This window comes from Drosophila elegans, unplaced genomic scaffold (assembly GCF_018152505.1).
Source record: "Drosophila elegans isolate 14027-0461.03 unplaced genomic scaffold, ASM1815250v1 contig_149, whole genome shotgun sequence".
Lineage (NCBI taxonomy): Eukaryota > Metazoa > Arthropoda > Insecta > Diptera > Drosophilidae > Drosophila > Drosophila elegans.
Window position 1 is genome coordinate 21,034,150 of NW_024545513.1, and position 288,358 is coordinate 21,322,507.

General features: G+C 40.1%; 12 protein-coding genes and 1 non-coding gene across 21 annotated transcripts in view; 6 read left to right on the top strand and 7 right to left on the bottom strand.

Annotated features, from left to right (window-relative positions):
- Window positions 1–1,070, bottom strand: part of LOC108147681 (AF4/FMR2 family member lilli) — a 16,809-nt gene extending 15,739 nt beyond the window's left edge. For both annotated transcript variants that reach the window (XM_017274379.2, XM_017274378.2), the window contains exons 1-2: window positions 439–1,070; window positions 1–112 (exon numbers count right to left, since the gene is read on the bottom strand). The exon at window positions 1–112 is cut by the window's left edge. The gene's annotated coding sequence lies outside the window, so the exon portion shown is untranslated. The remainder of the gene's footprint in view (window positions 113–438) is intronic.
- Window positions 1,071–40,133: 39,063 nt separating this feature from the next.
- Window positions 40,134–65,981, bottom strand: LOC108147663 (amyloid beta A4 precursor protein-binding family B member 1-interacting protein). Of its 3 annotated transcripts, none has more exons than XM_017274345.2 (4): window positions 65,612–65,981; window positions 47,021–48,125; window positions 43,377–45,804; window positions 40,134–43,277 (listed from the first exon to the last, which is right to left on the bottom strand). In XM_017274345.2, exons 1-3 carry the CDS (start codon window positions 65,753–65,755, stop codon window positions 43,412–43,414), a joined length of 3,642 nt encoding a protein of 1,213 aa, XP_017129834.2. In that variant the 5' UTR covers window positions 65,756–65,981; the 3' UTR covers window positions 40,134–43,277; window positions 43,377–43,411. The 3 variants fall into 3 exon arrangements, with proteins under 3 accessions (XP_017129834.2, XP_017129835.2, XP_041563099.1); XM_017274346.2 differs by lacking the exon at window positions 65,612–65,981 and adding an exon at window positions 62,424–62,591; XM_041707165.1 differs by lacking the exon at window positions 40,134–43,277 and having other exon boundaries at window positions 43,398–43,543; window positions 43,576–45,804.
- A 1,714-nt stretch (window positions 65,982–67,695) lies between these two features.
- LOC108147602 (nuclear pore complex protein Nup205) lies at window positions 67,696–82,319 on the top strand. The gene is made up of 11 exons (XM_041709200.1): window positions 67,696–67,786; window positions 67,873–68,018; window positions 68,091–68,414; window positions 68,493–68,594; window positions 69,990–70,552; window positions 71,709–72,227; window positions 73,331–74,930; window positions 75,962–77,397; window positions 78,952–80,076; window positions 81,481–81,638; window positions 81,704–82,319. The coding sequence occupies exons 1-11, from the start codon at window positions 67,780–67,782 to the stop codon at window positions 82,123–82,125; spliced, it is 6,402 nt and encodes a 2,133-aa protein (XP_041565134.1). The 5' UTR covers window positions 67,696–67,779; the 3' UTR covers window positions 82,126–82,319.
- A 1,090-nt stretch (window positions 82,320–83,409) lies between these two features.
- On the top strand, window positions 83,410–86,829 carry LOC121467722 (nuclear pore complex protein Nup205-like). The gene is made up of 3 exons (XM_041709984.1): window positions 83,410–83,851; window positions 86,049–86,206; window positions 86,272–86,829. The coding sequence occupies exons 1-3, from the start codon at window positions 83,838–83,840 to the stop codon at window positions 86,691–86,693; spliced, it is 594 nt and encodes a 197-aa protein (XP_041565918.1). The 5' UTR covers window positions 83,410–83,837; the 3' UTR covers window positions 86,694–86,829.
- Window positions 86,830–88,676: 1,847 nt separating this feature from the next.
- On the bottom strand, window positions 88,677–98,355 carry LOC108147709 (thyroid adenoma-associated protein homolog). The gene is made up of 7 exons (XM_017274433.2): window positions 98,181–98,355; window positions 97,901–98,102; window positions 97,575–97,850; window positions 95,533–96,368; window positions 92,205–94,495; window positions 90,584–90,748; window positions 88,677–90,514 (listed from the first exon to the last, which is right to left on the bottom strand). Exons 1-7 carry the CDS (start codon window positions 98,287–98,289, stop codon window positions 89,021–89,023), a joined length of 5,373 nt encoding a protein of 1,790 aa, XP_017129922.2. The 5' UTR covers window positions 98,290–98,355; the 3' UTR covers window positions 88,677–89,020.
- Window positions 98,356–98,860: 505 nt separating this feature from the next.
- LOC108147654 (AF4/FMR2 family member lilli) lies at window positions 98,861–146,549 on the top strand. Of its 5 annotated transcripts, none has more exons than XM_017274332.2 (9): window positions 98,861–98,879; window positions 99,396–99,728; window positions 101,549–104,819; window positions 105,972–106,640; window positions 139,860–140,792; window positions 141,883–144,395; window positions 144,464–144,623; window positions 145,806–145,974; window positions 146,047–146,549. In XM_017274332.2, the coding sequence occupies exons 3-9, from the start codon at window positions 101,558–101,560 to the stop codon at window positions 146,276–146,278; spliced, it is 7,938 nt and encodes a 2,645-aa protein (XP_017129821.2). In that variant the 5' UTR covers window positions 98,861–98,879; window positions 99,396–99,728; window positions 101,549–101,557; the 3' UTR covers window positions 146,279–146,549. The 5 variants fall into 5 exon arrangements, with proteins under 5 accessions (XP_017129821.2, XP_041566784.1, XP_041566783.1 ...); XM_041710850.1 differs by lacking the exon at window positions 98,861–98,879 and adding an exon at window positions 99,051–99,068; XM_041710849.1 differs by lacking the exon at window positions 98,861–98,879 and having other exon boundaries at window positions 99,062–99,728.
- On the bottom strand, window positions 122,536–132,910 carry LOC121467375 (amnesiac neuropeptides). The gene is given in 4 exon segments (XM_041708802.1): window positions 122,536–123,163; window positions 123,166–123,269; window positions 123,271–123,315; window positions 132,720–132,910. Coding segments are annotated over 4 exon segments (789 nt in total). The 3' UTR covers window positions 122,536–122,714.
- Window positions 146,550–151,342: 4,793 nt separating the features above from the next.
- Window positions 151,343–152,742, bottom strand: LOC108147704 (heterogeneous nuclear ribonucleoprotein A3 homolog 2). Its single transcript, XM_017274427.2, has 2 exons — window positions 152,624–152,742; window positions 151,343–151,931 (listed from the first exon to the last, which is right to left on the bottom strand). Exons 1-2 carry the CDS (start codon window positions 152,691–152,693, stop codon window positions 151,531–151,533), a joined length of 471 nt encoding a protein of 156 aa, XP_017129916.1. The 5' UTR covers window positions 152,694–152,742; the 3' UTR covers window positions 151,343–151,530.
- Window positions 152,743–154,624: 1,882 nt separating this feature from the next.
- LOC108147703 (neprilysin-3) lies at window positions 154,625–165,827 on the top strand. Of its 2 annotated transcripts, none has more exons than XM_017274425.2 (9): window positions 154,625–154,948; window positions 158,128–158,244; window positions 159,070–159,232; window positions 159,286–159,406; window positions 160,088–160,402; window positions 160,996–161,490; window positions 162,211–163,040; window positions 163,630–163,772; window positions 163,841–165,827. In XM_017274425.2, the coding sequence occupies exons 1-9, from the start codon at window positions 154,937–154,939 to the stop codon at window positions 164,015–164,017; spliced, it is 2,373 nt and encodes a 790-aa protein (XP_017129914.1). In that variant the 5' UTR covers window positions 154,625–154,936; the 3' UTR covers window positions 164,018–165,827. The 2 variants fall into 2 exon arrangements, with proteins under 2 accessions (XP_017129914.1, XP_017129913.1); XM_017274424.2 differs by lacking the exon at window positions 154,625–154,948 and adding an exon at window positions 157,022–157,224.
- Window positions 165,828–203,838: 38,011 nt separating this feature from the next.
- LOC108147637 (alpha-tubulin N-acetyltransferase 2) lies at window positions 203,839–204,796 on the bottom strand. The gene has a single exon (XM_017274293.2). It carries the CDS (start codon window positions 204,663–204,665, stop codon window positions 203,991–203,993), a length of 675 nt encoding a protein of 224 aa, XP_017129782.1. The 5' UTR covers window positions 204,666–204,796; the 3' UTR covers window positions 203,839–203,990.
- A 6,427-nt stretch (window positions 204,797–211,223) lies between these two features.
- On the bottom strand, window positions 211,224–239,513 carry LOC108147604 (dopamine D2-like receptor). Its single transcript, XM_017274243.2, has 11 exons — window positions 239,478–239,513; window positions 237,124–238,309; window positions 236,018–236,208; window positions 218,029–218,138; window positions 217,703–217,955; window positions 215,590–215,888; window positions 213,675–213,730; window positions 213,431–213,623; window positions 212,330–212,464; window positions 212,033–212,133; window positions 211,224–211,922 (listed from the first exon to the last, which is right to left on the bottom strand). The coding sequence occupies exons 1-11, from the start codon at window positions 239,511–239,513 to the stop codon at window positions 211,711–211,713; spliced, it is 2,772 nt and encodes a 923-aa protein (XP_017129732.1). The 3' UTR covers window positions 211,224–211,710.
- Trnap-cgg lies at window positions 234,470–234,541 on the top strand. Its single transcript has one exon. It is a non-coding gene; the product is annotated as a tRNA-Pro (tRNA).
- Window positions 239,514–263,175: 23,662 nt separating the features above from the next.
- LOC108147680 lies at window positions 263,176–264,076 on the top strand. Its single transcript, XM_017274377.2, has one exon. The coding sequence runs from the start codon at window positions 263,327–263,329 to the stop codon at window positions 263,837–263,839; it is 513 nt and encodes a 170-aa protein (XP_017129866.1). The 5' UTR covers window positions 263,176–263,326; the 3' UTR covers window positions 263,840–264,076.
- Window positions 264,077–288,358: the final 24,282 nt, after the last annotated feature.

Genomic DNA, 288,358 nt, shown 5'->3' on the forward strand with positions numbered 1-288,358 from the left:
CTCTGAGTTTTCGTTGGCTCTGCTGAGCCGATCGTTTGTGTTTGTTTGATTTTGTTTGAATTTTTTTTTTTTTTGATTTTTAGTTGATTTTTTTGTTTGCTTTGTATTTGAACTGAAAATAAGCGAATTATTTTTTAAGCCATTATTAATTGAAAGTTACTCGAATAAAAAAAAAAATACACACACACACACGCATTTACACACAAAGCTTTATGTCTAACGGTTCTTCGTGTCCATTTCACTTTGATTCTGATTCGGTTTTCGAGACACTTTTAGTTTTGATTTGAATCGTGAAATACAAAAACTTTTTGCAATTTCTGCGGCAAATGTCAACTGCAATTTGTTTGTGGGACTCACACGCACACACATACACACACACTTGAAAAAAATAAAGGATCCTCGCTGAAAATCCCTTTTCGTTTTCTTTTCGTTTCTTACTTATCTGCGCCTCGCTTTGGGCACTTCTTCGTTGGACTGCTTCTTTGCCGTCTCCTTTCCTGCTGCTTCGCTCCGCTCCGCTCTCTTCTCTCTTCACCGATCTCTCTCTTTCTCACCGTCTTCAGCGAAACACAAAACAGCAGACTCGAAAAATAATACGAACTGAAGAAACCAAATATCGGAACCGAAACGAATCGGAATGCGGCCCACTGTGCTGGGTAATTTTGAATTTTGAATTTTTTGTTTTTGCGAATGCGAGGGATGGCGATCCTCTCTATCTCTCTCTCTTCGCCACTTTACCGGTGAGTTTTTTTTCGCCCTTTTCCAAGATCACTGGAATTCGGCTTCTTCTCGCGTTTATCGTTTATCGGGAATCGAACAGAAAAAAATTGTTTACGAACACAATATTGTATGGAATATACAAATTATTTGTAGTATTCCCGCGTTTAGCACGAAAATGTTCTTAGTTTTGTTTTCAATTTGTTTGCCGAAAAGGTTTTTTGCCAAAAATGTTGCTTTATTTTGTGTGAGTGGGAAAATGAAACAAAAAAGGGCGCTAAAAGTAGCCGCTCCACTCCGTTCGCACGCTTCGTCGCTGTTCACCCGTGTCCTTCTGTCTGCTACGGCGTTCCAAATACAAATGACCGGACCGACGTGCATGCGGCACATTCCAGCGACGGCGGCAGCGGCGGCGACCGTGGCAGCGGCAGTGGCAGCGACAGCGGCAGAGCGTCGCAGTCGACGCACATGCGTGACTGTATATGTGTGCTATATACTGCGCGGCGGTATATGTTTATGTATGTGCGACCGCCGCTGTCGCCGTCTCTGTCGCTCTGTCGCCGCCGCTGCATTTGATTTTGCTTTGCATTTTCTTTGAGTTTCGATACCCTTGCTGGGAGTACTACGATTTTGGTCGGAATTACGAACCCATTGCTTAGAGCATATAGCCGGTTTGTTAAAAAAATGTGTGTAATTATTACAAGTTTGAAATCCGTTTGAATTGGACTTCCATATTATGTATACTTACGATATGCCATGAGAATGATCGATCCTTAAATTCATTATTATTTTTTTTTATTTTGTTATTTACATTATTCCAGACATTAATAACGTTATCTTAGCGAAAAATCAAAGCTAAGTTTAAGCCAATAATTAATTATCAATTAAAAGTCATGGACAAATACCTTAACCATTTGAAATAAAAGTTTGTTCAATTTCGTTTTAAAATTTTAGATTGTATTAAAATCTGAAAACAAAATCCTAAAAATGGCAAATAACAGATTTATTTTACTTGTTAGCTTACCTTAAAAAAAAACATTAGAAAATAATTATAAAAAACTTGATAAAAAATCAAAGTACGGTGTCGGTTTCAAAAAGATATTCCAATTTTTGTGTTCTAGCTTATATAACATTAAATCGGTATGAATTCTTTATTTTTGCCAATGTACGCAGGGCATCTGCCTTTGTCATCAAAAGACCGCCTTTCACATACAACCGCTGCCCCGGAGATCTGTATATTTTTTCAGCTAAATAAATATCATCTAACAATTTTAGCATCAAATCCAACTTTTTAAATATGTACCGACTTACGTTTGTTACAAATCCAATTGAGTGTTTCTTATCAAATTTTCTTTTATGATGCTCTACAAATTGGTCCTAGCCAACCTTTAAATTATTAAATAAAACCTTTAAGCCTTAGGATTCTAAAACAACAAACTAGCAAAATCAACTTGTAACTTCTACAGTAATTGAATATTCCAGGTATGTATAAATATATATATATTATGTTTTGAAATGTCTTATCCGCATTATATCTTAATAGATTGTATAATAATAATAATAATTCTTTTCATGATAAAGCATTACCATAATACTTATAAATAGTTTTATTACAAGGAACAAGTAAGGAATGTAAATGAAAAACCTATTGGTATTTGGCTTCTGGAACTTTTAAATGGGTGATTCAAGAAAGCAGAAACTAATTATGTATGCATTTATTTTAGCAATCTTGGCTAAGTTATTGTCCCATGGGCAAGTGCAGCTGTGTTGCAGCTTTAGTTTTTGTTTATTTTTTGGCTTCACAGTCCGCATTAGTCAGTTGGTGACTCACTGGACCGGGCCAAAACCGTTTCGCACTACTAGCCTAGTTTCAGAGACGCGACCAACGATTATCGGCGTCACAGGTCTCGTAAAAGTTTCCAACGCTTTACAAATTAATAAACCAAACTTTTATTACGTTCGGCACACGAGAGTGCAAAAATGACAGACAACAAAGGCCAAAATAAAATAAGAAGGAACGTCATATGGAAGTGTTACGACTATTAGATACCTGCTAATTTTTTTTTGTAAAAACCAGGGACCGAAAATAACTGTTATGAGGTTGAAAAAATGCATGGGCTTAATAACAGTCTACATAAAAGAGGATAAACTTTTAATATTGATTTAAAAAAAAAATTGTTGAATAACTAATATATTTTGATTTATTTTAATGAATTATAATTGCTATGCTACAATTTGTATAAAAAAATCAAAAAATAAGAGTTATTTAACAATTTTGTTTATAAAAATCAGAAGTTAACTCTTAAACTTTGATTTTTATTTTAAAAATCTTAACTGTTACGGTCCCTGTTAAAAACTAAAATTGAAAAATCTAAAATTGCTCCTTACGGAATCACTTTATTAAATGTTATATCTTTAATTAATAATAATAATAATACAAAAAATATTCAGAGAGTGTTAGATTAATATTTTTAACGTTACGGTTTCTGTAATCTCATCATATATATATGTGGGCAGCTAGTTTTAAGATTTTTGGGATCTCATCTCCTATTTTTTTTAAATATCCCCAAATAAAGGGAGATCAACTTGGTTTCTGGATCGATACAATACGGGTATACCCGAACTCTATAAGTAACGGGTATAAATAGCGACGGAAAGGGTTTTGCTTTGCTTTGGATTTGGAAGTAGATATGGTTTTCACGTGGCTTTTTTTTTTATTATTTTTTACTGTGTTGGTATTCAAACTCAGCTGAGAATGACCCAAAAGTATTTAAGAATCTCGTAACCGAAAAAACGAGGGCTAATGGAGCCCAGATACATCCAAATCCACTCCATCCACACACACAGATACGGCTCCGGTTGTGCGGTTGTGTGTGTGTGGGGGGCCTTGAGAAAGAGTTTTGGAGTGGACTATAGTGGAACTGAGTGGAGCTGAGAGTGGCCGAGAAGAACAGAAAGAGAGGTGAAGAGAGGGCCGAAATTTGCATACATGATTGTCATAAAAAATCAGCAGGCAAATTGTCAAATCCCTAAACTGACAATAAAACAATAAAGAAAACGAAGACGAAGACGAAGACGCAGGCGAGGTCGTCGACGAAAGTGGGTGGAAGTGGAAAGGGGTCAACATTGGATGGAAAAAGTGGGCTCTCTGGAAACGGATGGCAATGAGTGATTTTGGCACTAAAACCTTCTGTAAATCTAGGACATGATCTGGTATTTCGTTGTTCAACATATGTATATGTATTTTGTATTATATATTTGTTTAATAGGAAAATAATTTGTATAACCGTTTCAATAGAAAAAGTAAACTTTTTCGTTCGAAAATTTCTCTGTGATTAGGTACAAAACCTCAATCCCAAAGTTTTTCATTCATAGAAACAAAAGAAAATATCAAGATGTTATCACACAGGTCAACAAGAGTTCTTTTTTTTTTGGTGTGTACTTTAGTATGATGACAAATTAGGCTCTTGTCCTTCGTTTTTAACTTTAAAAAATTGTGTTTTATTTTTTTATTTTATTATATCTAAGAATGGTCAACCAATTTTGGTACGCTTTTTTCATAAATTACCATGGGTCTTCTTTATCGTCGATCTTCATTCTCCTTAATACATTATAAAATCTCAATTTGTGATCAGCGTTTTAAATCAAATACAAATATTGTGTAACTCATTAATAATTAATTCGTTTTTCATCTTTTAATTTGCAAAAAGCGAATTAAAATTGGTTGATCAATATGAAATACATAAAAAAGAGTCAGTAAAGAGAATAAAAAAAGATTAAGCTTACGGTAATCATTTACTACATATTAAGAAGCAATTTGTTTAATTAATATTTAATTATGTTTCTGTCTCGTCTTATATGTGTTTTGTTTGGCTTTTGAATTTTAATATCATATTTTATTTGACTTGGTTTATAAAACAAATACTTTGAAACAAACCGCTCCATTGTTTGATCCCCCGTTTGGCAACATGCCCAAATTGCCAGCATATGTTGCATGTTGCGAGTTGCGGGTAAGTAGGGCACAGGATCGGACTGGCAGGTGGCAGGAAGGTACATATGTACATGGGAGGAAAGGGGAGAGTATTAGCGCAAAAGCTGATGCAACTGTTGCAGCCGGACGGCTGCAGCGGGATTAGCCCGTTTTATGGCGCATTTATGGGCACGCAACAGTTGACCCGGAGTTGCAGAAGTTGCAGGCTGCAACAGAGTAGGTAGGTCGTCTTCACTTTCGAGCTTTAGTTAGGTACCTGCGATTAATTAGCTTCTACAATGAACGTAAATCGCATTAAGGGACAACAAAAGCGATAAAATCGTTACTCCATTCTTTGCGTTGTTTTTTTTTATTATTTAATCAAGCAAAACAAGAGCTCGATGTGACGTGACGAGTGAATCTTCAACACATACAATTTCTGACATTTTGTGACTAAAAGTAAATATTAATTATTAGTTTAATTAAATAATTATTAAATAATAATTTTTCTAATTTGCTACGGCAAAATATTTTAGTTTCTTGCCCATACAGTTGTTTTGCCACTCTTGTGTTTAGGCCAAGAACTAGAAAAAATTATATGTTTATGTTTTTTAATCAAAAAATCATTAATAACTAATAATAACCTTCATAATTTTAAATTTTAGTTTTATAGAATATTATTTTTTTTTTAGGAAAAATTTTTTCTCAAGGAACATATTGTTCTCAAGCAAACAAATTAAATCAAGTTAAGAAGTGAGTTTAAATAGTTAGAACTTCTTTATTGCACTTAATTGATAAATCATAATAGCTTGATCTTATGATAAAAATTGTTTAAATTATATTTATATTTTATTATTATTATTGTTCAATTAAAATAGTAATAGTAACCGTTAAATGACCTGGAAAATCAAACTGGAGTCACATAGGGTTCGTGGTCATTCCCTCAAGTAGGTGACCAATTTATTATGTTGTATCATTTTTGTACAAAAAATAACATTTTTGTTAGTTTTTTTTTTCATTTTTAGGAATATTATATAAAACATTTATTTTTTTATTTGTGCTGAGCACAAAACGAGTGCAGGGAACCTGAATCTCTTGCATACCACCTGCAGAACGGGATATGTCATCCCTGCTACTTGAGCAATTCTACGCAGCGTTTCTGATTCTTCACCACATGCCCCGATGTCCGACTGCGTAATTGCAAGGTGCGTGCAGAGCTATATCTCTGCTTTATCGGCAGATATATCTGACGAAGGGAGGAAGGAAAGCGAAGGAAGGGAAGGGAAGGGCAGGGAAGGGCAGGGACAGACGGAGGCGGAGGCGGAGGTACGAGGGTGGATCTTGCGTGTGGTGTCAATCACAGTCCTTCCATTTCTATCGCTCGGTTTCTCTGCGTGCACAAGTGTGTGCAGCAGTTAATGACTTTTTAATTGAGCCCGTACAGATGTCAGGGCCAGCGCCGTCACTTTTTAATTGTGCGAGTGGGAAAATCGGAGTCAACAAACAATCCAGCTAAGCTAAGCGGCTTTTATTTGTAACTTTGAAATTTTACAAATTATTTGTTTCTTCATTTAGCAGAGTAAGTATACGTACAATCAACAAATTAACTGAAATGCATAGATACATACTACATGCATTGAAAATGCATTAATTTTGGTAATCGTTGACCAAAATATCGCAAATCACAAAGCCACAAAACAATTTTTTTTAAAGAAAATTTTATTGAGTTTTTTGAACCGATACCTTTCTAGATTTATTTTCAGCTTATCGACTTAAAATTTTGACAAAATTGTATTAATTATTCATTAAAAAAAGGAGAAAATTACGGGTTTTCGAAACAACTTCCTTAAAAAAAAACTCTTTAAAATATTAAACTTTAAAATTCGCAGATATATCCCTGTAGATTGAAACATCTTTGGGGATTGTTGCACTGGATAGTAAACTTTTAGTACCCCAAAAGCATACGGACCAATTCACAAGTGTTTCATAAAGTATAGTGGGGTACATACATACATATGTAAGCACATATGTATGAACATATATTGTATGATCATCTTGTATTTACTCTTCACACGACAATTGTCAAATACAAAACAAGAAATTCCCTTTTTTTTGACAATTCTAACACTATAAAGTATACAAATCTGTTACAGGTTAGTAAAAGATCAGCATATATGTACATCATACATACATATATATTTTTACCTTTCTTTTTTTTTAATTAATATTTCGAACAGAAATTACATAATTAGAATATTCAGTGTGTGCTTTTTTTATGTGTTGTGGATTTTTAAGATCCGAACCAGATTTTCTTATGTGTAAAGCTGATCAAATTTGAAATCGGATCGTATGTATGTATATTTAAATCAATCGTTGCTATAACTTCAAGAGTATTTAAACCCCGGTATGCAAAACATAACTTCTTAAAGCGTTCTTATTATTATTTTTTATTATTATTATTTTGTGCGGATCGTTGTGGTGGGCCATTGTTTTTGTTGTTTCTGGGTTTGTTGGCTTGTCGGTTGTTTTCGTTTGCACAATACTCCCATCCCTTTCTCCTCTCTTCGTTTTCTCTTCCCAATCTCCGTTTTGTTTGCCCAACACTTCTTCTTCTTAGCTCTCTTCTTTTTAGTTGTGTTCACATTTGCATATTTCCAAAGATTTGCCAGTTACGATTTCAATTACTCGCTAGAAGAACGTGAGAGGAAGTGAGATAGCGTGCGGGGGTGGGGATGGAGCAGTTGGTGTCAAGAAGAAAGAGGAGGAGAAAGAGAGATGAGATCGATGAGAGCGCAAAATGCGAAACAGCCGGCAAGCAAAATTATTATTACTTTCAAACCTCTTAAACAGGGTGAAAAGCGAGAAAATCGTGAGGAAAAAACTAAGTACACACCAGCACACACGAATACCGATAGAGAAACACAATGGGCAACTAAGCCAAACCAAAATAACAAAACGAGCGACAAATGCTGCTCGATCATAATTGAAAAATGCATGCTAGCCAACAAAAACAAAAACACGGCAATACAGCAACAGCTATGGGAAAATAACAAAGAAAAAAAAAACAGCAGATGCACAACGCACCAACAAAATGCCATAACAGGGAGGGAAGAGAAAGAGAGAGAGCGTCACGCAAAGGAGTTGAAATTTTAAAGGAATTTAATTTGAAATGCAAACAATGCAGCTCACACATGCACACACACACATATACACACACACATAAAAGTGCAACAAAATGGCAATGAAACATGAGAGCAGCGAAATGAGCAAAGCAAAAGCAGCGCTGCGGCAAAGACAAACCCAAAGTGCACACGAAGAAAAACTTTGTATTGTTTTACTTTAAAATATTGTAAGTATCCTAAATAGATAAAAAAAAGCTCTATGTAGGCTAGATATTTATATTCTTCGTATATTTTTTTTTAAACTATGTATATGTATGATTTAATTAAACCCGTTATACGTAAAGTAATAGGGTACTATGTACATATGTATGTATATTCAGTTATTGGGCGGTGTATATTGGGTCTATCTAACGAGACACTCATTTTCGAAATCGAACCAATATTTTATGTTTTTAGGAAAAAAATTTTCTGCTCGCTCCTATCTTGTAGTGTTGCTGCTGTTCGGCAGATGGCGCCACCTAAAACCAGATTGTTTTTTGGGGAATATTTAATTTGAAATTGATTAGCTAAGAAACAGGTATCTAATAGTCAGCCACTCGACCACAGCCTGCCTTCTTGTTTTATTATATTATTATTAAAATATTTGATCAGATTAATACAAATTTTGTATTATATTTTATCAGAATTATTAAAAAGCAAAGTCCGTTATGTCCATTTTGAGCCTCAAGATTAAAAAATATTGTTTCGATAATGTAATCATGTTTTTGTAATGCAATATTGTTGTCTTATTATTATAGTTAGAATATTTACAAAACAAAAAGGCATACCGGAACCTAGTCTTAAATGATACGTAAATTCAGAAACAAAATCACATCGTATAAAAAATTTGTCTGTGAATAATTTTTACGCAATTGGTTTTTAACTATTTTTATTGTTTGGTTTTTTAGTTATTAATTAATGCCATAAAAAAGGACGTTGGACTGATGCGACAGGGCAAATTGACACCGGAAATTGGGTAAACGAAGAGAGGTCTTTGCGTGGGCAGTTGACTTTTCCATAGAAAAGCCAGGGGAAAGTGGTCGGGAAAGTGGCGAAAGGGGTCACAAACTTCTTGCCTTTTATTTGCTGAGTTCGACTGTACTTTCTGTTTGACACACAAACGCAAACTCATGCAAAATTGGACAGCCGGAGCACGCATACACATGCGCCAAGTTTTAATCATTTAAAATCGTAACTGTTATTAATATTTAAGGCTGCCACATAATGGGGAGCGTACACACACACACAGACACACAAAAGCCGCCACACTCTCCCTTTCACATATGTAAATTGTAAGGATTCTAGTATACGGCTGTACTCTACATGCACCGCGTTTAACTAGTAAACCGAAATTTTAAATAATCTTAGAATTTTCCACGAAAAATTGGTTTTTAGTAGAAATGCCTAGAAATATAATTTTACAATTCTAATCTACTCTGTTAATAAATAATTATTCCTACAAATCTAAGTTTATTCGCCGAAGCGATGTTTATGTAGCCTTGTTCTTTATATTTCTGTTTTTATGAGTAACATATACATATGTTAAAAAACCATGAATTTTTATCAATTTGCATTGATCTTTTTTCATTATCTGATTTTCATTAATTAAAAACATAATTCTAAAATGTAAAGTCATCACTAGATCTCATTTAACAAAACCTAAGTTATAATTTTGTTAATTTACTTATTGATGGTTTCTTTAGAGCTGTAAGATATGCATAGTCCTTTGATACGCCCCGATGCGATTTATATATTACCTGCAATTAAAAAAAGAAGACTGTTGGGAAAGTTAAATTTAAATTAAAAGTATATATGTATATATATATATATATAGGGTTGGAAATGCGTAGCAAACTTTTGTCTTTAATTATAGTAAAAAGGAATTAAAAAAAAATTTTTTTTTATATGTTTAGCTACGTAATGAGTTTCCAAAATGGGACTAGGTTACCCCACTGTGCGCCGTGTCCGTCGCCGCTTTTCACCCACATGACCGCTCGGCATCACCACCTCGACCAGATCCCCGCACCACCCGCACCACCCGCATCCCCCCGCCACCACTCTAAAATATCCGAGCGCCAATTTAAATTTAATATCGACGCATGGGCAATCCACCACCGACACACGCACTCGCAGGACATTGCGGCTGCTGCTGCTCCTTGTGCTCCTTGTGCTCCTTGTGCCTCCCACCTTGCCCCTTGCCGTCCCTCGTAAATCTATTTGGCACATTCATGCATAAAGTATTTAGTATCTTTGAGATACCTTTTTAACCGCATGGCAACTACACACGCACACTCGTCCAAGAGAGGGATTAGGGGTGAGGTGGGGGATTGGCAGGCGTCAAGTTCATATGGCAGCCAACCAAAATGCGCGGACACTGGGGGAAATCGGGAAATCGGGAAAAGGGGGGTGGGCACGCGGACCCAACGGCCGACACTTTCACTTGCAAATGTCTGTATGTTTGTATCTATATCTGTATCTGTGTCTGTGTCTGTATCTATGTCTGTGTCAGTGTCTGTGTCCTTGCAAGTGCGATGGTGTGTGTGCGAGCCTTCGAGCACAAATAAATTAATTTCAAATGTAAACTCAGAGAGGACAACAAATACAATTTCAACTGAAGACACACATGCACACAACAAATCCAAAGACTCTTGTCGAAACTGGAAGGGAATTGGTTTTGCACTGGATTAACAGCTAAGAACCCATGAGGATCGGACCATGAGGAACCCATGCCGATCATGGCAAGGCATCACCTAATTTATTAACAATACGATTTAAGCCGCACTCTTTATATGTCAAAATTCCAACCAAGTAACCATTACTATACATTCTTATTTTGATTATGACTAAAGAAAAATTTGTAACTTGGCCAAATGATTGGCGTGCAATCCTGGCACCTCTTAACAAAAATTAGCAATGGCAACTAGCTGAATAATTAAATGTATATATTTTCATTTTCTGTAGTGTGATTTTTAATGGTGATCAGCCAATCAATAATTTTGATAGAGAAAATTCAAAATAAATTGAAATTAGAAAATTTTAAGTGTTCAGATATGATAATAACTATCAAGCCTGCACCTTTTTACAAAGTATCATTTTGTTGTCCTGATAACAATACGATATATGTAACAAAAAGTTATTTTTCCAGTAAAATAAAAAAGGGTATGATAAAAGACCGATTTTTTGGTCCTGTGTAATAAAATGTTCTTCAACTTTTCAATTAACATTTACGAGGTTCTGTTTTTAATTGATAATACAGATAAGAGTTTGTTCTTTTATTTTTTATATAAATGCAGTATTTTTAAGCAAAACTTTAACGCAGCAAAAAATGGTAAGTTATCATAATATTTTTTTTGTTACTCTGTGTGCTGTTCAAATCGAGACGAAAGCGGAAATTGTGGAGTCGTGTGGATTTTCATTCCCCCAACTCTGATGGCGGATGGCTGGCCAAAATTCTACCTTGCTGGAGGGCTTATGTGCCTGCCTGTGAGCGTAGTTTCGTAATGGCCAAGCCACCAGGTCCTCATACCAGCCCCCTCCACTCACCCCCTCGGAAAACACACACACGCGCACAACTCGCAAAGGGATAATTTACGAAATTTGAATCTTAGAAATTGTTAAAAGCATTCCCCTTTCCTCATTTCCCCTCATGTGTGTGTGTGCGCATGTATTTCAAAATTGCAAAATGTCTACCGTGGACATTCAAAGTCAGCATCGCCAGCGTCCGCCAAGGCATAACTCGCCCACTCCGCCCACTATGCACCGAGAGAAACGTATGGCGCTTTAATACTCTAATAATATATCAAGTGTACTTTTTAAGGGACGACACAGAAATCTCTTGAACTTTAATCTTAACGTTTGGAAACCTACTCTCAACACATATTTTGATAAGTCAAAAAATTGGTTTTGAAGACATTTTTTAGCCCAGACACTTTTAAATAACTATATCTAAGTTTATATGAACTAAGTCATTATGGATTGCTTATCTCATTTAACATTCAGATTATCGATCCATCGATGAAAAAATATTTCTAAAAATCCCAGGTAGACGAATGCTCTAAAAATAAAGCTTTACTAAAAAAATAAATTTGTTTTATTTATCATCCGTTAAGTTGACCGCAAGTGAAGTCTAAAGAGTTTTATTTCGCATTTTTGGCTGCTCTTAAAAAGTTTACTTAAAAATCTCTACTTTAAAATCTCTAATTAATTCTATTTAAATGACATTTTTTTTGGCCAAAACATTTTTCGCCATTATTGAATTTCTAAATGTTTTGGACTATAGGCTTGAAAAATAACAATAGTAATAATACGAAACTTCTAAGATAAGACATTATTTGGCGATTTTTATTCAATGGTAATGCATTTCTGGCAGTGTACGAATATGCCTGTCTCTTTCGCTCGCAGCTTCGGCCCATACATCTTGGCTCGACGTCCTTGCCCCAAACTCATTTGTACATTGCAGACTCAGCCCCAACCACCCAAAATCCAACTGACTGACATAGCAGCCCCCCTCTCCCCCTCGCCTGTCACCCCCTGTCCAATACACAAGATATGTATACGTAACGGACAGTCAAATTTGGGGGGTGGTGGGCGGTGGGTGGAAGGGTTGGGGGTAGTGGAGGCTTTCGGATTTTGGACTTGAAAGTGGCACGATAGACGAACACATTTGGTTGCGTGTGCGTCTGTGCAGGTCCCCTACTCCACCCCTTCTACCCCCCTCTACCCGCTCTCATCCTTTTTGGCCAACTGCTTCCTGAACTGTTTTAAATGTGTGACAGCCGACAACAAACCGCCCGCTCCTTTGCCCACACCACTAAAACCGATTTGAGGGGGTGATGGCTCCTTGCTGCCACTGCTACACTGTGAGAAGAACCGAGTTTAAATGAGGTCTACGAATACCTGCTTTCGGATACTTTAAACTATTTAAACTAGATTCCCTATTTTGTCAAAAACGAAAAATCATTCCATGACAGTGGGATTATAACTCGCTTTTGCACAACCATGCCAAAAGTATATTTAAATATTGAAATTAAGTAAATAAATCTGTAAAAAGTGGGATTTGAAAGTGCATTTATTATTAACAGTGCCCCTAAAGTATCCTTTTCATCCTTTCAATTAATATTTATCTAGAAACTGTTACAGTAAGCAAGTAATGTAATTAAAGTTTGATCTGCACATTGCTTTTGGATCCTTTTATTATTATTATTGTTAACTAAAAGTTACTTATAATTTTAAGGCTATACACAGCAGATGCATCATAAAATATTAATTCCATCAATTAGTAATCCTACTTTTACTTAAGTACACTATTTCATTATATAATACATTTTTGACTTTGGAAAATGAAACTTGATATATGAATATTTAAAGTGACTTATTCTGATTAAATTTTTTACCGTGTACTCCTGTTGTCCTTGCTGTTTTTGCTTGCCCAGTTTTCGAAAATGTAAACTCATCATAAGTGAAACAGCATCAGCATGTGTGTGTTAGTGTGTGTGTGTGTGTGTGTGTGTGTGTGTGTGTGTGTGTGTGTTCTGTCCAAAAGGAGCCAACGCAGACATCGTTGACTTTGTTGTTGCTGTGGGCGAATGGGTGGCAGTGGGTGGCAGTGGGCGAAAGTGGGTGGCAGAGGCCGGGTGGCGGACATTGTGCGTGGCAAGTGTTGTGAATGGACATGCCACTCCAAGGCAGATGAGAAAGTGGGAGTGAATCGGAGGTGGGGATTGCCGAAAATCGGGAAATGGACTGGGGTAGTGGGAAAACGAACGAATTTTACAATTTTCCTTTCCTGTCGCTCACTGTGTGTACATATGTGTACACTGTACACACACACACACACACACACAAATGTATGCAAATGGCGAGGGCTGTCGAAATAGTTATGCGTGTACATAAAGTATGTTTGTTTGGAAATCAGTTTGAAAACTTAACATAACATAAACAAATTGTATATTTTGTTCTTAGTCCAAAAATATAGTTTAAAGCGTTTGCTGTAAGTTACAGGGCTAAAGAGTCGTGACAATCTGCGACGAAAAAATTGAAATTTGTCGTGTACCAAAAAAATTACTTAAAAATTCTTATCAAATATAGGTGTGCTTTGTACCACCGAAATGTAAAGCTTCATTTATTAAAAACTTTTTTTCTTACTTTAATTAGAATTTTTGACAAAATCTACTTTAAAAGCATTTTGGTATAAAAAATTATTATATATTATATAATTTGTTTTGATCGGACTATCGACTCAGATTTTTAATTCTGCGCCTGTATTCAAAATAACATTTTTACTGGCTTAAATGTTGGCATAAATTCAAATAAAATAAATATTATATTCGTGCGAATTAAAGGTTCTGCCGGTTTCTTTTTTTTAAGAATAACTGTCGTAAATATTAGTTTTGGTACCCCTTAAATTTGGTGAAATTTGAAAGATATATTAATTTCTGGGGCATTACAAGGTTTTTTTTTTGTGGGGAGGACTTTTAGAGCACACACTTTTTTAGTATCATATTTTTTAAGGTTTGAAGGCTTGCACCTCAATGATTTAAGCCATTAGTGGGTTCCGCTATTAATTTACTTTCTTTCTTGTTTACAAAGTTGTTTTTTTTTTTTGTGGCACGAAACTAGAAATACCTTAATATTTTATTTTAAATACATAGGAGCTATATTGGTCTGGTCTTTTTCCCGGTGCCTTGTTAGTTTCCTTGTCTCACATGGACACATCGAGAAAGTAAGTGGTTTTGTGTGTGTGGGTTTGAGTTCGGGCTTGGGCTTTGGGCTTGGGAGAAAGTGGATGTGTGTCCAAGTGCACGTGGTGCGTCGTCGTCGTCGTCGTCGTTCTCGTCGTCTGGCATCAAAGCCAACCACCGGCCACAGCTTTGGCTCCACGGCTCGTCCTTCGTCCTTCCTGAGCTTCTGCTTTTGCGTAATTTTCGAGATTATTTCGCACACATATACAAGGGGGTTTGTGTGCTTGTGTGTGTATGTGTGTGTGTGTGTGTGTGGGAGGGGGAGGGGTAGGGGAAGGCACATGGACACACAGCCATGCATAATGATGTTGGCTTGTCCTGGACAGCAGCAGGCGCCTAGTTGGGTGGTTGGGTGGTGGGTGGTTGGGTGGTTGGATGGGCTGGTCTTGTCGTAGTTATTGCTTGCGGGCATTCATTTTAATTTTAAAACAACAGCAGAAGGAGCAGCAAGGCCTAGAACACACAGCGCTTACAAATGGCAATCAATTTCAGACGCACACACACCCACACCCACATCCACATACACCCACACACACACATGGTTACAAGGGTTGTGCGGACCACTCACATTGGCATCTTGTTGCGAACATCTCTAGAAAATTCGCGGGAGCGAGGCGGTCAAACGAGCAGCGGCAAATGGGAAATGGGAAATGGAAAGTGAAAAGTGGCAGTTGGGTGAATCAGGAATTCTTCTTGTTGCGATGAAAACTCTGAAGTCAGTAGAAATAAATACAGAGTAGTGATCTCGACAAATTTACAAAGCGAATAAGATCAGATGAGGTGTAATATCTGGATTAGACAGTAATTAATCGAATCCATTACAAGGCATTGAGGCTTCAAGCCAGGCTTCTGTATGGATTAAACTGGGTGAATTGAGGTAAATATTTTGTAGGCTTCTTGAGGTTTCCCTGTTTTGCTGCGAAATAAACTAATAAATAAGCACTAAATGATAACTATTTTGTATTGTTTTGTATAGAAGGGGAAATAAACAAAATTAAAAAATTAAATAAATAAATAAATTAAATTTTCCTGTTCTTTGTTGTACTCAATCGATTGAGCCTCCTAACTTAACTTTAACATGTTTTCGTTTTTTAAATTGATTATGAGTATGATTTCTACCAATAATGAATTATTATAATATAATAATACAATAATATTAAATAAATGGACTTATCCCGAAATCCCATTAAACCCTAATGTATTTTGGTCTACAATGAATGACTGACCACAGCGAATTGAGGCCTTGAATTCAATGTGTAGATTCCTCAACCAAATCGGATATTGCTTTAAATAGCACACTGTCTTGTGAAGACCTTGTTGTTTTAAGAAATTCTTCTGACGGTATGGTGAAATGCAAGTGTACGGATTTCACTTGGTTATAATTTTAGGAAGAGTACAAAATGAGTGCGTTTCGTAATGAAACCGATTAAGATATTAAGCATCAAGCGAATGTCAACGATTGCGTTGGCCTTTGTCGGTAGCTTAATCACTCACTTTTTCTGAGAGACTTTTGAACAATAGAGCTAGAGCTCAGCTTGACCTCTATCTGCCGCAGTTAGTGAGAGTGAGTTCCATTCATCAGCGACCAACAATACATCTACTACTCGGATGGTCAGTGTGGAAATGTACCCTTCCATCGACCACCTCGCCTTTTTCTCTGCTTCCCCAACTCGACTTAACTCCTTGGGCTGGATGCTTTCAGTGTCATTAGTTTTGAATAAGCCATAAATTAAAGATTAAAATATATGTCCATGCATATAAATATATTTCAATGGGTATGGGTATGGGTATGGGTGTGTATGTGTGTGTGTGTGTGTCTGTATACCCCCTTTTTGGTAATGGGCATGGCCAGCTGCGGGCAGAGGCGTTGGTGGGTGGGAGGGGGATGTAAGGGGGCGGTGTGATAACTGGCAGTGGGTGGAGGGTGGGGGGGAGTTGGGCCGAGGAAAAGTTAAAGTGAAAGGGAAACATAAGTCCAACAATGGCCCAAAGGCAACCTAACGACAGGGGAAGGGGAATGGGTAGGGGGGTCAGGACAATGACGAAGGCGCTTTAAGCAGTCCCCCCTCCCCCTAACGCACACACGTGGACCAACCCCAAAAAGCATTACAAATTTGCATATGTGTGTCCATGTCCGTGTCCATGTGTGCGTGTGCCAAAAACTGCTGGCGTAGGTAAATTAGTTGCTCTATGAAAGTGCCAATGTGTGAATGTGTGTACGAAGGTGGTGTGCACTGGTATCGAACACTCTCACACTCCCCTTCAATCTACTTCTGCACTGAGCAAAAAAAAACAAATCCAAATTAAATGGATTAAATGTCACCATTAACAGTCAACCCTCATATTGACTTATCTGTTAGGTATGAATATATGGAATATTAATATGTTAAGGTTCACGATTATGTTCTAGCTCGTCTTAAAATAATTTTTTTTTCATTTCGTCAAAGATAATGGAATATACTACAAGTATTTTCCTCAAGATAATTTTAAGGTTTTTTAATTGATCATAATAAGACGGATGTTTGATTATCATTTGAACTGCTTCGTTATTCTTAAATAGGTTTTGGCAGCTTTTTTTTTAGAAAAATATATATAAAAAATTATTCAATCCTATTTCACATGGTTTAGTAGTATATAAATAAGAATTTAATAACAAATTATGATATTTTAGCGAAAAAATCAGTCCACGGTTCGTTGATTTTCAAAACATAAGTTAAGAATTCCTTGAATCTCAACTCTAGATCATCACAAATATCCTTTTATATCCTTTTAAATAAAAAATATATATGAGAACATATGGTACTTTACAGTAACAGTTTGTAAATCGATTTTGTAACTAAAGATTTCTATGACAACCTATTTTATTCTATATTTTAGATAATTTTTCTCTCAGTGATTTCATCTGCAGCCAGAATGTTCCTTTAAAACTGTAAGTTTATGCGTGTGCCTGTGTGTGCTGAGTGGTTTGGGTGGGTGTGGGTTCCGAGGGGGTGAGCGGCTTGGGCAGTCGTTGGCCAAGCACACACACACATAGTTAACCAAAGAACGTTACCTACACATAGGCAAGTTAAAACGTTCATCTGACGCATGCCCAACAAAGTATGCAACACAATTGGGCTAACTATGTTGCCTCCTGATTTATAGGGGGTGGAGTGGGTATGGAAAGGGTTAGATTTTTGGGGAAATCATGTTGTTGTTTGTGTGTGTGTGTGTGTGAGTGACAAACAATGGCCAAGAGGAACACAAACGTGAACATGGACACGGTCATGGACAGACATGGAGCAACCCTTACAACATCCAACTGACAACTACGAACTACCAACTACCCACCTTCAAAATGCGTAAACTACAAATGAATGCCCACCGAATCCCTCACAGTTGGAGCTCCTGTTGTCTAAGCTAAATATTTCGCTTTCCAGTTTTGATTATCAAAATAACTTAATTTATGTGGCCCCAGCTATGCGTGTGTGTGTGAGTGTGTGTGTGTTGGATTGGGATTCGTATTAGGGGATGAGAATGTGCGAGAGTTTCTACTAAATGGCAGCTTAAATGACGTAAATGTAGCATTGCTGTTGGCCCTTTTTTGGGAAAGGATGAAATGAAGGCATTAGACAAAGTTATTCCCCAAAAATGTTCTGAATTTGATTGTCATTGTCATTCTCGTCGTCCTGTGGTTGCTCCTCGTTCGACAATAACTATTAAAATAAAATGCTCAACTTTGTCATTCATTAAACACGTGTCTCCAGCGATCGCTTGAAGTATTTCCAACTTTTACGATAGTTGCAGATAATATACCTTTAATGACAGTCCTCTTTTTATTTATTTATTTTTTTTACAAAAGATGATCTTATTCCAATGATTAGATTTATAAAAAAATCATCTTCCATATAAGTTACTTCTGCATGAAAAGGATATAATTTTAGAAAAAATAAGAACATTTTTGATTATACGAAAAGCTAATACTTTTTGGTAAACTGATACATTCAGAAATTGATCAGTTTTGTTTTTGAATTTAAAATACTTTTAAAACACAATTCTAATTAATTGACGTGCTCAGTACTTAAGTATGAAATAATCATATAGTTTAGAGAGAAGAGTTCATTACAAAGCTGCGACCTTTATTGACTTGTTTTCTCGAAGATTCCACTCCATCAACTCCCCTTTTTTTAGGATCCTTTCCTTGGGCTAAGTACTTGAGCGCAAAGATTGAGAGTGAAAGGCCCACCAGGTCCAATTAAACATAATTGCCGACCTCCCACCTCCCACCTCCCAACTCCCACCTCAACCCAGGACCCCACCGCTAGTCCCTTTCAAATAGCCGAAAAAAAGTTTTCAAACAAAAGAAAAAAACGAAGAAAATGATTGGACCCTGGTCCTCGGTCCAGTAAATAGAGCCCAAATCCTCGGACACCCCTGCATCCCCGGGAGTGTGTCGGGCGTGCGCTGGGAAGGGTTGGTCCAGCAAACTGGGTAAATGAAAATTGGCATTTATATAAATTCAAAATGCAAAGTGAGACGCAAAAAAAGGGAAAATTATAAGAACGAAAGTTGGGAAAAAAGGGTGGCTGGCCGATGAAAGAGGAGGGTGATGGCTTAAACGGAGATTGAGAGGCCATTAAGATAATCAATCTCATTATTAAAAAGAAATTCTTTTTGCTTCGGGGCACAGAGACACAAATCCATGGTTGGGAAAATTGAAGATCCAGACAGCGGCAAGATCTCTTTTTCCATAGGTTCGTCTCACGTTTTGAATTCTTTCATTTTCGTTGCCTGGAAACTGACCCAACTGAAAAGTCCTTCGGGTCCTTAGTCTATATTTTGCTTTATTTTTCTCTTCCCTGTTGTCCTATCCACTCTCGTCACAAACACTTTTTACTTACATTCACTTTCACCCGACATTTTTCTTTGACATACACTTTCTCCAAAAGGCCATGCACTTATTATACATATACAAAACATTTTTTTAATTGAACGACTATTAATCAGAACATCTCCAATCGAGATTGTGTTTTTATAAATTTTAAACATTAAAGGCACAATAATATCTAGAAATTACAAAAATAGTAACTGTAAGGAAAAGGTAACAACTTTGGCTACTATTTGCATTAACTAAGTGTTTTCTTCACAAATTGAAATATGTTTTTTTAATTTAAAGGTAAAAAATTCGTTTTGTGATTTAATATAGAATCAAACAAAAACTCCTCTTAGCGAGGTAAAAAAGTGGTGACGATCGCAACTTCAATTTCTGATATCAAATTTTGTGACGAAAAATTAATAAACATAAGACAAAATAAATATAATTTTTAAAGGCCAATGTTACAGACTTTGTGTTTTGGTGTCAAAAGAGTATTCTGATTTTGGTGTTTAATAACTCTTTCATTTCGGCCCATTTCGGGCCATCCAAACACCTTATTTTTCCAGTAGTTCCACCCCTTTACTTGCGTGCGCTGCGTTGTCCGTTCGCAAAAAGCCCAAGTCGTGCCACTTGAGCCTTCGTTTTTTATTTACTCGCCTTGGAGGGTGCATTTTATGTCCGACTAAGGCAAATTTTTCCCTCTATTTCGCCTTTTTTCTGATATTTTTTCTTCACTCAACATATATTCGCAGTTTTTTCAGTCCTTCTTCTTCTTCTTTTGCAGTGCCTTCGTTTCTTGGTCTTGGGGCTTTTTTCGGGTGTTTAAATTAGAACTTTGTTCGTGCTTTGAATTTTTAAGTTATAAACTCAAGGGGGTATACCCCCAGAAGCCCCTGCCCTTCTCGTCCACTCCTTTGACTTTCACTTTTCTCCCTCTCACCCATTTCTCTTGTTTGGCCAGCAAAAAAAAAAAAAAAAATTGAAAGAAAATTCTCGACTAAAGGGGAAAATGAGTTTTTTTTTTTCCATAGGGGACCATGGGGGGGGGCATGAAAGCGCATGTCGATGGAAAGGGGAAAGAAATGGGGCTAAGAAGTAGAGTCATGGCCTGAGCAGCCGTCGGTACATTGGGTCCACTCTAAATGCTCCACTGTGGCCGCCCCGAACAGATGCTTCACCTCCATCGCCATCTCCACCTCCATCACCATCGCCATCGCCACCCTGGGCAAATACCAGAGCTCGGATCTTCGCCGCCGCTCCTTGGGGTTATTATCAAATTGAATAAAAATAAATGCGACTTCATGTGAGTTTAAATTTGGCCATGGCTGGGCCAAGCCAGGCTAATGGGAGTGTTACGAAACTTGTTGCTACTGGCTCTAACGAGCCTTGAATCTGTCTGGGGACCACAAACGTGGATGGGAATGGGAATGGGAATGGGCATGGGAACGGGAATCGGAATCGGAAGTCAAGGAGCCACATAAGGGATGCCTCCAACCATGTGGGTCTAGTTTTAACTCCCCTTGCAGTTGCGAAACTGATCGGAAGTTCCTTGAGTATGAGCCGCAAATTGTGCCCCCAATTTGGACATTGGATTCTGGAACCATTTAATGAACCTTAACAAAAATACTGCTATGTGTAAGTAGTAAATCGATAGGGACGTAATTATCCGTCTAGAGTTTTGTCAGCATATATGTATAATAAATAATTCTATTCGAACTGTAGCGCACTTCGTTCTAAAATTTTATTCTTCATGATTCCAATGCGTAGAACATAGAAAAATCCTATGAAATATATCCTTTATTACCGATTTACATATATCGTAAAAGATAGATAGTAAAAAAAAGAAAAACACAATTTGAGTTTATCTTCTTTCCAAGAGTACTGTCGGATTCATAAAATTCAATTTAAATTTTCTGTGTTACACTGTTAAATAAACTATTAAACATACATAAGGGTTGAATGTCATTCTTTCCCACGAAATCAAAAAATGTACATTAACAAATGCCGTAAAAAAACAGAATATAAATTGAAATTGAGTGATGTAATAATGGACCATGACTTCCAGAAAACCACAAAATTTCAATTAGCTTACCTTTTTAGCATGTAATATGAAAAACCTCGATAGTAACGCAGTTTTTAAACCCTTTTAATCGCGAAGGAAGGGGAATTTGAGTTCGTATATGACTAGGGAATGTGCGCATTTTCAATTTCATAAATGATCATGCATGTTTTTTTTTTGTTAAAGTACTGTTTACCCTTTACCATGTCAACGGATTCTGATTTAAAATACACCCCTTTTAGTGTACTATTGGATGCTTCATACAACTTTTTAAAATAAAGTGTTATTGCTACCTAATTTAAATTTTAACTTAACTTTATTGTTATTATTACTTGTAGAACAAGAGGGTATACATTATTCGTAGGGGTCTATAAAGAATATAATTTCTTGATCAGGATCAATAGCCGAGTCGATGCAGATTCAAGTTATAAGTTTATTTAAAAATAAAGTAACCACGCCCCCTTTTACGATCACAAATCGCGAATCTCTGTCAAGTCACTATGAGATATGGTAAAGGCCAGTTATTGGGCGGTATATGTGCATCAGGTCAATGTTTATCGACACACCAAAAGTTTTTTAAATTAAACCCATATTTTAAAAGTTATTTGAAAATAAAGAGTTGTTAATGTTTGAGAGTGCGAAAGTGCTGTATTGTTTACCCTCCAAATCGCCAGATGGCGCCACCATGTCTTCCCACTATATCCTTCCTTCTTGTTTTAATTTGCAGTCCAAAAAACCCATTAAGGATGCACGAAATCGTAAAAAGAAACTTCAACGAGTTGACCCAACCGTCTTCGCATTTGCATTTCGCAAGTTTTGTCAACTATTTATACATCAAAGCCAAATTAACGTAATGAAAGACCCGTAAAGAAAGTTTACCCAATTTCTTCATTGAACAATTGGAGTGAAAATCCGTCAGATAAACACATGAAAACGAGAATAACCGGACATTGGCAAAGGGGTTGGCCGTTGTTGGCCGAGGTTGGCCACCCCACCCACAATATGCTCCATCCCCAGGCTCGATAAAAAAAATATGTGCAGAAGGAAAACGTAAAAAATTACATAAATGTAATTTCTGTGCGAGCTGTAGATCAACCCCCAACCTATAACGCAAATGTGCCGAGCCCTGGTTAGTAAAATTTTTCCTTTTAAAAATAAATGAAAACTAAATAGAAAGTGAGAGACGGGGAAGCGTTGGGCGGGGGGGTAAAAATGTGATTTTACCCCCATTTCACTCGTTTCGATTTTTATACCCTAGCCCTTCTTTTAACCCCCACCCCTCCCCCTCTCCCCCTTGTCGCATAGATTTATCTCGTCCGCTGGCGAAACTTTTTAACCCTTTTGTTTAATTAAAAAACACAGAAAACGAACGAAAAAATCGTGGAAAGCGGGGTGGGGGGGGGAAACCTGCGAGAAGCACAAGACGACATGAAATAGGAAGATGATGAAGAAGAACGAAGGACAGCTGGCGCTGGATTTTAAAATGCTTTTCAATACAAAAACAAAACAGCAAAAAAAAAAAAAAAAAAAACAAAAAACCAACCCAAACGCACCAAAAAAGAAGAAAAAAAAAAAAAAAAATGAAATGGAAAGCAAAGTACATAAATTTCGACAGCCGTTGTCCCAAAAAAGGGGTAAAAGAGGGTTGGGCAGCGGCGGCGGCTGCTGTAAAAAACCAAAGAAAAAGTAAAGTAATTATTTTGCATTTGCGTAGATAAAATTAACGATGATGGCGATGCCCGGAAAAAGGAGGAAAGAGGAGTAAAAAGGGGGAAAAACTTGGATGGTCAAAGGAGCTAGACAGAGCCAGATGCACTGCGGCAAACGGAGAAGGTGATGGAGAATGGAGAATGAAGAATGAAGAATGGCCAAGACGATGGCAATGGCGACAAAGGCCAAGTCAGTGACAATGCGGCCAGTCCTACCCCTCCCCCTCCCCCTCCCACGTAACCCCCACCAAACCTTTTTGGAAACCCCGTCCCTGGACGTCACTAACCCCATCATTATGCCAATTCGGCTGTCAAAACTTTGTGCGCGTACTTTAGTCCTTCTTCGTGTCTCTTTTTCCCGTTTCCCCCCTTTTTTTTACGTATTTTTTTGGATTTTTTGTATTTGTCGCGCTTTATGGCCTTCAGGATTTCGAAGGGGGGTTGGCCGGGGGGTTGGCGCTGCCCCTAAGTGCGTCGGCTTGATTTTCGTTGCTGTGATTCCTTGCCGGGCATCATTTGAATATGCATGAGGGCAGGGTTCTTTGATGAATGACACGTGCGTAGGCGGACAGGGGCCGATTGCTCAGGGATAGGGCTAAAAGGGGGCGTATGATGTGTCGCGATCACTGAACCTGATCTGATTGCCTCATAATACAACATTACACAGCTACGAAAAGTATTAGTACCACAGGCTTCAAAACATATGACTATTCAAATTTTGGATTTATATAGTAGGCAAAAAGTACATCAATTTATTAATTAATACAGTGCAATTGAAGCACTACCTAGGGGCTAGCTTTTGACGAGCTTTAACTACGAAAAAAAAATGCTATGGACAAATTCCTCGACTATAAAGATACTTCCTTTTCTTTTGCCTATCTTTAACTCAAAATACAACCAAAAAATTGAAAGTTTAGTTTTAATGAGTGTGTCCTAACAATAAACTACAGACAGTGATAAAGTATACGTATTAATTAAATATAAAATTATATCATATAATCCCAATACTTTATAGTTTAATTTCTAGACTGAAGTATTACCTTATTTTTAAACTACAAAAGTTTTATTTTATACTCATCTTTTGAGAAATTTTTAAACCCAATAGTTTAATATTTATATAACAATAGTTTAGTTCTTTTGGCAATTTTTTTTCGGGCTTAGACTTTAAATAAAACGAAATTGCAACTCAGCACATTATTTTTGTCTGAATCCTTTTAGTTTAAAGGGTGTTGGAGAATATACTGCGAATACGGACTTCTAGTTCGAGATTTCAGAGGTATGATGACAAATGGTTTTGTTTTAGACCGTATATGTGATCAGTAATTAATTCAATTGACCCGAAGTCTTCACTTCGCTTAGCTCCCCTCGTAATTGACGCTCCTGATGCTTACCCCCATTTCTTACGCATCTTTTCCTTCTTACGCACTTTTTTGCATACACAAAAGGCGAGTGGAAAAAAGCTGAGGCCAAATAAAAAGGGGTTGATTATGGTCACTAGCAAATTGGTAGTACACAACGCCAACATGAATCCCCCGCCCACTCAGGTCCAGTTTTGGACCAGCCAACCGTCGGCGAGGGCAAAACAAAAAGTGGAAAAGTGGTTGATTTTTCTTTATTTATTTTTTTTTTCTAGATTTTTTTTTTTTTTTCGTTGTATTATTTGATTTGCTTTGCAATTTCGGTGCTAAGATTTTGCTCTTCTTTCATTGAGAATGAATTTTACATAGGAGGTACATAGAGCGAGCGAAAGGGATAGATTGATGGGGTCTGCTTCTAATGGTTTTTAAATTTTTGTAATATTTCAATGTCATTTTCGGCTAATGCGCAGCGCGAGCAACTCCGAGATGGTACAGTTGGTAGCAAAGGGTCGGGAAAACCCCTTCATTTTCATCTTCTTATTTTACATTCGTTTAATTAGCCAACGACGCCAGTTGACATCGAATTCCGAGAAAATGTGTTCAATTGATCCCATAGAGAGGAGAAAATGCGAGGGGTGGGGGCGGAAAAGCGAATGAAAAATTCAGCAGCCACACTCCCACACACACACACACACACACACATGTTGGCATAAATAACATGCACACACACCACGCGGAAATGTTGTGAAATAAACCAAGTAGAGAGACAGACAAACGTTTCACACTTTCGTTATTTTTGGCCAGCGGGCAAAGTGAAAGCGAGTGGGAAAAAGCGGGCGGGAAAGGGGCAAAAGGCGAGTCCAGACGCAAGTGAAAGTCAAATGGGGGTAGTAACGCACACAGCAACACATACACACACACACACATCTAGCCACATGTGGCAAAAGCTAAAGAACGTAATCGCACGTAAGTCCTGACGTCCAGTAAAAAATTCAACAAAAAATGCGAAAAGCGAAAACAGGAAACGAAAAAGCTCCCAGAGTCCTGCGTAAAAAATTCATGCGTATGTGTTTGTGTGTGTGTGTGTGTGTGTGTGTGTGTGGCACGGTCGAACTCACACCACCCTCTCATCTCCCCTCGCCGCACACATCCTTGTCAGTCACAAGTCATTGAATGTCCTTCGCCGGCAGCTGCTGGCAATTCCCGGCCAATACAGCCAGCCATCAACGCTTCAAATTTCAATATATTGAATAATACAGAGATCAAAGTTCTGGCCATGCACCAATCCATGGGTGGCGGGGGGTGGTTAAACTTGGAATACATTTGGGAAATTGAAAACATTTGCGGATACCGGCGTTTTGAACTCAAGCGATTTGATCGGACTTCAAAAACAGGCCAAAAATTGGTCCTCTGGGAATGCCGCCTGAAGAGCCTTCACTCATGTTTTGTGGCAATCATGAAGTAGAACTAAGTAGAACTATCAGGGATCCAACTGCAATTGTAACTCTTACAAAATTATAATTACATATAAACAGAACAAGTGCAGCAATATAGCTTTTTCTCTAAAAAATAAGAAAATAGATAAGATAAATAATTGTAATCATTGCGACTCTTAAACTCAAATTCAACTCAAATTTTTAGAAACATAAATTGATTTTCAATAAATCTTAAGTGCAAGATGAACCAAAAAATGTTTTAAAACAAGATGTTTGAAACTAATATAAATGTAAGTTTCAAACATCTTGGGAAAAGTTACAAATATAAAAATATAAGTTTAAATGAACGATTTGAAATTTTGAAATACTTATTGGAATAGAATTTAATAAATTAATGGAACTTATATAGTTTAAAATGAACTCAGCTGCTAGTGTTTTTAAACCATTGCAAAGGGTATTATAATTCCAGTCAAAAGTTTGAAACATAGTGAAGGAGACATTTCTGACACTATAAAGTATATACATTCTTGATCAGCATCACTAGGGGAGGCGATCTGCCCCTCAGTTTTAAAGCTAACTGCATTAAACTTTCTTAAAAGTTGTCTTATTATTGCAGTAAGTATATAAGGCGGAAACAGCTTCCCTGTTTTTAAACTATTTAAAAAATATTTCAAATAGAGTAATGGTTTAATATCACTGTTTTTAAATATACAAGCATAAAAACCGAAATATAGTTGCTTCAAAGAGTATTCAATTTGCGCAATAGCTGCTAGGGCATATAAGCTTCAGCTTGCCAAAGTTTGCCTGCTTTCTTACTTACTTAATATAAATATTTTAAAATCAGAGCAAAGCAGTGCCTTTAGAACATACATGCATATGTGTTTTAAATCGTTTCATGTTCGTCAGGGCAAAAAAAAAAAAAGAGTGTTCTGGCCATATTCCCAGTTGATTGCCACTAAACCGCCCCCAGGCAGGCACACACTCCCCCAATCTTGGGGTTCCTTAAGCCGGCTCCTGATTTGGCAGCCACGCTAATTTCCAAAGCCTTGGCCGACGGCGCTTATGAGCTCTGGACCCATGAAGTTCACATTACGTATGTAAAATAGTGCAGAAACCCCCCACCCAGCCGAAACCCCAATCCTCAAATGCTCCGCAACCTTTGGACACAACTTACGCACTTTACATACAACAGCGAGCGGTTGGGGGCAGTGCTGCCAGTTTAGCCTATTGCAAGCTAGATCTAGAATATTTAAAAATGGAAGTCTATACAAATTGTAAACACCCTATAGCGATTATTTTATAATTCTGCCACACATACAATTTGGCTGAAAAACATCTATCTCTTATATGGAAATTATGGAGTTGAAATAAATATATATTTATATCTACTCGTTTTGTTAAATGAATTTTCATCTTTTATCTTTGTATGTAAACATTTTAGCATATAATAAGTTGTGGTGCTTAATTTAATTTGTTGAGTGCCAATAATTATATTTGTATTGAAAGAAAGAAATATATGTTTTTGTTTGATTTGTTTTTGTTTAAAGTATAAAATATTTTGGAATTATAACTAGAATCTTTTAAAAACTTATTTTTCAGCATTCATTTATAATTTTTAGTCTTTTTATGCCACTTTTAACCTATTTAGCATATTTAAGCTTTTGTTTTAGCCTATTTTAGCTTTTTTAAGCGACTTTTATCCCTTTTTTAAAGCCTATTTTAGCTTATTTTAGCCTATTTTTAGTCATGTTAAAGTTAATTGGGCTTTTTTTTTTGCCTTTTTTTATCCTATTTAGCCTATTTTAGCCTATTTTACCCTATTTTAGCCTATTTTAGCCTATTTTATCCTATTTTAGCCTGTTTTTATCCCAAATCTAGCTTATGCGGGAGCTCAACACCTGGCAACACTAGTTGGCTGAGTGGGTGGCAGTGGGTGGCAGGGGGTGGCTGGGCAATGGCTTTTATTGTAAGTTAAGTTGCTGTTCATGTGTGCGAGGAGGGGAGGGGGGATTGGGTGAAAGGGGGTGGCTGACGGGCGGACGGGCAGACGGGCAGTTTCGCCTACAGTTTGGCACTCGCCATTCTGCGTCCGTTTCATGTGTTCGTTGTGAAATTTAAAATGTTCTGTGGAAATTGGTTTAGCTATGTGCCCACCATCGCATGTGTGTGTGTGTGTGCTGAGAGGGTGGGCGCTTCCTTGCACATATACAAATCGCAGGTGGGTGTATGTGGCCAATGCCTTTCCTACATAAACATAACAAAAATATGACCAGATCCAAACTGCCACACTCGAATTGAGATTCTCAATTGTAAACTTTACTTCCTGCATATGTACAATGTATGTATGTATGCATATTCGTGGATTTCTGATTATCCGAAAGTGAAAATGTGTTTTAAAATATGAAAACACAGGCTCTGTTTCCTGGTCCTTAAATTAAAGTTTAACAGATATGGAGAAAATTTTAACGTTGTAAAGTCAAATATTTTTAAAAGAACAGTACATAATTATTTACGATTATCTTCAATTAAGTTTAGTAAATATAAAGTTTAACAAAACAAAACATATATTTTTCATTATGTTGTATATATTCCAATAAATATTTAGTTTTTTAGGTGTTAAAAGTATTTTGGCCATCGGAATTAAGTTAATAATACAAGAAGCAAAACTTAAAAAAGAAAGAACAATTATCTTAGATTGAAATTTATTTTTATGCGAAAGAAATCCGCAATTGGAGTGTCTTCTCTTAAGTCGACTATTTAGAAAACAATAACAACAAAAGACAATTATTTCGTTTTGTAGGTAACTAAAGAAATATATTTAAATTTTCTTAGAGCAACAACATAAGTCACTAGGCTTTCAAAGTAGCATTTAAATTTGCAGACACATTTACAATTGATTTAATTACGTAAAAATAAAAGAGCTTATATTGGAACATATATAGAAGTTTTGGGCATATGTGTTTCTTAATTTTATTTTAGTCTTGTGTATAAAGGTTATTTTAATCTTACGTAGAAAGCTAAGTTCTGTTTAATTTTAGATCGTAATTAATTGAGTTTTTAAAAATACATTATGTAAGCCATTTTGTTAATTACCAATTCTGACTTGATTAGTGCCAGTTTTGCCCCACTGTGCGGCATGAGACTGAAATCGCCTCGAGTGCTCGTTGGGTGCTTGATAGTGGAGCGGATAGTTTTGCTGGCCATAAATTATTAACCATCCTTTGTAGTTTACAACCGCATCCTGCACACACACACACACACACACACTGGCACAGGCACAGGCATGTTTGTACATAATAGGCAAGTCAGCGACACACTTTGAAAGGATTAAACTCTGTTTTTGTAATTAAGTTGAAATTTATAATCAAGGCGAGTTCTTGTTTGCATGTAAAGGGTGGCTAAACAGTTTGGATGGGGATGGGGCATGTTGGGGGGAATGTGGACGAATCGCTAGTTGTACATATACATAAGTTTGGCTAACTTTTGGTCATGCGTACGTGTGTTCCTGTGTGTGACTCTGTTTTGGGGCATTTTGTCGCAGGCAAAGTAGTTTTCAAGTTCTGCGACCACAGACAAACAAATGGAGGATGCCCGGATGGCAGCGCAGGCGGACGAAAGTTTTTGCTTACTTTTTTTCTGGTTACTTTGGCATTTGCACGCCTCAGCGCATTCGCAATCCGAGTTCAAATCCATAGCATACTTTTGCGGGCGGCATGTTTAATTTATGACCGAACAACATCCTACCGCACACACTGACACACACCCACACATACACCCACAGACATGCATGTTTTCAAATGTGTAGTTTTCTTTTTGCTATTTTAAACCAGACCCAGTGACTTAGTTCCCACAGCAAGCACGGATCTTTGCGCTTAAGTCCTGCGGAGAAATGCAAAATCACGGCGAAATTCTTGTTTTTATTTATTTATTTTTATTCCTTAGCATGGCAGTGACAAGCCGAGGCGACATTAATACACTCAAGAAAATAACTCTATTAGTGAGAAGAAAATACAGAACATTTTCTATTTATTTCAATTTAAAGATGGGTTGTATTTTTTAAACAAGAAATTAATTCTATTAACAATATATGATTCAAACACGTTGCTAAAACAGGTCATGAAAACATACATACTAATATGCAGACAAACAAAATTCTAAATAAAATGCAACATCAAAATATTTAAAATAAAAATAAGTTGAAATAAAATTAGCGTGACGATCGCACCTTCAACTTCAAAAACGTCTTATATGAAATTTTGTGACAATTATTATTTTTTAACAAAAAAAACATTGACTTTTTTGTATTCAATTAGTTAAGAAATTTTTAAGTAACAACGCTGATTTCATTGCGCAGCCTTGTGGCGATTACGAAACTAATTGAATAAAAAAAAAGTAATTTGTATTTTTTTTTAAGTTACTTTAAAGAATGTTTTTAATCGATTGAAGGCATTTTTCAAAACCAGGAGGATTCACAAAATAGAAAAGCCATTTTTTCCGAGTGCATTGGTCCTGCCCCTAAATCAACCTCTCCGAAACACAACCCCCCACGCCCACCACCCCCACCCCACGATCTGGGGTGGTCTAAAAGGGTTGTCTTGTCCTTGTCCGCCTCTGACGTCCACCGAAAGTTTACAGAAGAAAATCATTTGATAAGAAGAGCGGAGAGAGCGAGAGAAGAGACAGCTCGGACACAATTTCCTACTTAAAAAAAAGAAAAATCGAAAGGGGGCATCTGGTCTGTCAACTACATAACATTGCGAATGAAAATTTAAGGGAAAATTTCGTTTTCTTTTTTTCCTGCGTTTTCCTACCGTTTATTTTTTTTCCTCTTTAGCATGCACAAACACAGATACAGGAAGGCATACATGTATATGTATGTACATTGTACACAATTGCTTTTTATGTAATTTATCATTTTCCAACAGCCCGACATCGAAATTTGTGATTTTTGGTCTGCAGTCGTCCCGAAAAACCTCGTTGAATATTTTTGCTTAGCATACTTTTGAGGGGGTCGTAGAGCTCTGTTTTTGATTTGCTCTGTTTGACCACCAAGTCACTTGTGAAACGAACTATGAATTATGGAAATTGGGTTTGGGGGGGAAGAAAATATGAGTCTGGGTCTGTTTTTTAATGACATATGTATATGCAGAAGCAGAAACTTTCTACTTTATGTATGTGTCAGCATGTCTTACTCAAAGAAATTACGCAAATTTTGGTAGTTTTAGTGTAAAGTTACAAAACTATTGTTGATCAAATTTAAACTTAAACTTCAAAAAACGAAAAAAGCCATCGACTATATCATTTGTTACCCATCAAATTATTTTTGTGGTTCCTTCGATTCGGAAATCGTTTAAAATTAGTATATATTGACTAATTCAAATCTAATTTACTCTAAAAATAAATTAGTTGTGCCAACTATATTTTCCGATAATTATAATTATAATATACCCAGATACAACAAATTGCAGATAAACAGGAATGAATTCTATCGCTTATGGACATTGTTATCTAATTTTTGTTCATGAAAATGTTAAAATAAATACAACATTTTTCCATAAAACATTCCATTACTACTTAGAAGAGGGAATTGCTTTGTGGTTGTATAAGATTTACAATTTATTTTTAAGCAACAATTTTATGTCAGTTTCCCGTATTTCCTATGACAGCTTTTTTATACAGAAATCCAGACTAGTTTGCGTAGTAACAATTGGACAGACAGGCATATATACATCGAATCGCCTGTTTATTAAGTATAAACTCGTATATATGGAGCATAGTGGTGATCTAGAATATTTATATTTTATAGGGTCACTGCCTTGCAAACTCTCTACTGAAATTGTAATACTTTCTTCGAGGGTATAAAAAAAACACATAAAATCGTTCATTATTTAGCTAGGTATTTGGTGGTAAAGCGGAGCTAATGATAATGAATTGTAAATATTTGTCTTAGATTTCGTGTTCCGTGTGACCCATCCAGGCTCCCGTGCTGCGCTTCAGTTTTCCTTTCTGGGCAACCTGACCCTGCAGCCAGCCTCTAATCCCAGTCCCGCTTCGTTACTCGCATCCCGTCATAAACTTGCAGCCTGCGCTTTTGGCACAACTCATTTCCGGCCTAGGAAGATAAGCCCGTGGTACGTGGACCGCTGGTTTTCCGGAAAAAAAAAATGGGAAAATGGGTGAGAGCGAGATCATTGCAGGCCACCAGGAACCGGGCAACCAGCCACCCCCCTTGGACACTTGCCACCACCCCCTTTGCAGGACAATCTGTCCACCTTATCATGGTAATAACTGTAAGCATGTAAGCCTGGCCGAAGGGGGTGATTTCGTATTTTTCTTTACATTTCTTTGCCGCCTTTTCCACCTCCTTTCGCTACTTTTTTCGCCTTTTTTGCCGACGCAATTTCTGGTAACCCTTTTGGGCACTTTCACCCACCTCCGGACCGCTTTTTCTTTTTGAGATTTTCGCTCGTTTTTTATGTGTGTTCCTGCCGTTGTTGTTGTTTTTGTTGTTGTTGTTGTTATTCTTGTTTGTATATTTTCTATATAATTTTGTGCGTTTGCTTTGCCTCCTTCGCTTTCTCTTTTTTTTTTGTGCTGGTCAGCTTTTCTGCACGCTTGGCAAACATCGCAAAAAAAAAAAAAAAAAAAAGAAAAAGAAAACAACAAACGGGGTAGGAAGGGTAGTAGAAAGGCTTTTTAAGCTTGGAAGGGGACGAGGACAAGGGCGGGGCGGGGCTGGGTCCAGAAAGCCATAGCCAATTGTCCAAACGTACGATTTGCGTGTACAGTGAAAACTGTTAGTGTTACCATGGCATCAAATCTGCTGATTTTGAATAACTATAACAAACCCTTCTAAAATCATATTTTTTTGAATAAAAATTAGCTAGATTGTTGGAATGTTCGGCACATCAAAATCTATATGGTCCACATACTCCCAACATAGTTTTTCCAAAAAATTAAAAATGATTCACACAATATATCGTTAAAATGGAGTTATTGCGATTTGAGGCACAAGATGACATTTTTTGGGGAAAGTTTGTTCCGCAATCCTTTCTTCTATTCGAGGAATAAAAGAAGACATAAACACATTTTTCTCTCGGTATCCAAATATCGAAAAAGTTGATACATTTAAGTTTGTGTAAAAAATGGATAATAGCATAATATCCAAACCCGAAAATATTTGCCTATATTAATAATGAAGAATTTCTAATATTTGCAAGTACTTTTTTTTTTAAGAGGTAATCTGGTCAAAAGTTAAAGCTCACATGTATGACAAATACCAGATTTTGTTTTCTTTTTTAATTCAAATTTCCCTGGCCCAAGGAATTAATATAATATATTTCGCTTCACTTGCCAGAACTGCGGATTACCCTAGGTAAATTTTTAAAAATTGTATCTTATTGTTGTCAATAATGTTTTGCATTATAATTATTTACTCTGCCGAGTGAATTTAAACTTTGTTCAGTTAATCGGTTAAAGCTGATCGTGCCTAATTGGCTTATATCTGGCAACTATGCCTTATTCATTGCCGTTTTTAATGAAGAATGTTGAATTTTTGTTATAATCATATAGCATCTACAGAATATAAAATTAAAACATTTTAAATTGTCCTCACCACTGGCTGTTGTTTTGAAAAAGTGCAAGAGTTCACTGTACCATGTATGTATAGTACTTTCCATTTTTTTCGCACAATCCACGCAGCCTCCCACCCCCTCCTCACACCCACTGATTTTGTTACATTTTTGTTCACTTTCGTTTTCGTTGTGATGCGTTTTTTTGTTGTATTTTTTTTTTTTTTCTGTCGAAAGGATTCGTGCGAAACAAAAAGGCTGCCCAGTGTTGACCACCCCCACCCACGCCACATTTCTTTGGCCCGACACACGCCACGCACACTTGGGTGTCTTTATCATGGAGAAAGGGAGAAAGTCGGAGGTGGGGAAGGCGAAGGGGAAGGGGGAGAAAGCGCGCGAGAAAGGGACGAAGCGAGCTCAACCCTGAAGCAAGGACATTGACGACGTCCAGCCGGATGGTTGGCTCTCTCTTCTTTCTGTACGCTTCTTTTTTTTTTATTTTTTTTTAGCATTTTCCATTTTCTTTTAATTCAGCCTAGCCCCCCACCTCCAAGCCCCACCTTCTGCGTTTCTTTTGTTGCGATGAAGAAGGCGGAAAAGGGAAAATTGTAAATTGAGTTACGCATTCTGACAGTTTGCATTACGATCTCTAGTCAACCCCGTCGCTACACAGTAAACAATAAGGACCAGACTTTTAGATACCTGGTACAAGCTGCCTTGCTATTAACTATATTGCACAACTGTTTAAATTAAGTTTATGGGGTATCGTTATTCCAGAAAACCATAGATTTTATAGATTTTGGAAGAATTGAAATGTTCCTGATTTCAGTTATAATTTGTATGAATGTACGATTTGATTCCAACTCAATTAAGTGGGAAGAGCTTACAAACAAGATTGATTTTTAAAAATTAAAAATTATTAAAAATTTGTAAATTAATATTCGGACGCTTTTTTGCCTTTGTGTAGAACCTGCCACCCACCCACCCATTCGTTCTCGTAGGTCACACATAATGACCATGTGTGTGTGCATGGGCTATCTATCGATCTACTTTACTCTTCATTGGCATTATTCCAGCTTCGTCGTCGTCGTCATCAATTGAATTCGTTTCGTTTCATTTCGTTTCGTTCGAATGAATTTCGCTTTGGACTTTTGCTGATGTTTCTAGCCATACCGGAACACACACAGTGTGTAGTGTGTAGTGTGTAGTATGTAGCATGTGTATGGGGCCGATGAGTGTATGTGTGTGTGTGTCCAGCAGGGTCCCTTTTTTTTGCTGACATGCTCGAAAGACTTCGCATATTTAAACATATTAAATATCAAAGGACAGCCGCCTCGGATCTCAATTTTGTTCACATTTCCCATGGCCATCTTCTTCTTCTTCTTCGGCAAACTGATGCTTTTGCCCAATTAAATTTGCATCATTTGTCATGGCAACGGCCGGTAAATGGCGCGGCAGGAGGCGGAAAGTGATGCGAAAGGACTTCCCGTAGCCATTCCAAATATTTCCCATCCCATCAGTCCACGAAAAGTCAGACTTGAAAGTGGTAAGCTTGGATTAAGCACTTCTCTGTAGTCAGATCACAGGGTTAGGATTTTGGAAAACAAGCCACAAGGACAGCAATTAAAGCAAGTAAAGAGAAAATATGGTCAGCATAGACATCAAATGATTCCATTTCATTCTAAATTCGATGTTTCTTTTCAGCAATTGTCATTTTAAGGGTTTCTTTCAGTTTTAAAGGCCAAAACAAGAGCAAATTTCGTGATTTGGTTTTTAAAATGTGAACAATGTTGTGCTATTTATTTTTTATGTAAGTTATTTATTTTCATTTTAAATACCTTAAAATCAGCGAGTCTTCGACGGCCCTTCGAAAAAAGAGTGGTTGACATCACAGGACATCACAGGTTAATTTCAAAAATATTGATTATACTGCGTTTGAAAGGTAATAGAATTTCTCTGGTAGCCACAAAGACCTTTTTTTAATTTTAAAATGTTCTGATTTTCTAACTCAAAGTTTTTCTTGAAAACAAAAACAACACAAGCCTTAAATATATTCTAAAATCCCACATAAAAGCGCAATGATTGCTTCAACCGCTACAACTTTGTCAGTTTTAGTATGATTTACTTGAAATATTGGCACAATCATCTTAAAATATTGTAGATTAAAAATAAAAACAAAAAACGTAAGAACCCAAACCGAAATACTTCCCCTAAACAAGACCTATCTTTAAATGTGTGTTTAAAAAAGATGCTTGTTTATAATAAAACCTATTTTCCAAACAATCAAGTAATCGAAATGCTTTAAAAAAAACCTCCATTCTTTATTTAAATCGTAGATGTGCCTAACTGCATTAATGCCAATGCGAAAGTATGGTCAACATAGGTCGAGTCTGCCCCAAAACGTAGGCAATACTTTTCCTCTTGCATTTTATTTGCTTACACGAGTGCCGCAGCTCCGAATGGCCAACTTCACAACCTTTTTGTTCCCGTGAATAAATGGCTTCCCCTATTTTTGTTAAAATTCAATTAAAATTGTTTAACTTGGACAAAGATGGCCAGCAAAAAAAAAATAAATACAACAAACTTACATTATATATGTATATATCAAATTGTACAGAAAAATACAACGAAAGAGTTACAGCAGCGGACGTCGACTGCGACGCAGCGGCGACGCAGCAGCGCTGCAGCAGCGGGCATTGCAAACAAAGGACAACATAACGAGATTAACACACACAGGCACACAGAGCCACCCCAAAAAAAAGTAAAAATACGAAACAAAATCAAATAAAAAACACAAAAAAAGGAGAAGCGAAAAGCGAAAGGCATGTTAAAAAAGAGAGAGCGAACGGGGAGAGGAATTGAGAAAAAATAAAACCCGCTTAAATTAAGCCCACCTACTGGCCAGGCCACCATCAGAAGCCACCACCCAACCACCCACAAAAGGAAGCTGGAGCTGGACAGCGAACGCACGAACGGGTTGAAGGGTACGAGCACGTTGATGAGGACATGGACGGGGGGGTAGGTGGGTGGTCAGGGGGTGTGCCGTTCCGCCCGCCGGCACTTGCCAATTTAAACAGGAAAGAAGGCCACAGGCGATGGGCCCGACTGTGGGATACCCGCTACAAAATATGTTGCATAACTACAAACAAACTATACAGGACAACAAGAAAAGCAGTTTTCCACAGCAGCCCAAACTCTATATACACTCACAAAAAATAATCAAAAATTATAGGAAACATGACCTAAAAAAAAGTGCTAAACATTATAGGTCACATATGACGTATGATTTTACCTTCATGGGCTCATTTTGTTCTTTAAAGTAATAATTAAAGTAAATTCCAATAATTTAATATTTTAAATTCTCGAAAAAACATACATTTTTATTTGTTAGGCAAAAAAAGATGAAGCTTTTGTTATATTCATAGAATCATATAATGGACTTAATTTTAAGTAAACAATGGCCTTAAAATGTAGTCTAGAAATAACCTAAAAAGTATCATTATATTTCATATTTTGGCCAAAAAATAGAAAAATAGCACATGGTTTGGTATTTCTACAATGTCATAAAAATTGAGCCTACACATAACCTATAAACTATAAAAATAGTACGTACCTTAGGTAATGCTTTACCCAAGGATTACATTTTAGTCCGATTTGATTTTTATAGATCCTGAATACTCTAAAAATTAGTCTACCATTTTTCTGGGTGTGCAATCCGCGGTTATAAAATACATAAGATATATAACAACAGTTTTTTTTAATACTTTAAAAAGGAACGAAAAAGTGGTCCGATCTTCGACAAATTCAATATATAAGTCTTTCAAGTCTATGGGAAAAGACAGGAAAGAAAGAGAAAAGAAAATAAAAGAAAGAAAAAATTGCTTTAATGAACAAATTATCACAGAGTGATCTAGTATGTGTATTTTACATTTTAAAATGAGAATGTAGTCTTTTTGAGAGCAATATTTTTACTTTTTCACAAAAAAAAAATATCAATTAATAACCAGATTTCCCCAATGAGATGTTTACTTGAATTTTGGAAGATACAAATCTTTTAATATTCTCACATTTTCCTTTGAGTAACAATTAACGTGCTTGACCATTTCTCTATGTGTTGTTGTGCTTGAACTGATCTTCTAACTGATCCTGAATTTGGAAAGATGTTGCATAGTTTTTGGCAAATAAAATATGCCCTTTTTTGATATACGTTTTACCGGGTATATAAAGTTGAAAGACGGAGAGAGGAGACACAAAGAAACGACCACGCAGCATAAATAAAATGCCTGCCAAGCAAAGGTCCGCACACACACACACACACACACACACACCAATACACACACACACACACTCACTCACGCATGCAGAGCAACCCTTTCTCTCCATCTCCATCTTCATATTCTTCTTACTTTTGCTTGGCCAGTGGGCAGCCAGTGGGCAGCCAGTGGGCAGCCAGTGCGTGCCCCATCCCCAAAAACCCCACAAAAACCCCTAAAAAGCCACCAAAACCCCCGAAACTCCCTCAAAATGCGGCAAGGAAACTGAAAATTATGTCGACTGAAGCTGCTGCCTCTGCTGCTGCCTCTGCCGCTGCCATTGCCAACGTCGACGTCAACGTTGACGCTGGCGTTTGGGGGCAGCGCAGGCTCAAACTGAAACTCAAATCAAACCCTTCGTCCCACCGATCCTGGTCAGTTTCAGTGCGAGACCATTAAAATGCGTAAATTTGCAAAGGTTTGCTTGTTCTATTTAAAGAGAAGGAGGGACTTTTGCTAGAACCCGGCTTAAGGAAAATATAAGAATCAATGTAAAGTTATATCATCATATCTCAATACCCTGTCATTTAATACATAATTTATTTTAAAATTATTTTGCATTTCTGTGTTTTTTTTTGTGTTTCTTTCTAAAACAGAATTCAAGTCATTGGTCTCAAGATAAGTTATAAGAAATTGTCATACAAACTAAACTAAGGTGGTAATAAAAGTGGTCTTAAGTCCTTAGACTTAGAATAAAACTAAAAAATGTATGGGTTATATTATTTATACTTAAATACTGTCTGTAGTTAACTTTCAAAGCCACTTTGTAGCTTCATAGGCTCTCAAATAATTAAGTATTTTGAATAACAAAAATGTTGTATTTGTAGTTAAGATGTTACTTAATACATAAAAAAAATATTTGAAGTTCTTAGTTTTCGCTGTGAAAAGAACTTTTTGGCCTTCAAAAATGTTTTTGAGCTCATCCCTGCCCTTTACTGGAGTAAAAGGTTATTTTGTATTACTCGTACAGTAAAAGGTTATATTGTATTCGTTGAACAACATGTAATATACTTAAAAATGTTTGGCTTTAATAGTTTCTTAGATCTTGACGTTCATACGAACACGACTAGATCAACTAGCCCGGTGATGCTGATCAAAAATATATACTTTATGGCATCGGAAATGTCTCCTTCAACGCAGTAAAACTTATGACTGAAATTATAATAATTTGCGAGGGTGTAAAACCGTGTTTTCAAATAAAGAAAAAACCTTACCATTCCCATTGAATCGTTGTACTTAAACCTATTTATTATATAAATACTAACGACTGTATATAAAATATGGGTAATATTTTTGAAACCAATCAAATAAAAATAACCGTGTTAAGGGATCGGATTGAGGCGGGGTAAAATGCAAATGACGAAGACGGAAGAAGCTAAGGGTAAGTTGGCCAATACATTCACCAGTGACAAAAGTGTCGAGGTAAGCATTTCGCAAAAACACTTATCGGGCACTGGGACACAAGCAAAGAATTTGAAACCCCAAAGGAAGACCTAGAATCCAGAAGTGGGACATTGAGCCAGAAAAAGGAAAATGCTGCACCAGTGACAAAAAAAAAGGGAGTCCAGAATAAACACTCATCGGCGATTATAACCGATAGAACCCATCCGCAATAAAAGTTGATCTTGGTTGAAATGGACAGTGATACAATGAGTTCTAATGCCTCAAAAGCTTCTGAGGTGAACAACGTTAAAATCGTAGACCACAATTCAATTCAACACAGACCACAATTCAATATCAATTCGATTTTTAGTTAAAAATGTAATAAAGAAATTTACCAATATTAAAAAAAAAATATTTTAAAATTGTTCACTTATAATAAATGTGCATTTTTATATGTGCCCCATTTATTTTCTGGTTTTAGCTTCACTAAAGCACAAACAAAAATTTAAAAAGTTGTCTTTAAGCGATTTTGATTTCAATTTTTTTAATGTTAAAAAAAATCCTGCTACCATAAAATGAAATCGTCTAATTTGTAAAATTCACAATTGAATTGAAATTTAATAGTAATTTGGCTGTTTTCTTCTTGTCGTAATCAAAATAAAAAAAATCGTTATCAAAAAAAAAAAAATTTTGGACTTACTTAATGCTGATTGTTTATAAGAATATTACTTTCACAGAAAGTAAGATAACACCATTAGGAATAGTCGCTTTCCAAAACATACTTGCCATATTGTCTAGGACAATAATTCCCTTCCCACCGCCAACCCTTTTCAAATAAATAGATTTGCGTTTTATTTTAAATTTTTCTTAGGCATTTCTCGCATTTATTTCTCATAGTTTTCGTAACACGTTTCATTCGCACAGTTTTTGTTTGTTCTTTTTCGTTTTTAATATGTTTTGAATGTTTCTATCAAAATTACAAAAAATTCCATTTGATTCGGAATATAAGGTATATATAGTCATATATATTTTTATATCAAATGTGTTTTTATTTGTGGAAAAAATGGTATCAAATGGCAACATTGTTTATTATATAATAGCCCTGCAAAGAATTTCTGGTGTTTATTTTAAAAAATTGAATTTTTCTTTGATTTCATTAGTTAGATGTTTTAGTTTTCGGTTGCTGTATTTGTAAATTTGTAGTTAATGCATATGAATGATGTCTGAATGTGTTGGCGATATAGTAATGAACTTACTTATTTTGCTTTCCTTCAGCTGTAGTCTTTTCTTTTAGTTTTAGCTAGGGCTGTAATTTGAGTTTTCCTTACTTTATATAATTAGGATTCTGTTTTGTGTTTGATTTCTTGTTCTTTTAGTTGAACCTTGATTTATTTCTCTTCATTACTTAATTGTTTATACATTGCAATTGAAATATTTAAGCAAACGAACGGAAACAACAAAAAAAAATACACACAAATTATATGTAAGATGGCAAACAAATTATATTTAAAATGGTTTTTGTAGTAAAAGCATTGAGTAAGTTTCTAAATTTCACTTTCCATTGCGTTTAATTACATATGTATATATGCATGCCATTTAAATATGAATTTATTTAGCTTTTAATTTAAGTTTTTATTTTTGTTATCATGGACTTAATGACTAGGTTCATTTAGATTTTGTTACATTTATTTAGCAAAAAATGTTGCAGGTTTTTCTTTCTTATTTTTTGTTGTTTGTTGTTGTTTTGACACGACGACGGCGCCTATGGCACATCCTTGTGTTCCTACCATATATATATATATAGATATATATATAGCGTATAGTTTCTAAAAAATATCTTCATATAAATTCAAGCTTTAAAAAATTGGCATTTCCTTTATTTAAGTATGTTTATATCTAGATCTATATGCATAATACCCTTTAGTTTTGTATACGTAGGAAAGTAAAATGCAAATTTACCATAATAAACCCAATGCTTCTTGATTCTTGTATTCAAAACGAAAGTTTCATATATTTATATAGGACATAGGATGAGAAAAAAGCAGGCTTATTTAGCTGATGCGGGATCTTTTGGGATTGGAGTCTGAACACTTCTAGGATGGCTGGAGAGAGAAGGCGAAGTTTGAGTCGAGTGATTCGATCATTATTCGATTGCGCAGCACACACGCCGCTTAAACGTAACAAAACTTCATATAGAACTATATAGCTATGCCTTTATACAGAGTGTGTCGGGACCATAGGATCGAAAGTATACAATCCGAATAGTTTTTGATAAGATGTTTCAGTTTTCACACTTTTAAACTGAAGTTATTGGCGAACCGGTTACGATATACAGGCACGTATATACGCTTATATTTATATATATGGCTGTCTCTGGCTGTACACAAACATACATACAAAACAAATGGCAAACAAGTTACTACACAAAAACAATTACAAATTTGATCAATATATAATCGATAAAAACGATAAACCGTTGATAAGTGGGTCACTTAAAGATTGCAAAATATATTTTTATCGATTGGCAATCGATCATCTAGAATTGAAAGCTATTCTGCACGAAATTTAGTTTGATTAGTTCGCACAGCAGGGAAAAATATATCCCAAAAAAAAAAAATTATAGCTTCCACTAAACTCATTTATTATATGCATATAAAAATTGAACCTATAGGAACGCTTCAAAAATTATACGTTGAGAAACACAATTCGTAAGCGAAATTTAGCAAATAATTAATTTATATATTATTACAGTTACTAGATGAATTACATATTTGATTTGTGTACAGAAATAATTAAATGTTCCCTTATTGCCTTTAATATAAATAGTTTGATTTGCACATACAAAGTGTGTTTTATAGCTGATCTGCCTATTTTATCTGTGGTTTGTTAATAAGTACAAAGAGAATTATAAATTTGTATTCTATTGAGGAACTTGACAGACATTTTGAAAACTAAGCATTTGGTTATTTTAACTGAACAATCAATGTGGTATTACATTTTTCAAATAAAGTGTATAATATCGCTTTGAACAGCAAATAATTTGGATAGATCAACATGCATTACTATATATTAGGTGTATATGCAGGGCTTCCCCTTATTTAGGTTTATATGCTTTATAAGGCATTTCCTTTTCTAGCGCAGCGCATTTCATGCGCTTACAAAACGTTCACTAACGTTACAGAGATTATCGAGAGAAAAAAAATTATAAAATCAATACTAAGAGCAACTAAACAATTAAAAAAAAGTGCATGCATATATAAACACATTGTACACTTATCTGACGCTAATTTAGTGTTTTAAATAATGCACAATCGTTTTTAAAATGCATTATTTCTGTTCTTTTTACAAACTAAAATTTAGCTTAAATATTTTCACTAATGCAAAATTCCTTTTTGCATTTTGCATGTTGCTTTTGTGTTGTATGTTGGTTACTATTAACCCAACAATATCTCGACTTTCGAAATGCATCAAAATCTGATTGAAGAATCAAACCAGGTCAAAAGTGTCAATCCAAAACTATTATTAGTTTTAATGCTCAATGTTAAAATTTGTTTAAAACTACAAAGTTCAAAATCCCGCTTAATTAAAACTTTATTTTGCCAATGTATAAGATCAAGATCGGATTTCTGTTTATATCCAGCACCGATTGAAAATATTATTTGAAACGTTTTTCGAAACGGCTACAAATTGTTGACACATTTGACTTGACTTGACTCTAAACTTAGACGAAAATTCTGCAGTTTGATTCTCTGTTAGGCGTAATACTTGTGTAAGAGAAGTGGGCGTGGCCATAGCATATTCTTAGAAAATATATATATGTATAAGTCATACATAATGTATGTTTTAATTAGTGGTTTTCTCCATTTCGCTCTGTTGACGCCTTTTTGTAGGAATTTCTTTCTTTTAGACAAGTAAATATTTGTGCTCCTCCATGAAATTCCCTCCTTTGGAGAATGAGGATCCCAAGTGTGTGTGGTGGTGTGTGTGTGTGTGGAGCGGATTCACCTGGAAAGATAGGAAATTAGTTTAAGGTTCGCCAATAAAAATTTAAAAATCACCAGACAAAATTAAGGTGGATTCTTTTAGTTAAGATCCACCACTTACCCTTCTCATCGAATGATGATCCTATACCCGATTGGTCAGGTGGGTCTTGTCGCTCCGCTTCGGAGGCGGCGGCGGTGGACGCTTCTTGGCGGCCACCGAATTACCCGGCGGCGGCGGCAGCGGAGGTGTGCCAGCATCTCCGCCAGTGCCGCCGCCAGTTGCGCCGCCAGTGCCGCCGCCAGTGCCGCCGCCCGCCCCCTCGCCTGGGCGTGCACATTCTCGTAGAGCGCGTTGTGCGCATACTCGTAGTGCTCCTGCACCCAGTGGCTCACATTGGCCGTCTCGCGGTAGTAGTGCGATGAGTTGGCCCCCGAGTTGAGGTTGTGGGCGGCCAGCAGGTCCTCGTTGCTAAAGTCCCGGAAGCCGAGCACCTCGTGCGGCGTTGTGGCCGGCTCCGCCTTGCACTTTTGCGCCACCTGCCACTTCTTGCGCATCACGCGCTGCAGATCCTTGAGAAAGTCACGGGGCGGATTCGAGGCGGACTCCTGCAGGCGCTTGGGCGAGGTCACCTCGTTGGCGCTGCTGCTGCTCCCGTTGCTCTGGCTGGACAGGCGGGCCAGATCCGCGCGTGGCGGCAACATCGGTCCGGGGGCGTAGGTCTGATAAGCGGCCGATCCCGCACTGGAGCTGGAATGGCAGCTGAGCGTGGTGCTCGGCGAACGCTGCGGCAGCACGGGCTCCGGCGAGCACATCTTGCGCCGCAACAGCACCGGCGAATCGGCGAACGAGACCTTCTTTTGGGCGGGTGGCGGCGGCGGCAACGGCGGTCCGGCCAGCAGGGCGGGACCTACATAATCCGGCGGCGCCTTGTACGGCGGTGCTGCCTTAAGGGCACTCGCATTCGCACTCGCAATCGCATTCGTCTGCTTAACGGCTGGTTTGATGGGTTTGGCCGGCACCGCCGGCGGCAATGAACCATTGCTGTTGGGCATCATCATCCCCATCCCCATTCCCATTCCCATTCCCATCGTCATTCCCATCCCTAATCCCATGGGCGTGCTCATGGGTGTGGGCGTGGCCGGGCTGGGCGGATCCGCATAGGATGTCATGGCCAGCACCTCCTCGGGCGGCGGCGGTGGCGGCAGCGAGGCCAGCGATAGCTGCGAACCGTACACATCCTGTTCCTCGGAGCCATCCAAAGCCGGCGGCGGTGGAGGCGGCGGCAGCGAGTCCAGGGACAACGTGGACGAGCACATCAATGAGGCAGCCTGCGTTGCAGCCTGATCCCCCGGCGGTGGCTTGGCACAGATGCTGGGCGTCGGCGTGGGCGTGGAATTGCTGCTGGACGAGGTGGAGGAGGCACTGCCCATGGGCTCCAACGACTGCTTGACGGCAGCGGGAAGCGCCACCGGCACGGGTATGGGACGTCGTTTCAGCGTGCCGCTGCCATTGCTCTCCTGCGACTTGCGGCGACTGTGACGGCGTGTCAGTGTACCGCTGCGCTCAGGCGAACTGGCATCGCCGCCACCGCCACCGCCGCCGTTGGCGCCCTCGCAGATGGTAATCTCGCCCACCTCCTTCAGCTGGCGCGTCATGGTGGTCAGCGGCAGATTGGGCTTCATCGAGGGCTTACGCTTGATGGTGCCGGTGGTGAACTCAGAGTCGAAGCCATTGTTGTCGTCCGACAGGCAGCCGCTGGAGCTGCTGCTGGAGGCGCGCGAAGTGCGGCCGCTGGTCGAGTTGGACATGCTGCTGATGGCGGAGGAGACGCTGCCGCATTGCGACGGCACCGCCGACGATATGCTCGAGATGGACTCGCTGCGCATGGAGGCGGCAAAGCTCGACTGCGAGACGGCATCGTCGTGGCGACTGAGACAGGACAGGTCCTCCAGCAGCGACTTGTGGCTGTCCCACAGCTGCTTGCCGTACTTGCACACCCGTATGGCCGTCAGCCAGCGGTCCAGCGTCGGCAGATCCTCGGCGCAGAGCATCTTGAGCGAGCGGCATGCCTTGCCCAGCGACGAGTCGGCCACCGCCTTGAAACCGAACGTGTAGTCCGTCGGCGACTTCCACTTCTTGCGCCAGCCCAGACCCGTGTACACGTTGTGGCCGTGGAAGAGATTGAGGCAGACCAGGTCGCGCGTGTTCTTGGTCTTCTCCTTGGGGAAGTAGTAGAGGCCCGAGGAGCGCAGGACAAAGTGGTACCGCTTCCAGCCCTTCTTCGGGTCCGCCTTCATGTAGAGCGGCCCGTCCAGCTGCAGCTGCTGCTGCTGCTGGTGCGCGTCGAAGAACTCGTCCAGCAGCATCTGACGCGTCTGCTCGTCGTGCTGGCAACCGGGCGCCATCTGCGGTCCCGGCAAGTACAGTTCGGGGCGCGCGAATAGCGCCACCTTGTCCGGCCGCTGCTGGAAGAGCACGCGGTTGCCGGCGTCCGAGTTCCACGTCATCAGGTTGTCCACCAGCAGTTCGTGGTCCTCAAAGAGACGTTCTGTGTGGGGCAGAGAAAGGGTTAAGGATTAATACATCCAGTTTATTTTGGTATTTTAAATTAGACTATGGCACTAAGCACTCAACGATTTTATTGGCTTTAAATTAGTTGTAATTGGAGATGTTTCGTTTCTTCTTTGTGTTGCTAAAAAGATCGAGGCATGGTACAATTTTGCTTATAATTTACCATCATGCCTACCTATCAATTAAAAAAAAAACTCTGATATTGTTTAAGTTTTTCAACAAAAAATTAAAGTTGTTTAAAGTTTCTGCATAAGGTCATTTTACAAGAATTTAAGCAAATAAATGTAAATAAAATTGTTTTCAAAATGTTAACGACAATTACATTGGGTTTTTTCTTTTCATCGCTAATCTAAATTATTTTTCTTATTGTCTTTTTCTCGACTCATTTGTAGTACATATTATTATTGTACCATCTTTTATTTTATTTATTTGTATTAATATTTATTTTTAGCTTAATTACAAAAAAAAGGTTATGATGATTTGCCTCAAATATGTTTTTTATGTCTGCCATGATTTTAAGAAACATTTTCCCATTTAATTCTAATTTAATTTTGTATTCATCGCTATTTAAAGTTGAATTTGTTTTATGTCTTTCTCTCGGCCTTACACTGTCATTTGTTATTATTTTTTATATTTTTTGTTTTATTTATTTTTAATTTAACTACAAAAAAGTTATGATGATTTGCCTCAAATATGTTTTTTATGTCTGTCATGATTTTAAGAAACATTTTCCCATTTAATTCTAATTTAATTCTCGGCCTTACACTGTCATTTGTTATTATTATTATTTTTTGTTATACCATCTATTATTTATATTTTATTTATTTTTATTTTTTGATTTAATTACAAAAAAAGTTAATGATGGTTTGCCTCAAACATTTTGCCTGCTGGACTTTTGGCCAAACCGTCTTTTTCATGTCTGCCATGATTTTAGGAATCCTTTTCCCAGTTAATTCTAATAGAAGAGGTTAAACAAATATTCGAACTTGCTCTGCTTAAATTTCTGTCCAAGACTCTTGACCTTTGACCTGCGGTCTCAGCACCTCGACTAAGTTAACACTCAACGGAATTCACAGCCGGAATGAATGTTTCATATGAAATCTTCCTGAACTAATGGCAGAACTGCTAGCACCTAGCTATTAATTCCCAACCAAAAGCCAATGAGTTATCGTAGAGACCATGGCCACACTTACCCATCTGTAGATCGCCCAGGTGCTCGACCAGCGCCCAGTTCGACTGCATCAGCACGTGGTTCTTGTCGGCCAGCAGACGCGTCACATGGCCGCAGACCATGCGCTCGTCCACCAGCAGCGACTTGGATGCACCGTCGGAGGTGAAGGCCTTGACAAATAGGCGTCGGATGGAGGCGCTTTCGAGCTTGTGCAGAGCCAGCTGGATTTTGGCCGCCTTCGAGATGCTGTTGGCGCCACTCTGCTGGCCATGGCTCATCGATTTCTCGGAGCTGGCCAGTTGTTGCTTCTGCTGCTGATGCTGCTGCTGATGCTGCTGCTGCTGCTGTTGCTGTTGTTGCTGTTGCTGCAGGGATGTGTTCGAGGAGGCCGACGACTCACTGGACAGCAGCGAAACCGTATCGCTGAAGGCGGAATCGTTGTCGGGCGACTCGGTGCGCGGCTCACGGGGCGTGACAACGCCCAGCGTTATGCCCATCGTCATGCCGACCGGCAGCGACGGTGGCGGCGGCGGCGGCGGCGACGTATGCACCATCATTCCGGCCGACACTGGTCCGCCCATGTGACCCACTCCCAGTCCCAATCCCAATCCCAGTCCGTGTCCGTGTCCGTTCTCCGAGATGCCGGACGAGGAGCAGCTGCTCACGTCCGCCGAGATGGTGCTGTTGGTGCGCGAATGCGATCGCGACGAGGCAGCCGACATGGAAGCCAGCGATGGAGCACCGAAACCCACGCCAGGTGGTGGTGCTACCGGCAGAGCGCCGGGCAGCGGAGCGCCGACGCCATAGCTGATTTGCGCCTCCAGCAGACTCAGCTCGCCGAGAATCTGGTCCAGCTCCGACTCCTGCGAGTCCTCCAGGTTGGCCATCGAGATGCGGTATGTGTGGGAGAGCTGCTTGGCCTCCGGCGTCAGGGGACGGTCGCTGTGCCTGCGCAGCTTAACGCCAGTGGCAGCACCGGAGCCAATCAAACCGGGGCAATCCCCACCAGCCACGAAGCCAGCGGCGGTCGTCGTCGTCGTCGTCGTCGCACCACCACCACCAGCCGCTGCTCCTACTACACCTGCGCCGCTGGCAGCGCCGCCCACCAAGATGCCCCTTAGGTTGATCTGCATTGGGGGAAAAGCAACAAGCTGGGATTAGCATTGTTTGGGAAAATGTAATGTGCTTAAAAACATACATTTAAGACATAGAACAACAACAAAAACAAACAAAATGAGACTTAAATTTTTAAGGAAATTAAAAACTGTTAATAATTCCTTAAATTTCATTTTAAATTTTTATCAATTTAAGAAAATAATCATAAATCGTCTTCTGCACTTTGAAATGGAAAGAAAATGTTTTTAATATCTGACCTGTTTTTAAACATATTTTTATTTTAAAAACATACCCTTATTAACTGTAGATTTTTATATTTGCCCTATTTAGTTTATAGTATTAGCTTCACAAAAATATAAAGTACAAAACTTCAAAGTTGCTTCTAAACTATTTTTGATTGATATGTCCATAAGCTAAAGAACTGCTATTATTTTGACCTCATCTGTATCTCATCTATATTGTTGATGAGGTTGAAGGTATTTTATTATATTGTAAAGTTATTGCCTTGTCATTGTCATAAACAATAAGCTGTTGTCATTTACAGCTTTAAACCAGAGAGCGATGTTATTTCATATGGAGTTTTATCTACAAACAACTTTGTTTATTAAAATCCAAATTTAAAAATATACATAACATTGTTTCTCCCAAAGATTGGCCTTTTTTTTTTTGAGAACTTTTATCAAATAGCTTCTACAATTCGGTTTATTTATTTCAATGAAATATCTTTGCTTTTAATTTATCAATTCCAACACAGTATCATGTTTATACCCTTGCAAAGTGTATTATTATTTTAATCAAAAGTATGCAACGCAGTGTAGATGACATATATATCAGACAGCTTCCATTGGAAAAATCAGAAAAATAAATGAAAAATAGAGATATAGTAATGGCTTACTTTTTCTTTTTTTTTATTTTAGTAAAATTTAGACATCACTTTATAAAGCGTAAAAAAGCGGAAAATCGACATGGCTCCATTTTTTTTTTTTTTTACATATTATGCATAAAAATCAAAATTTAGTCGTTGAATAGAATATTTAATTTTTGTAAAAGCTACAAGGGCATACAAACTTCGGCTTTCTGCAGTCTGTTTCTTTGCTTGTTTGTCAAAATAAAATTAAAGCGACATGAAAACTTTTCCGAACCGTTTCTCTGTGACTCGAGGTCTCCATAGCTCGAATTTAAAATGCGGCAGATGATAATTGTAGTTGGGGAACTTTGGCTCTATAACGAGACCCAGAAATGTTTAAGAATTATCAGTGGGCCTTCCATCTCAGTGGCTATTGTTGCTGTTGTGTGGAACGTGCCACAATGGAGCGTCCGTTGGCGAGCGACGATTCTACGATTAGCGATTGCCGATTGGCGATTGTCGGTTGCCAATGCAGCTGGCCCAACCGCTGCCGTTTCCGCCCCCTCAGCCGCCCCTTCTGGGCGTCAGCTGTGCCTCAAACACGTTACACATTTTAGTTTGGACGACAACAACTTCCCCCGGCAAACGACAACGCCAGCCACACACAAAAAAAATTGATATTAATCGCATGCCAATTTAGTGATTTCAATAATCACTTTGGACCAGATACCAGTATACCCATACATACAAATTATATACTAGATATCAAAATAATATGGTTGCAAAATCATAAAATTTTCTTAATATGATAATAAATAAAAACTTACAGTTGCGGTCAAAATAATAGTAATAGAAAAAACGTTGATATTGTTTTAGTTTTTAAATTCACTTAAGTACGTGATTTTACAAGAATTACGAAAAATATATTAAAAAAAAATCATCCACTATCTGAACTTTGTATTGAAATAAAATTTTTTTAAATATTTAATGTATTTTTTAAATAAAGGATTAAAAAAAAATGTTGTTTCCCAATCATTTTAAATTGCGGATTTTGATATTTGTCCCTTTAATTTATAGTTGTTCAAAAGTAGCTTCCAAACTATTTTCGATACCTATTTTTATAAGTTAAAAAATATTACCATTTGGACCGCAGAAGTAAATGGCAGCAGAGGGATTCGAACCTAGAACTTTTTACAGAATACAAAAATATTTTCAATTCATTTGTTTGGACTTGCTGACAAACATACATTTGATATCGAGTTGGTTTTTTTTTTTTTTTTTTGCTGTGGATATTGCTAATGCTGTCGCTTGGCAATCAAATCAAAAGCGAAGCCGACTTCCCCGCATTCCAGCGCTTTTGGCGTTTCTCCAGCGGCAGCGATAGTTGAGCACTGTTTTTATCGCTTGTTACTCTGCTCCTGACGCATTTGTTGCCGCTGTGTGCTATTGTCGATGTGATGCAGTCGGAACCGCTCGACTAGCCACCAGATTGGCAAGTGTTAAGTAATTTACCAAGGCATAAGTCACGTATTAAGGCGACAAAGAACGATGGAAAGGGGCCGTTGGCCGTCGGGGGCAAAGGCAAAAACAATTACAATGACTGGCAATTGGCCAAGAGAAAGGGGGGAAAAAAAGACGGAGACGGAAAAGATTGAATATCTTGCAGAAATGAAAAGTTCACCAAACACTTGGATACCCGATTCTTTGGGAAAACAGTAACTTTCAATGCGGATAAAATACACTATGTGCCTTGAATTTAGATTATTTATACGCTATTTTCACAGACACATATTTTTTTCGGTTTCTGTTTTTTTTTTTAGCTCCTAATAATAATGTCAGTTTGATTTTTTTTTACACTTTTTCAAAACACATTGTTTATTGTATTACGTTGGAGGCGTCCATTCCAGTATAAAGTAAAGCTAGACTTCTAAGCCTGGAGGGCATCCCGACGTCCATTCAATCCGATCGCATGCGATGCGAGGTAACTGTTATAACATATGTGACATCGCTGACAACTGCCAACGTTTTACTGGCCATTTCGGTTACTTTCTGTTGATGGAGTTGCCTTTTTAATGGCCTTTTCAACGCTCGACTGAATGAGTCATTGCGTGGCTTGAAAAGGTTTTCGTTTTTTGTTTTTTGTTTTTGCTTTGTTTTCGTTTGCAGCGTTGTGGGGCTGTCACTTATTAAGTTTTTAGGTAATTGGCACTTTACTCAACTGAACTGAGACCTGCGGATGATCTACATCTCTCCCAAACCTTGTCAGCTGTTCAACGCACCACGAAGGGCACGAGGGGAAGGTTAAAACGAGGTTAGAGTTGGTCGAATATGGGAACAATGCACTGTCGCCCCGCTTGGCTAGCGTTGATTTATGGACAGAAATGTACATAAATACGGGAAACGGAATACAGATAGAGGGCTGCATCGCATCTAATAACCCCGGACGGCCAGCCGGACGGACGGCCGCCCTCTTTCCCCAAACACTCAATCGCTTGTCCACAAGGGGTTCAATGACAGGCCGCAACATAAAATCCCTATTGACATATCCAGGGGCTGGGCAGAGGGGTACAGCCGAGGGGAGGGGAGAGGAGAGGAGAGGAGCAGAGACCCCACACAGCATCCCATTCTACCGGCCATTTGTTGCTGTTAGTTTACGACTCTTGTTTGCATATTTGCATAGGTCGGTCCACGGTCCACTACTGCACTCCTATTCTCAGTTCTACACCGGGAAAAAATACCACTAAGGTTGTGCGTCGAAATAAAGAACAAAATTATTAAAAATTTTATATTAAATGAAGATACTAAAAATTTATTGTGTTTATTACACATTAAAATGAAATAATACAAAGTGCAGGTTTGCATTGTTCCAAGATTAATGATACATTTGTCATCAGCTTACACTGCTGACCTGTCTAGTGATCAAAACCGGTTTTTATCTAATCGACACGAGAACCCATTGGGAATTATAGCGTGACAGAGGGGTACCTATTTTGACTTGAATTAACTTGTTTATAAGATGGTAACAAAATCACTGATACGTTACACATAACCATTATTTTATAATATTTTTAATTTCATACTGTAATACTGCGTATTACAAAAATGGGAAAAGAAATCGCAAACGTTGCCAATTTATACCTTATTTTGTTAGATTACTCTATATAATTCTTGTAAGACACTACTTATCATATTTTAAAAATCTAAAAACTCCTATTTAGACAATTTTAAACCATTATTGTTCCGGAATTTTTTTTTGAGCACTCTCTACAGTTTGGTAAACTAATGGTCCTCGTAACCAAGTGTCAACAGTCCAAGCACAAACAGAAAAAAGGGGAAGCGAGAGTATGCTGACTATGAATTCAGCTTCAGTTCATGAAAGAAGGAGGCGCAACGAATTTAGCAACGTAAACTTACAAATTCTCTTGGTTGTAAAAAGCTTGTAAGCACACGATATTAAAAATATATTTTATTCTAAGTATTTTGCTTTATTTTTTGCAATTTCCTATGGTGCGCTAAGACACATAAAAAATATATTAAATGAAATTTTAAATGAAAACTACGTGCAATTTGTAACATATTTCAAAATAAATTAAATTATTATCTGTTAAAAGTTTACGCTTTTCCATCACGTTTTGTATGGGTAAACTGCTAAGAAGGTAACCGCTAATTTCGTCATTTAGGGGATTAAAATATGTGACATCAGTTCTAAGAACAAGCTTTCACTCCTAATGTTCAGTATTTAAAAGTGTCTTGAATTCCACACAATAAATATCTCTAGTTTAATAAAATATTGCATTGCTACGGCAACAACAGTCACAGTTTTTTTATAAACAATTTTAGCTCACGATAGACTGAATTGTTTTCGCTAACTTGACTTATACTTTACAATAGTTCTTCCCCGTTTTTGGTTACCAGCCATAGAACTGCCTTGTTATTGTGACGTCTGTGTTAAAAAGTGGTTTAAATTATAATCGTCAAAAGTCTGAAATGAAATAAACCACTCCCTGCACTGTTTTTTTTTTTTTTTGAAACGCTACGTTTCAGTCGTATTCGATCTGTAAATAAGTTTTTCTGCTGCAGTTCAATGTTCTTAGTGGATCGGTTTTCTGTTGTTCACCTTGGGCACACGGGTCCAGATCAATGCTACCAATATAGCGGCATGACTTCCATGATAAACCAATTATAGCCTTAGCGGATCCGATAATTGTATGGGCAGACACCTGAGAGCCCAGCTATTAAGTCCGATTCGAGGCTAGGGCTTAAAGTTCCCCCAACTATTTTAGCCAGAGATATCCTATCAAAGTCTATCTAACAAGTGGCCAAACACCGCACTCATGACCTACTCAACAAAAGTGGCATGTTCTGGGCTCATTCCACTCCCTGGGGAGTTACTCCCAAAGTAATTACTTTTGCACTACAATAATATTTCCAGTAATTAACTAAAAGCGAGAGTCCCGTCCCTTTGTCCCACTGACGTCACTTGGGCTGCGTGGAAATGGGCGAAACAAACGAAGCTGGGTGGGGGACCTCTTTGTTCAAGGCCCAAACGCATTATGAATATTCTCATGTTTGTGGACATTTACAGCAACTTCCGCAGTCGATTAATAAAAACAACAAACAGCGCTGCCAAAAAAAAAAAAAAAAAATGAGCAGCGCACACACAAGAGCAAGAGTGGACAAAAAGCAACAATGGCAAGCAAACAAAAAATAAATTAATACATTAAATTTAACTTTTAATGGGCCGCGTTCACACACAAAAACACCCAGAGACATGCCACGGCCTTATAGAGCAGCGAGCAGGCATTTCGCTCCTTTGGCAAAATTGTCGCTCATAAAACGAAAACATCGTATGTAATAATATATGGAATTCAGAATTTATAATGCGACAGCCTGAATTTACGCCACCATTTTGGCTGACGCTGATGACCATCATCACCATCATCACCATCAACCATCAAGAAGCAACAGAGTTGTGTTTAACTCCGTTTGAGTTGACTTTACTACACTTTACTTAACTTTGCGTCGTTCGTTTCGTTTCGTTTCGGTTTGACTTTGGGCTTGGTTCGTTAAGCAGCCTAATTGGCGGCCACCGCGCGCCACTTTTCCACGGAAAGAAAATAGCCCGACCATAGAAAATATCGTGAGCAATTACTACTTTTTAATCGTATTATTTTTATCACCAGCAGTAAGAATAATTAACAGTACATTTTTATAAAGGCCCAAAGAATATGATTGCAAACAGCAAAATAATATGACATTTATATAGGTATTGGCCAATAGTTTGGTATTGTCATAACACTATTATTTGTCTAACACAAAAGGCTTCAACAAATTCGAAAACAATGCGAATTGATGGCAATTTTCTGCCTCTGTACTGTTAAGTGAACACGCAGGGTTAAGTTCAAGGCAAGGCGATGCAGCGGAGTAAACCAAAGAATAAGTAGCCATGAAGGGCGCCCTTAATTGCCAGGAAATGGTGACACTGCTACTGTACCAAGTGATGTTTATTTAATGCCAAAATTTAAGAAAAGAATATGAATATGTGCCAGAATTAAAAAGAAAATAAAATATATATTATAATTATTAAAGATTTACCCAAGTTTGTAAGCAAGTTTTCAAGATGGTTACAAACATTACAAGATTGTCAAACATTTGATAAGCAGAGGGATATTTTGAAGAAGACGCACCATTTAAAAACCCAGTATTCTCATTATTTCCTTTGGAAGCCGTGTCTTTTTTGGCCAAAAAACTCCACGGTTTGAACCCTCTTAGTGAAATCGCAGCTGAAACTCATCAGGAAGCGGAAGGAGAAAGAAGAACTCGTTAAATCAACACACGCGATCCTTAGGAAACATCTGATCCCACTTGAGAAACGATCCGAAACCATTGGAAGGGGATTTTAAGACGAGGAGAACATGGACCAGACGAGGAATGGGGTCCAGAAGAAATCTGCGTTGTGTGTTGTGTGCCGAAGATCGTTCTCTGGTGTTTGAGTAGCGCGTGCAAAGGAGCGGCCAAGTGACGCGTGTCCTTAAATGCAGCTGCCGCCTGTTCAGCATAATCAACAATAAATCGGATCCGAGGTTTCCCCCCTTTTATTTCGGGGCAACTGGTACGCACTCATCGGCATGCCCATGTCGGGGGAACCTCTACTACAATGGCAACAAACAGACGTTGCACCTGCCACCGAGCACAAACACACAATGCAAAGTGGTAAAAGGAGACGTAGAAGGAACAGGCCCAAAAAATGCTGATGACGTTCGTCCGCTTATTTCAGTCTGTTTTGTCTTTTCTTTTCTTTTCTTTATCTTATATTATATTATTTTATTTTTCTTTTCTTTTATTTTATTTTCTTTTACTTGCTTCTTTCAACCCCTCTGAGTCACACACACCACACACTCCGCTGATTATGAGATCAAGATAGTCTCCGTCTCAGACGTCGTAGACCCATGGAACAGATGCGTTTTCGAGTACATCCTCCAACGGTGGTTGGTTATCCCATTTGCGCACATTCAAGACGTACCCCAGATACACTTGCAAAAAATTATGGAGGGAATAGCCGCCAGAAGGTGCTCATCGTATTTTAATAGATGTATAAATCAGTTAAAGTTGTATTTTTCAGTAACATCTTTATCATTATGTTACATTTTTATTTATCAAAATCGAAAATATATCATAATTTTGGCTTTTATTCTGCACTTTTACTCAACTTATCTTAAAGAGTAGATGTATAGCCCTATTTTACATTAAAACAAAATGAAAATAATGTTAATGCAGAACTTTTCATAGCACCAAAAAGAATTACCTTCACAGTAGTGCTATTTTTTTGCTGCAACTGTATATTATTTTGTCCAGTGTGCCAAGAGCAAGAGCAATGTTCGTAACTTGAGATGGCCCCTTCCCTTATTCCTGCTGTGTTGGAGGCGATCGAATCGGTTTTCCTGAGTTCAGGAGCAAGTTCCTCCCCTCCCCATCCACCACTCCTATGCACATCAACATCAATCACTTGTTGATACTGCAAAGTGCAGTGTAGTAGAGCGTGTACTTGGGTTCATGGGCCTCGCTCTCGTTATAATTCTCTTTTTGGGCTGAATTATAAATCATCAGAATGTGTGATTACAAGCTTTATGGTCGGTTCACCCACCCTTTCCTAATTTTGACAAATTTTTTTTATTGCAGCTCAATCAATTTAGAAGGGATTGAGGGTGGTGAGGTAGTGTTGGTGAATTATGCTTCTGGGGATTGAATTTTATAGAAAAAAAAAAAAAAAAACCCGACGATAGGCAGAAAACATTCAATAAATCATTGGCCCAGATGGGCTACGATGTCTTCCAATCAATGTGCATTATAATCATAGAAACTAATTCGGCAAATTGAAAGCTAAATGCACAGCCCACGCAGAACGTTTCGTTTTCAACCGAATCAATTAGGAACGGAATGCGGAATTCAAAATGTGCTAAAGACCATCTATAAATTATACAGTCATCTAGTCTATATCTAGATCTTGCATACATATGTAAACACAACCGAACGAACGTGTGTGAAGTCCGAATGGGTCCATGTGTGAGTCCGCTTTAAATTGCTGAAATGTTTATTGCGGACTTTACAGGGTGGGCCCAAATAACTGTCGCACTTAATTTTTGAAATAAAAAACAAACCATGAGATATTTTAAGTAACAAATATTATTTATTTAATATATATTAATATAGCTTACATTACTAAGACTTAAGTTCTAATCTTTCCCCTTTGTATTTTCGGGCGAGCTTCAAACGTTTCTTAAAACTATTGCAAGCGGCACGCACCACATCATCAGGAATTTCATTCCAAATTTTTGTCAAGTGTCGCTTAAACTTTTCCAAATTCATCTTTTTTAAATCCTTTAGTCTATCCAGCATGTAACCCCATATGCAGAAGTCTAAAGGATTTAGATCTGGTGACGATGGAGGCCACTCATCAACAGCCATGAAACATGGAATGTTATCTTTGCACCAGTGCTGAACAGTTTTGGCCTTATGAGCCGGAGCAGAGTCTTGCTGGAAGCAAAATGGCTTATTCCCGAACAGCTTTGATGCATGGGGATAAAAATGGCCCACAAGCACTTCATCCAAATAATATTTGGCATTGATTTTCACGCCTTTATCGATAAAAAGAAGGGGTAACTTACCTTTTTCAGATATGGCCCCCCAAACCATGACAGACGTTGTGTTTTGGAATCTCTCAACAGCAATTTTTTCTGTTGAAATATCCTCCATACTTGCTGCATACACCCGATCATTCTGCGGGTTCAGGCTTTTTTGCAATATGAACAACTTTTCATCAGAAAACACAGTATTGCAACCTGCGTGCCGCCGAAGTAACTGCCCACTTCTTTCCTGTCGCATTTTTTTTTGACGTTCTGTCAGACCATGAATTCTTTTTTTTTTGTAAGGTTTCAGTCCCAAGTCATCTTTTATGATGTTTCTAATTGTTTTGCGGCTCACATTCAGCTCATTGGCTAGTTTTCGAGCTGACCTCGCACAATTTCGCCTAATTCTTTCACGCACATTCTTTATTATTTTAGGGGTTCTAACACTTCTTTTCCGACCAGTTTTTTTGGCTATATCAACACTTCCAGTTGCCTTCAATCGAGCCACAGTGCGCTGAACAAATCGCCTATTCACATTGAGATTTTTTAGCAACTTCACAATTTCACTTGTTTTTTTCCTTGCAAATGCAAGTTTTGCACTAGCTCCCGTTTTGCTTCCATCGTCGCCAAAATTCTAACTTGCACTGATCTTATCAGCAATAAACCCCGTTAGTTACGAAATAAGATAAAGAAAGAAGAAATGAAAAAACAAAAAGAATAGAAGCACTTGTTTAAGAGTGCCGAAGCTTTGAAAAAGTGCGACAGTTATTTGGGCCCACGCTGTAGACGAAGTCAATTAGCGAAAACATTGAGCCTGGGAATGGGATTGCGAATTGGCATAGGAATAGGAATGGGAATAGGAATAGGAATAGTAATAGGAATGGAAATGGGAATAGAATTGAGAACAGGAATGGGAATGGGAATAGGAATAGGAATAGTAATAGGAATGGAAATGGGAATAGAATTGAGAACAGGAATGGGAATGGGAATCGCATTTGAATTGGGAACAGCCAACTGATTTACAGTGTGACCGAAGCCCATTTGACGCAGAGTTCAGTGTGCTAAATAATTGCCATGCAACTGCAATCGTGCCCCTCCTCTATCCTTGTCTTTTTTTTCTGGTTCTCTCTGTCTCTCTGCCTGCGAAATACAATCTTTTAGCCAAATTAGTTCACTGCACGCCCACTTGGTGGCACACAGAGACCCCGATCCCATTCCCTCCCATTCCTATACCGATTCCCGTCGCTGCAGCTCGCTGATCGAAACGAAACCGATCTGTTCCGACGCAAACCAAATCCGAGTCCAAATCCGAATCCGCATCGAAAGACGAAAGACGCTCGCTCGTGTTTAAATATAATTTACAAATTGTAACAAACGCCCACAGCGGATGACGGAAGATGAGTGGAGAATAAAGAAGGAATACGGAAAAGCGAAAGGCGAAAACAGAGGGGAGCCAAAACCAAAACCACAACTAAAAATACGATATAGGAGAAAATGTCCGCTTATTTTGAAATGAAGACGAGACCCATCGACCCCAAATGGAAGCAGTGGGTATCCCAAGAATCGAATGAGGGACAAAATCAATAAATGATGGACGGAAAAAAGGGAATCGCACGAGATGTGCGATATGTAAATATGTATAAAATGTATTACCAATTGGACAGTAAGCAAAGCTCAGTTGTTTTGAACTCTTTACAGTTCCAGAATCAGTGAACAATTTTAAAGTGTATGCACTAAATGAAATGAAATATTTTTTGAATTATTACCATTTAAAATTGTCAATAGAACAGAACACGCATGACTTTTTGGAGACACTTCTGGTAAATGAATAAATGTATAGAAATGTATGACTAGTCATTGCCTCGGTTGTCCTTGACCTAAATAGTAATATTGATCTGTTCTTTTGTCCACTTTGCTATTGTTTGCCAAATCAAACAAAAAAACATCTGTTTTAATAACGATAAGACGGTATAGTAGTTGTACCAAAGTAAACGTTCGTTTTGCGTTTCTGTGTTTGTGGGGCTTTAACTCGCGTTGGTGTAACTGCACTGAAAGGAAGAGAAAGTAAGTTATTGCTGCTTCGATTAGCAATACCAATTGGTAAAATTGACAGAAAGCGTGAAAAAAGCGTTCTAGCTGCTTTTGCTGCCCTTTAAGTAAGAACTAGCTGCTTAGTTCGTACACCTCGAGCATTATCAAAAACAAAAGAGCAATCGGACTGGGCACCCCTGACCTAATGCCTCAAGGTCCTATTGGGAAATGCAGACGGTCAGATTATGTGGGAGACGGAAAAGAAACAGAACAAAACGGAACTATAGTCAAAAAGCATTTCCCAATGAGTATGGCGACAGAATAATTGCCTTGAAAGCATTTGGTCGAAAGAATATCTGCTTTCGTTACAAAAACTAGATAAAAAAGAATGCTTTATGCACTCTTAAAAATTAAAAAGAATATTAAAAACGATAAGAACACAGATTTGTCTGAATAAACCTTTGGACAAACAGTAACATATTTTAAGTATTTTGTAGCTATTTAATTGTGAAGAAACCCTGTACTGCTATTTAAACATTTAAATTATGTACTGTGATAGAAGAAATTCTCTCGATTTTGGTTTAAATTTCCTTTCTCCAGAAATAAAATATATAAGGGTCACCTTCGCAATGCTTTCTCCTGTTTTGGTTATTTTATAGACGAATTATTATTTTCCACTTTTAGAAGTAACTTAATAGTGAGTCTCATGATATAAAACGCTTGCAGGGAAAACGCATGTGTGTGTTTGCGTGTGCGGTACATTATTTTCCCCATTTTTGGTTCCTAAACGGAAACAAGCGATAATAAAATTTTTACAGCGGCAACACCAACAACAGCAAATGAACAGCGTCGCAGTGCCGCATAAAAATTCAGACGATGTCGCAGCCGGCAACGCATGTAAAAGCGAAAAGCAGAAAGCAAAAAGCATAAGCAAACAGAGAAAAGCAAAAAGCGAAGCAAAGCAAATCAAAGGCAGCAGGGCGTGTAACAAGAAAATCATAAAATGTAAAGCAATGGGGCTCACAAAAAAATCGGAACACAAGAGTATGCAGCCAAAGTGTGGACAGCGTATTACCCATTTATGCCTTGGGGAAACATGAAGTGGCTAAAATCTTACATTTTTTTAGCTGCGAAGAGGTATGTATATTCTATACTTTTGGCCATTCGCAGTGAAGGAGACATTTTTGACATACTAAGAGGCCAACAGCAAATGATCCCAACCGATATGAACCAACTCATTTTAATACTTAAAAAGACACAAAAAAAAATCTTAACAATTTTGTCATATCTAGTAAATAAATATGCTATAGGATTTTCATGATTTTAAAGTGGTTGCTTAAATTTGTAATATACCATTATTAACAATGGGTGCCACTATTAAATCAATTTTTTATTGAAGACAATACCTTGTATTTTTTCCTAGAATATATTTTCATAAAACAAAAAATTGTTTTCCCAAGAAATACTCAGATTTGTCTATATCTTTCTATAATGCTATTTAATATTAAATATTTTGGGACATATAGATGTATGTATTTGTGGACGTATATTCCAACTCGTGGTTAAGATTTCGTGTGCGTCTGATTTTACGAAACAAACATGTTGGGTGGTCGGGGGGGACAGAACGAAATAGCAGAAACAGAAAAGAGGGCTAATGCAATCGCAACAGATTTTCTTCAGTACATTTCAATTACGGATCACTCGGTCAAGTGGACCATTACCAAAGTAAGCATTGTAATGTAGAACGTTTACATAATTTCCCTGAAATCAGGTCTTGTTTTCAAAAATCCTGAAGATCTTCAGATCATGATTTCTTTCAGAATCGGGACCTTTTGAAAGCAATGTTTTGAAAATGGGAAGTCTATAGCTCAGTGATATTATGCAGTACCTTCATCGGTCCCATTTGTATACTCTTTGTGAATAAAATTTCAAAATATAATTCTGTAGGAACTTAATAGAAAAAAGCAATTTTCGTTTTCTTGTAATTAAAAAAACTTATTTCGGGATTCCCGACACAAGATCACTTTGATCACTCGGTTATGCCAACCAGGAATACAAACTTCCTATGTAAATTACAATACCCTATGCAAGAGTATACGAATTCTCGACACCCTCCGTGTATATGGCACACGTAAAAGGCCCAAAACATATGTATGTATATGTACAAGTGTAATTAATGGGCAGGCTATATGTTCGGAAAACTGGTCTAGCTTTTCTCTATAAAATCAATCACAGAATTTCGAGGAATTGTGAGTCACACTTTTCCAAATGCAGCTCTCTTTTCGGTCTGGTTTGGTCTGGTCTGGTCCCATTCCCATTTCCATTCCTCTTACTCCCGTTAAATCGGCGAGAGATCTGCAATTACAATCTGTTTTTGGTGCGTACGTGTGAAGGGGTAAAATCGTTGTGTGTGCGTGAGTGTGTGTAATGTAATTAAAAAGAGTTGAGCAAATATTTGACGAACGTGCAGAAGCAATTTAGCGAAGAAGGGGATAGGGTGTGGGCGAAAAGAGAGTGGACAAGGAGTCGACGATGCGGGTGACTCCCTGCGGGGGGGATGGAATGACGCACATATGAAGGAGCAAAAACCCGGCAAAACAAGAGGGGGAGAAGTTGTAACAGGGTTGACACCTCCACCTTCGATTCCAGTTGAAAGTTAAAAGCCATTGGACAGTGGGCGCAACAAATTTAAGACCATGTAAATCAGTATTAAAAGCCTATTCTTTACCTAAACGTTTCTACGTTAATCAAATACTATGGTTGCATTTTTCAATTGTTTTTTTTTCACTTCTGGTTGACAAAAATCAGAGACAGTTTTATTAAGTTTGAAGGACAACAGTTTAAGCCGGCAACGTGCTTTTTATATTAATATTGGATATTTATGGCATTTGTAGCAGTGAAATAAGGTCAAATATGTCCATACATATGCACATAATATGTGAACTGTGAACGCACACTTCTGGCTCATAATAATTAAGTTTTCATTTTTATGCATCTTAAATTGACTTTATTGTTGCAGCCTATATGCACTGGCTAATGTTTGTTTATTGAAAGATATGCCCCGGTGATATGTACATATGTTATAATGACAGAATTAACATACATATTAAAAAAAAAACTTAATTCTAAGCACTTAAAATCAGTGCTTGAAAAATCGAAATCGCAAAGATATAAACTCCCAAAAAAAAAAAAAAAACAACAACAAACACTTCTGCCTTTGTATGCATTTGTATTTCTCTGTTTCTATTTATTTTCCTTTCTTCTCTTAATTAACGAAAGGCACTTTTAATTACTGCTTCATTTACCCCGGGCAATGCTTCTTCGTCTTCTTCCGATGTTTGTGTATATAAAAAGCGGCAATCACAACACAATGGATCAGGCACTTTAAAGGAACTTAATAAACGCGGCAAACAAGAAATAAAAAAAAGGAGACGTATTTGGACCGAAACGGAACGCAAAGTCAACAAAAAAAAATAAATCTAAAATTGAATAATTGTGCACTTCGAATTCCGCGCGCGCTCTTTTTTCCAATCACTCTCGCATCCGCCGTTCCGTGTGTTCAGTTTCGTTGTTCGTTATTCGTTACGTTTCGTGTTCGGTTCGCCGTACCAGCGTTCTCCGTCTCACGTCTCCTGCGCGCGCCGGTCGAAAGGCAAATGGCGCACTCACAAACCCAACGCACGAGACAAAACAAACACAAGAAGTGCGAGAGAGCTGCCGGGGCTGCCAACCGGCCTGCGGATGCAAGCAAGTTGGCAGGCCGGACGGCAGATGCAAGTGCGAGCACGGAAAAAAATCGGGAACTAATTTCAAAGACAAGTTCTTGAAGCATTTCTTTATTTTCCTCAGAGAAGAGGCAAAGAACACTTCGTTGAGAACTAAGTGAAGGTATGGTCAAAGCGACATCTTATTATTTTAATACTTCTTTCAAAGCATAGATTTGAGTAAATTTTTACTATATATTTGTATATACAATAATATAATACAATTTAAAAAAAAGTGTAGTCTTTATTAAGAATAAGTGAGGTTTTAGGTACAATCAATCAACAAAATTTTAAATCTAAGAAATTAAATTAATTGCAATTCAAAATTGGGGTAGGTATTGAACATGACATATATACTCTTTTAGATTAAGCTCTATGAATGGGAATTAAAAAAAAGCTTGTCGTTTTTTTTGTTCTTCAAAAAATTGGTACGACTTGTATATTTTCATGCGCTTGCTGAGCAGCAATCGGAAAAATATTTAAAACAAAATGTAACATAGAAAATATTAGGAAAATCGACATAATTTCGTTGTTTTTCAAGCATACATATACGAATATATCTTGAGATATACATTGTTATATATATATATATTCTATATTAAAAATATATATAGAGAAGTAACTTTCTTGTTATAAAAGGAATTTATTTAATTAATATATTTAGTGTTTTAAATATAGCCATCACATACTTTATCTGTTTACAAACAATTCCAGTAAATGTACTTAGTCTTAGTCTCAGTCTTTTAAAAAAAAAAGGTTTCATTATATAGTATTTATAAAGTAATATTTAAAATGCATAGAGTACTTTGATGATTGGATTGTATAAACCAAAATGTGTGTATTTGGAAAAGGGATTAGAAAAAGTATTTTGATTTCTGTGAGCTTACGAATAAGCTAGAAAGCTACATTTATATTTAAAAACAGTGTATTCAATTAATTTTTATTATATAAATTAAGGAAAGTAAAAAATTTAGAACAAGATATTATTCGTATCTTGACTGTTACTGTCGACTAGATAAATTTATAATTTTCGACAAATAAGCATGTTACCATCTTTTCCTTTTTTCTAACCGTTCATGTTTACAAAACAATGCTAAAGCGTTTACTTTTAAAAACCCAATGTCCCTTCATTTATTTTATTGCTGTTTAACAACGGCTTACTCAACTATACGCACTACCTTTTTGCTGATGTGTAAATTTAACTTTTGGGAAAATGAAATTTTGTGCGTGCTTGCCACCAAGCAAAACTGGGTAGGTAAACGCAGTTTTGCCGAATTTTGCTGACCTATGGGCGCAATTAGGCAAATTTGACACGCACCGAGTGGAAAATGTCCTGCTGCGAATCCTTGAGGTGCACGCAGTCACGTCGTGTGATTCCCGCACTGCAGCAAAGAATAGCTGAATTAACTTAAAAACTATAAATTACATGAATTTTTTTCATGTACCCATCCACTATTATGTAGCTTTTGCTATACCCTTGCATAAAGTATTATGTATTTGAGCAGAAGTTTGCGTGCAGTACAGTAAAGGACATCATTGACGTGTTTAACTCATAACTACTCTATCCCAAACCCATTTTTGGAATCAAAATACTTTAAATTATATATTTTAATTAATTAATATAGTTTTTAAGTTTGCGAAAAATTTGTAAATATGAAAAAGAATGCTCCATTATTTAAAATCAAATGTCTAGGGTATTACTGTTGCTTTACAGGGTACTCTTAGTTTGAATAAACTCCCACAGTACCATACTGATCCAGAAACTAATCGACTTTTCTTGTCGGGGTGCCACAAAGTGAGGGAAAATAAAGACGCAGAAGGGGGAGGGGCAGCACCCGCTGCTGCGGCAAAAAACAAAGGAGGCTTTCGCTGTTGTTGTTGCAGTATCGCACATCGTCTTTCATCGGGAATCGGGTTTTTCTCCTTCGTTTCGCTGGCACTCGCATATAAACAAACCCAGAACTTCAGAACAGCGATCGGGAACTCTTTCAGAATTTATGCACGGTGAAAGTAATGGGGCAACAACGGAGAAAGAAGCGAAAGAAAGAGCGAAAAAGTTAGTACACCAATTAATGTGTCGGCACTTTGTTGGGTTAAAAAAGTCTTGAGTTGTTGTTATTGCCCCAGCAGCTGGCCTAGAGATTAATTATTCCACTCTCCACATTCGCCTTGATTCATTTTTTTGTTGGTCCATTTGAATAGGAATGAAAAAATTAAACAAAAAAGGTTTAGCCCTACAATTTAACTAAATATTTAATAATGTATATAAATAATAAATAATAAAAATAAACAATTTTACTAAGAAAATGAACATTTGTACAATTAACCTTATAGATATTTAACCAAAAAACTAATTTTTGGTTTATTATACCCTTTTTAATAACCTTTGGAACCTTTATATGGTTATGTATAATATTCTACTGTCGATTATAACCAAATACCCCATATTTTTTATGATCACTATTCACTGATAGGATTTATAATTCAATTTCGCCATCTAATCTTAACGAAAGTCAAATTTATTTTAAAGTAACATGATGGATATGTCAGGAAATGGGATAATTGACTGTTGCTGTTTTTCTTTCTGTGTACTCGGCACCACGATTTTACCCCCGTGTCATATATATGTACATTTTTTTTTTGTGTAGGACTAAATTATGAAGTACAGAGGAAATAACTGAGAAACACAAACACACATTCGGAGAAACAGAAACTTGGGAGATACTTACATTTGTTATTGTTGCTGCTTCCTCGAGGTTATGTTGTTGTTGCTGCAGCTCTTGTTGTTGTTGTTGTAGCTGTTGCTGGAGTAAGTGCAGTTGTTGCTGTTGTAATTGTTGTTGTTGATGTGCCGCAATACCACCACAATCCATAGTAAATATGGGTGAGAGGGAGGGTGTTTGTGTGTGTGCGGGGGCGTATGGAGTGGGAGTCGTCCTCTCTCCCTCTCTCTCTCTCTCTTTGTGTTGCGATCGCTTAGTGCAGCGGAATGAAAAGCGAAACAGACATAATTGAAGAAATGCGATAGCGATCCGTCTTGAATTTCAACGATTCGCAGTTAACCACTATTTCTTTTTCTGTTTGTGTCTCGTTTTTTTCAGCTAACTCTGCAGTTTGCCTTTGTCCATATTTTCGGTGGAAAAACCACTTCCTTGCTCGCTCTCGCTCCCTTGCTCTCTCCCTTTCTCTGTTGGCGTTGCGTGGGCGAACGAACGGGAGAGAGAATAATAAAAACGAAGAGAACCGAATTTGGAGTTTTATGCACTGGCGGCACTGTATGAGTGTGTCTGTGTGACTGCTACCCCCACACACTTGCACTCTGCCTCTCCCAACTCCAACTCCCGTTCCAATTTCAATTCCAATTTGAATGATTCTTAAACGAACTCGATTACCAATTGCTATATATTGTCCTTTTTGAATGAATTTGAATATGAATAAACGTTGTAGTTATTAGGCCGTTTTGTTGTTGGTGTTGCGCCGCGCCGAGTGCATTTGCATTGGCAGCCAGCATCCCACAAAGAAGGAGTTTTCCCAGTTAACTGCCATTTGGTGATTCACTCACAACTCGAATTGGACACTAGGCACTGCGTTCGATTGCCAACTGGGATCGGCGGTCGAGTCGAACAGAAAAAAAAGCGGAACAAAACAAACGGATGGTACTATCGGGAAACTACGAAAAGTCCGTGCGTAGATTTTCACGAAAAACGCCCCGCCCGCGCCGCACTGAAGTTGTGTGTGGTGTGACCGTAGTCGCAAAGGCGGAAAATGAATTGCGGCGAAGAGCTGCCAACTCGATGTCGGAAGTGTTACCAGAGGGGCACTGGAAAGTCCGTTACGTTCTTTAGAAATGATTTTCATAATTTTAACCTCTATTTAGCTTAAAAACATTTCAGTTTAAAATAACTGAACCTAAGATTTTTGTTATCTTTAAGATTAAAGTGAGTGAGCACTCATACATAATTTTTAAATAGTATTAAAGTGTTAATAAGCCCAATATCTAATATTCTCTGCTTCTTGTAAGCACTTTGTATTGAACTTTTCCGTGGCTTTCAACAAATGACAGTATCCAAGCTTTAACTGTAGTTTAGCTTTTAATTATAGTTTAACTGTTTAACCTGTTTATTTCTTTCAACTCACAATAATTGCAACATTTTAAGTGAATCTATAATAAAAAACTTTAACTCGTTTATGATTTTTTATATATTGCTAAAACTTTTTTGTTTATCATATTTATTTTTTATGAAGCCCACAATCAATTGCTTGAATTATTATTTCGTGGTTGTATATAGGCTATTGCTTAATAAGTAAAGTTTATGAACTGTTCAAAATCTAACAAAAAAATCCAACAAAATTGTTGCTGCTTAACTATGTGGCTCAAAAAGTTGTTGTTTTTTAAAATAATTTATAAATTTTTTACAGGTGAATCAAATCGATAGAACCTAGGTGATTTTTAACATTTCTAGTAGGAAAATGAAGATCTTAAGACTCTAGCTGCGCCGTTATTTGTAACCCCTTTAATATGTACAAACTCTTGAAGTACACAAAGCGTACTGCATAAATGTTTTATCTAATGAAATTCATCACTGCCAAGGTGTTAACTGCTGATATATCGCCAGCACATTTATTAGACTACCGCACATACTTGCGTGTGCCAAGTGTAAACGGCAATGTTGCGTCATTGCGTCTACACGTAAGTGTAACTAGGCTATAACAGAAGTGTTTATTTGTAACATCCCCGTTGGGAAATCCAAGTTCCCAACCACCCGAGTTCCCAACCCGACCCGACCTATCGAAATCGGCATCGATGTTTTGCCTTAAATCGAAATAGCTTGCCGCGTTTTATACTGTTGCTATACTGTTGCGCCGCCGGCTCGAGAGAACTGCGAAACCAAGTGAAATGGATGGTGAGTGAGGTGTCCGGGACCGCCTGGTCCTGGTCACTGGATAGTCTATGGCTGAGCCCGCTTGACCCCAATTCCGCTGTTCGTAGGTGTGACCGAGGACATGTGGACGCCGTACAAACATCTGTACAGCGTTTTCCAGGCGACGGTGGCCAATCCCAGTGGCGTCACCTCGGACCTGGAGCTGTGCCTCAAGAAGTACAAGCACAGCTTCACCAACTTCCTGCGCAATCCGGTGGGTAGAGAGTGGCCAGTGTCCCAAACAAACCATTAAAGATTTAATAACCCATTGCTTTTGATTCGGCAGGCCAAGAGCGAGAAGAGTCGTGGTCATCTGAGAAGTGCCCTCAACGAGGGCATCCCACTGCCAGGACAGTCGCGGAAGATCAAACTGTCGCAGGACCTCGTCGATGAGGCCCTCATCCTCTCGGACATGTTCGACCTGGACGAGGTGTTCGCCGTGGAGCTGCTTTGCACCGCTCAGCGCCAGCAGCTCCATCATCCCGGCCTGCCCAGGGGCCTGGTGGCAGTGCTCCTCTACTACGACGGACGGAAGGCCATCAGTTGCACACTGCGCGACATGTTCCAGGCGGTCAGCGGCGTTTCCTGGAGCACCGAGCTGCCCAGGGAGGTGAGTGCGAGGTTCATTCATCGAGGATTGGAATCGAGGAGTAACCCCTGCTTTCGCCATATAACAAAAAAAAAATAGGTCACCTGCCTGGTCACCAACTATGCACAGAGCCTGGTGGACGACTCCAACATACTGGGACGCCTGCTGGAGCTGCTCGAGGAGATGGACCTCGACAAGGAGGTGCGTTTTTTGCGAGGGATCTCTTTCTTAGCTGTTCACAAATCAGTCAAGTCTTAAACTTACAGCTGTAATAGGAACGATAGGGACGGTTTTATAGCTGTATTTAGTAGTAGATGCAGAAAGATATATAAATTTAAACAATTATTTAAGCTGGTAAAAAAAGAGCTTCACTGCTTGCGATTTCTAGGTATGGCATTGTGTGTTTAACATCTCAATCAGCCTGTAGTATATTCATAATATTTTATTTCCCTCCTTTAATGTCAATCCTTAGTATTCTATCTTGTTTTTTTAAGAGTTTTGCATTCAATGAAATCAAACGACTTTTTTATAGATGCTAAAGCAGCTGGATTTACTTGTAATATTTATATTTTCAAAGATTTTTAAATTTAAACAGATTTTTTAGCTGCTCAAATAGATAGCTTTATTACCTTCAATTTGATCAGATATGGAATTGTATTTAACAACCTAACTTGTAGTTTATTCTTAATATTTTATTGCCCTCCTTTAAAACAATCCATCAATCCTCAGTTTTCAATATTGTTTTTTAAGTGTTTTACTCTCAATGAAATACTAAAGCAGTTGGATAAACTTGTAGTATTTATATACAAAAATATGTTTAAATTTAAACAAATTAGATAGCTAAACTACTTGCAATTTAGCCAGATATAGAATTGTATTAAACAACTTAATCAGCATGTGGTTTCCTATAATATCAACCCTCAGTAAATTTATTATAAATAAGTAAGATCGTAATCCCCTCATATAATGCCAACCCTCAGTATTCTATGTTGTTTTTTTTTAGGGGATGTATATACTCCTAGAAATCGTACGACTACGTTTTATAGCTGCTCAAGAATGAGATACGTTTTATAGTATATAAATTCAAAATAATTTTTTATTTGATCTTCAGCTGGTCTATTATAATAAGCCAGCTATGAAATTATATTAAGCAACTTAATCAGCATGTTAGTTATATGTTATTCCTTTCGTATTATATCAATACTCAGTATTCTATCTTGTATTTTAAGGCTTTTACAGTCATAGAAATCGTACGATTATGTTTTATAATTGCTAAAGGAAAAGGATTAGTTGGTAGTAATTATCAATAACATTGTTTTTCAATTTAATCGAATCCTAAAGATTGTAAAAAAGGTATGACTTATAAGCTTTGGTTTATTTTAGATTAGTAATATTGCATTTCCCACCTATAATATCAACCCCCAGTATTCCATCTTGTTGCCCACTTATGGTCCATACGATAATGGCAAACTAAAAATATATTTTTTTAATGAAAACCAAGGGAGATGGTCTATTTCACAAGCCAGTGAAATACATGTTTCAAGCTCTGGCCCCCGAAAATGAACACATATTTTGATAACTGCAATCGTCTTTCAGTGCATATTGCTGACCAAAAACCGAGCCTTCGGCTCCAAGAAGCACCAGAACCAGGTGCTGGGCCTCTACGAGGACATCCAGCGGGCACTTGCGATGGCCCTGTTCCATTGGTCCGCCCAGCGCGGCCTGCCACGCCCCATTGCCATCCGACTGATGCAGCAATTGGCCAGCCGGAAGACCACCGACGCCGATGGCAACATCGACGATGTGACCCTCGTCATGCTGATGGCCCTGCTGTACGCGTACGACACCTCCGTCCTGCTGGTCACCGAGTACATCAATCCGCACACAGCCCGCCTGCCCATCCTCAGCGATCCGGAGTTCGCCAAGAGCTTCCTGGAGGCCCTCTATGCGCAGGGCAGCTGGCAAACGCCGCGCCTCGACGCCATCATCACGTACAGCTTCGGTCTGACGCTGGCCAGCCTGCGCCACGCCCCCGGCCAACTGCAGGCCGCCGCCCTCACCGCCATCAATCGGGACGAGATCCTCATCGACGAGGCCCTGGCCGCCCAGGTGTTCGGCTTCATCTACCGCCTGCTGCTCGAGAAGGACCTGGTCTACACGTGAGTTTCGATTTTCTGCCTCTGGCACTGTGATTTTAAGGGGGTTTACCTCTGGTTAAATTAATTTTTTTTATATTTAATGTAGTTAGAAAGTTAAAGCGCTTTCTTTAATCTGCCTATCATGATATCTTTATAAACGTCTTAAATTTATATGGCATTTAATATGTGTCTATAACCGAAACTAAAATAAGGCAATTAGAAATTCAATTCTACTTGGAGAAGACTTTTAAAATAGAGCACTTAAATATAATAGGACGGTTTAGTGCTATGATGCAACAACAAATTAATAATCAGGATAAAGAATTGTGCTATCCGTCGAAAAGAATTTAGATTTGATTTAACCAAATACTAAAGATTGTAAAAATGACTTTTGATTTTAGAGTTGCTAATTTGCAATTTAGCTATATGAAATGATTAACATTTTGGCCACGATTTAATGTTAAACCATATCCTTTATACCTTATACAAGTATAAAAAATGAACGAAGATAAAACGGAAAAAAAATGGAATTTTTTAAATTTTTATGTTCAGTTGCGGTCAAAATAATAGTTTTTTTTTTGCCCTATGGAAATACTCATAAAAAAAATAATATATATATTTTTTTTGAAAATTATTTTTGTTTTCGTGAAACTAATACTATAAACTAAATGGACAAATATAAAAATATCCAATTATCATAGGTATAATATTTAAAAAAAATTTTAAAAAAGATTGAAAATTTTTAGTTTTTAATTTCTAATTTGAAAAACATGTCTATATTAAAACATTTTCATTCCAATTCAAAGTACAGATAAACGACGATTTATGGTTATTTCCTTAAATTGTTAAAAAATCATTTACTACAGTATTTTGAAAGGTTAATTTAAAGGAATTATTATTAATAATTATTTTCCATTTCCTTGAAAACTAAAACATTCTGATTTTGTTAATTGATTAGTTAGCATTATAATAAATTAAATGAAAAGTTGTTCTATTTTTTTAAGCACTTTACATATTTCCCCCAACTATTATTTTGACCGCAGCTGTATCTATCTAATAACAAAAATCGTTGTTCATGCAGTATAGAGGGTTAACCAACTAAATAACTAAATAAATACAAACATATCTGCTTGCCTGGAGACACACACTAACCATTGTCCCGCTTCTCATCCTGCAGCACCGAGTTCATATACCGCCGTCTGCACTTGCTCATCACCGACTTCATCGACTTCATGCACGCCAAGGTGTCGGAGCTGCGCGGCCGGGCGGACGAGTCGGCGCGGACGGTGATGAGCTTCCTGAACGAGGGCCTCGAGCCGCCGCCCAACCTGGACTCCAACTTCGAGCTGCTCATGCTGTGCGTGGCCAAGCTGTACGGCGATCCGCGGGTGAGCATCAAGCTGTGCAACGAGTACTGGGGCCCCTGCGACCCCACCGGCGCCACCTTCGGCGTCCTGCTGCCCGCGGCCTTCAAGAACACCTCGCGTTCGGTGTCCCTGTTCAAGTTCATCAGCCTGGCCAGCGAACTGCTGCCGCAGACCCTGTTCAAGTCCTACCTCCGTATGATTTCCGGCCTCACGCGCACCGAGTTCGCCGCGCGGTGCGCCTTCAATATGCTAAAGCTGCCGCAGGTGACCACCGGCACCTATGCGGTCAGCTGGGATCACTTCTTCTCCACGCTGGCCAACTACTACAAGTGAGTACGGAGTGCGAGGCAGAGCCCTCCTTGAGTGGAGTCACTCAAAGGGTCGCATTTAAACAAATAGGTCACTTAAAATTTTCTACTTGATCTCATTCTGATGGCTCATGACTCATATGACTCCTATATCTTATGACTCCTTTGACTCATGACTCCTATAGCTCATGACTTTTATGACTCATGACTACTCATACAAACTAGAAGCCCAAAGGAAACGATTCTTACAAAAGTAACACGGTTATAGCCAAAAATATCCGATTGGAATTAAAGTGATTTCTGTTAAGTCAAAGCACCAACCGCGAATTCTTTAGAACAAGAGGATAACTCTTTTATTTTGAACTGTCGTTTATGTTATTTAGAATAATTAAACCCTTTAGGACCTTTGACAATGAAATGTATGCACTAGTTGAGTTTAAAATCTTAATCTGTTTCTTTAAAACCATTAACATAGTAATTACAGTAAAACTTTTTAGAATATCAGCGCGAATTCTTTAGCTGAAGATAGTAGAAAGTGTTATTTTCAAAGCCGGGTATGATTGCCAATAAATGATTGCTTAGAAACATTTTAGGGACGCGCAGTTAATCCAGGATACCATTTTCGCGAATATTGGTAATCACATCGATAAATTAGGCTTTCATAATTAATAATAATGCTCAAGAATTCGCGGTCATACATCATTAAATAGGGAAGAAACATTATTGAATTAAAGAATTTAATAGCGAACTTTTTCAAAGCAATTAAATATAATATAATAATGTTAATAAATTCCTAATTTCTTTGATCATGTTGCCTTTTCAATATGACATTTCCCAGCTCCGATTGATAGATTGAGCTATTCGAGTCCATGATTCCATGAGTTTATGATTCCAATGAGCTCTTTCTTTCGATCGAATCAAATAGCTTATCGTAAAAAGCTGGGAGCTGATCTATTTGAATCGAATATTTAGGTGAGCTAAGTCACTGTATTAGCTACATAAACTAAACATATTTCTAATGAATCAAGTAGATCATAGCTTATATTACAAGCTATAATTCATTATGAGCTATATCTTGACAACTATTTCCCTCTAACGCCCATGTAATGTTTCCTTTGACCCAGCTTGATGCGTAACGATTTCAACACCAACATCAGCGCCGCCGGGGAGACCATCTACCGCGGCCGCTCCACACCGCGGATCATCACGCAGCGCGAGGCGGAGCACCTGGTGGCCGTCATGGGCATCATCCAGGCGGTGGCCGAGCACGACGAGATCTCGCGCATCATGATCTGTGAGCAGGCCAACTGGCAGACGCCGCAGGTGCTGCTGGGCCTGGTGGCCTGCTCCACGCCGCTGCTGCTCAAGGCAGAGATCCTGTTCACGCTGGCCGCTTTGGCCAAGTCCAAGGAGACGGCACGGGCCATGTGGTTCCATTTGGAGGACTCACAGATCATACCTACCGTGCCGGTGACGAGCAACTACGGCCAGTGCAGCCTGGCGGAGGAGATCGAGCAGAACGAGAGCCGGCTGGAGCAGTACAAGTTGACGCGCGGCATTCTGCAGCTGCTGCACACCCTGATGACGGGCCACATGCCCAAGAGTCTGGGCGTGGGACCACGCAAGCCCGGCTACGATGCCTACCTTAAGTTTGTGCTGGAATCGGTGCTGCTGAAGTTCTACAATCGGGCGTACAAGGATCCTGCCGAGAAGTGGCAGGTGGGCGCCCAGTGCCTCAAACTGCTCTACTACCTGCTGGCCACCTACTGTCCGCGTGCCTCCGACTTCCAGGAGACGCGCGACGAGCATCCCTATCCCGGCTACCATGTGATGATGCAGCTGCAGGTCAAATCGGACATGCTGCACCTGCTGCTGCGCATCGTGGAGGAGGCACGCGAGCGGCTGGACGACTACAATCGCTTCCGCGGCAAGGAACTGCTCGAGGAGTGCACCCTCTATGCCCTGCTGCTGCTCGAGGCTGGCCTGGCCAAGCAGAATGCCTTCTTCGAGACCCATTCGGCGGCCAATTCGCCCATCATGCTGTCGGGGCTTAATCGCATGCTGCTCGACCTCAATCCGCGCAGCCGCAAGCCCGACCATGTGCTGAACATCGTCAAGTTTGTGACCTACAATAGTTGGCTGCCGCGTCATGCGTTGGCCGCCGTCAAGATCCTCAGTGCCGTCACCCAGCTGCCCAATATCTCCGCCCAGATACTCAGCATGTACGCCCAGGGCAGCAACGAGAAGCTCGAGATCCGGCAGGGATTCGTCGAGTGTCTGGAGATGGAGGTGGGCGTGGCCAAGCACGGCGGCGATGAGCTGCTTGACCAGCTGGCCCTCAACGATCATGTTCCGTTCCTGGGTTTTGCCACCGATGGCGATAGCAATCGCGAACGGGATCGCGAACGGGATCGAGAGCGGGATCGCGGGATGGGCAACAGAGAGCGGGAGCGGGAACAGGAGACGACGGGACTCGATCTGGATCCAGAGGAGGAGGAGGTCGCGCCGGAGCGCAAGCCGGCCCGCATCGAGCTGCAGCTGAAGGAGGCCATCGTGCAGCTGTTCGAGATGAATCTCAGCCAGCAGCTGCCCAACTTTGTCTACTTTCTGCTCGGCGTGGACGTGCTGCGCGACTTCATGGCCAACGAGAAGCAGCAGTTGGGCATAGAGATGCACTGTTCGTGCGTCAACTCGCTGGTGCTGCTTCTGGAGAAGTACTTGGAGGTGGGTGCAACCAGTCATATGTATATTCTAAGTCTCCCCTTTAGAAAACAGCTTGGATCAGCTAACAACAAGGTTTAAGTCTAAAAACTCAGCTCCCAGATTTGTGAACTATTCTATCTTCAAACGATACAAAAGGTTCATGGCATCAAAGGTTCGAGTAGCTCAATCTTTGTCATGTTGAAAAAGCAATGTGATCAAAGAAATTAAAGATATATTTGCATAATTACCATATTTAATTTCTATGATCATATTATCCTAAAAGTTGTTTAAAAATGTATCACATTTGAAATAGGTCCAATTTATTAATATATATAGGTCCAATTTTTTTTTTTATTATATAGGTCCAATTTTTTTTTTTGTAATATATCACGCCCACGAATCCCAAAAGTCTGCCATGTCACTTTGAAATGTGATAGAGGCGTGTTTTTAAGCTTTACATGTTAATTTACTTTATATATATTGGCTCAAAAAACAATTTTTCAAATCCAACCAATATTTAAGAAGTTATTAGGATAAATGTAAATGGTTGGATATTCGAAAATTCGAGATAGATGGCGCCACCTAAAACTAAATTTTTCCTAAAGCGAATATTTTGATATTGACATATGATAGAAGCTTGTAATTAAGCTTTGCATGTTTATTGGGTTCATATCTATCGACTCGCACAAAAATATTCCAAATTCAACCAATATTTTCAAAGTTATTGGGATAAATGTAAATGTAGATGGCGCCACCTAAAACTAAATTTTTCCTAAAGCGAATATTTTAATATTGACAATTGATAGAAGCTTGTAATTAAGCTTTGCATGTTTATTGGGCATATCTATCGACTCAAATTCAACCAATATTTTCAAAGTTATTGGGATAAATGTAAATGTAGATGGCGCCACCTAAAATATGAATTGCTTTGAAGGCAACCTTTTAAAATTGATTAGCTGAGTGAGAGTTATCTCATATTTGCTGGCCATTGATATGCTACCCTTGCTGTACTCATCATTCCTTTGCCTTTGATCTAATCCCTAATCCTACAGCAACAGCGTCACAGCGAGGAGTACTGCGAGCACACGACCAAGATCGTGGAACGCATCTACCACCTGTTCCATGGACTGTGCGCCAATCGCCGCACCACGGAGACGATCCTGCGCTACTTCCGGCTGACGTGCAACGACTTCCTGCTGCGCCACCTCAACTCGCTGCCCTTCCGCCAGCATCGCGAGGACCATGTGCTGCACGCCATGAGCCACCTGCTCAACTGTGTGTCCATCGATGTGAAGCTGGCCGCCACCCACGGCCAGACGACGCGCTACAACCTCCTGTGCGACATCCTGCTCATGGGTAACGGCTCGGAGGCGCAGCGTTCCGCTCACGGCCTCCCGATGGAGTTGGGTCATGGCCTGATGCCCCAATCGGCACCCTTCTTTGCCATGGATCTGTTGCCCAGCGGCGGAGGATCAATGAATGGTTCCGGTTCGGGTTCGGGTTCTGGTTCAGGCTCTGGATCGGGATCGGGCTCTGGATCGGGTACGGGCGCGGGTGCGGGTGGAGGAGCTGCGGCCAGTGCCTTGAAACCGCCACTGCTGCAGGAGACATCGCAGGGATTGCATGCCAATCGGCTGCTCGACTGTCTTGTCCTGGAGAACGACACGCTCAGCCAGCCGCGATTGGAGTTCTTCGATGCACAACTGACCGCCCAGCTGCTGCGCGACTGCGAATCGTCGGTGGACTCACCAACCAGCCTGATCAATGTGCGCCAGCTGCACGACATACTGCACGACGAGCTGCGCCTGGTGCAGAGCACCATCGTCAGCGGGCAGCGCAAGGCCATCTATGCGGAGATCACGGTGCTGCTGAGGCACGCCGTCAGTGTGAATCGCGTGCGCACGCAGCGCTGCGCCACGTTGGCCTTCATGGAGGCCTGGGGCCAGCTGGTCCAGGTGCTGTTCAGCAGCATGCCCGAGGCTGTGCTGCCGGTGGCGCTGCGGCGCCAGCACATCGTCGACATCATCGAGAGGATACTGATCAAGGTGCAGCCCATTCAGCCCATCATCGAGATCTCGATTCAGGTCAGCGAGACGGTGCTGCTGCTGTTGGCCAACCTGCGCTACTGCTGCTACCAGGTGGAGGACCAGCGATCCGACGATCGTCGTCTCTCCAGCGACGATCCATCGCTGGTCAATGGCCACACCGTCGATTCGCAGGCCGGCAAACTGCTGGTGCTGGGCAAGAAGAGCATCGGTCATGGACTTGCTGGTTCGCCGGATGGCGATGGTGCCGGCGGCAGGGAGAGCGGCGGTGCCGGTACCAACAGCAGCAACCTGCGCTTCATCCTCAAGAGTCTCGTCGAGTGGATCATGATCAGCGAGGTGAAGTCGCAGAAGTTGCGCATCAACCTCTACAGCGCCCTGCTCAACTGCCTGCGCATTGCCAAGCGGCTGCGCACCGACGAGCAGCTCGAGTACCAGGAAACGTAAGTACTTAACATACTGCCAACTAACTACCAAACTGTCTGTCAGCAATTTCCAAAATTACTTTTCTTTGAAAAAAAAAAAATACTCACAATATTTCAAAAAATATTTTATATAAAACTATTATAAACTGTATAGAAATTTAAGCAACATATTTTTTGCTTTACTGTTTTATAAGTAAAATTCAAATTTCAAGTCAATCCTAAAAAAGATTTAAGCTGACTTAATTCATTTCACTTAATTCAAATGAATTTTTTTAGAAGCTTATATTCACAAGCTCTTAACTATATAAAAATTCAAAGAAATTTGTATTTTTCATATATTTGAAGTAAAATTTTAAGTCGATCCGAAAAAGATTTAAGCTGGTTGGCCTTGTTTACTTTTATTAATAATAATTCAATGAATATTTTTGTAGCCTGTGACTATAAAAAGTACTGTAAACATTATACAAATTTTAAGAAATTTATTTTTATATTTTTGAAGTAAAAATAATTAATTAAAATTGGCTTTATTAATTTTCCTAACAGATAATTTCTCACAATATTTTAATGAACTCTTTTTTAAGCTTGTAAAAAAAAACTATATACAAATTAAACACATTTTTTTTTGTGCCTGTTTTAATATTTTAAGTCGATCCCCAAAAATTTTTAATTATCTTAACAGATAATTTCTCACAATATTTTAATGAATATTTTTTGAAGCTTGTAAATATAACAATATGGTAAAGGGGTTACCCCCACTTAAAACTTTGAAATTAAAACACCCTTTTTTAACATGTTTTTTAAGTAAAACTATAGTATAATACGTCTTTAAACATTATTGAAATCGCATTCGTTGCGTAGACGACTGTCTAATGTGCCAGATTAAAAATTTAAAGCGTTTTTCTTAAAATAACCAAAATACTCTAAAAACTACTTAACCAAATGTATTTTTGATATTAAAAAATCTTCATTTTTTTTGTAAAAAACGAAGCACACAAGTTTAAAGCCAAGTTCAAAGCTGTGGTCAAAATACTAGTTTTTTAGTATATTGATAAAGCAGTAGAAAATAGGTCGAAATAAGCACTTTAATTTTTTTTTTATAATCTAGCTTCATTAAAATATTAAATAAATAATAAATAGTAAATAAAAATATATGAGATGTTGAAAACATTTTTTTTTCCAACACAAAGCTCTGATGAATCGTAAATTTGTAGTTATTTTCTTAAATTGTCATACAATTAGTTACTACAATATATGGCAATGAATTCATTTTTCTTGAAAAACGTAAAAATGTCAGAGGTTGTTAAACATCCAATTTTTAGCACTTTACATAGTCCCACTACCATTATTTCGACCGCAACTGTATGTAATCGTTTCAAAACGTTTTGGGTAGCGCAATTCCTTGATTCCTGCTTTTACTAAATGTAAATAAAATTATGCACTTTGCTTTGAAAATGTAATTAAAAGATGCCAAAATGAACAAATCCCTTGACTGTAGAAGTGATAACTGTTGGTATGCCTGATTATTGATTGTACTGCCGCTGACTAAGTTTCAACCATTCCATGCCATTGCAGGGTGATATCCCGACAGGAGAGCTCCCGGATGAGCAGCATGGAGGTGCGACGCGACGACCGCCGGCGGCTGACGGCCATGGCCGCGGACGTGATCGGCACGTTCGGCGAGAAGCTGATCGACACCATTTGCCACGATGCGGTAACCGGCCACGATGTGTGCCGGATGCTGGCGCTGGCCTGCCTGGACATGATCTCCGAACTGGAGGCGGTGAGCACACTGTGCGACTTCGTGGCGATGCGGGGCTACCTCAAGCACATGCTGGATAGTTTGGGCAAGTCGAGCGAGGCGCTGTGCGGCATCCTGCAGCCGGTGCCGGACCATCTGCGTCCGCTGTACGTGTACGAGTCGCGGATGGCCTTCCTCACGCGCATGGCGAACACGGGCGTGGGCGCCCGCCTCCTGCTCGCCGAGCGGGCATTGGGCGTGCTGTCCAACATGCGCGTCTACGATCTGCAGCCCGACCTCAAGGCCAGCGAACTGAAACGAAACGAGCCGCCCAACTTTCTGCCGGCCATCGATGAGCGTTTCCGTGCCATCCTGCTGCCGGCACTGGCCCTTTGCGATGCCATTATCAATTCGCTGGGATCGCGCAACAATTCGGCTGCCTTGCAGGTGCTCAACTTTCTGTTCGCCCACATCGATATGGTGGAGGCGATGCTGCGCACGGCCACACCGTTCATGGATCTGGGTCACCTGCAGCAGCTGGCGGCCATCACCAATCTGTTTGCCCGCACCAATACGCACGAGGTGACCGCTCTGGAGGACAGCCTCGATGTGGAGAACGATCTGGAGCTGCGCAATCGATTGGGACGCCTGCAGCAGCTGATGATCGTCGTCTTTGGCCGCTTCTCCGTCAGCGAGGCCACCATTCGGCGCATGCTGCAGCAGGACCAGGAGCAGGATAATCACCATCACCATCACCAGCAGAAGCATCAGCAGCTGCAACAACAGGAGGGCAACGAACTGGCCGGAGGCGAGGGCTCCAAAACGCTGCGCATCAAGTTCTTCCTGGACATCGCCGCCAATTTGTCGCTCTACTGTCGCAACGCGGTCACCAGCCACGTGAAGGATAGCATGACCTCCAAGTTCCTGCTCACCACCATGATCAACGACGTGACGCCGCTGTAAGTTTTCACCAGCTAAGTGAAAGAAGAAGAACACTTCTTGATTTAGAAAAAAATTTACTTAAGGGTTAGGGTTTTTACATTTTTAATCTATAATATTATGAGATCGTTGGGCCAAGATTTCAAGAAAAACTGGCAAAGCTAAAGCGGTCTAAGCGACTCGTACATCGAGTTTGTTTTCATGTTGGATTTTCGAGCAAGAAAAACTAAGTCGATTTTTTAACAAATGCCATTTCTAGAGTTTGAATATCGTAGAGCAAAAGCTACCAAACATTTTTGTTTTTAAAAACCATATCTCCCTTTATTTAACGAATAATGGACTAAACATGTCCTTAAAAATAGGTATGCTTATTTGGAAAAAGATTACCTTAAAAACTAACTTTAGGCCGTGTACCTTAAGTAATTTGTAGGTCAAGTTAAACTAATATGGTAGCCTCGTTTTTAAGGCCATAATTTTATTAACAAATCTATTTTTCCCAAAATCTTAAGCAGATTGACTGTCTTTGTCTATGGAGAATTTGTAGTTGTTCGTTCTGTGTGCTAAAGTAAATTTGTTCAGACTTTGAATTGATTCGAAGAGGTTTTTTGGAAGTCCCCATATTAATTATATAAAAACAGGGAACGTACTCATACGTTTCATATTTAAAATCACAAAATAATTGTTTTTTTTAAGACTTTCGAAATACTTTTCAAGAACAATAATTTTTTTTGAGCAAAAAATAAAAAATTCTTTGATTTTTTCGATAACTTAAAAAAACGCTTAATCATGGATATTGTTTTGCTTAAAATAAAACTTAAAAAAACGAATTATTAAAGTTATTTTTTTATACAAGTAAAATAAAACTTTTTTTTGAAAATGCGGTTTTTGTGTGCAGAGTTTCGACGATATTTTCGAACAATTTTTTTTGTATATGATGTTTTATAGTTATTTTTTTTATTTTTTCTTTTTTTAAAGTGGTAGCTAAGGATACGCAACAGGGGCATATTCAAAAATATCATCAGTTCCCAAATTAGATTTATTTTGTTATTATTATTGCTTAATCATTATTTTTTATGTATACATTTTTTTTCAAAAATAATTATTATTTCAAAAGAATATTGCCATTCATTTAAGAGTCTTAAAGAATTGGATAAATTGACCAAAGAGGATCAACTTGGCGCTTCGATTTTAAGTCATGGATTTTGTTTACAAAAAACAATAGAATTAATAAATATTTACAGTCCCTGTCTTGAAAGCGTTTTTTCTTCAAGAGATAGGGTGCATTTCTTATCCAAATCTTTAAAAACCATTGATGTTTACTTTAATAAACCTTCCCAGTTTAAAAATAAGTTAATAGCTTATTGTTTATTGTTTATGTCCTTATATATCTTATTTATTGAAATGTCTTTCTATATCATTCACAGGACTGGCAAAGTGGACAGTAAGAAGCTGACGGCCGTCATGCACACCATCCTCAACCAGCTGAAGGGCTCCATCGGCTACTACCTCTCGCAGAAGTCCATTGCCGACAATCTGCTGCAGCAGCGCGCCTCCCTGCCGAACATCAGCTTTGGTCCCAATGGTGAGTTGTCTATCCCAATCGCAATCCACTTGTGTGGCCATAATTAAACCCGATATAATGCACAGGCAAGCAAAGCTATCTGGACTTGAGCCAGCGGCACAACGAGAAGCGCAGCGAACTGATGCAGGCCGTCTTCATTGCCGAGCAGAATCTGTACTTGCTGTGGATCCACCTGGACTTCTACCTGCGCAACGCCGTCGTCTATGCCAACGAGAACCGCAACGCCATCAACGAGAGCCTCCTGGACAACGGCAACGGCATCGGCAATGTGTCCGTGCTGAATGCCTCGCAGGACGAGATCCTGCAGCTCAAGCAGCTGCTCATCTCCACCTTCAACGAGACCTTCTGCACGCAGCTAATCACGGCCAGCGAGGACTACGCCACCAAGTGCAGGGGCTTCAACGCCTCGCTGCTGCGCCGCATCAAGGCGCTCGTCCAGTTCGCCCCGGTCACTGCCAATGGCGACAATTCCACGTTCATCTCGTAGGCTCGGATCGAACGCCATTTCCACTCCCCTCCCCCACCACTGCCGGCTCGTCTTGGTCCTTCGGTACGGATATCCGCCGCTAAGTTGCGCCTCGCAATCGGTAGGGCGATGCTGCCCTCCCGGTGTCTGTTTATGACATCGACTGAGCCACGTATTTAGTTTTATATTTCAATAAAAAGTGTTGATTTTCTCAAGCGAAAGCCGTTTTTTGTTGTGCAAAGTGGCACTGGAATCGGCAGACTATATTATAAAACTGTCAGAGAAACAATTATCGGAAATAGTCACAATTAAGTCAAAATCAAAAGGTTAAAGATTTAATAGGTGAACATATAGAACAAAAAATGATAACTTCCTTTTTTTTTTACATATTTGCAGATATTAATACTTCTTATCACACAAATTTATACTTTATATTAAAGATTTTCTCAAGCGAAAGCCGTTTTTGTTTAAAGTGGCACGGCAATCGGAAGACTATTTTATAAAACTGCCAGAACAACAATTAATTACTTTCGAAAATTGCTTTCGATTTCTTACCGATCGAAAACAATTTAGTCAAAATAAAATGGCTAAAGATGTAGTAGGTGAACACTTAGAACAAAATAATGATAACTTCCTTGTTATTAAACATATTTGCAGATATTAATACATTATTTTGCAGAAATTTATACTTAGCCGTTTTTTTGTGCAAAGTCGCACTGGAATCGAAAGACTATATTATAAAACTTTAGGAGAAACCATAATTACTTTCGAAAATTGTTACAATTTAGTCAAAATCAACTGGTTAAAGATCTAATAGGTGAACATATAGAATAAAAAAATAACTTTCTTTTTTATTAAACATATTTGCAGATATTAATACATTATGTTGCAGAAATTTATACTTTACATTGAGGGGTTATATACAGATTTTCTCAAGCGAAATCGAAAGCAAACAAAAAATGATAACTTCCTTGTTTTTAAACATTGCAGAAATTTATACTTTATATAAAGCGGTTATATACAGAAAGAATTTTAAAAAATGTAGTATTTTTTATTTTATTTTGTTAATGTACATATATTTTATAATATTTTCAAAGCATCACCTAAATTTTAAAAGGCGTTTCAGAGTTCTACTGGTCGTCGGGCTTGCCAGGGAAGCCGCTATTATGCATTATGTATTCTGTTTGTATAGACAAAAAACCTAAGCCAGGTATTTTACCAATAAAAAACCAGGTCATAGCAATCTGTGACTCTTCAATCAAACCCAAATTTAACATTGCTGTGCTCAGCGCAACATACATTCAGTTCGTATCGTAGTCTCGCCCGAAGCACACACACTTCTCACTAACTTGAACAAAATTATAAGTAACGTTTTTTTTTCGATTTTTATTAACAAAATTTCGTTTTATCAAAAAACCATCTGGGATGTCGTTGCGAATTTGTAAGGGAGAAATGGATCTAAGACCAATAACCTTCGAGGCCAACACTGGCGAGAGGAGGGGTCCTAAGTGCGCTAGGATGTCACCCAGGAAGACGAGGGTGGCAGCCAAGAAGAGGACCGCGAAACGCAAGGCTGTTAGGAAGCCCAAGCCCAAGATAAAGTCGAAGTCGAAGTCCAAGACCAAGTCCAAAGCCACCCGGCAAGCGAGGTCCTGTGGCAAAGCCAGTGGGTCCACCAAAGGTGTTCAGGCCCGAAAAGTCGCAAGCCCGAAAAATCGCAAATGTAAACCAGAATGTTAACCAGAAGGTAAACCAGAAGGCCATTATTGTTGGATCATTTAACTGACGAATGCACTGCTAGAATCAGAGAATTGTGAGAACCTCCTGGGAACAAGTCGATGTCTCATGCCAGGAAGGGTCCAATTCCGATTCTGAATCAAGCTAATAAAGTAATAATATTATAATAAAGTAATATAGATTATTTAAATTTAATAGTTTGCAAAATGACAGGAAGGTCCAAGCGAATAGTTTCTCAATAAATAAAGGCATAGTCTGATAAAAAGTTTTTGTTATATTTTATTTTAGATTGTTTCATTCAAATGAAGCTTGGCTAAAATAGTCATTCAATTTTTTACTATTTTGAAATTACAAAAAACAATAGAATTAATAAATATTTACAGTACCTGTACTATTCTTAAGCCAAAATGAAAATCGATTTCGTTTTAGGTTCTTTCATTTTAAAAGCTTGATAGAAATATACATTAAATTTATTACTATAACATAAAAATCGCAGTCAAACCATTCCTTGGGATTAAAACAAATTTTAAAGTAACTCAGATTTTAGAATATTTTCTAAACTTTTCGAAGTTCCCTTTACATTTAAAACTAGAGGTAGGCAAAAAGTAGACAAGCCATTGCGCTTATCAAATATCAAATATGTTCTTACATACAAAGTGTTTTCATGGCTTCATTGGGATTTAAATTTTTAAACGCGTTTTTCCCGTAACCATTTTTTTTAAACATGAATGTATTTAATAGGTATAAACAAGATTAGGTTCTTATGAAAATAATAAAGGGTTTGGAGTATTTGAAGTATTTCCGTTTCGTTTGTGCTGCTGTCTCTTTCTATTTCACGTTTTGAGTCCGTTCTTAACATCGGTACTCAAGGATATCGTTTTCCAATCTGGAAAAATTTCAAAATAAATAATTCAGTTTATAATTTATTTTTTCTACATTTTTTACAGAAACATATTTTGCCATAATATATTTTGTGTCTTATGTTATAATAAATGATTAATATTATTATTACCTATACATATAATAATTACTTATACATATAATAATACATAAAAAACATCATGTAGTCAAATTGTATGTACAATATTTATTCATTTCTAACTTGAAACCTTGTCTATATTGCTTAACAAATAAGTTAAACACAAATGCAATAAAAAACTTTTTTGTAACACATTTCAATTGGTTTCTTAAACATTTGAGTTTCTTGCTATAAAAACGAATGGTTCTTAATCAATAAGTTGTATATTAATATTAACTTGCACACATCAAATCAGGTTTGACTGTCTTTGTCTATGGAGAATTTGTAGTTGTTCGTTCTGTGTGCTAAAGTACATTTTTTCAGACTTTGAATTGATTCGAAGAGGTTTTTTGGAAGTCCCCATATTAATTATATAAAAACAGGGAACGTTCTCATACGTTTCATATTTAAAATCACAAAATAATTTTTTTTTTAAGACTTTCGAAATACTTTTCAAGAACAATAATTTTTTTTGAGCAAAAAATAAAAAATTCTTTGATTTTTTCGATAATTTAAAAAACACTTAATCATGGATATAAACAAATATGTTATTTTGCTCAAAATAAAACTTAAAAAACGAATTATTAATGTTTTTTTTGTTGTACAAGTAAAATACAACTTATTTTGCAAATGCGGTTTTTGTGTGCAGAGTTTCGACGATATTCTCGAACAATTTTATTTGTATATGATGTTTTATAATAACCAATATTTTGAAAAGTTATTTTTTTTGTTTTTTGAAGTGGTAGCTAAGGATACGCAACAGGGGCATACTCAAAACTATTATCAGTTCCCAAATTAGTTTTATTTTGTTATTATTATTGCTTAATCATTATTTTTTTATATATACATTTTTTTCAAAAATAAATATTATTTCAAAAGAATATTTCCATTCATTTAAGAGTCTTAAAGAATTGGATAGATTGACCAAAGAGGATCAACTTGGCGCTTCGATTTTAAGTCATGGATTTTGTTTACAAAAAACAATAGAATTAATAAATATTTACAGTCCCTGTCTTGAAAGCGTTTTTTCTTCAAGAGATAGGGTGCATTTCTTATCCAAATCTTTAAAAACCATTGATGTTTACTTTAATAAACCTTCCCAGTTTAAAAATAAGTTAATAGCTTATTGTTTATTGTTTATGTCCTTATATATCTTATTTATTGAAATGTCTTTCTATATCATTCACAGGACTGGCAAAGTGGACAGTAAGAAGCTGACGGCCGTCATGCACACCATCCTCAACCAGCTGAAGGGCTCCATCGGCTACTACCTCTCGCAGAAGTCCATTGCCGACAATCTGCTGCAGCAGCGCGCCTCCCTGCCGAACATCAGCTTTGGTCCCAATGGTGAGTTGTCTATCCCAATCGCAATCCACTTGTGTGGCCATAATTAAACCCGATATAATGCACAGGCAAGCAAAGCTATCTGGACTTGAGCCAGCGGCACAACGAGAAGCGCAGCGAACTGATGCAGGCCGTCTTCATTGCCGAGCAGAATCTGTACTTGCTGTGGATCCACCTGGACTTCTACCTGCGCAACGCCGTCGTCTATGCCAACGAGAACCGCAACGCCATCAACGAGAGCCTCCTGGACAACGGCAACGGCATCGGCAATGTGTCCGTGCTGAATGCCTCGCAGGACGAGATCCTGCAGCTCAAGCAGCTGCTCATCTCCACCTTCAACGAGACCTTCTGCACGCAGCTAATCACGGCCAGCGAGGACTACGCCACCAAGTGCAGGGGCTTCAACGCCTCGCTGCTGCGCCGCATCAAGGCGCTCGTCCAGTTCGCCCCGGTCACTGCCAATGGCGACAATTCCACGTTCATCTCGTAGGCTCGGATCGAACGCCATTTCCCCTCCCCTCCCCCACCCCTGCCGGCTCGTCTTGGTCCTTCGGTACGGATATCCGCCGCTAAGTTGCGCCTCGCAATCGGTAGGGCGATGCTGCCCTCCCGGTGTCTGTTTATCACATCGACTGAGCCACGTATTTAGTTTTATATTTCAATAAAAAGTGTTGATTTTCTCAAGCGAAAGCCGTTTTTTGTTGTGCAAAGTGGCACTGGAATCGGCAGACTATATTATAAAACTGTCAGAGAAACAATTATTTACTTTCGAAAATTGCGTTCGATTTATTACCGATCGGAAATAGTTACAATTTAGTCAAAATCAAAAGGCTAAAGATTTAATAGGTAAACATATAGAACAAAATATGATAACTTCCTTTTTTTTTAACATATTTGCAGATATTAATACTTTTTATCACACAAATTTATACTTTATATTAAAGATTTTCTCAAGCGAAAGCCGTTTTTGTTTAAAGTGGCACTGCAATCGAAAGACTATATTATAAAACTGCCAGAACAACAATTAATTACTTTCGAAAATTGCTTTCGATTTATTACCGATCGAAAATAGTTAGAATTTAGTCAAAATAAAATGGCTAAAGATGTAGTAGTAGACACATAGAACAAAAAATGATAACTTCCTTGTTATTAAACATATTTGCAGATATTAATACTTTTTATCGCAGATATTTATACTTAGCCGTTTTTTTGTGCAAAGTCGCACTGGAATCGAAAGACTATATTATAAAACTTTAGGAGAAACCATAATTACTTTCGAAAATTGTTACAATTTAGTCAAAATCAACTGGTTAAAGATCTAATAGGTGAACATATAGAATAAAAAAATAACTTTCTTTTTTATTAAACATATTTGCAGATATTAATACATTATGTTGCAGAAATTTATACTTTACATTGAGGGGTTATATACAGATTTTCTCAAGCGAAATCGAAAGCAAACAAAAAATGATAACTTCCTTGTTTTTAAACATTGCAGAAATTTATACTTTATATAAAGCGGTTATATACAGAAAGAATTTTAAAAAATGTAGTATTTTTTATTTTATTTTGTTAATGTACATATATTATATAATATTTTCAAAGCATCACCTAAATTTTAAAAGGCGTTTCAGAGTTCTTCTGGTCGTCGGGCTTGCCAAGGAAGCCGCTATTATGCATTATGTATTCTGTTTGTATAGACAAAAAACCTAAGCCAGGTATTTTAGTAGTTGTTACCAATAAAAAACCAGGTCATAGCAATCTGTGACTCTTCAATCAAACCCAAATTTAACATTGCTGTGCTCAGCGCAACATACATTCAGTTCGTATCGTAGTCTCGCACGAAGCACACACACTTCTCACTAACTTGAACAAAATTATAAGTAACGTTTTTTTTTTTTCGATTTTTATTAACAAAATTTCGTTTTATCAAAAAACCATCTGGGATGTCGTTGCGAATTTGTAAGGGAGAAATGGATCTAAGACCAATAACCTTCGAGGCCAACACTGGCGAGAGGAGGGGTCCTAAGTGCGCTAGGATGTCACCCAGGAAGACGAGGGTGGCAGCCAAGAAGAGGACCGCGAAACGCAAGGCTGTTAGGAAGCCCAAGCCCAAAATAAAGTCGAAGTCGAAGTCCAAGACCAAGTCCAAAGCCACCCGGCAAGCGAGGTCCTGTGGCAAAGCCAGTGGGTCCACCAAAGGTGTTCAGGCCCGAAAAGTCGCAAGCCCGAAAAATCGCAAATGTTAACCAGAATGTAAACCAGAAGGTAAACCAGTAGGCCATCATTGTTGGATCCTTTAACTGACGAATGCACTGTTAGAATCAGAGATTTGTGAGAACCTCCGATTCTGAATCAAGCTAATAAAATAATAATATTATAATAAAGTAATATAGATTATTTAAATTTAATAGATTGGCTAAATGACAGGAAGGTCCAAGCGAATAGTTTCTCAATAAATAAAGGCATAGTCTGATAAAAAGTTTTTGTTATATTTTATTTTAGATTGTTTCATTCAAATGAAGCTTGGCTAAAATAGTCATTCAATTTTTTATTATTTTGATATTACAAAAAACAATAGAATAAATAAATATTTAGAGTACCTGTACTATTCTTAAGCCAAAATGAAAATCGATTTCGTTTTAGGTTCTTTCATTTTAAAAGCTTGGTAGAAATATACATTAAATTTATTACTATAACATAAAAATCGCAGTCAAACCATTCCTTGGGATTAAAACAAAATTTTAAAGTAACTCAGATTTTCAAATATTATCAAAACTTATGTATGGTTCTTAATCAATAAGTTATATATTAGAATTAGCTTGCACACATCAAATGCTCTTGGATTGAAACTAGATCAGAGGGCAGTGCCAGGGCATTGATGGTGGCCATCAGCTCCTCGCTGTCGCCAAACTGCGCCCGAAAGGCGGCGGCCAGTTCGCAGAGCACCAGCAGCGGCTCACAGTACAGGTTGATCTCCTGCTTGTCGAACACCTCGACGTCGCCGTCCTCCTGCAGTTGCAGTTGCTCGGAATCGTCCCTGACTTCGGTGGCCAGGAAAGGCTCGGCGATGAGTTGGAAGAGACGCAGCAGAAACACCGGCTGGCCAGCTTGCTGCTCCACACTGCCCACCACCGTTTTGAGGAACTCCAAAGTCACAGCACTGGGCAGGATGTCCCCCCTTGACTTGACTTCCGGCTGCCCACCAAATTCGCTCCTAAATTCAGTGCTGCACACCAGTTGGGCAGCCCAATGTCGCACCCACTCCGCTTCGTCCAGCAGCAGGAGCAGCACCAGTCTGGCAAAGCGTCCGACCAGCTCCACGTCCACGTTGTCCGTGCACAGGCCAATTTGGTCCTTCAAGCCGCTGCGTACGAGCAACTGGCACAATTGGGCAGCCTGGTGACGCAGATAGACCGGCTGGACGGGCTCCACGAGCCGCAGGGCGTAGTTCAGCAGTGGCAGCCAGTGCTGGCGCTCCAGTCTGCCCCGTTCGCCGATCAATCGTTTCAGGCCCAGCACCAAGCCCGGCTCCTGGTGACTGGAGTGCCGCGCCGACGAGCAGCGCTGCACCAGCTCATCCAACTGCAATCCCGGCTCCTTGAGCAGCGGTTGCAAGGCCACCAGACGAGCGGTGAGCTGGAGACTCCAATGGCGCTTGCTGTCCATCATCTTGAGGACGGTGGAGCGTATGGCCCGGGATTCATACAGCTGCTGACCAATCTCCTGCCGCTCCTCTAAGCTTAATGTGGCGTAATAGCGACGTATGTCGGCCGAAAACTGAAAGTGCTCCACATCCAGCGTGCTGACCAGCGGCTGCTTCTCGGCAGCGTCCAGCCAACGCTGCAGCAGGATGTACAGCCATAGTTCGACCTTGAGCTCGTCCAGGGCCCAGAAGGGTTCGGCCAGGTCCTCGACCATGTGCTGCACCATTCCGGGGCAAATGCCGTGCAATCGATGCAGATGCAGGCCAAAGATCTGGTAGAAACGCATGGAGATGCCCTGCTGCTGGCAGCGTGCATAGACCACCATGTGATCCAGTCGATAGACGGCAGCGATCTGATCCAGGAGCTGAAGGTTAACCACACCAGGATCGACGGCATCCTCCATGAGGGCCACCATCACGTCCACCAGCGCACTGAACGAACACACGTCCCGCTGGAGGATCGGAGCGGCCAGAGCTGCGAGCGTGTGCAGCTGCATCCTGGCCAGCGGTGGACACGACCAGCGCACCAGGCGGTGCAGATGGAGTAGTAGTAGCAACTGCCCGTGCAGCAGATTTGCATCCAGGATGAGGGATTCCTTTTGCTTCTGCCAGGATAACAAGGAAAACCGTGGTAGCCAAGTAGGTTTGGGGGTTAAGGAGCAGCATATTCTCACCTCAAATCTCAGCTGCAGCGCCTTGAGCTCCACCACGATGCGCCTGATCTCGGCCAGCGCCTGCTCCTGGCTGACAAAGTTGGCCACCACCAAGGCAGCTCTTTCGCGGGTCATCAGATCGTGCGAGCGGCAGATCTTGATCAAGAAGGGCACAAACTCGCTCAGCTGCAGGAAAACACAAACGTTATATTATTATAAACCTTATCAACCTTATCAACCTTATCAACCTTATAGCCAAACACTTTTCCAAAAAAAAAATGAAAGAAAACTGCAAGCAATTTAATTTAAATCTCTCCTTATTTTCACTCCAAATTACAATGTTTAAGATATTTCCCAATTTAAAATACCTCCTTGAAACTTTATTATTCTGGTTTTCACGTTTGGAACCCACATCATTTCTACCTAAACCCCACATCTGGTTGTATTAAAAGGATTTAGACTTGGTCATACCAAGTTGACTCGATTAAAACCTCTCCACACAGTCCATATCATGATCTCATGTCCTGATTTTACCCCACAAAGATTAATACCTTTTAAATGCCTCAATCCTTTCCACTGGGTATTCGAACTCCACCGAAAATAACATTAACATAAGTGTATCATTCTTACATAAGTCGAACATAATGATTACAATATAAATAGCAAACTAAACAATAAAAAATAAGCTAAGAATTTATAATGTAACCACAATATTATACAATATCTCAATATTAGAAAACAGTCGAGCTTTAGGTGGCGCCATCTACCGTACCGCAGGGTCACTACGACGAGCTAAGAGCGAGCAGCACTCCCAGTTCCTCCGCTCTCTTCCGCTCTCTTCCGCTCTCTTCCGCTCTCTCAAATATAGGAACACCGTTTTTCGCAAACGCAGTGACGTCATAATTAAATATTTCCTAATAACTTCTAAAATAATGCTTAGATTTGGATCATTTTTGGTGTGTCAAATGATACTGACCAAATAAACATATAGCGCTCAATTTTCGATTTGTGGGCGTAGCCGAATTTTCAAATTAACTTGCGCTGGGTTGGCAACTATTTTCCCAGATCTCGAAATTCATACGGACTGACAGACGGGCAGATACACGGACAAATTTAGTGATCTACATGTTCATACATTTTATTACAAAATTATTGGAAAACTTGTAAATAATTTTCAACTATTTGTGTGCATTATGGGCAGAGTAGTAGAGAATAGTTCTAAATTTTGAGTAGCTTTCATTTTGCAAGCACTATGTAAAAAGATCAGTGATCAGATCAACTAACTTAGAAGATCAAAAAAATAACAACACAAGACATATAATAATTGTCTTAACGATAATCTTATTGATTCTTGATGTACTTGAAACGTTTTCAGAAGTTTTTTACTTGTTTGGAAAACTTGTAAATTGCTTTTCTTATCGGTGATCTCAATGCTTTTTTTATGGCTTAGGAAATTGGGGGCGTTATGACACTACTAAAAAGGATATAGTGCCCTGGGGTGTTATACTTAGGAAGTGGGTTGTAATGATTGCTTTTTTATGACACTTTTAAAAATACCTAGTGTCATACTTAGAAAGTGGGCGTTATGACACCTTTTAAAAGTGTTAAGTTAGCGATTAAAAATAAACCCAACAACACTTACATTCAGCGTCGATTCGGCTCCCTCCAGCGAGGATGGATACAGGCGGCTGAGCATGAGCAGCATGGCCTCCAGCTGGACCGCCTGCCGCCGCTTGCCGCCCTCCTTGGAGCCCTCCATGGAGCCCTCCATGGAGTCGTCCATCTGCTCCGACTCGCGCTGCAGGGCGGCATGGAAATAGTCGAAGAGCTGCGGATACCGCGTGAAGAAGATGCGCCCCGTCATCCGGTTGCGCACGTGCAGCTCGCCGCTCTCCAGCCGTGCCCGTTCCACGCCGAAGACGCGAACGATGAGGGCGGCCAGAAGAAGGGTGGCGCAGTTGCGCTCCGCCCACTCCTCGGCGAGGAGCAGGCCATCGAGGGCACACTGGATGCCGCGGGCCATGAACTCGGTGACGAGTTCGGCCAGTTCGCTGCACCGGAAGAGGGCGCGCAGGATATTGAGGGCGTGGCTGCGTGCGGTGATGCCTGCAGGTCCCTTACTCCTCCGCTCCTCGCACACCTGCAGCAGCTGCAGCATGCAGCGATGGAGCGTGGCATGGGTGCCCAGTTTGAGTTCCGTGCAGATGAGGGCCTGCAGCATGAAGGGCATGCCGGCACTGCGACGTGTGGAGCAGAGGCGATGCATCACCATCGCCTCCTGACCGCTGACCATGGCCATGGCCTCGCCCACCCACTGGCCGGGCAGCTGGTTGAGACGCACTGCATCGCTGTGCCAGAAGCGCCGGCACAGCATCGTGAATCCCACGTAGGCCTGTTCGAAGGCGCCGCGATGCTTCGTCTCGGCCAGCAGCTGCAGGAAATGCTCACCGATTTCATCCAGCTGGACATTACTGAGCAGGTAGTGCCCCTCCTCCTTCTGATGCTGCTGCTGCTCCTCCTCCGCTTCCAGCGGCGCCCGTTGCACCAGCTCGCCGAGGATCAGGCAGACTTCCTTGATGCTGCGCCAGGCGCAGAGCAACACCATCTGCGGCGTGGTGCGCACCTGCTGCAGTGCCTCGCTGCCCAGCCGTCGGCTGAGCACATTGGCCACTGGTTGATCCGTCTCCTGATCGCTGGTGGCGGCAGGCAGATGGCCCTCGGGCGAGGCACTACTAACCACGGGCAGCACAACCCGACTGACCGCCAGGCAGATGGTGACCAGCTCCTCTACGTATCGCCTCCAGGCGGGCTCCCTTCTGGCGGCCAGTTCCGGCAGATTGAGTTGCTGCATCAGATGACGGCTGGCGAAGAGCAGGCCGTACATGGGATTCAGCTTGGCCGCCTCGGCCAGATCACGTTGGGCCAGGGCCAAGCCGGCTCTCAGCTGCTCCAGACACCACTGCAGTGCCGTGTGGGTTCTGCTCTCGTAATCCGTGGCGGCCATGGCATCCCCGTTGGGCAATGGATACTCCACCTCTTTGGCCCGACAGTAGACCTGCAGCTGGAAGGCACCGGTGGCCGAGTCCGGTGGCCGCAGCGACAGCAGCAGTTCCATCATCTCGTGCGGCTGAAAACGGCAGCGGGTTTGCAGCGATTCCAGCAGCTGGGCGGCCAGTACTTTGTTCTGCTCGTAGCTGTCGCCCAGGCAGTGCTCCAGATTGGTCAACGCCTTCGGCGGCGGCAGCAGCAGCAGCAGCTCCCCATCCAGCTGTACCTTGCGACTGAGATCCACGCAGGCGTGGAGCAAGTGCAGCGACAGCCAGCGGCGTCCATAGTTGGCTGTGGGAAAGAGATTCCGCCACAATTGGCCACTGAGTCGTTGGAGCAGGCTGACCATCTGCTGACCCTCAACCGTTGGTCGCTTCTGATGGGCGGCCAGACCCAGATGGATCCTGCGCAGAGCCTTCTGTAGCAGGGCGTAGCTCAGCTGGCGCAGATGGGCACTCGGATTGTTGGCATTGTGGCGCAGATAGAGTCCGATGGCCTCCACTTCGGCTGAAGTCAAGGGATCGCTGGGTCGCGACGTCTCCACCACGAAGCGCAGTGCGAGAAGGCGCGCATGGTCGTCCAGGCCGAGAAGGGCCTGCTCCAACTCCGGCCGCAGATCGTGCAGCAACTCGTGGCGCCGCCGCTCGCTCAGCTGCCGCACGCTGAGGATCGCCGCCAGCTTGCTGCTCAGCGGCAGACGAGCGTCGCCCCGCAGCAGCAGCAGGTGGGCCAGCGTCTGCGGCTCCAGCTGCACCGCCTGCGTGAGCAGCTGCTCGATGACCGAGCGCCGCTTGTCCGCCACCTGGGTGGCCGCCAGCAGCTGGCCGAACCACAGGTCCTGCCACTCGGCCAGCGGCTGCGTCTTGTGGGCGGACACCATCATGACTACAAAAAAAAGAGGATCACACAAATGGGAGAACGATTAGAACAGGACTAAAGAGATGGCTGAATTGGTGTTGAAAAAATATATAAGTGGGCGACAACAAAAATAAAATATATATGGGGAATTCACTGATTGTCGAATACGACATTCCCAGAGACATGTGCCACATCTTTAATCTTAAACTTAAAGCTCTTTGATAAGCACCTAAAATTGGTGCTAAGATTGGGTTTCGGCAATCGTTGGTTTTCGAGATAATCACTAAAATCTACGACTTTATTGAGAACCTGCTTAAGCACCGAGTTTAGCGAAACGTTAACGTTCATTTTCATAAAATTAATTTTTAAATGTTATGTATTGATCGTTCTTAACAATGATTATTGTTTGACCTTAAAATATTAGGTACTTTTATTATATTTAATAAATTCTCAGTAGAAACAGGTGAAAAAAATACATTTATAGACTTTGATTGTTTGATTTTAATGGATATATGTTAAAAACATGGAAACTACGTCGATTTTTCGCAGAATCTTTCGATCGTTCCCATAAACCGTTTTTATATATCATAAGTAATCCGATTTTTACATATGTATACCTCGCTGGTAAAAAAAAAGCGACTGTCTTGAATTATATATGTTTTAAGACAACAAAGTCAAGTCCCTAGTTTTTTCTACTTCCTGGTAAATCTGATCAAGAACTTACACCTGCGGTCAAAATAATAGTAGTGAGGAAATAAACAAAAATCATTGTTCATTTGCACTTTGTATTGAAATTAAATAGTTTTTAATAGCCAATTGATTTTATAAATAAAAAATAATAATTTTGTACTCTTCTTTAAAAATATTGTAAATATTACCTTTCATAAAAGTGCGTGATGTTTTTCGTTATGTTTTAGCTTCACAAAAACATAAAAACATTTTTTACAAGTTGATACCAAACTATTTTTGATTGCAATTTCTTTAAGCTAAAAAACTACTATTATTCTGACCGCAACTGTTTATGCTCTGTAAGTTTTTTTTTTATAAATTTGTGGAACACTTGCCTTTGAACAGGGCATCCACGCTGTCCTCGCAGCCCAGGAAGCGCGGGAAGATGACGCCGAAGAGCGAAGGGCAGTGTTGGATGCATTGGCTCACTCCGGCGACGGCGACCAGCTGCTCCATTGCCAGGCAGCTGGCACTGAGGGCCGCGGACCGAGCCTCGAACTGGCCGTAGACCACGTGGAAGAGCTCCTCCTGGCCGCTGGCCTGCGCGTGCTGTAGCACCTGGCGCAGCAGGGCGCTGCTCATGTGACGCACCGAGTCCGTGGCACTGGAAATGTTCTGAAGGGCGAACAACTGCAGCTCCGCGAGGATCTGCTGGTAGACGAGCACATGGTTGGCGGGCAGGAAGGAGCGAAGTTCGGCCAGCGACTTGGAGTAGATGAAGAGGTGCTTGGAGAGGAAGACAAGCAGGTTGCTCACGCTGCCCTCCCGCTGGCCGACGGTCAGGATCATCCGGAGAATGGCCAGCGCCTGGGGGGCATGATCCGCGTAGTCCGAGCGCCGCAGGACGAGCAGGGCGGCCGTCTGGACAGGCAGATCCTGTTCCCCCGTCCGTGGCCTCGAGCACTCTGCCAGGTACTCCACGAATGCCCCGGAGAAGCGCGCCAGGTGACCGATCAGCAGGCCGGCAATGGAGCGCACATCCCACGGCGTGTCCACGTGGCGAGCCACCTGCCGGGCCACCACATCCGCGGAGCTGAGCAGCTGCTGGCCACCGCCTTGGTGCAACCGATCGCTCCACTCGGACAGCAGGCTCACCAGAAATCGCAGCGCGTTCTGCACGTACAGGTAGAGCTCGTTGCGGCGCGTTGGCGACAGTTCCAGCGAGGGATCACTGTGGAGGAGAGAGAGGGTTTCATCAATTTAGGTTGTTGCATACGAAACGGAATTGCCTAATTAATCTCTAGAATTTTAAAATCACTAACTGTGTTGTGGTGTGTCTATATACTTGTACCTAGGCACTTAAATAGGTACACTTATTTGGTACCTTATACCTTACCTAGGTAATAAATACATGGCCCTTTTACCTTGTATTTATTTTGACAATAAGCTATGTTGGGTATTTAGTTACTTAAATATTTGTATTTATTTTTGTTTTTAAACCACTAAATTCAATATTTTATTAATTTTGCAAAATTATGAGCTGAAGGCCTTTTTGCAGCTATAGCTCTAACCACTGTTTTTGTAGATCTTAGTTTTAACTAAAGGTTAAGGGTTAATTTAAAAAATAAAAGTTCATTTCGCAAAAAAATCATAATTTTACTGCTACTAGAAGATTTGAATTTTAGTACCAAGTACGTAAGTACTTATTTCCGCAAAAACCTTGTACTTAACCTATATCCAAAAACTAGTACCTTTCCCAACACTTCTACTTCGGTTAACTATAATTTTTTTGTAGTTAAGCAGTTATTGTTGACAGAAATAAAAATCAGAAATTAACATTTTATCCAAATTTTTAATATGGCAGTCTTTAGTAAGTTTTATCTTGGATCTTTTCATTTAAAATTCGAAAATTACTTGTATTTTAAACAATTAGAACAAGAAATCAAAAAAAAAATATATATATACTAAGTTTAATAACTTTAATATAAAACATGTCTTTAATAACTTCAAGTTCTTAAATTTATATCATAATCGATTGTTGTATGTACGATTAAAGGGGTTTTATTATGTGGTTGGCTGATAATCTATAGAGATTTTACATTCTTTTGATAGTTCTTAGCCCCGAAACCAATTTTATTTAGATAAGCGATGAAAAAAAAACTCAATGTAATTATTGTAGGCTTGACTTGATTTAATTATGTAATGTAATGTAATGTAATTATTGTAGGCTTGACTTAATTTAAGTGATTTCCTGGCTTTAAGAATAGTTTCCTTACATTTGATTTTGGGAGTTTATGCTATTGTTCACCCGAAATCTCTAGAGATTTAGAGATCTTTGATTTGATATTGTGTATGTTAGCTCTTAATTAATTTTCATTTGGATTAGCGATGAAAAAAACTCAACTCTAGAGATTAAGAAGGCCCCTTGGGAACCCACCTGATGTCCGTCCAGTAGCGCTCCAAGGCGGTGGGCAGGAGCGGCGCGAAGAGGAGCACCTGGCGGCCCAGTGCCTCGCGGCCGAAGGGGAAGTTCTGCAGGCAGGCGTTGGCGGAGGCGATGGTGTCGTTGGTGCGGTCGTGGCTGGCCATCCCCTCCAGATTTGTGGCCATTGAGCCGAGCGACTGCTGCAGTGCCTCCAAGAGCAGATCCTTCGAGTGCCGGTGCAGTCGCTGTGTACCATCCTGTTTGGCCAGCCCGTTGTCCGAGAAGAGTCTGAAGGGGGTTTGAATCGGATGGTTGCATAGAGCGGGGGCTCACCGTACTTGGTCAGCTGGTTGCGCACGGCATGCTTCAGTGGACTGGCCAGCAGCAGATCGGCCAGGAAGTGCCTTACATCGTGCTGCTCCTGCTCCTGCTCCTGATCCTGCTCCATATCGTGGTCCCTGTAGAAGATGTCCTTGACCACCAGGACCTGCTCGGCACTGCTCCTGGCCTCAGCGAACTGCCGCACAAATCCATGGGGTGCTGCAAACGATTGGCAAGGCGGAAGGGGGCATCAACATGTGGCACTTGGAGGATGCAAAGCGAAAGACCTCCACTCACCGGCATTCCAGCTGTTGGGCAGCGGAACCAACGAGTCGCGCAGCTCCGCAAATCGCTTGGGATGCGCGCAGAGCTTCAAGGCGGCCACGCGCAAATTCAAATCGTTCATATTATGATATCGGATCGAATAAATAGGGGAAATGGAAATTGAGAAGGGCTAAAAGTTACCGGCACGTTGCCTATCGAATCTTACAAATGCCGATAGCAAATAAAGCACCGTTCACACCGACATGCATGTGTGCTATCGATATCGAAATGGCTTTAATTGGCATTATTAAGCCAGCTGATTTAAATTTCTATATCTATTCAGAATGCAAAATAATAATGTCACGGACTTAAATTTAATTTTATTATAGTTAATATTCCAGCGCTACAAGCTTACACTTATATTCGTAGCACTTGTCAGAGCTCGAAGAGAAATATATTTAATGGCATCTGTTATTTATCAAAACCTATTATTATCTATTTACGACAGTCTGGCAGTCCGGCCACCAGCTATTGAAAAGTATAGACAGCAACCATGTGGTTGACAGTGGTGCTGATATTTGATAACTCACAAATTGTGCACTTGCCTGGTGTGGTGTTTGACCTGGCTAACTATCGATACATCATAAGTCAATAGACGATAAAAGTGGCAGATTATTAACTTTGACGACTATCAGGGAGTTCCCATCTCCAACTTACATATGTATTAATAATGTAATGTGCGTTGGGTTATTTATTTTTTTTCTTGTGATTTATTTGAGTGAGCCCAGCTCGCGTCTAAATGCAATGTCCATGTTGGCACAATGAATTCAATTTCAGATGGAAAACATAATTGGTGTCCAATAAGAAAAGTTTGCATCATGTTTTCGCACGTCAAGTGTGTGTGTGTTTGTGAAGTGTAAGGTGGGTGTGTGTATGTGTACGTGAGTGTCCGCGAGAGGGGGAGGGTGCGTAACTGTTTTTCGTTTTCTTGTAACATAACTTAAACATAGATAGCATCGGTTGCAAAAACCCCAAAGAACTCATTAATGAAAACTCCGAAAAATTCGACTTTGTGTGTGTTCGTGCGATACAGCGAGAAAGAGAGAGATGCTTTACTTTTGTTGATACACCGTTTGTACATGTGCGTGTGTGTGTGCGTGTCTGCGCCTCTCAGTTTGTGACGAAATGTGTATAAAATGTTTATGTTTATGTTTTTCCCCACCCCCTCACATGCACAAACATATTTAGGCGCCGCATAAATTTCGAGTGAAAACGATCGGCAAAAACAACAAATCCCACCATAAAGTGGCGAAGCAACAACAATATAAGAGCCGGACCCAAAAAACAAACGACAAAAACAAATACAAAATCATCGAAGCCCGTAATTAAAGGTCGGCAGATGGGCGGCCAACGGAACTACGTGCCCTCCGCTGGCCACTCTTCCCGTGGTTGTTGTTGTTGCCCTTCCAGTTGCAGTACCCGTTGCAGTTGTTGTTGTTGCAGTTGCAGCGGACCATCGGACGCAGCGCAGTGAGAGCGAGTGGAACGGCAAGCGAGCGCCACTAAAGGTGCGAGCGAGAGGTGAGTGACTTTGGCTTTCTAACGGTACCCAAAAAAAAAACAAAAACTGATCGGGAAAGAGGAAGGGAACACAGTGAACACTCGCTAAGAATGCATAAACTATTAATATTTAAAAAAATAAGAGAAAACTTTAAATGTAACAAATTTTGAATTTTTTCAAACGCAAAATAAGAACTTTTTTGATTTATTTTAATTTTTGAAAACTTTTGGGCTACCTATCATAATTTAAATAAAGGAAAAACTTTAAGGTTGAACCATTTATCTTTTTAAGAGACGATTGCAGCTTTTGAAAAATTTTTAACTTTTTATTTCAGCCAAACCAGATTATTTGAAAACGCCTTACCTTACGATTTTTTACGACTGCAGGCATTATGTTTTGCAGTGTGCCAATAAAGAGCAATTTAGGAAGTGTATTTATTTAATCAAATATATAGTTATTTTTCAGGTAAAATAAAAAACGTGCAGTATGCCGCTCCTGGTAAAATAATTCAAATTTCTATAACATTTAAAAGTCACGTTGGCCTTGATCCATCTGCTACATTCTGTAAGCTTTTACCTTACTATCAGACAAATTATACTTTCCGTATTTTAAGGCAATTCTCTTTAAAATCATTGTTAGTTTTAGTGGTCCTGACAGACTTTCCTTTAGCATATTGTTAAAATCAATTTATTCTAAACGTAATTTTGGTAACTGATTAATCCAATTACCTGACCAACCTTAAGATTCGTTGTCCAATTCAATTATTGAAAAGTTCCTTCCTTTTTTTGTTGTCACTATAACCTATAAAGGGAAACCAAAAAATAAAACACAAGATAGATTAAAATGAATTTAAAATCATTTTACACACATTTCCACTCTGCCATTTGTTTATTTTGGTTAAACAAAAATAATAAAACGCAACCAAATAATCCGTCGGTGCCATAGAAGAACTGAAGAAAAAATATTTAATTTAATATTTTGAAAAAATAAGATCGACAAAAAACAGATAAGAATAAAAGCTAATGCTTATTAAAAGGCTCTTTTTTGCAGAATAATTTTTTTTAACTTTAATACTGAGCTCACAAACGGTTTAGAAATAGACGAACATGGTTATATAAACTCGACTAGTTATGGTGATCAAAAATATAGGCAAGGATATAAAAACATATTTTTCAAATCAAGCTCATAATTTTTCGTCATAAAATTGTATGCGTTATTTTGTATCTTGAATCGCACCATAAAGTTACGAATTTCTTACCTCACTAAGAGGTGTTTTTGTGTGATATCTGAATTTTGGTTTTAAATTAAAATTATTCACAACTAAAAAAAATGGACTACTAAATTCTTAAGTTCCCATTAGCGTGATTATAAATGTCAAAGATATATAGCCGTTTTTCTACAAATATTTATGTTGCTATAAAATCCAAACGCGTACTTGAGCATTTTTAGAATCTGAAATCTAAATTGCACAGTGTTTATAATATATAGTTTTAAAGAAATAATTAAAATCTTCGACAATTTCTTGAGCTCTATACGGAGAACTGTTCCGACAGAGCCTTTCGAGTTGGGTGCATCCCCAGACACTGCTCAACCTTTGTTGTATCTGGCGTTTTCATTGTTTGTCACGTGCGACCACTTGAACCGAATTAGAAACAAAATGCTTACGAAAAAAGGCAGGCGACGGGGGGAGGGGGTATATATACGAAAGTGAAGTGCTGAAAGTGAAGGTGGGACACTCCCGTCATTCCACTCCCTGCAATCCTTCTTAGTCACTGTCTATCAACGATTTTTGTTAACCGCCCTGCTTTGCTTCTCTTTTGTCTTTCTCGCCATCATCCAGCCCTTTAAAATGGTCTCGAAGAAGCGTTCCAATGCCGCCGAACGTGTCCAGCGCTCGACGGCGACTGCGGCAGCGGCGGCAGCAGCAGCGGCCGCTGCAGTGGCGTCCTCAACGCAGGGCAAGAAACGGCCCGGGAAGCAGGCGAAAACCTCCAGCGCTGCCGGCGATGAAGCAGAGGAGAAAAAGTCAAGCAGCAAGTCGGATTCGGCAGCCAAGAAGCCAGCCAAGGATCCCACAGCGGGGTCATCGGGATCAGTCACTGGCCCAGAAACATCCACTGGATGTGGAGGCGGAAAACCCACAGCCTCATCAACTGCCTCGGCCTCGGCATCAACCTCCGCCTCCGCCTCCGCCTCCTCCACTATCACAGCCGCCACCGCCACCGCCAGCACATCCAACAGCTTGAAACTGTCGCCCGAGGAGCGACACGAGGATGGCAAGGCGCGAGCCATTAACAAAATGCTCAAGAGCCTGGACATTAAGATCCATGGGTTCGACAACCTGCTGCCCAGCGGCGAGGAGCGGCTCAACGAGGGCGTGCTCAAGTCCTCCATTTCGGAGAATGTCAAGACCAAGTCGCGGGCAGCGGCGGTCAAGGTGATATCCAGCCTGAATCCCGGCAAGCTGCCGGCTGTGAAGCGTGTGCGTCCCTCCCCGGAGCCAGTTAAGGAGAAGATTGTGGTCGAGAAGTCTGGCGAGAAGGTGCCCGATAAGGACAAGGCCAAGTCGGAGCAGGAGATTACCCCATCCGCTGCTGCCGCCGAAGAATCTCTGGCTTCCAAGGTGCCCAAAAAGACAGTGCAGCAGGTCAAAAAGACAAAGGTGGATCCATCGCCGTCGTCATCGCCACAAACGCCAGCTGCAACGACAACTTTGGTGGGTACAAGCTGCGCCACTTCCAAGCAGGCGGCCGCCAAGAATCCCGGCAAGAAACCGACGCAGGCAGAGCAGCCGAAGAAGGAGCCACCACCACCCAAGCCGGCCAAAATGGTTAAGCCGAAGAAGGCAACGCCAGGTCAAGATGCCAACACGCTGAAGAGCGCTTCCCGTCTGCCGGACTCCAATACGGAATCCGTGCAAATGGAGCTGGAGGAGATTGTCAGCATGCCAACGGCCACGCCTACGGCTACACCAACGCCCACACCTGCTGTCACACCAACGCCAACGGCTACACGCACTCCCACTCCCACTCCCACACCCACATCCACACCGACAATCACATCCAATGCCACGGAGGCAGGACATCCGGCTCCACCGCCACCACCATCACCATCAAACTCAACGGCAGCAGGTGCAGCCAAACAGCGACCCAAGGTGAAGTACACCAAGACCTCGGCGGGATCGAAGGGTCGAGTGCAGCAGGCGCTGCACCAGAAGGCACCGACTTCCTCCTGGAGCGGAGCCAAGGATATATACGACTTCAAGTCGGGATCGGAGGACGAGGAGCCTATCAAGATGGTGCTGCCGTCGCTCAAGGAGCTGCGCGAATTCTCCGATGAGGATAACAAGCCACTCAAGCTGTTCGAGCGCGAGAAGCAGGAAAAGCTGGAAAAGAAGGAGAAGCAGGAAAAGCAGGAAAAGCAGGAGAAGCAGGAAAAGCAGGAGAAACAGGAGAAGGCCAGAAGTCAGCCAGACGAGGAGGAGCAGCCCTTGGTCAAAAAGGAAGAGAAGGAGGTGAAGGTGAAGTTCAAGGAGAAGGAAGTGGATCCCTTGAGCAATGCACAGCAGTCCGAACCAGCAGCCAAGATCACCAGCACTCCGGCCTCCACGTCGTCGGGCAAAAAGCAAGCCAAGCGCAAGCTACCCACTCCCACGCCCACGCCCACGACTTCTATGCGCAAGAAGAAGGCGGTGGCCAAGGGCAAGGCCGCTGCGACAAAGGAGCCACCTGCCAGCGCCAGTTCCGCGGACAGCAGCTCCTCCGAGGACGAGCGGAAACTGAGTGCCTACACCGGGCCCAAGCGCCACCGGATGGCCTCGCTAAATGCGCTGGCCAAGGTGCAGTGCCTGTACGAGAACGAATCGCGCACTGCCCACGAACTGGGTCTGTCCAAGGCCACGCAGCAGCCGCCGCGCATCCGCACGCTGGACGGGAGCGACGATGACAACCACAAGGAGTCGCCGGACAGGGATAAGGGTTCGGTGACACCGCCGCACACGTCCGCCGCTGCCTCGGCCGCCCAGCCGAGTGCTCCGGCGCCCAAGGAGGCGGAGCCGCGCCGCGAACTGCGCTATGTGCCCGGTGGCCGCGGTGTGGGCAAGCACTGGGAGTTCGACAGCGACAGCGAGACGGAGGAACTGCAGCTTCAGCAGACCCTGCCGCCGGTCAAAAAGAAGAAGCTGCCCAAGAAGGCGCCGCCCAAGAAGACTGCCGCCAGCGAGGCGGCCGAGGCCAAGCGTAAGAAGAAGCTGGCGCAGATCGAGGACAGCGATGAGGAGGGCGGGGCCAGGGAGAAGGAGCGGGAGCGGGAGCGGGAAAAGCCCAAGCCGCCCAAGCAGTTGCCCAAGAAGCGCAAGACCGCCTTCACCGAAGAGCTGATCGGCGACTACAAGGGCATCCTGGCCAGAAAGCGAATGGCCAGTCTGAATGCCAGCGCAATTGTGGCCGCCACCTACGAGGTGGAGCGGCACCTGGACAAGAACTTGGCCAGCGATTGCAGCAGCTTCGAGAGCTACGACGAGCTGGACACCATGCCCACCACCACCACTACCAACACCACCACCACCACCAATACGAGCAGCAGCAAGGCCACAACGTCGGTTCCAATCAAAACCGAACTGATCCACATCAAAAAAGAGCCAAAGGAATCGATACGCGAGCGGGAAAGGGAGTGCGAGCGGAAGAGGGAGCGCGAGATGGAGCTAAAGGACTCCACTGCCGGCAAGATGTCCAGCCATTCGATCATCGAGGAGAGCAACGACTCCAAGTACTCGAAGGAGACCAAGGAGACGAACACGGACACGACCATAACCACCACCGGCTATCGCGATTCGACGGCCAGCACCAAGGATGCCAAGGACTGCAGTCGGCCCACCTCCTCGTCGGTGGTCATTGTCCAGGACACGGACGTGACCATCACCGGCGTCTACGTGAACGCCAGCAACGGGGCCGCCCAGGAGGCCTACTGCAAGATGCAGTACCGCGTCCAGTCGAGCGTCACCGAGGAGCGCGTCCTGCGGCCAGGCTCCGTGGAGCCGCCCAAGTCCTACACGCCGCTCAGTGCCCTCTCCAGCATGCTGCCGCCGGGTGCTAGTTCCGGACTAAGCGAAGGTGAGCGAAAAACACCCATTTCATGCTTGCCAGGATCAGGTTAGAATACCACATAGATTTATACCCGTTGTCCGGTTTAGTCAGTAATCAATTTACCAGACCAAAGTAAAATGCCACTGGTTAACAAATTTAAATCGACCAAATCCTCCAGCGATCAAACCTTGATTTTCCAGTGCAGTTGAACACCTGATTTAGATAATGGCATTCAAAGTTTTTCCAGTTCTGATTAAGCAACTTAGGTCTATTTTACTAGAAATATAACGTTATTTAACTCCCCTAAACATCTTATAAGGTTAGTGGTTCATTAATATAAATTCTAGAGCTCGATAAAGTTTAAAAAATTTGCTGACATTAAAGTCCTTACCGCCATAAATTAATTCTTAAATATTGAAGACCTCAAAAAATCCCTAAATAAAATGGTATGTGGTGACCAAAATAATTTGAAAGCTACGGCACCGATATCTTAAAAATGTTGGTACACTTTTTTTTAGTTTCTATTTTTTTCGATAAAAATTTGATTTTTTATAACCCGAAAAACAACCGTTTTCTTTTTGTCAGTACAAATCTAATCACACATTTTGAGCTATTTTGTCAGCTATTTTTGTCAAAAGTTCATATATTTATAATTCCATTGATAAAAATCTAGTTTTTTTAAAAAAAAGTACTAAAATGTATTTAACAATAATACTAATAATACAATTTAGATTTTTAAAAGAAGTTTAGTAGTTTACGTTAATGAAAATGTACGAAAATAACCCATTTTAATGGGCTTATGGTATGGCAACTATTTGATATAGCCATCGAATCCAAGCATATCCGATTTTTAACTTCCTATGAAAAAACAAAATCTAATTTTAAGGATTATTTAGATAGCTTCGTCTTTGCGTAGCAAACATCTGACTGAAATCTAGATCTGCCTTATAAGTTGTGGTAATAGGCTATTTATAGGTAGCCAGTTATGGATATCCATTGGCGAAATAATAATTAAATAAATGACATTATGGTTCTTGCAATATAAATATAAATCCACAGCCATATGTTGCCAAAGGTTTTTTTTTTTTTTTTCTCTACTTATAAAATGTTTTTTAATAGACATTTTCGATTTTATAATCTTTGCCTCGCTTTAATGCCTCGTCTCCTATTGCCCATCAGCCCACAGCTCGCCGCCGCTGCCTGTCCATGCAGTGCCAGCGGGTCCGCATGTCCTGCTGCCCGGCGAGCACCTCAGCGCCGGGATGTACCACGCCCCCGATCTCGGCCTGCACACGGAGCACGCCCTGCCGGACCACCATGGTCCGCCGCCGCCCTCGTACGCTGCTGCAGCCGCAGCTGCCGCGGCCGCCGCCGCCTACCACGCCCACCAGCTGGCTCCGGGCGGCGGAGGCGTGCTGCACATGCACCACCAGCACCAGTACGCCGCCCACGCGGCTCACGCCCATCACTACCAGCAGGCGGCCGAGTACCATGGCGGTCCGCCGCCACCACATCACTACGGAGGTCCGCCGCCACCGCCCCAGGGCCACTATGGACCGCCGCCGGGAGCACCCGTTCCGGTGCCGGTTCCCGTTCCCGTTCCCCTCTCCCTGCCCGTTCCCGTTCCCAATCCCGGTGCCGGACCCGACCGCTGCGACGTGGGATCGCCACCGCCGTCGTATCGCGCCAGTGCATATCCGCCGCCGTCGAGTGTGGGCATGCCGCCACCCACATTGGGCGGTGGGTCGAGCGCCTTCTGTGCCCCCAGTCCGCTGCACCATCACCAGCACCAGCATCAACACCAGCAGCCGGGACCAGGAGTTGGGCCCCCGCACCACGATCCCAGTGGTAAGTGCTCGTTTATACACATTTATCTTTCTGATTTACATAGTATATAGTACATACATATCTAGTCAAATAGTTCCTACTTTTGAGTTAAAATAGAAGCGAGATTGGAAACACTCTTCCGCTTTTTCATCTTAAAATATATATAAGTCTTGTAACATTACATTTCACGGGATAACAAAATATTTTTTTATAATATATAATATTCTGATAAAAGATATATTCGAGGGTACATCATTTCGTGGAGACGCAAATAATTATTAGGTTTGCATTCATAATAATATTCCATCATATTTTTTACTTTTGTCCAGTGTTAACCTGAATAAGAAAAATACCCAGAGATCGATTAAATGTATTTTCATCTTAAACAAGAAATTAGGATGGGTCCATAACTTTAATTTATCATTTAAATATATATATCATGATTTGGTATTATTTGTCACATTTTTCGTATTTTGAAAATCTTGTTATTTATTTCATAACATTAAGAAATGGCTAGACCAATGTATTATTAATAGTAACATTGCAAACGTAGTTGTCAATCTAAGGGATCTTCTTTATTTAAGTGTATTCTAATCAAAACTTAATCCTGCAGTTAGCAAGTGATCAATATTACATGAAAAGCGTTCAATTCACGTTGCACTTGCGCTATATTTTCGGTATCTAACTCAATTTCTTTTACCCAAGATAAGGATAGCTACCCTTTAGTTCTTTCAAAATTGTCTTCGATTTCTTTTATTGCCAAACAATGGGCGAACAATTTAGATTCGACCGAAAAAAGTTTTCAGCCCTTAAATGATGTTTGGGTGGGGTTTTGAGGGAAGCAGCTTGTGGTTGGGATTAGTTATCAAATAGGCGCAAAGATGTGTGCGGATTGTCGATGTCCCTTTGGCTTCCTTCCTTCTGCTATTCCTCGCTTTATATCCTTCGTGCATCTTTCACCTTCTGCGGTCGGTGGCAAAAAGCAATGCATACACAGTAAAAATTAATATCCCATGATGATATTTCACACCCTTTTTCTATATTAGACTATTCAAATAATACGATTAGAAAGTTATTCCTTTGCAGCTGTAAAATTAAAAAAAGAGAAAGTATTAATATGGGGCTCGAACCTGGAACTTTTGCGGTCGCATCCTTTAAATTGTCTTCATTTTTTACAGTATACACTTAGGCGCGCTCCCAATAAGCCTCATGTCTGTATGTGTGTTTGAGTGTTTGTGTGTTTGTGTGTTTCGGTGTGTATTGTAAGCGCCTGTGTTAGTGCTGGCCAAAGTCGGAAACTGTAAGCAGGCAAGCAGCAAACGGAAACGAAATGCAAGCAAAAAGCGAGCAAACCTGCAGGCAGCGACTGAGAGGAGCCAGCCAACCTCCATTGATGTCATTTACCTTTCGACTTACACAGACACAGACACACACACACAATCGTATCACACACACACACACACACAGAAATGGTGGAGGCAAAATGCATATTACAAAAGTTGCGCTTAAACGCCTAAAAGCCGGCAGCATGTTTTTTATTTCGCATTTCTCTCACATGAGATGAAAATCAGTGGGAATGGGACGTGTTCTCTGGCTGTTGCCTTTCGCCGCCAAAAACGTAGCTTATTGATTTAAATGAATATGATCGGAATGTAATCGCTTCGTGTCAATCGATTGGGTAAATTCACTTTGTTGACGCAACAAAAAGTTATAAATAGACATAATAATCATTGTAGGTGACACCAAATCTCTATAAGTCTCAGTTTTTTTTTAAGCTTACTCTTCTGTTGTTCAATAGCAATTTATACGATTCAAGTAGTTAATTGCCTGCGCTATTTGTAATCACACTGGTTTCGACAATTAAGTGAAATTAAGTAAAAACAAATTCTTTAGTAAGAATGACTCACACTATTTATTTCCAAGACTAGGTGAGACAGTGGTCGATTTGCGTTTAAAAAGGGTCTAGGAACATCCTGTTTTACGTTTGCAAATTAAGTAAACAATCAAGTTGAGAAGATTGATTCGCTTAGCATCTTTCTCATTTGCAGGATCGTTCAGTGCCAACTCATTTATTCCACCCCATTGATTCATATTCTAGGCGGACTCTTTCCAAACTCATTAATTATCCACAGTGTTCGCCGTCGACGTCGACGTCGTCGCCTTTGTCGGGTGCATCCTTTAAGTAGGCTATCCCCCTGTCCGCGGAACTGGGTGAGCGGGAAAGCTGGGGGTTTTCATTCAGATTCATATTCACATCCTCATTCTCATCCTCATCATCATCCTCATTCACATCTACATCTATATCTATATCTATATCCTTCCAACCACCTTCATTCATGTCCGCGTGAGTGTTTGTACTTTGCGCTGTGCTGACAGTTAGCACATGTTCTATTTGACGTTCGTTCATCCGTGCTGACATACACACACGCAACACAGTGCACGCCAGGGTGGACCTGTCACTGGTTTCCTCTGGCTTTTCAACTGCGCAAAAATCAGATTTTTTCATTGCCTTAAAAGTCTTTGAGATGGATTTAAACGTCAATTATAATATTGAGATTTAAATGTGCGCTGTTGATCAATAACATTTACAGACACAAAACAAATATTATAGTCTCAAAAATAACATCCGTTAAATTTATTCGCTTTATTTTAACGATTTTTTTTTGTATACGGGCAAAGTTTTTGATACGTGTTAACGATTCGTACCATTTAAAGTATATAGAGTCTTAATGTTTGCTTAGAATTAGAAAGTCATTTATATATTAAAATGTGTGATTGTTGATACATTTTTAGGCGGTAATGATTCGATTTCTAATTGTATTTTAACCCTAACATAGGTGCAGTTAACTTATAATATGGTTGGATTTGAAAATCTATGCTTGGCAAATTAAGGCATTTCATTTACGCGAATTTATCTGCCTTATATTCCTTACATCTTGTGCTGCAAGGTGTACAAGATGCCGATGCACCGTTTACATCCAGCAACATCGGGCTCACCCTCATTGCAGCACACACACACACACACACACACACACACACTGACAGACTGCACTTGTGTGTATGCCAAAGAGCGAAAGAGAGGCGGAAAGAGAACTCGAACTCAAGCCGCCTGAAGCTCGCCTTTCCTTGGATGCTGCGTCTCTGTTACCAATGCGGCGATAACAAGCCAACGAGAGAGCTAAAAAGGATTTGGCTGGCGTTTGCCTTTTTGGCCGCGTTTCGTCCGCTTTGTGCCGGCTCTTCTTCTCGTGGTTCTCGATGCTCCGTTCTCCGTTCTCGATTCTCGGTTCTTGTGCCTTTTTATTCTTGCTCCCGGACGGACCGGACCGGATTGCCTTTTCCGCCGTGTTTTCTCCGATTTTTAGTTCGCATTTAGACATCGACGGCAACGGAGACTGAGACTGAGAAGCCGTGAAACGGAGCAACTGAGAGACTGAGACTGCCACTGCGACGGCGACGGCGGTGCCTCAGAATCGCTCGAATTCGTGGGTAAAAAGCAACGGCGTTGCTAAAGATGCTGTGCCAAGCAACGTTGCGTATACGTAACGTGCGCTGCGCGTGTTCGTGATAATGAGTGTGTGTTGCTACTGCTCAAAACAACAAATAAAAACGATGATGATGATGATGCAGATGCAGATGCAGATAATTACGTGACTAACAATGATGCTAATGTTGATGTTCGTACGTCATCAACATGATGTGCAGGGTGGAATAACAAAACAACGGCCACATTGCGTATACGTAACGAGTACTCCTCGTGTTCGTGTTAATAAATAAATGCGGCACTTGTAGAACTACAAATAAAATTGTTATAATGACAACAACCGGCAATTATGGTTCTGCTTTCTCCCCTTTGATTGTTATTAAACAAATGCCGCGTGTGTGTACAGAAAAAAAATACAAAAGCCCTAATGTGAAACGTATTTTTTTTTTCTTATTTTTTGTTGTTGTGTGTCAATTATGTGCAAGAATGCAATAGTAATTTTAACACAAGTGCAGTCCGCGCCCCACCCCGAATAAAAAAAAAATTGCACTCGCGTGCCGGCAACTGGCGACTGCGACGCCGACTGTGACGTCGACAGCGAGTGTCTGAAATGCCGCTGACCACAAATCTAATAAGCCTTGCATTCTTCCCCCAGTTAATTTTAATTGCAACTGATTTATGAACAACGAAATAATTTTTTTGTCGTCTTTCGGCCGCTTCTGAGTCTGCAACATTTTGTTTTGCCATTGCCTTTGCTCTTCTTCTTCTTCGTCGAGTGTGTGGTTTTTCCTTTTGTTATTTTTTAACCCTCCATATATATTTCGTTGTCGTCGTCGGGCAGCGAGAAAAAGCTAAAGCCCCAAGCATCCGGCAGTTGAGAACTGAAAAGTGCTCTTCGGTGCAGGAGACAAAACGGTCGCTAAACAGCAACACCGTGGAAAATTCTCGAACGAAGTTTAAAGAAAACTATATTCTATTGGTTTGCTAATGGTCAATTGAGGAATTGAAAAAAAAATTGATTAGTCCTTGATTTTTAAAATCTCTAATATTGGCAGCCTTTTGAAAGTAAATGGTTTGTTTTTAAAATTTGATTGAATGCAAACTTTGGCAAAAAATGTAGTATGTTTTGTTTGACCACTTGATCTACCTATAGTATAGTATAACGTCAACAGAATGGATGCGTTTAAATTAGGCAAAAAACTAGTATTGTAGACTGAAAAAATTCGCAAGTTACTAGAAAACAGCGAAACTTGAGAAATTTGAAATTTAGCTCCTATGAATTAGGTATTCAAATATGTGTATTTTGTTCCACGATTCGATTGATTTTTGGCTGCTATAGGATGTACCTATTTACATACAAAGTTATCCTATTTCTTATAAAAATAGTAACGAGGTAAACAAATACTTTTCAAACCAAAGGCAACAAATATTCGAGGATTCCCCCTAAATAAAGAATGTTTTCGTCACTTTTGTCGCCTGATCGAAACTCTGTTTTGTTGCAATTGTCTTTTGCCTTTGGCTGCTGCTTTTGCTCTTGTTGTTTTTGCTTTTACTGTTGTTGTTGCAGCCGCGCTGCAAGTCGCGCCTTGGTTTCTCTCTCGCTCTGCTTTCTCTTTCTCTCTCAGCTCTCTCTTTCTCTCTCTTCGGCCTCTCCCTGTCTCTCTCTGCCTGCCTGTTCTTGAGCAATGCGTTTTATTCAACTAAAAAACTCACAGAAAAATAAAAATATGAGGGAAAAAGCTAACGGCAAAAGCGCATTGCTGCTGCTGTCGTCATCGTTTTCGCTAATTTCTTATAAGAATTTTCTTGAACAATTTACTCTCTGCTGTGTCTGGCCTTTTTTTGTATTAAAAGTCGTTGGCAGCCAGTTGAGCTGCTGTTGTTGTTGCTGCTGCTGGTATTGCTGCTGTTGCTGTTGCAATTCGCGTTGTTGTTGCTGTCTGCTAGCAACTTTAGCTGCTTCTTCTTGCCATTTTGTTCTTGTTCTGTGTTCGTCGTCATCGTTTAACGGTCGCCGTTTGTTTGAGTGTGTCGGTGAAAGCGTACACTGCGAAAAAATCACAACACTTTAGCAGATGAGACACTCGCTAAAAGGCATAAGGAAAAATTACATTTACATATACATATGTAAGCAATGAAACCATACGGGTTTGAAGGTTTATTGACGTCTGTGGGATTAATGCCGAAAAACGCTTATTTTAGAATATACTTATCTTATAAGTGATTTCAAACCTTAATAGTTTCCCAAATAATTAAAAATATTAAATCTGCGAAATTATATGTATGGCCCTTTCTTTGATCGGTTCAGTCTTGAAATTTAATCCAAAACACGGACGGGAACTGCAGTTTTTAGTTCTTTCACGAGACTAGACTCGACCTCTAGCACTGTTTTCACTGACTTAAATCGGTTGGGAATTTTAGTGCCGCTGAAGCTGTGTTGTTTTGATCAAAGGGTGCTTAAAACTGCCTTATGGCAGTGCATTTACCAAGACAAATAATAATAGACTCTCAGACAACTAACGAAGTCAAGAAAACAACCAAAGTAATTTGGCGATATAAAAAAAAAAACCAATAAAATGGTTGTTGCCCTGCCTCGGTCTTATCAGTAACGAATTGGGCCGCAAGGAAGAAACGATAAAATTGTTAGTGTTTAGCAAATTTTTCCCAGCAAAGTTTACCTATTCTGCCGAGCCTCACACATCACTAAGCATTTTGCATTTACAAAAAACAATTGTGTTCATTGTGCATAGACGTGAGCAGCCCTGTTTTAATTTATTTAATATGAAATTGCCCAAGTCACCGATGAAATTAATCAGAATATAAATTTGGTGACAAATATGTATAGTTGATAAAACATTCGCTGTTCTATTCCTTTTTTCCCCCTCATTTCTCCCACTGTCCTTTTTGCCATTCTCCTTTTTCCATTTTTTTTTTTGCTCCACTTTAGTTCGGTCACTTACTTTAAAGGTTGTTATCAGCTATCAAACAGCAGTGAGAAGATTTTGTGTGGGGAGTGGCTTTATAGAAGGAGACGAACAAGATCGTGTGAGAGGGAAAGAGAGGATTGCAGAGAGGGAGTCAGCGAAAGAGAGACATCAAAGTGGAAAATGTAAACAGATTCATTCAGAGACAAACTCCGCTGCCACAATGCAGTCACCAGTGCATCCCAGACTCCCTTTTGTATGGTTTACCACCCCTTTCCTCCCTTCACCCCCCTACTCTCGGCACTTTGTTGTCATGAATTTAGGCCACAAAAATGCCATCGTTGGCAATGTCCAAAAAGAAAAAACAGCAAAAAAGCATAAAACGAACGAACGCAAAAAATAAGAGCTCAAACACATGGAAGGAAACAGAAGAGGGGGGATACATATGTGCAAGAGAAAAGCGGCGGATAAAGAATGCGAATGGGAATGCATATTGAGGATCCCCCTGTGCACCGTATACACTCTACACCCTACACAACGCAACACACCACACCACACTCACCTTCGGGACATCAAAAACAGACGCGGCCAATGCTCGAAAAATAAATTCGAAAAATTGTGTTGAAAATAACTCAACGTGACACATACATATACAGTGGCGATCAAAATAATAGTGGTAGGGGAATAAGAAATAGAAATTTGTACTCAACTTTTTTTTTAATTTGTATTCATCTAAAGCTATTTTTACAATAAACGGAAAACGACTTTAAAAATAATTTTAAATTTAAATTATTATTTTTATAATTCTAATTTTGTTTATTTTTATATGTAAATACCAAACCCATTTTTATTACATGTAACATTTAAACATTTTTTATTTGAATCACTTTTATTAAAGTAGTCTTAATGAATATAAATAAATGTATCACTGTTATTTTATCCGAGGCTGTAAATATGTATAAGACAAGAAATACAAGAAAATTAAGAAGTGGACCTGATAGGGCAAAACCAAATCACTTGGGTCCAATTTTGCTATCCCTTTAAATGAAATTCACCTAGATAAGTAGATAAAGTAACTGTTTTCAATTTGTTTTTTTTAAACCCCATTTGTTAACTATATTATATTTAAATCCTGTTGTTCGATGAAAAAAAGCACTTTCAAACGCAAAGTTGCTTATATATTTTGAAAAGAATTTCTAAACTCATGTTAAAGTTTTAAATTCTGTTAATTGACAAAATGTAATCAGAAATCGTTTTATTACGAACGTAAGACAAACTGCAGTTTCGAATGACCACAAAAGGCGTTACTCATTTAGATCTGTGAGTCAACACCTGAAGTCATACTAATAAAAACTGTCGGGAAATTAAGTATTTGTCATCGAAGTTGGTAAACCAACCCCCCCCCCCCACAGGTGGGCAAGTGGGTTTTAGATCAGGTGTGGGTGCACAAGTAATCACTGCACACTATCACAATTATGCGATGAATGCACGTAGAGGGAGGCATCGATGGAAATCGAATTGAATTGCAATTCGCCACGCAGCAAACCGCAGCAATCAGCTGGCATTCAATATCCAGCACAAGGCCAAGCAACGAAATCGAATTTCCATCGTCGCTCGGTGACAAGACACCACACACAAACAATTCAACTTCCATTCGCCACAGGATTCTGTCATCAATGTGTCAGATCCTGTGGAACATTGATGATAATGTTGGTCTCGCTTGGCTGCCGAACTTTCCGTTTCGGCCATGCGGCATCCTAGCTGCCGGCCCATGCCCCATGCCCCATGCCCCAATTAGCTCCCATCGGTTGATTGGGTGGCTCGAGCAGAGCTTTGTGGTGGCTGCTCGAACACAATTTCACTGCACACGCACATTCCAATTTTCGGGCCGACCATCGCTACCGGTATTTACATCTGCATTCGTGCTGGCACTTTTGGCCGTCCTTGCCTTTCCACGCCCGCTCTCCCACCATTGCCACCACCTGTTTGATTCTGTGTGCCAGTAATTTACGCTTCCATTCCTGTTGTCCTGCAATGTTTGGCCTCGCTGCAGTGGGGCAAGTTCAGTGGATTAAAGAGAATCGAAAAAGGTTTTAAATCTGCAAAATACTGTTACATCTAAAAGATACCTGTATTTGGTGTAATTTGATCATCTAGCTGGTTGTAAACGGTGCATCAGTTTTCCTATGCAAATGAAAACTGTATGAAGTATAATAGTATGGTTCACTTGCATTTATTGTTTGTGACCTATTTTTCCTTCTTTTCTTAAGGTTCCATTCGAAATCTAGAAAAATATAAAAAAACTTAAAAAAAATTCTTTCTAATACTTTTCTTTTTTTTTTTGAAGTGTTTTATGAACCTAATCGCATATCTTGCTGTTAATCACCGCCATTAAAAAACATTACTCACCTGTAACAATTAACAAAGCTACAGTTTAGCAATAAACGATAAACAGTGTGTGTAGTTCCCCCAAATAATCCCGATGGCATGGGCCACTCGAGACATCATCAGAAGCGAACACACACACAAACCGTCCTGCATGTTTTTTTTTTAGAGTCGTGAGGAAATTAGCAGGCCATTTGCGAGTGCCGTCGACATAATTGTCACTGTTTCCCTTAATTAGCATCCGCACACGCGTAAACGAAAGCCAACGCAAAAACTCTTTGGCCAGGGAATTCCAAAGTGGAGCCACACAAGTGTAAAGCACAGGGTAAAAAAAAAAAAAAAAGGAAAATGGAAAAGGGGAAATTCGTCCGAAGCTCTGCCACAAATAGCAGCAAAAATTCCAAATCTGATTTGACACGCAAAGCCACAAAGTGAACAAAATCAACAATAGCATTAATAGCAGCCAAACAAAACGGAAAGGGGGGCGTGAAAAAAACGAGGGGCGTGGCATTCGAATGAAGAAGAATGCTGCTGGCCACTAAAATGATTGGCGTGCACAAGCGTTTAGCGGCAGCCAGATTATGTTTGCGCTTATGCTAATGTTTTATGCTGCTCTGATGACGATTCAATGTCATCAAGGGGGTGGTTGTGGGGTGGACAATTGTCATGGTCGGCTGGCAAACGGAATGGAATAAGAGAAAAAAAAACGCGGGGAAATCCGAAAAACATATAGGTTGACAATAGCCATTATGTTGAAGAATAGCTTGTATTCACTGAAATGTTATGATATTTTTATAAGTGGTCCAGGAAAACTCAGAACTTCAAATTTTTTTTCTATATATTAAGTAACATCTACAAAAAAAAAGCATGTTTATCGGTGGCTATCGTCCGAATATCAAAGTTTTAACATTTTTGCTTCTCAGTGTTATATCTTTTACGAATATGTAAAACCAGCATATTCTGCGATTTTTTTATATTTTTAATCCCGACTCATCGCACCCGGTAGAACAAAAAGAAAAGCAAATTTAACTTAATATTATTGAGAAATTTTTCATACCCAATAGTTTAAATTTCATGTAACAATAGTTAAGTTTCTATGACAATTTTTGTTTTGTTTTGTTTTGTTATACAGTTTAATTATGGCCAAAAACGCAGTACTATTTAATACTTTTGTACATATGTATATATACAAGTTTATTATGTGGCATTACCTTTTGTGGACCTGATCCAAAGAATTTTAAGTAATATATAAATTTGTAAAAAACTTGTCATTATGTGTGTAAATAATAATCGATTTTCTAAGGATTCCTAATAGGTCTTTGGCTTATTTGCGCAAGTGGAATCAAGTGTAAAAGTCACCCCCTGCTATTTTCAATTCTATATCCAAAAAGAGCTGCATATTGCCAACATTGTCGTCGTCGCTGTCGTGGCCATTGTTTTGTTAACCGAATTGCCCTTGAGGGCTGACAAGCTGACTGGCTTATGGATTTGGCTTGCTGGCCAAAAAGGGTTGCCAGAAAATGGGTTGACTGCCTGTCCGCCACCTCTTTCCCACCCCAAAAAAAGGAGCCTTGACATTTTTAAAACACATAGTTCACTGGATGGCCTTCTCCGTTTTTTTTTTTTTTTTTTTTTTTTTTTTTCAGCAGTTGCCGCCCATTTTTTGTTCGCGTCCTTGTCGCTTATTTGCGTTTCCTTTGCCAGCAAAAGCCGTTAAATGTGCTTTTGCACTTTGCCTGCACCGCACCGTGCCGCCCCTTTTTCGCCCCTTTCACGCCCCTTTCGCGCCACCCCTGTTTATTCATCACGGCGTTCATTGTCTTGTTCTGCGCCAAAGTTGATTTACAAGCGGATGGAGAAGGTCAAGGAGCAGAAAACACATGTGGATGGCACATGGAGCAGTTGGGCGGAAAGTGGGCGGCATTTTTTTGTTGGTGTGTATGACAAGTGGATGGCATACTAAACGCTAGACTTGAGCAGAGTTTTGAATACTTATAAACACAAATTCATTTGGATTTTATACTATTAAAACAAAGAGATTTTTATGGACTCGTTGCCTTGTTTGGTATCTTTTCGGTTAGGAAACCTTAACAATACCAATCCCAAACAACTTTATGTGTATCAGAAGATTTAAATCAACATTCAATTCTGCGTATTACCTTACATTTTACAGAAAATTAAACTAAAATGTGCAGTCCAACCGACAAAATTTTGTTTTAAAAATACTAATAAACCATTTTTAATACGGTAAAAAATATATCAACAAAATACAGTCCAATACAATTTTAGAGAATTTTACTGTAAATGTTCGTTGATTATACCAACAAAATGTTAAACACCAAATGTTTTACACCATTCCATCGATTACATCGTCCTAAGGTGATTCATATTTGTATATTTGTGTATATTGTTAGTAGAAATCCTTCAAAAAGCTAAACATTTGTGATTTCACACTGTCCCACGAAAGCCAACCTGTCTAAAATGTATTTATTCCATGGCTCTGCCGTAGGAAGTGTAATTGAAGGCTTCCGTTTAATCGACAGGTCACTTGTGGCCATTATTGTGGCCATCATTAGAGTAATTATCGTCACTATCATGGACACAATCATCGTAATAGCTGTGCAACACCCAGTTAGAGGAGTCCCTCATCCGCCTTATCCTCCTGCGCCCCTAAACTGGAGGACCCCATAATGCCAGACTATTCCGCATCAGACCCACGGGCCGTAGGCGTCGATAATTGTTCTATTAGGCAAATGAGCTCGGCCCAGGTAGCCAGGCTCTCATCCCGAGCCGCTGTCGATGTTGTTGTTATGACGGCCACGCCCCCTGCGGACCAGTTTCAACTGCCGCCCATCCGTCGCCCGTCGCCCTTCGATTTTCGCATTCATTTGTGTCAAGGTTGTCGAGTGGTCAACTGTGCAACTGGTCAGAAGCAGCTGCCTGTCATCGAGCGAAAAACCCTTCGGATTCAGTTGGTATTTGTATATATACATAGATATATATTAACATACATACATATATGCATGTCTGAAGTTGATGGGCTGTAGTGTGTTATTGATAACGCTTATTTTGATGATGATTATGATGATGATGTTGCTATTGCTGAAGGCAAGCTCAAGTGCAGAGTGGAACTTTAACATGCAAATTATGGTTTTGGTGAGAAATAGGGTTCTTGGAAATTCGTATCGAGTTGAACTGGTCGTTATCTTTTCCACGATTTTGGTTCGTAACGTATTAAGTTCTCATTTAATGTTGTTGTTAAAATAAAAAAAAAGCAAACTTTAACCCAGAGAAAACCTCGACTAACCCTAGTTGAGCTGGCATTTCTTTGTTGTAATATATTAGTGCTCAACGTTTGTTTATTTCTTACGAAATTAAAGAAACTATGAACCATAGAAATAGCACCTGAAAGTAATCAATTCCCCAACATTTGTTGGTGAAGAGTTTATAACAGAGTCAGTACCTCCTCACATCAAATGCATATGGGATACATTTCAAGAAGGTAATCAATCAGATTGCATTTATTTTTAGAGTTAAAATTCATAAAAGCGAGAAGATAAAGACTCCTGAGAAGGAACCCAAGTTTTTTAATGGCTTAAAAGTTGAATATAAAGGGGGTTTCAAATCGAAACATAATAATATTCATGAGAGAAAACAATCGTTCCTTGATGAAATCTATATGTTTGGAGGTTATCAGGTTATTTCCGACTTCGATGGACTCGATTTATGGATCGAAGCTGTCGGCGGGTTGCACTATTGCGCTCCACCAGCGGTGCGTTCAATTCGCAACCTCAAGAACCCCAGAGAGCGAGAAGGAAAACCCCTTAAACCCTCCCCCTCTCGCTCGCTCCCTCGATCGTGGCTTTCGGTCTCATTTGCATGGTTGGGCGATTCGAACGCTGGACGCTTCGTTCCTGTTTGGACGACGTTCGTTCTCGGCGGTTCGTTCCGTTCTCACGTCCGTCGTGGTTGCCTCATCATCTGCTGCCGCTTCTTCGTTTTCCTCAACTGCTGCTGCTGCTGCTGCTGCTTCTTTCTCACTGCTCATTATAATTTTCCATCAATGTGCGGGTAAGCGTGACCGTTTTGACTTCATTATTCCCCCGCCGCAGTTCACTTCCCACCTCGACACTCAGAAAAAAATGCCAGAAAATGGAGAAAATCTGAATATTCGCTGTAAGGATTACTTGACACTCTTTAGTGAATGGATTATAAAATGAAATATGAAATTAGCGGAAAATCAATTGATATAAGTACCCAAAGCCAATTTACACTATTGAAGTTTTTATCAGATTTTCATTCAGTTGTTAAACTGGCAATAGAGATAACTTTAACGCCAAAGTGCTAATTTTGGGATCACGTTAACATTGTGCTTGTTGACATAGTGGTAACTAAATTGAATCGTAAAAAGGTTGATCTCTCAGAAGTTAAATACCAAGAATACCAAGTAAGATACAGTTCCTTACTTTTAAATAGCGATAACGTTTATTTCTCTAGTGTACGATCGACCCGCTCACCGCTGTTCTATCTTATCGCCCAGTTGTGTGGCCGTCATGTGTGTCCGTTTCCATTTCCGTTCCGTGAGTCCGTCCGTCCGTCTCTGTGGAGTGCCAAAAAAAATCTGGCTTTCTGTAAAAGTCGAAAGGTATCCCCCTACCAATTTTTAGTCGAAGAAAGAGCCATATTACCGCCAGAGAAAGACAGAAAGAAAGAGAGAGAGAGGAGAGAGAGAGGAGAAAGTAAAGGAAAGGGGAAGCGACAAACAAGTTTGCCAACAATGGACGGTCAAGAGCTTGATAAATTTGGCGCATCAACAAACACAAATGCATTGGGAAATAGAAAACAAATTAGACATCAGCCAGCACAGGCCATCCCTTTCACTCCGTCTCTGACTATCTCTATATAGACATATATATATAGTGCCGTTTTAGCCACTCTCTTCTCTCCATTCACCAAAATCGAGGCGAGCAATTATTTTCTTCCCGAAAACTTTCTCCGCTGCGTCCGGCTTGGCCTGCCTGCCTGCCCTTAATGGCTTAAAGTGTAAATGAGCTTGAATTATATCAATCTGCAGATCAGATTCACCCACAGGCCAATCTCAAAAGGATTTCTTTTTCACTTTTTTGTGTAAAATGCAGATAAACGGTAGTATGGAAGAAACGTGATACAATGCAAAAATCAATAGTTTAATATTGTGAGTATTGATATATAAGTAAAACCTCAAAAATGTGCCATGTAAATGTGGGCAAAGAAAACTTAAGTAGACTTTGCACTGAAACTTAATATAAAAATCTTGATAAACTGTATATGAAAACAATTTAGAACTTTTAAAAACTGCTATTGCTTTTAAAGTGTAATAAATGTATTGATCGTCTTGGAATATCGATGCTGATTAAGAATTCTTAAATGTATTTTATAGGGCCTCTAGCTGTTCTACGAATACATTATAAGTATTCATTTTAAAATCAATTTAGATTATATTTTTCTCTGCCACTCGGGGCTGCAGTTTCTGGCGTCTTTTAAAGCGGGTGTTTGCTGTGATTGATTAACTCAATGACTCATTTTCGGCCCTTTAAATGCGAGAACCCACAAAAACGAAAACCACACAAAACACAATTATAATTTACTCCGCACCAACAAATCCCTTCTGCCCCTACTTTCATTTAGTTTTCGGCTTGTCACTTTTACGGACTCTTGGTGGTTATCTTATCAGCTGGCTCTGCAAGTGTTTGTGCAAAAAACAATGGCAAACTAATTTTTTTTATTAAAAAAAAATAAGTGTCCCGAATATAAGATGCCCTTGTCAAAATCGATGAATTTCGATAACGTGCCAAACTTCTTACGTGTTTGGGAGAGTTATGAAAACATTAAAACATTAAACAGTCAACAAAAAGGCAGTTGCAATTCTTTAGCTTTTAAATTTGGGACATGCTCCTGTTCTACACTTTTCTCGAGTTCTATATACAGGGTATAAAATAATGCGAATATAAGCTACATTTATTTTTATCAGCTAGGGAAAATAGAAAGCAATCAAAAAAACCTCGAAACGAAACGTAGTAAAACAATTTTCGCTTTGTAAAATGCTCGCAAAGTTAATTGAGATTAAAATGAGCTCAATTCACAATTGTTATCAGCAATTGCAGTGGTTTAAATATGGTTTATATGCTTTGATCACATTAACGAAAAAAATTAATCGATAGAGATAGATAGTCAAAATTCGTTAAAATGTATATAAATATTAATCGTCACATAAAACAGTAGATTAATGGAAAAATATTACCTTGATGACCAGTAATATGATTTAATGATTGTATTTTAATACTCGATAAAAAATACTCGAAAAAAAATAAATGGCAAACTTTTATGAGAAAATATTGTTATTGAAACTCTATAAAAATGACGTGTGCTCTCATATTTACCTGACATAATCATATAATTTTATAAAGTGAATGCTGGGTGTAAACAATTTTTAAATGTGCCCTGATTGAAAAAATTGTTCAATAGTTATTCAATTGCAATACAATTTTAATCTTAGCTGTGCTGTTTCTAGTGGTAATAGCTAAATTCAAATATTTTCCCATCGAAAGAGCTCTCGATGCTGTGGATACTGATGGCTTTCTCTCCAACACATTGTGGTCACTTTTCTCACCTCTTTTCCAGCGCCTTTCTGCGATTTACGATCCCTCAACATTCTTATCGGTCAGGTGTGGCTACCTCTTCATTCCCAAAAAGTTCAACCGGACTCGAAGCTTCTCTTGTTGCTAGTAATTGGCAAGGGTATATTGTAACCTCGTTTGATATGTGACTTGTCTTAAAATTGGTTTTTGCATTTTGCAAATATCGTACAGTTGGATCGGGAAACCACCTTTCCGCAGTAAAATGTTTTCATGGTTTTTTTTAAATAGTAGAGAACTTAGGTATCTCTTACTCAAATGCTAAGTTTATATCGGTTGCATACACCTTCCGTATTAGTTTCAATCTGACCATGTGTTATATGTACCTTGTCGCACAGTTAAGCTTTGTTAATCGTTTTAATCGGAGAGTCGAAATTTAATTTAGGAAATCTGCAGAAACCATTTGAGTGAGATTGTATATTTATTGTTTTGTAATATTCTTGTAAATTCATCAAATGTTATAACAGGTTTCAAATGTTTCTTTCCACACAGAAGTGCATGAAAAAGATACACATATATACATTATACTTTGAAGGATCGAAAATGCTTTCTGTTGCAAGTCACTGCTCCAGAACACTATATCCTTTCAGTAAACAAGTAAAAAAAGTTTAAAAAATTGCCGTCAAATTTACGGATTACCATGGGTATGTGTAAGTCGGAAAACTCGACCTCTGGTATGTTCGAGTGTTTTGACTTTTCTTATATTTTTATATTTTTTTATTGTACTCTCTCCCGAGAGAGTGAGCGAACCGCGAGAGAGTGAGAGAGAGCGAACGCACTTCGGGTCGCTTCGTGGCTTTTTCTGCCGACCAATCGGAGAGCAGCTTGACCACTTCGTGAGCCCCTTCGTTTCGCTGTCGTTGCATAATGGCCAAAAGAGACGACGGACAACGACAAGTGTTGGGCCCAAACCACAGCCAAACTGGCCCAAAAGAAAAACCAGGGAAAAGCCCGAAAAATTCGGGCGCGGAATGTAAGAGCGTTTACAACACACACGGACACACACAGAGATGGGGCTATTTCAGTGATATTGGTGAGTGGTAGTGTTCGTGAGTGGTTCGGCTCTCTCTTCGGAACAGCGCTCAGCTGTTCGATTCGGCGGCCGAGCGCCAGTGCTGCGCTACCTTTCAAACCGCTTACAACGCGTCGACGCGTCGCGGACGCTAGAAACAAAAAAAAAAAAAAGTATTACGCACTGCGACGCCACAGCAGCCGAATTGAAACAACAACTGTGCATGTAAAGCTGTGTTTTTATTATTGCTTTTTTTTACGGTGTTTTGTGCTGTTTTTGCTTTCGTCGCAGACAACTAAAGTGGCAAAGTTTTCGCCACGGCATTGCTCATACGCCCCGTCTCTTGCAAATTTGCACACACACACACGCGCGCATACAGGCATACTTCTACATACAAGTGTACGCGCGCGTTTTGTGTTTTGAGTATTTTTTTTTTTTTGTTTTCTTTGCTGTTGGTGACATGCAAAAACCAACAAAATAATAATAACAAATACAACGAAGGCGATAAGTTTGGCTTTTTCGCAAAAGTGGGCAACAAAAGTGCATCAGCTGAGTGCAAATCAAAATCAAAACAAAAACGAAAACAACCTGAAAAATAAATAAATCATTTATTATTAAAACATCGCCAAAGTAAGCTTCTCCACAAACATACACACACGCGCGCACACATAGACTGGCTCACACAGAGGCACACAAATACACATACATATACAGCACACACAAACACAGATAGAGCAACAAGTTTGCGTGCCACAAAATTTCCATTCGGCAAATTTTTTGCGTTTCTGTTTCGGTTTTTGTTTGTTTTTATTTTCATTTTTTTTTAGACTGATAGTTGTTGACAACAAGGTAGCATTATCTTGTTGATTTTTTCTTGGAAATGTTATAAAATTATTAGTATGGCGCCTCGGATCGGCAACATTTTAATTGTTTCGTTTTCAATATTTGGTTTTTCACTGGATTGTTCGAAATGTACTCAAACCTTAGTTATCTTGAGGTTGTTAGAGCTCTCAAAAATTCGTTTCTCCCTTTTTTTTGGAACGAGCCCTGTTGTACAGCTTATATTCCTCGATTACAGAGTTTAACTAACTAAATTTGGAGAGTCCTAATGAGGCATTTATATTTTCTTTTTACAAATTAAAAAAAATACATAAAAATGCTATATATAAATTCAAACGCTCTAAATTTGCTTAAATTGTATTTTAGATCATTTGGCTTGTGACGGTTACCCTTTTTGAACAAGGTTTTCTTTGCAAAGGGCTTAAGTCTACATTTAAATCTTTACAATTCATAAAAATACTTTCGTTGCGATCAAGAAAAAATAAAGAAAGAAAAAATTAGCCCACCTTAACACAAACTAGATCAGTCCCACATATGTATGGTATATGGGTTACTGGTTTAATTGAATGCGTGCAGTAATATAGCCGGCGATTCCGGTAATGAATTCAAGCAATAGTTTTTGCAATTTTTTTGCTTAACACAATATGTGTGTTTATATATATTTGCTAAAACTACTAGTTCAACGTTGTCAGTCAAATTAAATTGGCTTTCTTGATATACCATTTCCCAATAAATATTATTAATATTTATGCCAAAAAATTGATAAGGATTTTGTTGGTAAATGTTGTTCTCCATTTTTCTACTGACCATGTGTACTTTGCAATTGTTTCCACCAATGCTGAATTTTGTTTGATTGTTGACATACTCTGTGGCTTAATCCTCTATGTACCAGAGTCGTTATTTCTTGGATATATACGATGATTAATTCCGCACCATGTGGACGCTCGGTACAAACAGTTGGTATTTATGCTTAGATCCTTGCCCACATCGTTCGCGGTCCTTGTCTTCTTTTTCCTTTCCTTTTTCCTTTTTTTTAGCGCTAAGTACAAGAGCAAAGTATCGTCCTTCTGTTGATCATGTTGTTGTTGTTGTTATTGTTGTTGCAGCACACACCTTTGCACTTTAATTTCTGCCGTCTTATTTAGCATCTGCGCCGGGTGTTACTTAAAAAAAAGAAGAAGAAATAGCTGGAGGGGATGGGGAAGGACACGAGAGAGCGGGAATGAGAATGGGAATGGGCATGGGTATAGGTATGGGTATGAGTATAGGTATGGACATGGGCAAGGGGAATCGAATCGACTAGCGGCGGCAGCGGTTTTAATGTCAATAAGAAGCGGCGGCTGTTGCCAGTCGCTCACTCGTGCGCCCCCTCTCGCTCTGGCACACTCACACATGGCGTGTGCACGCGGTCAGGACGTGCACACACTCACACTCACACACTTACACAATTACACGTGAAGGAAGCAACAGTGCCGTCCCAAATCCTTCGGCTTGTTTATCCTTGTTTTCTCTCGATTTCATGCTCGTTTCCCACTTGCCTCCACTTTAACCGGTCGCTCACTCGTTCTGTCTCTCTTTGTTACTGTCTCTCTGCCTCTAACCCGCTCCCTTACACTGAGAAAAAAACAAAAGCAATTTGTTTACCGACAGTGAGGGACAAAGTCTACGACTCATAAGCTTGCTGACTTATTTTTTAAACGCAGCTCTTTAAGATTGGTATTTTTTTTTTAGGAAACCCGAGTCTTATTATTAGCTTTATGAAAATATAAACAAAATTTCAAAAGTTGTTTTTATTCTTTTTTGATTGATATTTCCATGAGCTTAAAAAATACTACTATTTTGACCGCAACTGTTAGTTCAATGCAAATCACCTCTTTTGGCTATTTGTTTAGTTCATTCAATAAATTTCCATGTAACAAAAAACCTTTTTGAAAATATTTTTAAAAAATTTTAAAATTGATCAAATTTTTCATCTATTACGGCTGTGGTTGCTAACGAAGTTACACGATCCTTCTTAAGTTCAGTTTCAATTTAATTTTGGCAGTCATCGTTGTTAAGATCACGCTACTGAATTATCGTACACACGGGTACTAAACATATAGTCCTTATATGTAAATATGTTATGTTTTGAAGTTATCTCAAGCTCATCAGCCACAAGTGTTGGATAAACAACAGTCGATAACAACTCTATATTGAGTTTGTGAAATTTTTTAGCATCCGATCAGTGATCGAAAAATATTTTCTCTGCATCAAATTGTATATTTTATGGTATATGTTTTTATTTAAATGAGGTCCACAAATTTTTTTCTCTGCTATTCCTTGTTTCAACGTCTCTGGCTAAGTCTTATTAGTTATGAGATAATGTTGGGATAGGGATGAGTTTACGGTTGAAGTATTTCGTAGACGATTTATTAGTCCCCTGAATGATGATTTAACTACATTTGCCCTGCTTTCTGGCATCATCAGTTTTATTGTAGATTGGTAAATCTGAACAAAGCTCAATTTACCTAACAAGATTAATATCTTATCTCATTGCAATACCTTTACTTATCAGTTTGAATAAAAAAACGTTTCTAATATAGAGGAGAATTCAATTGCTTTACAACATTTTAATGATTTCAAATGACTAAGGTGGTCACCAAAATAAAAAGTGGTTCACAATTTCATTAATAGTAGGTTTGGTTTGAACCGAATAATTGATTAATTATTTTTTAACTGCTAACATAATAAAATTCGTCTACCTGAATGACAGTACTTGCAGTTCGTATAGTTTTTTCATTCAAAGCTTTAGGGGATGTGCGCACCCCTTTTGAAGACTCACACACACACTTTCGCACGTGCATCAGCTGGTTAAAATTCACACACACACACCGACTTGTGGAACTTGTTCTGCCTGCCACGCAATTTGAAATGGCCTTGAACGGCATTTGATAGTTGCTTTCGGTGTATGTTTTGGCACTGCCCTAGACCTGCATGCCATCTATGGGAACCCAATCCATACTATGTTTATGTTTATGGCATATACACCTGGGGCTTATATACCTTCATATATTGTCTTCGTGCAAAAGTATGTGACAAATATAGAGATGTATCCTTGCTAAGCATCAGAAGCTAAGTCGAATTTCGTGTGAAAACAAAATCGGATAAGACTTGCAGATTATTCCTATGAATACTTAGGTCAAGCTTAAGACACCTTAATCGATATTTTACAATAATGTTAAATGACAATCATTCCAAACATTCACTTACATAAATTATTTTGTATTCATTGTTGCAATTGACAAAAGGAATATGAATATGAAAAAAAAAGAAAAAGTGATCTTTGAGTTGAGGGGATGTAAAGCACTTCTATTATCTTGAACAGGGGTGTGCGTATGCTTTGGATTTTGTCCAAAATTTGCATTTTGCAGCCGCACAACAACAGTTGGAAGCGATTCAAGTCAAGTCCAAGTCAAGTTGAGTCGAGTGGAATTGATTCGATTGGCGACTCATAAATAAACATGAGTCGGGTAGATCGTTAAGCGAACATGCTTTCTGCACCGCCTCTCCTCCGCTCGAAACGTCACCCCCACCCCCATTCCCCTTTAAATTCATACCCCATACACCGTACACCATATCCCATATCCCATAAAGAATCGACATAACTGTGGCAATATTGTAAATGCAATTAACTGTTGTTCTCTGCCGCTGCTGCGCAATTGAATGTCGGGCATTGGATAACCAGAGGGTTTGGTGGAGCGGCTATATAGAGGGGCACTTGGCACGCGTCAACTCTCTATACGGTAGAGCCATACGTTTCTGTTCTATTCGGAAAACAATTTACACTAGGGCGGCTTAATTTCGTTATTGCGTCTTGCGGGAAACGGAAAGTATTCAGATTCAAAAATCTTGCGAGCACAGGAGCCGACCGTTGCCAAAAAGTTACCGCTTTTAAGATAACAGGTGCGATTTATTGTATTTTAAAAATCCATATCCATGCATATCCGGCTACTTCCTACTCTGGTAAAAAAAAAAACAAAGTAAACCAAAATATTTTGTACTAAACTCAAATATTATTCGGATTAGTTCATTTGACTTTTCATTTGACTATTTTTGGAACGGATTTTAATATCTGAAAATTTAATTTGAAACTTAACCATATCCAACTTAAATAAAACGCATATTTACTATCATATTTTTCACATGTAACATAAGAGCTAAGACTCATTGGTTGTTCAGTATCGCCAGTTTAACAAAATCCAATATTACGATTTATCATATTGTTGCTTTAAATGAGCAATAAACTGATTTGTATCTGCATTTATTTATACCTTGAATAATTCCATTAAATATTAACACAAAATTGTTAAATTTGACTGTATTTTGTAGTGGATAATTCAGGTTGATTTCAATTCAAGTTGATTCTGCACAATGTGGCTAGCTAAAATATTAAACTAGTTTCTATGACTATCGATTTTGACCGAACTGCGTCGATAGTAAACTTAATGTATATTTTATATGTCTGTATGTTTGTTTCTGCCATTGGGTGTTTTTACTTGGCTGATCACTTCGATGAATACATACAATACATATGTTCTATGGAAATTTCTTCCGATCATTTCTGCTTTATAGTCTGCCATTCTTTGCCCGCTTCTTCAGCTTTTTGTGCTAGTAGCGCCTACTCGCTTTTTATACGCCTACATTAACTATTTGCCCTCTTTGGTTTGGCTTTCGTTATCGTCACTTGGTGGAGCAGTTGTGTTTTATTTGTTGCTCCGGCTGGTTGTGTGACCTTCGCATAGCAAAGCGTCGAAGTCGCCGTCGCCGTCGTCGTCGTCGTCAGTCAACAGCTTCACTTAATATAATAGTACTACGACGGGCATTCATTTCGCTTATTTCGCTGGCTATCCAAGTCCACGCTTTATCGCATAGTTTCGTGTATGTTAATTTGCCTGCACGCCCAGCCCTTCCGGACCCGGTACCAGCCGCCTTCAAGTGATGATAGTTCAACTACGAGCACTGGCGGCGCGAAAATAATGAACTCACTACTCACTCAGTCGAACACCAAAACTCCGAAACCGGAAGTCACCGAAACATTTTTCTGCTTCTCCCGCGTTATTCTGGTTTTTTCTGTTTTCGCTTATCTGCATTTGAATTCTTGGTAGAAAGTAACACGCTTTGGATTGGAATGAAATATACATACATATGTACATATGTTAAAAAAAACAAATATTAGAATTTTTTGGATCAGTGAAATTTTAAATATAAATTTTATTATTTCGGTGTATTAAGTTGAATCTATAAATACAAGTAATAGAAAAGAGATAAGAACCTGAATGGGGTTTTCTTGTTAAAAAATGTCTTACTTACAGAGAATTCTTAATAAATCATTTAAGCTGCTTTATGTCAAAGATTTTTTATGTACATAATTTTGCTGTTTCTTATCAGAGTAAATTTCCTAGAAATTGAGCAATCTGACTTATCATGCTTTTAATTCCTTGGAAATATATATTTCTGTTTTAATGAGAAACATAAAACGATGTCAGTTGAAAGAACTATATATATATTGTAGTTACATTGTTTTCAAAAACTAAAAAATGAAATAATCTTTAAATTTTTTTTTGTAAATTTACATAATTTGCTTTTTGCAAAAGACCATTTTTAGGGAAAAATCAAACATTTATTTAAATTTTTAAAATCAAAAACTTCCTAGAAGAGGTTATTTTGGTCGGTTTAACTTTCTCGATGTCAACTGTCTTATCTTATAAAAACGTGTATGCTTGTTTTTCTCAAATTGACACTCAAAACAACAGCTAAGCTAATAACAACACAAAAAAAAAACATTAAAAATGTCATAAAACAATGAAAAGTGAAACTGAACAGAACGAACGAATGGAAAATTAAAATGTGAATTTATTTCGGATTCAGTAGGTCTAAAACAATTACAAATTCTCTCTGGCTTTGGTAAAATGTTTTTATTTTGTGGTCAGTTAGTTGGTCAACTGAGTAAAGTGTTGGGAGAAAACGTAAACTACACGAAACCAAAAATCCGAAGAGATTTCAAGTGAACAATGTGGGGCGAAATCGAGGGGATCTCATTATATCCGGAATTGTGTGGCAGAAACATTCCAATTCGGTCCCGATTCACATAAATTTGCAAATCAGATTTCATCCGTCGTCTCTCTGTGCATATCTGTGTATTTGAATTGTGTGTCTGTATGTCTGGGCATTATGCATAAATGCTAATTTAAATGTGTTAATTTGATTGGCAGAGGTCCGACAGCTGACGACGCGATTTTTCGTTCGGCTCCGCGTTTTTTTGAGTGTTTTTTTCCTCGACGTTGAGGTTTTTATTCTCCCCCCCTCTTCTTTTTGTATCTGGATAGTTTTCAAAAATTAATCGTAAAAACTAGGCAACCGAGCTAATGAATAAATATAAAGTCATAAAACAAAAAGCAGCAACAATAATCTAAACGAGATAACTAAACACGCACACAAAAGTTGCGATAAAAACGCGAGCGCTTAATTTCAAGCTGGTCGTGTTTTACATTATTTTTTTGTTTTTGCATACACACTTACCATAAAATTGCCAAATTTTTAAAGAAAACCAACTATAAACAAGCGAAAATTTTAAGCAAACAAATAAAAAACAAACTGAAAAACATATTGAAAACGCGGGCGCGTTTTTAGGAACGCCCAAAAAAGATTGAAAATGTTTAGGCGAAAAGATAGTTGTGTGAGTATTTTGATCTCAATGATGTTCGTCTTCTCTGTTTCTGTGTGTTATTGGTTGCCATTGCTGTTGTTCCTATTGTTGTCGTTCTTAAATAATTTTATATTCTTGATGTTTATTATTGTTGTTAATCTAAATGTGTCTTTCGACTTATACTTCATCCTTTAGGACTTATCTAATTAATACAATTGCTTCACAATTCATCCATGCAAATGTACTCATACATTTTATTGTCATTTCTGTCTTCTGTGTATTACTCTAAAAAAATGTAGTCTAAAAATTGCACAAGGCTGATTTACAGTGATTTCACCGATCGCACTTTCGGTCATGAGAAAAGGATCATTTGCTTGATAAACTCCAAGTAGGTGGTAATTTTACAGTTTAAAACCTACTTTTTGCTTACCATTAGAATGTGCAAACGGTACTCAATTTTGTCTAGCCGTCAAAAATAGGTTTTTGAAAATTGTATTCCATTATAAGGTTGCTTTATGATGCTTTACTTATTAAAAAAATTTTATTTTATTATTCATATTTTTGTAAGCTCAGTTTTATGTCGGAATTTCACTAGATCTTGGTAGCTCGTTCTACGCTAACATTTAATTTTAAATTATGCTGGACGTGTACGAAAAAGTTTAAAATTTTTATATTATTAGTTGACCTAAATTGGTTAGAAATGAAATATGCAACAACCGACGAGAACATGTCTGCCACAAAAATAATTTGCTTAATCATGGGTCCATTATTTTACTTTATAAGGTAGTTTAATGAATGGTGACACGCCCACTTCGGAGGGCATAGGGATATGATGTCATTTGCGGTCCTGCAGAACCGAGTGTTTTTTTTTTTCTTTGTCCCTTTCTTGGACTGCTTCGAGGGCCCCTAAGAAAAGGTAACTTCCACATATCGATGCTGCTGGTGGCAAACAGCTGACTCTCTTCATAGCCCCTTGCCCTTGCCTCACCTGTCTGTGGTTTGTGGCAGGTGCCAAAACAAAACCGCAAAATATTGTTTCTTTTCTGCTTGTCCGACTGCCGGCGGTTGGCGTACCTTTTACCTGGCTTTACCTGTTGGCCTGGCCAGCAGTTGAGAGCAATTTAATTGAATTTTATTTCAGTTTTTCGAGCGGCATTAGGGTAACGCCCCTTTCCGCCTGTTTTTCTCTTCTGCTTTTTGTTCTTGGTTGCGAGTGTTTCCTTATCTCTCGCCAACAATTTCAATATTTTCGCTGCGGCCTTCTTCCTTTTCTCACCTGCTGTTCTCGGTCCGTTTTCAGCTGTTAATTCAAAGTAAATTATGTATTTAGCATAATTACAATATTTGACTTTTACTCTTGACTGCTCGCCATACAAAGAGAATGTCGACGGCAGAAGCAGCCGGAGCAAGCAACTGAAACTGGGCCCTGTCTTCAGCTGCCCGTTCTGAAGGGCTCTTCCTTCTTCCTTCTTCCTTCTTTCCTTTAATTTGTCTTTGCTGGTCAATGCTAATTTAACGTACTATTTATGCATTCTCCTGATTAATGTTCAAGTTGCTGGCTTAAGGTCTTAATCGATTGCAACGTTGCTTCTTGGCATTGCCACATGTGGCAAGAATGTCACTTGATTACTAAATCGAACATCAAATCAGTGAAACGTTAAGGTTTAGTTGTACAAATTTACTGAATATATTAGTTTGTTGTTGCTCGGCATAACATCATCAAAGGGAAGTCTGTCATGTGAATAAATTTGTTTAGTTTATTTCACAAAAAATTGAGTCATCCTTTATTTCACCATAAATATATTGCACTAATAGTTTTACCATTGTTCATAATCGACTATATTCGAATCTTTAAAATTGAAAAGCTCCGATTCAGAATCGGAATTGGGCCCTTCCTGGCATGTGGCATTGACTTGTTCCCAGGAGGTTCTCAATTCTCTGATTCTAGAAGTGCATTCGTCAGTTAAAGGATCCAATAATGATTGCCTACTGGTTTACCTTCTGGTTTACATTCTGGTTAACATTTGCGATTTTTCGGGCTTGCGACTTTTCGGGCCTGATCACCTTTGGTGGACCCACTGGCTTTGCCACAGGACCTCGCTTGCCGGGTGGCTTTGGACTTGGTCTTGGACTTCGACTTTATCTTGGGCTTGGGCTTCCTAACAGCCTTGCGTTTCGCGGTCCTCTTCTTGGCTGCCACCCTCGTCTTTCTGGGTGACATCCTAGCGCACTTAGGACCCCTCCTCTCGCCAGTGTTGGCCTCGAAGGTTATTGGTCTTAGATCCATTTCTCCCTTACAAATTCGCAACGACATCCCAGATGGTTATTTGATAAAACGAAAATTTGTTTATAAAAGTCGAAAAAAAAAAAAAACGTTACTTATAATTTTGTTCAAGTTAGTGAAAAGTATGTGTGCTTCGTGCGAGACTACGATACGAACTGAATGTATGTTGCCCTGAGCACAGCAACGTGAAATTTCGGTTTGATTGAAGAGTCACAGATTGCTATGACCTGGTTTTTTATTGGTAACAATTAGTAAAATACCTGGGCTAGGTTTTATTGTTTGATTTTGTACAATACGGCATATAGCCTTTAGGATATATTATATTTATGACAACTTTAGAACATAGTAATCTCAAGGGTTAGGTCCGAAATAATAAAAACATTAATATAAGGCAAAACGGCGAGATTTAAGATGTTTTGCTTTTCTCAGAAGCTCTGTCCTTTTTTTTTTACCATATTTGGTTTACCAAAAAGGTTTTTTAAAAACTGTTTAAATTGTATATGTTGTCACAAAGTGGTATTCAGTTTGATAGCGGGCTTTTAACCCCTTAAAAAAACTATTCTTAAGGAGTCGACATGCGATTTTTGAAGAAAAATTTAATTTGCAAACCATTTTTGATGAAAAAAACTTTTGTCAAGGCGTCGGCAAATGATTTTTATTCGAGAAAAAATAAAAAGAACTTAAAAGTTCCATATTTTTAAAAATGTTTATATAATTTTACAATTACAAATGTTATTATATATTTTTGTGTAAGTCAATGAAGTTTCTCTATCTCAGCTTCGTCTTCAGATTCTTTTCACCAAAAAAGGGAGGTGTTGCCGATTGTGAAAAGAGAAAGTTTGACTTTTTCGGGGATTTGGTAAAGGATTTAATCGATTAGAGGTCTTTTAATCCGATCGACAAGTACTGCTGCGATGTGCATTACTTTCGAGGCGTGGCACATGTTGCGTGCATTTTATTACGCGTTATTATTCACTTAGTCGGTTATGCCAACAGAAGCAGAAAAACAAGAAAAAAATGGAAAGGCAACAGCCACAAAGATGACGATGATGACGTTCGTGGCCCTTAATTGCAAGCGTTTTTCACTAATTGCCGGAACCACGATCCCCATGGAAGGCAAGGGGGCGGCGGGGAAATGCGGCGGGAAATCTAGGAATGGCTAGTCGGACCTGCGAATTTTGGGTTGGGAGCTGTAAAAAGGTGTCTTACATGTGTTTGCCGACCAAAGTTGTTCTCTTATCGTATTTTCTTGTAATTCTCACGTGATTCATAGGCGAGTCGATTAGCGTTTACAAAGTGAATGGGGGAATCGTTGAATAGTGGAGGGAAAAATAGGTTAAGTTAAGAAAATTTTAGCAAACTAAAATATTTTTCCATCAAAACTTTCAGCCCCCCAAACAAATTTCGATGCAACTTAATCGATAGATTATGGAAAAGCGTTTTATCAGAAATGCAGTTGTTTTTTTATACATGCGATAACCATTCTCTTTTGACCCGCATTGTTGCACATGTAATCTAGACATTCACTTAACTCCACTGATCTAGAAGACTTTAAAATCGATGCCAGCGAAAGACTTTCTTTCAGCTTATCGGCTTTCTAGTGACTTTTAACCAAAGACATTAATCTCCATCGCATTTGTTGCGAGTGCGCTGATGTCAATATGAGTTATTCTAAACCGAATAACCTTCTGCGTACTGTTAACAACCATTTAAAACTATCTTTAATTAATAGCCGACAATGAAAGGCTTACATTAAAAGTATATGATAGCTGTTTGGACTTAATACTAGTAGTTGAGTCGACAGGACTGAAAATAAAGCCATCTTCGTATAACCATCATTAAATTTTCAGACCTAAAAGAGTTTTGACAAAACGTTCACAAAATTGTTTTATATTGGCCTTAAATACTTATCTTTCACTCCAACCTACACCCCCACTTCCAACCACCTTTTCCATTATTGTGGAACGACAAACGCAGGTCCCGGTTTAATATACAGCTATGTACGACTAATTAGAGAGACTAAATAGTCTATATTTGTTGAGAACAAACTGAAATTAAACTTTACTTTCAGATTATTATCGGTAGACAAAAGACAGTTTTTGATTTTGGAGCTTAGCATGCTTACATATGTACATATTTATATAATATTTTTTTTTTAATGCGATAGTCTGCGATAGTTACTATCCTGAAATGAGTTTTCAAACAAAAATGAAAAAAGGAAGAATCGAAATTTTCTCGAGTTTGCGCAGTATTTCAAAATTCATTGTAACAGCAATATAGAGTCTTGCGTTTTGATAAACTTTTTCTTTGGGAAACGAGAGATGTTTTCATGATTATTTTGAAAAAGCTTACAAAAAATAGATGGCAACACAAAATTGTGTTGTTAAAATGCTTCGTTCCAACTGAGGTATTAGGTTTAAAAATAAACCAAATCACGCTTTCTCGTTCACATGGTTTGAAAAGCTGATAAAAAGTTTTTAAGTTAAGTTTTTTGCCATAAATGATTTCACATTTAATTGGTTACTAAAATGGCGAATAACAAAATTAAATTAACAATTAACAATGTAAAAGAACATCGGCTTTTATTATAATTACCAATAGATACTTTGATTGCTAATTAGCTGCGAATAGCTGTAGCTGTATATATGTAACAAGATGGGATGTGACCCCGCCCGCTGACCGTGCCTCAGTGCGGTTGTGTGTTTGTGTGTGTAGGTCAAGTGCAGGCGTTGACAAATTGTCGTCGGTGTTGCGTGCTGTCTTGCACAATCCTGTTTGCATTTGACAGGCGATGGCATAAAATAACAATAATGATGACAGCACCTGGCCTGCACTCGAGCGCCATCTATCCCATTTCCCCACTCCCTTAAAGTCTGCCCCCATTCTAACGACTAGCGAAGAGTCAGCCCCACCTCCCTCTTACCAACGGCACCACATGCTGGCCAGTGCTGACACAATTTCGGTTCTGAACGTCACCAACATCCTTTGCTTACTAACTCTTATCCAAACTAAATAAGAAAAATTAAGTAAAACGGTTTTACCATGTATGTGTTTAAAAACAACAAATGTTTTGTCTAGTTCCTGTTACGTTCTGATCTTCTGATAAAGTCTTATAAATAATTAATCAATTCAGTCAAAGAGTTTGGTTATCCGTTTTTCATCCATTTTAGCGTACTTTTTTAGTAACTAATTTTCTATAAATTTTTACCCTAATGGGGGGAATTTTAACTTTTAAAAACTAGATAAAGCATAAATTTAAAGATTAGCGATTTGACAATTTTGACGTACAAAATTTAAGTGTTAGTAGAAATTTTAAATATCCAAAACGGTACCTTTTCAAAAATCGTCAAATCGATTCTGCTTTTTCTTTTAATTTTACATTCAATAATCGTTTAAAGTATTATATAAACCACCTGGCTGTTTCCACTACATTTGAATGAAGATAAAAAAAAGCTAGATCGGCATCACTACTGCGGGCGCTATTGTGCGTGACGTCAGCGCTCTACGTACTATATGCTACGTGCCGAAGTCCCTGTCCCTTTGTCTCTGCACGCGTCTCTGCCAACGTCGGTTTTCACACACTGCAACTTCGGATGTTTCATTGCTGTGCATACTCGGTTTTGGTCGTCACTGGTCGTTTGTTTGGCTTTTTAGCTTATAGAAACAGAAGGTGCGAGAAATAGTGTTAGCAAGATGCGAATACGGACAGACTGATATCGGGAGCAAGAGTTTCTTTCATCAGTGGTTTGTCGTACGAAAAGCACGTCTAGGTGAGTTCTTAGTTAGGCCACTTGATGTCTGAAAACTCCATGGTAGTAGTACCTAGGGTCTTTTCGCAACACCTCTCCAAAAAGCCTTTGAAGCAGTCAAAATCAATATAAAATATAAACAAATTAAAATGACAACAGAATATGGAAAAATAAATGGAAATTCTACAGATCAAAATTTAAAAAAATTGAAAATAAAAACTTTAAACTCGGGAACAATAAAAAATGTACAACGAAAATGCCTAATAAAGGTATACAATTTAATGATTTATAATGAAAATCAAAAACAAAAAGTGACCAAATAAACAAAGAAATCTCCAGAAAATTGCTTAAAACTCTTGATAAATAAATACACAGTTCAACAGCTAAAAACTTGTTGCCAACCAAGAAAGTCTCTTGTGAATTAGCCAAAATCGCTCGTTAAAAAAACACTTCACAACTGCGTTAAAGTTCCAATGGCCGCGTTCTCCAGCACTGTTTATCACTAATTGATTTCCAATAAACTGAACATTTTACATTTTTAAAACTACAAAGTGCTCAAAGTGTAGCCGGTGAACGCGGCCAATATGTGTTTTTCCCTAACTTATCTTTGTGATTGCAGCCCGTCAAATGAAAAATTCGATAAACTTTAGATAATCCAATGGAAAATTATGTAAAACGTCTACAAAAAGCGGTATTAAAAATATTGAAGAACCAAGCGAGAGAAATGTTTAAAACAAGAGTTGCCTTAACAATAGAACTTCCTTGTTGACTTACATATACATATACATATATATACAAATACATATACAATACAAATACAATATTAAAGAATATTATATACAACAATAAAAAAAAAAAATTAAAAAAATAAAAAACGACAACAACAAATATCACGGAAACAAGAAGCATATATAAGTCATAAGTATATTTTTTATACGAGAGCAAAGCTAGTGGGCATACTTGGAACCGCAAATCGAAAATGCGCCTAAAAGAGACCACAAAAAAGTCGGCGCCACCAGCAACAGCATCATCAGCAGCAGCAGCCAGCCACAACAAGTTCGTACCGCTGTCCGGCGATCTGCTGAGCACGCTCCACATCACGCCGCCACACCATCAATTGCCGCTTTCCGTGCAGCTGCAACACCAGCTGCACCAGCAACATCAGCTGCATCAGCAACATCAGCAACATCAGCAACATCAGCAGCAACACCAGCAACATCAGCAACGCTGCTCCAGTGTGGGCAGCACCAGCAGCAGCGGCACCTGCGAAACGGACCGCTCCTCCCAATCCGCCGGCTGCTGCTCGTCGGCACTCTCGCCCGCCGCTGGTATGATGCCCGGTCTGGGGGGAGTGAGCGAAGGATTGGGTCCTGGAGTGGGAGCGGGAGTTGGAGTTGGAGCGGGAGTGGGAGCCAGAGCGGTACCGCCGTCGCCAGGTGACGAGGCCTCTGCCTCTGCCTCCGCCTCCGCTGCCGCTGTGCTGGCGGCCAACATAGCCGAGTCGTTCACGTTCCTGCAACAGCATGCGGCGCATCATTTTCGCGACATTTTGTATGCGGCCCACATGCTGGGAAGAGGTAAAGGAGTCACCAGTGGGTGGTGGGGGGTGGTATGGTGGGATGGTTGCTATCGTTACACGACCTGCTGCTGTGGGCAGCAAACTGGAGCCGCTCAACTGGTTTCGCTAGCTGTTTTTTTTTTTTTTTTTGTATTTTTTGTTTTTCGGTCAGGCCAACTTTCACTTTATGCATTGTTGCCGCACTTCACTGCGCATTGCCTCGCCTTGCACTTGCCCCCGCTCACTAAAAGCTCCCTTAGTTGGCACCCCAGTCGTCCCAAGCGTTTCCTTTTAGAACCCAAAGATTATTGAAATTCAGGAAAGTTCGCAAACAATACAATTTCCATTGTCCATTGAATGTTCGAACATTTAAAAACATAACAACTTTATAAACTTTATAAACAACTTTATAATTTCAAAATATACTAAAACTCATTAACAGTAAATTAAACTTTAATCTCCAAGTCTCTTTTGCTTCGGTTGCAACACTATGGTTCAAAGTTCACAAATCGACCTTTAAAACAGCATACATTTATGTCCGTTTAGCATTGAGTTTAGGTTTTTATTGCATTAATACTACTAAAATGTAAAACTAAACAAAAACGAAATTTGATTATTCCGTAAACAGAAAATCAAACAAAATAGGAAATAGGTCAAAGGTCAAAGGCAAATATTATTGATTAGTAGATTTCGCTAGAATTTTCGTTATGGCCATTGCACTTAAATGGGTTAAATGTCAATAAATTTGTGTACTAATTCTAAAAATAAAGCAAGACCTCTACAAAATCGCACGTTGTTAGTCTAAAGTAGAATTTCAAAACCAAGCCTCGCATGCATATCAAAAATATATTTATTTATGTTGTATTTTTCTTATAAACTATTGGTTTTGATAACAAATTAGTAAATGTATTATTTTATTTCATATTTAGCTAATATATTTGTTATTTATTTAACCATTCATTTGTATTCAATATCAGTGAAATGACTAATTTTATTTGAAATTGCAATGGACAACCAGTATTTTTCAATATTTTCTTGTAACTAAACTTTTTACTTTAGTTGGTTTTATATTAATTTGCTGAAATTTAACTTGAACCTTGCTGATTTGTTAAAAGTATTATTTTACAATATTTTGCAATATATTTGGCAATTAAATAACATTATATAATTATAGAAATAATTATTTTATCATTGATTTTTATACCTTTGACTGATCACCTTTCATATTTATACTTTTACTTTAAAAATTGAGACATGTCATTCAAAATACGTTTTCCAATGTTTTCCCCAAATTTGTATATAAAAAAATAATATAAATAATGTTTACACAAATATTAATTATCTTACGAGCTCAATCAGTTCAATAAAATACTTATATTAATCGGGGCATAATCGTAATAATAAGTCTACGTTCCAAAAACTTGTATTGTAACGAGACTTGTAGCAAAGGCATAGTCTTGCTATGTAGGACATATACAATAACTTTATGAAAATTAATTTAAATGATTATAAATAAATACATAGATATGCAATTTATTAATTCTTGTACATGATAAGCCCATAAATCCATAGAAATACAATTTATTAATACTGAAACTCTGGATTGATGACTAACGTTCTACCATCTCGTTTATGTATTTTGCAGGCTACTATCAGCCGGCTGGACCGCTGATCTCACCGCATGTGATCGCCGCCCCGCCGCCGCCGCCCGCGCAAGTGAAGAAGCTGCAGGAGGAGGACGGCGCCGCCCCCGTCGTCGGTTCGCCCACGCAGCAGCAGCATCAGGCGGCCGCCGAAGCCGCTGATCAGTCGCAGGCACCGTCGCACGCGCACGCCCACGTACACGGCCACGCCCACAATCCGCAGCAGCAGGCGCAGCACCCGCCGCAGCCACAGCCGTATCCGGCCAGTGCCGTGGCGGCCGCAGCCGCTGCAGCAGCCGCCGCCGCCCACCAGGGCGTGCCCTACTCCCGCTCGATGCACGCGGCCCAGATGCACTACTCGACCGCCTATCCGCCCAACTACTACGCTCCATACCCGGGCGAGGTCATGTGCTACTCGCCGCCCACCTACCAGCCCTACTTCTCGAGCAAGGTCTACCAGCCGTCGCACGCCGGCCATCCTGCCGCCCATCCGCAGGTTCCGCCGCCGCCGCCGGGCGCCTACCGCCGCTACCCCTACTATCAGCACACTGGTCCGCCGCCACCGCCGCACGAGCTCTACGAGCAGCAGCAGCAGCAGCAGCAACAACAACAACAGCCGCCGCCACCGCCGCCGCCCGTCTCGTCCGGTCCGCCGCCGTCGCAGCAGCAACAGCAACAGCAGCCGCAGCCGCCCACCAGCAGCAGCAGCGGCAGTTCGGGAGCAGCAGGATCAGCAGGAGCAGCGGGTGTACCAGCTGGCAGCCAGCTGGTCCCAGCCCACCAGCAGCAGCAGCAGCCTCAGCAACACCATCAGCAGCAGCAGCAGCACCTGGAGCACTACCCCGGACCGCCCAGCTACTACGCCGGCTACAGTCCCGGCGGAGGAGCCGCCTCCGGCCAGTGCTACACGCGCAGCCTGCAAGGACCGTATATGGGTAAGGAAAAGTATGGTCCAGTCCCGGATGATGCAGTGCAGCCACTGCGAGGAGTTGCCAACGTAGCTAGCCAGCACTTTCCAACGTCGAAGGAAACTGAAACGCGTGTCACTCAAATTGATCTCGATATGGTTTTTGAAGAGCTTTTAAATTTTACTGGGGTCATGAAAATAGTAGTTTTTTTTAGCTTATGGAAATAGCAATAAAATCTAGTTTTGCAGCACCTTTTGAACTTTATACTTTTATATTTTATGAAGCTAATACTATGATCAAAATGGTGCATCTAGAAAAATTCACATTTTTCAAAAAAAAAAAAAAAAAAAAAAAAATATAAAATATAAAAACCAAAAGAAATTTGCTCATTTTTTAAATTAAAAATATTAATGTAAAAGCAAATATTTGTATTCCAACAAAAAGCGAGAAAAATTATATTTACAACACTTACATAAGTGAATTTTATAGAATTATTAACAATATTCATTTTTCTTGAAACTTAAATAATATCAAAATTATAAATAAATTCTTCATTGGTAACTAATCATTAAGATAAATTAAAACAAAAGTTTTCCTATACCTTAAAGGTATGTTTTTGGGAACTTTACTTTGTGCCACTACCATTATTATGACCGCAGCTGTAAGTATACTCCTGATCAGCATAACTAGCAGAGTTAGTATAGCCTTGTCTATCTGTGCGTGTGTTTGCTAATTTTTAAAGCTCAGAAAATTGTTGTATGTGTAAAGGATATGAATATAAATCGCTGAATTAAGTACACTGATCATGTTGAAATTTCTGATGTTGTCTCTTGCGGTATAAATGATAATTAAGGCTGCATAGTTATAGAAAGTCCCTAAAACTAGTATTTAGTTGATAAAGCATAGACTAAACTTTGGTTACAAAGGACCAATTTTTAAAAATTTGTCTCGAAAAGTTTCTAAATTAAGGATCTTATGAAAATTCCTGAAATAAATCGAAATATAATTTTGCATCCTCTTCAAATGAAGTTCAGATACCTATTATGATCGATAAGTTGGCCACACTCCTTGGCAGAAACATTTATTTAAAACACCAATCCGCCTTGGCTCTTTGCAGAGTATCCACCGCAGTGTCCCTGTCCAATGCCACAATCGTGTCCAAAAAACGTCCATACTGGGCCTCATATTGGTAGCAACATCATCAGCAACATCGACCACCAGAGCAGCAGCAAGAACAGCAGCAGCGGCAGCAGCAGCAGCAGCAATATGTTGCTGAGTGCCTCGAGCAACAGCAATACCAGCAGCAGCAGCAACAGCAGCAACAACAGCAGCGCCAGCAGCAGCAACAGTACTTTGACTGCCTGCAGCAGCGCTACGACAACAACTACAGCGTCAGCGTTGACTACCAGTAGAGGCCCAGTGAAAAATGTGACCCCCAACAAAAGCGACAGTGGCAGCAACACCAACAGCAGCACCAGCAGCACCAGCAGCAGCTGCAACACCAGCAACAGCAGCAACAGCAGCAGCCAGACAAGTGAGATGACCACGCGGGCAACAGCAGCAACCAATACGAACACGACGGCAACCACCGCCACCACGGGCACCCAGTGCCAGATGCTCGTCAAGACGGAGCTCCAGGGCGAACATCCGAATCCGACTCAAAATCCAAATCCCCAGTTGACCAAGATGCAGTACGAGGCGCACGTGATGCCGCCGCCCACGCCGCCGGAGAGCTACTGTGCCAGCGACGAGAAGCTGCTCGACGATCAGGAGCAGGAGGCCGAACTGGAGTTGCGCCTGCGTCTGGGTCTGCGGCTGGAAAAGCATCAGCAGCATCAGCAGCAGCATCAGCACATCGAGGCGTACGACCTCACCTGCAGCACCCCGCCCCCAGTCAACAGCGTCCCTCAAGCGGCGACGGCAGCAGCAGCAGCAGCAGCAGGAATGCCGCCGCGCAAGGCGAGGATCGGCAAGAGCATGGCCAGAGAGATGGTCTATGCAGCCCAGCAGCAGCAGCAGCAGCAGCAGTTGCAGCAGCTGCCGGAGAAGCAGTTAAAGCAGCCGAAGGAAGCGGATGCGGAGGCGGGACCAGAGTTGCCTTTCGTACTTAAAGCGGAAATCAAAGCCGAAACCAAAATCAAAATCGAGCACGATGGCGAAACCCAGCAGGAGGTCAGCACACATATCAGCCAACTGCCGGACCTCAAGCCCACCATCAAAACGGAGCCAGAGCAGGATCAAGAGCAGGATCAAGAGCAGGATCAGGAGCAGGAAGTTACTCCTCCTGTGGCCAAAACAGAGGAGGAGCTGGAAAAGGAAAAGGAGAACGAGAAGGAGAAGCCCGGTGGCAGCAAGCAGCGGATCAACCTGCTGGCCTCCAACGGTGGCAACAAGAAGACCAAGACGAAGCACAGCTACAAGAGCCTGATCAAACAGGCCGAGCCCAAGGACTACCTGTGTCCCGGCCGTCGGTTCGTCCGTCGCCACGGCCGTGCCCCGGCCAAGTACGCCAAGCGGCGTCAGATGATCCTCACGCAGCGGCAGCAGCAGCGCATGCGTTTGCAGCGACGCGAGCAGCAGCAACAGCGACGCCAGCAACGCGAAGCGGCGGCGGCAGCAGGAACAGCAGCTGCAGCAGCAGCAGCACAAGAAGCTTCTCCAAAGGTAACGCCTTCAGAGGCCGGAACCGAAGCGGCCGTCATGCAGGAACAGCAGCAGCAGCAGCAGCAGCAGCAGCTCAGCAGCTCGGCCACGCCCAGTGCCTCGCCGAAGAGGGCGCGGCCGCGAAAGCAAGAGATTGCCGCTCTCCATCTGCTCGAGGGTCTGGACACGGCGCTGAGTCGGGGATACTTCAGCGATCCGGAGCTGAACCACAGCAGTCGCAAGCAGGCGCCAACGGCGGTGGGCGGTGGCCTCTATGCCGCCGCCTCGCCGCTGACCCTGGCCCCCGACGATCAACGGGGCAAGCAGGGTCCCGCCGCCGAGAAGCGTTCCAAGTCGGAGACCAAGAAGCCGCCGGCGGAAGCCGCTTCCCTGCCGCCCTGCAAGAAGCCACGCAAACAGGCCGCCGCCGGTCCAAAGACCAAGAGCAAGGGCAAGAAGTCTACAGCGGGAGCGGGAGCGGGAGCAGCTGCATCCACGGCAGAGACACAAACGCAAACAGCTGTCAATCAGGAGACCAACAACAATGAGTACCAGACGGCAGATCTGCAGGCTCAAAAGCTCAGTGAGTCGCCGTCAGCGAATGTCGGCGATGCAACAGCAACAGCAACAGGAACAGCAACAGCAACCTCCCAACAGCAGCAACATTCCGATGAGCAGCATCAGTTTCTGGTGCCCAATCAGCCGGCGGTGGCTGCCGTCCAAGCAACCGCCATTCCTCATCCGCCCAATCGTCAAGGTCAGACGACGACGTCTACGACGACGACGACTACGACGACGACGCACACGAAGCGGGCTAGATCGCGTTGCAAGTTCGGCAATCGCAAGCGCCAGAGGCAGCGACCCGGTGGCGTCAGCTACGAACTGGATGTGACCCTGCCGCCGGCCACCAAGGCCAATGTGGTGCCCAAGTGGAACAACGGATGGATGTGGTCGGGCAAGGCCTACCAGGGTGCCGTCTTTTTAAACGTAAGTGTGCGCCATGGCGATTGGTCTTATGCATTTTTGCCCATTTAACCACATTTTGTATGCCACAGAGTGACGATCCGCTGGTGCTGCGCACCTGCTACGATGCCATGCGGCATGTGGAGGGCGACATCATCCGGCTGCGGGACTGTGTGCTGCTCAAGGCCAACGAGGACAACGAGCTGCCCTATGTGGCCAAGGTGGCGCACCTCTGGCAGAACCCAGAAGACGGTGAGTGTCCCGCCAATAGGGACAGCAAGCTGTAGGGCCCCTCAAAATATGTTTATATAAGTTTAAGTGTGTTCGTGATTCCTTTGCCGCCAAAGTTTGTTATTATTTCATGGGATATATAATAAAATCAATATTAACTCACTTACTTAGTTTCCCCATTTAATACTTTACAATTTACAAGCTTATAAACTGTAAGCATACAATAATTTTCATATTAATTTGTTGTGTGTGCGCAAACAAGTTCGAAAATCTCTCGGTTCAGTTGACTATATTCTCTAGCAGGGATTTCCACGCATATGCAATCAGTCCGCAGATGTTATTATATTATATATTATTATATATATATATAAAGTAAATTGATGCATTCTACCCATTAGTTTTTAAGCTATTTCAATGAAATGTTAGGCAAAGAATAGGAAAATTGGAATCACATATAATAAGTTGAGTTAAAAGTTTGCAACGCAGTGAAGGAGATATTTTCGACCCTATAAACCCTATAATATTAGCACCACTTTGTCCGTCCGTTCTTGTGTACGTTTCCTAAAGTGATTCCAAAACATGGTGATGGTTTACAATTTTGGAATAACGATTTAATTTTATAAAAATCAATCCCGATATCAAACAGCTGCCAAAGGACGATCGAAAAATTCACATAGCTTTATTGTTCCTAAACATGTTCGGATAAAAATTGAACTATAATCGTTTTAGAGAATATTTTTTTTTCTTATTTTTTAATAAGAAATGTACGTTACTTGAGATATAAATATTTTTTGCGATTTCAAAAATACATTTTAAATTGTATAGAAATCTAACGGCTAGAATTCATAGTTGCTTTTGAAACGATCGAAGAATACATTTATCGAAATATCCTGAATACCCAGTTTATGGTACTGTTTCTGCGTATACTTAATGTGCATACGGCAAATTACACGAACAATTTTACAGAGAGTTTTTTTAATAAGATCGAATTAGCCAACATCTTCATTTATGTCAATCATAACTAATTTTCGTAATCAAAATATAAATACATTGTTAATTTTAATTATATTCATAGTCAATCCAATCACATCGTACAAAAACACTTAATTAAAGAAGCTATAAAACTGATTGCAGACCAAATTCCCCTTTTTGTTATTATTTGACTATCGAACCTAATGTAAAATCGTAAACTTATGCTTGAAGGGGAGATGATGATGTCGCTGCTGTGGTACTATCGGCCGGAGCACACTGATCAGGGACGGCAGCGCAACGATTGTCCGGACGAGGTTTATGCCTCCCGGCACCGCGACCACAACTCGGTGGCCTGCGTCGAGGACAAGTGCTATGTGCTCACCTTCAGCGAGTACTGCAGGTGAGTTGAACGCTCGAGGAGCTGTTCTTGTTGATTGGATTGTAACGATGTTTCTCCTGCCACCCCCCTTAGGTATCGTCGCCGCCTGCGTGCCGCCGAGGAGGATGTGGAAGACGTGAGCATCGTGCCGCGAAGGCCAACCAGTACCAGTGGCACTGGCACCGTTCCCAGGCATTCGGTGAGAACGGTGCCGGAGCACACCAATCCGGAGCTGGTCATGTTCTGCCGCAGAGCCTACGAGTTCCGGACGCGACGTCTGCTCAAGCTGCCCCAGAAGAACGGGCTGGTGTGCGGCTCCAGCTAGCGCAAGGCATGATAGATGAACTTTGGAGCGTAGGAACAGAACATTAACTAGCTTAAATTCGGAATGCGATGACGATGGCGATGGCGATCGGAGGAGCGAAACGAGGGCCCTGACAGAGGACAAGGCAAAGGAAATCATAGAAAGAAAGTTACATTGTTTTGATCAGTCTACAGTATTGTTAAAGATATTGTTTGTCTTTGTTGTTGAAAGAGAGATGCGAAATCTTGCAAATAAGAGGTCCGGTCTGTGCAGCTGCATTCGTTGTTCCTAACCAAATATCGATTGCTCTCGTTGCGCCTCCTCGTTCGGAGTTCCCCGGATACGGACACGTACACGTACACGTACACTATCTCTGTCGGGGCAGGATAGAAGACACACAGCTACACACCCAGTTACCCAGATACCCAGACACACGGCTAACACCCAGACACACAACAGACCAAATTGTAGGCGAGGGATTCGCACTTAGATGTGAGAAAGAAAGGGATTACTTTGGGAAGCAACTGCTGGGAGAAGCATTAAATATTTTACATTGTATTACTTAACTTATTTATTCTGACAACAGCCAACACCAACCTTTCCCCCCCCCTTCCCACACACACACACACACACGGATATTTTTGTTATTAAGTTGTATGTATTTATTATCATTAATATCGAGTTAGTCAGCATTCTGTGTACAGTTTTCCGTTCGCTTTTGCTCTTGTCTTAAGAAATTCCTTGAACCGATGGCCGATATAAATATCCATCAGTTTTCCCTTGTTTCTCAGAAATCATTTTAATAAACCTTTGCTAACTAAATGTTTTGGGCGCCACAGAAAACTCTTTTAACAGGCAGCCAATTGAAAATCATTAATCAAAAAAAAAATTATTAAACAACTCGACAACAGAGTGTACTACATTACAGGTGTCTCGTTAAGTAAAGTAAAATAAGTTTTATGCGTACAAACTATAGGTAGTCTTTTAAACGCATCAAAAACTTTAAAAATTCTGTGACGCCGCCAGTCTACCGACTTTAAAACCTAATGATTTCTGTATTAAAAGGGAGAATTGAATCGGGCCCCTTATTTGTTCAACAAACAACCATCAATAATTTTCGAGGCTATCTTGAGTTACGGTTTTCCACTCTCGTTTCATTTACAACCAAAATTCAAAATTTCGTAATCTTAATTTAGTCAATAAATTCGGATATATGTAAAACCAGGCTTAACCTATTGATGCTCAGGCAAATACTTTGCGCACAGACAGACCAACTTAACATTAACTATTAATTCTTTGAAATGAGATTTCTGGCTCCAAAGGCGGAAAACTGGAAGACTTGACATCGATTTTTTGCTAGGCACTGTTTGTATATTTTTTTAGTTGTTGTTAGTTTTTGTAAGCGAAGGAAAAACATTTTGTACTCTCGAATTGAGAATTATTTTTTGTTTTCAGCTTTTTTTTTTTTGGAAATTTGATTTCAGCTGTATCATTTTCTGTTTTACTTTATAATTCAGCTACAAACAGTTAAAAATAATGTTTAAAAAAAGAACAACAGAAACAACAACAAGTCACATTATATTAAATATATAAATATATATCTATATATATATATATATATATATATATAGTTCTATACAAACAAATATCCGTATTCATATAAATATTTTTTTTAATCCTAATTTAATTTAGTTTTAACGTTTTTAGTTACTAAGTTTGTATTGCAAATAGTTTGTTTTATACCAAATACACAAAAAAACATAATGCGATTATAAAAAAAAACCTATTTATGCACACCCAAACACACATACATCTATGCACAAGTGTATAGTTTTATAAATATATATATATGAATTGTATGTAGTATTTTTTAAACCTTTTTTTCCTGTTTTTCTTTTTGGTTTTTGGTTTTTGGTCTTCAATTGTGACATGAAAGCGGAGAGTTCTTTTTGGAGCCTACTTTCGGGCTGACAATGGAAAGAATTTGTTTCCAGATCTGCTGGATGCGTGGGCGGTTAGGTGTAGGCTAGTAGGCGTGGCAATGTGTAGAGCTATGGGTAAAGCAACGTAGGACAACTGGAAATGCTGTCGACGCTTTGGAATAGAATGTGCAAAAGATAGAAATCGTATATAAATACACACATATATAGGGAGCATAGCCAGACATATGATACAAGTATACAACAACAGGAACTCACACACACACATACACACACACACACACTCACGCACACAAGGATCGATCCATTAATACATATGTATACCTAGAGAAGCAGGACGATGAATGAATTCAATTAGTGAAAATCAACAAGCAACCGAAAATTGTAGCCTAAATTACCAAAACAAAACAAAACGAAACAAAACAATATATTTGTATGTCATATATTATATATACACAATACATATACATATACATACACATATACATATATATATAGATATATATATATATATACTGGAGCCTTGTTCCTGCTGGGCCAATTACAAGGACACATATATATTTCTATAGGCAAATTGAAGGTACCACAGGAAGCAACCACAACAGAAAGCAATTCAAATCAGTTTGTATTATAGATGGGAGACGTCCAAGGTTTTGGCGTTCTTCACAGCAGAGTACAGTGAACCCCCACTAACAGAAACAAAACCACACACACACACACACCCACACAAGTTTAAAGATGAACCAAAAATGTGGATCCCTTATTGTATTTTGTAGAGAAATCTTAAGCCCAAGAAACTCGTTTGAAAATCATTTCATTCCAATCTGATCAGAGTAGTTCGGCATGATAATTTCCATATAGTTATTAGTTATAGTTATACGTCTGTGAGCCCACGGTCTGATCTTTTTCCTCGATATTTGCTTTAAGAAATACATTTTTTAAAAACCATAACGTACCATTGAAAATCCACAACACAACAAATGCAAAACGAACATTAAACCGAGCAAGAACAAAATAAATCAAATAAAACCAGGAAGAACAAAAACAAAACAAGATCAATAAAACAAATCCAATATAATTATTGTTTATTACTAGACTAATAAATGTATTTTTTGGCAGATTACACGAAGTCTCGTAATTCACTTTTGGGTATCGACACTCGGGCATTATTACTGGTATTACCTTAGTAAAACCTTCGATCCAGGCCAAATCAAGTTCACACGACGCGGCAATAAAAACGAATAAACAAGTGCAATTACATGGGTTCGATTGAATCGATTTGGGCATGGACACCACAAATTACTAAAGCAATACATTTTTAATTACTATGGAGGATTTATCATCATACTTTGCAGAAACAGGCTACTAAAACCGCAATGTTATCAAGAAGTTATTAGTTCTGACTAACCCTTTGACGCATTCTTAATCACTTGTACGAATTCAAATACCTTCACCGAAAAACACTAAAAACGAGTGTTTCCAGATATGGAGTGATAAAAATACTAAACGTGTTTCGGTATATGTATTTGCTGCCCTAAAAGAAATTTTAGATTCAATCGTCATAAACCTTTCTTTTAAGTATACATTTTTATTGGTTTTATGGTTGGTTAAGTACCAAATGTCCAGGGTTTTCCCTGCCTGCATGAGTCGGATCCGCCAGCTCTATTTCCTGACACATCACGTCCCCCAAAAAAGTGGCGGGAATGATAATCATCGCCAGCACGTAAGACTGAGAACCGAAATCAAAAGTGATCATACTTTGACATTGACATCGCGTCGCTTAGTAGCCGACAGAACAGGCGAAAACAAAATCTTTTGCTTGGGCAATTAAGTTAATCGCCGGGTAAATTGTACCCTCGGTTATATTCGTTGTAGAAGAAAGTCAGATCCAGTACGTATGCTTCTCTATGTGCTAATTAGTGCCTACAAGTGCATGTCTCAATTATCCGACCATATTTACATGCAAACACATGTATTCTGTGTGTTCTCGTATCTTTTTGGGGTGCCAATGAGCTCACGGGGCCCTGTGACTCAGTTAAGTTGGCCCAAAGCTTTATCAACAGGTGTCGACCCGTCCGATGTTTGTTTACTTGTTTATTGTCTCTATATCTATAGCTATATCTATAGCTGTCTTTGTGTTTGTTTTCATTTCGATTTCGTTTCTTGGGTGTTTTTGTTTGGCGTTCGCCTTCCGGGAGGAGGCCAATTACATGGGCGTTGCTCGTCTAACTATATCAATTGTGTGGGCGTGCCCCACGAAGATGACGTATCTGATCTGCTAATTTGGCTTCTTAGTCACTAAACTGCGCAGCTGCGTGTGAAACAATAATTTGTGAATTTCACGAACTCAGATGCACACAATTAGCGAATATTGAGAGTATCGGCAGAATGCCTTTTTTGTCAAATATGAAAATCCGGTTGTAATATTCGAAAGTTGTTTGTTTAATATAAAATATCCCCTAAGACCATGCTTGAAAACGGCTATTTAAAATTAAATCAAGTATCCAAGTATCAAGTTTCCTCCGCTATTAACATACTTTTCGAACAGTATTCAAAAAGTTAAAGAAATAATTTTTTCAAAATATTTTTTCTGTTCTCCAAAGATATGCTTTTTTCAGGTTTATTTTCAGCTTTAACCCGTATTACAAATCCAGTAAAAAACTTTTAACGCAGTGAAGAAAACATTTCCGACCCCACAAAGTATTCATATTCTTTATCACAAGCTGTCTGGTTGTTCGTTTCTACACAAAATTAGTAATGGGTGTCATTTTTTCAGAAGCCTTATTTTTATTGCAGGTTGTAAACCGAAACCGGTCGCCCTAAACGACTTTATTATATAGCTTTAAAAAATATAATAGTTAAAAATCAATTTGGGCCTTCAATTTAATTTATTTAGTCTCATTTTATTTTTCAAATATTTGAATTTAGTTCTATATAAATCGGGTCACTATATAAAATAGCTGCCATAGGAATGTAAATGTACAGAACTAAATGTTTTTCATGATCTCTAAAATATGTTATTTCCAAATTGGTAAATTCGACCATTTCGTTCCTTTTTTTTAACTATAATTAATTTAAATTGGAATTGGCTTTTGTAGATCTTCTGTACTTCTGTTGGCAAAGTGTCAGTAGAAAAAGTATTAACTATTGTTAATTTTTATTGAAATCTCATAACGAGCAAAAAACTTAGAAAAACAAACCATTGGCCTGATATTCAGTTTTTTAATTAATAATAAAATTTACATATTTGAACATTTAACATAAATTAAACTTAGAAATTAAGTAAAAAAAAAAACGCCGCACACAATAAACACTTCCCGCGCTGCAACCGCATTAAAGTCGCGTGGTGGCCAGCGTTAGGCCAATTGCTAATGCCAAGGTCGCCAGCATCGAGGTGCTAATGACCCCGGCCGCGTTCTGGTAGCCGTAAGACCCCGGATAGTTGGGATCCGGCCGCACGCCCATGTAGCCGGGCTGTCCGGGCTGCCCGGCCTGGTTGCCGTAGGAAAAGGGTCGGCCGTGCTCATCCGTGCCGCTTACGTAGTACGCTCCGTTACCGCCTGCTCCGCCGTAGGAGCCCCTCGAATCGATTCCTGCGTAGCCGTAGCTGTACTGCGGATCCTGGCCACTGAGACTGCCCGGCGGATGCATTCCGCCCGACTGAGCGTTCGACCAGGCGCCCACGCCAGCCGTATTCCCATTGTTCCAGTGCACCGTTCCGGCCTGAGCGTCCACTGGATTAATGAAAGAAGTATTAGCATCCAAGTTGAAAGGTACTTTCTAAATTTATATCCATTTAACTGGTCGTAAACGATGCATCAGCTTTGGAAAACGAATTATGTTGGTCGTAAACGAAGCATTAGCAGCCACGCACCTCAGAACTGAACGCCATTTAAAAAAAATTATTAATACATTTAGCTGATTCATTGATCTGAGTATAAAATAAACATACTGCACGCGCAGCTGATGCATCGTTTACAGCCAACCTACTGCATGACCTCAGTAATTTTGTTTGTTTTGCTATTTAGCACATCTTACTAGAATTTATTTGTAAAATTGTTGATATCTTTTTATGGCACTACTGCAAGAAACTCTTAGAAATCTCTCCTAGTGCGTAGCATACATTGAATTATTAAATCAAAACTTTCACTGTAAAGTAATTTTCACTTCTCTTATGATTCTTGCCAAAAAAGAAATCACTTTTTTTAATTAAAAAAAATATTTTCTAAAACGGGTTATTTAATATTCCAACTAAAAATGATTTTGCAGTGCACTATTATCCATTATTGTTTGGTTTGTTAAGTTTTGCGAGAGTTACTTTCTTTCCATTGAATTTCTAGCATGGTTTCTATTAGCTTTGTTAGCTGCTTGTTAGGTTCTTATGCTTTCTATTTCGTTTTTGATCGATTTTCCAGACCCCACTCACCCGCACTTAATTTGGCGAGTGCCAAGCAGATCACAATGCTGACACTCAAGATCCGATTGAAATTCGACATGTTTACCGATTGCGCGCTTTACTCCAACTAAACCGCTGACAAAGTTCCGGCGACGGTTTTAAACTCGTTTCACAGGCCCGGCTCTCAATCGCAATCGCTATTTGCTGTTGCCAGTCATCATCATTTGTTGTTGTTGACTTTAATTGTTTTCCACTCAATTTAAAGGGAATTTTAAGTTCGACTGATCGTCGCTCTGAAGATAGAAACATTTGCATAACAATTTTTTTTGATTTTTAATTTGAAAGTACTCTTCAAACTAGTGTTGCATTTATATTTATCTTATATTTAATTTATAATTTTTTGTTTTAAATAGTCTTTGGATGTTAAAAATGTTGTTTTAAATAGTCTTTGGATGTTAAAAAAAAAAACAAACGAACAACTTCAGTTGTATTATTTGTGTTCATATTTCGTATAGTTTTGAACCTCTTTTAGTTGTTAATCAAAATCAGGCTGGCCGCGATGCAACATATTTTAGTATTGGATACTGAGTAAGTAGAAGTTACTTACTGGTTTGGTAGTGCATTAAAGATTCGCCTGCCAGCGTTCACAAAACTTACCTAAATCGGAGGGATTAGTTTATTTTCAAATTCGAAACACGCAATATGATGTGGATGCGGTTAAAATGTTCGGTCGACGTGAGAATCTCATGCATTTGTTTTTGCTCGTTTGTTTTTTTTTTTTTGCACTGTATAGAACACGTTAATTTGTTGGGTCATTAATGATATGCACGACTCGGTCCAGGGCCATCGAGGGTTAAAGGGGGCCGCCCATGTTGGTTTGCCCGAAAAGCTGGAGACATCTCCACATCTTTGATGATCGCCCGAACTGCATTTAACATTCAGCGGCTCTTTTCTGTTGGTCATATTTTACAAATGTAACATACATTCATGTTTTGTTTTCCATCTGTTTCACACATTTCAGGTGATTCGAGTGGCTCCGAGGGAGCCAAACAATGCATTCACGTTGTGGCTGCCGTTCGGCTGGCTGATAGAAACCGAAAAGCTTTAACACAATTGCTGGGCTAGTGCAAATTATTTGCTTTCTCGCTTGTGACGTAAGGCAAATTTAGGTCGGGCGATATGGTAATCCATGTGACATCCAAGCAGTGCGGCTCCCAACCATTGAATAGTTTATATTTTTGTCTTTCGGCCTGGCGAAGTGAAGATAGTGAAACGGAAAGGTGACATTTACCTTCGAATGATACATTCATTGAACAATTTTTTTGAAACTGTTAGTGGTAAAGACCCAAAGAAACCGTTTCGTATAGAAATATATTCAAATCGTAAAATACTTTGGCAAACCGAATTTTATTTTACCTTGCAGATTTTAGAAAAACTCCAAATTTTATAAAACGACTATATTTGGATTTTTATGCGTGTATATTAATAAACAATAAATTTATGTCGATTTTCCGCAGAATTTTTGAATCGTTCCCATGGCAGCTATATGATATCATTGTCCGATTTTAATAAACTTAACACCATATAAAACAGTAAGCTAGTAATTATTTTAGATATACATTTTATTTCAGAACATAAAACATAAAAAAATTATCCCTTTATAAGATCAACTGCTTTAGGACAATTGTAAATGAATTCAATGTTATTGTATCTTAAAACCATGAGTACTTTTTCGAATATCTTGGCATTGAGTACTCGATATCCTGCGTAGAATCGATAGGTAATCAAATCCAATTGGGACACGCTGGCAACCTTAACCGGACAGGGTTGCCACCAGGCGAACGGATCCTGCGCACTGGACCAGTTTCTCCGGCTAAGGGTTCGAATCTGCATCTGCCCCCTTCGGCGCCCTCGTTCTCTCTCTGTTTGTGTGTGTTTTGCCCATTTACTACGTTTGTGTTATGGTTTTTCCTTTTTGGGGGAGTCCAACCCACCCGCCTCCCTGCAGCGAGTGAAATCGGAGAGGAAAAGCTAGTTCGAGTGCGATTGCCGCTGCTGCTGGTGCTGGCTGAAAGTTGGCCCTGTTGGTGGATACTTGTCGTTTTTTTTTTGTGGCCCAGAGCGGTTTGTTTGCCCGCGAGCAAAAATGCAGAAGGCCGAGTTTTAAATGAATTACTGATCGGCTGAAAGTGTTACCCATTCGTAGGGGGCCGCCAAAACATCCATCACACACAGTTTGCGGAAGTGCAACGAAAAGAGCAACAAATCGAGGAAAAGGGTGGTGAAAAGCGAGCGTAGGGAGCTGAAAAAATTGCATTGCCTTCTTTTGGGCGCACAAAGAAAATGAGCGCAAAGGTAGGCCAAGAGCGCGACTCTCTCTTAGTGTGCGTGTGTGTGTGAGTGTGTTTGTTATAAGTACTATTTGTGTTTGTGTTTGTGTGTATCAAAAACATTGCCTCCAAATCACACCTCCTCTCCTCTCCACCCATCAAACATTTATTGCGATGGCAATTGAATAAATGCATCCAGCCACACTCCCCCCCCCAAAACTCCCCCTTTCTAAGCCCCCCCTTGATAAAGGACCTTGGTATACACAAATGGCACGGACTGCACCATAAATTAAGTTAGCTTTTCCTACCAGATTGATTTGCACCATATGGTATATGGTTTATGGTATACCAGCCATTGAAGCCAGGACACTCGGGTGAAAATGGAGATTGAGAGGAGGACTCATCTTAGCGGACTTCAACTCAATGCAATTTATGTGAAATCCCCTTGTGGTGATTCGCAATCCTGAGGGTTCTCATCTGTTGGCTTGCCACAGAGACCATAAAAGGCGTTTATTAACTCGGAGAATTCTGACAATCCACTTTTAACTTCGTGTTATGCTCCATGGCAACACTTTTGGTACTAAACATTTTATACCCTGTAATTTCAAGGGACATTTTGATACGATCTATAAATGTAAAAATTCGCTTGCAAATGGTTGCTTTGAAGAATAGCAAAAACCCGTAGCTCGCAAAGTTTTAAGATGCCAGAGCTAAAATATTGTAATTTGCTTTTTAAGACCACCCACAAACTTCCAAATAATTTTTTATATTATTTATTTTAGACAGCGGCTTTAAATATGCAATGCTTTTTAAAAACTGAGCATAGGGTATCTTACGATGCCGATATTCTACGATAACCATTTTCAATAAACCATAACAGCTTTAAATAAAATGATAAGGAATATTAATATTAAAATTCATTTGATTTAGTTCTCGGAAATTTGCATTTCATTATGCAGATATTTAAGGCGGCTTGGATATCTGCATTACTAAGAAAGCTTAGCTTAAGTTTTATTTAAAATACGCATATCAAGTCGGATCAGGCCAATTTTATATACACATAATATACCCTCTACAACGTTTTAATTTAATTATTTTAATACCAGTCCTGTTGATTTACACTTAACGTCTTCTTCTCCCCCCTTTTTTTTGCCTTTTTGAATGGTGGCCGAGTGCTTGTTAGGCATTGTGCCATTTAACGTCTGTTTACATTCAACAATCTGCTAAATGCCAGTGGGTGTGCAGTTTGTGTTTACATTTTGCTGGATTCGCTGCTGGCAAATGCTCTGGGCAAAAACCATTTGGAACAAAATACATAAGACTATGAGATACCCACACTACTCCCTGCTACAGAGTCCCTATTTAATAATCTTTCTCTTGAGTAGGCTCGCAATTCCGTGGTACAATATTTCTGTCCGGGAAAAGTCAATATATGTACACTTATCCATATAGAGGTCTTTGCTTTTCCGTCCAGTTTGTTCTAATCGATTGCGTTATTTTCGCATCAATCATTCGATGCCCACAATAGCGTTACTCTAAAAGCCAAACACGTTCGTAAATATATGTCAAAATCAGATAGATATGAATGGTATTATAAGGCTGGCAGATCACAGCCTGAGCCACATTAATGGGTACACAAATCGAGTGCGATAATTGCTCTCATATGGCGCCTTCACAGCCTACGATTCCATATCTATTTTTATATATTCGGTATTCCATAGATGGCTGCAAGCAAGTAAAATAGAAATGCACATATAACAATAACAAATTGATTGGGGATTGCATTGCGTTAATTGAATACATATTTTCGTTTTCGTTTATTTTCCCTAAAAATATTTCCATTCCCGACCATATCGCCCGCACACACACAATCACACACCCGCAGGCGAGTCAATTAGTTTGTGTACAATGCAAAACTATTCGATATAACGTGGCGGGAGGTCGGAGATGCCGGTTTCGTAGGATTGGAGATTGGGGGATTGGGGGATTGGGGGATTGTAGGATGGCGGTATTGAGGAATTGGGAAATTGGGGGCTGGCGAGCACTCGCTACGACGTTCCTGTTTGAAAGCTCCGTGGGCTCGGCCGTCAGTGCCTACCCAACGGTCATGGGCTGAACACGAATATTATCGCCGCCGCGTTCTGTTATCGTACCGCTCATCCCATATAAACAAACACCACCCCCACCGAACTGAACCGAACGGAACCAAACCGAACGAAACCGAACCGAATACATTGTATCTGGTGCTTCCATCCGGTGTCTTATAGGTTGGCAAAAATGTGGATCTCCGACTGCCGTTCGGTAGGTCCGACTTTAAGCAAGTGATACACATCCCCATATATGTGCAAACATGGGATCTACATAGGCTACTTTGGCGGAGTTTCGTGGCGGCCATTTAATGCTTACAAGTGGTTGCAAATGGTTCGCTTTTCGAGCGATTAACCCATGAATGGGCAAGAGGTGTCGTAGATGCTGTGCTGTTCGAAGGCATTTTTGAAATCTATATCTTTAAAAGTTAGTTTTTTGATAATAATATATGGGGATACAGAAACAGAATTGGATGGGCCTGTCAAAAAATATTTTAAAAAAAATTTAAATTTTGTATTTAATATTTTGTCTTAGCGCTACAATCATATACTTATTTTTAACGCATTGGTCATTGTACAATGGAAAATTAAATATAAACATTTTTGACTTAAGACTAACATTTATAAACTATGTTATTTTAAAAGATTTTTAGTTTTTCTCCTTTTTTTTTTGATTGCTAGACAGTTAGCTAAACTTTTTTTTGAACAGATTTAATTATAAGGACAAGAATATCTGAAAATTAAAAATGTAAGTGAAAATGTTGTAATATTGAGGATGATCTGTATCTGATGACACAAGGGTAAAGCGCAACACTTTTGAATACTTAGGAAGCACCAATGACAATGGGGAGCAGTCGGGGATGTGAGAGAAACAAAATAAAGCACAAGGCGCTGAGTGAGCGCTAAAGAACTCACGATATCCACACAAATCGCACTCGCACACACACATGCCACACGAAAAAGCTTTGTCAGCGAGCGCCACTCTCTATGTACACCCTATGCGGAGGCTTGTTATCGGATGCCCTGGGGCAGCCACGTGATATAACAAAGCGTCAGCCTCAGATCTTGGATAAGGGCTAGATTACTACTTACCACCCACATTCGCATCTCGTTCCAGATGACGCGCTACAAGCAAACCGAATTCACGGAAGACGACTCGAGTTCCATTGGCGGCATTCAACTGAACGAGGCCACCGGCCACACTGGCATGCAGATACGCTACCACACCGCTCGGGTATGTGCCCCACTCATGTAACACCCCAAGCCACTCGACTCCATCTTAATCTCTGCGGCAATGACCCAAAACCAGCGGCAAATGAGGCTAACGTGAGCGCTTTTCTCATTGCTTTGAAGGTTACCATTTGGCAGTGAAAAGTCTGCTTTTGTATACACAAGTATGGCGGTGTGAGCTTTTCCCTCCGCGAGACTCACATAAACGTATACCCTAACATATGCTGGGGTTCCAATGGCTGCCAGAGACCATTTGAGCTTTAAAGAAAAAATTCCTATTTGTATGGAAGTAACATAGAAATAGCACTTTGAATAATTACTATATCAGATCGAACACTTTTATTAGCCAAAATCTTAAGACATAACTTTCCAAAAATTGCATTAGTATTCTTAGATTAAGTTTTTCAACACATAAACGTTTCTTGAATATGACAAATAGTTTGAGAACCTAACAAAAAATTTGCTTCTCCCAGATGCATTGAGAATTTGCCCAAACTCACCGTAGGAAAGTGTATTTGCGAGTCGTTGAAACTTCGGAAAATCCATTTAGACAACCATTTTCGCCTCTCCGGCGATGTGTGGAAAAATTAAGCCACAAGTGAGTTATGTCTGCGAGATTGATCGCATTTATAGTAGTTGGCATATGCACACAAGTTTGAACCCATTTGAACCGCCGTCGTCTTGCTTTCGCATTGTTTACAAAACACAAACCATTTTGGGGGGTGATTTATGGGAAGGGAGCTTTTGTGCCTCCATGGAGGCCAGAATGATTGCTTGATAATGGGGAATTGCACACTCATTGCCCACTCATTGCACACTCAATGCACAGGCAACATGGAATTGGCGTTCGAGGAACAAGACGGAGAAATGGCTGCTCATCACCACCTTTGTAATGGCCCTCACGATCTTCACGCTCCTGATCGTCCTTTTCGCAGATGGAGGCGGCAGCGATGGCACCAAGCACGTCCTGCACGTCCAACCCCACCAAAAAGGTATGGCTTGCATGTATTTATCCGAGGATACTCATTACCTTTTTCCATTACAGAGTGTCCCGCGGGAAGTGAGCTTCCCTGTCTGAATAAGCACTGCATCTTCGCCTCCAGCGAGATCCTCAAGTCCATCGACGTCACCGTTGATCCCTGCGATGACTTCTACGCATATTCCTGGTGAGTAATCTGCAGATATAAGAGACTTAGCTTACTGAAGCTTGAACTAGGTTTAAAGAGCTATTGTTTTAGTTGAAAATATATGTCATAGGTATTGTTTATGTTATATATATTCAGTACGTCCATATTAACTTCTAAATTTTGGAAATTATAAGAGCTAAGATCTTAGTCATGCAGATTCAAGTGATGCATTTGTGGCGCAGTTTAATTGCCCACAAATCGTGTAGAAATTCTGTAGAGAAACGTTTTCGGATTTTACGTATTTATTTATTTATTCGCCCATGGATTAATCCTCATCTGGCTTATCAGCTAACTTAGCTTTAAAACTAAATATTAATAATTCGATCAATATCTATCAACACATACAAATGTTTAAGAACATATTAAGAAATTAATCAGACATTGCCAAAGACGCCAGAGGTTAACTATAGGGTTGTGTGCGGCTATTATAACATTTTTTATATCATTGGATACGTTAAGATTGTACATTAATAATTTAAAAGCTGAAAGACAACTAAAATTGACTTTTAAATCAATGTGAGGTAATTTCGCCACACCTCTGGGCAAATTTGCCTATAACCAAAACATTGAGGTTAATAAAGGAAAACGGATACATATTTTAATATTTTATCTATAAAAAAAGAGTCTCTGATATTGAAACAAATATTCACTATCTTACAGCAATCAGTGGATCAAGAACAACCCCATTCCCGAGGGCAAGTCCACGTGGGGCACGTTTGGGAAGCTGGAGCAGATGAACCAACTGATCATCCGCAACGTGCTGGAGAAGCCGGCTAAGAGCTTCAAGTCGGAGGCCGAGCGAAAGGCCAAGGTTTACTACGAGTCCTGCCTGGACGCGGATGAGCACATGGAGAAGCTGGGGGCCAAGCCCATGAACGACCTCCTGCTGCAGATTGGCGGCTGGAACGTGACCAAGAGCGGCTACAACGTGGCCAACTGGACGATGGGCCGCACCCTCAAGATACTGCACAACAAGTGGGTACACACAGAAAAACAAACAAACATATGTAAAATTAAACATTTAATTGTTGTCTTCCAACCTATTAAAAAAGGTATCATAACATTTGAGTACATAGAAAAATATTAATTGTTAAATGCTTGCGCTATTACCATTGACATTTTTTTGGAGAAACATTTGTGCTGATTTAAAATTCAACATTTATTAAATGTAATAAAAAAATTCATTGCAAAAGCCCTTGACACTCAAAGCTCTGAGCCATGCTCCCCCAAATATTCAATTCAAATAGTTAATCTACAAGTCAGAATGGTACTTTTAAAAACAACAAAATTCATGAAAGAGTTCTCTGTTATTTAAGTACTTAAAATATACTATTCAATATCCCAAAATATATAAAATAACAGCATAAATGAATAAAATTAAAAGGAAGCCCTACTATTTTCAATGTTATACCATTCGTTGGTCCAAAAGCCTTTGTAGAAAGTAGCTGTTAACAATCTTTGTAAATAGTAAATCAACAATTGTTCTATGTTGAATTTACATATGTTGTTTTTTTTTGCCGTATTTAGACAGTTTCGGAGCCATTCTCACCGTGTTTTTCTCCCCGCAGATACAACTTCAACTGCCTGTTTGGCTGGGCGATCGGGGAGGACGACAAGAACTCCTCGCGCCACGTCATCCAGATCGATCAGGGCGGCCTAACCCTGCCCACCGCCGACTACTACAACAACAAGACGGACAACCATCGCAAGGTGCTCAACGAGTACATCGAGTACATGACCAAGGTGTGCGTCCTCTTGGGGGCGAACGAGTCGGAGGCCCGCACCCAAATGGTCGGCGTGATCAACTTCGAGAAGAAGCTAGCCAACATCACCATCCCGCTGGAGGATCGGCGCAACGAGGAGGCCATGTACCATCCGATGCAGCTGCGCCAGCTGGCCAAGCTGGCCCCGTTCCTCAACTGGACGGACCACTTCGACAACGCCATGCAGATGGTGGGCCGCCGGGTCACCGACGACGAGGTGGTGGTCGTCTACGCCCCCGACTTCCTCAAGAATCTGTCCGACATCATCCTCAAGATGGAGCAGACCGATGAGGGAAAAATGTGAGTGCATTTGTGCTGCTAGTCGATCATATTTAATTGGGTCATTCGTTTAATGAAGTTCAGCGGTTCCCCTTTTACCCTAAAATACCGCACCTTTGGTGAAAATTTTCAAAAGAAAAGCTCAGTGGCACAGGCTTAAAAAAAACAATAAGCTACCTCTTACACTGATAAAAAAACCTATTTAAGCCAAGAATTTGCTTTGATTTTCATCCATTAAATTCTGAAGTAAAGCCATATTAAACATTATACAACATAAATAGAACCTATTTGAAATCCAATACTTTTCACATTCATTTAAATATTTTAAATATTTTAAATAAATATACATTTAATATTGCATATATGCTTTAACTAAATTCTTCTTAAGGGTATAAGCGTTACTTATAGAAAACAAATATTGATAGCATAAAACTAAGTAAAAAGGCGAATTCTTTAGAAATCCTCTTTAAAATCCTTTGGCAACAAACACCACTCAAGAATACAAAGTTATGGTTTCCTATAAGAACGAAAAGTAAATCTATATATTTGGTTTTATAATAAAACAATGATTTTCCAAACTGATCAGCTCATCAACAAGAAAAGTGTCCTGCTCAGACTGATACTGAGGCTAATTTGTTTCTGTTTTGAGCTGAGACTGATAGACTTAAGAAAAAACCATCTGGTATCGAAACAAAAACAAATCACGTTAAAATGCTAATTGCTACTTTTGAATCCTTGCAGCACCCTGAACAACTATCTCGTGTGGCAGGCGGTGCGCACGCTGACCAGCTGTCTGTCCAAGCCCTTCCGCGATGCCTACAAGGGCGTGAGGAAGGCCCTCATGGGATCGGATGGCGGCGAGGAGATCTGGCGGTATTGCGTCTCGGACACCAACAACGTGGTGGGATTCGCCGTGGGCGCCATCTTCGTGCGACAGGCCTTCCACGGCGAGTCCAAGCCGGCCGCTGAGCAGATGATCGGCGAGATCCGCGAGGCCTTCAAGACGAACCTGCAGAATTTGACGTGGGTGGACAAGCAGACGCGCGAGAAGGCCATCGAGAAGGCCAACGAGATCTCGGACATGATCGGATTCCCCGACTACATACTGGACCCCGTCGAGCTGGACAAGAAGTATGCAGAACTGAACATCACGCCAAACGCCTATTTCGAGAACAACATCCAGGTGGCCATCTATAACCTGAAGAGCAACCTGAAGCGTCTCGACCAGCCGGTGAATAAGACCAACTGGGGCATGACCCCGCAGACGGTGAACGCCTACTACACGCCCACCAAGAACCAGATCGTCTTCCCCGCGGGCATCCTGCAGACGCCCTTCTTCGACATCAACAACCCCAAGAGCCTCAACTTCGGGGCCATGGGCGTGGTCATGGGCCACGAGCTGACCCACGCCTTCGACGACCAGGGACGCGAGTACGACAAATTCGGCAACATCAACCGGTGGTGGGACCCGAAGAGCATCGAGCGCTTCAACGAGAAGTCCGAGTGCATCGCCCGTCAGTACAGTGGGTACAAGATGAACGGACGCACCCTCAACGGCAAGCAGACGCTGGGTGAGTAGGGTGTCCGAATTAAATAAAAAATAGGAAATGGTGGGTCCAGACCGACTCTCTTTAGCAAGATTTCTGTGTAGTTTCTTGAGCAAAGATAGGGGTTCTACAATCGAAATAATGGGCCAGAAATGATTTGGATACATATAAATAGGAGATGGTGGGGCAAGACCGACCCTCTCGGCAGTACAGTGGGTACAAGATGAACGGACTCACAAACAGACTCTGGGTGAGTAGGGTTTCCAGATAAATAAATAAGAGATCGACGGATGGCGCGGCCGACACTCTTGCTTTGTAATAATAGGTGGGTCAGAAAGGATACAAATTCTTGTCTAAAAACAATTACAGACTTATCAAAGAAAATTTTAAACTACATTTTATTTTAGGTATTTAAAATAATACAAATTTTCATCCGATAATGGGTTTTTTGGTTTTTTTTAATCGCTTCGACTTTGAAAGATCTTTTGACCCACAAATTCGAAACATTTTTGAGTAATTTTTTTAATTAAATAATATTGTTGTAGAATTATAAAACAACTAAAATTAGCTGAATAGCCTTTTATATATCATTTCTCTTATTTAATGCAACCAGGCGAGAACATAGCCGACAATGGCGGTCTGAAGGCGGCCTACCACGCCTACCAGCGCACCAAGAGCGACCGGGATGTGGATGTCCTGAAGCTGCCCGGCCTGAATCTCACCCACTCGCAGCTCTTCTTTGTGTCCTTTGCCCAGGTGAGTAATGAACAATTGGACGTTTATATTATTATTATATTATATACTTAACACTTCATTTAAACCAGGTTTGGTGCTCCAGCACCACGGATGAAACGAACCTGCTGCAGATGGAGAAGGATCCGCATTCGCCGTCGCAGTTCCGGGTGATCGGCACATTGTCGAACATGAAGGAGTTCGCCGAGGTCTTTCAGTGCAAGCCCGGCAAGCGAATGAACCCCACCGAAAAGTGCGAGGTGTGGTAAACAGAACTGCGCAATCCCGATCTCAGAACGAGCCAAAGATAGAGATACAGATACAGATAGAGATACAGATACAGATACAGATAGGGATAGAGATAGAGATAAAGATTGGGTCAGAGCCAAAGCCAAAGCCAAAGTCGAGCAAATACAGCATCGTGAGCGGATAGATGGTGCGATTGGGACGCTGACTGGGCTGGTATTTTATTGTTTCAGTTGTGCCCGTTTTTTTTCGCCATTTGTATTTTGTCGAAAGACCGTCAGTGATTGTGCCTATGAAAATGATAGAAGCTGACGATAAATTCACGTTTGTGCTCCAAGAGGTCTGGAGCTGGGGATTCCACATCCTGGAGCAGGATCAAGGGGACCTTTAACTACATTTGAATGTGAACGCACGAGCTACCAACTATATGGGTGGGTGTGTGTGTGACATGGAGTATTACGGAGTACAGAGCACACACCCAAAGGGCTGATATATATATATATATATATATATATATATATATATATATATATATGATAACGATAAACGATAACTGTAACTTAGCTATTTGTAGAACTATCAATGTATAATGTATTGCAAAAGATACAAAGTTCGCAAGCTCATGGCCCAGGGGAAAAATTATTTTCCGGGTCTCCGCTTTTTTTGTATGTCTAAGATACATGTTGAAGTCATTCTAAAGACCTTTTCAAAATCTCAACTTTTTCTCAAATTACATTTAAACCGAGGTTCCTGAGAAAAGGATAGGAATTGGACTTTGAAATGTAGCAAAAATATAGCTAGTGATTGTGAAAGTGAAGGAGATAGAGATATAGAGTGAGAGGCGAACAGTTTTAAAGCTTTTGAGTTGCCAAAGTGAATATAGTAAAAATAGCTGGTTGATTAAGTTAAACATTTAAATACGTTAAAAGTTACGAAAAGTTATTTTGAAAATTATGTGTACACTTTTTTTATACATATGAGTTTCTTAACGGGGGCTTAAGTGTGCTTATTGTTGATTTATCTTTAATTTACTATCTTATGAAGCAGTGAAAAATAGGCAAAGGCTGAAGTGCAAAGATCAGTAATAAACACCAATTAATCACTAATTGCTCAGATATTGAGACTATATAGCCAACCAAATTGGACGAGTTTTCTTTTCTAAGAAAGAAAAACATATCAGACTAAGAGCCAACACCAACCAAATAAATCTATGGAATTTAACTAGGCACCAATCGAAATCAATCCAAGAGATTAGCTATAAGATATGAACACTCTCAAGCCGAATCAGTCAAAGCACAAATCTCCATACTATGTAGTCAATATGGCCTAAAGGTAATTCGGTTAGTAACCTTCCTATCCGGTTTCGGTTGTCACACAAACACGAACATGCGAATAATGCATTTAGCTTTTAGTTTTTTTTACTTTATTGGACCATTGGGGGTTTCGGGGGCATTAAAAAAAAATTGTTTTGTTATTGTTCCTTTAAACATGCATTTATAAGTTTCCCTGATCATTTCGTGGGTAGAAAAGTGGGGGTTAAGTAAAGGGGTATACTATCAGAACCCCCCCTCGTATCCACCACTGCTGTGGAGATATCAAGCAGATGATTTTTGTATTCTGTATATGTACTATACGATAGACGAAGAAATGATAACTATAATACATATATTAAAATATTATTATTATACAAACTACATATACATTAACTGAATGTTTAAATGCAAATTATTTTTATTGTCTATTAATAAAGTGTATATGAACATGTATACATTCGCAAAGAAAAAAGAATAAAGAACCCTATGGTCTAGCGTCCCGACTATGGGATACCCACTACCCACTGCACTGTTACAAAATTTATTGTCACAATCTTAAGGAGTGCTTGTTATTAATCATCAGCTCAAATTGGAAACAACAAAGTTGCTTGCTCAAACATAAAAAAATGATTGAGACACAGTCTCACTGAAAAACATTTTCATATATACCCCATCCTCTAAACGACCGGTTATGTTCAGATGGTCCTGAACGATTCCGGCGACAATAATAAAAAAAAAAAAAAAAAAAAAAGCAGATGATCGGTTTTCCATTCCTAACTGGTTTACTATGCTTTTTTCGATAGGAGGTGTTTTTGATTGATATGACCATTTTTTTGTTGCTTTTAAACATAATATTTAACGGTAAGTTATTATTAAACCTACACTCGGAATCTGGGTGACAGCAGACTGCTTGTTCCGTCTTGTATGGTAGCTGAAAGTTTGGGAATCAATTTATTTAAAGGTCAACCATAATTACTGATTATATACATACCATTTCTTTAGCAACTCTAGTGTGCTGCGCTTGAGGATGAGGAGCACAAAATTTAAAATACCGAAAAAAACAGGAAAAAACCACACCGTCCAAGCCCAAGGATCTTCAGGATTCCCCAAAAAAAAATGTAAGTCTGTTATCCGAATCACTCCCATCAAGACAGAGATTCGCAGAAATTGAAGAGTACTGTCATAAGAGTAAATAATGGCAATCAAGCTTGTTAAGTAACATTTGAAGTAAAAAGATATTACTGTTGACTGTCGTAATTGAAGCAGGTCGATGTCTCCTCATTTGATATGAACCTATTGATTCCTTTTTTCACTTTTATTATGTAAATACCAGTGAGGATAAAAAAAGTCACATCAATGATACTTGTGGTCAGAAGAAAAACATCAAAAAGGATGTCTGTGAGTGCTAGAAAAAAGTTAATTAAAATTTTAATACGATATTATGCATTAAAGTAATTGTAAAGTCACCTGCATCGATAAAGTTTAATACCATCAACACTACTAAAATAACAACAGTATTGATCCAGACAAAGACGCTGTATTTCAGGAACTGATTCGAACTTTCAAATCTACTGAGCGATGTTAACACTTTCCACAAGTGAAAACTTATTACGGAGATCCAAACAATGTGAGCAAATTTACAAAAGGCTAATAAGGTAGCTGAGAGTGATCAATGATTATTAAAAACAAGAAAGGAAGCAAACTTCGGCAAGCCGAAGTTCATATACCCTTGCAGCTATTTCAAAAACTAAATACTCTTTAAAACGTTTAAATTATGATTTACTTGCGTGTATGTATAAAAACATTGAAGCTATGATGATTTGCAGCTTAATTATTCGATAGTTCCTATGGCAGCTATACGATTGTTCCTATGGGAGCTATATGCTATAGTCGTCCGATTTTGATGAAATTTAAACCGTAACTCTGAAATATTACTATATGTCGAAGAACTAAAAAAAAATTGAAAAACACCAAAGTTATAATTTTTTTTTATTTATTTTTATGATTGTTCCTATGGGAGCTATATGCTATAGTCGTCCGATCGGGCTCGATCCGACTTATATACTACCTGCAATAGAAAGACAACTTTTGGGAAAGTTTCATGCAAATAGCTTTAAAACTGAGAGACTAGTTTGCGTAGAAACGGACGGACAGACGGACAGACTGACAGACGGACATGGCTAGATCGACTCGCCTAGTGGTGCTGATCAAGAATATATATACTTTATAGGGTCGGAGATATCTCCTTCACTGCGTTGCAAACTTCTGACTGAATTATAATACCCTCTGCAAGGGTATAAATATATTTTATATCATGAAAAGTCTTTTCAATTATTAGGAACTAACCTGCAAACAGACCTATCGTCTTTGGAAATTCGGATTCAATCGATAAATAATACGGTTCGACATTCCTGAACAACAGGCAGAATTGGCTGGTGATAATGCACTTCCCGAGCGTATTGTGAAGCTCTTTTACGTAAAGATATACACCGATCGTGAGGATAATGCATATAGTTGACAACACATTGCCTGAAAAAATAAAACAAGAGATGAAAAGTTAATAAAATAAGTTGTACAACATAGTATGGCCTGTATATCTTATTTAAGTCTTGTGGAATGGAATTCCCATCATGAGTTTTTGAATACCAAATTGATAATTAATTAATAAATAAATGTAAATTTGTGGTTTATCCAAAATCGAAGAATCGAAACTGTATCATTCTGTACCGATTACAAGGCATTGAAAATTCATTTCGAATGTACAACTTTCTATACGCAATGCCAAACTCGTCTGATTTTCGCTAGCAAGTTGCTCTGTGGTTAAATAGTAGCAGAGAAGCTGTGCTATTCCCATATTTCTAAAAAAAAACTGTGGCTTGATCAACCCTTTATTGTGCTGAATGAGAAACAAATGCAAAATAACATAAAATTTCAGTCAAACTCACGGGTACGATAGTGATTACGACCAATTCCTTTGGAGATTAAAGTGGTGCCCCATAACATTCAAATCGCATAATACACAATATTTTGGGAACTCGGGACTTGGTTGTTCCCAGAGGACCAAGACATTTCAAAACACTATCGATGACGATACACTGGTAAAAAATATTTTGTATTCAATTTAAATATTTTTCGCTTTGATTTTCATCCATTGCCGTTTATATTTACTTTAAATATGCACCATATTAATTTTATTTTCGTATTTAATTTAAATATTTACAGAGTAATTTTTAATATTTAATTTAAATTTGGTCCATATTTAAGTTAAACATAATTCATAGTTAAATTAAACACGATGGGTATTTGTTTTAAATATTAAAACATTTAATTTAACTAGAAATCGTGTTTTAAGTAATTATGAGACATGTTTGTTTTAAATATTAAAATATTTAATATAAGTAGAAACCGTATTTAAATTAATATGAAATAAATTTAAGTTAAATACGGGGCCATAATTGATTTGTATCTGAAAATAGATTTGCTTTCACCAGGGATCGTTTTATCCTATTTTATTGTTATTAATATTGATTTGATTTTTTAAAATATTACACAAAGAAGTGCGAGCATGTTATTGTGTGCGTGCCGACTTCGTTCTAAAGTAATGGATAAAGTCGATTCATTTTGAAAATATTCCTAATATCCTGGCTTAAATGTTATCATATTCGCTTCTATAACATCAACAGAATAAGTGAAAAAATTATAGCTTCGTTGTTTTAAAACATATATGTATATGCATCGGATTTATTACCTTTTTAAAAATACTTTTTTAATTCTCTAACAGGTATTTCACTGACGATGTATTTAATTCTACTTAACCCAAAAGCCTTGTGCAATTTTTTCCTTATTCCCTACAATTCACCCTCTTTATTGTGACGAACAAAAATTACAGAAAATTTCGCAACTCCCCACTCTTAAAGTGTTCGAACTTTGACTTTATGACAAAGTTCTAATAAACTTTTGGTGTTGTTGCGCACTCACACAGAGACCCGCACACTGACACCCGTTTGTGGGTATGCCAGAAATGCCAGCAAATTGCTTACATAATAAATAATAATAATAGCGTGCGATTTTTAGCGCAATTTAAATTTATTTATGGCACTTGTTTGTTCGCATGTCATGCGCAAGTTTTAGCCAGACATATCTGCGCCCACAGCGAATCGACACACAGGTGGGGCAATGGTGCGGTGTTTTGGTGTTTTGGTGCTTTGGTGCCTTGGTGGTTTGCTGGCTCGGTGGCTCGGTGGCTTGGTGATTCGGTGGCTTCGGTGGGTGCCAAAGGTGGGGCAAAGGCGGCGGTTGCACAGCGTTTGCCAGAGTCCTTCGTCGGATTTGCCTATTTTTATCATTGCGGCTTATCCCGGTTGCCTGGCAACCTGCCTGTGCGCAAGAGCATTCAAGCTGCTTAGTGCGAGCGATGTCGACTCATAAATCCTGCCTCTGGCATTGCCGCAGCCATGGCGGTGGATGTGGATGTGGATGTGGATGTGGAAGGTGGATGTGGATGGTGGATGTAGATGGGGTATGTCCTCGACCTGCTGTCTTATCGCAAACCACAATCGAATGCCCGCCAGCAAGGACTGCGGACTGCGGACTGCGGACTGCGGACCCAGGATCGAAGGACGAGCGGGGTCAGATCGAGATGGACTGCTTAAATGGCAATTAGGCAGCCGCACTTACTGACAGCTTCCTTAAGCCGTTGATGTCGTTGTTGGCCACTGAATGATGACATCGGGATGTCTGGGGCTAATTAATGCAATCCAGTGCCGAGTAAAAGCAATGCATGCTGGCAAGCCCGTGATATACGGACTAGGATCGGGCTTCCAAATGGTGACATTAATCACCATACGTCTTGAACCCTTATCCAATGTTTTATAATAAGCGTAGCACGTAGAGCAAAAGTAATCAAGAGCTAGAGATTTAAATTTACCATTCAGACGCAGACGGGCCACGCCTTTTCTGTGGAAATTTATTTTTCAAACGAGCTGTGAATAGCAGGTATCACATATACAAATGACGCTTTTCTGTTTAAATGTATACGAACTTTAAAAATTCAGCACTCGCTTGCAAGCTGTGTTTAATGCATTGAATTATCTCTATTTTAAAGAATAACGAGTATTAAAGAGTATAAATGTTGGGGAAGGAGGACTTGTAAATAAATAAAAATACACTCTTAAAAACTAATTTTTCCTAACAATTATCCAAATTATTTTTTTTAATGCAGATAGATTATAAATCGCAACGGGCAGGATCGAATGTCTATATCAAATAGCTTCCGCAGGAACAATAGGAAAAATTAAAAAAAAAATTACTTTGTTGTTTTTTTAATTTAACTGAATATAATCCGAAATTAAGTCATAGTTTACTATTTTAGAATTAATTAAATAAAAATTGGACTTCTGAATCTGCCATAGGAACAATTTAAAAATTCATCGGAATATCTACATAGATTCATTGTTTTGAAACACTTGTGTAAATAGAACTTGAAATATACATATTCGTTTTATCGAGTATTTTATTTATGTTATTCCAGGATTAAGGCTATTTTATATATAAAAAAATGATAGAACATAAGGTTTTTAAAACCAAAGGAAAGAATAAGTTAAATATTTATATAAGAAATTAAGAAACTGTAATTTTTATTTTTTAAACCAAAAATGTAATTATTTTTTATTACATTCTTCCTGTTAAATTTAGTTTGTGATTTGTTTAATCTTTTCTCTATAACTTTGTGATCGGAATATTGTAACACATTCCTATTCACAAGAAACATTTCGGGAACTGTTTTGAACTTTTTGAGTGGTGCCAGGCGGAATTCCGATATTGGGAAATGTTAGAGTTCCGACAAAGACCATTCGTCTTGTGCCATTGTGTTGTTTTGTTCGCTTGTTAAAGGGACCATTTCAAGTCGGAGTATAAGACTTAAATTGTTTTCGAAAGTGAGCATTTCTCGCCGATTAACATGATTAATGGGCAATGAAAACAAAACAATTTGAAGGGTCGGCCAAATAACAAGTTCTTAGCCATGAGTTGAGTGTAATTGCAATAAATGTTGTTATTATTATTTGTTGTTTATTATGCATTCAAGTTATGGCTGCGGTCGTGTGAGTGTTTTGTGTGAGGGCGACTGCGTAAATATGCATATGTTTGGCGTGGACATGTCCATAAAGCCCCCTTCTGCACTCACTCAGGCATTCATTTGCTCGTTTGTTTATTTATGTTAATTTAAATCAACATGCAAAAATTAGCACATGACACAAAGAGGATGTGGAAATGGAAATGGGAACAAATGATGAGTGGGCGTGGGCGGAGATAAGTTTTGTGAATTTGCGGCGTGGCTCGAAAACATTTAATTTATTTAATTACCTGCCCCTCAATTTGCATATTTAAATGAATTGCCGCAAAGCCAAGGCTAAGTGTTTGGCAGTGGGTGGAATTCTGGCTAATAACTAGATGACACGCCGTCAGAAGGGCGCAGTCGCCAGGATAATATATGTATGCCAAGCCCGAGGCTTAACTCTTGGCCTCAAATCGGGGCCTACCTCTACGAAAATACACACAGAGAAAAGATAGCTCTAAAAGGTTCGAACGATTTTGGGAAAAGTATATCATTTTTCTGATCTTTGGTTCCTATTTAATTACATAAGACATTTTGTTGATGTAAGCCAAATAAAAGAGGGTTAAATAATTTTTAAAGTGATTTAAAATTGTTGCTACTCAAGTTGATTGTTTACATCCAAGTATTATTACTACAAAATGTATCTTAAACTCAATTTACCCTCTTTTTAAACGTTTAAAAACACAAAATTTAAAGTTATAGGGAATTTTTCTGAGTGGATCAACAAGAAAGATTGACTTGCAATGCAGATTTACTTGCAGTCTAGCTCAAAAGCTCCAATTTTGAATGCATGGATGTGAAATGGCTGTGGTTTCAGCGAACTTCTTTGCCTTATCGGTGGAATTATTATTTTTCCCTCATCGAAGTTGTATTTAACGCAAGTTTTTGCGCGAACATTAATTGCTAAAATTTCTCGCCTAATGACTGGAAGGGGTTTAGGGGAACGGTCGCGGCTGGCACTGTGAAATGTGATTTCAACCACAAAACAAGAGCCAACACAATTTTGGCTTTCGGCTCGCAATGTGATGTTCTCTATTCGGGCAATAAAATAACAATCAACGCAAGCCGCGGTTGCCGCTGGAAGGTGAGGATGGCCTTGAGGGGGAGGGGGCATAGGAATACCGCTGGGTTGGGTGGGTGTTTGAAGGGAGTGGGGTCCCGCAACCAATCAATGGCGAAACAAAGAAGGACCTAGAACCAGGCTGGCACCGAACTAATTAACACCCTAAAAAATGCCAAATCGGACACCAAAATCTTCGAGGTGCAGGCGTTAAACGGTGTTGATCAATAGTCAGTCTGATGGGAATTACATAAGAAGAAAAATAAGTAATTAGTTTATTCAAAAATTGAAGCAAAATTAATTTTCAGACTTGGTTGAAAACAAAACCCACAATTGCTTGCAATAAGGAGGTTATGACATTTGCTTCGCTAGTAAAAAAATACGTAATAAATCCCAATATTTTGTACCCAACTTTGATATTTATATATTGCAGTTTATAGTTTTTCTAAAAGTAAGAAATATTAAAAGTTTTACGAATTGATTTTGAATATCAAAAATTCAAAGAGGAACTTTTTTAAATCTTTTACTTTCCACATTAAATAAAATATTTTAATATAAAATCATGCAATTTAAGATGTATTGTTTATAAAGTTAAATTTATATATAACATATATATAAAGTTTTTAATTCAATAAGTATTTATATTTATTCTTTTTACAAATATTATTTCTGCTATTCTATTTTTTACAAGTGTTCAAATTCGACTAATCGTCTATATTTATTGTACGAAATAGTCATAATTCGTTCAAAGGGGATTTTGACTATATTGCGTTTTGCGAGAAATTAAAATTTGGAAGTCAAGTTAACTGTACAATTCAGACTTGTTTTGGAGGGTATCCTTTTGATTAAAGAGACCTATCCACCAATTTAGTGTTTCTAAAAATGGTTTTTTGTAATGGTATTTTGGTCGTAAGATATAAGTGACTTTAAGTAAACTTTCACAAGGGAAAAAGTTGTCCGTATATATTTACTGGTGTAGTTCTGAACAATCTACGTGGTAATGAGCGATTCAAAGGAAAATAAATTGGGAAGGGGGTTGGGTTGATGTGCACCATCCTAAATATGGAAATTGGAGCAAGAGGCATTATAAAATTATCGAGGCATGGCTGGTAATTGTGTGCTAGGGTATCTGAAAAGGGTAAAATGCGTAATTTTCCCATAGCCCTAATTGTTCCATCGAGCAACTCGAAATTCGAAACTCGCTCCCCGCCCATTTCCTCTGCCCACTAACTGATGATGGGTATTCCTGGGAGACTTTGGCGCACTTGCAATGGAGAAGTTGCCGGGCATGCGCTGAGGCAAACAAATAAAATAAATTTAATCGTTTAATTGAAGTAAATTGCCTATAAAATTGTTTTTCGAAAGTAGCCGCAAGAGATGGTGGGGGGTGGCCGCGGCCACATAATTGAGTAATAAATTCAAATATTTATTGCATCAACAAATGTACAAATTGTGTTGCCGCAGCTCGCAGCCCACCAAGTGTTAAGTGATATGTTGGGCAGGAGAATGGATTCTGCTGAGGCTTTGGGCCATTTCAATTAAGTTCCCCACAAGCTAGGCAATCCTTTCCTAAAGCTACATACTTTTGCACTTTGCTCCATATGAAAACAGCGGTGTGGGCAACGCGAAAACGAAGGGTGGTCGTCCATCGGGGCGTATACGTAATATGTATAAATATTGAATGACTTTTTGGTGTGCACATCAAGCGATGTGCACTCAACACTTAAACACACCCTGAGACAGTTGCTTTTGCTGTTGGTGTTGCAGTGGGGGATGTTGCTATGTGTTTGGGGAGGGGAAAGTAAAGTGAAAGCGTATGTAAAATACTTTCACGCGCCCAGTGAATAATTTAGAAGGCGAGAAGAACGAGCAGCCAAACAACCAAACAGCCAAACAGCCAAACAGCTAAGCAGGGTAGAGCAGGGCAGGGAATCCATCAAGTTTGCACCCCATCTCGTCCGCCTTCATCAAGCCACTCCACGGCCAAAAAATGAGTTACTTTACATAACTAAGTAATTTGCAAGCTGCCGGGAGCGGCAGAAACGTAAAATTATTATAAACAAACCATTCGACAGTCGTAAAAAAGGAAACGCACCAGGCATCAGCCACCAGGCACCAGCCACCAGGCACCCAAGCTATTCAGAAGATGAAGACGTAGCAAAAAGTGAACAAAAAACCGCATAAAAGGTCCTCGCAAATTTTGTCATTATGCAAACATCGGCTGGCAAAGAGTATAAAATACGAAACATATTTAAATGCAATAAAGCAAAGCGAAGGATGGGACGGACATGCCCATGAGCTCTGCGAGAGTACAAATACTTGGAAGTGTGAAAACGCGGAGTATGCCAAAGGAATGTGGCAGTGAATCCATTAGCTAAAATAAACCTTAAGGAACGGGAATATTATTATAAGGTATGAAAATAAATGCTTGTAGGGAATGTAGTTATTTCCTTTTACAAATAAAATATTATTTATGTAGCAGTAGTTTTTTTATTAATAGATGATAATCGAAACATAGCATACCTGTGCAACTAAACTGCTTAGAATGGTTATTCTCCGGATATAACCATAGTGGCCAAAAAAAGGTGACAATTATTGGTTGTAAAACTACGACACAATTGCGCTTTAAAAATTGACATTTTCTAAAGCAATATTATATCTTTTGGCTTTAAATATGGAATCAAATATTTTTGTTGAAAGCATTTAGTTCTGCCTTATTTGATTAACTAATCATGCGCAGCGCTGTGTGGCAAGATTTGTAAGGTTCACAACGTAAATTAGATGCGACTTCTTTCTCGTGAACCGATTCGTGGAAAACCCGTAAGTCCCCGCAGAGCCCACGGAGATGTTTGTCCTTTTGACTGCCCATCAATCAGATTAAAATTGAAATTCCGGCTGCTCAAATAGACTGGATCAAGATCCGGATCCGAGTCCGAGTCCAAGTCCGAATGGAAACTGAAGCGCAGATAGGTTGGCTCACTTAATATTTGGCCAACAGCTTCAAGTGATTTACGGAGATTACGGCTTGAAAGGAGCCCGGGTAGCAGGTCGTCTGAAAGGAGCTTTTGTAAGCTGATTTCCTGCTGGCACCGCCTTTGTCTAAGCCCATTGCCCAGTGCCCAATGCCCAATGGCCCCACTCACTGGCAGGACTGCTCCTTTGGCCGCCCACGGGGCCATTTGGAAGTCACTTCATTGCCTGCTGCATTATGAGTTAGTTGTGCGGCCAACTAAAACGTTATACAATTCATAACAAACGAAGGACTCGATGGTTCACCCAAGGAGCTGAGGCTGGACCTTGAAATGCTGAAAATGCTGGAAAAGCTGGAAAAGCTGGAGCCAGCCAAGTCAAGCCTAAGCTGCTGGAGCATGTCTTTTTCCACGGTCTTTGTGGGCTTCTGGCTATGCGACTGCCCGGCACCTGGTTTTTTTATCCTCCTTTCACCCCCTTTCACCACCTTTCACCCACTACCTTTCACCCGGTCACTGCATTCAATGCATTTCAATCGCCGGTCCAACTGCAGAACATAACATTTTAATTTTCTCTCTGCGATGGCTTAGCTGTCACTGAATGCAATGCATTTTCGATCAGAAAAGCGGCTTTCCCAATCAATTGGCTGTAATCGGATCCCCACCAATATATTATTTTATATTATATGTTGCCAATGATTGCTTGACTGGCTAGCCATTGGCTAGCGGCCACCTCAAAAACTCTTGCACTATAAATAAAAACCAACGAGTTCTTTTGTTTGTTACTAAGTCCCTGTTGTTTAAAGAATTACACTTTTCTATTGAGCAAAGACTTTAAAAAGCTTTGTAAATTTCATTTAGTATTTGTGCATACTAAGCGGCAACATCAGAATATGGAAAACGCCACGTCTTGCCAGGATTTTAGTCCAGACAAAGGAAACTAAATATATATATAAAACTGTACTATAAATGGTCATATCCGAAGTTGCAGGATTTAATGCAGAGTAAACTAATTTCTCCGTCTTGTTGTATGATTTGTTAGCATTTCGGTAGGTTCGTGATCAAACCTTAAAACGTCAAATCATTAGCGAAATTAAAGAATTAAATTATTTTTAGAATAAAGGAGGGATAATATAGCAGTTCCACACAATTAAATGGGCTACAAAAATAAGAATGCCGCTAGGCATCGGATTTTTGTATTTATTGCTATGCAGTGAATCCTGTACAAGTTTTACTCAAGAGCACTTAAATATAAAAAAAGTACAAGCTGATACATTTTTTATTCCTGTGTTTTAATTTATTTAATTATAGTTGTAGTAAAGATTATTTAATTACAATCAATGCTTGCTAAATGATACCCTATTAGCCCTAACCACCAACTTGTGTGAATTTTCGACCCCTGTTTTAACCCCCTAACTTGATTAACCCTTCGAAGTTGCCCTGCCACGCCCACACCCATACCCCCATTCCTCTTGTTTGGTCGACACGCGCCGTGCAGCAACTCGAGTTGAACGTTGATGAATCGTCTGCACTTTATGGAAGGCAAAAACATGTTGACGGCTCACTTGTATCCTATATCCTATATCCTATATCCTATCCAAGCCATCCTGCCATCCTGCCACACTGCTACATTGCCGCCCACATGCCTGCAAATACTCGACTAACAAGCCATATTAAAAACGTTGGGACTGCAAGTGCTGAAATCTAGATCCAGATGCATGCAAACATATATCAAACTGCAATGGCCAAGATTTGCCCCTACACAATCGTAGCTTTGGGTGGTTGGTAGCTGGTTGGTAGATGGTTGGCGGGGGGGTGACAACTTATTACGTTGTTTTATTGCCATCTTGAAGCCGGGGATCAAGGAAAGGGCAAGACCAAGCAAAACAGTCAACTGCAACAAGATTAATGAGTTTTTTTAAATTTATTATTGCCGCTGCTGACTCACCTTCTTCTGATCTGGATTCTGACGCCCCCCTCCCTGGTCGGTTGGAATGCACAATAAGGTTATAAATTTCACAACTACTTGGTGCCAGGGAAAACCCTTTGAAGTGCCTCATTTATTATGCGATTGCCGCTGCACTCCCCCTCATGCGTTCCCCATAGAGGAGCTGGAATCAGGATTTTGGACAGGGCCTGAACTCCCGTCTCCTGACGCCTGTCAGCGTCAAGCTAAATTGTCATCAAGGGCATTTTAAAATCATTTTTCCCCGCCCACTCTCGGCGGCGAGTGTTTTCGTGTTAGTTGAAAATATTACGACGTCCAAGTCACGTGATTAATTATGTTCCCAAGAGGGTGCTGGTGGTGCTGAGCTGGGGACAACACAACTAATGTGAGAAACGTGTCAGCCGTGAACTGCCGGAAAAAGAACCAGATTTGCTTGACCATTCAGCGGGGACCCAAAAATGTTTTTACTCATTTTAAATCGGGTCATCATCGGGTTTCCTGAATGGACCACTGCAGCATTTCTTCGACGTTTGATTAAGAGCAAATTTGCATGACAAACGCAGATGGTACCTTTTTTTTTTTATCAAAAATTCTCTCTTCGCTTTCGCTTTATCATTTTATCTACACAAATTTTGGCCATAGTCTCTTTCAAAGAAATTTATAAATTCAGTTTGTGTTTACTCACACAAATACAAAAATGGAATAGAAAAACAAATTTGCGACTGATGAATTTAAAAAAATGTTATATTATATAAAATCATATTGTTAAAAACAATGCCTATTGAATTGCATGACTTAATATTAAAACATTATAATTATAATGGTTCCTATTTGATTAAAATGCTTTAAATTTTCATATATTAAAATCAATTACGAAAATAGTCCAATGATAAATTGTAAACATTATAAATAAATTAACTAAAAACTGCAAAGGATGAAAATCAAAGCGATAAATATTTAAATTGAGTGCATCAATTTGGTTATACTTATTTTGAGTTTTTTGACATGTACTTGTATACTTATAGATTACATAATGATATGGTTATATAAATTAGATATATTTACCAATATATTTTCTCGTAGTTAACAGCTTTATTAAATATTTATGAAATGCTAAATGCTTCAATGGCAGCTATAAGTATGCTTAAGTTGGCCGATTTTCAAATATATAATTTTTTTTTCGACGAATAGTATTTTCTTTATGAAATTAACTTAAAGATGACCTAAAATATAGTAAAACTTAAAAACGTTGATAGTTTTCAGACCTTGCCGCAACGCACACTTCTGAGGAAACGCATTTCCATTGAGCATAAAATGAGAATGAAGTGCGAGCAGTTGGGCCTTAATTTGTGTCAAGGTTTCATCCGTTAACCAACGACAGGCGCTGCCATTTTCCCCTCGAACGTTACGCGTTTTGAAGTTCTGGCAGATTTTTTCAGCCCTTTTTCAGCTTTTACCAAACCGGAGGGCCATAGCCCCAAAGCCCCTCGTTTTCCAATCCCAAACTTGTGCCCAGGGGCAATGGCTACTGCTCCAGCTTGTGCGGCGAGTATCAATTATCGTTCATGGCGAGAAAATGCATCAAATTGAAATGTTCATTCATGCATTTCTTCTGTAGGGCGTTAGTGGGCTCCCAGGCAAATGCCGTCGTTGTTGCCATCCATCCATCGATCTGGGTGCCTAGAACCCCCTCTACATCCCTCCCCCCCATGTTCCTCATTTTTTGTTGGCCTGTTCTGTAGGCTGTGGCAAAGGGTTCAACGATTTTCAGTTAAAAAGCATTCGAGTGGATGAACAATATTTATTGGTTTCCATGTGGGTCGGCCCTGTCAGTGGGAGTTGCTATCATTGTGTGGGTGTGGGCAGGTCATGTCCAAACTTCCGGTGGCCGATGGTGAGGGTAAGGGTGAGGTGGAGGTAAAGGTTGAGAGCTAGCCGCAGGTGAACTGAACTGAATCGAACTGGTCAGCGCCACGACGGCCATTAGATCCAACGGAGCCCACCAGCGGAACTTCCACCGCAGGTAAACGCTTTGCCAGCAAGTCTGCGGTAATTATGAAATTAGATTATAATGAAGTGGGAGACATACTTAACTTTCACTAACAAACAGCAGAGATTGAGGTTTTGGACATATAGAGGTTTCGTCCTAAACGCAGTTACCAACATTGGTCAACTCAAATACTTATTTTTGAGAGCCAAGCTAAAATTCTTTGCTTAGAGTTTTTTTCATCGCTAATACAAATAACATGTGGTTTTGTCATTTTACCTGATTTTCACCGCTGATTTATAAGTTTAAACATGGTCATATTTGGGTGTTACTCGTGGCATACACAATTGTATAAATGCATTAGTACTTAATGTTAAGCATAACAAATTGTAATTCAACTATAATATAAAAATTTATAAAATATATAGATAATATAAAACATTATATAACATTTTCGTAAGCAATTGTAATTCAGCTATAATTTAAAATATTTATAATACGTATAGATATTTAAAAAACAATATGTAACATTTTTTGAACTTATCACTTATTTATTTTACTATAATATAAAAATTTATAAAATATATAGATATTATAAAACAATATATAACATTTTCGTAACAAATTGTAATTCAACTATGATACAAGCAATTTATTATATATATATATATATATATATATATTTCTCACTCACATAGTTAACTGTAATATAAACATTTTGAAAAATATATAGATTTTATAAAACATTATATAAAATTTTCGTAACAAATTGTAATTCAACTATAATATACATAAATACCTTTAAACCATTATATAAAATTGTTCGTACTTGTCACTCATTTATTTAGCTATATTATAAGCAATTTGAAATACATATAGATATAATAAAATATTTTATAACATATTCATTAAAAATTGTGATTCAACTATAAGATAAGCAATTTATTATATATAGATATCTTAAAAACAATATATAACATTTATTGTACTTGTCGCTCATTTATTTAACTATTATATAAACAAATTTTAAAATATATAGACAATTCAAATATAATTTAAACAGTTTTATATATATAGATTTTATATAAACATTTCATAACATTTTTCGCTAAGCGCATTGGTCACTTATTGATTCAACTTAGAGAATATTCCACTTCCTCTATTCGACTGTGTTTTTTTTTCTGTGGCTTTGAACTCTTCGCCGATGGGTGCTGTGATTAAAGGACACCAGCCACCAGGCCGCCAATCGCCGCGGATTAGTGGGAACGGGAAATAAACACACAAATACGCACTCACACTCTGGTGTATTGGTGGCAATGCAATGTCGGATTTGCGGCCGCGTTTTCGTCCTCTTCGCTACTTTTGCCGCTTTTGTGTGTTTGTGTGGCAATTTCCATGTGCGGCCTATGCCGAAGCTCTCGTGTGCGATTTTACGGCTTCCGGTGTTGTTGGAGTCGCCGACAGGGGGTGGCGGTGACATCGGACAACATAAAACCGTCACCCACAGGGACTCCGACCTCTCGACCCCTCGACCATCAACCCCCCCTCCCCCCCTGGGCAATTCACCCCTTTAGCCAGCGCTATAAAGTTCAATCGAGTCAGTCAACAATTGGCGCAGAGAAAAATACACAGATATACAGATACAGATACATGTGTGTCTGTCTGTCTGGCTGTTGTCAAAGTCAATTGGGTGGCTCTGTGGGTGGATGGCTGAGTGGGTGGTGCGGGCGGTGGCGAAAGGTTAAAGTTTTGGCCGCTCTCCATTCTTTTTCACTTTCGGGTAGGCTCAATGCTTAAATACATTTGATTGTAATTCGCTTTTAAATTCGATTCGATGCGATTTGTTATGGGACGTAATGGTCCGACATCTGAGCTCGCAGGATCTGTGTGAAATTCTGAGTGTGTGTGAGTGTGTGTGTGTGTTTTGCGGAGATGACTCGGGGGTCATTTGGGTTATTGTCGGGCTTTCGGGGTTTTGGGGGTTTGCGTTTTGGGTCGACTTACATATGTGATTAATGCGGGTCGACAATGCAATGTCAGTTCTACTGGCGATCGCGTGTGTGTGACTGCTGAAAGTGCTCACCTTGACTCTATTTATCCCAGCTAGTTGGCTGGCCCTTTTCTGACTTGGTCACATAGATACTGTTTTCCTGGGAGTCATTTAATTTTTTGTTTACGAGATGAAATGAAATTACATTATATTTGTATTTGATTTCTAAACGCTGTTCACAAGTTCAGAGTTTTTGGCTTTGCCGTCACTTATGAAAACAAAATGTGCATATCTTTTCTTCTGCATAAAATTAGAAGGCAAATTAAAAACGAAAATTTATGAAGGCTCATGAAAATTTGTATTTGCAATTAGAGTACTAAATTTGGAAGACAATTTTTAATTATTCAATCAAACAAAAGATTTTTCGTAATTTAAAAATAGGTGTGTGTTCAGAAAAAAAGGTAATTTATCATAATCAAATACGGTTGGGCTTGCACTAAACTTCTGTTGTCCAGTAAAATTTTATTTTGTTCAACCATAGATATAAAATAAATAAAATATTTTCAAATGTTAATTTTTTTATTCGTGAAGGTTTTTTTTTTAATTCTTGTTAATAACGTGGTCAATACGTTATTTTAAAATAGTATTAGATGGAATTTTTGTATTGCATAAAATATTGTTTCAAAATAAAAAAAATCGTCAAACTAAAATGTTAATCATCCTTGTCTCAGAGATTTTTGAAAAACAATATATAGGATTTTTTTGCATATATTTTGCAATCTACAGCAAAGTGGAAATTAGCTAATTTATGACCAAATAAATAATCATTTTTTATTATCTATGCACCACTTCTTGCTACTTGCTACTTTTCGATAATATTAACTATATTACATTACATACATATTTAAGGTACATCTTTGTATAGATATGTACGACAATTAACAATTCTCGAAGGATGACCGACGCATACATAATTGCGTGCTTGCAACAACACCATCGATTTGTTGCCGTTTTGATCGTATAGTTGGTGTAATTTTTTTGGAATCCACACCCCTCGTTGACTCCTCTGCAAAAGTTTCGATTTGTTTTATTCGTTGCCGGCATTGTTGCTGTGTGCTCTTTGGCAACAAAGTTTTACGGCATGTCGCACGCACCGCCACCCCCTGGAAATACAGACCACCATTGCCCATTGCCTCCCCAAAACCCCCCACCTACCCAAAATTTGTGCAACCCTGCGCCACCCCTCAACCTTCACCCACCGACGGGGGCGCAAATCATTTTCAAATACGAAACTTTGGCAAGTTCCCTGCAATAAAGTTGTTGTGCGTGGAGTCCCGTAAACCCTGCACCCAAAACGCTACAGCCAAAACGCTGCACCCAAACCCCCCAATGACTGTGGCACACCTGGGTCGATGGCTTGTAACTCTTTGGTTTTATGTAGCAGGTAATTTGTGTGTTTTAAAACTGTAAAACGTAAATTTAATGGAACGTTTAGGTGTTGTAAGGAAGCGTCGAAGTTGTTGCCGCCGTTGTTGCTTCGTTGTTGCTGCAGCAAAAGTGTGGTAACATGGCTTGTTGTTTGTTTGCTGTTTCTGGTGCTGGTTCTCCTTCTGGTTCTGGTTGGGCATGTGAGTATTCCTGGGGCTTAACTTTCCCTGCAGCTGAATGGAGTCGAGAGCTGCAAAGTTTGGATTGTTCGCTCGGCTACATCTGAGCAACAATCGAGCTGGGTATTTTCACATTTGTCGGAATGTCCAAAAAAAACTTATGTGTTTGAAACATTGAAATGAATTTGGAAACATGAATGATATAAATTTAGTTATGTCTTTAATTTCCATAAGCTATCTTTAGGTCTTTAAACTAACCTTAGCATAAATTTGTATTTATTTTTGTGAGTCAGACGCCTACATTAAGTACCCTTAAAATTTCCTCCAATAGGTAGCGGCTTGCCTATCCTTTTGATCTTATTTTTCCCCCTTTTGGATAGCTTGATCTTTAACATTTAGAGGGAACTATTCGAAATGAAATTCTATTAGGTCCCTTTCTGTACGCTCCGTTACCGCCTTTCGTTGGCTTCGCTCTTAGAATAACGAGCTGTGAATGTGGCTGTGGCTGTGTCTGTATCTGTATCTGTCTGTGTATCTATCACTGTGTATAACTGTGAATGGGTGCCACGCCCTGCGCCTCCACCCAGACTATTGCCTTCGAATGGCCGCCCGTTCAGTGTCTCTGTCGAAAGCTGTCTGTGCGGAAAATTAATTTGCGGCTTATCGAAACCATAAAAATTTTCTAATCCACTTTGCGTAAATAATCATGAGCGTCAATTCAATGCCAGCAGCCATCAGTCGCAGCAACCCAAACCATTTTGGCCACGCCCATATCCACACACACACACACACACTAACACACACACACACACCCGCCCGCAGGCGCCCCTTTCGCATTGTATCTGTATAATATCTGTGGCATACTTTTGTGGGCGCCAAATGCGAATGCAGTGCGGCGAAAGATGAGGGAAAACTTTCAACTCCAGGCGCCAAAGTCGAAAAGTAACTTTTTTCCGCTGCTTAGCGCAACGTCAACAAAAATTGTAAGCAACAGCACCAACTGAGACACAAGCATGTCGGGCTAAGCCCCAGACAATATTACATTTGTTGACCTCAGTGTCTTGTTGAAGTGGGTAACGTTGCCTTGGATTGCCTTGGGTTGCCTTGGGCTGGTTGGCTGCGGATGGCGGATGGCAACTTTGTCCGCTGCTCGAATTGCAACAAAATTTTGACAGCAACAAAAACTGCAGGAGCAGCAGCAGCAGCAAAAACGACAACTGAAACAGGACCAGAAAAATAGCAACGAAACCAGGAAAAACCAAACAAGAATCAGTCGTTGGCCAAAATGTTTGCTACTATTAACCTGGCACTGGGTCACCCAATAGCCACTCCTTCGAACTGACCCAACTTGTATTCCGTTGCACATAGAAATTCTCACAGCTATATGTATCCACATTTCTTGAGTAAAAGTGCATGCCAGATTTATGAATTGCGAAGCTGGAATCCATTTATCACTTATTAAATATTTTCGAACAAGAAAAATTAAACAAAAATTTGGTTAAATATTGTACGTTACACACAACAAAAAGTCGTGATGATTCTGATGATTCGTAAAATTGTTTTTTATATTAGAAAATCTCTATAATGCAGGGAAGGTATAACGAGATTTTTTAATATTTTTCCTTAAAGAATTTAAAATATAGAATGTTATGATATTCTGAACACACATACAATTATTTAAACCTTTCTATATAATAATTTCAATTAATAAATATGAAGAAATCAATTATTTAATATGCACACTATCCTTAAAGGAAAGAAAGTCAGTGGCTTTCGCAGCAAGTACTTTAAATTTGAACTTAAGGTATTTTGTTTTAGATTTGTTAATAATTTTGACATTAACATAAATAAATTTAAAGTGGAACTAAGTTATTTAAAAAAGTGAAAAATGTGCAAAATGTTGAAACCTTTTGTGGTTTGTGTTAAATACTAATGGTCGAATACAATATTGGATGAAAGCATGTCATAGTTTTGTGCCCTAACTTTGTGAAATAAAGTGCATTCCGAATAAAGTGTAAGTATTTCAAACTTTATAATAATGACTTCCCAGTAAAGAAGTATGTATCTTTCTCTGCAATATTTAACTCTGAGCCGATCCACCGAATACGGTCCGGGAGTAATTGTTTTGAAAGGCAGCTTGATTTCCCAGAAGTGAATTAGCTTAAGTTGAGTTACTCGTTCAGCGTATTGCCATTGAGTGTAAATAACTTAGAGAAAATGATAGGGCCGTTTTAAGTAACTTTCCTCCCAGAATGTACCGTCGAAAAGGTCAAATACTGAACTTGGCTCACTCGCATGTCTGGGCAAACCAACCGACATCCTTGCACCATTTAATGGAGCTCCTCGGCTATCCGATGCTGCCGAGATTATCTCCGTCATTTCTCATTTAATTTCCTGTGGCCGCATGCCAAAAATGGCTGAGGGACCATTTTCGTCAGCGGGCGATGACAGCGGCACCCTTTGAAGTGTTGCATTTGCATCCCAAGTCCCGAGGGGCTCCACTTTCGGCTTTCGACTTTGGGCTTTCGGCTTTCGACTTTCAACAAGTGGGCCAGCCATAAATAATATCCGGAATAAAGAGCTTTTTAGGCTGGGCAAATAAATTTGTGGCATTTGTTAATTAAATTCTGCAGTAGAGCGCTGGCGGCAGCACACTCATCTGAGGATTTGTGTATGTGCAAAGTTTCGACTAAGACAGTCCATGCCATGGAAAATATTAAAAGTTAATTTTTGTGTGTTCGGGCTTGTTTTTGTTGCTCGGCGGCTTTAGCAGAAAGTTCTGCCCGCTGTTGATGTTGATTTCATGATCCGAAATTAATATGGCGTATACGTAATGCAATAAAATGAAATTGAGTCCCAGCCAATTAATGTCTAGCTGGGTCTCGCCCATAATGGGGTGTTGCTTTGAGCAGCCTAATGTCATCGAAATATTTGAGCTTACTTTTGGCTGGGGGAGCCCTTTAAAATTCAGCCTGCCACACAGTTCATTAGGCAGCCAGATCTCATGGGGGGATTCGGATTCAGATTCAGGTAGTTTCGCCCGAATTTCGAAGCACTGACCGGACTATTAACTTAAACGGCAATTCATCAATGTTGGGCGAAAGGAGAAAGTTGAGAATTTCTTGAATGTCAATCGTCTTGCTCCGGTTTTTGCTTCAACTGACCGGCTTTCTACTTGACATTCCATTCGTGTTTGGTCTAAGCTTTAATAACTTTTAAACTTTTTCGACTTTCCTTTGCCTGTGTGCCGGGCTTTGATTACTATACTACTTTCTAGCCACGCAGAAGAGGGGTGCCTGCACAAAGAAAATATTTAAGACCAAAAATTCTTAGTTTGAATTTCAAAGCATTTATTCAAGCATTTTGTTCTCAAAAATGTAATTCCCATTTCCTTAAAATTTTGTTGTTTATTATACATATACATATAAAAAAAATTTCTTCCCTTTTTTGTGTTAACTTGTAGTGCTTTAATTGTTTGTTTGTAAACATCATTCATAATTAAATATATTATTATCTTACGTCAAATTCTTGTGTGAAAAAGCACATGCCTTTTTATGTAAGCCTTAACCATTAACTAGTCCACGCCCCATCTATATTGTCCGTGACCAAAAAGGCATAACTCCTTCTCTTTGAAAAGGCGAATTCCAATTTAAGGCCAAATATTTGCGGTAATATTTAGACTTGGTTAACAAAATAAGAAGCACACACATATACTCAATGTAATTATTTTTCTTCAAAATGAAAAACTAAAACTAATTGCACACTTACAAGAAATTAAATAAGGCATAAAATTAAACTTCGCTAGGCCAACGTAACAAAAACCCTAGCTTAAGCTATATAGCTTTAGTGATATAAAGCTATTGTTTCTAAAATCTTGTCTTGTGAGACCAGCTCATTAAATTCTAAATTGTATATTTGTAGCATCAGAGTAAACTTTAAAATAGATATAAAAATTAAAAAAAAAAACACTTAATAAAATATATATATAATCCCAATGTCAGTTTATAGGCAAAACATTTGTACTCAAGATAGATACACCCTCAATTTCAGAACGTCGGAATTTTCTCTGTGTGGCCATCTGTCTCAGTTTCTTACTTTCTCTTTTTCTCCCGTCCCCACCGAATCTCCCTTTCTCCAAATCTCCCTTTCTCCGAATGTCCCTTTCCCCTCCTAAGCGGCGTGTGCTTCCTGATTGTCGCCCGTGACGTTGATGGCCGTTGGTTGTCTGCTGGCCGTGATTTGTGTCCACCCGCGGGCGCCATAAAAAACTGGTCAAACTTGTTCGCCCAAAAGCAACAGCAGGATGCGGAGGAGTGGGAGTGGGAGTGGGAGAGGGAGTGGGAGTGGGAGTGGTAGGAACAAAGGCTAAAAGTGGACTTGGCAGCACTCAAAACTTGGCAGCCTTGTGCCCCAATTCTAATTACTGGCCACAAATGCTACGCCGTGCAGTGGCAGTAAAGTTTTGGTCGGGTATTAAGCGATAATGAAGATAAATAACTGCAAGGAAAAATACCTCAATTACAAACTTGAAGCGAACTACTTCGGTAATCAAATGAGTGATCAGCGAAAACTTTTCCACGGCCCAAGGCATTTTTTCTAGATTTTGGGGGCGAGAGATTGCGCGCTTATTGAAATTGATTTTTGATGGCCAAGGCGCCGGAAAGTTGGTGCGCCTTTGGCCCCACTTTTGATAGCAGTTTGTATCGGCTTCTGAGTTCGATTGGACCTTCGGGGCCCAAATGCACCCGAATGTCGAATAACTTTCCCAGAATTAGTGGAGCACTTTACTTTCATGTTTCAATTTGTTTTAATTCTCCTGCTTGCTGTAAGCCAGCGAAAAATGTAACAAAAACAAAAGGCTACAATCACTGCACTGATGTCAGTTTCACAGTTACACTGGAAAAAATCTCTGAAAAAACAGCAAATGCATTAAAATTTCTTATTTAAGTTCGGATTATGTTTATTTGTCATTTTTGCTTTTTTTTTCAGTGAAATTAAGCAGAAGAAACATGAATAACAGATGTTTTTCAAATCTGAGAAATCAAACAAAGCATTTGATATTTATTTTATGCATGCTGCTTGGCAAGTTCTTCTTCTTTAGTGGCTTAGTGCTGAATTAAAAACCACTTAAAATTCATTAAGTAATCATGCCTAGAGATATGAATCCACTCATTTATGCCATTAATTAAATGATTATATTGCAGTATGTATAAAAGGCTTTAGCACCATTGAAATCAAATATCAAGCACTGAGACTGACAGACAGTGAGCATATGACCTTTGACACACCACAGCGCCCCCCTTCTGTTTTCTCAGTGTATGGATCCTTGAGCTGCTGTATGTCCTGCGTGCATCGCACTTCGCGCTGCATACCGTTTGTTCTGGTCGAACTCACTGCTGCTGATGCTGATGCTGCTGCTGCTGCTGCTGCTGTTGCCGTTTCATTCAATCAAACAGTCAATCAAATAAATTGCATTCGTTATTCACCAGAACTCAATATGCGCGGCAGCTCCTTGCTGGCAAAATGGGGGGCGTGGCAGGGGGCGTTGAATGTTGTATGTGCTGATGCCGCGCACTCACACATAACCGAATTATGAGCAAACACGCGCTGTTGCTCCAGCAGTTTTAACGCTTCACACACACACACACACACACACACACACACACCCTCCTTCCGGTTCCTTTTGTGGCCGCTCCACTCAGACGACTGTAAATGACGCCATTTGTTTTTTCAACGCCATTTTGTTTGAGTTTTCTGTGGCAGCGCAAGGTTTTGCCTCCGCATTTTCCCCCTGATTGCTGCTCCTGCAACTATCAAAACAAAATTGTTGGCAATAAAAATGTATACAAATGCAGATAGACAGGTGGGGCCAGGCCAGGTGTTGGTTCAGCACTGGGATTGAAAGGAATTGTATCTGCAAGTTTTGCTGCTCGTTTCGCCGCCTTTTTTTTTTTTTTTGCTTTTTCGCTATTTTTGCTTTACTTTTCGCAAGCAAGCAGCAAACATTATTTATTGGCCCCGCTTATGGGTGTTAGACTCGTCTCGCTGGCACACACCTTTCGCCCGCGTGTGTATGTTTTTGTGTGAGCGAATTGGAATTTATTTAAATATGTTTTCCTTGCACGAGCTGCCAGCCCTGTTCTCCTGTTTTCCTCGGTTTTTTTTGTTTTCCACTCCACACATCCTGTTCATCTGCGCCTCGGGCTAGAATTTTTATGGCCTGCCACTCGCAGCTGCCACGCCCCCTCCTCGAACCGCCTGTTTATGCTTGGGAGCGTTTTTATTGTTCGCTGTTAAACACCTGTTATACAATATTTGGGCTCGAGCGGGCAGCGCAACTAGTTGCTGATGTATTTTCAGGGATGTGCAGATGTGCTCCTCCGCTCGCAAAGCAAACTCTTCAGATCCGATTGAAAGCCAATGTTGACATTGCCGGATGCTCCCATGGCAGGTGTATCGAGGTGTCACTAGAAAAACTCCTGGTTCACCTTAGTTCGATTCAAAATCAAAAGTGCAAAATAAAAGTGCTGCAATATATAAATGTGCCACATTCCAAAAATAAGTCGTCTTAGAAACTAAACAATTTAAAAATGTTGGGTATGAAAAATTAGCCAATAAGATGAGTAATAAATGAATACTACAAGTAAAAATATAAAAGCCATGTGGCTTAAAAATAAATCACTTTAATGCTGTCTGTAGTTTGTTTTTATGACACACTTATAAAAACTAAACTTTCTGTTTTTTTGTGGTGCATATAATCATGTCTTTGTCGAGCACAAAATTGTTAGTTATTTTCTAGCAAATAATATCAAAAGGCTTAGCTTGCAGTAATCAGCTAAAAATTATTTAATCCACAATCATTCAACTGTATTAATAATACGAAACTGGTAAAGAAATTAGCTATGACATAATTTTACGAATAAAAAATGAATTTTTCTATCAGCCCTGAGTTATATTTACAAAGTTGTATTGAGAAAATTTCGTCAGCATAAAAAGATCTGAACGACTTGAAATTTTGACAGCAGTATTATTTATTCTAAAAATAAATATTTTGAAAGTTTTTTTGCAGCTAGTATTGGCAATCTAACAGTCAGTGGTAAAATGGGCAATACTTTTAATAGGCCTTTGGCAAGTCGAAGTTTTAATACCCCTGTAGTCATGTTCGGATGTATGCCGTGTTCAAACTCGCTCTGCGTAAACAAAACAAACATACGAAATGAAGATGGGCTTTTGAGCTAAGCAAAATTGGATAATAACCAGAATACTGACCAGTTTTGGCCATTTGCTTCTTGCGGGCCAATCTTGAAAATGCATGACCAGCTGTATGGTTGCCTCAATGGTGGTCTTCGCCTTGACACTAAGCACTCAAAGCTCGGTGCAAACAATACAGATGGAGCTCTGCAGTGGCCACGCCCACAGCCAGAGCCACAGCCACAACCTTAGCCATGCCCCCGCCCATCACTCCTTTCCTTTCCTGGTTTGTGTGCAATGCAATTTCATTAAATTAATGAATTACATTCGGCATCTGCTGCCAGGATGGCTGCGAGAATCCCATTTAATTGCGCAAATACGCACAGGAGATCCCAGATCCCAGATCCCAGGGACCAGATCCCAGTGCCCGGGAAAGCTGCATGATTATTTTGTAGTCTGCCATATTAAATTCGCAATTTGCATTTGTATGGCGCACTTAGTTTGCCAGGCAAATGTCTTGGCATATTGAATTAGTTGAGGAATAACCTAGCGACCGAATTTAAATTAGCAAAAAAGCAAATTCTTGAAATGAAACATAATTCCAGCCCTCAAATATGTTGCATACTCTGTGGCGTCAAAGGGTGTGTGTGTGTGTGTGTGTGTGTGTGTATGGGGGGAGATGGGTTTTTGGTTGTGTGCTTATCTAACATTGCTGCTGGTTTCGGCTTTGATCTGTCAAGTTTATTAAAAGGTGCCCGTCTGTGTGCGAGTGTGTTTGTATGCGAGTGTGTGTGCCGAGTGTGTAATTTGTGTGTTTGCTCGCTGTCCGTTTTATGTGCCAGTATTCATATGCTTAAAAACAAACATAAATTACACAGACAGACGTAGAGCAGCACGGCACTCATTGCGAGCGAAAGAGAAGTCAAATGCGGATGCGGATGCGAATGCGAATAGAATAGACAAGACGGGCGTCGGTTGCCAGGGGGAGCCAACACATATTTGTGCGTTTTATAGAAATCTCTGTGACCTGGGATAAAAATGTTCGCAATTAGCCGCAGTTTTTACAGCCAGCATTCGGGGCCAAAGCTAAAATATATACTTGCATGCATAAAACACACATGAAAGATAAATAAATGTATGGAAATGTATGCCGGCTGGCTGACTGGCTAACTGTCTGACTGTCTGACTGGCATGTGCGGTGGCAACAAATTTTGCAATTTAAACGCTTTCACTCCCAATAATACTGTGCAGCTCTTCAATTTCTGCGACCGCAAATTCCCATTTCCCTCGCTGCCATTTGCCGTTTGTTTGACAAGCGATTGATCACAAAGTGAATGCCATAAATTCAACAACGAATCGAATCCCCTTGGGTGATACTATGCCATTGCCTCGGGGGCGGGGCCGGGGCTAGGGGGGGCGTGGCCAACGACAAGGCCAAATAAAAATAAAAAAGGCCTTGAAACGGAAACACCCGGCTAGAGATGGGCATAAACAGAATGACGCTGAGCTATGCAAATAGTTTTGCATTTCTCAGCCAGTGCCGAATATCATCCGCATCACGTATACGCCCCGTGTGCACTGCACTCGCCCCCTCCTGAAATATTAAAGGCAATTCAATATGGAGATTACCGCTTCCCGTCCGCAGCTCGCAACTCGCAACTCGCAACTAGCAACTCGGAAACTCCCAGCACGCGATCAAATAGCATTTGTTAACATTTCGCAGCAATGCAGGCAAGTGGTGTGCGTGCTCCTGTCGCTGATTTATGCCGCCTCATTAGGGTTTACAAGCTCCCATAATAAGCTTTGCCTCGCCGAGGTGAGTCAGCGCCTTGGCACAGCAAACACCTGGCCACCTGAACAGTGGCGCACTGCGAGCCGAACAAATCATCCATGACGTGCAGCAGCTCCACTCGTATTCACACTTTTTCACACACGAAAAAAAATCGTTTTGCCCGGATAAATAACAAATTTGTACCTCCCGATCACATACCGAATGTCTACAGCTCTATTGCCCAACATTGAAGTGTTAAGAGTTAAAGAAATCTTTTTATCTTTATATTTTTAGAGCTACATCAATGGTGTGGTAATAAAGAAAATATTTGTTTGTTAATGCAATAGGGTTTTCCCTCAATTGAAATACAATAAAGGTCTGTCGTTTTTATAGACCCCGACTAATTCCATGAAGCCATTCTTACCCTTAAATATGTTGAATTTCGGTTTTGGTTGCACTGTGCTGCCCAAAAGGGCAAAGAGCAGCCCCAACTTTAACTTTAACTTCCACTTACACTTACACTTCAGTCGCTATTCCCGAGTGCGGAGTCAAGGCTGCCAAAGCCGCCCAAGGTCGACTGGCGACCTTGAAGGGCTCGCCCCAGGGTGCAAACTAATCACTGAGCACCGGACGGGGTTTTTGGACCATGGCTTCCACTCTTACTCCTGTTCCGCACACCCGGCGTATGCGCAATATGCAAATCGGTTTCGTTTTCCGGCCATTTCGGCTGGGGCTGCACTCGAATGCTGGTGATGGCCATCTTCTTGCTGCCAAAACATTGCCGCAACTAGTAGCCACAAACAAATTAATTCAATAATTACTTAACTGCCATGTTGCAGTAAATTTCTAGAATTTGTACTCCTTTCTCCATGAAGCCAAGCTAAAAGATTCTTTGAGAAAACAAATAAATTATGTTTACTCAGCGGAAAAAGGATATTGTGATCAATTCAAGAATATGCTTTTCCTCTTTATTGCTAAAATTGAAATGTATTGTCTCACTAAAGTTAAAATACATAGGGGATCAATGTTCAAGACTCGATTTTTTTGGTGCCAGGATCTAGGTGCTTCCTTTTATATACCCAATATGTGGTATATACTATGTTTATGCTAAGAATTTCATGAATTTTTGAATACATTACATTAAAATAGCCCCTGTTTATGCGTTAGAGACGATTGCGTAAAATAATATTAGCAGAGATACCAGACGTGTAAAATTATTATTATTCCAACTTCAATTACATGTCTGGCAGCTCTGCTAGTATTAATAATTTAACTGATCATAAGTACTTTTACCATCGCAAAAGCGAGCAGAAAACTAAATAACAATAAAGCCAAGTGAGTGAATAACCTTTAAGGAGGGAGAAGAATTTAATATCAATTGTTTACTTTTTCGTCCAGCGTTGCCACCTTATTTATACCGCGTTAGATTGGTTGCGTCTCACCATTTGATGCATTTGGTCTGAATTCATACTGAACTTTCGTGCGTAAGCAAATACATGAAATTGTATTGTATATTCCCATTTCATGAAATGATTGCATAACATGGCTATCGCATAAACACAGTGATACATACATGCACAACTTGCCAGAGACATAGTTCTCATATTTTGGAAAGTTTGCCTGCCTGTTTGTCTTCTGTGCTGTTGACACAATGCTCGCGGGAAGGCAAAACGGCTAAAGCCGACTAATTAAACATTTTAGCCAAGATGAAAATGAACATTTTTTGGCTGCCTATTGCGAGCATACGGCGCTATTCAAATATTATTCTTTGTCTGGACTTCTTGAGTTGAGTTTCGTCGTGCTCCTGTTTCTGTTTCAGTTCTGTATTTGACTCAGCTCTAGGTACTTGCTGTTATTGTCTGTGTCATTTGCAGTGTTTGCTCAGTGTCGAGTCTACACACTTACAGCTCTGAAGGATTCGTTCGTCCTGGCTGCGTCCCGAATAGAAAACTTGTCGTTCCCAGCTCTCAGCTACTAGTTCCCAGCTTCCAATTTTCAACTTCCGAATGAGGTGCATAAAGTTGTCGCTGCTGAGCTTCGGACAGGCGGACTGTTGGCGGATTGGCAGGCAAGCAATTTAATGCCTGACAACGGAACCAAATTAAAGCTGTCAAATGAAATTAAATGCCCCAGTGACACATACAAATGCCGCAGCGACAGGCGCACTTCAAGTACCTGTCACGTGTGGGCCAAATAAAATTGAAATGTGCCAGGCAAAAGAATATATGTAGAGCAGCCACATTGGAACAACAGAACAGCGTAGTCCCCGCGGAGGTGGTACTGAATGGGTATATTGACATTGCATGACTTGACGCGTCTTAAGTACGCCAGCAACAGCAACAATAAATAGCAAAAGCAATAGCAATAGCAAGAGTAACAGCCACAACCTCACAGCAACATCATTGAAAAATGTGTCTAAGTGAATCGTCTGTTGACATCTGCCATCTGGCCCCAACCACAATACTGCCTTCAGGCAGGACTTACTCGTGCGCTAACTGATTAAAGTTAATATGCACTCATATTGGATTATGAGTGCTGTCAAATGGGTTCTGGAGTATCTGTGCGGGGACAAAGTGAGGCACTCAAGTTGAAAGCCAATGGAATAGACCAGAGCCACTCGACTCGGCTGTTGTGGTTGGGAACGTTGATGTTGGAACGCGTTCGCTGGATACGCGCTACTTTTGGCACCCGCCAGGACAGGTCTCCCCGATTTATGTCCCCAGCCCACTCATCCCACTCAACCCACTCAACCCACTCAACCCACCACCCGCCCAAGGCCACGACGCATTGCCCTCACCTACACCATTAATCATTGTACATCAAACGGGAGAGAAGAGCAGGCTGCAAAAATACGCATAAATAAGTATAGACATAAATTATATACACACGCGTAAATGTGTCATGTCTGTGCCTCGTGTACGTATGTCGGCCTACGTGGCACCACTGTGGGCCAAAAGAACGCTTTTTGTGCGCCATTAAAAGCTTAAAAACTGTATAATATTTATGCATTCTCTAATCTTCCAGTTAAAGTCGATGGTTGTTCCAGAAATCTCGAAAATTATTAGAGCTGAAGAATTGGTTTCGAAATACGGAGTGTTCCGCCGATAACAAGTTTGTTTTCTAAATACTTAATATGAGCTGCTGTATGGATATTAAATAAGAGGTTTAAAATTATTAGTTACTCTCAGAAAAGAAAGGAATTATGTACTACATTGCCAAAAATAAAGTTTAAAAAGCATCCACTTAATAATGACTTTCTCAAAAATAGTTCAATTACCAAAGTCCAACAGTTTCATATTTCATTAAAATAAACTGCAAATTTCTTTTGTTTTAAACTAATTATAGTCTAATCTAACAAAAAATAGGCCATCTAGATAATAAAAAATAACAATAATGAACATTTTAAAAATGAGCTGGTGGCACTATTATCATATTGACGACAGTTGTATTATCAAATTATTAGATGTAATTAAGATTGTGCTCTTTCGGAACGAATTGTTAGCGCATTGCAGTTCATTTTACCTATTATAAAGTTAAAATTTGATTTTAAAAAATAAAGATATTTATTAGTTTTTATTAAGTTGAAGTTTGATTTATTCTTATAGTTATTTCCCAAATGCAGTTGTACTATAATTTGTGTGTTTCTTCTTCTTGTTTTGTAATAATTTGGACTTAAGATAAATCTTTCATACTTAAATTAACTCTTTTCCATTCTGTTTCGAAAGAAAAAACAATTTTGGGCTTAAAATTGTAAAATTTTTAAAACCCCTTTTCTTTAATCCAGGCCGATTTTTCTTTGAGCGTATAAAATGACAACGACTTAAGTGATTCGTTTATGTTTTTGGATCGAAAAAAATAATGTTCTTGTTAAACAAAAATAGCACGAAAATTTTATGGACTTGTTTTCATTTTGGGTGTAATTATTAGACAACTGAATGCTTCAGATAAGGCTTATTCCTGCGTTGCTTTATTTAAAACCACAGTCAGGCCTTTACAGCATCTGAGAAGTTACATCTGATCCCTTTAATCCATCCCATATTTGCCTTTTCTCAGCTAATTACCAAAAGATTGTGGCTTGCGCAACGTTGCCCTCGCTGTCGACGTCTAATTCGTTTTCTTGGCGCTCCTCGTTTTCGATTTGCAACGCATTACGAAATGTCGCCGACAAAGTGAAATAAAAATCAGATAATGTTGACTTTCGCAATCGGAATAGGGGTGAACGTATTCCGGGGTATTCCTGTCAGCTGGCAGTTTTCCTTTAGCACTTGGCAGCCGGCTGATGGGAATTCCCAAAAAGTCACAGGGCCTACAATGGCAGTGAAAAATTGAGTTAGCGATAGCACGGCCAACGACAGAACAACGCGCCGAACAGCGGAGCAAAGCTTTTAAGGCTGCTAAGTTAATGTCGCTTTACGATTCGCCACCCCCCTCGTAAGGGGGTACCATGGGTGACCCGCTCCCGTCTTCGGCAGGGCAATTGTTTTCGGTTGGGAGCTACAAAGTTCAAAGCTGCAAATAACATTAAACCAAGAGAGGGTGCTGGCAAGGCTACTGCGATTGCACACTTCACCGTGGACTAATAGCCTACAAATTTATTTATTTTTTTATTTGTTATTTACACTTTGGTGTGCATTCTGCTCTAGAATTTGGTGAATCCAAGGGGATTTGCGAAGGGTTATATAATTTCTGTCTTAAAGTTTGCAACGCATCGTGGAGCCACCATATATACTCTTGACAAGCATCAATAAGCCAGTTGATACAACCATGTCCAGTATCTCATATTAATAGTTATCGGACGAAAGTTTTCCAGTTAATTATGCCCAACGGTGACACCATTTCATATGGCTTTTATAGAAACGGAATATTTATTTTGTTTATGGTTTTAAAAATAAATAACAAAAAATGTAATATAAATCAAAGGACGTGAAATCAATTATGTGGCTGCCATTAAAACGATTGACAAATTGTTTGGGGAAATCAACATTATTTCATTTTTTTTTTAGGTCATACATATATGTACGTGTAAACATCGATGTATAGTTTGTTTTTAAAGAACATTCCATTGTGCTTTAGCTGCAAAGGTTTTCAGATTGCCGAAGTTTTATTCATTTCTTTAATTAAATCCTTAAATCTAAAAAGGTCAATCCTCCTGAAATCATATGTTTTTGATCGTAATTTCATGATCGATGTAAGAGGCACTAATAGAGAGTCACAAATCATCTAACGACTAGAAGACGACTGAAGAAGACATCATGGCGACCTCTGACCTCTGGTTAAGAGGCCGACAGAGAACGCGTTTTCTTGCTCAATAATTGAGATCTAAATTTCCAGTCATGATTCCCTATTAAGCTTCACATATTTATAAACAACTTTTTATAACCATTAAATTGGTTGATCAACGTTAAATATAATATATTTATTTAAAACATCTTTGACAGAAATTATAATGTTTTCGAGGGCGACAACAAGTTTCACCATCCATAACTATTTAAAGTTGTGATTAAGTAGTTTTTCCGGTGTCGATCCTGGGCTTTTCAAGGGCCTAAGATTCATCATTCATAAGGGACCGACTGGCTCGGCCCAGCGGCTATTCAACATGCTCCGCAGAGGAGTCCCCAGTGACACTGGCTGGAGTCAAAGTGTAGTGGCATTTAACGGAAATGAGGAAAATTTTTCTCATTTCCTTTGAGTGAGAGGCAGTGCCCAGGAGCAGCGGCAACAGCATCGGCACGGCGTACAGGAACAGAAACAAAAGCCAAAGGACTTAAAGTCCGGGCTGTCTTGAATGGAGTTGCATTTTAGCTGGCGCGGCCAAGTGAAATTACGCAAAATGCGCTGAAAAGCGTGCCATAATTTGTGGCACAAGGGCGCGAGTTGATGGTGTTGTTGTTGGACAGACACCGTCACAGACAGTGTCATTATTGTCAAATTATTACCGCCTGCTGCCTGATCTTTTCACAGCCTCTTCGCCCGCCGCCGCCGCTGTGAAAAGTTAAGCTTATATAGTGTAAAGTTTTCTAAGTACTTGGGACGAGGCTTGGCATCGTCGACAATGCTGACTACAAGTATGCGAAGTTGGCCCAGCTGTCTGTCATCCGTAGCTCACCTTGGCCGCCACAACAGCGACATGTTCGGCTGCAGCTATACGTTGAGTCGTCTTCAGAAGTTCTTCGTCACGTGTACGGGGGCACTCCACCCACCACCCACTACCCACCACCCACCTCCCTCCCTGCAACGTTTGCAAGTAACCCACCTGGCCACACGTACGTAATTGTCGCAAAAACTTTGCGTTAAGAAAATTATAAGAGAATGTGCAGCGGAAATTCATGGCTGGTTAAACTTTGTACATGAGAAAGTTGTACGAGTAGATAATGCATACTGCTTTGCTGCTGACCAGGCTATAAAGGAATACCCGGAATAAGGAAAGCTGTACGGATAAACGGAAATGGGAACTGGCTTAAGTCGCTCAGTTAATTACTTGATCTGCTGTTGCGGCACAATGCTGCATTCACGTAATTTAAAGAACAAGAATGGTCTAAACATGGCCCTAAAGAAGAGTCTACCATATAAATGACCGAAAAAATGAAGTCATTTATATGTTACATGATATTTGTTACATGAGAGGCATATTTTTAGGGGCATGTTTTGAAAGTTAATCCTATGCTGTGAATGGCAGTCCACGTAGTTATGAATAGCACCGAAAGTGAGGTGATCGAGAGGTTACTTTTTAAATATGCATAAAAAAAATAAAAACAAATTGTAAGGCAATATAAATAATAGAACCAAATAAAGAATGTTTTAGACAATGTTTTTTTACAACGATTTTTGCACTTGCCTACAACTCTGATCGCATTGCAAGATCATGCGAAGTTCGCCTTGGTGAACAATGTTCTTTCAGCAGCAATGGAATGCTTGTTGTGCCAGGATGAACTAAGTTGGCTTTCGATTTTGGCTTGCTGACGTCAGACGCGGTGCTCCACGCACCGGGGAGCGAGTGAGAAATTGTTAAGAAAATGGCAATTTCCCTGATTGACGTTCATCATCGTTGCCGCGCAGGAAAGAGAGGTCCTGCGGAAGGACGGTGTTGGTGTTCTGGGAGTCGCATTGAACTGCTCCGCCAACTTTGGCTTGGACAAACATTTTGGGCGCCACTTTGTTGCTCCTCCACTCACACTCACACTCACACACACACACATTCACACACTTACTCCACGCGCGCACACACACACACACACACACACACACACACACACACACACACACACTTTTGCAAGAGGTCCTTCTTGTTCGCTCTTTTGAGGGACTCGGCTGCTTTTATTTTACTTCTACTTCGTTCTGCCGCTGCTACATTTTTGTCTTAAATGATTGCCATAAAAAATAAGTGCACATTATTGTTACAGCATAGCCGATGCGAAAGGGCGAGGCGGAGGGTGAGGGTGGAGAGGTGGCGTTTTGGGGCAGAGGTTGGACAGAGACGGAGTGAGTGCGTTCAGAGGCACTTTACAGTCATCCATACGGGCAGTGTAACAAATGATTTTCAAAGCTTTTTTGCATTATCAGCTTTCTAGAGGCACTTCCCCCACTACTTCCTTTCCACAGTCAACCGACAGAGAAAAACCTTTAAGTGATTTACATGGCTCACACTCCTGAAGTGCAGCACGGATGCCCTCGGATAATACTCGGACTTTTCTTTCCGATGATGTCAAGTACGATGATCAGTGAAGTTGCACAGGGAAACAAGTAACAACGCCTTTATACCAAAATATACCAATAGTAACATTGTTTTAAATGTTCTTAATGTACGGGGACAAAATATTTGTGTAATAACTTATAAACACATTTCTTTACAGCGAGAAAAGAGAATTTAGATGTCACTATTCCCACTGAAAACCCTACAACTTTAGCATGGAGTTTGCCGTTGAAGTTCTTTTTATACTTTCCGGTTCGTACACACTTAACAATATTTATTCTTAGGATATTTCTGGCCACCCTCGCACTTCACTTGCCATTCTCGATATTTATCGCAATTTAATATTCATACATCCCTCCGTTTTACTTGGCTATTTTTAAACGTGGTCTCTGTTACACTGGCTTATGTGTGGGATGGTTGGATGGTGGGACGGCGTTTGTCACTCAGTAACACGTGGCCCGGCATTTGGCAATGATTTCCGCTTTTGGCTTGGTTTGAGAAGTGTCTTAAGGAAATTAGTTGTATGTTGAAGAACAAGGGAATAAATAGTATGAGACTCCAAGGACCAAAGGCCAGTAAACAGAGATTTGGAGGAAACAGGGCTGATGCAGGCATTCAGTTGCATTGCTACGACTGGGAAAGTAATTTAAAACCCTTTTGTATTGCTCTTTCTCTATCCAGAGAAATGAGACTGGATTTCCCTTGCCAGTATTCACTTATAATACTGCCTACATTGCGCATACGACGTGTTGTGCACCAATTGACACTATTCCTAAATGACTTGTTTTTCTGGCATACATTGCATATGTGACACTGCCCTTACGCAGAGTGTAACACCAAACAATATCAGCAGAAATTTCAATCACAAGAAAATAACTCAATTTTTCGCATATGCAATATTGCTCATACGCAGTGCTGTTCACCAAAAAATTCCAAAATTTGGCATCATATTGAAAGTCAACTAAAGGAGAAAGCGACAGGAGAAAGTGTGTTAAATAAATATGCTGAAATAAATCAATATAAACAAATCGAATTAAATCCAGAAATTAAAATCAAATTTAAAATCACGTTTATTATTTCTCTCAATTCCCTTTAACTTACATACGTGTGGGTATATACGTACATACGCATATGTTTGTGTACAAGTCTCTGCATAAGCCATAAATTAATTAAAATCAATAAAGTAAGCAAAGAGAAACAACAGCATTCGAGGAACCCATTGCTGTTTTGCAGTTACTTAGTTTGCACAATGGCCTCTGCCGGCATCGCACACGTAAGTGCAATCGATATATGCTAATAAAACTGTCCCACACACTCGTTGGAAAACACACTTGAGCTGACACTTTTGGGGTTATTTTAGAAATTTTTGGAATAAAAGAGGGAAATCACTTTAAAATAAAACTCTGCGTGGGCGGCCATCGAAACGTACTCGAAACCGGCGATAAAGCCTCGCACACCCACTCGTCGTACTAACACAAACATCAGGTACAATCACGAACACAGAAATGTATAGTTAAGTGCCCCGACTATCAGATATCCACTATTCAATGACCAGTTATAGAGTATCAGATTTTGTAGGAAGGTTGCACCTGCGTAAGTCCTAATAGTGGCTCTAATTTTTGTTGTTTTTGATATAAGCCTTGTACAATATTATAATAATTGTGCGTACTCTTCACTCAATTCAATATCCCCTTTCAGTCTGCTAATAATAGGTGTAAATATTATAATCTAACATCGAATACGTCAGCAACATGCTCGACAAAACAAGAGTCAGGCGCACGGGTTTTTGAAAGGGCAAAAGGATTGACAATCACACGAGTTTCGGTCGAACAGATGTTTGGGAAATGCAGTAACCTTTTCAGTTACAGTGCCTCCCATAACAGTATGGGCTCATTGATTGGACTTAGCTTCCATAGTCTCAATTTGCTATTTTTCTATTTGTACATTTGTGCTACTACTATTTGCCTTACTTTCATATTTTTATTTCGGTTATCTCAAAGGATCTAATATATATTATTTTGTTTATTTGTCTTGTACATTGAAGTCGATGGGAATACGGTTTCCAGATGAATATTAAATAGTTATTTGGATCGATTAAAAGATCTTAAGCTTGACACATAATAATTAAAATTTTTGATACGGAAGATAAACTCTCTTAACTATTACTACCTGGAATTAAATTACTTTCTAATTATAAATTTAAAATTTACCATATTGGTAAGAGTGATCCCACTTAAACTAAATTTAAAGGCCATGATTTGTTGTTATAAAATATATTATTATATGAGTATTATTATGATTGTATGCTTTTATTTATAATTTTATTTATCCGACTTTAATGGGATTCAATAAATTACTTTAAAGCTTTGTCATAAAGTTTAAGCCATAGTATATCTTTAACAATGCAATTTAATTTTTTATATCTGCTTAGTACAAAACCAAACAAAATATTTTTGGTTTATACAGAAAAATGTCATATTAAAACATTTTTATTAACAAATTTGTCGTGCATATAATAATATTATTTTTCATTTGAGTCCCAAATTGGTGTGTGATGTGTTGTATCAAATGTACAGTCGCAGAACGATTACTTATCCGAGTGTAGCTGAATTTAAATGTGTCTAAAATGGCTAGTTTTGGGTCCTAAAAACCCAGAGACAGATCTGTCCCTCGACTTTGTCACGCCCCCTTTTCGCCCCTATTTCTGGGTGGGTCCCTGGCGACGAGCCGCGTGCGATCACGGAGCGCATAAATGGCATTTGACACGTGACAGAAATGTTCAATTTTAATATCTGCCCCAGTGTGTTTGGTTTGTTGTGCGGCAGCGCATTAGTGTGTGTATCCGTGTACCTCGTGGTTGTGTGTGCTCTGGTTAAACTGAATTCCACTTGGTTTTTCGTGCCCGCTATTGTTTCTTCGACATCATTTCCTCACCCCTTGTTCGGTGACTTTTAAAGCTAAGGAATCCCCTGGACTTTCGCTCTTTAAATTTGTTTGCCCTGCATGCGCGGACACTTTGTTCAAATGATGCGACCTAATGACTGCCGGCAACCAGCGTCGGCCAAAGCCTTCCTAGTCCAGGTCCGGGCCCCATCAACTTTTGACTGCCCATTAAATATTATGGCAATGCAAACGAATCAACAACATCGAAACATCCAAACATCCAAACATCCCAACAACCAAACTGCCCAACGAAGGCAAACAACCTACAGCCGGCGAAAATGAAACACCATCGACAGCGGGAATCAGCGACAACCATTCCACATTTTTGGCCTGTTTTGGCTATTTTTGGCGACGTGACGGCAAATAAAAGTTAAATGAAAATTAAACTATGCAAATACAGGCAAATTATTTGTGGGTGAGTGCTGGCCATTCAATGGCAGGCCATTTATTTGATTTTAGTCCAACTGCTGGTCGTTTGCCAATCAGTCTCACACCGAGCGCACTTCAAAAATTTGAAAATGAGGAAATGCTCTTGAAAAGTTGTAGCATTTGTGGGCTGTTTGTTGGATGGCCATATAAAACAAGAAAGGAAGCAAAATTCGGCAAGCCGAAGTTCATATACCCTTGCAGCTATTTCAAAAACGAAATACTCTTGAGAACGTTAAAATTATGATTTACTTGCGTGTATGTATAAAAACATTGAAGCTATAATGATTTGGAGCTTAATTATTCGATAGTTCCTATGGCGGCTATACGATTGTTCCTATGGGAGCTATATGCTATAGTCGTCCGATTTTGATGAAATTTAAAACGTAATTTTGAAATATTTAACCATTATTATTTCTCGAAGAACTAAAAAAAAATTAAAAAAACACCAAAGTTATAATTTTATTTTATTTATTTTTCCGATTGTTCCTATGGGAAAAATTTTGCTTTTGTCAAATTCTGGAATTTTTTATGAGGGTACATAAAGATTTTTTTCAAAAATTTGCAAAAGCGAAACACTGCAAGCTTTGAATTCCATTCGATTGAAAATATTATGATAAAATAAACGATGTATGACATTCCTACATGTGACTATTACTTCCCAGGAATTTGATATAAAACCTATTTTTTTTGGTGCTTTCGGGGTTTCTGACATTTAAAAAAAAACAATAAATTACGTGCTCTTTAAAAAATATTGTTTATCAATTTCTTATTATTAAAAGAATTAAATTCTGTAATCTTAGACAATTTTCTCCAGCTGTGTCCTATTCAAAATATTTTTAAACTTTGTATTGTATATTTATACCCAAAGTTATTAGCACAAAGTTATTAACAATTTATAAAATCATGCCAAAATGTTGTGTTTTTGTGGGGGAGGCAAACCCAGACTTAAAAGTTCGGCGAGGGCGGTCCAAGTTGTATGTTTCCTAATGACCGCGGCTGAGACAGGCACTGGGGTCCTTGGCATCCTTGGCATCCTTGGCATCCTTGGCATCCTTGGCGGCCTTGTCGTCGTCGAAGAAGCCCTCGTAGATCACAAAGTGGTTGCCCTGCGGAATGGTGCGCACCAGGCCATAGTGCTTGCTTAGGAAGGCGAGCATATTGTCGGAGGGCCGGTCCACGGAGCACTTGCAGGCAGTCCAGCCCTGGTCGTCGAGCATCCGCTGGAAGAGCTGCTTACCCACGCCACGGCGCTGGCGTGACTCGGTCACATAGAAGTCGAGGATGGCCGGCGTGCGGTCCGCGCGGCGGCAGCAGCCCTCCTTGTCGAAAAGGTAGAGGTCCTTGGTGCCGACCTTCAGCAGGCCGGAGACCACCCAGCGTCCCGACTCGCCGTCCGTGTCTGCTTTTAGGTAGACCACATGGTCGGTGTCCATCAGCTTCTTGGCGGAGGTCACCGGGTGGTCCAATTTCTGGGCCACAGCCGACCGCTCGCCCATTAAGTCCAGGATCTGGCTCAGCCGGCAGCTGGGTGGCATCGCCCGCTGTTGCGACTGGATGCCGCGGTGGAACTGTTGCGGCGCCACGACCTGCAGGTTGTGAGCCTGCACGCTGATGATCGTCTGTGGAAAGAGGTTCTGGATGTCGAAGGCGAACTCCATTATTCGACTCTGTCCTAGTCCTTCGTTGGGTTGGCTATAGCGACGGTAAATGTGCTAGGAACTTTAAAGCTTCCAAAAGGCACACAGCCACAAATAATTTCCCTTTCGATTTGATTTGACTGCCTTGACGTAAATCGGCCTGACTGGAATTGCCCAGCCACAGAAAAAAAACATTTGAACACTGATACCAAAGATTGGATTAGTACCAATAAATATCTGAACTCAAAATTTTGTATGTAATATTTAAATTAACCATTAAATCAATATATTAAATAAATTGCAAAATAATTTTGATGTTATTTGTTGATTTAATATAATTAAATTGTAATTGTTTTGTGTTGGTGTTAAACCTACTACATCGAGACACTTCATTTTAAATTATTACTTTGTAATCATCATCAATTCTTTATATTTAAGTTGAAGAACAAGTTGAAGGACAAAGACATAATCATTATTTAAGAGAGTCCGACAAAGAGTTTGGTTGATAAATATTGGATATGTGTCGGATGTTATTGTTTGGATAACTTGCATATTAAATTATTTCATTTATTGTGGAAATTATAAGACTCAATAACAATTTATTGAAGTTAAAAATGGCTTAAACTAAAAGAACATTTTCAAATATTAAAATCTATACACACAAAATAGTCAATTGAAAATTTTTTTAAAATTTTTATATTTATATATATAAAATAAATAAAAAACGTAATTTATGAAAATCAAAGCAAATAAAATAACCCATAGTTTTTCACTAAATAAGTAACTTTAAATATATATTAAGATTCTTTTTTCAAAATAAAAAATATATTAAATATTCAAAAAACATAATGTAAAGTATTTATTTATAAATTGATTATGAAATGATGTACAAATATGTAGAATTAATATAGCGCTTCAATTATACGATTTTTTAATTGCTGCTAAAAGGCTAATAACTTTCAATAAATGAATAAAATAAATTAATATATACTGGTTAAAGCTCTCTTAATAAAATAAATGAATATATACTGGTTAAAGCTCTCTTAACCTATAAGTAATTGCCATGAAAATAATACAAGTACCTTTAAAATGTTAAAGTGCACAGAAAAATAGTAACTAATAATACAAATTGATCTTCAATTATTTCTTATCTTAGTTTTTTGTATTAAGCTATTGTTATTTGATTATTATTTTTGAATTAAGCTCTTTAGGAAGCTGTTATTTGACACTTTTCATAGTTTAACTTAAAACTTTAACATTGGGATACCTAAAACTGCCTTTTTGAGAGAAATATTTGTAGACTTAAAATCAACATTTAGTGAATGTTTTAAATAAAAAAAGTATTCGCTGTTGAAGCTAAATAGTTTTTTAATTGGCGGTAAAAATTAAGCCAGAAATAACATTAAATTTTTGCAAATAGTATAGTAATCATTTATTTTTGTGCAGATACTAGGTTAAAGTGGACCCCTTAAACCACTTTGAACTGCTTAACGTGCTCAACAATCCCATCTTATACTCCAAATGGACTATCCTCAAGCCTCTCGGCAAAGCAATGGATCACCAGCAATGTGTAAGATAGTATTTGAACAGTATTTGAACATTTGTTCAGTATTTTAACTCAATTGAGCAGAAAGGCAAGAGGGCCGAGCCGAAAAGTTAATTGAGAATACAAGAACTTTTCCAGGGCAAGCCATTGAATCGATCTTGGCGGCAGCCAAGCAGGACGATAATCGCTAAAATGAAAGTAGATTTGTATTGGCAATTCCAACAGAGTAGGACACAGACAATGACTCGACGACTGCGGTACTCTGGCAAATCCTTATTTTAAAGGGCTTTAAGTGACTGAAGCAGAAGCCAAGCCCTAAATGGAAATTTCTTTAATTGCGAACCCTTTTCTAAAAAATAAGACAAAGAAATTGCTTTGTTAAAAATTAAATTAAATCAAACAAATTAATTAAACTTTTACTGTCTTAAAGGTACATCTATAGTTCATATATCATACAAAATATGTATAAATAAATATTGTGAATAGTAAACATAACGAAGGACAACTAGTATGCCGATTAAAAATGTAAAGCAGTGAATTTATTCATCTTCATAGCTGGTCAACCTTTGCATTCGAGCCGCCTTTCATCTTCCGCTGGCCAGAAGGCCGAAAAGTCATTGACCGTGAAGTTGGAGCGGCGGCAGGTCAGGACGGGACCGTAATCCACTGAGGAGGCATGCTTGATTGCACTAACCCCATCGCCCGAGGTCCCGGAATGGCCCATCCACATTTTAATATTCGGCCTTGTATTTAAACTATTTCTGGTCGTGTGCATATTTGCCGATTTTCACCCTGCCCCCCAGAGTTTCCGCTTGCCAGAATTCCATTCCGGGTCGGATGTTAGGCCGTAGTGGGCTTGGCTTGTTGGCGAGAGAGGCCAGGGGGAAAATACCCCAAGTTAACTGATTGGCTGGGTCGGGTCTTTATCGTGGTTCTGGCAACGGAGCAGCTGCTCCTTAACTCCGTTTCAAAAGGGTAGCCCATGTCCTGAGTTTCGATCACTCCACTTGCATTCCTGCTGTTGCTCATTGGCAAGTACAACAGACAAGGCATATGGCCTTAACGACAGGACCTGGCCATTTAAACGAGTATCTCTCGTGTCTCGTGTATCCGTGCAGTTTTACTTTGGCTTTTGCAATCCAAACGTTAATGGTCTGTCAATTATCGCCACCCAGTGTGTGTAACGATAAGATATCGCCCCCAGACGCAAAACATTTCATACGCACCCTCCGATTGTCCGCTGGCTGGTGTCCATTCCTCTGTGTACGAGTATCCAAGTATCCAAGTATCCGAGTATCCGTGTTCCCTCAACACTTTACTACATCATTTAGTTCGAATTAGTTATGGACATAGAGCACACAACTCTCGCCCCAGCAGTCGAAGAGCCTAAGATACACAATCGAATGAAAACAACTTTCCCCACAATACACCACCCACACACACACCCACACATATACTCATACCACATCGGACAGGAATTCCAAAGAGCTTCTGCGGAGGTCAGGGGTCGGCTCTGGTTGCCCTTTTTACATTTGTATTTATGGTCAGGCCAAGACACAGCTCATAGACAATGACGTCTCTGCGGACACAGGACTTGTGCGAAAACCAAATTGGCATTCGGCCGGGGTGCCATTGAAAGAAATTTGTGATAGTTATCGGTTCCATATGACAGACAAGTTTTTAAGGAGCGAGGTAATGTTGCAATAACAAAGTAGGAGCTTGCTTAGTTGGCATCGAATACCCAAGTTAACAAATCCCTAAAATTTATGAATAATAACTATAAAGCTATGTCGATTTTCCATTCCATTTTGTCGATTGTTCCAATGGGTGCTATATCCATTGGTTTTATTAAAATTAAAATTGTATTTCTTAAATCGTTTAACCATTATTACTCCCATGAATTAAATCAAACAAGTTTTGCCCATTTTCTTACCATTTATATATATTTTTTCGGATCTTTCATATATGATCTAAAGGACTTTCTTCAATGTAAAGTTAATTGTTATGTTTCATATTGTAAGGCTAATCATAGATCGATATGTGTTATTCTCGTATAATTTCATCTACATTCTTAACAAAACTTGTTGAAAACTGGAAATCAGCCGAAATAAATACACAAAGTAAGTTTCTCGAATCATTTTTACTACCTTTTTTTATTTGTATGCATATATGTTTAAAAACATAAAAAAATTATTTATTTTATTTTGTTTTATTTTCAATTATTTTAAAGATTATTTCTATGGCTAGTCTGGTGGAAAAGATTTATCCAGACAGCATTCCCATCAAGAATATATGTATATTAATGGTCAGCAATGTTTCCAAGCTTTTGATTAGCTTATACTTATTGACCATAATACAAATATTTATTTGCTTTATTTTGAGGCAGCAACAACATTTTGATCTATCTCTTTATACCCGGTACTTTTAATCTTATGACTAGTTATACTTATTGACCATTCAAATTTTACTTGTTTAATTTGGGGGCAACAGAGATATTTTGATCTATCTCTTTATATGCTTAGCAGTTTTTTTTGCCGTGTAAGAGGTCATGGCGTATCAGGAAACCGACAGCAGACAGGCGGACTTCAGTTCGTTCCCATTCGCATTTATTTCCCACATTATGTAGGTCTGTGTCTTCGCGTCCTCCGACAACGGGATTAACTGACTAAGTACCCATTAGAGTATGACGAGTGTTCGAGTCCTGCGACTTCCATAACCTCCCTCCCTCCCCCAGACTCCATTCGCATTCCCGGCGCTGCGAGTTCATCTATTTAGACGCTCTTAGTTGGGTTTTCGGTTTCCTGAGAGGTGGCGACGGCCGTGAGCTCCTTCTCGAATGGATTTTACTAGCCGCAACCACCGGAACTGGTTCCAGCCATTGGTCTCCCCATTGTTCCACTTGTTTGTCTTGTGCAAGTATTTTTATTTCTTTTCATGCGTATTGGAATTTTATTATCTGCTCATATAAGTGCGATAAAATGTTGGTGTACGCATGTGTGGGTGAGCGAAGAGCTGGAAAGAGAAAGAGAAGGGAAAGGAGAAGGGGAAAGTGAAAGTGAAAGGGCATATGTGAACTTACCAACAACCCCCGAACAAAAACTTTCTCCCATCGAAATAAAAAGTTTGCGATGGGTTTTGCCTTGAAATATTTTCAGTTTTGCTTTATTTATTTGATGTATTCTTATGCTGACGCAGTCTATGCCGCTCCGCATCCTTTTTGGTATCATTAATTTATTGTTGTTATTCGCTATTATTATTTCCGTAAGCTATGATAATTATTTTTGAAATAGTTTGCTTTTCTTAGAGTTTACCCTACGGTTCATTTAGTAAATAACTCTCATAATTTTCTAGAAAAAAAAAACAAATTTTCCCATTTCATTGAAATAGTTTTCATTTTCATATTCATTTCAGTTTTTCCGTTTCCATGTCCAATTCAGTTATTTTACAAACTCGTATATATGCTTTTTCGGTAGAGAGACCTCGCCACGGAGTGTCCTTAAGAGTATGCTATATCATTCACAAATTAACTATAACAGACAACAATTCAACGACTTGGAAACTCAGGCTACAATTTCGATAAATCAACAGTAATCGTGTATGTGTGTGTGTGTGTGTGTGTGTGAGGTGTACGTATCAATAGTTAGTTCAAGTTGCAAATTTACCAATTAGCTATAATTAATAAGCGTTTTCTTTGGAAGAACTTAACTTAGGAGCATTTCGCACTGATCTGAAAGTTGAACTGTTTCCGTAGTCTTAGCCTAGTCTTACCGTCTAAATCTCTAGTCTAGCCGAAAAAAAATCACTCACCCACACATCCACACACTCACTCAAACACATGCACACCGAAATACTCGCGTATATGCATTGGAGTTTTTAGGAAAGTATAAAAACAGTTGAGCTTGGCCTCGACCTTGACCTCGAGTTTCCTACGGGGTTCCAATGGAAATGTGAGCTGGGCACCGTTTACGCCTAAGTACACTAAGTCCGAGTTTAGGGCGTATTATAAATGGAATCGTTTTACAAACTACTACACACATAGGAGTAATTACCTATCAATTATTTGTCACATAGAAACAGTTAAGAGGACGGCTGTTGAAAGCAGGGACCAAACGCCTTCACTCCCCGCCTGCGGAAGTCGGGGAAATCGCAGTCCAACTATCCTGCGCGGCAGGTGGAATGCTTTGGTCCGTGTTTCAAAACTCTGTTTTGATATTTCACTATACACGTACGCTTACACCAATGAGTACATCTGCTATGGTAGGTAGCTCTGCTATTGCTTCTAGCAACGTGGTAGCCTCTGCTCCAGATACCCTGATTCTCCTGGAGGATGGTGCTATGCATCCAGGTAATCCCTTTCCCTGTCCCAGTCCCCATCCCCATCCCCAACCCCATCATCATACCCATCCCCATACTGCTAACCCCCGTGGTACTATCTGATACATCTGGTTAATGAACATACACATACTCTCTAGTTTTAGGTGACTAGCCTAGGTACGACCTTTAAATGTTTTAAATGCTCCTATATAATACTTACACGAACTCAGAGTCCAACTGAAAGAGTGCCCTGTAAGCGGGGATGGCATCGGGGTCAGCGCCCCTCGATATTGTGTTCATTTGTGGGGCTCATTTGATTTATGGAGTCTGCTCGTGTGTGTGTGTGTGTGTGTGTGTGTGTGTGTGTGTGTGTGCAAGTCGCATAGTACTTCACCGGAGATCAACCAACGTGGACCATTCGACTGTGGTGTGTCTGTGGGGGAAGCCGCTGACCTCGAGACCCCGCTTGCTACCTTATAGCATATTGATAACTAACTAACTCTATGCACCGAGAACATGTAACATGTAACATCGGCAGTGAGCAACCAGCCCAATCGGTCAGTTGCAAGTCGGCCCGCCTAAGGATATGAATTTCTTTTACACTCTTACCTCTTAATCATATGCTGGGAATCGGAGGAGTCGGAGGGGATCTGTGTGCTGTGGTGGGGTGGGGATAGCTGGCTGCCCGTGATATGTGAAAGGTTCTGGGGGGGGGGGGTTGGGGGGGCAGCCCTAAAAAAAACACTACGTTATCCTGTTAAAGCGAATCTTACGACTACTCGGGAATGCTAATCGCTTGTGTTTGCTGTGTGGGTCGTGTGTCGTGTGTCGTGTGTTGACTACATCGCTAGTTTGGGTTTCGCTTAAAGTAATTGTTAAAAATTGTACCTAGCCTACAGCTCGTAATGCGCTCCACTCCAAATATAGGCCTATCCGAGTAGAGGTATATACAGATCTATTTACATAAGTAGCTAAACCTTAACGCTAATGGAGAGCCCAACGAACGAAACGAAACGAAACTTAAGCTTAAGCTTAAGGCTAAGCCCAATGTCGAATGCCAATTGAGACCTTTTGTGCATCGATGGCTTGCATTTGGCACACTTTGCCCATCCAATCCCTCAATTCCATTCCAATCCATCCATTTGCTATTGCTGTTCGCATGATTGCTGCTGTTACTGTTGCTGTTGATCTGCTCGGCGTTTTCAATCACCCCATGTGCATGATCTTCTTGAAGGCCTTGCGAAACTCGGGATTGAATATCGTGTAGATCACCGGGTTCACGAAGCTGTTGATGTAGCCCAGCCAGGTGGTCATCATGTAGGCCGTGAGCCCCGGTCGGCAGTCTTTCTTGAACTTGGCGCACATGGCGTCCATGATGTTGCAGCTGAAGAACGGCAGCCAGCAGAACAGGAAGACACCTGTTTGTCGAGGTTGCGTTTGTGGTTATGGTTGAGGTTGAGGTTGAGACAAGTAGTTAAGTAGACGGGTATGCATGCAAATTCAGGGCAGGCCCTGCTATTAAACTTACCCAAAACAATGGCCAGTGTCTTGGTGGCCTTGCGTTCCTTTTTGGCCGACGATTTTTCGCGTTTCTTTTTCGAGGCCTTGTGCACCTTGTATATCGTGAATCTACGGACACGCCATTGTAAAAGGCCATGGTGTATTGCATTTTCCGGAAAGAGAGAGTGAGAGAGAGGGGGTGAAAGGTGAAAGTTTATGTGTGTGTATGTGGTGAAAGGGAGAGGGAGGGGGAGATCTCATTACCTGGCCAGCAGAAAAGCCAAACTAATAACCGTAATTAGAGGCGACGGACGCCGTTACTCACCTTGACGCCTGCGAGTTCTTCTTATCCTTGCGCGAGGACGTTTTCGATGTAGTCGATAGCGTTGAGTCGTTGCGTGCCAAAGTCATGGCCTCCTGCACCCCGTAACGGACAAAGGACAATGGCTTCATGGCGACGCTGTAAACGGAAGAGCGGGGCCGGAATCGGAATGAAAACGCAATCTTGGGGCGGTAAACTACGCTATTAAAACACTATTTTCGGATTTCCAGATTGCCGGATTGCCGGATTGCCGGATTGCCGGATTGCCGGATTGCCGGACTGCCGGACTGCCATTTGCGGTTTCGGCATGGAAAGTGCGAAGAATAGGTGCTAGGGTTCAAGCTAAACAAGTGCCGGGGCCGAAGGGGACCAATCGATTTTATGAAAATGCTATTGAATAATAAGTAAATAATCGCCTTAATCGGGGTGGCACAGAAATCTCTTTTACCTAAATTCGATTTAAATCGAACCTTGCATTACAATAGTAAAATTGTTAAAAGCGATTTCCTTGGCATCTCGGACAATCATTTTTTCGATGTACATTTAAGGGAATGCTAACCATTTTAGTTCCGCTTGGTAAATATTATTGTGGGTTAAATAAAAACTGCAAATAGTCAAGCAATTAAATGTAAAATTTCCACCGTTTTGACTAGTTGTGTTTTTGTCTAAACCGAATTTCTCAACGTTTGGTTAAGGTTTATGTTAAGTTTGTAATCTGTGAGAGAGAGTTAACCACTAAGTCAAATTGAAAAAAAAATATTAACTATATTGCCAAATAAAAACTTTGGATATTTGAAAATAAACAGTTCTGTTATGTTATGTTTGTAATCTGTGAGAGGAAGTTAATACTTAGTCATATTAAATAAACTGGGGAAAATGAACACTAAAAACTTTTCGGTCTGAAAAACTGTAACAGAAAATGAGCTCAAAGTTAAAACATAATATCACTTTGAGAAATCGGCCTTTAAAAATCTGAAATAGATGCGGGCGATTACTTTGAGTGGCGGGGCGGGGAAAAGGAAAGGGGATTTCGGGACTACTAACTATCCTAGCTACTAAGCCAACTATACGGGGTAGCAGGCCACAGAGCTGAATGCCAAATACCTGGAGTTATCGACCCCGACTGACCTGAGGGCCGGATCGCCGCGCTTCGGCGAGTCGTCGGCGGCGGTGCGTCGCTGGCTGCTGACGCTGGACCGCTGGAGGGTGGCGCCACTGGGCAGCGGACTGTCCGGCGGCGAGCCGCTGCTCCGCGGAGCAGCGGATGTGGCGGCGGAGGCGGAGGCGGGCGCCACGCCTGCAAGGACATCGTCAACGTTTGAGGCTGCATAACCAGAATCATGATTACCATTCGGATCGGCGACGACCAACTGCGGCTGAGTGGTGATCTGGGCCACAACGCTGCTGCGAGTGCGGTTGGAGTTGGTTTTCAGTATTCAGATTGCCATTTTTCCATTTTTCCATTTAGCATTTTCCATTTTCCATTTTGCATTTTCCATTTGAAGGAGTCACGGCAATCAATCAATCAAGCAATCGATCCCGGCGTTGATGAGGGACAGAAAAGACGGAGAGAAGGGAAGCAACGTCAATTAATGGCAAGATTGAGTTTTAATAAAGTGACGCATTAATTGAATTATTCAGAATTATTTTTCCCTGCCACTGGCTGTGATTTCTATGGAGGAAAAGATGTGCGGTCTTCCACCCATACCAATACCAATACCCATACCAATACCCATAATCATACCCTTACCCATCCGCATAGCCATTCGGTTCGGTTCGGTCTCTTTGTGCATCCAGTCTGTCATTAATGGTTTCATTTCATGTCCTTATTGGATTAAGCAGGCCATCATGATGCTAATTGGCTGCGCTTAACGCTCGCACTTAATGGCGGCTTCGAGCAGGGATTCGGATGTCGATGATTGCAGATGGGTCTTTTTGGCAGGCCCTGATTGAAAGTGCAGCGCGGCCATGGAAAGTGCCTCTTTTATGTCGGCAATCGAGTGGCGCCTTTGCCGATTGACAGTTTTTCCCCGGCTCGCAACGGGTCGTCTGGAAGGCAGTTCGAGGTGCATTCGCGACCACTCAGCAGAAACAGGCTTATCTATTACGTGTTTGAGGAACGTGCCAGGGTTGCCAGGCTGCAAGTTGCGGCATCGAATCTGCTGAGCTCCGAACTTTTCCAGGGCCATCGCAGATAGCCCCAGCCCGAACCGACGGAGTTTTGCAGTCAGTTTGGCTAAAAGTTTCTGATTTTCATGCGCCGCACACGTGCGTTATAAGTGGCACATACACACAGAAAAATAAAAACATTTGTAAAATCAACATAGAAAAATTGGTACCACATGTTCATGCACTGTGGACTGTTTTATATTGATTGGACCTGTCAGTAGAGTTATAACAACTAAAATGTCTAAAACGAATTTATTTTTATTCAGATTACAGATTCTAATAGACAATTGTCCAAACTCTATGTTTAGTGGTTAGAGAGTTTAGAAATCTATGTGGCAGGAGTTCAACTTCCACCTTAGCAGCGAATATTTGCTTTTATTTGAACATTCGTTCAATGTTAATTTTATGTTTACAAATGTTTCTCTAAAAAAATCATTCCTTGGCATCGATTCAAAGTTCAAACTATGAAATGTGAGTGTCATTAAATAACTTTCATATTAATAAATGTAATAAATAATAATAAAATAACAAAAGACGCATACTAAAAAAAATATGCAAAAAAGCTGCCACGACTTAAATAGTTAAGTAACAATTTTGTTTGACAATTGTCATATTTCAGTGGCCTTTAAAAATTTGTACCACTGTTTTCAAGGCAATTACCTTTATTTTGAACACCCAAAATAAATTGTCATAGAAACTGAACTATTGTGACATGAATATTTAGCCCTTGGGTATGAAAAATTTCTCATTAAAATGAGTTTTATTTTAATACCACGACAATATAAAACATAAAGGCCTTCGCCTACAGTTTTAGACACTTTGGTATAGAAATAAAACTAAAAAGTTATTATTTAGTTTTATTTCAGCTCTTATACTTTAATACTGTCTATGAAAACAAAACTTTAAGTTTTGTATTTATGTGTAGGTTGGCAGAGTTTTAAGCATGTTTTTTTGTGTATGCACATGCATGTCTGTACCTCCGTAACGTGTTTATGTTCCGAGGCAATCAGCAGCCGCCAAAAGAAGGTCCCAGAAGGGCGGACCCACCCCAGACCCACCACAGACCCACTACCGGACCCAGAATGACTACTCACTTGCCCGTCTCCTCGACGACAGTGGCCAGCATGAACTCGGTGGACTTGTCGTTCACGATGACGTGACAGTCGTCGATGTCCGGCGAGATGGCGTTCTCGTCCTCCTCCTCGTTGGAGCCGCTGGCCGTGTTGGTGGCCGCCTCGTCCGGCAGGATCCTGCTGGCGTGCCGACTGCTGTCCAGGGCCGTCTCCGCCAGCCGACGGGTCTGGGCGATGTTCTCGATGACGCTGCCGCCCGTCAGTTCCGAGAGGTGTGGCTTTCTGGCCGCCCGCTGCTTCCGCGCCCGACTCCTCAGCGCCTACGGATGGGATCGGAGCACAGGATACAAGATACAGGATACAGGATACAGAATACAGGATACTGCATAAAGGATGCAGCACACAAGATACAGATTACAGAACACAGAACACATAGTACAGAACACAGGGCTCAGGATGGAAGGAGCGGATTAAGCAGTGGCCTGCTGCGCTTGCATCCTCCGGATATTTGCCCCCAGCCAGCAGCTAATGTGCACGAACACAAGCCCCGACCGGATTGCAAAGTGGGAACTGTGCCGCGGGCAGCAGGGAAAATTGATTCCACTCGGCGCGGGGAAATCTGATTTTTATTGCGACCCGAGTGATGCCAGAGAAAACCCCAGCTATTTGGAAAGCCGCAGAAAGACAAAGTATAGGTTTTTCTAGCTTGGTTGACATATTTCATTACTAATAAGGTAATTTAGTACCTTTTTGTGTTTGTTGTGTTTCAGATTTAGCAAATAAATTGTCTCTTGGGGAGATGTAAATTGATTCTAGATAGCAAACGCATGACGAAAAGCGAAAAAAAATATATAAGTTTCTTGTAACTTTTCAAAGTTTGCATTGACATGTACAATGCCTGTTCATGTTTTTCTCGAGATGAAAATATAACAAAGTGGAACACAGAAAATGAAACTGCAAATGCAAACTATTACGATACACAGATATATAGCCAAGTTTGATTCATAAACTTATATTGCTTGGGCAAACTCAAAGTACACTTCATTTCTTCAACATTTTTAGTTAGTATGTACACCAGGGTGGTCCAAATGTGTATGAAAATGTTAGCATCCTACTCTAACCCGCTTGTGGTAGGCGCTTTGCTGCATGTGAGACACACCAGAAGGAATTTTCGGAAAACTGTTTCGATTAAAAGTTTAGCACTCATACGTTCTGTCGCCTTTGATGAAAAAATGTATTTAAATTGGCATTACGTGTCGGGGTGAGTAATTTGTACGAAATCCTTGAACCCATAGCACTTGGCCTAAAACTTAAATAAAATGTTTTGGTTTTTCGAATTTATAGTAATCTAAAGGTGAGAGTAATATTGTGTTCTATTTTAACCACACGATTGTACATAAATAAGGGAGAAAAAAAACAGTAAGGGCCTTAAAATCTCAAAAATTTGATCAAAACACGATATAGTTCACGACATTTTGAATGTTTTAGGAAAACTTTTTCAAAAAGTTTTTTGGCTTTCAGTTTAGACATACTTAAATCAATGCTGATGACATGAACATAAAGCGATTTTACCTCAAATCTGCATATTTTGATTCCATCTATGTACAAATGCCTTAATACTGAGTACTTTCAAAATCGGAAATTACAATTGCAGTTGCTCAGTGTTATCTTACTGGACATAAAGGCTTTAAATAAGTCATTTATATCGCCTCCTTTTAATAAACGATGCCAGCAGATGAACCTAAGTTCGCGATTTGTAAAGGAAGTCTTGGCAATGATTAAACACGTAAAATAAACGTAGTAAATCCAAATATTTTTTCTTCATTTTAAAATTTTTTAGTTTTTTATATATGAAAATATTACAATTTTTGTTTTTTTTGGGAATGGCTTTTAATATCTGAAAATTTAATTTGAATTTGAGTATATTTAACTTAAACAAAATGATTTTAAATCAAAAAGGAACTATCTGAAGTCGAAAATATATAAGCATGCATTGTATATAACATTATGATTTATTATTTAATTTAAATATTAAATATACAATTTTGTACTCAAGAGATATATATTTGTTATATTTGTAAAATTTTACCGATTTTTTTTATTTTTACGCACTATTGCCTCGTGCGCCACTCACCTTGAAAATGTTCCAGTAGAGAAACACCATGATGATGCAGGGTATGTAGAAGCTGCTCAGCGAGGAGTAGAGTATGAAGTCGGCGTTGTAGAAGGCGCACACATCCGGCTCGCGGTTGGGCGTGTTGTTGAGGCCCAGAACAATCGGCGAGCCGATGGCAGCCGAAATGGCCCACACCAGCAGTATCGTAAGGCAAACGCGGCGGCTATTTTTGTGCTTGGCGTACTTTATTGGCTGTGTCACAGCGATGTATCTGCGGTAATGAATGATGTAAGTACATACATAGTTGGTGCCACCGGATGCGCGATGGGGCGCAGAAAACTCACCTGTCTATGGAGATGGCAACTAAGTTGAATATCGATGAAGTAGAGCATATCACATCCATGGCTATATAAAAATCACAAACGACATCAGGCAGGGCCCAGACTCCATTTACCTGCGAATGGAATTGGTGGAAAATGGAAAATGGGTAAATCGGTATGGGTAAATCGGTAATGGGAAATGGGAAATGGGTAAAACCGAAGGGAGAGCACGCTTCATTTGTTCGGCACTTAATCGACTGTGGGAGAGCTCCATCGGAATGCCCTTCCTTTGTCGAATATTAATAACAATATTTTCCCATTTGCCGGCCTGCTGCCACAAATTAGTTTTAGACTCTATCTCTTTATGGACGTCGCCGGCAGCCCCAGGCAGACTCCATAAAAGCCTTAACAAAAACGTCAGGAATTTCCCAGGCCAAACAATTTGTAGCACACAAAGCACATAAGAAAGGCCGAGTGGTTCAGTTGGCTGGATGTGTTTGGACTTGGGTGCGGGCTGAAACGAACCTGACATGGCTGCACGTGTGCACTCCCTGTGCCCAGTGACAGGGTATGATGTATTTGTGCAGAAGTATGAGACCGGCAAACCAAACTACAGCCAAATCCAATCTAATTCTTCTTTAATCCTCAAAAGATATCCATCGATAAACTTTGTTAAGGCGAAACAAACCCAGCTTTATATGAAAAGATACGCATACATACCATTGGATAAACCCTACTAGCCATATTTATAAATAAAAGACAGGGTATCGAATATCTTGCATTCGGGCTCAAGCCATTGATTTTCTTGTTTCTCTTCTCCATTCGGTTTGGTCCTAAATTAGACAAACAAACTGAAACTTGAACTGCGGCTCATCCCCTGCAAGGAGTGTAAAATATTTGTACACACGCAGCCACACGAGAGTGAAAGTCAAGTGAAAGCAGCATAGAAATGTACTAAAGCAGTCGTGCAGTCGCCGATTCAGAAGGAGTCTCTATTCGAGGAGCTAAGCGAGCATAACAAAAGTTGAGCTTGACTAAAGAAAGTGGCAAAAACTTTTGGATATAAAGACACACGCACGAATGCTCATCCTTTGCCATCACACACACACACACACATACACACACCCACACACATACCACACACACCAAACTTTCGGAGCTATGACATTTTTTACTGCTATTTTTTGGCTTCCTGCTGGAGTCCATTGTCTGGCACATTGCGTATACGAGGCGTGTGCCCATGTCCTGCTCGCCGGCAGCTAAACTATAATTTATAATGTATTCTTAGGTATTGACCCTAAGTGTACACACACATAAGCATACAGACTCTGCTCCTGCCATGTTTGCCTAATGTTTTTGTTTATCCCCATGTCTGGATCCTTTTTATATACAATATCTGTCCCAACAATATAAATAGTGTTTTAGTTGATAAAAGTATTTCCCATGAAATTTAATACACTCTTCCATTCGTTTGACCCAATTTTCGAATCGAAGTTTTGATTTTTCTTTATTTTAGGGCATGTAACCTTGGCAGCTGCTAAGTATTTAAGCTTGTCCAGCTGCACACTCCAGTTGTAATCGTAATACTCAAGAGTACTCGCGAAATGTGACTTGTCTGTCTTCGCTCATCAGTTCACGCACAGCATAGAAGATATGTCCATTTAATATCGATACTAAATGGGTGCTTTTCTAACCAAATGTTACATTTGTCGAATTATTTATGACTTAATCTTAGAAAGTTTGCTTGGAATTGGTTTCTTTTGATTCCTTCTTCGATGTTCCTTCAGCTGCTGGCTTCATTGAATTTTTTAATATTTTTCCAAGCCCATTTTCCATTTCCCCGCCCCCGGGCCCCGCCCAAAGTCTATTCCGTTCGGGCATTGTGGAAGCGATTTCCAATTCAGCGAAAGTGTCTCTCTGGCTGCTCGAAAATGTTCAATTTATGTATTTTGCGAGCATAAAGGCATTTAAAGTCAGTTGTCTGCCGGCAGCTGGCCGTCCTCCGCCTCCGCCTCCGCACCTTCGTCCTTTACTTTTCTTTTATTTTATTTTCTTTTCTTTTATTTTATTTTCTTTTCTTTTCTGGCTTCTGGTTTATTTTAGAGCAGAAACAGAAAGAAATAGAAATTTCTATGCTATCGCCGTCTCTGCCGCCTGTTGTTTGTGTGCGGTTCCTGCAGCAGGGCATAAAATAAATAAATTTATCTATTTGCACAGTCAAAGGCGAGCGCACACACAGCAATCCAAAGGGAAAAGCTTTCAGATACTCTCCCTGTCTCACTCGCATCCACACAAATGGACCAGGACAATGGAAACGAGAAAGGGGAGAGGCAAAGGGAAAGGAAGAGGAGACAGGGACACTCACCCACATACGCACGGCGAGCTCGCGCCGACAAAGGCGGGCAAACAAACAAACAAACAAACAAGCAAGCAAGCAAGCAAGCAAACCAACAAACACACATAGAATTTTGATAATTGAGCTTCTGGTTTTTATAGTTTGCACGCTGATACGGAGAGAAGGCAAAGGATACCCACATACACACACACACTGCATCGATTTGTGAGTGTGGCCACGTACACCCGACAAAACTTTAGTTTGCACCTTTAAATCAACAAAATACCTTAATTATGTAACGTTATTTAACCTTTTTTTAAGACAGATCAATTTGTTTAATGTAAAAAGTAATGATTACAAATTAAAAAAATGGATTAAACAGATGATTATTAATATTATCGGATTGTCCCAGGCTATTTATCCGTTTTAAATTATTCTTTAAAAATCTATTCAATTAAAGGTTAATTTTTAATATATTGGTTACATTCTAAAGTATTAAAAGTCCAAAAATAAAGAGTACACGTTTATTTTTTACTCCAATTACTAAGTTTGAGTACAATTTATCCGAGTGTACGACTATACACTTTTTGGCTTATCCTCATTTTCATTGGGAGACCCCTTATTAAGGAAAGTATAGTTACTATTTGTACAAATCAGGGTAACACACACACTCGCACATGAGGAGACTTGTGGGTGTTGATTTGGTTGAAAGGCTTGGTCAAAAGCTGACTTAAAATCGACTGGGAATCGCTTCCACGCTCTGAATTAAATAAAAAGTTCATCAGACTGCTGTACAAACAAAACCGATGTGAGAATGTAACTTAGCCAAAATGTAACATTTCATGACGCCTTACCAAAAAAGTAAAAACTGTAGCTTGTAAACTAATAAATAAGCGCAACTTAAGCAACAGCGCCATTTCGAGTTAAAACCTCCAGGAGTTAACACTTACAAGAAGACGCAAAACAGGTCATAAACTTTACATGAGAATCCTTTTTGAATAAAAGGGACGTACCTAAGAGAATATGGTACAGCTATGGGGTCAATCACACACCACATTATGACAAAGTGCAAAGTTTTCTGAAATACTTTCTATATAAGTCTTTCCCCTTACCAGGTAAATTCCGAAAAGAGTTAAAATGGGTTGACATGCGGCACGTAATGGCAAACCAAAAACTTTGCATTTGTAAAACTTCTTAAATTACACATGACCTTCCAAGGAAAGTATTTAAATTGTCTAATAATAATTACAAATTAAAAACTTATGTAGGCAACTGCTTGTGCATGAAATAGTTTGGAAAGCATAATTTTTACTACAAAATAGGTAATTTTAATTTGGTTCATATTAGCTTATTGAATTTTGTGTGTTCTGTGCTGCAATTAATTTGAAATCTAAAACTAAAATAGATCATTTTTATTTGGCTTAGAGCTAAAGTTTAAACTTGATAGCTACCAAAAACTTAACCGAGTTGGATCAATGGTAGAGGCCCTTGAAGTCGCCAGGAAAATACAGAACACAGTGGCCAATTATTTTTTTGTGATACTAGAAGCAGAAGGTCGTGTACCGCCGACAAAAGCGGTTTTTAATTAAAAGGAGCACTGGTCAGATTGCTGAAAGTGAAGGGCTTAGGAAACGGATAAGCTCTGCAGTCGGACGGAGTGGCTGCCAAAGAGTCCGGTGCACTCAACAAGTCGACGGCAAAGGACGCGTTAATTAGCAGCCATTACGCCAGCCACGCCCCTCCCCTCCCTCCTCCAGATAGCCGCCCTCGAGATTCGCTGTGGATATTTGCCTGTTTATATTTGCTTATAAGCATTTGGCAGTTGGCAGCTGGCAGCTGGCAGGTGAAGAGCGAGTGCGTCAGTATCCTTGGTGTCCTTGCAGCTAGCTGTGTGTGTGTTGGTGTGTGTGTGTGTGTGCGTGTGTGTGTGGCGCCGCCATTTCCTTTATGCCTGTCAATTGCGCATTTTATTTACCAGCGTCGATTCATTTTATTTCGCTCTGCTCCGCTGTGTTTTATTTGCCCTGCCGCCTTCGTCGCCACAACCACCGCCTTTTTTTCTCTGAGTGCTTTTGGGAGTGCGAGACGAGGCGGCGCGAGTAATGAAGCGGAAGCGGAAACGAATTACTTTGTAGCAGTCGCAGGAGCCTTGACCTTGCCTCCACCCCCACCGTTACCCAGCACGATGTGCGTGTGTGCTCTGCATCTTCGCAGGTCTCAGGACTCAGGACTCGGAACTCAGGACTTTGGGACCCAGAGCCCGGGACCCATTAAAGACCCCGGGCCCTGTAGCACGTGTCCCACGTTGCAGGTCCTACGGTTCATGTTCATCCAGCCCACTCCCTCCGCGTCCCTCGTTTTGGCTATTAAAAGTTTCACGGCCCCGGGCGTCACTTAAATTGTTAGTGAATTGAAAGTGGCCCCCGAAATTGTTCATTGGATCAGCGGCAGCAGAGTGGCAAAAACTTCCCGGAGCGCAACTCCTAATACGTGGGCGACACGTAGTCAGGTAGTCGGGTAGTCAGGTGGTCAGGTAGCCAGGGACAACATGAAAGTGTCGTTGAGCCGTTGCGACTAAAAGCGCTGCGGCAAGTCTATAAATATATTCTTTTTATTTCTCTTCTAAATATATAAGCAACATTTTTATATTTCTACGGCTTTGCTTATAATAGGAAGACCTCCCAGAAATGCCTAATTGCTACCCCCAAAGGCAAAAATATGAATTTTCACAGTAAACTTTCAAGCTGAACCGGAATATGTTATGTGTAAATATTATATTTTATATATATCTTAGCATATTGTAGATTTGCCTCTTATTTTTTTTTGCTTATTTACAGAGTTTCCTGCCTTAGAACCATTAAAAGAAGTTAACTTAATTTTAGTGCGTGAAAAGGAAAGGCAAGACTGGGAAATACTAGTTTGTTTAGAAAAAGACATGATTTTGATTAAGAATATATGGGCAATTCCAGCGCTTCGAACGCGACATTCTAAGAACATTACAAATAAGTGCAAAGAAATGCTTTTTTTTCTAAATTCAGCTTTGGATAGCTACGAAAAAATAAGCAAAATCTATCCAGTTTATCCTTAGAATCAAGAAAAATACATGAGTTTGAGCGAGACAAAAACAGTTATTGGCAAAACTTTAGAATAACACAAAAGTCTGCAAATCTGGATGGCCTTGTTGCACGTTCTTTTTCCAGTAAACATCAACGTTTAGTTTTTGGGGCTTGGTTTACTTTTTCCTGAAAATGCCTATATATAAACTTTTCATGGCGAAAAGTGCCTCCAACTCTGCGTTGAAAAGTGGTAGATGAGGGAGATTTTGGGACACAGAAATATCGGGCTTTCGACAGATTTGGAGGATATTTCGGTGGGCTCGACAAGTGGTGGCCCGATTAGGCGGTGTCCTTTGCCATTGGCAAGTCAATTAGGAGCACTTGACTTGCCCTCTCCGCCTGCGAAGCGGACTTCCAGCTGGAGGGCTCCTACGCTGCTTCAAAGGATGAGGGTCGGTTTCGTTGGGGGAACGCGTGCCAGCCATTAAAAGCATTTTAAAATTAATTATAAAACCGAAAGTAGACACAGAAAATTCCCAAATAAAACGCCCAGAACCTGACAACCCTTTTCTCCTTCGCAAATTGGAAGGGGTCGGAAAACTGGGGACTGAGGGTTCGCTCCTGACAGCTCTGCTTCTTCTTGCCAACATTTTTTTGTTTGCCCTGGCGAATTCAACTTCAAACAGATTTTTGATACTTCACTGGACAACCGCAGAGTGGGCGGCAGGACGAGAGGGATGGGGCGTGGCCGAAGTGGGCGTGGCAAGCAGAGCATGCGTAACAAATTGTGCACATTATATGGTACAGGAAATAGTTGCCAATGACCCCCAAGTTAAGTGTCAAGCCAAAAGGGAAAGTTTTCCCTGATTTGGGTTCGCCATTTGATCCTAATCCATCTCCCACTGCCAATTGGCTAAGGTTAAGGCCGAGTTTGGTTGGACAGCTCCATTATCGTCTCATTAGAGCCTCAGATATATCTCCACTCTGCCATTCTGCCACGCAATTCCCAACTTTTTAGTTCGATTCGGTATCTACGTAGTTCAAGTGTCGAAGTTCTGACCTAAAAATACTTTCGAATTTAACGACAGTCTTAAATTGTTCTCCAATCTATAATCCACTGAAGTGTGCATGCATTCGTACCTAATACCTGAGGCGATATGATAATTATTGGCAGACGTGAGATGCTAATTAATGGACGTGTATATACCCTATAAACCCTTGCAACTGTTACAAAAATTAAATAGTCTATAAAACTACAAGTTTTTAATTTCAAGCTAAGTCGATTTTCCGCTAAATTTTTTTATATTTCCTATGGTATCCATAAGATGTCATTGTCCAATTTAAAAAAAAAAATAAAACCGTATTCTGAAATTCACATTATTTTCCATATATAAAAGTAGAATAGCCGCGAGGATTTAATATTTTTTGGCGTTCAAAATGTATGGAAATGTTCAGTAAAAATTACAGCCTTTGAACATGTATATTTTCGTAAAGTCAATACCATAAACTTAGTGCAATAAATTATTAACAGTTTTTCATTTCTCTCACAAGATAAAATAATATCAAAGACTTTAAGCCTTATTTTGTTAAGTGGTGTAAGCTTTATGACAAAATAATGAACAGATGTCCTATGAACGAAAGGTATTTTTTGAGCACTTTACATTTATGTCATCTCCTATTCTCTGTTAAATGCTGCTCCTTTAAAAAAATTATCTCATTCTGAATCACAACTTAACAAGAAAGTGAAGAATAATTCCCTGGTAAACATTTTAAGACTAAAGCTGGTTTGGTTTAAGTTGCGAGTCAATTGGCAACCAGGTACTGGCAACTATTTTCGCACTAATCGAGATATCCTGCCATCCATCCTGGGAGGCCAAAAGGCTTTTCTCGTGGCTGTCGGAAGAAGTTGTTGTTGTTGTGGGCCACGAGATGATAAACGAGTCAGCGCCAACGAGTTTAGTTGCAAAGCGATAAACCAGAGGAAAAGCTGGCCAAAACCAGCGGCTCAAATTGGCAAGGCTTCTTTTATGGGTTCCTATCTCTCTGTCTCCCTTGCTCTCTCTCTCTCTCTCTCTCTATCTGCCTCTGCATCTGTATGTGTGTGTGTGTGCGTGGGGCGCATCTATCTCTGTCTGGCAGGATGCCATAACATTTGGCTTTTTACGAATTTTCATAATTTGGCGACTGCTTAGCATAAAAATGTCACAGCAGCTGCAAAATATGCTGCTAAGGATTGCCCATTCCACTCGCTGATCCTGCTGCTCCTTATTCTTGGTCTTTGGTTTTATGCCACTCGCACAATATACAATGATGCGTGTGTGTGTTGGTGTGCGGTTTTGTGGGTGTGTGGGCGTGCCCCTTTTTGCCTATTTTATGGCCGCCATTAAAGTTTACTTAGTGGCCGGCCATGCAACCCAGCAAAAATCCCCGAAAAGAAGGCGACACCAACCGCAGAACAAGACGTCAAGGACCTTGAGAGGGTTCAGGATGAGGAGACGAGGGACGAGGCAGGATTCGGGCGCCATGTGAAAGGCGAAACGCGTAAAAGTCATCAAATAATTTGTTTATGTTGCCAAATGCTGCACTAACGGCTGGCTGTCGCTTCCGCTTCAATATTTCCCATACATAAGGTGCACTGGTCGCACAGGAATGCCAGGATCCATGCTCCACAGCTTTCGCAAAATGCATCGAAAAGTCTGGAAACCCCACCCACTTTGGCTGCATTTTAAAAATACGATGCCTTGCCATTTGGGCCATAAGCTTGAAAATATCAACTATGACTTGCAATACTTGGTAAACCCACAAAACGTCATCTCCCTGCTTAAACCTATTACAACCCACACCATTCCTAACTAAGGCCCATTTCATTAGAAGACTCAGATAAATCTTTATATCTTTAAGTCTCTTAACCCTACCCCAATGAATTTAATACGTTTATGTCACTTTTACAAAAGTCTAAAATATGATAAATGAAAATATGTAATGCTAAGGGAACATAACAAAGGGGAATATGCAAATGAACTTAAAAATAACAAAGGCGAGTGAGAAAAAGTTGACTGTTAACTTTTAGTTTAAGCCATCAGATATCATTATATAATTATAGCAATGATTATAATCTACTTTAATGTCAAAATCAGCTTTTCTGCCTTATTGGTTAAATAAAATGGTTGATTTAATAGTAATAAAGGTGGCAAAAGAAAGTATTTGGTATATCCAAGGCACTTTGTAAAAATAAGACCAGAAGTTTTAAATAAGTATTCTTAACCATAATCCGTCCTTTGCGATACTTGATGCTTTTGATGTTATTTTGACATTGTTTTCTGGTTCAAATGATAATACTACAAATTGGTATGCTTTATGTGTTTCTCTCAGTGAAGTGCAGAAGCCAAAGATAATTTTGCAGCGATGGTAATAAAGTTACCGTAACCTCGGCAGTGTCAAAGCCAAGGAGCTGGTGACTATTAAACGAGTTTCGCGCACATTTTCTTACGACACGCAGGCAGACAATGTTAATTGAACTGGCTGCCGTAATAGACACACACACATAGACGCAAACGTTTACACTGGGGAATGTGGATGGTACACAGAGAAAAACTCGAGCTGCTGAAGTATAATAGCTCCTTGGAAAGATATGGTACTTCACATTTAAAGCACTCTCACACTTGAGGGAACTTAAATCAAGTAGCTAACGGACTTGAATAAGTAGATGTAATACAGTATATAATCCTTCTTAAATGAAATACTCTCATTTTAATTATTTGAATTCTATTAAAAATATTTTTATATAGATATAAAACAAAATAAATTGTTCGTTCTTAAAAAATATAACCTGCATTTAAAAACAATGCATACATAACCTTTGCCATTCGAGACAGGCGTGGAGCACTTCACTTATTTTTCTGAGTGCACCGGCTTTTAGCCAAGTGCCTGGCACTTGATGCTGTTGCTTCTGGCCCGGGTCTTTTGGCCCTATGAGAAGCTCGGGGCAATTAATTGACTTATTTATTAAGTTTATTGTCTGCCTGGGTACACTTCACTCCCCCTCACTCCCTCTTGCTCGCTCCCTGTGCCTGCCGTCTCTTTCCATCCGGCTGTTGTCGTCTTCGTTGTCGTTGTCGTTGTCACTGTCGTAACAATTTTAGCGTTTTTCTGCGCCATTTTTAATAGCCTCGGACTCGCCCCCGAAGGCCATGTTGGTGCATATTTGTACAGTACATGTTATATATGGCTCACACGTACATATAATGTATATATGAGTCTGAATAACCGGATACACATGTGTACGTTCGAGATTTCCTCGACTTCTTGCCAGCTGTTTGCCTGCCCTTCGTTGTTGTTGCAACAAATTAGCTGTCATTAGCGTCGGGGGAAATTCTGTTTTAAGATGACTTTTTCGAGCCCCTCGGCGACATATTTGCGCCTTGGATATTGGATATTTATATGGCCATCTGCATGGAAATGGTAACGAAATACTTTTGCTTGCCAGCGAAGACAACCGGGAGTCGTGTTCCGTTCGCTGATTGAATCTTGGATTTTTCGGGATTGTGATGGGAGTTGGGATTGAGGGGTTTTTGGCCAAATCAAAATCTGTGTTAATTATTCAAGCTGCGTTGGGTGAAAGGCGCTGAAAGGAACTGCTGGGGCTGGCGGAAAATGCGACCAGAAACCGAAATCTGCGGTCCGTGGTCTGGATTCCGGCCGGAAGTGCGCGCTTTAACTCGCATGCGTGCCGGAGATGGCAGCCGCCGGGAACCGGCGACGGGAAAATGGCAAGTTCGGGTGCCGGTTGCCGGGGGTTCAACGGAAGTGAAAGTGGAGTGAAGATTGCAGGTCATATTTTTATATAGCAATCATTTAGCAAAGGGTCGGGTCGAGGGACCAACCACCACCGACTCAACCACTGATCCACTCATACTCGCACTCGCCTGAGCAGCTGAAAAGTTCCTGCCCTCGGCCGATTTCATGCTGTTGGATTATTTATTTGAATTGATGTGCGGCCTGCGGTTCAGTGCGGTTCGCTGCCTGACAAGGATTTATAAGCACACACACACTAACAGTGCACACTTACCACCACACACACACACACACACACACACAGACAACAGAAGAGTGCTGCGGACAAAGCGTTGCCCGCTTTCGGGCGCATTCAAGTTGGCTTAGTCAACAAATTGTTTCGGCAGCCAAAGGAGGTTGACTGGGGGTCACTGCAGGCATCGCATAAACAGCCAGACTACAGCCCAACTAGGGATGGCAGACACTCTTTTCGATATTCCTTGCTGCTTATTGCGAATTGTTAAAAGAAGTTCCTGAATAAGACAAAGTTTTATGATTTAAAGTGCATTTTAAATAAAAGATCTTACGATCTATGGCTTGCCAACTACAAATAAAAACCGAAAACAAATTTTATTAAAACATTTATATTATTAAATCAATTATACAATATTTATACATGCCCCATCAGCTAGATCTTTAAGCGAGAACATTTAGTTCTAGTTTTTCAAACAATTCTAATGTTAAATAAAATAAAAAACCAATTTCATTTCTGCATAGGTACTCCTATTTTGTAAGTTTTAATATTGTGTTTAAAATGTCATTAAAGTGCACAATCTTCATCCAAAAACATCCAAGAAAAGTTTGAGATAGCATTTACAATTTTTAACTCATATAGCTTAATGTCGGATAGGCGGTATCTCAACATTTTAGTTTAATAAAATGTATTGTGAGTGAAAATAGTTTGAGTGATTGTCTTAACTTCCAAATACAAAAGTGAGTTGCAAATGAAAAATTATAAAATAAATATAAAGATAATGTTAACGTACATAAAGTATTTTAAAGACTGTCGTAGATATGAGCACTTCTAATTCTATTTCCCAGATATATACTATAAAGCTCATTTTTGTTTGCTCCCTATTTGAATTGAAGTGAAGCTAAAGCTAAATGTAATGGAACGAAGAGCCTATTGTTGGCTGCTCAAATCGCTTTATTCAGGGCGATACTTTCCTCGATACTTTGCACAATCAGTCCGTCTCGGTGGCGTTGCAACCCAAGTCCAACTCGCTTTTCGGGTGTTTTCTGCCAGCTTTTGCTGCAGCTTGTTTGCTTAGCCACTTGCAGGCACTTTGGCAGCATCGTCGCCGACCACTCACTATTTTCTGTTTTCTATTTTCCATTTTCTGTTTTCTATTTGCCGTTCTGGGTAGAGGCTTTCCAGTCTTGGCAGCGGCCCAAATGAGAGGGCCAAGTGCGAATGCGGATGCGGATCCGGATGCGGATGCGGATGCTGATCTTAGCTCAGAGGGAGAGGGGAAGGGGGAATGGGGGCCAGTAATGAACCGAATGGACCCAACGTCACCTCCTCCAATGAGCGGCACTTAAGCCAGGCCAGGCATTTGCCTGCAACCTTTTAAATGGCCATTAAAATTAAAAAACTTTACGCCCACCCACTCAGGTGGGCTCCTCATCCGGATTGCCACGCCCCTCTTCCATTCCCCACCCTTCACCATTTTCCTGGCCTGACACAAGTTTGCGGAAAACTCGTTTTATTGCCTGCCACATGGAAACAGTTTTTGTGTAGTTTGGCAGTTTTCTGGCCCTGGGTGGCCAGGTAGCCAGGTAGCCAGGTGGGCAGGTGGGCAGGAACAGGATCAGGAACAGGACCACGCCCACAACAAGCTTGTTTGCAGTTTTATTTTGCTGTTGTCGGAGTCATAAATGTTGCCCCCACCTACCGCACGTTTCGCAAAATTGCGAGAACAAATTCAAAGCCAAGTTCAGTTCGAACCAAGTATTAATAACATGCATAATAGAAGCGCCACAAGCAAGTCTGGCACTGGGCTTTTCCCAAAAAAGGTCACTGCCTAAACTCTATTTCTTGGCCATGCACAAAATACGATTGAACAGGATAGCAAAATCAAAATTGGCTAAGTGTGCCGGCTTACACATGCCGATATAGACTGATCAAAGCTGAAAAATCAGGTAATCATGGTTTTCAGACTTGATTAAAACCTGCATATGAAGGCGGCATGGGAATCCTTTTTCCTTGCGTTAAATAAACACCAGAGCAGGTGGTGTTCTGTCCACCTCATTCGAATTCGATTTTAGGAAAAAATTCCCTAATTTGCTCTCCAAGAGTGTGTGCATACACTAATAAAATGATGAATATTTAATACAAAGCATGTATATGCATTGACTTTTTATTAAAATATTTTTTTATAACTGTGAAAAATATTTGATTGCAAAAAGTTTATATTTAATTTAAATGCATTTATTTATTATATATTAAATATGGCTCAAATTTAAATAAAATTGTTAGATATTATAATTAGTTCCGCAAATACTCAAATGACAAATAAAAAAGAATGCAATCATGCCTGTGTAGGCAAAAAGTTAAAATACTTGGCTGAAGCGGTCCGATTGGGAACATTTCAAAATGTTCAATCATTTTGTTCAATTAGTCACAAAAAACAGAAATTTTGTATGTTGAAGGTGCAACATAAATTATATTTTCCTTAATATTTATGCGGCTCACTTGAAAGACCATATTTAGTCAATTATTTTTAAAAACTAAGGAATTTTGGGTGTATGGCCACTACATGAAATCCCAATAACTGAATATCTAACAAAATGTATGAATATCATATTAAAATATTTAAGGTCAACTTATCTTTGTAGGTTGAAAAAACTTGTACTTTTGGAGAGGTTTGCAAAACTGATTCATTAGCAGAAAATGTAATCATTTAAAGAGATATCGAGGTCAGCTAATTTTAAACGATAAAATCGGTAGATAGAACATCTTGGGATATGCATAAAGTAGTCTATATGAGGCCAAAATCACTGTTGCCAAGTGTTATTTTCGTTGGGAATTGAGGAGCAGCCTTTCCTCCCCTTTCCCCTTTCTCCTAAGTGTTTTTCTTTATTTTGGGTCAAAGGCTGATTAAGTGCCGTTATCGTCGCCGCATATCCGGGTGCCAGCTACTTTCCTGCGAGTCCTGCGGTCCATTCAAGTGACTCAAGTGGCCGAGTGTGTGTGCGTAAGTCTGTGATTGTGGGGGTACATTAATCAGATTATTTATTTTTGCCATGAACTTATGGCAATTTCTGCTGCCTCTTTACGGCCCACTTAAGTGGGTGCGATGCGCACTGACGAGGGCAACGGGCAACGGGCAATGGGCAATGCAGACCTGAACGATTAACGATTGCCGTCAAAGGCTGTTTTCCGAGCACTTGACGTCGCTCATACGCTACGTGGACCGGGGCATATATACATTTTCAGAATAACTCACAACTGCACGTGGGGTTGCCAAGAGAAGCGAACCTATTGGATGTGCTCTTGACCTTCATTGTTGCCCTCTACTGTCGATGGTATTAATCATTTTCGCCAAGACTTTTTGGCAATGATGGCTGAATTCAGCACATTGGATAACCTGTATTTGTCGGCTATACAATTTTGAGAGGGAAAAATGATAATCGCCTTATAGAGCATGACTGCATTCGCTCACCGAGATGCTCTGTGTTATCCTCTGACCGAATTCCCCTAATCCAGCCCGTGCTGGCCTTTTTCTGCAGAAGTCAGCGTGAAAGCATTGCCCAGGCTGCATACAAAAGCAATTAACAACGGCAGAAGAGCATCCAGAGGGAGCGCAGAACGGAAAAAGGAAACATTACAGAAGGAATCGCAGAAATCCTCCCATTCCCAGACAGAAAGCAAACACAGCTCTGATCAGATTAGTGCTCCGAACATGAAGCGAGCTCGCAGACTTGCTTGGATCCTACACACAGAGAAAAACGCCATCACTTTTCACATCACATTTCAGTTACTCAATATAATATGGTTAACTTCAAACTATAAGCAAAAATATTTGGTTTGTTCAAAAATTTCTAAATTTATTTCTATGTCGTTATAAGCCAAGCGGATTTATGAAGTAGTACAAATATTTGGAATAGAAGACTTTCACTGTTTTATTTAAACAAAATTAAAATATGTGCATTTTTTTGGTAACGACCAAATGAGACTTTCGGTTTGAAGGGAATTTCTGTGGCTGCCTTTGCGGCATTAAAAAACCAAGTTGATCACCATTTCCGGTGATATTTTCTTTCAGTTAGCGTTTCCCCTCGGCACCACACACCATCATACACCACCCAACCGCCCATTCAGTCCAGTATGCACGCTTTTACACTCTCAATGACCACTTGAATGTCAACAAAAGCTTTCAACTGACATATACAACCACTTAAAATAGAAAAGCACTGGTCCACAGACACATGCACGTATATTTGTTTAAGCCGCGAGTTAAAACGAGCCCTGGACCCATGCCCAAGGAACATCAGCAGCAACACCCAGCTTCTCAATGGGCGGTGTATATGTGTCCTGCCACGCCCACCGCTGACAGGAATACGAGGACAGCCAACATTTCTTGTTTGTCCGCTGGCTTGTGTCATAAGCAATAATTCTCCATTGTTGGCATCATCTCGTCCTCTCTTGTTGCTTCTGTTTTTGGGTGGGTAGTGGGTGGTTGGGTGGTTGGGTGGTTGGGTGGTTGGGTGTTGCATGGGGTAGAAAGGTCAGCGTCAGCGGTGAGCGGTGGATACCTCAACCTTTGTTGCGCACATTTTTATGAGTTAAGTGCTATCCGGCACAAATGCCAGCGCACACAATGAGCGCCGAGAGCGTCCAATCTTCCTTACCTTCAGCCACCAATCTCCAGTGTCAGCACATCGCCCAGCACCCACCACCACCCCCCGGGTTTTCCATTGACCCACTCGCATTTCCCATTTCCCATTTCCTCCACATCGCACTGGACCGTGTTACTGCCCACTTATTGTGCTGTTGTTGACGCAAATCCTCTTAACTAAATCAATTTTCATGTGTGTCCGCGCGAGTGTATGGGTATGCGTATATCACTGGGTGTGTGCGAGAGTGTGTGTGTGAGTGTGTGGGTGTGTATGTGCGATGGCATCCCTTGGAAAAGCGACACGACCTGCATTTAATAATGCTTAGTGGTAAGTTTCACCGCCACCGATTAATTACTGTGACACATCTTCATCTGTTGTTGAAAAGCCTTTATTAAAATTATACTCAAACCTATTCATGTAGGAAAGGAAACAAACTAACAGTATTGAGTTGAGTTGACCATTACGTTTATTAGTTCATGAAATGATTGGATAGAATTACCAAAAATTGCAATTTGCTCGAATAAGTTTTAGGAACTTTAAATTATTTCTGTGAAAATGAAATTGCAAACTATCAAGCCAAAAATTCAATTCTTCCTTAAGCATCGATATATATATATATACATATATATATATATATATATATACATATATATATATATATATATATTATTAAAGTATATTAAAACACACACACTTTAAATATTTTCACTTGTTAAGCTAAGCATTTGATAAGTGTTTGCATAGATTGCAATATTCATTCCCTGCTTCCATAATTTAAATTAACTTACGTAAGTTAGTTTTCGAAAAGCGATATAAGTTGGGTCAAAAAGAATGCGATTTTTTAAAGGGTTATGTATGCACCGTAACATAATAAAGTGACTTTTTCTATTTTTCTACATTTAAAATAAAAAAGTTGATTAAACTGCCAGGTGATCTCGTTTTTCTCTGTGCAGCATGAATCAGAGAGAGACGGCGCGAGCTAGATCTCGCCAGAAAGAAAGAGATGGCATAACCAATTCTGCACGAATCTCAAGCTGCAAATCAAATCAAATCAAATCAATTTCACTGGCGAAAGGCTGTTAAGGACATGCCAGACTGCTTCTGACCAGTGGGCGTGTCGTGTGTGTGTGTGTGTGGGTGGGCAGTGGGCAATGGGCGGTGGGCGGTAATTAAAAGCCGACACCTGCACTGATGATGCACTTAATGACAAGTTAATTAACTGTGACTCGCTGTTGGCGTGCGTGATTAGAAAGTCAACAGTCTTTAATTTGCGGGTAATGCATCGATTTGGCAGCCAAGTACATATATCTCGTAGTTAGATCTGATGGTGCTCCCTGTCTCCCCGTCTCCCTCTATTCGGCATGTGGGACTTGAGCAACTTTGGACAGGCCGTTTTACAAGCGGCTCGTTGGTCTAGGGGTATGATTCTCGCTTCGGGTGCGAGAGGTCCCGGGTTCAACTCCCGGACGAGCCCAGGTTTTTGCACTTTTTTACCCATCCATCCAGCCGCACAACAATTGTTTTTGCCACATTCCCCGCCCGGCCAGTCAATCTTCATCAAGTGGGCCAAGCAGGCAGATCGTAAATAAATATTCAAATTGTAAACAAACAGGCAGTTTCTTGTTCCCATTTGTGTGACAAGTGCCCCCGCTGCCACTGAATGTGCTATGCGGCTGTTCATTTCGTTTAACTTCCGACCGTTTTAACACTGCAATGGACATTTGGTATAACTCGGTAGCAATGAAACAAACATGCAATTAAATGTGGCAGGAGTGACAAGCGTGGCTTGCAACCAATTAAGGAGGCCACTCTTTAAAGGCAGTCCGCCATCCGAATGCTGATGAGCCAGCAGAGTAGTCAGGTCGGAAGTAGGTTAAGGGGATGAGGCCCAGGCCGGTCAATCTGTCAGTCAGTTAGTGAGCCGGTTTCCCATCCCGGTGGTCCTGGTGGAAGTCAACTCTCAGCGGACGAGGCCACTTGGCTAGAAAGTTGGCAGTGAGTCAGTCAATCGCACAATCAATCATACGGAATGACAGCTTCGTCGGCTTAAGTCAAAGGCAGTCGCCCAAGACGGGCGTTTGTCTTCCGGCGCCCAACCTACAGTCGCTGAATTTCAATCAAACTAAATACCAATTCACTGACCCGAAGCTCACACTTACACTTTTGGCATTCTGTAGACCAAAACAGACATGGAAACTACTATAAATCACTTAATTTTTAAAGCTCTTCCTTGGGTTATAAGTGACTTTTATTTTAAGTTTTATGGTAAACTTTTGCAGTAAGAAAACTATAAAATATAATCACTCCTCTGCCTTGAGAACACGAATTTAAATCACCACAACTGGGATTATTATTTGTGATTTTCAAAGTATTTCAAATGGATTTAGCCTTTGTCATTTGCATTTTTTGAATATTTACCATTTTATTATATGTAAAAATGCATACTTTCTAAATCAACAAATTAAATGTAAATATAAATTAGCTCTCGTTTTATTGATATATTAAATGATTTCCAATTTAGCAACTTGGCACTCTTTGCCTTTTTTTGAAGTCCTTTTTGTTTTGTAACTTTCTTTTCCAACTTTCCCACTGCTCGAACTCGCTCCTCGGTTTCGCTTTTTCTCCGCCCCCAAGAAGTTGCTTGGGAAACACATTGATTTATATGCCGGCATCGCCAAAAATTGAATGTTATTGCTTGAATGGCCCCAATTTACTTAAAAGCCACGTCCTCCTGCATTTGGCCAGGCCGACGTCCTGATTGGTATTTATGGGCGTGTTTATTTATTATATGACCCAACACTTGATAAAATTAAACGGAAATGGCTGGCCATTTTGCATTTGGCCATTTTGATTTTGACACTCCCGAATTGGCCACCTTGCCACACACTATTATATACTTTTATATTGGGGTATGGGGAGTGGAGTGGAGTGGAGTGGAGTGACTACTTACCAGAAAGTAGACAGCAAACGGCATCACGACCACGGCCACCAGGAGATCGGCGATGGCCAACGAGACTATAAAATAATTCGTGACTGTCTGCAGCGAGCGCTCGCGGCACACGGACAGGATGACCAGGATGTTGCCGAAGAGGGTCAGGATGGGGAAGAGAATCAGGATGAGCGCCCAGTAGTTGTGGTCCACTGCAAAGGCAAGATTAAAGTCCGGACTCATAGTGCATTCGGCATGTTTTTGTGCTAATCTGCAGTCCATTCTGCTGGACTGGATTGTTTCACGAAAACCTCACGAAGGCTTATAAATTCAGCACTACTTAATGAAATTCTGGCTGCAGACGCGCTCAACTGTTTGTTTAAGCGAGATGGCTACCCAAATACGGATTTACAGACCAAGAACACTTTCGGATTAAACGTTAAATTATTTTAATTCATTCATGAGTGATATCTGCCAACGAACGTGCCCAAAGTGGTAGTAGTACTTTTACGTTTTTAAAATGCTGGTTAAACCTTTTACAACAGAGAAAACGGGCTTTATCTAAACTTAATTAAATTTCTTTATGAAAAATATATTTTTTTTTAGTTGGAGCTGTTAACACATCACAGAGCAGAATATTAAAAAATGAGAATGGCTAGTTTTATATTGTTTCCTATTTGTTATTTTTAATTTTTAAACCGTTTTTTGCAAAGAGAAATCTTTAAAAGGTATATTAAAGGGAATGAATGCAACAAGCACTAGTATCAATAAGGCAACAATTTAAGAATTGAGGGTGCAAAAACAGAGACAACCTCTTTTAAAATGTTAATTGTTTTTTTTTGTGTCTGCAAAAAAAAACGAATGTGTTCCTGGACAATTTTACTATTTTTTATCCAATCAATCACAATGTTTTATTTTGTAATAATTAATTAATAATTATTTCACTTTTGGAAATGCAATTAGGCCTGCAGGCATTGCATTTTGCGATATTAAATCAACCATAACATAAAAACTGTTATGTTTGGTAATACTCGGCGTTATTGCACTGGTCGTTGTTGCATGCACCCACATTTAAGTTATTCAAACGACTCTAATAACCCGGTTATTTTGCACAGTGTGATACTCACCCACTCTCAGCTCGGCGCAGGAGTCGGTCAGGTTGAGCGTCTCGTTGGTGCAGTTTTGCCGGTAGCCGTCGAGGAATAGGCCGGTCAGGTTCTGCTCCAGCAGCAGGCCGCTGCCGCTCCCGCTGGCCGTGCCCACCACGCCGCCCACCACGCCCGGCGCCATCGTGGTCGTCCCCGAAACCGTGCTCCCATTGTAGTTGGGGAAATAATCGTTAAAGTTTTCGAGCAGCAGCATGAAGGTGCTGCCTCCTGATCCGCCCGCTCCTCCAGCCACTCCTCCAGTCGCTCCTCCGCCCCCCGCCGTTCCCAGGCCGCCAGCCACACCGGCCACACCAGCCACGCCCATTTCGCCAGGGGCGGACGCCGTGCGATTGCCGAGGGTCTCGCGCACCGCCGTCGTCGCGGTGCGCTGCAGCAGCTCCGGATCGCCGAAGCCGCCCAGGAGTCCGTAGTCCGTCTCCGCATCCGCCACGTTGTCCAGTGCGGCCTCCTCGCCGCTGTCGATCAGCGCGATGCCCGCATCGCCGCCGCCGTTACCAGCCGCCCCCGCGCCCGCTGCCCCTCCCCCCAGCTGCTGTTCCACAAAGCTGCGCAGTGCATAGCGCCCCCGCAGTTCCCCCTCGTCATCGCCGTCCGCCTCCTGGAGCGGCTCCTCCGCACTGCTGACGTTGCTCCTGCTGGTTGGCAGCGTGCTGTTCAGCATTTCCAGCCAGCCCAGCGTCTCGTTGGCGGCCATTATCGTGCTGTTCTCCGCCCCCCCACCAGGACCACCTCCTCCTCCTCCGTCCACCGAGCCCAACAGCCACTCGCTGATGTCGTCGATCAGCGCGTAGCCGGCGTCCTCCGCCTCCGCTTCCGCCGCCGCCGCCGCCTCCACATCCGACTCGTAGAGCGGCAAGTAGCCGGCGGGCATTGTGGGGCCCTCAACGCTGCCGTTCGCCGGATGGGAGCCATCCACTGGGTGGGGCATCCACGTGGCTCCCGTGGATGTGGCTGCCGTCGATGTGGATGTGGATGTGGCTGTGGCGGTAGCTGTGGCTGTGGCTGCCGTCGATGTGGAGGCGGATGTTGCTGCTCCCGCCGATGTTGCTGCCGCTGTGCTGGTGCCGCTGCTGGTGCTCAATGGCTGGTCGGCCATGATGCTGCCGCTGCTGCTGCCCCGCCTCCAATGGAATGGGCTCAACCTCTAGTGGGGCGGGGGCGTGGCAGCGGACGCGAGCTGCAACTCCTGCAATGCCAGCGGCATTTTTCCTTAAGCTGGAGCGAGACAAGAAAAGACAGAGAGAAACGGGAATAAGTAGAGGTCAAAGGGCTAACAAGACAAGCTTTGCATTGGTAAAAAAAACTGGTTAGTCAAAATATTTTCTACTCAATTTAAATATTTTTCGCTTTGGTTTTAATCATCTGACACATTTAACTTAAGCAAAATGCATTAAAATTTAATAGGAAATTGTTTAAATCAAATATTTCTTACATTAATATTAATAAGGGGGTACATCATTATATTTTGCAAAAATTTATAAAACTGAAAAAATGTTAATTTGATTGGCAATTTTATAACGAATCCAACGATGCATGACACCCCAACTTCCGACTATTATTTCCCAGTCTTTTGATACAAAAATTGATTTTTTTCGGGTTTTTCGAGAAATAAGAAAATAAAACCTTTCCAGAGGGTCTTTTTGTTGTAATTTGGCCAAAATATAACGCACAGCCATAAGAATGACTGTTTTGTACAGCTGGCGACCTATAAAATCCGTTTCGATCAATTTCCAGACAAAATAATTACCCGAGACAAGTAAGACAGCTATGAATTTGTAATGAACGTATATTGATTGACAAATAGTGAACTATTAGTGGCACTTTAAAATCGGTATCCAATTATTCAAGTTGAGTGCTTTATGATGTTGAATATTTCGACTATTATAAGTGGCGCATCAATATTTACTTATCATACAAGATTTTATAATTTTGAGCTAGCAGCTCTTGTGTTTTTAAGATTTTGCGAGTCCCATATTCGATGCATTTGGTTGTTTTTCCCCACTGAGGTCCTTCATTGTGTATGTACATGCCTCGATTGCACTTCGAAAACCCCCTAAACACCCCAAGTTGGGTCGAGCACTTTGTGCCTATGTAATTATCTATCCGCTTGGTCACGCCCCCTCCTGTCGCGTCCCACTTTCGGCCACGCCCCCCCGAACGGACCCAGGAACCCGGGGACCCACTCCTGGCAACTGGCATGGCCGCATGTTTAATTAACTCTTTAATCAATTTATTGCCAATTATTCTACAAAAAGCGACAGCGAAAATTGTGTAATTTAATTAAATTAGCAAAAGGTTTTTGTGTCTCTCACCGCCTCCTCCTTTGGCGTTATCTTGCCCCTACACATTTTGCAATTTTCGCTTTTGTATTCGCCAATTGACGCTGATTAAAGCCGCCCCGAGTCGATGGCCCATAATTAAAAGATGGCTCGTTGTAGCTGGTCGTCTAATGAGAGAACTGGCGGAATGGATGCCTCGAGTTTCCAACGGGTCAAAAGTAATCGGAGCCGCAGCGATGGTGCCATTACCTGGCACTTCTCAGTCCGGATCGGGATCTCAGATCCGAAGGCGCAACTGTTTGCGCAAATCAAATTTTGGCACACCACCAGGACGAGCGGAAGGCCATCCAAATGCTGGGCTTTTTCCTTAATAACGGCAGTAGAGGCAGCAGCAGCAGCAGCAACTTAGCTTAACTCAACTCAAGTCAAACGAAGCGAACCAAAACGAGACTCAACCTGCAACTTAACTCGGCGCAGCTCAGCTGAAGTTGAGTAATTAATTTCACTTTCGCTTGAGCGATGCCTTTGAATATGCGCCTGCCGCACGCAAGCCATACATCAGAGCACCCGGGGAGCCGGAATACGGAATCCGGAATCCGGACCCGGATCCGGGTGAGTGTCGCATCCTGGCCTCGCCACATCATAACTTTCGAAATGTCTGGTCCATTACATCGGACATTTGGACATCGGACTGAAGTCCTCGGCGTCAGAATCTCGGAATGGTTAGGCCTACGACTCACCGCAAATCAAGTCTGTACTTTTGGGGAGCAGGGAAACAAGTCATAGGACTGATCTACACTCAAAGAAAAGTGTGCGAGGTGCTGCCTTAGGTCCCCCTAGTATAGGGGTACTCAAAACTGCAACTGCAACTGCAACTGCAACCAACACAATTAGAAGATCACATGTTACGTATGTCAGTGTAGAGTCACGGAAAATTTAAGCAAAAATTTCAATTGGATTGGCGATGGAAAAACCTCTCAGTGTAAGTGTACATAAGTTTATGGTGTGTACATAAGTCTAGTGTGACCAGCAAGCTTACATATCCCTGCAGTTTCCCCGGTTTTTCATCGGTGAATCATCGCCGGAAATGCATCACTGGTGATGATTAATTGATGAATTTCCTCACACAACAGTGTTCATCATTATTAGATTGGTATGGCATTGAAGTTAATCAGTGAAAAATGCATCGCATAATCACACATTTTCCTCGCGTTTTCATCAGAAAATCTCATCGGGAGAATAAGATTGAAAGAGGAAAATGAAATTTTAAACGCGTTTGCTCCGACTTTCGACTGAGAGTGTGGGCTCTGCCAGCGTCGCAGTCGGCAGACTGATGAAAAGGTGATGAATTTGAGCACTGATGAAATGCGGAAATGTCAAAACTCTTACATCTCCCTTTACTGTGTGCAATTGCATAAATTGTATTCTAGTATTTAGTGTAGTAATGTAAGACTTAAATCTCTTTTAATTACTTAATTATACTGCCCACCCAACAAATCGATATTTTCAAATGTGTATTTCACCTTTCCCTGGCACTAAGAAACTGAACCCCTCGGCGGGTAAAACCTTTGACATTTTCGTGAGCCCCCTACTCGCCACGTGAATAAATAGATTTCAACTTCCACCATCACGACTTGTAATCGAATTGGGGTGGACTGCAGTGCGGCTCCGTTTCCCCGGCGAACACGATTACTCACTGCCAGGTCGCGGGAATGGGTCTAATCACTTGACCCCACTCAACCTTGGGGCGCTTACAATATGACGTGGCCACTGCAACCCAATCCCATCCAATTCCATCCAATTCCATCCAATCCGAGCCATCCCGACCAATGTCGTGCCTCATTAACAACATCCGGGCGGTGCAAGGCATTTCCTCCGTTTTCCCGCCGCACCACACGACACTCAATAAATCAGCAAGTGTAATTATTTTCAACGCCATCGTGGAGAGTCGCGTGTGGCGAGATGGGGAAAGTGGGGGAAAGTGGGAAAAGTAGGGCGAAAGTTTCTTAGCCGCGTTTTTTGGAGGGAGGGGGAGCTGGGGGCCAAGGCCAAGCACACATGGCCGAGACTGAAGGCATATCCATAACCTCTGCAGCTCCTTTGTCCAACTCCTTGTTCCTTCCCCACTTTTATATGTTTTAATTTCTCTTCAACTCTTATTTAAAATACTTAAAAGAGCTACTTGCGGCAAAAGCTCAATACAATATATGACTAATAATGTGTTGTCCACTGCTATTGTGTTTCAAGTTTCATGGGACACCTTTGGAAAGTATGTATTTTATATACCGCTATGGAATTTATTTGTATGAAAATTATGCAGGACACATACGAATTATTTGATTAAAAACTCAAAACTGTACTGAAATAAGCAATATTAAATATCTAACTTGTATTTATACCCTTGCAAATGAAAAGCAATTGTAACTTCCCTAATTTTCAATTATTTGTTATAATTCTTTTGGATTTGGAAATGGTTTGATAACTTAGAATTACGCTTTAAAATGTATTTAAATTGGAAAGCGATAGCATGTAACTGCCATAGGAAGAACCGTATAATTGAAGTGAAAGTCATCATAGCTTAATTGCTCATATAATTCGAAATGTAGATATTTACACTTATTTAAAATGAAAAAGCCACAATAGTGCAAGCCATATGAGACAAACAATAGACCACAACTCATATGAGATATCAGAATAGGTGAAGAGGAAATACAGAAATATAGAAATACAGCAATATGGAAATACGGATATATACATAAATAACCCGTTCGGAAGTGCTCTCCCTCTGCTCCTGGATCGATGGCAACGCGACGAGCCTCGGGGGTCCACGATATCACATTTTGCCTGGCTTTGACCCGTGCCCATAATTCAAATTGAGTGGCAATGGTTGCGCTGAAATAGAATGCAGCGGCGGGGCGACGGGGCGGGCAAGCAAATTGGTTTCAGATTTTGCCCGCCCAGATACACAGATATAGATACGGACACATGTTGCCCCAGGGGCGAAAAGAATCACGACACCGAAAACGGTACATATGTGCGCGTGTGTTTGGTGTTTGCTGTGTGCTGTGTGTTGTGTGGTGTGTGCTGTACGATGGCTTCTATGTGCCGCCTGTGGTATCGAACAGATGCTGTCGCCTGCCCAAGATCAACAATTTAACGGGCATCGTGCCGTCCTTGGACCGTCCTGTGCCCTCCACAATCGTTGAGTGCCGGCGGCAAATGCTTGTTAACTAGTTATGCGGCGGCTCCGCTGTCCGAAACTTTAAACATCTGAATCACTAGTGCCAATGACATTTGAACAGGAGCGCCGACAACAGCGGCCACCGCCAGGGGAACTTTTTACTTGTTTGTGCGACATCAGCATGACATTTGATTAATTCCATTAGGCCAGGGTTCTGGGCTTGGGTTGATGCTTAAGGCAGTGTGGCAACGTGGCGTATGAGCTATCAGCTGGGAGGCCATAATGCGCATACGCACGGTGGGCTGAATTAGAAACTCGGCGTATTTATGATAGTTTGCGATAAGCCTTAGGCCTTACAAACATTTTAGATCCAGTTACATGAAACTTTTAATTATATGAAACCTTAATTACATTTCATACTCATGCAACGAGTATTTTTTATGTAGTTCCCTTATACTGTGTGTATATGATGGTCATAAAATAGGGAAATACGTGTGCGTATAAACACTACTTCATGTTTAGGCTTGCACATGAAAGTTAACATTGAATTCAGATCAAATGCGTGAAATTGTGAGGCGCAACACTGGAAGTCAAAGTAAACATATGAAATCACAGTCTTCTCCCCCTTTGAAGGTCATTTATTATTCTTGTGCTCAATCGGCTTTAGTGTTAATTAGTTTTCCTGTTCGCTTTGACGATTTCAAAAGGATTAAAAAATTAAGAGCAGAACTGCCAGACATGTAATTTAAGTTGGGACTAAATTTTAAAATTCTGGTATCTCTGGTAACATTATACCATGCCTGTATCGCATAAACAATGGCTATTTTGATTCATGCAACTAAAAGCATAAACGTAGTATTAGCTCGCTTGGTACAGAAATAACTGAAATATATTTCTGTTGAACCTAAATGTCGATGTAATTTGGCCCCCTGACCAGCGGTCAGAAAACCTTTTTTTGAGCTTAGCTACAGAGTGATTTTAAAGTTGGCCAAGCAAATCGGAACCTCTTGCCCAGACTTAAAGTTATTGTTTGAATGGGTGCACCAGATTGACTGGGAGTGGGCCAGGGACCAGGGGCCAGGGACCAGGGGCCAGGGACCAGAAACCATGGACCAGGGGCCGGCAGACAAAGGGAATCGCGACTAGATATATTTTTGTATATGGGACAAAAAACCGCTTATCGCTTCAAGTCTACTCAAGCGTCAACAGAGCGATTCATTCGAGAATTTCTTATGCTTCACTGAACCAGAAGTGTCGTCGTCGTCGTCGTCGTCGGCGGTGCTATATATATTTATGTGTGCGGTACGGTACGGACACACACTGGCGAACACGGAGGTGAGTGTGTGTGAGCAAGTCATCCACCCCAAATCCTCTATCATCATTTACACCGCCTGGCCAATGGCCCCCTTTTTGTGCCAACGCATTCGATTTTTCCCCCTTTTTCGCCCTCTCACCCTTCGTCTGTTTTTATTGTTCTTTTTTTTTTGCGTGGATCGTATTCTTGTCTAATGGAAAATTATTGAAAAGAAAAGCCAAATTGCACGCTCAATTTTGTGCAGGGCTCGGCAGGAGGCTGTCATGTCCTGTTGTTTCTCGTTCCCTTCTCCCCAATGATTTTTTTCTATTGCAGAAAAAGTAAAGTGCGTCTAAATTGAACAGAAGGAGTGAGTCGCTAGGCAGGGCAAGGAGCTAAAGGACAAGCCAACATCGCCCAGCAATCTAGGCAGAAAAGGATAACGGACTACCAACAGGGACACCCGTACGGTTGTCAGCCGAAAAAAAAGGGATTAGACAGTTTTTACTACTGTAGATGTCCTCGTAACTGACTTCTATGATTGGACCATTTTTTTTGTTAGCTTACATTTTGGTTGGAGTTTTGGATGCAATACCATATACCAATCATATAACTCATACAACAAGAAATAATTGGGTAGCTTACATGAATCTTATACTATTGGGTACAAAAAAAAAAAAATTTTCTCAACAATATAAGTATTAAATGAACACCACGAATTTATTAAAAAAAAACGTACATGATTAAAAAATAAAGCCCTAAACTACATTTTTAGACATGAAACTTAAAAGTAGATGGGCTATATTATTTAGTATTGAATTATTACTTATATATTATATATATTGCTTGTAGTTTAGTTTCAAGACACGCTTATTAAATCTAAGCTTTCTGTTTTTATTGGGTGCATTACGGATGAACTATTAAATTATGACCTACAAAAGTACTATTTAATAAATATACTATGGTAAATTTAATAAGGCAACACAAATTCTTGGTCACTTCCACGTTATGAACTCAACCAGCCGCAAGAGCTTGAGAAATGTTTATTAGAGAAAGGCTTCATGAGTCCAGTTACATTTATCCTGCGCTTAATCTCCGTCGAATGCCCAATTACAAATGGAATGGCACTCCAATGGCCACTGCCGACTGACTTTAAACTGTACACTGCCCCGCTTTAAGCTTATGATTTATTCAAGCAAAACAATTTTGCATCACAAAAGGGCATAGAGCACACGGGCCGCTGACCACGGACCAGAAAGCGCAACAAAGTGCTGGACACTGGTCGCCCCGTGGGAAAACGTTGGCTGAAAATAGCATGGGGGGTGGTGACTGAGAGGGTGGGGGTGGAGGGGAGAGGTTCAGTCCAGGCAAGCAGAATTATGCAGTGGGGCACAAAGAAAGAAAAGAAAGCGAAAAATGAGCAGCGAACGGGGCGAAATTGCCAAACAAAGGCAAAGGCAGCTCCACAATTGACGTGGCAGCCAAAGGTCGCCCCCGGAGACCCAGGGGCCGGGGGGCGTGGCAGGGGCCTGTGTACCCAGGGTATGTACTCTACATATATTACAGATGCCTACGCCTACACACGGCAAACCGCGCTGGACTTTCAGTTATTCGTGGGTGGCCGTGTCCCCCAAAAAGGAAATCCCTTTAAATTAACAGAGGCCCTTTGAGAACAAGGTGGCGGCTTAAGCGTACACTCATTTATGTGGGCCCATTGGATATCCAGTACAACTAGGGGCTCCAATTGCCACTATATCCCTAGACAAAGCTTATACCAAAACAGAAATAAATATAATACACTTAAATTACAACGAATTGTCCTACTATGAGTATTTCTTTATTATATAAATGTATGTATTTTATTTATTTCTTGATCTGTTTTAACAGCAGAGTTGAAAATGAAACTCTCAGAAATATTAAAGTCGGAGCTAGCATATTTGTTACTGATTTTCTGTACTTAATATTACATTTATGAATACTTCATGTTACTTTTATTCCTTCATCTATTTCGTTCCCAGGAGTAACAAATTTTTTCTTGATTTTTGTTTGACTTCTTATACAGGTAAGCAGTGTTTTTTTTTTAAAAACAGAACACTAGACTGCAGGGTTTTTTCAGGCTTGAAAAATTGAGTAAGGCTAATGAAATTAAACTGAGAAAAATATCAAAATTAATAAAAGTAAATTCTCCTATTTGATAACCAGCAAGTGTATATCTTAGAGCATCATATTTAGCAACAAGGAGATTGCTCGTCGTATTTTTCTCTGTGCCGCAGATTGGTGGCAAAAGGTAGGCGAGTGGCGCGAACTTTCGCAACAATGGGACAATAAAGGGGGAATCTTCGGCGAAATCAATTTCTGTATCTTATTCGCTCCCCGTTTCGCTCGGTCCTAAAGGAGGCTGCGGCTCGTTCGAACAAAAGGAAAGTATCTTTCATTAACTAATTAGCTTACTTTTTCCATTTAGCGGGAGTGTAAGGCGGCGGAGCGGGGAAGGGGGAGGGTGGAGCGGTAAGGGGAGAGGTCCAATCTCTGCTGGTTTCGCTTTTGTTTCCAGCCTGAAAGGATAACGTGTAGCACGGAGCTCGCATTAAAACACAACTACTTTCCTCATCGCCAGCCTGCTCCTTCCTTGCCTATGCCTTTGCTTTTGCCTTTTGCCCGTCGTTGAGTCTTTGTTATTTTACGCTTTAGAATTCTTTTGGGCATGCCAAGCCAAATTTGTTCAGTATCCTCCATCCTCCATCATCAGCCACCCAATTTTCCACCCCGCCGTGGAGCACGAAGCACGGAGCATCGAGCATCGAGCATGGAACATGGAGCATCGAGCATCTGCGGTCGGTGGCGCTTCGTCATCGTTGTTGCCTCGTTGCCATACACTTTGATTAAAGTGAAAATAAATGAGGGTCCTAGGCAACTGCTGTTGGCCTAGACCGACTGCCCATTTCCATTCCCATTCCCGTTCCCACTCCCACTCCCCACTCCCAGTGCGCCGTGTGCGTCTTTTTCAGCCGAGCCCAGTGTTTCTTTCCGTTATCCGTTTTCCTCTTTTTTTCAGCACTCGCTCCCCGCAGCGGGCAACTTCATTAGATGGCTACAAACACGAGATTCAGGCGGCCAAAAGCTCTCTGCCCTAAGGCTGTCTTGGCTACAATTAAATAGACGATGGCGGACAAATTCATTTAAATACGGGCCGCAATCGGGGACCGGCGTAAATTAGTCAAAGCAACTGCTTACCAGCGCTGAAATTGCCGGTCCCGAGTTCGGAGTGGCCCAATTTGGCAGCGGCCATCACTCATGGACACTGCGGAAAAGAGGTGCCAGCATGGGTTGCCCATATAAATGGGCAATGCTTTTGTTCCTCCCCGGAAACTGATAGATACTGTGGTGTTAGAAGAGTAAGCTGTACTCAACAGCACTACGATATTATATGAACAATGTATACTAGTTTGTTAGGTAAGGTTTTTGTGAAAGTAAGTATTTAGGTAAGGTAAGAGTTCACCACTTTTCAAGTATTTTCAAGTAAACAAAACACATTTTTAACTTAAAATTTTCTAAAAGCTTATCAGTTCATCAATTTATCCTAAAGTTGCTGTTGAATTATGGTATTTTGGTCCACTTATGCAATTAAGTTTGGTTGTGGAAGCATGCAAAAACCAACATCATTATATCTTGCCTGTGCAGTGTAATTAACTTATCTTCAAGTTGCAGTGAAATTATGCTATTTTTTATAAGCATATTTGCAAATATTACACAAAACGGATTAAAGTGGTATCAAGCTAATTGGAAAACACAAATAATGAAAAATATTTCCTTACCCAAGTACTAAAATTCTCAATATGAACAAAAATCTTTAGCATTATAAATTAAAAGGTAGCCTCATATTATTTTGTATCTAGATAAGATGTAAGCTGCCAAAACGTTAAACTAGCTACGTACCTAGGTAAAAGTATCTACTACTAGATATGAATTACAAATTTCAATCGATAAATTCAAACAGCTTGAATTAATAATAAAATTTCAAAATTATATGTGGATACATAAGTACGGAGCTTGGCCACATCTATTTCCTGAAATTCTGTGGCACCCCACATATGTATACCAGTCGTTACCTTTCGGTACCCTCTTTATCCATCGAATGGCGGGTATAAAAACTAAGCGAAACACATAAATATTGCACCTGTCTGGGGAATGGAACGCAGACCCTTGTCCAAACGCTTGATGTTTGGGGACATTGGCACCTGGGATAAAAGTTTACGGAGTGGCCCGTCTTTAAAAGAAGTTGGCAACTTCTGGAGACACTTTTCCCCTCAGTGCAGTGCAGAGGAAAGTTCGCAGCGATGCCCAAGGAGGCTGAAACTCCAATGGACAAATACAATGGCCAATAAATTGCTGATCCGCCCTGCTTATTAACAAAACACATACGCATTCACATTCACATTCACAGGAATACGGGACGAGGAGGTGTCCGTGTGCGTCGCCTTCGCGTTTAATTCAATAATGCAGCGGCAACTCGTTTGTCATTTGATGTGTGTCACGCCCACCGCACACCACACACCACACACCACCCACCGCCTACCGCCTGTCGTCCTTCGAGACGAGGTCCTGAAATCAGCGAGGAATACGGAGGAGCATGTGTGTGGTCCTTCGTTTTCGTGCGGCATTCGAGGATTTCAATTTCTTATTTCCTCGTCTGTTGTCAGATTTTCATGCGGCGTCATGTTCGACGTTCGTGTCTCCTCCGGTCGAATCCCCCTGCCCCGGATCGATAATTCCATTACCTGGCCGTGAATGGAGTCGACTGGCCACGCATCCTTTGGCCGGTAGCCCGATCTCCGAGTGTCTGCTGCAGATTGCTTTAATGCGGAGCCACATTCACTTCAGCACCCACTTCGACGGCGCTGGGCGAGTGCATACATTTGTTGCCGTCCGTTTTAAACAATAACTTCATTTGCAGGCAACTTTTTAATATGGCCATGTAAATATATGCACAGCGCTCCTATCGCACCGACCAGCCAACCGTGGAAGGCTCCCTGAGTGGACGGTCACGAGGCGGGGGCGTGGCTGCTCGACTCGCTGGCAGAAACTCAATTTAATGCAATTATAGTCGACATAAAATTGATAAAGTGCGCTGCTGCATGTGCCGAGAATAACCAGGCGAAAAGAAGCTGCAGACCGAACGGAGTAGAATCGCACACCCACCCCTTTCACAGCCCATTTACTAGTACCATAACTGCACATAACTGTTCGAGCTGCATGGCTGTGCACTGAGAAAAAGTCTAACAGCTTTAAATATGTCTCAGTGGAAATGACTCGGCATCATTGATTGCATCATTTCCCATCATTTACCAGAAATCATACTCTAAGGTAGGGTTGGTTAGTTTGTGTACTATCGATACTTTTGGCTATCGATGCTGTTCACTATAGATACAATTGAAAATATCAAAAATGGTTTAGCCTCAGAAAAGTAAGAACGAAATATCAACAAAAAGAAATTCAAATTCTTATTTAACCCATTTGCCCAACCCATTGATGCTTGCTAAATTGTATGACCATCGATAGTATCGATAGTGCTATCGATTGTTTTACCATCTTTTCTCTAAGGTATGTAAACTTGTCTTATAACAGATTAGAAATTTTTTGTAAAAAATCGTAATATTTAGTAGCATGTAAAAAAACAATAATTATACTATTGAAAGCTTTTTTTTGTCAGTGTCTTCCGCACTTGGGCGCAATCGCTGTGGAAATTAATTACCAGTCGGTGCATAGAAATGCAAGGAAAAGAGCTGCCGGAGAGAACACAGAGCCACTTTTAGATACTTTTGGTTGGGCACTTTCTTCTCGTGACTATGATTTCATCCCTGCCTGCAGATGGAACCCCCTGCACCACCCTGCACCACCCTGCACCATCCTACACCACCCTGCACCAACCACTCGACTGTTATCGGCAACTGTGCGAGATTTCATAAATTTCACTGGCCATGCCAAATTAAAAAGAAGAATCGGCCACGCCGCTAAAGCTAACAAAAGTTGAATCGTTAAAAAGCAAAAAACAAACGAAAAAGTTACTGCAAACTTTTACAAAAAACATTGAAAATTACCAAAAAAAAAAATAAAGTGTGTATCAGAGGAGTCAAAAACAGAACAGCGAAAACACAAGTGTGCAACAGCAGGCTGGTCAAATCAAAAATATTATATTACTCTACACTTTACAAGGGGGTCCATGGGTTGCGAGCTGATATTAGATGTTTCACTAAGCATAGCAGTTAAAAAACGTATCTAAATTTTTAGTTTTCAGTTTACAAAAATATTTCTTATGCCAAATTACTTTAGTCCAAAATAATAAATAATTTATACAAACAGATAATGTTGTATTGGTTTTTATTGGAATGTTCAATGTTGTACAATTTACAAATCTGTGCGTTTTCAATTAGAGCATGATTAATTTATTAATATATAATATTAATGTTACATTAAAGCAAACATTAAGGGGCATTTAACTTGCGGTTTCATCATCATGTTTACAAATTTGGGCATCTGCCCTATATACGAATTTATTTATATATTTCCGCTGAACATTTCCTCGCCGCCAACGCTATCGCCCAGGTTAATAATTCTTTTCACTTTTGCGGTTCGGGTCAACTTGTATTTTATTTATATATATATATATTTTTGACTTGTTTTTTCCAGCGAAAACGTTTATAATTGGCTTGGCCGTTCAAGGCAGAAGGACCTTACAATAAATTGCTGGGGATATTATCGTTCCTGCCATCGCCCGCCGACCTTGTCCTGCCTCGTCGCCACCCACTTCACCTCCCACGGCTCGAACTGGAAATTGATTACAGTTCATTTCATTTTGGCTTTGTTTATTTCCCTGCTTTCCCTGTTTTCCTTGCTTTCCATTTCTTGCAACAACGGCAGCACTGATATGGCCAACGGTTTTTCCATTTCAATATTTATTTGTGAGTTATTATTATTATTATTGCCATGGCCCTCGGCTCGAACTTACCCAAATATTGCTTTCGCGCTTTTTTCGCTTTACTTTTCACAAATTTCGCTATCTGCTGGCCTTTATTTCATTCGGGGCATTACATTTGGGGCATTACATTCGAGGGGCTTTCACTCTTCTGTTCGACTGCGAAGCCATTCAGTTCTGGGCTCCAGCGAAGCACATTTCACGCAATCGTTTGGCGAAAACTTTTCAATTACCATATTATCAATTCACTTACACACAAACGATGAATATGACTTCACGTTTTGTTAATGAAATGCTGAACTGAAGAAGTCGCCATTGACATTCTTTCTTTCTTGGCGAAATCTCTTCCAGCCGATTTTGTTTGGAATTCGTAAAAATGTTCACTTTGATGCTCGCCAAATCTGTTTGGTACACTGGTAATAATTTCATCCATTGCGGGTTTTAGTTATTACAAATATTAAATTGCATCCATGGATTCAAAAACTCTGCTCTATATTTATACCCTTGCAGAGGGTATTATAATTTCAGTCAGAAGTTTGCAACGCAGTGAAGGAGACGTTTCCGACCCTATAAAGTATATATATTCTTGATCAGCATCACTAGTAGAGTCGATCTAGCCATGTCCGTCTGTCCGTCCGTCTGTCCGTCTGTCCGTCTGTCAGTCTGTCCGTCTGTCCGTCTGTCCGTCCGTTTATATGCAAACTAGTCTCTCAGTTTTAAAGCTAGCTGCATGAAACTTTCCCAAAAGTTGTCTTTCTATTGCAGGTAGTATATAAGTCGGAACGAGCCGGATCGGACGACTATAGCATATAGCTCCCATAGGAACAATCGGAAAAATAATTGAAAAAAAATTATAACTTTGCTGTTTTTTAATTTTTTGTTTAGTTCTTCGACATATACCAATGGTTAAATAATTCAGAATTATGGTTTAAATTACATCAAAATCGGACGACTATAGCATATAGCTCCCATAGGAACAATCGGAAAAATAATTGAAAAAAAATTATAACTTTGCTGTTTTTTAATTTTTTGTTTAGTTCTTCGACATATAGCAATGGTTAAATAATTCAGAATTATGGTTTAAATTTCATCAAAATCGGACGACTATAGCATATAGCTCCCATAGGAACAATCGGAAAAACAATTGAAAAAAATTATAACTTTGCTGTTTTTTAATTTTTTGTTTAGTTCTTCGACATATAGCAATGGTTAAATAATTCAGAATTATGGTTTAAATTTCATCAAAATCGGACGACTATAGCATATAGCTCCCATAGGAACAATCGGAAGAATAATTGAAAAAAATTATAACTTTGCTGTTTTTTAATTTTTTGTTTAGTTCTTCGACATATAGCAATGGTTAAATATTTCAGAATTATGGTTAAAATTTCATCAAAATCGGACGACTATATCATATAGCTCCCATACAAATAATAAAAATATATAATAGAACAATCAAATAATTAAGCTGCAAATCGTCATAGCTTCAATGTTTTTAAACATATACGCAAGTAAATCATAATTTTAATGTTTTCAAAAATATTTAATTCTTGCGATAGCTGCAAGGGTATATGAACTTCGGCTTGCCGAAGTTTGCTGTCTTTCTTGTTTTTTTTAGTATTTATCGCATCTTTAACATATCAGAATATTTTACATCTTCATTTATTTTTTTATTAATAAATAATTAGAATTTAACGTTGATCAACCATTTAAATGGTTATTAAACGTTATTCATAGATATGTGAAACATAGCAGGGAAACATGACTGGAAATTGAAATCTCAATTTTTGAACAAGATTACGCTATATATAAATTTATCTTTTTGTGCGACGAGTCGGGATTAAATCATGCATATACATTGTAAGGAGTATTAAATTTAAATATTATACTTATAATTTTGAATTCAATAGTCAGATAATTAATTTTACCATTCAATTTTCTTATCATTGTAAAGATTTCTGTGGTTATTTAATTTTAAACCTTATATACTTTCTTATTCCTTAGCAATTGTAGTTTCTTTTATTTTCAAAATAATGTCAAATTCGAACTTATAATCGTCAGAAGGTGATCGACATTCAAGGAAAATGTCTGTCCTCAGAAACATTGAAACAAAATAACCAAATTTGAACCAAGTAAGGACTTTATAATTAAGAGTGTGTGTGTTTTATTGCCGGGATTGGGGTTGTTCTCAATGACCTCCCCCAAAGAAAGCCACCCGTCGCGATGGCCAAGTTCAGCCGAATTTAATGGGAGTTCGTTGTTGTTTTTCCCCGACCGCCCTGCAGATAAATGCGCATTAAACTGAATAAGCAGCAGCGATAATTACATAAGTTTGATTAGTTGTTCAAGTCTCGATTCAATAATGCAAAATCCATCCAATCCAATTCAAGTCAGTCCACCATGGCGGCACGGCCCCAATCAAGGCAGCATTAATATTTAATATAACATAACGTATCGCAAGGGGAATGGGTGAACAGTGGGTGTGCTCTTGAGTTTTCTAACCAACCAAACAAAGTTATTAACCAAAGCGTTAATATGGACAAAGGTGATTGGGATGGTAGTTGAGAAATACGACGTTTTTGACTTTATTGAGTAGTTCGATTACTTTCTGTCTGACACAGCAGAAAAACAACGGACTGAAAAGTGTTACCAGAACGGTATTTTGGTAATGGAATTTTTTATATACCCAGAGAAAAACCAGTTAGTAAAATGAAACATTAAAATATTTTATACCCTCTGGATAAAAGAATGACAACTTCGCTGTCTCTTAATTGATTTGAATATACTTCGATATCAAGTGTTGACTTATTATTTCAGGGTTACATTATTAAAATCGGACAACGAATTCAGCGGAAAAACAACATCGCTTTACTGTTGTTAAGCATATAGGCATAAAAAACTGAATATTGTTGTTTTAAAGTATAATTAATTTGTGCAATGGCTGCAAGTTTATATAAACTTTGGCTTGCCGAAGTTTGCTTTCTTTGTTGTTTTAATGTAAACATTCATATATGTATGTACATGTTTGTTCACGGTAATTAATAATTTATATTATAAAAATATGCTCAAATATATTTACAATTTAAATAACACGAGTCTTTAATGGCCAATAAATTAATCTGCAGTTGTTATTGGCCTTTAGGTAAAATCATATAAATCATGTAAATTCTTAAAAATTATAGTTGCTTTTAGTCAAAATTAAATTAAGAAATTATTTGTATGTATGTATGCTCCTAATGATGGTGTTCAGTTTTAGGTGAGTGAAATAATTATCTTCCGGGAGGTACACCCATAGAAAAATCATGGTTGTTATTAAATCAAGATGTGTTACACTTTCGTTTTTATTTTAAAGTATGCAAAAATTAAGTTTTAAATTTCTATTGACTAAACAAATGAAATATGTTAATAATTACGGAATCATGTTTATACCCTTGCAGAGGGTATTATAATTTCAGTCAGAAGTTTGCAACGCAGTGAAGGAGACATCTCCGACCCTATAAAGTATATATATTCTTGATTAGCATCACTAGGCGAGTTGATCTAGCCATGTCCGTCTGTCCGTCTATCCGTCTGTCCGTCCGTTTATATGCAAACTAGTCTCTCAGTTTTAAAGCTATCTGCATGAAACTTTCCCAAAAGTTGTCTTTCTATTGCAGGTAGTATATAAGTCGGAACGAGCCGGATCGGACGACTATAGCATATAGCTCCCATAGGAACAATCGGAAAAATAAATGAAAAAAAATTATAACTTTGCTGTTTTTTAATTTTTTGTTTAGTTCTTCGACATATAGCAATGGTTAAATATTTCAGAATTATGCTTTAAATTTCATCAAAATCGGACGACTATAGCATATAGCTCCCATAGGAACAATCGGAAAAATAATTGAAAAAAAATTATAACTTTGCTGTTTTTTAATTTTTTGTTTTGTTCTTCGACATAAAGCAATGGTTAAATATTTCAGAATTATGGTAAAAATTTCATCAAAATCGGACGACTATAGCATATAGCTCCCATAGGAACAATCGGAAAAATAAATGAGAAAAAATTATAACTTTTTTTTTTTTTAATTTTTTGTTTAGTTCTTCGACATTTAGTAATGGTTAAATATTTTCGATTTACGGTTTAAATTTCATCAAAGTCGGACGACTATATCATATAGCTCCCATAGGAACAATCGGAGAAATAAATGAAAAAAAATGATAACTTTTCTGTTTTTTAATTTTTTGTTTAGTTCTTCGACATTTAGTAATGGTTAAATATTTCCAATTTACGGTTTAAGTTTCATCAAAGTCGGACGACTATATCATATAGCTCCCATAGGAACAATAAAAATATATAAAATAACTATCAAATAATTGAGCTGCAAATCATCATAGCTTCAATGTTTTTAAACTTATACGCAAGTAAATTATAATTTTAATGTTTTCAAAAATGTTTAATTCTTGCAATAGCTGCAAGGGTATATGAACTTCGGCTTGCCGAAGTTTGCTTTCTTTCTTGTTTTAGTTTATTTTAATTAAGTTTATATTTTGAAAAGCAATGTTACAGTCAAATATCTTAATGTTTCATTTAACTATTGGGCTTTTCTCTGGGTGTAGCTCCCATTCTTTAAGGCACCTCTGAAAATTGGCTATTAAAGTGAAAATACAACTGACTTGGCCCGTCGCTAATGGCTAAGCATCTTGACTCATGTTAAGATGCTGCGCACCCTTGGCATGCCGAAAAGTACAGTCGCCATTTGGAAATTTATGCGACTCATCGGCTCATTTAACACTGAAGACGATTTAATCCCGCCCCCGCCGCTTTCTTCCCAACTGATTAGTAGTAGATTGTTGTTGTAATTAATAGATGGGCCCACCCACCGCACCGCATTAGCGGGTTGCCAGGCAGCGGTCCTTCGGCAGAAATCTGTCATAAATGGCACACCGAACCGACAAGGACGAAAATGCAAATCACAATGAGCCTTTTTATTTTTCTTTGGGCCCTCTTTCATTCATTTCGTTTTGTTTCGAAGTGGTTTCGTTTCGTTTCGTTATTGTTGTTGAGGCCACAAATATGCGCATAATTAATTGGCCGCCCGCTTTTTTCGGGATTTGCTGAGTAGATTAAATGGCATTTTGTCAAAGTGTATTCTGTATTTTAATTAACCCCGAAACGAGCTGGCCCGAGTTTCGACCAATGAATGCTGGCAGCTCTTGAATACTTAAGTTGTTTTCGACCAGACAGACTTACCAATCGGCCGACCACTCCAGTGGTCCGAGGTGTCCAGTCCTCCGGTGTCCAGAAGTCCAGAGGTCCTGCCGTCTGGCAGTCCTGCAGTCCTGCTGTCCTGAGTGCGCTGTCGATTCGACTCTAAGTACGTAATGCCAAAGTAATCGGTCTGCAAAGAGCAACAAGCAAAGGGAGTTCTTCAGTTTCAGTCTGTGGCAAAGTCGGCGCACTCGCCGATGTCTTCATAAAAATTGCAAGCAGGTTTGACAGCCATTTGCCACCGAAGGATGTCCACCGAAGGATGTCCCGACGACAAGCTCAGTGCTCAGGATATGGAGATTCGCTCCCAGACGGAGCCAAGCAACTAAAACCAACGGAATGAAGGACGACTGACAGCTGCTGGGCAAAAAGGGACGACTAAAAGCTGCTCACGTCACTTACGGCTCAAGTTCTGCCAAGATTTGTATGCCCCTGTGCAACACTTCTGATGCCCCCCATCGTCCACGTCCTCAATGTCCTCGATGTCCTGAATGTCCTGGCACACACTCGACCACCCACACTCGTACACACCACATTTATGCACATAACATGGACGAGTTTTTTCCTGCTTATTAAATATTTTATATTCGATTCGTTTGGCCAAGCCTCGGGCAGCCATGAATAAAGCCAGCCAGTGCAAACATTTCAATTCGAATGTTGTGGACAACAGCCCACAAACAGTTCAATTAATTGTGTTTTTAAGCCTTTTAGTCGGCACACGGGTGTGTTGTTTTCCGGCCATTGCCGCTATATGCCGCAAACAGAATGGGCTTTTGTCTGTCTAATTCTGAACACAACATAAATTGCCCAGTTTCTACAACAGTTTCTTCAAGCTACAGACAAAAACGAATGGCTAAATCATGTAGCCCGTCTCAAGTATTAGTTCCCGATTGCCTTGTTGACTTAATGCCAAAATATTCATCCCAGTGAGATCATTAACTGTTATATACTCGGCCAATAGCAGCTTTTAACATTTAAACTGACCATCGTTATACCTTTGTTACAAGATGTTTTTAATGTACTATATAGTACTTTTTTTTCTTGAATTAAAATGTTTCTGCACTGGATTTAGTTAAAATTCTAGTCCCAAATGAGTCATCAGCATCACAAGCAGCTAATAAGTCGGATCTGGTCCAATCAGCTTTGCGCAACCAGCTACTCTTTGTTTCGGATTCTGGCTAGTGTCTAATTGAAACGTAATCCCTGCGCCATGGACGCGCGGAGAATTCAAAAACTTTTACCCATAGAATTTAAGCCCATGTCCCTACACTGAAAAAAAAGAAGCAAAACTAGACGAAATGAGTTTTGAATTAAAAATACTAGCCAACAATATATGTGCAACATTTTAAAATATACACAAACATGCTGCAACATTTTCTTTTCAACTTGATTTCTTAAAACCCTTCAGCGATTTGTTCAGTGTACGCTTCTCCCTTGGTTACACAAAAAACACATACAAATGGTTGCATTTTTGAGTTGGTAATCCGCGCCAAAACAGCGCCAACAACGCGCAGCACGGAGCGGAAAAAAATATTAATTGGAAACAAGAGGCTTTCTCCCATTGGATTGTTCCGGTTTTGTGTAAATGCACTTAAAAATGGTGCTTTAGCTGTGTGTCGGAGCCTGATGCATTTTCGTTCTTTTGGGCTAGTAATTATGAACAAAAAATTGTAAATGAAAAGAGCAAGTAATACAAGTAGTAAAATGGAAACAACATTTTATGCATTTTTAAGGGTACTTTCCCAAAGTGGATCCTTAAAGCCCCAACACTCGTCATTTCATATAGTTAAGATATTTAGAACACACAAATTAGCAGCTAAAACAAAAAATAAGGTATGAAATAATATTCTGTATGCTATTCTTACTGAGAATCCTCCGTCCATCTGGCATTTTTGCAAAATTAAAAATTATGGCTGTGTACTATTAGTTTGTTTGATTAAATTGTGCACTTCTTTTCACTCTCCTCAATTTAAATTGCAGGGTTTTTCTTCGAGTGAACACACGCTGGCATGAAAACTTTCACCGTCACTGCCCATAATGCTTGCTCATTAAGTCAGATTTTATCAAAAACATATATGGAATTTTCCGGAAGAAAAGTTCCCGAAAGAGGGATTTCGAGAGCAGGCAAACTTTGGCTCTATATCATGTGGCTGTCACTGGAGAAATTTCGCAAAACAAGCCTTTTCGTGTTTGGCTAGGGTATTAGAGCCTCCTGCCACGCCCCTGCCCCCGCCAGTGCCCACCCCGCCTTCCTACGAGCAAAAACTGGCTGCTGGCGGCAGCGACCGATGTGCGAATTTCGCGCAAATAAATTTAATATCTGACGCAATCTGCCACGAAAAACAAAAGCCCGAGAGCCAAAGCGAACCGACAGAAATAAGTGAGAAAAACCTACAAAATTTGCGCGCGATGGCTGTTGTGTTTGGTGTTTTTTTTGTTTTCTGAAAATTCTGCCCGCCATTGGCGAGCAACAAAGAGAAAGCGATGGGAAGGTAAACACGTAAACGTAAACGAATTTGTAACTCGATGATGTCGGCATCGCAGCTCACTTTGTGCGCCGTGTCCCAATTTCATTATGCAAAAATCCGGTGAAAGGCAGCGAGCACTGCGACTAGAATGCGCTGCGAAAATGATTAAACAAAACACAGGAAACGGCATCAAAATATGCGAGGGTGCTTATATATCGCGGATTCTCATTTCGTAAGTAAACACAAATCCGGTGAATTGCCTAACAATATATGTATTCCGAATCAATGGGAAAATATTGCTGTGATTAGCGCGATTTTAGTGTTTTATATAGCAAATAGCAAATAGCACAACCATATACATTTTTGAAGCCCCTGTTTCCTTGCTTAATTTTTCCCTAAAACTGTATTTTCTATGCAATTCAAGGGTAAATGATATTGTATCATGTAACTAATCGAACTTATTTTGACACTTAAATCACTGCGAACGACAGTCCACTTAGTGACGAAGAAGACCACACTTAGAAAACCTAATAACGAATCAAGGCAATATTCAGCTGATGTTTTGGTAGTTCGTTCTTCACTGTTAGCTTTTAGTAATACAAAAATGTTTGTAGTAAAATCCTTTGCTCTGTCATCAAAGCCCTGTCATACCATTAAGTTAGTGCCTTGAATAATTTCCATAGCTCAGCGAAATTGACGATAAAAATGTGTGTCTCCTAAGCCCTGAAACAGAGATTCAGTCCCTCTTGGGTCTTTAATCATTGCCAAATTTTAAATATTCGGCTGGACGTCGTTGGCCATCTCTTGTCACGGCATTTGCTGCCGTATAACATTTTTATTGCCCTTACTTTTAGCTGTCCAGACTTCGTCCCATCCCCTCGAACCACTGCCCTTGTTGTTTTCTGACTTCATTTCATTGAAATGTAGAATTTTTATGACACTTTTGCGTTGCGCTGCTTTGCTGCAAATATGCAAATGTAGCACCCAGTCTGTTTGCCACGCCTACATTCCTCCATGGGCCGACAGCATGTACAGCCTCCCAAATAAATTTATATGAAAAATGCCCGTGTTTAAGTTTTTTACGCGGCTAGTACACTCGAAAATTTAGAAAAGAAAAAATGGAGAATTAAGGGTCGTAAATTGAGGAATTATTAGCAAAACTTTTCGGAAACAAAGAAAATGCTTGTGTTTTGGGTAATAAAAATTATTATTGTGACAAATAATGAAATTCATTGTGGCAACAAATTTTCATACATTAAAAATAATTTGGTGATGTAATATTTCCAAGCGCAACAAAAGCTTATGATATAATTTTTATAAAAGTCTTTTAATCGGTTATATTGAGTTTTGATTTCAGGACAATCGGTTATTCATTCAACTTTTTAATAACAAAAATGTTCGCATAATTTTGTTGGGTGCAAGAGCAGGAGGCGGACACGGAGGGCGGTAAAACGTGGGCGTTGCGGGCTGGCAGTGAAAATATTTATGCATTTGGCCGTGAGGCAGTTTGAAAACTCAGCTGATGAGCCTTGGATGGAAGAGATGGGTGGTGGGTGGTCGGTTGTGGGTGGTGTGTGGATAGCTGGTGGCTCTACGGTTAATGGGTGGCAACGGAAATTTACTTTTTGGTGGGAGCCGAGAGGCTCGACGCTTCGACATTTTTGGCTAACTCGAACCATGAGCTAAGATAAGAGTCATAAAGTTTGTCGCCAGCGCACAAAACCAGCTACTCATCTGAACTGCGATAGGTACACTGGCAAGAAAGCAGCTATAAAATGTTATAAATAGTTTTTATTGATAATACTTAAAGATGGGATCGCAAGCAATGATTGTTCATTTAATATAATAATTTATTTATTCGCAAAAAAATAGCTTTTATTGTTTTGAGCAAAAAAATAATCATTAAATTGTGATTTTAATTATATCAATTAGAATGCTTTATATATAAAATAGGTTCTGACCCATCAAATATATATTGTAAATAAGTTAAACTGTTGCCCAAATAAAAAAGCTTTAGACTTGCGCTATTTACTTGCCCTAAAGGTGTTAGAGAAGAAATAAAGCACTATAATCACCAAAGGGAGACCCACTTTGGCATTGATTTCGGACTAAGGCGACTTGCGACACGTGCTTAAACATATATTTGCACACCTTTGCTTAAGACTTGGGTGGCCATCATTTGAACATTAGGCACTTTCAATTCTCCATTGGGCGACGGCGCAGAGCCGACGACAAAAGCAGAGAACTTTAATTAAATATCCATTTCCGGTGCGGCATTCGATCCGTGCGAGTGTGTGGTGTGTGGTGTGCTTTGTTCTGCTGTGTATTAGTCGGTCTTTGATCTGTCAAACGGCAGAGCAGGCAAAAACAAAAAAAACAAAAGTGGAAAAGCCACAGGAAAACTCATTTACTTGACCAGTGGGCAAGGGGGGCGTGGCACAAGGGCGCCGCCGATAGCGTATGCATCGCACACTGACAAGATATATGATGGCAAACTTTGGCCAGCTTGCCTGGCTTTTTGTCGTTTGCCGCTTTGCTCGCAGGCAAATGGTAAAAGTTTGACGCCATCCCCCCCTTTCTCCACCTTTCTCCGCCATTCTCCATGCGTGGCATTTGAAATGCTAATGGCAGATGAGCTTAGGCCAAGAGTCAGAGCCAGATACAGATACAGATACAGATAGAGAGGAAGAGCCATAGCCATAGTCATAGCCATAGCTAAAGTCTGAGTAGAGACCCTGATTCGAGGCCTCATAATTGAATGTTGGGCCAGTGCAGTAGGGTGTCCTTTTGTAAGCCGGCCCCAAGGGGCAAAGGTCAGGGGTCAGGGGTCAGGGGGTGAAGGGACCAAGGACAAACTAGTTGGCTAACTAATTTAAATATCATGAATTTAACATAAATATATATATGAGGGAAAAGCAGGCAAAAGAGACAATAGGGCCACATCTCATATTTCATATCGGAGCGATCTGGTGACCCCTTTTGTTGCAACACTGTTTGCTGTACGACAGCAGCCAAAATAAATGCGAAATGTTGGTCGGAATCTACATACGCAAATAGTGAGCGTTCTTGGGGGATGGCACACCCATTTCCCAGCTCCCCAAGTCCATTGTACGTGCTTGGATGTGGGGAAAACAAAACTTTCAATGGACTGGCTGGCAAGTCAGCCCCCAAAATGTCAGCTCTTTAATCAAAGCCAACTCCCTGTTGCAAAATATTGTTCTACCCCCCAAAAGAGAACAAAAATCGAACTGATCAGCCAAAATGAAAACTTTCCCTATCTGTCCACAAAAGAGGGGCGTCATTAAAGGCATATAAATAATTTTGTCTTTGACTTGGACCTGGCTTCTATGGCGCTCGCCTTTGCAATAAATTTAAAGCTGTCTCTGGCGATGAAATGCCCATCCTGCTTCCGATTAACCCACCCGCTGTCAGTCTGTTTTTTTAATTTTATTTTCGTCGTGCTCTACTTTTAGTCCCAGCTAAGCCGGAAGGGATCAAACGGTTTTCCCCGCCCAGCAACAGCGACACAAAAAACCGGGCAGAAAGGAAAGAAATAACATTTCGACAGCTGCCCCACTGGGTGGTTGGGTCGCATTTGCTTCTTTTTTTTCTCCTTTGGGTCAATGAGCATCAGAGGTTGACTGCATAATTTATGAACATAAATGGGCGTGACAAGGGATTAGGGAGGCGGGGCATTGCGGGGCGAAGGATTGAGGGTCAACTAATGACCTGGCGCACTGCTAAATGCATGGAAACTGTCTGCGCCAGAGCGAATAACAATTAATTGGAAATATGGCTTAGCCCAGAATTAGCTCAGCGCGGCGGCCCCTCGTTTGCGGATTTGAGCCAGCGTGTTAAGACTTCGTCCTGGCAATTAAAAAGCGGAATAAGTTATGTTGGAAGCACCAACGCAGCGATTAGATTAGCATTGCCTTTCGAACTCTTCTAACATCTAGAGCATTTCAAATCTTAGGTATTTGAGCAACATGAAGAAAGTGAAATTTAATGATTTTCTTATAAAAACAAGTAGCATGCTTAATCAGTTTAACCAATTAAAACTGTTATACAGCTATCCAAGTAAGAATCAGCCCACATATCAGGAGTCTTAAAATATATCCTATAAAAAAAAAGTTTGTACTCGAATAAAATTTAATAATAACAAATAAAAATGTTTCCACTACAGATATATTTTTTAAAAGGCATATAAGATTGGAAAAATTGCTTAAAATCAGAGCTTCAGCAACAATTCAAGCGAGGGATTCTTTTTTACAATGCGGTTTATTAGAAGTGCTTTTCAGTAAAAATAAAATTAATTCGAAATGTCGCCAAACTTTGGATGGAACCTAAATTTATATTGGACTTTTACTCAGGAGTACCCACATATTATGAAAAAGTTCAAATTGGTGTTCAATTTTTTTTAACTGAATTCCGTTCACCTGTTTAATGTAAATATATAAATATTCTTTAACACATAAATACTGACATCAGGTATTTGTAGCCATTATTTCGAGCAGATCACATAGACCGGGTCAAAGCGCTCGGAATTTCAATCGCTGGAGAGCCCGCTTTAAGCAGTTCATAACGTTTCGTTGAAGCTGACACACACACCCTTTCGGCCTTCCAAATTCGAGCTTAGAGCTAAGTCTTAAAATCGCAAAATAAATTCATAGAAAATTAGTTAAACTTTCAAAGGCATTGCGAGTAAACCTCCAGAGATGACCTCCATTTTGGTGCTGCTGTTCGCCAGCGTTGTGCACTTCGGAATGCGCGGCAGCTGTCTGCTGGACTTGGAGCGATTCCCAGTGGTGCCGGGCACCGTCTTCGCGGGCCACATCGCCTACTGCGCCGTCCTGCACTTCCTGCACGACCTGGAGGTGCTGCCGACGAGCTACCGCCGGCGGATGGGCTGGCTGGCCGCCTTCCTCATCGAACTGGTGCTGGGCATAGCCGCCATGGAGGTCCTGGCCCTGTGGCTCTGGTGCAGCGTGGAGCACATCCTGCACCTGGCGCTGCAGTTCGTCCTGCGACGCTACGCGGGCATCTCCGCCGATCTCTACCAGCGCTGGGAGTGGGCCATCATGGGCGGCCTGATGACCTCGCTGGCGACCTTGCTCTGGCTGAGTGCCTACGAGGCCACGGATATACGGGACAAGCAGACCAAGGAGGAACAGAAGGAGCAGGAGGAGCAGCTGCACCTGGAAGTCCTGGCCACTGCCACCGATTGCTAGCCACCTAGGAACCCCTCATCTGCAACCTTTTGATGTGGCCACCCATTCCCCATGGCTTCGCCCTCGATTAGATGAACGATCATGCTGCGAGGACCGGAGGAGGCAAATGTATTTATTCCAGCCAGATGGACTCGAAAAGCTCTAAAGACCGTTCCAAAGGGTGCTGGGGAAGGGGGCGCGACACGGAAAGGGGCGGGGCAAAATGATGGACTGCAGTAAAATGTCTATGAAAATTGACTTGGTGTCCTGGCATTGAGAGGCAGTCGGGCGGAAGGAGCTGCCAGCGACTGGATGCGCGTCAATTGACAAATTGTCGACTGGCCTGGCCTGTTCTGGCCTGGTCCTCTACTATATTTCTGTGTCCCCGGGTCTGTTGCCGCGAAAAGTCATCAGAACTTTTGTCTAATTTCATTTCGTTTCACTTGAAGGCCAATTTTTGGTTTTTATTATTCATACAATTTCTCGCAGCGCGATTTAAGCGCTTCCAGCATTGCGTATACGCAGTGTGGTTCAGGGAATTATGAATTTTCATCCACTCTGTGTTTCGCTGTGTGTGTGTGTGTGTGTGTTGAGGAGTTTATATGTGTATGCCTAAGCAAACAATAGCCGAGCAGAGCTTTTGTTTATTCTTCCTCCACTGTTGCTTACGGCCACCCACACAGATACATAAACACCCATACCGATGCGAATTTCGGTGCGTGTTCCCTTGACGGTACACCCCTGCCCCCTTTTTGTGTTGTGTATTTATGGAAACATTGCTCCGAAAATATTTTAAAGACGACCAACTTGGATGAAAGAAACGAGAAACGAGAAGCGAGGGATGCTGGGTGCCTCTAATGGGCGGTGTGCAGGTGGGGGCCACCAACCTCGCCAGACACTGGAATTGATGATAATACCACATACCAGCGTCGCTGCCGAATACACAAATTCCGGCCCTTTACGGAGCTGAATCGGAGTCCCAAAACGGGACAGCGCAACTGCTGACTGGCGGATTATTGAGTGTCCAAAGATGGGAGCGGCGATTGGCAGAGAGGTCCTGGTCGAAAAACCCTGAAAGACGTCTAAGGATATTAGGCACAACTCCACTGTTGGCGATAAGACACGAAGAAGCACTTAAACAGCTGCTTAATATTGTATTGAGACATTTGTGGAATCATTTTCACTTGATTCTGCCAGCTCATTCACTGTAATATTTTTTAAATGGATTGTGGGCTCATATACACAAAGAATGAAGAAAAAAATAGTTTTTAATTTACTTTTTTAGTGTACATATATTTAAGAATACACACAGAAAATTTCATATCGTTGTGGTGAATATTTTTGAAGTTACACCCAAATTTAAAAAGGCGTTTGAGAGTGCTTGCAAGTACAAGTACAAACTTTAAACGCGTTTTTCTCAAAATGGTGTTTTCAAAGTGACCAACATTAACGGCTAGTTTGGTTAGTCTCTAATATTAACGCAAGCTTAAGTATTTTATAGTTATTAAGCAAAGTTTTTTTCTCATCGAATAATGTTTTTATTTCATTTAATTTTTATTTAATTTCAATAATTAATAGACCTAACATAACTCAAACGAAAACTTTTTGGTTTTTTTAATTTCGGATGATCCAGTTTAGTTTTGTTTTTTGAGAGGAGTTCTCGGAGATCAGCTCTCTTCCAAATAAATATTTTTCCTAATAAAAAGCCTTTAAAGAAAGTTAAAAGATGTGTGACCAAATTTTTAGATCAATAAACCATAAAGTTGTCTTAGAAAAAATTCTGTAAAATTCGTTTTTGTAACCCCTTAATGACTTGAAAAGTCCCTGCCAACTTACCCGTTTGAACTTACTATGTTAGATGTGTAAGTGCAAATTATTTAGGCAAATAAAAACACAAAACAATCTCCGGCGATCATTTGTTATCCAAGACCTTTTGCTTTTTCGTGCCACTGTCTTTCTGTCTGTCCATCTGTCCGTCTGTTTGTCTGTCTGTCTGTCAAGGACAAGGGTGTCCTTGGGCACAATGACGGAGCGGAGGCTAATTAGCATCGTCAACATGGGCCACCTTAAGGTCCCGTCGTCCTTCTATCCCTTTCCCCTCTTCACCACTTGGTGCCCCATCTGCCTGTTTGCAACATGATGCACGCTGCGCAGGACAGAAATGAGTTGGCCTAATGATGATACAGCAGCCGGTTGGCCAGCCCCGCCCACGACATGCAAAACGCCAACAATAAAAATGTCACTTTTGCGTGTTGGGCGACGGGAGGAAATCATTTTCACCAAATCGCAAAATGTACACAGGAAGCGGGAAATGCGGGAAATGCGGGAAATGTGGGTAACACTTTTGTGGGTGTGGGGAAAAGCGCTCTTATCATAAATCAGGAAAACCACTGGCCACGCCCCGCTGGACGGGGGCTAATTAATTAATTAACAGCGTCTCATCATCATCCTCGCCGCACTCTTAACTTCGTTGCGTGACAATTTCGTGAGTTTTGCATAAATTATTTGGCCGAAAGCGAATTGTCAGCAAAAACATGGCCAACAATTAGCGAATGCCACTTGCACCCAGTTTGTTATCGACACGGCAAGCACGCAAATTGCGCCTCGAAATTAATGCGATGGATGCACGATACTGGTACTCCTCCCGAAATGCCAGAGAAAGTACCCTCGAAAGTATCGTGCCTGGTGGCGACAAAGAATCGGCTGCTGCCCCCACCCCCCCAAAACCAACCCAAGGTAATCCCATTAAGAACACCTTGTTGCGATGCGGACGGAAGTTCCCCTGGCAGCAGTCAGCCGTAATGTTCATGCTAATGCCCCCCTACGACCGGTATCGAGCTGCCAACATGTAGTCCAATAGTTGTCACTGAATTCGGCCCGGCTTGATGGCGACAACAAAAACATCATGGTCAAAACTTTGGCCAAATACTATTGAGTAAGTATCGCAATATTTTGCTATATGCAAACATTGCTTTTGATTACACTGTGGAGCACGGAAAATATAACTGCATTTGGGTTTCAGATTCTAAAGACATTAAGACTTTGAGCAAAAAACAGTACGAATTAATATGAATAAGTTTTTTTTCAATACAAGGATGCGATACACACTTTGAAACAAGGGTTATACGGTCAAAAGCTATTGCTTATCATATTTAATATTGAGACAAAGAACAAATTGCGAAGGGAGAAGAAAAAATTGTATTTAGAAAACTTAAGGTGGGGAGACCGAGTTCATTACTTTACGCAAATTGGATTCGAACGGTACACAAAATCGTCACAACACGTTACTCCATTGCAAAGTTGCTTAACTAACAATATTATTATTATTAGTTTGGTTTTTTAAAAGAAAAAGCTAATACGAACAAAAAAAATGTATCATAACTTTATGAAGGTTTTACTTTTCAATAAAGAACTTTAAAAAATATAGGTACAGAAAATTTTAGAATATGTATTTTTACGTACATATTTTCGTTATCAATTGTTAGTTTACTGAGTAATTCATATGTTTTAAAACTTGTAGCGTTAGGAGGAAACCTTTACAATAATAAATAAATAAATAAATTGTAAATCCTAAAAAAAGTAATTTTGTATTTAATTATGTTTTGTAAAAGATTACACTTTTCTGCTATAAAAAAACCTTTGAACAACTTCAAATCGTTTCATTTATTCATATTGGTTTTTCGCCATCCACCGCGTTCTTTCTTTTGTATTATGTATATTTCAAAATTTAAAGCTAGAGCTGCTCGCTATAAAAGCATCAACAAGATTCTGCCCTAGTTACTTTTATATTTGAACGTACTCGAGCATCTTGACTTCACTTCTTCATATTTAATCTTAAGTTTCCACTTGTTTCGGTTTCTCGTCGATTTAACGTTCAATTGCCTTCCTCTTAGCCAAGTCTGAAATTTGTTCAGGAGTCGCTATTTTATGCCCTTGCATTGCACTTCCCCAAAATCCGGAATCCCAAAAAAAGTGCACAACTGTATTTAAACAAATTTGGTTTCACGTTTCTAAGTTAGGTTATTCTGTTTTTTATTTTTTATTTTTCATTTTTTTTCTGTTATTTATAACGAAGCCCAAACAAGTTTTAAAAATTGTTTGCAATTCGCTTCTGTTTTTGTTTTGCGGGCTTTTCGGTTGTGTTGCTGCTGTTGATATTGCTGTTGATGTTGGGCATTGTTTGGCAGCTTTATGAAAATTTTAAGCACATCAAATTTTTATGATTCTCAACAAGTGTCTGTGTGTGTGTGTTTGTGTGTGTGTGTGTGTGTGTGTGAGTGTGTGAGTGTATGCCCCAAACGAGGCAAATGAGTGGTTGGGGTGGCTAGAGTTGTGAATTTCACTGCGAGTCGCCCGCACACACAGACACCGAACATGCGGGGCTTCAGTCTTTATTGCCTCTGTTAATCCGCAAAAATTTGTAACGTATTCCAATTTGGTAATCGTCTGAATGTTTTTTGGAACGAGCAAAAACAATGTGCGGCGCACCGGGCTTGTGCAGAGTTTTAATTTTAATTCAAATTTCGTGTACCAGCAGAGGAATGTTTTGACGCTGCCCTAATGGACGATTCCTCAGTGCTCCCTCAATGCTCCCTCAGTGTCCCAACTATAGATATATGAGGCGGATTTAGTTGCAGTTTTAGTTGCAGTTTTAGTTGCAGTCTCGATTCCCGAAAACTGTTACCCTTAGCTGTTTTTCCTGTTACCGTTCTATAGCCAAAAGGTGGAAAACACCGCAGTGGTGTGTGTCCCCGGACTCGAATGTGTTCCAGTTTCCCAATTCCTGACCAAATTTCGCCCCGCCCGGAGGAAAATCCGTAAGCGGACTGTATCGCCTGTCACCTCCTCGTACGTGGGCCTCCGTTTCCAGTTCCACTTCTATCCCCACTTCCACTCCCACTCCCATTTCCATTTCATTTTCGGCAGTGGTCAGGCCTTTGTTTAGCCCTTCGAAATGAAGGGACTGACTTGTCAGCTGGCGCTCCTTTCGAAGGCATTGTGACATTGATTTTCGTTCGACAGACCACGGCCCACTGACGAGCTCACAATTTCGGGCATTTTGGCATTTTGGCATTTTCCCCTCACTCATCGAACCAGCGAGCTTTCCGAAGCGAGCTACTGGGACCAGATGCTACCTAATTGGAAAGTTCACATTGCTCCTTTGCGAAAAAATGCGGCATTATGTCGCTTTTGGCTTTTCCATTTTAGTGCCCTTGCCATGAGCGCTATGATGACCTTGAGCAGTTGGACTAACACTAGAAGATGTGGGGGGAAAAATATGTGGTAGGAAGGGGAGGACCGAAGGGGCATCAGATTTGTCGGGAAAAATCAAATTTATATGGGCAATTCGAAAACATCATTCCGACGACTTTAACATTAAAAAGCATAATAACAAGAGTGGAAAAACAGTTGTTTTTCTCCGAAAGGCTCTTGGAAATAAAATAAAATAAGTGAATTTCAGACGCGACAAAAATTGAAGTGCAACTTTGAAAACTAAAGACGTCTCTTAATACAAATTTGTCTCTATATATCTATCAAGTGGTGGTGTCTGTAGATGCTTGTCTTGTGGCAAAACCTTCAATGGCTTATTTTCTATAAATTAAAATAGATTTCAGAAGCTTCATGCTGCCAATTGACCAAAAACTGCAATAAAAGCAGGTTCAAAAAATCTTTCTGTAAAGTTTGATAAAATTATTTCAATTTACCCATTTTGTTTTAATAAAAAATTTAGCTCATGTTCGACTGTTATTATTATGATCTTCTAAATTATCAATGTTTATTCTGCTTGTTCTGCAGTAAGATACCAATCTTTCATCATGTCATCATTATAATTATGTTGTGGACTTTAAATAAGTTAGTTTTCTGTTCGGTCACTTATTCGGTTTAAAAAACAAAAAAACCCTTTGGACCTACAATATGTTCAGGATTTGCTTTGACAAAAAAGTATTGTACATTACTTTACTTTATACCATATTGATAGCAAGATCTTGCAACATTAGGGTGGAAACAGTTTCGTGCTAACTCAAAAATGCACCATTAGAGAGAAGCAGAACTAAATCCCTTTGAGTTGGATTACTTTCCTGCTGGAAGAAGAACATCCTTGGCGATGTCACCCCGTGGGGCTCGCGAAGTCCTTGTTGCACCTGTTGATTGCCTGCAGGTCGCTTGGCCTTGGGCAACAGGTGACTCCACTTTGCAGGTCCATCGATATGCCCGAGGGATATGACACGGGACGAAAGTTTTTCAATTTGAATTCAATTTAAAGTTGAAACAGCTGCCATCGCTGTTTTCGCCCACCCACTTTGCCGCTCGCCCTTCCGACTTATGTACTTCCGCAAACGCTGAGCTTTCACATTTATTTGACTCCGTTGAAATGCAAATAAATGCAAACATTTACTCAAGAAAGCAAAGTGAGTGAGTGTGGGAGTGTGGGAGTGTGTGCGTGGAGCCCTTACCCACACCCACACACATAATGATAATTATGCAAATGTAATGGCATAATGTCGGCATGATTCCCTTTAGTGTGCGAGTGTCTCCTGCTCCGCAGTGCGTTGATTTAATGTAAACAAAAAGATGGACGCCTTGAGGTTTGCGATACCTGCTGCTGCCGAGCTGAGGAATGGCAAAGAAAAGTGCCGGAAATGGAAGAACAGAAGGTACATCGGCCTGGAAAACCGCATCCTGGAATATGTATACATATTGAGCAATTTTTAGGGGCAAACGAGATTGCTTACAGTGCAATTTTTTTTATCAAATAATTGTGAGGTTGAACTATAACTATCTATTTGAGATTTCAATAAATATATAGTTTCAAAAGGAACTAACACGACCATTTTTCTATACTTCTTCTACGACGTTTAGGTAGCAATTTGCGATAACTTAATCGTCCATACTGTATTATTTGGTGTATGAAACTTAATTTCAATTTCACCTTATAATACAGTAAAGATGTATTTGAATTTCAGAGCGATTTCGAATCACTAACGGCAGGCCAATTAAGTTTTCAATATTATGTTATGGTCATAGTTCATTATCTATGCGAGAAAGTTGACATTAAATTAAATGGTTCGAGTCAATTTTTCTTTGATATTTAGTTTTGTCAAATGAAAAGTATTTCCTAGAACACTGTTTTTAGTTAGCTAAACTTTAGCATTATATAAAGAAATTTCGTTTTTCCGAAACAGCATATTAAGTCAATATCGAAACTCAAGAATTTAACTTACACAGGTTTTATTATTTTTTAAGGACTTAAGTCCTACTTCTACTTCTCAACGTTTTGTGGCTTCCGAATTACTTTCTTCGCGTTACGACTCCATTTGATGTCTTGCAAAACTAACAAACTGGGAAATACCTGAAAATGAGCTTCAGACAAGCCAGATCGAGGCGACACTTATGTAAAGCGGTCGGAAAAACTCTCCAAAATGGAGAAACCTTTTAAGCGGGGAAAACTGGGTTATCCACTAAAGTGCAGCCATCTGAATCGCCAGTAACTGTGTGTTTGTTTGTGTGTGTTTGTGTGTGTGTGTGTATTTGTGTGTGTGTGTTGCAAAGAGAGAGTAAAGTGCAGAAAAGTGTTTGTGCATACCCGGCATCACCCGCTGCCAGCTTGCTTTTAGATGTGTTTTAAAAGATTTAGCAGCACATCCCGGGGGTGCCGAATAGTGGACACACTCAGAAACTGGTGGTGGTCTGAAAGGGGGATCTAAAAGGGGGATCTGCAAGGGGGTCCGCGGGCAGTCAAGCGAGTGACATGCCCAAGGGGTGTCGGACTGCAACCGCAGATAAACTGCAGGCCATGGAACGGTGGAGCAAGGTGGAGAAGTGTGAAAGTGAAGCAAATGTGAAACAATTCCGCTAATTGCAAAAAATGTGATGCCAGCATGGGTGGGTTGTGGGTGGTGTGTGGTGTGACCGCCGGAGCAGTTGCAGTTGCAGGAGCAGGAGCTCGGTCATTAAAAGGCGTTGCATTGCGCACAAAAGTATGCAGCACTCTCGGATGCGGACCACCAACAGACAAACACACAAACAGCCAAATAGAAAGTTTGCCGTCCGTGCGGAAAGCGGGCTAAACTTAAACTTACACTTTAACTTAAACCTAAACACAATTTCGCAGCAGTCTCGAGTTGCTTGCCCCTTAATAAATTTAATTAGGTGTTTGCTTTTTCCATCGAGGGAGCTCAGCATTCAGCATTCAGCGTTCAGTATTCAATGTTCAGCATTCAGTGCTCACTGTACAGTGTTTCGTGACCTTCGAGTGTTGCATTTTACGCACGATTTTAATTAAATGCTGCGCGTATGCTTTGCTTTTATTACATGGGTGTGCACACCAACGCACAGATAGAGGGTCATGGTTCGGGGGTCAGAGGCGACAGGACACTCGGGAATTGATGCTTTGTTTATTGGTTCCCGCTTACCAACGACTGGGCGTGGCAGCAAAAACCCGGCGAAAGAGGCCAACCGAATTGTCGCTGACAGTTTGATTGAGTTTGCGTTGTATCAGCGCTTTCTTGTTGTCCTGCATTGAGGAAAAATCAATTAAGAATACTACTACGATGTCTAAGGTCTTAACTTTATCATTGCAATCTAAGAGCCATCCATTGACATTTTAAATGTTTGTATATTTTCATTGACGGTCTTTTCTTTTTGGGGTAAATTGAGAAAAAACTTTGCTAATGCTACTGAAGAATTAATTTGTTTAAATAATTATACTTCGTCCTACTTTATGACGAATAAAAACATTTTTAAAAGACCAACAAGCGTAATGAAATCGATTTAGTCATTAAATAAATAAATATTCTAAATTTAAATAAATTGAAAAACCAGCGAACTCTTTATACAAACTTAAATATTTTGGCACTTTTTATTTTACTGAACTTTTGGCCAGGGATTATGCATATTTGACAAGCGATAATGATAAGCCACTTGTTTCTGAAATTTTATTATGAGTTTATACGCCAATTATAAACAGTAAATATGCAGGCAGCTTTAAATATTCAAAGAAAATCGAGTCGGAAATATAAAAATCTTTTCAGTGTTCCAAGGGTCAAGCATACACACCGCAGATAAGAACTTTGTTCATGTGAGAAAATGCCGAATGCCAATTTCAGTGGCTATTTTTCCCGCTGTGCTGTCTCGTTTTCCCTGCTCGCGCCAAATCTGCGCTAAAAGGATGGAAATGCGGTGGAAAAGTCGCACATCCGGAGAGAAGTCCAGTTGGCAGCAGCGCTATCAGCAGCCGCAGGACACGCTGCTGAACGAGGGGACCGACTGCTGGTTTATTAGGCGGTAGTCGGGTGACAATTCCTGATACTTTGTGCCGCACAAAACGGGCAAACTGCGTCGCGGGGGGGCAGGCAAATGAAGTTAGTGTCGAGCACTAGAAAAGGGAAATACGGGAATGACGGGAAAAACGGGATAACGGGCAAATTGGGACACGGGGAAATGGGGAAACGGGAAAACAGGAGCCACTGTGCACTGGCCTGTGCGCCGACTAACAAGGATAATTGCAAAAGGAAGTAACAATAAACCCAATGATATCGATGCCCAGTCGCACACATAGGGGAAAATAGGGGAAGAAACGAGGCACTGACTGAAACAATGGAGGCAGCCATGTCCTGTGGAACGATTGCGCCAGCGAGCAATCAGCGTAAAGTGCGCGCCGCTTTGTAACTGAAACGATAAAAGGGATTGGACTGAAAAAAAAGGTGATGGCAGCGGGAAGGCACACAAAACCGAACAGAAGCATGGGCTGCGGGAAAAAAAAGGACGAGCAGCGGAGGCTGCAAGCAGCGGAAGGAGCAGAAGGAGCAGAAGGAGCGGTGGGCAGGCAGCTGGCAAACGGCAGAGTGAAAAAATAATAAAATATCGTTTATTGAGGGCACTCCAACGGCGAATGTGACTGCTGTCCACCCACGTCACCCACATCACCCACAGCACCCACAGCATCCCGGAATTCCCATTCAGGCCAGGCCGCGCAGAGATCAAAGCCCAAGACGACGAGCTTCACTTGACTTCACCACCGCTGAGAAAACGAGGAGAAAAGCATTCCACGGGAAAGCGACGCACTTAGAACTGCAACTTTGATTGAATTTTATGAGCATTCCAGCAGAAGATCATAAATATTCGCTTTTATGCGCCCATTTTCCGCTTTTCTTGGTCATTTGCCAATAATAATGGCGAACGGCTGCCGAATTATTACATTAAATTGATAATTAATAAACGCTTGCCTCTTAAACTCTAATTAATCTATTCCTTCTGATTTCGAATAAGAAAATGCTATATTTCAGTTTCTTGGGATTTCGGTTTGAATAATGTTTTAAGATAATGCAAAAAACAATTTCAGAAGCTTCAAAAACAGTATGATTTATCTCTTCAATATTTCTATCTTAAAAACATATACCATTGGGGGTATATACAACATATTCTTTGAATATTGACGAATTAAGAAAATGTATTCCTATTAACCACATGAAAAATAGAATTCTTCAGTTTGTATAATGCTTATGCAAACAGCATTAAAATAGTTGAATTAACTTGAACTTAAATACAATACTGTCCTATTTGCAAGCTCGTAGTTGCCCTAGTTTCTCCAGTTCTTCCATTCAAAACACACAGAAAGTTAAAGGGTTTTTCCGAGACTCGACACTGGAAAAATGTAAATAAATCTTTTTTGTGGCAAACCACGCAATTGAAACACATATTGAACAAAAACAAAAAAAAAAATAAAATGAAACAAAGCTTGCTCGCTGGGCGTGTCCGAAGGCGGCGTAATGTATTTTGCAGCCACGGGTTACGCCAACAGTGCGTATGCGTACTTTTAATTCCAATCGCTCATACGCATCGTGGGACAAATCAACAGGACGCCGAACTAAATAGGTTGAGAACACAAAGCGGGGGTGGTTGTGCGGGACTGCGGATAACAGCCTCGCTGCCTTGTTGCCTTGTCCTAAATGTTTTTCTCCCACTCCATTTACCCTCGAACATCCAAGCAAACACTTAGACACGGACATCCCGTATCCTTGCGCCATCGCTTTCATGCACATTTATCGTGATTAGCTATTAATTGATAATAATTAACTTAAGCACAAGCCACAGATGCCTGGCCCCCCGTGAACGAGAACAACTATAGTCAACGCCCTCCCCCTCCCCTGCTGTCATTCGAATGTGAACGTGTGTGTGTGTGTGTGTGTTTCACTGCTTTGGCCTTTAAGATCCGCAGTCAGTGGTCGGAAATTGACGTCTCTTCTGTTGATTTGAGATCCGATGCCAGGGACTTTAATTCGCCGTCGTCAAAGAAACTCCCGCACCCATTTCCATATATCGTTCCGTCTGATTGGCCGCAAAAGTATGCCAGGAATCAGGAATCAAAATAAAAAAAAGAACTCATTGTAATTCAAGTTCGAACCCTCTACTTACATTGCTCGCTTTGGTATTTTACTTAGATTCAGTCGACGTTCACTCGGTTTTAGGTTCTGTTTGCCTCTCCAACGATTCGACTTTTCTTTGGCCTTCACCAAATGTTTCCTTCACATAAGCACACTAAATATATATATTTTTTTTTGTTTTTCCTTATTTCTCTCTTGTAAACGTTAAAAAAAATTGTAAAAAAAACTAAAAAAAAAAGAGTGTTATCGCCGACGGATACTTGACAAATTGGAATTAAATAGCTTTGATACGGATGATTACTATTATATATTATACGGTGGACATTTGCAACCTTAGTTGTGCAGCTTGTTGATTGAGTTGGTTAAAGTTCATGAGGGATGGCAACTTAGGACGAAGCGCGAACACAAAAACACTGATTTGCAACACAAAGTCTTGGCCTGAAATGCTCCAAATCTCTGAATGCCCCTCCACACACGATTGTTCGATTGTTTTGTTGTTTTGTTGTTCTGTTGTTGTTGTTATTTAGTTTCCCTTCAATCCCTCACATTCACTTTCACTTTCACTTTTGCGGTCAGAGAGTCTGGGGTGGTGATACGATACGATGCGATGCTATGCGATGCGACTGGAGTGCTGATTGGAGTGGACTGAACTGAACTGAACTGAGTTGAGTTGATGGCTTTAGCTGCTGCGAGATCCGTGCGGCACGTGCGAACACGTTCAGATTTCATAACCAACTGTCGAGTCAGCGCCGCGAAGGACCAGCGTTCGGTTCCGTTCCGTTGCCCGAAGGCACCCGACAGGACCCGATTCCGATTCGGATTCGGATTCGTATTCGGATTCCGATTCGGACTCGGCTCGCATTCTGGGGCGTTTCAATGGGCTTTCGAAGTTGACTCTTCGGAGACAACGCCAGTGTGCCGTCAGACTTTTGGGCGCCTGTTGTGCTGTGGGTGCTGTTTTCATGGCCCAGCATCCAGCAGTCAGCATCCAGCATTCAGGACTCCATAACGCCAGGACTCTCTTTGGCGCTCTCTTTCCCTTTTTGGCTCCTTGCTGGCCAAGTGTTGCACATTATGAAGCCAAAGCCTGGCATAAAACTTTCACCATTAGCCGCGTTAATGTGACGCGCCCGGAATTCGTCAGCTGACGCAGGGACATGGTCCGGGGTGAAACTTTCACCCTGAATGTGAAAGTGAAAGTGAAAGTTTTATCGACACTTTCGGCCAGAGCGGTAGCCATAAACATCAGTCAGCCGCTATGATCTGCGCGGATCTGCGAGTGCGTTAGATCGCAGGGGTCATAGTTAGGCGAGCCACTTAGATCGTAAGTGCCATGCTGGAACCGCAGCACATGCTGTTTTAAGGGGCTTCCGGCACCACGACATATTGTATCCACACCCACACGCGTACGTGCCCGGGTTGCCAACTCTGGCCAGTTGGTTGCCCCATCGAGTTGCACACATAGATCCCATAAATGACAAACTTATTAGTGGCTTGATGGGGAGCGCATAAATGCCATGGCCACGGGGCTGGAACTAGCGACACTAGTCCACAAACGACCAGAATCAGAGTCCCAAGTCCGGACTCGCGCCGGGAACATGTATCAAATCAATAAATTAGGCCGTCCTGCCAACTAGCCTGCCATGAAAACGCAGGTGGGGCCACATGATTTTTGGGATTAATTTGGCTGGCCAGTCTTACCAGCAGTGGAATTCCGCAGGGAATGCAAAGTTTCAATTGCCAAACACGGCGACCTTGGGCGCACATTCGGTTCACAATGCGCTTGCTGATCCCCGGAACCCAGCCAAAAACAGGGCGACTTTCGAGCTGAACAAACTGGAAAAAGTTTTGCCACATTTGTCACATGGACGCCGCGCAGATTTGCAGTTTCGAGTGCTGCACACATACCGAACGGATTCCAGCTAAAGTTAATAACAGAACCGATTTCTAGATACCAATTTGTATATTTTTTTTTATTTAGAGTTGTCACATAGCTGCCCTGGAATAGGGATAGGAATAGGGATAGGAATAGGGATAGGAATAGGGATGGGAATAGGGATAGGAATAGGGATAGGAATAGGGATAGGGATAGGGATAGGAATAGGGATAGGAATAGGGATAGGGATAGGAATAGGGATAGGAATAGGGATAGGAATAGGGATAGGGATAGGAATAGGGATAGGAATAGGGATAGGGATAGGAATAGGGATAGGAATAGGGATAAAAAATTGCGTATTTTTCTCTGAGAAATTGGACCATTTTCGGACTTGTTTTTCAAATCTTTGAAATAATTTGCAGCTTATTCGCGACAACAATGTGACAACTATAGCCAAAAAACGTTCGCTCGCACCAAAGGAGTACGCGAATTGATTTTACTGGGTAAAAGAAAATATAAACATTGGCTTTTCGGTGCAGTTGGACTCCCTGATTCAGAAAACGATTCTCAAAATTTGTTCTGGGTACAAATTTTTTTAAAAGTTCACATGTTTTCATGCCTATTTTTTTTTCACCAGTTCTCCAGCTATCCGCTATTAATAGTCCATTTTATTAAAAATAACATAGATACTAGAGCTCAATAAAGTTTAAACAAGTTGCTAGGGCACAAGATTCAACGCCATAAATGAAAGCTTAAAAAATGCACGCCTAAGAACCGAATATAAATTGTATGGCTTTATCTTGAGAATGAATCCTTTACAAAACAAAAAAACTTCATATCGTAACATTCCGCAGCTAAATCGAATTTTTAAGTATTTTTAAAGATTGGTTGCCGAAAAATACTCATTTTCTCAGACAGAAAAAGTCCATTTAAATTGGGAACGGAATTGATAAAGTTTATTGGCTTGTTTGCCTTCCTACTGATCCATCTCCAAAATAAAGCGATAAAACTATTTTCGGTTTTTAGCCGTGTATTTCTTAGGGTGCAATTTTTGGATCTTAATGTTGAGCAACTTTTTCAATTTTGTCGCGCAATAGCTTCTATATTAACAAACCAATCCTTTCTTAGTTAAGCAAGGTTCTATTTCTAAAATAAAAGAAGGCTGAAATTAGTTAAGCAAATGCGGAGATAAAAAAACGGATGAGAAACGTTAGCAAAGCATTAAAAAATGGATACATACAATACATTTTAAATGTAATTTTGTAAGGGAATCCAACTGCAACGGAAGTTTATATATTCTTGATTTAATATTTAAGGTCCAAATAAATTAAAATCGACATAGCCTTGTCGTTTTTAAACCCATTCGTATAAAAATCCAAACATAGTCGCTCAATAGAGTATTAAATTTGTTGTTAAGGCTGCAAGGGTAGAAAAACATGGGACTGGCAAAGTTTGTTTTTTTCTCGCTGTTCTTTAATTTTGTTTTATTTAAAATGTTGTGTATTGATGTTGAACCTTCAAGGGTGTAACAACTTCCGACATGTGCTATTATTGAATAGGATTTGGTGTTGGGCCTGCAAGAGAATGACCCATATGTTTAAGCCATTCAACCGCACTCCCAAGACTCCAAGGGCATGTCGAAAGGTGCCCACATTTCTAGGACGCTGTTTTTTGCGTGTTCCAGACAGGGAGCAATGGAGGGACGGAAACTTTTTCAGCAACTACAATAATTTAGTATAGTTCACCAAAAAGTTCCACCTGTCCGCATTCCACATCCACATCCACAACTGTGTGGGACGGCCATCCATGTGTGCGTCTAAAGTTTATTGGTAAAATTTTATTGCAGATTTTTGCGCTACCTGGGCTGCCCCGCCTACTCCCCTCACGCCCCTGCGACCGCACACCCTTCGCCATCGGCTTGCCGTCGTCTTGTGAAAATATTTGGGAAAACTTTTGCAATTTATCTGTTTTATAGCCAGCGACCAGCACACACACACACACACACAAACACGGAAAAAGCGGGCACCCATGGAAAGAAAAGTCTGTTCAGGTATCTGCTACGTATCCTGTCGCTCCCAGGCTCAGTATGTGTGTGCATGCCCCCTGACCCGCAAAAAGTTCACTGAAAGCAGAGCATAAAAGCAGAGAGAAAATAGACGCCGAACACCAAAAAAAAGCAATTGCAAATGAATCGAGTTAAAGTAATTTAACAGTAGATTGTCCCCGTCCACTTGGGAGCCCCCAAAACTCCGCCCAATCCACCGACTTGGAGTCCAACAGATGGCCAACTGCTGATAAGTGACCATGGGGATGGAGATGGAGACGGAGATGGAGATGGAGCCGAGCTAGTAATATATCATTTTCGAGTGGGTCAGCACTCGGGAGCCAGCTACTAATTGGTTTCCAGCTGGCAGAGTGCAATGGAGCAGGGAAGAGCAGTCAACTGGCGAAATCTCCGAGGCTCTGAGGATATTGTCGGGTGTTGTGATTCTACACTGATAAAAAATGAAAAAAAAAAATAAATAGGTATACTTTATATTTTAATTGAATATTAAATCGTAATACTACAACAACACTTTTTCTAGCCCTTGATTTTTTAATATTAAAATATTTGAATCAAAAAAATAAATTAAGTTTAAAACGGCAAGCCGATGCTTTTATATCCATGCAGCTATTGCAAAATTTAAAAACTGTTTGTAACAACTTTGTTAAGATATTTATCGTTCGGTTCTTTGGCAGCCATATAATATCGTTAATAAAATTTAAACCGTAATACTGAAAAAGCAAAACGTTACTATGTACATATCGTGGTCCTGAATTCGAGCGACAGATCAAGTTCAACTTGTGACTCCACAGTATTCTACAACCGACGAGTTCTCCAAATTTTATTTTAACATCGGCACGGAGCCTGTGGACATGAATAGCGGCGAGGTCATGGCCAACAGTATTAACGGCTGCTTAACGAGTTCCGGTTACCCGTACTGGAACTACGGCCTATCCGACCACATTATCTCCCAGCTGCAGACAATACTGATAAGCGCCGTTCGTTTTAGGGGATTCTGGGAGCACACGTTCTACCAAGAAAATACTCGTCCAACCTAATTACACTTCACCAACGTTCGTATTTCTAATGTAAGAATGATGCCACCGCCAGTCGGTCACAGTGGGCCTGCTGTTTAGTGTTTCTTCCGATATTGACATGACCGCTCCATTGAAGATGCTGGGTCTCCGGCAGATGTTCACGGACAGCTCGAAGGTGACCAAATTTCTCGATCAGCCGGTGCGCGTGGACAAGATCCTGCAAAGGGCCCACATTTCAGTTTGAGGTTTGAGGACGGAACTTCATTACAGTACTCTTCGGGTAAGATTTCAGCTACTTTTCGGGCCTTAAAACTACTACAAAGCTATCAATTCTATAGGTCCAGATGCTGCCAAGTCACTGTCTGCCAATTCCAAGGAGTTCGTTGCTAATCGGCCATTCGTCTTAGCCATCCGCATTCCAAACTCAGTGCTGGTGATCAAGAGTCCTTAGGCATTAAAATACGGATCCAAAATCTTGCAAAATGACGACCTAATTAAATTTTTTAAAATGTACTTGTTCGGTTAGCAACATCCAAATATTCCAGTTTATTGATTTATTTTCTGGGATTTTTGTTTATGAATTTTCTTCGAAAATTGACATAAGAAATCTAACCACGAATTTCTTATCGAGGGACTCGAATAACAAATTCAACGGGGACTATCGCCAGAATTTGTACTTATTTAAATATTAGAAATATATTTGCTTATGTAAAGTTTTGATAAGCCCCTGCAGGAGTTTTGTAACGCAGTGAAATTCACTTCTCCGACCCCATAAAGTATAAATATTTTTGATCAGCATGACAAGACGAGTTGATATAGCTATATCCGACTGTCCGTCTGTTTCTATACCGTTTGCTAGCTCAACCTAAGAGCTAGAGATTTGAAACTTTCGCAATCGTGTTTTTTCATGTGTACGCAGAGCATGTTTGAAAACGGCGGAGATCAGACTTATATATCCTATAGCTGACATAGGAACAAGCAGGTTCAAATATAAGATTTAAATTTTTATACCCGTTAATCGTAGAGTTTTATAGCTATTATAGTTTTCGAGAACTCGACGTTCATTTGGACGGACTTACAGAAGAATGGTCAAGAATATATATACTTTATAGGATCGGAAACGCTGCCAAAGAAAAAATATGAAGCAACATTTCCCTTAAAATTCTTCTTTTTATTTTAAAAGGCAATATTACCAATCGTTTAAGAAGTCGTAGTTGTATGAAGATAGTAAAGGCATCTATATAAATAAATTCAATTTAATTAATTGAACTGAAACAGAGGAAATTCGGATGCTTGGTGTTTCTAAGATTTCCTTAGTGGCCTTCGGCGGCTTTGAGCTATTCGACTGTGGAATATCGCAATTCATTCAGTGTAAACCGCACAGAATAGGGAAATTATTATTCAAACGTGATGAAAGGCCAGAGTGGAGCTGCCGAAGCAACAAACCAAAGTCGGAATAGTCAACCGCAGAGCGTTGGATGAACACGCCCGACAGAAAAAGCTAAATGAAAAAAAAAAAAATAAGGACTGTCAACGCGAGCTGCGAGCAGGAAAAAGGACGAAATGAGAAATACCAAAATAAACCCCGAGCAGGCAAGTGTATGTGTGTGTGTGTGTGGCAGCGAGTGTGAGTACGGTGTGGGTAATAATCTTATCTTTAACTCGGCAGAAACAGAAGCCGTTGTCGTCGTTGCCGTTGTTCGTGTTGTTCTGCATCCAGCGACTGTGAAAAGCAGCGACTGCTACAAGGGCACTGTGAGAAAATCGAATTTAGTCTGGTTAAATGGATAGCATGGAAATCGAGTACTTGTCGAAGGGAAGACCAAACAAGTGCCCACATTCGAGGGATATTCCTTTTTATCAAATTATGTTAAGACCTATTTCGAAACTTGACTTGTGCATACACACGTAATCAACCGTTGTTAGTTTCAACAAGCAACTTTGGTATTGTATTTAATTTATTTACATAAAAAATATGTAATTCTTTTATTAAGTCAAATTTGTGATTTGCCTGATAAATAAATAACTAAAAACGTTCATCATAAAATACCTTCTGAATGAAGTTCTCTGTCTTCGGTTGTAGCAGTACTATCAACTCAATGTCTTATGCCCCTTTACTCCTTATCTTATTTCTTTACAAATAAAGTTTTTAAAGTCAGTAGTTTTGGAATTTATTTAAAGTAAAGACATGCTTAGGTAAAAAATTATTGTTTAAGGTCTTTCCACGCAACGATATTTTTTTAATAAGCAATTGATAAGCGTGTTTATGACCTTATTAAATAGCTTTTTTTTATTAAAAGCTATCGATTTAATGTCATGTACATATATTCTACAAGAAACGACGAACAAATAATAGCTTAGCTTTATCTTTCAAATTCCATTCTTCGACTTACATATTGAAAATCGAACTACGTTTGAATTTGTGATGGTTGACAATAATTTTGTTGTTTAATTTTGTTAATATCCTTGGCTTTAGCTCTATGGATCTTTTTTTTCCAATTAATATTAATGCTTTTTCAATTTTCGCGCAGTGTGCCAACGGGCTGCCATGGCTGCCATGGCTGCCATTGTACGGTAAATACTCCTGCTGCCTCCTGTGAACCGACCGCCTCTGCCACGCCCCCAATCCGCAATCCCGGCTCTGCCATTTCCATATGGCGTCATATTGCCGGCTGTATGGTGGCTGTGGGAGGAGAGCTTTCGTACAATTGAAATTTGTAATTATTCAAATCGGATTTAAATACACACACACATACACACGCACACACACACACACGTGCATCCAGCGAACGGATACGCAGGCTGAAAAGCGGACGGACTTTACATCAGTGCACGGTGAAGTTCAAAATCAGCGAGCAGAATAAAGAAAGCGCACAAATTAAACAAAGCACAGTGGAACGGGACGAAATAAAAGTAAAGTACAGTACAGTAAAGTAGAGTGAAGTATAAATAAAGAAGTGATGGCTTGGAGGTAGCTGCATAATGAGCCCAGAGACGACAATGTGAAGCCGTCTTCAGTTTCAGTGCCAGTGGCCGTGGCAGTGGCAGTCGAGATCTGAGTTGGGGGATTGCTTGCGACAACGCCAAATTGGATGAAAATTAATTCATTTTGAAGCGTAAAGATTCTTTACGCGCTAATCACTTAAAGTGTGAGCACACAGGGTTGCGGAATGGTCCAACATATGCTCCGTTGTCCTGGCCGCAATCGCCTGCGGTTTCCAGGATCCCAGAAACCCAGAATCCCAGAAACCCAGAGACCCAGAAACCCAGAGAACCATGGTTTCGGGCGACATAAGTCTTGTTTTGGCTCTGGAAAACCGCAGGGAAGGAATAAATCAGAGCAGACGGATGAAAACACTTCATCAAGGCATCGAGGTAAGCCAACCTCAGGCCAGGACACATTTATGGGCACGGAGCTGTTTAGCAAACTAATTAAAACTATTGAGTGGCATTTTATTTGGGCATTAGCCAGCACACTGAGCCGGCACACATGTCGTATGCGTACTTTGGGCCACCATCCCATCCCATCTTTTATGCCACTCCACCACCGAATGCAGCAAACACAACAATTATGGGAATTAGAATAATAATAATACTCGCTGTGCCAGCGACGGCAGCAGCCACTACAATGAATTAAAAACCAAATAATTGTCTAATTATAATACCCAACTAATGAGTTTCCAAGTGGTTATCTTCATCTTGCCAACAGCCCCCTTGTATTGTTGTCTTCTAGTCTTCTTGTCGCCGACGAAAATGCTGTCTCTCCTCCATTTGCCATTTCCCATTTGCCATTTCTACATTTCTACGTTTCCCATTTTCCATTTTCCATTTCAAATTTTTCGCCTGACAGTTGGCAAAAGCGAAGACTTGGTGGGTTCTGTTGGCTGGGGGCGTTGAAGAGTGCTGTGTATTTAGCTAGCTTATCGCTTAATTGCCCCACTAAGAGTGGCAGCGACAACAAGGACGACACTCAGTCGAGCCACTCGAGTTATGCAAAGTAAACACGAGATGCGAAATACGAAATACGAAACACGAAATGTGGATTTTATCCGAGTTTCAGAGTTTGGCATAGTTTGAGTTGCCAGCGAAAGTGAGCTGCAAAATGCACTTGGATTCACTGACTCACCAACTAACCGACTAACCGACCTCTTACGGTCCACTGACCAAGCCTAGGACCCTAGGATCCTGGGTCGGCTGCCCGGACCGGGCTTATCTAAGCGGGATTTCCAGGCGCAATGCCAGCGAAGACGATAATTAATATTCTATGCGTATAATGGTTATTTTGCCAATCAAAGTGCGCCCGCAGCCATTTTGCGGACGAGTCTGGGCAACTGGAAAGTGATTAAAAACAATTAGATCCCAGGGTCGTTGCCAGTGGGTGCTGGAAATTGGGGTGGGGCTTGATAGTGGGTGGTCATATCGAGGACGGACTGTGAGCTTTTGGGCCCAGCCAGGTCCGGATGGCAGGAAGTGCGCACAATGAGTTAGCGCAACGGAAGCCAACTAGAAAACTCCCACAGACAAAGAGCAAAGTTGGAGATATACCCCCCCACCTCCCAACTTTTCCACCCGCGGCCTTCAATTTATGTATAATCCCTTTTAGAAAGCCACAACTCCTTTCAGCCCATTACCAAGCTGGTTTTTCGTGCATAACTAATGACAAAGTCAGTGATTAAAATGGCCCAGGGTAAGCAAATTGGCTCCACGTGCATAAATTACTTGTGTTTTGAATATTCGAGTCGCTAACACTTAAGTGATCAGCACTCACCAAAAATAATACAAAATAATTAATTTCACCCTGGGCCTTGTATTCACCATCGCACTTTATTGGCAAAAAGTTGATAATAAAGAAAACAACTGTGCTGTAAGTAAACATTTCTATTTATCTGAATTTTCTAGTACAAATAAAAAACAGGGAAGTTTATCATAATGGCGAACTATTAAATTTATTTAAATTGAATAAGGGTAAGGTTGCCCTGAAATTCATAAGACATCATCTTTCAATAAGAACTTGATTTAACAACACAGCCAAAGCAAACTGTTGCAGCTATGCCTATAAACTTTTCAATTTTCAATTTACGCTCTGCCAAAATATTATTAGCCTCTAATTGCTTTCGACAAACTGAGGGAGGTAAGTGGAAATGAAATGACTAAGTTATTAATTAACTGCAACCATGTTTTCAAATGATCCTGATTGGTTTGGGGCTGTTTTGAAGGCCCATTAGTTAATATCAACTTGGCAGTTTACAGACGAGCTCTGAAATAATGAACTTGTGCCCCAGGAAGTGCCAGTTCCGCTGGAAAATGGAGTCTTCCATAATTTAAAAGTACAGCAACGCTTGTTCCATTATTTACAGATAAACAAGCCATGGTGTATAGTGTGTGTTGTATGGTGTATGGTGAACACGTGTACATATGTCACCTGCATTCTGTTCGAGCGTTTTGATTGCGTTGGAGTGCTTGTGTGTGCGTGTGTGGCATGTTGGATGTGCTCATGCGAGAAATCAACATATCAAAATTAATTTCCCATGCATAAATAAGTAATATGAATGTCAATTTAATGCATAAGGAGGGCGGGTTGGAGGTGTGTCATCCCGGTGGAACTCTTGTTCAAGGAAAAACTACTCTTTTCAAGCGGAATCGACGGCAAAAACTTTGTGTCCACATGTAGGAAACCTTCAGTTCTCTGCCTCATGGTTTTGCAGGAAGTAAGTGTGGAATAGATTGGTAAATACCTGCCATTTTAGTTGTTAAACATATTTTAAAATTGAAAACTAAATATCTATTCCACCATATCTGACTAGTTCTCTTCCTTATAAAATATTTCTGTATTATTCCGGTATTTGAACTTATCTCACCTATGAACAAGACCAAGGTCCGACTGCGTAACCATTAATAAATTTCATCTTTTTTCCCAAGAGTTGTCCTCTTTGCTGTCGTTGATATTAGGCAACACACAAGCACCTTGGCAAAGACAGCCGACAGCGCCCTCATATACCTATATGGCATATAACGAAAAAGAGGGAAAGCCAATATGCCGAGCAAATTTCTTTGAATTATGGCAAATTACATTCCTATCGATTTTGGTCCATTTTTTGGTCGCCGCAATTTCTTCACACTGCTCTTCTTTCTTATACCCTTTCCTTGTGAGGTATGTATAATCATTTGACACAGCAAACACAAATCTATACATTAAATAATTAATTTATAAAAATAGAATAGAGTAATAAAATAGTTTAGGAAAACTAAAATAGCCAGTATCAGGATTAGAAAAAAAATTACAATGAACGGGAATCGAACAGTAACGACCATATTTTTATGAATCAAACATCTCATAGCCGTGTTTTTTGCAAAATATAATTACTAAATCACAGGGCTTAGTACCCTGTAAGAGTATCCCTAATTTTTGCGCCCAGAGCTGGCCCAAATTTATTTTCGTTGGTGTTTGTTTGTTGAGTTTCCCTTCCTTTTGGGGTTTGCTTTTGCCGGCACCATCGTTGCACCCATAGCTCTTTCAATTTGTTTTTCTTTTTTTGCGATGTCAGGGCGTGGCGATGCCAGCCCAGAACACCGAACACCGAGCACCGAACACCCGAAAGGTGGGATTAACTAGCCCGGAGTGGAGTACTTGGGCTCATTCCGGCATGTGTGGGGTACTTGTCACAATCAGAGATACTTAAGAGCTGACAATTCACCTGGCGGATGTGCTTTATTGGCTGTGGCTATGGCTGTGGCTGTGTGGCCCGATGAAATTGGGAATCTTTACCAGTGCTGGCCAAGAACGATGCGATCTGGCGACCTTCCAGCTGGGCGGGATCTGTGCGATGGGATTAAGTGTCCCAGCAGCAGCAGCAGCATATTGAATTGGACTCCTCTCGCCACTCCAAATGCCGTGCGTTGGGCGTTTGAGCTCAAGATGATCCGGTCTGGGGATGCTAAGGTCTGGGGATTGGGTGTGAAATCATTGCTTCGATTTGTAAGTGCGTTTGGTGTGCTGTCATTTGCTGCTCCAGTTCCTTTTCCCGCCACTCCCGCTGCTTTTTCATCGCTTCCAGGGTAATAAGATAACCTTATTGCATATGCTTATATTACATCGGCGTTACAACGACGCGTATGCGTATGCTTATGCGTATGGGTGTGGGTGGGCCAGCACCTGACAGCCTGCCACACCCACAATGGGGCGGTGGGCGGTGGTCGATGGGTGGATGCTGCCTAATAATGTGATTGCCTTGTTATGGCTAAGCCTTATAATGTAATATGTTTGTGTGTATTGACTGGGCCCCCGTATCTCCGTGTCTCCGTATCTCCGTATTTCGTGGCAAAGTGTGTGTGCGCCAGTGCGTGCTGGATTCACAAATTTATTTTTATGATCATGTGAAATTTATTAATATTTATTGTTGTACGTATCTCCCGCACTCCCCTTTTGTGTATGTTTTGGTTTGATTTTAACACCCGCCACTTGACGATAACAGGGGTACAAATACACTCTTAAAGGACGCATTATTGAGCTTTCCTCAATGCGTTTTTGATCTAAAACGTCAAACGGGTCGATCTAGCCTTCCGTAGACATAAACATCATAATTTCATTTCATCTTATATGTTTTGATTAGGGTCATTTATATTATAAGATAATAAACTCCTCCAATCATTGACCATTTCAATATCACATGAGTTCCAAACTATTGTTTTGATAAATGTTGTTTATGTTTTAAGTATTTTTGAGAACTTAATTTAAGAGTTGGTCCTGAAATAAGTATTAAAGTAATACTTGAATATTATTTATATATCAACTAACTATTGAATGTAAATTTAAACTAAAACTTAAGTTTATGAAAATTCGGGAATTTTACAAAAAACTAGATTGTGCTATATCGAATTAAGTGGAAATACAAATTAATGCATGCAATTAATGTATGTATAAAATAAAGTATATGTGATTTGTGTCAATCTATACAATATAAGCAATTGGTTTTTATAGTATTAAAGAAGCCTACGCGATTGTTAGTCGAGTGGTGGGTATCGCAAAGTCGGTGACTCCGTGCGGCATTCATGCTTACTTGTTTTTGGCACATCGAACCCACCTGTTTCCGCACTGCCCGCAGATTCACTCCAGTGCGGCTTATTGTTTTTATATGTACCCAACGTTGCAGCCAATATGTCTGTTGCTTATGCCAGTGCCAGCATTATCTGTCCCTTTAT

Excerpts from the sequence above, each read along its gene's own strand:
- LOC108147680 (XM_017274377.2), top strand. The coding sequence starts at position 263,327 with ATGACCTCCATTTTGGTGCTGCTGTTCGCCAGCGTTGTGCACTTCGGA.
- LOC108147637 (XM_017274293.2), bottom strand. The coding sequence starts at position 204,665 with ATGGAGTTCGCCTTCGACATCCAGAACCTCTTTCCACAGACGATCATC.
- LOC108147704 (XM_017274427.2), bottom strand. The coding sequence starts at position 152,693 with ATGTCGAATTTCAATCGGATCTTGAGTGTCAGCATTGTGATCTGCTTG. Across the intron at positions 151,932-152,623 it reads ACTCGCCAAATTAAGTGCGG|TGGACGCTCAGGCCGGAACG; the intron begins GTGAGTGGGGTC and ends TCATTAATCCAG.
- LOC108147709 (XM_017274433.2), bottom strand. The coding sequence starts at position 98,289 with ATGAACGATTTGAATTTGCGCGTGGCCGCCTTGAAGCTCTGCGCGCAT. Across the intron at positions 97,851-97,900 it reads GTGCGCAACCAGCTGACCAA|ACTCTTCTCGGACAACGGGC; the intron begins GTACGGTGAGCC and ends AACCCCCTTCAG. Across the intron at positions 96,369-97,574 it reads CGCTACTGGACGGACATCAG|TGATCCCTCGCTGGAACTGT; the intron begins GTGGGTTCCCAA and ends TCTCCTCCACAG.
- LOC108147602 (XM_041709200.1), top strand. Across the intron at positions 68,415-68,492 it reads GCACCGAGCTGCCCAGGGAG|GTCACCTGCCTGGTCACCAA; the intron begins GTGAGTGCGAGG and ends AAAAAAAAATAG. Across the intron at positions 80,077-81,480 it reads ATCAACGACGTGACGCCGCT|GACTGGCAAAGTGGACAGTA; the intron begins GTAAGTTTTCAC and ends TATCATTCACAG.
- LOC108147604 (XM_017274243.2), bottom strand. The coding sequence starts at position 239,513 with ATGTGTAGGGGCAAGATAACGCCAAAGGAGGAGGCG. Across the intron at positions 217,956-218,028 it reads GTTGCCATCTCCATAGACAG|ATACATCGCTGTGACACAGC; the intron begins GTGAGTTTTCTG and ends TCATTACCGCAG. Across the intron at positions 212,134-212,329 it reads AAGAACTCGCAGGCGTCAAG|ATTCACGATATACAAGGTGC; the intron begins GTGAGTAACGGC and ends GCGTGTCCGTAG.
- LOC108147663 (XM_017274345.2), bottom strand. The coding sequence starts at position 65,755 with ATGGATTGTGGTGGTATTGCGGCACATCAACAACAACAATTACAACAG. Across the intron at positions 48,126-65,611 it reads AAGCAGCAACAATAACAAAT|ATCAACCTAAGGGGCATCTT; the intron begins GTAAGTATCTCC and ends CCCCCAATGCAG. Across the intron at positions 45,805-47,020 it reads CCTGGGCGATCTACAGATGG|AACGTCTCTTTGAGGACCAC; the intron begins GTAAGTGTGGCC and ends TGCCCCACACAG.
- LOC108147703 (XM_017274424.2), top strand. The coding sequence starts at position 157,201 with ATGTGGATCTCCGACTGCCGTTCG. Across the intron at positions 158,245-159,069 it reads TACGCTACCACACCGCTCGG|GCAACATGGAATTGGCGTTC; the intron begins GTATGTGCCCCA and ends CTCAATGCACAG. Across the intron at positions 160,403-160,995 it reads CTCAAGATACTGCACAACAA|ATACAACTTCAACTGCCTGT; the intron begins GTGGGTACACAC and ends TTCTCCCCGCAG.
- LOC121467722 (XM_041709984.1), top strand. Across the intron at positions 86,207-86,271 it reads CATCAGCTTTGGTCCCAATG|GCAAGCAAAGCTATCTGGAC; the intron begins GTGAGTTGTCTA and ends TATAATGCACAG.
- LOC108147654 (XM_017274332.2), top strand. The coding sequence starts at position 101,558 with ATGGTCTCGAAGAAGCGTTCCAATGCCGCCGAACGTGTCCAGCGCTCG. Across the intron at positions 104,820-105,971 it reads TAGTTCCGGACTAAGCGAAG|CCCACAGCTCGCCGCCGCTG; the intron begins GTGAGCGAAAAA and ends ATTGCCCATCAG. Across the intron at positions 144,624-145,805 it reads CTGGCAGAACCCAGAAGACG|GGGAGATGATGATGTCGCTG; the intron begins GTGAGTGTCCCG and ends TTATGCTTGAAG.